Source organism: Symphalangus syndactylus, chromosome 15 (assembly GCF_028878055.3).
Source record: "Symphalangus syndactylus isolate Jambi chromosome 15, NHGRI_mSymSyn1-v2.1_pri, whole genome shotgun sequence".
NCBI lineage: Eukaryota > Metazoa > Chordata > Mammalia > Primates > Hylobatidae > Symphalangus > Symphalangus syndactylus.
The window spans coordinates 72,209,145-72,449,266 of record NC_072437.2 but is presented as its reverse complement, the minus strand read 5'-3'; the positions used below and the strand labels follow the sequence as shown (position 1 = coordinate 72,449,266).

General features: G+C 40.4%; 2 protein-coding genes, 1 long non-coding RNA gene, 2 other non-coding genes and 1 pseudogene across 8 annotated transcripts; 2 read left to right on the top strand and 4 right to left on the bottom strand.

The window, feature by feature from the left end:
- Positions 1 to 18,730: 18,730 nt before the first annotated feature.
- On the bottom strand, positions 18,731 to 19,345 carry LOC129463616 (histone H2B type 1-C/E/F/G/I-like; annotated as a pseudogene).
- An 8,415-nt stretch (positions 19,346 to 27,760) lies between these two features.
- On the bottom strand, positions 27,761 to 141,140 carry MICU2 (mitochondrial calcium uptake 2). Of its 3 annotated transcripts, none has more exons than XM_055244002.2 (12): positions 140,847 to 141,140; positions 102,978 to 103,125; positions 75,959 to 75,990; positions 75,606 to 75,681; positions 58,961 to 59,008; positions 57,590 to 57,672; positions 49,507 to 49,572; positions 45,131 to 45,228; positions 38,009 to 38,180; positions 31,120 to 31,228; positions 30,230 to 30,387; positions 27,761 to 28,423 (listed from the first exon to the last, which is right to left on the bottom strand). In XM_055244002.2, the coding sequence occupies exons 1-12, from the start codon at positions 141,054 to 141,056 to the stop codon at positions 28,319 to 28,321; spliced, it is 1,305 nt and encodes a 434-aa protein (XP_055099977.1). In that variant the 5' UTR covers positions 141,057 to 141,140; the 3' UTR covers positions 27,761 to 28,318. The 3 variants fall into 3 exon arrangements, with proteins under 3 accessions (XP_055099977.1, XP_063475097.1, XP_055099978.1); XM_063619027.1 differs by lacking the exon at positions 140,847 to 141,140 and adding an exon at positions 133,032 to 133,149; XM_055244003.2 differs by lacking the exon at positions 49,507 to 49,572 and having other exon boundaries at positions 140,847 to 141,118.
- LOC129464283 (small nucleolar RNA U13) lies at positions 64,116 to 64,216 on the bottom strand. The gene has a single exon (XR_008651522.2). It is a non-coding gene; the product is annotated as a small nucleolar RNA U13 (small nucleolar RNA).
- On the bottom strand, positions 88,206 to 88,312 carry LOC129464307 (U6 spliceosomal RNA). Its single transcript, XR_008651534.1, has one exon. It is a non-coding gene; the product is annotated as a U6 spliceosomal RNA (small nuclear RNA).
- Positions 141,068 to 149,187, top strand: LOC129463446 (uncharacterized). Of its 2 annotated transcripts, XR_010116001.1 has the most exons (4): positions 141,068 to 141,205; positions 145,005 to 145,169; positions 146,508 to 146,657; positions 146,820 to 149,187. It is a non-coding gene; the product is annotated as an uncharacterized lncRNA (long non-coding RNA). The 2 variants fall into 2 exon arrangements; XR_008651183.2 differs by lacking the exon at positions 146,820 to 149,187 and having other exon boundaries at positions 146,508 to 146,803.
- Positions 149,188 to 208,456: 59,269 nt separating this feature from the next.
- On the top strand, positions 208,457 to 239,710 carry FGF9 (fibroblast growth factor 9). The gene is made up of 3 exons (XM_055244004.2): positions 208,457 to 209,572; positions 218,435 to 218,538; positions 238,533 to 239,710. The coding sequence occupies exons 1-3, from the start codon at positions 209,296 to 209,298 to the stop codon at positions 238,776 to 238,778; spliced, it is 627 nt and encodes a 208-aa protein (XP_055099979.1). The 5' UTR covers positions 208,457 to 209,295; the 3' UTR covers positions 238,779 to 239,710.
- The last annotated feature ends 412 nt before the right edge of the window (positions 239,711 to 240,122 follow it).

Below are 240,122 nucleotides of genomic sequence, written 5' to 3'. Positions count from 1 at the left end.
AAGACACAGAGATGCCAACAACCTGAACCAAACTGGCCTTGCTAATTCCCCCCTATTTCATTGCTATTTGTCCTCCAATCATAATTCTGCATGACTGTCCATAAAAAACACAGTTTGTCCTGTTTTTTTGGGGTCTTCATTTCTGAAAGCTGTGTCACATAAAACTTAAATAAAAGTGTATGCTTTTTTCTTGCTAATCTGTCTTTTATGACAGGTGCCTCAGCTATGAAATGTGCACTGGGTGAGAAATCTTTTCTCCCCTACACTACCAACTATCAAAATTGAGAACTTCAGAAGGGCCATGTCTTGCTTTGGGAACAAAGCCAGTTAGGGAAAATTGCAAGTCCACACTCTTTAGTGATGCTCTGGGAAGGGAGAGAAGGAAGGGGAGCAGGTTTAGGGTGGGATGAGGAAGAAGAGAAGGGATGTGGAACCGGTTCAGGAAGCAGAGGCATTACCTGTGGCTGGAAACCCAGTTTACTCACTCCTTTAACCTTCGTCCGTGTACGTCCTGCCCTCAACTCTCACCTGGATTAGCTCACAGCCTCCCCTCTGCTGCCCCCACACACCACTGCCCTCCTCCAGCCTTCTGTAAACACTCTTTCATTCCTGTGCTCACCCAGAAACAAACCTGTTCTGATAAGCTTCTTTGTGCTAAGCACTCAGGAACAGGGAGAGAAAATGTTTGTTCTTGTGCAGCTTTGGTTCTTTCTTTGTTTTCCATTTGCTTCCAGTCCACAGAGTGAGCCTTTAGAAAATTAAATCTGCTTCATACACTTGAATAGTCTGAACGATGAGGCATTAACGAAGGCCCTGCAGCTCAGCTGCCTTCCTGCCCCACCTCATCTCCATAGCCCTTCCTTCTAGACGGCCTGCCCCAAGGCTGCATTTCTCTGTGAACCTCAGCACACATTTGCACAGGTCATCCTGTTCCATCTGGGAGCTCTGGCTGCAAAATTTGGCCCTTCCTCCTCACCCCAGATTCCCCACCCCTCCCTCAGACCTGGCTTCCTACTAAGGGATAAGAAATAAAAATACCCTCCCTGCAACCTGACTGATCAGATTCCCCCCTTGGGCAAGAGGACCCCACAGAAACCTTAAAAACGGAGTACCTCGCCGTGATGGGATGGTAGGGTCACACGCCTCATTACAGCCCCTCCCTTTTGTGGATTCAACACAACTGACCAGCATTAATGGTAAAATAGAGATCATAAGACTGACAGAATGGAGTCTTTGTGGCAGTAAGATACCAAGTTATAAACAAGACCATGCCAGGCAAGGGTTCAGTGGTGAACCCCTGCACTTAAAGAATAAATTATGCTCTAACTGCCACAAGGGTTTTTGTTTGTTTGTTTATTTTTTTTCTCTAGCAGCTAAACAAGCACTGGCCTGGAGATAAGCCATATTGAAACAATTACAACTCCTCCGACCTCCACACACTGCCTGCCTGCCCCCCACACCCTCTTTCCACCAGCCGTAGCTACAGCTTTGATGGGACAAGAGACTGATTTCAGTAACTTTCTCCTGGTAACAGACCACTGACCATGGACTGGCTCTGGCTGGTTCACAGAGGCTGTGCACTGAGTGCCTTTGCATCCCTGCCTCACTTTTTGACGTATAGGGCTTGACTGTAATGCACTGAAATATTAAGGCTTGTCTACGGCCATACAACCCTGAATGCGCCTGATCTTATCCGAAATATTAAGGTTCCACTTCAAGGTGAACATGGGTCACATGTAACATATATGTTTATCCAGTCTGCATGCATTAGGCCTCCCTCACAAATATTTGTAAGATTATCCTGTAACCTACTGAATATGTATATATAGCTAATCTCATTGGACACAAATCACAGCCTCTCCTTTTTTTCTCTGAAGTGCCTACTTTTTGTCTCTGGGAGAGGATGTGTTTCCCAGCCTGTCAGGATGACCACCTGCAGGCTGCAACTCTTTACAGGAAATGCAGCTCTTCTCTCCAAGTTTATAGATCTCATGATTTTTTTAACTTTTAATTTTTGTGGGTACATAGTATGTGTATCTATTTATGGAATATATATGATATTTTGATGTGGGCATGCAATGTGTAATAATCACATTAGGGTGAATGAGGCATCCATCTCCTCAAGCATTCATCTTTTGTGTTACAAACAATTCAATTATAATCTTTTAGTTATTTTTTCTTTTTCTTTTTTCTTTTTTTTTTCTTTTTGAGACGGAGTCTTGCTCTGTTGCCCAGGCCAGAGTGCAGTGGCAGGATCTCGGCTCACTGTAACCTCTGCCTCCCAGGTTCAAGCAATTCTCCTGCCTCAGCCTCCCGAGTAACTGGGACTACAGGCACCCGCCATCATGCCTGGCTAATTTAATTTTTTTCTTTTTCTTTTTTTTTGAGACAGAGTCTCACTCTGTAACCCAAGCTGGAGTGCAGTTGTACAATCATGGCTCAGTGTAAATGGGATTACTTTTTTGATTTCTAGATTGTTCACTGTTGGCATGTAGAAATACTACTGATTTTTGTATGTTGATTTTGTATCCTGCAACTTTACTGAATTTATCAGTTCTAATAGTTTTTTGGTGGAGTGTTTAGGTTTTTCCAAATATAAGATAATATCATTTGCAAACAGGGATAATTTGACTTCTTCCTTTCCAATTTGATTGCCTTTTCTTCTTTCTTTTGATTGATTGCTATAGCTGGAATTTCAGTATTTTGTTGAATAACAGCGGTGAGAGTGGGCATCCTTGTCATGTTCCAGATCTTAGAGGAAAGGCTTTCAGTTTTCCCCCATTCAGTGTGACACTAGCTGTGGGTCTGTCATATACGGCTTTTATTATGTTGAGGTATGTTCCTTTTTTTTTTTTTTTAGACAGGGTCTCACTCTGTAATCCAGATTGGAGTGCAATGGCATGATCTCAGCTCACTGCAACCTCCACTTCCCAGGTGCAAGCAATTCTCCAGCTTCAGCCTCCTGAGTAGCTAGGACTACAGGCATGAGCCACCAACGCCCAGCTAATTTTTGTATTTTTTGTAGAAACAGGGTTTTGTCATATTGCCCAGACTGATCTCTAACTCCTGAACTCAAAGCAATTCACCCACCTTAGCCTCCTAAAGAGCAGGGATTACAGGTGTGAGTCACAACACCTGGCTAGAGGTATGTTCCTTCTATACCCAGTTGTTTGAGGGTTTTTATAAGGTTGTATTTTGTCAATTGATTTTTTAGCACCAATTGAAATGATTATATGGCTTTCATCCTTTATTCTGTCGATATGATGTATCACACTGATTGATTTGCATATGTTGAACCATCCTTGCATACCTGGGATAAATCCTACTTGGTCATGATGGATGATGTTTTTTTTTTTTGAGATGGAGTTTCGTGCTTGTTGCCCAGGCTGGAGTGCAATGTCACTATCTCAGCTCACTGCAACCTCAGCCTCTCAGGTTCCAGTGATGTTCCTACCTCAGCCTCCTGAGCTGGGATTACAGGCGCCCGCCTCCAAGTCCGGCTAATTTTTGTATTTTTAATAGAGACAGGTTTCACCATGTTGGCCAGGCTGGTCTCGAACTCCTGACCTCAGGTGATTCCCTGACCTCAGCCTCCTAAAGTGCTGGGATTACAGACATGAGCCACTGCACCCAGCTTTAAGCCACCACACCCGGCCTGATGTTTTTAATGTGTTGTTGAATTTGGTTTGCTAGTATTTTGTTGAGCATTTTTGCATCAATGTTCATCAGAGATTAGCCTGTAGTTTTCTTCTTTTGATGTGTCTTTGTCTGGTTTTAGTATCAGGGTAATACTGGCCTCATAGAATGAGTTTGGAAGTATTTCCTCCTTTATTTCTAGGAAGAGTTATTATGGCTTTAATCTAAAGGAAATAATTTTTACTTGTTACTGGTCTGTGCAGGTTTTGGATTTCTTCATGGTTCAATCTTGGTAGTTTGTATATATCTAGGAATGTATCCATTTCTTCTAGGTTTTCCAATTTATTGGCATATAGTTGCTCATAGTAGCCATAAGGATCCTTTGAATTTCTGCAGTATCAGGTGTAATTTTCCTTTTTCATCCCTATTTTATTGATTTGGGTTTTGTCTCTTTTTTTTCTTAGTCTGGCTCGAGGTTTGTCAGTTTGTTGATCTTTTCAAAAAGCCAACTTCTCATTTTATTGATCTTTTGTGTTGTTTTCTTTGTTTCAGTTTCACTTATTTCTGCTCTGATCTTTATTAGTTCTTTTCTTCTACTAACTTTGAGTTTGATTTGCTCTTGCTTTTCTAATTCTTTAAGATGCATCATTAGGTTGGTTATTTAAAGTTTTCCTTCTTTTTTGATGTTGGCACTTATAGCTCTAAACTTCCCTCTTAGTACTGCTTTTGCTGTGTCCCATAGGTTTTGGTATGTTGTGTTTCCATTATTGTTTGTTTCATGAAAATTTTCAATTTTCTTCTTAATCTCTTCATTGATCCACTTGTCATTCAGGAGCATATTGTTTAATTTCTATGTGTTTGTAGTTTCCAAAATTATTCTTGTTATTGATTTCTATTTTTTTTTTTTTAAACAGAGTTTTACTCTTGTTGCCCAGGCTGGAGTGCAATGGCACGATCTCAGCTAACCGCAACCTCTGCCTCCTGGGTTCAAGTGATTCTCCTGCCTCAGCCTCCAGAGTAGCTGGGATTATAGGCATGCACCACCAGGCCTGGCTAATTTTGTATTTTTAGTAGAGATGGGGTTTCTCCATGTTGGTCAGGCTGGTCTTGAATTCCTGACCTCAGGTGATCTGCCCACCTTGGCCTCCCGAAGTGCTGGGATTACAGGCATGAGCCACCGCGCTTGGTGAGTTTCTAGTTTTATTCCATTGCAGTCAAAGAAGATACTTGATATTATTTCCATTTTTTGAATATTTTAAGACCTGTTTTGTGTCCTAACATATGGGCTATCCTTGAGAATGATCCATGTGCTGAGAAAAGAATATGTATTGTGTAGTCATTGGATGAAATGTTCTGTAAACATCTATTAGGTCCATTTGTGCTATAATGCAGATTAAATCTGATGTTTCTTTATTTGCTTTTTTTTTTTTTTTTTTTTTGAGACAGGGTCTGGCTCTGTTGCCCAGGCTGGAGTGCAGTGGTGTGATCTCAGCTCACTGCAACCTCTGCCTTCTGGGCTCAAGCAATCCTTCCACCTCAGCCTCCTGAGTAGTTGGGACTACAGGCACATGCAACCATACCCAGCTAATTTTCGTATTTTTTTGTAGAGATGGGGTTTTGCCATGTTGCCCAGCTGGTCTCAAACTCTTGAGCTCAAGCAATCCACCTATCTTGACCTCCCAAAGTGCTAGGATTACAGGTGTGAGCCACCATGCCTGGCCTTCTTTGTTAATTTTCTGTCTTGACGATCTGTCCAATGCTGAAAGTGGAGCATTAAAGTCTCCAGCTATTATTGTATTGGGATCTATCTATCTGTAATAATACTTGCTTTGTATATCTGGTTGCTCCAGTGTTGGGTGCATACATATGTACAATTGTTATGTCCTCTTGCTGAAGTGACCCCATTACCACTATATAATGACCTTTTAAATCTCTTTTTATAGTTTTTGTCTTGAATCTATTTTGTCTGATATAATTATAGCTACTCCTGCTCCTTTTTGATTTCCATTTGCATGGAATATCTTTTCCATCCCTTTATTTTCAGTCTATGTGCATCTTTGTAGGTGAAGTGTGTTTCTTGTAGGCAGCAGATTGTTGGGTCTTGTTTCTATAATCCATTCAGCCACTCTGTGCCTTTTGATTGGAGAATTTAGTCCATTCATGTTTAATGAATGTTATTTTTGATAAGTAAGGATTTATTCCTGCCATTTGATTAATTTGTTTTCTGGCCAATTCCTTCTTCTTTTCTCCCTTCTTGTCTTCCTTTTAGTGAAGGTGATTTTCACTTCGTCTGGTTTTCACCACGTCTGGCCAAAAAAGGATGTTAATGAGCAATAAGAAATTATTTGAAGGTACCAAATTCAGTTAATAGTAAGTAACAAAGAAAAACATGGAACAGTATAACACTGTAATTCTGGTGTGTAAATTACTCATATCCTAAGTAGAAAGATTAAAAGGTAAACAGAACCACCACAGCTGGCTAATTTTTTGTATTTTTGGTAGAGACGGAGACGGGGTTTCGCTGTGTTAGCCAGGATGGTCTTGATCTCCTGACCTGGTGATCCACCCACCTCGGCCTCCCAAAGTACTGGGATTACAGGTGTGAGCCACCGCGCCCGGCCAAAATCTTTCAGCTTTTATTTGTCTGAGAAAGTCTGTATTTCTCCTTCATGTTTGAAGGATATTTTCACTAGATATGCCATCCTAAGGTAAAAATTTTTCTCCTTCAGCACATTGAATATGTTGTGCCACTCTCTTCTGGCCTGAAAAGTTCCCACTGAAAAGTCTGCTGTCAGTGGTATTGGAGCTCCATTTTATGTTGTTTCTTTTCTCTTGCTGCTTTTAGGATCCTTTCTTTGTCTGTCCTTGACTTTTAGGAGTTTGATTATTAAATGCCTGGAGCCATATCTGCTTGGTGTTCTATAGCCTTCTTGTTCTTGAATATTGATATCCTTCTCTAGGTTTGGGAAGTTCTCTGTTATTATCCTTCTGAATAAACTTTCTACTCCTATCTTTCCCTCTACCTGCTCTTTAAGGCCAAAAACACTTAGACTTTCCCCTTCGAGGCTATTTTCTAGATCTTATAGGTGTGCTTCATTCTTTTTTTTATTGTATTTTTCTTTTGTGTCCTCTGACTATATTTTCAAATAGCATGTCCTCAAGCTCACTAATTCTTCTGCTTGATCAATTCTGCTATCAAGAGATTCTGATGTATCCTTTAACATGTCAATTGCATTTTTCAACTCCAGCATTTCTGCTTAATTCTTTTTAATTATTTCAATTTTTTTGTTAAACGTGTTTGCTAGGAGTCTGATTTCCTTCTCTATGTTATTTTGAATTTCTTTGAGTTTCCTCAAATAAGCCAATTTGAATTCTGTCTGAAAGGTCACATATCTCTGTCTCTCTAAGATTAGCCCCTAGTGCCCTATTTAGTTCATTTGGTGAGGTCATGTTTTCCTGGATGATCCTGATGCTTGTGGATGTTTGTTGGTGTCTGGGCATTGAAGTGTTAGGTATTTATTGTAGTCTGCCCAGTCTGGGCTTGTTTGTACCTGGCCTTTTTGGGAAGGCTTTTCTATTTGAAGGGACTTAAGTGTTGTGATCTAAGTTTTTGGTCACTGCAGCTGTATCTGCATTAGGAGGCACGCCAAGCCCAGTAACACTGTGGTTCTTACAAACTTGTAGAGGTATCACCTTGCTGGTCTTGGATAAGATCCAGAAGAATTCTCTGAATTACCAGGCAGAGACTCTTGTTCTCTTCCCTTATTTTCTCCCAAACAGATGGAGTCTCTCTCTTTGTGCTGAGCTCCCTGGAGCTGGGAGAGTGGTAACGCAAGCACCCCTGTGGCTACCATCACTGGGACTGTGCTGGATCAGACCTGAAGCCAGCACACCACTGGGTCTTGCCCAAGGCCTGCTGTAACCACTACCTGGCTACCCTCTATGTTTGCTCAAGGCCCTAGGGCTCTACAATTAGCAGGTAGTAAAGTCAGCCAGGCAGTCTCATGTCTTTCTCTTCAGGGTAGTGAGGTCCCCCAGACTCTGGCTGGGTCCAGAGGTGCTGTCCAGGAGCCAGGGCCTGGAGTCGAAAACCTTAGAAATTTACCTGGCACTCTATTCTACTGTGGCTGAAACCACGAGACAAAGTTCTTCCCCCTCTTTCCTCCCCTTTCCCCAGGCAGAGGAGTCTCTCCCCACGTCTACCGCCACCACAGGCCCACAGGGAGTACTGTCAGCGAACAACTGCTGTTCAGTTAAGGCCCAAGGGCCGTTTACTCAGCTTATGGTGAATGCTGCCAAGCCTGGGACTCACCCTTCAGGACAGTGGGCTCCCCTCTGACCCAGGGTATGTCCAGAGATGCCGTCTAAGAGCCAAGGCCTGGAACTGGGGACCCATAAATCCCACGTGGTGCTGTCCCCCACTGTGACCAAGCTGGTATCTAAGCTGGAAGCTTCCCTCTCCTTTTCTCAAGCAAAAGGAGTCTCTTCTTGTAGCCACCACAGCTTTGAATATGCAGGTCACACTTGAAGCCAGCATGTCTCAAGTCTCACCCAAGGCCTGTGGTGTGTACTACCTGGTTATCGCTACTGATTATTCAGGGCCCAAGGGCTCTTTGGTCAGCAAGTGATGAATCCTGCCAGGACTGGGTCCTTTCCTTCAAGGCAGTGGGTTTCTTTCCAGCCCATAGTGTGTCTAGATATGTCATCTGGGAGCTGGGGCCTCTGCCCTGTGCCCTATCCTACTGAGGCTAAGCTTACATCCAGGTTACAAAAACAAAGTTCTCTTTATTTTTCCCTCTCTTCTCTTCAAGTGGAAGGAAGGGGTCTCTTTTGGAGCTGCAAGCTGTGTTGCCTGGGGTTGGGGAAGGAGTGATGCAAGCACTCCCTTAGCTGCCCTGGCTGCTGTCTCACTAGGGTAGTTGTCCCCCAGGCCCACTGGCTCTAAGCCCAGCACAGCACTAGGACTTGCATAGGAGTTGTAGTCTTTGTGGACTAGACAGACTCCTGAAAAAAAGAACAAGAAAGTACTGGTCAGGTATTTTGTAGAATGTCCCTTAATTTGGGTTTATCTTATGTTTTCTCATGACTAGCCTGGGATTATGGATTTTTAAAAAATTAAGTCTGAACAGATGGGTTATGGATTTTTGAGAAGAAAACCAGAGAGGTGACATGCCTTTCCCATGTCATCATGTCAAGATGTATTTGATAATCAATGTGACTTTTTACAGTGATATTAGCCTTGATCATTTTGTTAAGATGTTGTCTCCATGTAAAGTTATCATTTTTTCCTTTTCCCTACACTATTCATTAGAAAACAGTCATTAAGTTCAGCCACACTCAAAAAGAGAGGAATTAGATTCAATTTCCTGGCTGGGCACAGTGGCTCACACCTGTAATCCCAGCACTTTGGGAGGCTGAGCCGGGCAGATCACTTGAGGTCAGAAGTTCAAGACCAGCCTGGCCAACATGGCGAAACCCGATCTCTACTAAAAATACAAAAATTAGCAGGCATGGTGGCATGTTCCTGTAATCCCAGCTACTTGGGAGGCTGAGGCACAAGAATTGCTTGAACTCGGGAGGCAGAGGTTGCAGTGAGCCAAGATGGCACCACTGCACTCCAGCCTAGGCGACAGAATGAAACTCCATCTCAAAAACCAAAACAAAAGAGATCCCACTGCCTGAGAGAGGAATATCAAAGAATTTGTGCAATCACTATAGTAATTAATAAGTCCTTAGGGAAGAGGCATTTTGAGGCTATGTGGAAATCCTGCTTCTCTGTGAAGTTTCCCCGCCAATTTTTAGTGCCCATCAGTGGACCTTGACTCACAGGTCTTTTTCTTTTTCTTTGCTGCAGGGTGGTCTAATGATCTGTATCCTGCCTACAAAATGCACCTAAAAGGGAGTTTAGAGATTTAGCTGTCATGGTGGGGTGATAAATAGATTCTCAGCCCTGATTACTATATGAGCTTCTGGTTTGGTTAGATTTTCTGTTTCTGCATTTGTTTCTTTCTTTTTTTTTTTTTTTTTGAGACGGAGTCTCGCTCTGTCGCCCAGGCTGGAGTGCAGTGGCGCGATCTCGGCTCACTGCGAGCTCTGCCCCCTGGGTTCATGCCATTCTCTTGCCTCAGCCTCCGGAGTAGCTGGGACTACAGGTGCCCGCCACCACGCCCGGCTAGTTTTTTGTATATTTAGTAGAGACGGGGTTTCACCGTGTTAGCCAGGATGGTCTCGATCTCCTGACCTCGTGATCCACCCGCCTCGGCCTCCCAAAGTGCTGGAATTACAGGCGTGAGCCACCGCGTCCGGCTGTTTCTGCATTTCTTGAAGTTTGTCCCTCACAAAGCTTGCTGGCCATTATTCTCTGATCAGTCCAGGTATGTGTTGTTGATTGTATTTAGGCTACAGGAAAAATCTGGGCTAAGAGGCTGCCACTGAAAACATTGATTAATGTCACAAGTCACATGGGAGGCAAGTTGTGAAATGACTAGAAAACCAGGTTTTTAGAAAACATTAGGTAGCTGCACTATCTCTGTTTCTCTATTACTGTGATAGCTCTCTTAGATTACTTTGGACTGAGCTGACAAGTTCCTGGTAAACAAAATCAGAGTAGGCATGCCGTCCTAGACATTGAGAGGGGCAGATGCCACGCTCTTGAGTGTGCATGTGTGGGGCGGGGGGCTGCATTTGGAACAGCCTTTGTAGTCAAGTACCCAGTCTATGCTAAGTCTCTGCGTGATATAGTTAGGTATTTCTCCTATGCATGATTATTTAAAGACTGTCACTTTCCTTAGATTGGAAAGTTTTTAAAGGAAGGACTATTTCTATTTTGTTTATCACTGTGAGTCCAGCACATCTTCAGGCACATAATAGGCACTATATTATATTAACTGAATGAATGAATGACAAGTAACTTAGAGTTAGAAGTGTCCATGCTTTTCCTACAGTTTTCTCAACCTCCCCATAACTTCAATCACAGAAGCAGTCTTGTATTATGGTGATTATATTCTCTAGTACATATTAGAATAGTGCTATATTTACTTACACTATTAGGTAAGAAGACAGTTGTGGATTAGCCTAAGAACTAAGTTATATTGCAGAACACAGTTAAGGATAGATTGAATTGAGGTCTAAACAACTTTAAAGCATATGGGAACGATATAGATTGTGGAGTGGGGGATATTTGGATTCAAATCCCAGCATTACCACTTATTAGCTATGCATTGTAGAAATTAACTAATCTCCCTGAGATTCAGTTTCTCCTTCTGTGTAATAGGAATAATAGTATCTTTCTCATAGCACTTATTGTGAGGATTAGGGGAAATTCTTTGTTTTTGTTTTTTTTGTTTGTTTGTTTGTTTTTTGCTACAGAGTCTCGCTCTGTCGCCCAGGCTGGAGTGCAGTGGCACAAACTTGGCTCACTGCAACCTCCACCTCCTGGGTGCAATCAATTCTCTTGTCTCACCTCCCAAGTAGCTGGGACTACAGGTGCCCGCCACCATGCCGCCCAGCTAATTTTTGTGTGTGTTTTTTTTTTAGTAGAGATGGGGTTTCAACATATCAGTCAGGCTGGTCTCGAACTCCTTTTTTTTTTTTTTTTTTGAGACAGAGTCTTGCTCTGTCGCCCAGGCTGGAGTGCAGTGGCACAATCTCGGCTCACTGCAAGCTCCGCCTCCCAGGTTCACGCCATTCTCCTGCCTCAGCCTCTCCGAGTAGCTGGGACTACAGGTGCCCGCCACCACGACCAGCTAATTTTTTTGTATTTTTAGTAGAGACGGGGTTTCACCGTGGTCTCGATCTCCTGACCTCGTGATCCGCCCGCCTCAGCCTCCCAAAGTGCTGGGATTACAAGCGTGAGCTGCCGCGCCCGGCCTGGTCTTGAACTCCTGACCTCAGGTGATCCATCCGCCTTGGCCTCCCAAAGTGCTGGGGTTACAGGCGTAAGCCACCACGCCCGGCAGGAAATTTTATATGTATGTATACATAGGTCTAAATATAGTTCATGTAAGAAATACATATGTACTTACTTGTGTATATATACGCATTTTATATAACACATATGTATACAGAAATATTCTAATATGTATATATGCATGTCTGCTATGCCTCTACCTCCTTATCTACCTATGTTATAAATCTGCAGTTCCTGACACATGGTCATTGTATGAGTCAGGGTCCACATTTAGTATTTCAATAGATTATTATTATTATTATTATTTTAGGACTGGGGAAGGGGAGCTTAACAGAAAAAAAATTAATAGAAGGAGCTGGTTAAACAGGTGTTAGAAGAGTGAAGAAGCAAAGAAGAAAGTAAACGCAGGAAGCAGCTACCACTCCCTGGTCCAGGGCACTAAGAGAAGAGGCTGGGGGATTAAAATCCAGAAACTGGAAGGAAAGGCCTGCCGTGCCCAGGAGGCGCCTGGTGCCAGTGCCTGGGCGGGTGGTGGGAGCGGGGAGAGGACACAATGTGGCTGGTTCCGGGAGTGCAAAACAAAAACAAAACAAAACATAAAAAAAAAAAACCAAAAAAAAAAAAAAAACCGGAGACTGGTACTAACCGCTGCCAGGATGAAGGCTGAGTACAGACACAAATAACACTGACCTGACACAGAGAGGAACGAGCCCCTTTCCCTCCTCCCGGCTTGCAGGCTCCCTCTACTGCCCCGTATAGGCAGAGCCTAGCACGTCGCCAGCAAGCAAAGGGAAACGGGTTTTGCAGGGTCTGGGACCGGCCCCATCATGACAAAGCCAAGTATGTGCGCAAGCGAGGGGATGGAACGGAGAGACAATAGCTTAGCAACTTTACTAACTTAATTTACTCATTCGCCATTTTAACAGCTGCCTAGAATTTCATTGTACAATTAGAGCACAATTTATCCATTTTCATGGTGCTAGATATTTATGTTGTTTCTGAATTTTTATTTGAAATGATGCTACAGTGAACATTCCTTTAATTCTTTTTGGATCATAAAATTTTGGGGAAGAGCTCGCACGACATTCTGCAAAGCATAAAGGAGTTATTAATATATTTTCACCCACTATTGAATGTTTAAATATTATATAAGTCTAGGTGTGGTAAGTACTATAAGCACACTATTTTCTCCCATTTCATCCTCTTGGCGAGAGAACTCTCCTAGAAAGAAGACGAGCACCTAGCAGAATGCTTTGAATAGAGCAGGTTTCAATAAAGATTTGACATTGATGATGCTGAAGAGATAACCTGGCTAGTAACATGATGTTGCATAGAGATTCCAAACTTTAATTTCCTTCTTTGCGGATTGTAAGCAAACACAAACAACACGTGCTAATGGTAAATGTGGTAAAGCGCTCATTTCTCTGAGTTGGTCAATATTTAGCTGAGTCATGTCAGTTCAAAGCCTCCGACAATGTTTCTCCTTCATTAAGCAAGTCATCTCTCAGATATTCTGTAATTTTCTGTATATCTTCCTTATTATATGGTTAGTTTTTCTGTTAAAGATCATGTGTGGGCCGGGCATGGTGGCTCACGCCTGTAATCCCAGCACTTTGGGAGGCCAAGGCAGGCGGATCACAAGGTCAAGAGATCAAGACCATCCTGGCTAACATGGTGAAACCCCATCTCTACTAAAAATACAAAAAATTAGCTGGGCGTGGTGGCGAGTGCCTGTAATCCCAGCTACTTAGGAGGCTGAGGCAGGAGAATCTCTTGAACCCGGGAGGCGGAGGTTGCAGTGAGCTGAGATCACGCCATTGCACTCCAGCCTGGGTGACAGAGCGAGACTCTGTCGCAAAAAAAAAAAAAAAAAAAAAAATCATGTGTGGGCTGGGTGCAGTGTCTCACCCTGTAATCCTAGCACTTTGGGAGGCCAAAGTGGGAGGATAGATTCAAGCCAGGAGTTCGAGACCAGCCTGGGCAAAATAGCAAGAACCTTGTCTCTACAAAAAAATTTTTAAAATTAGCCGGGTATAGTGGCACATGCCTGTAATCCCAGCTATTTGGGAGGATGAGGTGGAAGGATCACTTGGGCCCAGGAGTTCGAGGAACCCTCAACTTCACTCCAGCCGGGGTGGAGCAAGGCCCTGTCAAAAAAAAAAAAAAGGCCGGGTGCGGTGGCTCACGCCTGTAGTCCCAGCACTTTGGGAGGCTGAGGTGGGAGGATCACTTGAGGTCCAGAGTTCAAGACCAGTCTGGCCAACATGGCGAAACCCCATCTCTAATAAAAATACAAAACTTAGCCGGGTGTGGTGGCAGGTGCCTGTAATCCCACCTCGTCAGGAGGCTGAGGCAGGAGAATCGCTTTAACCGGGAGGCGGAGGTTGCAGTGAACCTAGATGGTGCCATTGCACTCCAGCCTGGGTGACAGAGTGAGATTTTGTCTCAAAAAAAAAAAAAAAAAGACAGGAAAGGAAGACAAAGGAACGAAGAGAAAGAGAGTGAGAGAAAGAAAGAAAGAAAGAAAGAGGGAAAGAAAGAAGGAAAGAAAGAAAAAAGAAAGAGAAAGGAAGGAAGGGAGGGAGGGAGGGAAAGGAAAGGAAAGTCGTGCTTGGTGTATGCAAGGCAGATAAAAAATTTTTGGAAAAGCAAGGCTGCCACCTTGTGGAACATTTGTATTAAATGCTTTCACTTTAAATCAACTGTAACGCTACAAGTGATTTGCAGGATTCTTTTAATTTTTCTCAATATGAGTTTTCTCCCTGCATTTCATTATTTTGTCTCATTTATTCTATGGCATCGATGTGGTATTAGTGTCGGTTTGCACTCCAGCTTTTGAAGATATGCAGTTTCCATTAAAGAAAAGTTAGTGACTCACTTTTCCTCTGCCGCCTTCGTCTATGGATCTGTGTGCTTATCTGCATTGAACTCTGACTTTGAAGTTTGCCTTGTACTCCCTCAGAAAAATATCAGGAAAATGTCTTTAAAAGTCCATTAACTGTTACAATTTAGAATTAAACACCTGTCACTTCCAAGGCAGAGGTGAGAAAATGCGAAGTTAAACAAATCACAGGGGATGCCCACTGGGGTCAGGAGTGCCTCCTCTGAGCATGGAAACTTCTCTCCCTAACTGGCTCGAGTTGGGTTCAGCTGTTCCACATGTGCACTTGATGTTGGATCTTCTTTGGCAGGATGTTGGCAGAGACATTGGAATCTAGAGAACTGTTTAAGGCACACGCCCGGCAACGTGGGCACTGCTTTTTCTCCTTTCTTCTTGTTCCCTGGCTTATACATCACTGGGGCAGAGGTGAGGGGTGGCAGAAATATCACTTATGAGATCAGAAAATGAAAACCCAGGACTCAAAAGGCTGGTAGCTGAGGGTCTAGACGAGTCCTCTCTGCTTACTTAAATCCCTACTGTCTTACCTCTTGGCCCACAATAAAAGTAAAACATGCCCCAGGCAGAGAAAAAGCAAAATATTATGAACTGAATTAAAACCATGTACATAGCTCTTAATTTATTGCATGCTGTCAAATGTATTGGCTATAAAGGGATAAGTATGTCAATGTCTTGGAGGCAGGCAGCCAATTTGAAAGTTCTCCTGGTTGGCCATGGTGGCTCATGTCTGTAGTCCCACCCAGCACTTTAGGAGGCTGAGGTGGGTGGGTCACTTGAGGTCAGGAGTTTGAGACCAACTTGGCCAACATGGTGAAACCCCATCTCCTAAAAATACAAAAATTAGCTGGTTGTGGTGGTGCATGCCTGTAGTCCCAGCTACTTGGTAGGCTGAGGCACGAGAATAACTTGAACCTGGGAGGCAGAGGTTGCAGTGAGCCAAGATCATGCCACTGCACACTCCAGCCAGAGCAAGACTCTGACTAAAAAAAAAAAAGAAGATTCTCCTGAAACTTATTTGTGACTTTCACCCTGATCCTCTAGTGTTGAGTGTAATTTGCCCTGCAGTCCCCTGGAGTCTCCTAAGCCGGTCTTAGCCTACAGAATTGCACAGCTTAGAGTAACAGTCCACTGCTTCCGCCCAGCACCCTTGCTGCCGTCTGGGAGTAGTCACCCCCATCTTTTAGAAAATGTTCCTTCCGGCAGGGCGCGGTGGCTCACGCCTGTAATCCCAGCACTTTGGGAGGCCGAGGTGGGTGGATCACTAGGTCAGGAGTTCGAGACCATCCTGGCTAACGCGGTGAAATGCCGTCCCTACTAAAAATACAAAAAACATTTAGCCAGGCGTAGTGGTGGGCGCCTGTAGTCCCAGCTACTCCGGAGGCTGAGGCAGGAGAATGGCGTGAACCCCAGGAGGCAGAGCTTGCAGTGAGCCGAGATTGAGCCACTGCACTCCAGCCTGGGCCACAAAGCGAGATTCCGTCTCAAAAAAAAGAAAGAAAGAAAATGTTCCTTCCCTGCTGCCCTCCAACAGTGCAGGGGCATGGCAGCTGATGTGTTGGTATAGACCCTGCCCTCCTGGCTGCAGTGGATTGGTCTGGAATAGAACCTGGTTCAGACAGGGCAGCCAATCAGCCCCTTTCCCAGGGATTTTTGACTCTTAGGGAGAGCATAGTTAGAATTTCTCTGTTGTACATACAGTAAAAGAGAATGAAATTGCTACCCAGATCGAAGTAGAGAAAAGCCTGGTGAGAGTTCCGAGGGCTTCAGGTCCTCAGTTGGAGTTTTCCTACGTCCCAGCTGCTCCCCTGACCTCCCCAGGTTTGACCCTGTGACACTCCTGTAGACCTTTCCTATCCACTCCTCTTTTGTCTAACCCATTTCGAGATGGCTTTCTGTTGTTTCTGTCCAAGAGTCTTAATGATTACGTATGGAGAAACTTGTATCAAGGTCCCAGTGTGGCCAGGAAGGATTGGAGTACCAAAGAGTATTCCTTCCCTGTAAGCAGATGATATGGAAAGCAGATTATCAGAAGGTTGCTCGGAGACCGTAAAATCAGAACAAGGTGTACTAACATAATAATGTGATTAACAGCAACAGGCTCTGCTAATCTAATGTGCTCATCTTTAAATAGGAATAGATCTGTCACGAAAGGAGAATGCTTCGTTGCTAGGGCTCCCTTTATTTGGAAAGCTCTTGGATGACCACTGCACTGCTTGTTTCTGTGGCCTCTTTTATTTCTTCAGGGATTCAAAAATATTTATTGGACATCTACTCTATGACAGGTGTTGTTTCAAGTTTCAAGAACACAATGGTGAATAAAGAAAAATTCCTGCTGTAGTCCCAGCTACTCGGGAAGCTAAGCCAGGGGGATTGCTTGAGCCCAGGAGGTCTGGACTAGCCTGGACAACATAGTGAGACCCTGTCTCTAAAAAGGAAAAAAAATCCCTGCTTTTATGGAACTTACATTCTAATAGGATAAGCAGATATAAACAGATATATATATATGTATATATACACACTTCAAGTGGAGATCAAGTTCTAGTAAGAGAAACAACGTAGGGAAAGAGGGTGGGGGCACAATGGGGATTGGTTTGTTATGGTCATTTTTTTTTTTCTCCTTCCAGTTTATTTGTTTTTCTCTCTAAGACCAATTTACAGTCTATCAGCACTGTGTGAGCACCTGTTTCACCACATACACAAACCCCTCCAAGACTATAAGGATATCATTAAGCTTTATATCACTGTCAGGTAGTAAACACAGTTTTGTACATACTTTGCATTTTGTTTCTCCTGAGGTTCAACGTTTTCCATGGGTAAACAATAAATATGTTAGAACATATTTATTCAAGATGAGACATTTGTCTCCTGGTGAGACATCTTGGTCTAATGCTGACTCTGGGGACATTTGGTTGTTGACTGTGAGGTGGCTATCTACATGTGGAGTGGTCCTGGCCTCGGATTGAGGAGAACAAGATCAGCTTCTCGCCTCACTCGTTTCTGGCTTTTGCGACCTTGGACAAGTTTAACTTTCTCTCTCCTAGTGTTAGTTTTCTTGTGTGTAAGTGCTGCCTTCTCGCTGTGAGCTCATATGGCCTTTCCTCAGTGTGTGCGCAGAGCTCTCTCTCTTCCACTTTTTTTAAATGAGTTATTTAATTTGGAGGACCAAGTGCAGAATCTTCCTCTATTTATAAGGCCGCCAATCCTAGCCAATTAGGAACTCATTCTAATGACCTCATTTAACCTTAATTACCTCTTACAAGTCCTGTCTAGGAATACAGTCGTATTGGGGTTTAGGGCTTCAATATATGAATTTGGGGGGATGAGGAGACAATTCAGTCCATAGTAAACACTTTCTCGAAGAGTAGTTGCAATGTTTATAAGAGACAATGTAGGTAAAAGTAGTTTCAGTTACATGCAGCTAAATGCAGTTTATTATCCCTTCAGAATCCTCTGCAGAAGAGGCACCTAATAAATATTATTTATTTGGACTTAACCTAAGGTATTATTCTTTATATAGTGCCTTCCCATGGAATGATTGAAAACATGTTTATCATTTTGCAGCGCAGTTTATTTCTTATAGGGTCACGGCTAATAAAAAACATGGGAAAATGACCCTCACTAATAGAGTCATTAATTTAAATAAGGAAATGTAATTTCAAATTTTTCCTTTTTGGGGGCCTATTAGGTTAACAATGCTTTTAAAAATTTATTATAAGTATAAGTGTTATAAAACAGGAATTTCCATATTATGTTGGGATTATAAATTGGCATGATCCCGAAAAGCAATTTTTGGCAATGTATATGTTAAGGACCTTAGAAAATGTTTTTCACTTTTGATTTAGTATTTCCACTTCATGAAGTCTATCCTTAGGAAATAATATTTGAACAAAGATTTATGTACAAAGATGTGTGAGCTGTATGATCTATAATGCATAGAAATGGGAATCAATTGAAATAGTCAATAATGAAGAACTAATTATGTATCAATATATCCATAAATTATGCATCCATTAAAAATTGTTTCTAAGCATATTTAGTTATCTAAATATATATATAGCATGACACCTAAGTTTATTTTATATATATGAGATACATGATGTGAGATATATGTATATATGAATATGAATATATATGATATACATATAAAAAGAATAGGAGATACTAGGAGTTATTTTAATTTTGTCTTTATGTTTCTCATTTCATAAATTTCTATGAAGAACATTTTAATTCTTTTATACCCAGAAAAAAAGGGGCTAATTTTTCTTAGCTAGGTGTATATTGGTCCTTCCTTGATTGTTTAAAATACCTCCGTTTATCTTCTTCTAGGATCACTCATTTTTCACTGGTTTATTTGTAAGATGAAGCACTGTCCAGCAGTGACGACTGTGGGAAAAGATATGTCTAAAGGCTGTTGTCTCCTCTTGGCAAGTTTACTTGGAGCTGGTGTACTTGGTGACGGGCTTGGTGCCCTCGGACACGGCGTGCTTGGCCAGCTCCCCGGGCAGCAGCAGGCGCACAGCCGTCTGGATCTCCCTGGAGGTGATGATCGAGCCCTTGTCGTAATGCGCCAGGCTGGAAGACTCGCCCGCGATGCGCTCGACGATGTCATTAACGAATGGCCTTGGAAGAGATGCGGGTGTCGGGGTGGACCTGCTTCAGCAGAGTAGCTCTCCTTGCCGCTGCGCTTGCGCTTCTTGCCATCCTTCTGCGCCTTGGTCACCGCCTTCTTGGAGCCCTTCTTCGGGGAGGGAGCGGACTTGGCTGGCTCAGGCATCTTAAAACACCAGAAGTGTGTCCCTGATGGTCTTTTTCATAAGGATAACGGAGTAGAGACCTGACTGATGCAGTGGGTTGAGTCCTATGAAAGACCCAGAGTTGGAAGATTATAGGTCAGATGAATAGCAAGGCAATGACTTTGAGGCAGGAGAGAGCTTGAGGGGTTCCAGGGAAAACAAGATGGCCATAGTGGGTGAGCAAGAGGGGGAAGGAGAGAAGGTGAGGCTGGGAGCATCAGGGGCAGGGGCAGGAAGAACCTTGAGACCTCGGTGAAGGTTTGTATTTTATTGTTATGGGAGCCTTTGAACATAACTTAAATAAGTTATTTACTTTTTTGGTGGTTGTCCTCGAGTTTGCAATATCCTCGAGTTTGCAATATCCTCGAGTTTGCGATACGTTTATAACTAACCCATGTCTTCTTTCTTTCCTTCTTTTTTTGGGGGGGGGTGGGGTAGGATGGGGGGGACAGGGTCTCTGCCACCCAGGCTGGAGTGCAGTAGTGCAATCACAGCTCACTGCAGCCTCAAACTCCTGGGCTCCAGCGATCCTCCTGCCTCAGCCTCTTGAGTAACTAGGGCTGTAGGTATGCATCGCTATGCCTGATTAATTTATTTTATTTTTAATTTTTTGTAGAGAAGGGGGTCCATGTCCTCTTTGAAATAACACTATACTACTTCAAGGGTATGCAGGTACTTTATAAAAGAGCATTTTCCCTTTTTTCTTTCTTTCTTTCTTTCTTTCTTTCTTTCTTTCTTTCTTTCTCTTTCTTTCCTTTCTTTCTTTCTTTCTTTCTTTCTTTCTTTCTTTCTTTCTTTCTCTTTCTGTCTCTCTCTCTCTTTCTTTCTTTGTCTTTCTCTTTCTTTTCTTTTCTTTTTTTTCTTTTCTTTCTTTTTTTTTTTGAGAGAGTCTCACTCTGTCACCCAGGCTGGAGTGCAGTAGTGCAATCTCAGCTCACTGCAACCTCCACCTCCTGGGTTCAAGTGATTTTCCTGCCTCAGCCTCCTGAGTAGCTGGGATTACAGGCATAACCCATCATGCCCGGCTAATTTTTGTATTTTTAGTAGAGATGGGGTGTTTCCCCATGTTGGCCAGGCTGGTCTTGAACTCCTGACCTCAATGATCCTCCTGCTTTGGCCTCCCAAAGTGCTGGGATTACAGGCATGAGCCACCATGTCGGGGCCCTCTGGAGGTTTTTTTTTTGAGACAGAGTGTTGCTCTGGTTGCCCAGGCTGGAGTGCAATGGCACGATCTCAACTAACTGCAACCTCCATCTGCCAGGTTCAAGCAATTCTCCTGCCTCAGCCTCCCAAGTAGCTGGGATTATAGGCATGCGCCACCAAGCCCGGCTAATTTTGTACTTTTAGTAGAGACGGGGTTTCTCTATGTTGGTCAGGCTGGTCTCGAACTCCCCACCTCAGGTCATCCACCTGCCTCGACCTCCCAAAGTTCTGGGATTACAGGCGTGAGCCACCGCACCCGGCCTGGAGTTTTTAACTGTCATACTTGTCCATAAGGAGCCTCTGTCAATATATTAAATCACAGTTTAGGTTTTATTTCCTTCCTTCTGTCTTTGGATTTCATTTGTTCTTTTTCTGGTTCCTTAAGGTGTAAAGTTGTTGATTTGAGATTATTGTTCTTTTTAAATGTAAACATTTACAGCTATTAATTTCTCTCTTAAGGCTGGACACGGTGGCTCATGCCTGTAATCCCAGAACTTTGGGAGGCCAAGGTGGGTGGATCACCTGAGGTCAGGAGTTCGAGACCAGCCTGGTCAACATGGTGAAACCCCGTCTCCACTAAAAATACAAAAATTAGCCGGGCATGGTGGCAGGTGCCTATAATCCCAGCTACTTGGGGGGGCTGAGGCAGGAGAATTGCTTGAACCCGGGAGGCAGAGATTGCAGTGAGCTGAGATCGTGCCATTACACTCCACCCTGGGGGACAAGGGCAAGACTTCATCCCCCCCCCAAAAAAAAAATTTCCCTCTTTAGCACTGCTTTCACTGCATCTCATAGTTTTGCTGTTGTGTTTTCATTTTTATTTGTCTCAACGTATGTTCTCATTTCCCTTTTCTTTGAGGCATTGGTTGAGTGGGTTGTTAATTTCCACCTATTTGTGGCCTAGTGGCTTTTATATATACTTATGAAGTTACCTTTAGTAGTATTTTTTTTTCTTCTGTCTTTGAATTACTTTCTGTTGTCTTTTCATTTCAGTCTGAAGCACTCCCTTTAGCATTTCTTGTAGGGCAGTACTGGTAGTAAGACTCAGTCTTTTAAATCGGGATATATCTTAATTTCTCCTTCATTCTTGAAGGATAGTTTTGCTGTATATACAGTTCTTGGTTGACAGTCTTTTTCTTTCAAGACTTTAAATATGTCATCCAGTGCCTTTTGGCCTCCATGGTTTCTAGTGGAAGATAAACTGTCATTCTTATTGAAGGTCTCTTGTACATGCATGAGTCACTTCTTTTTTTTTTTTTTTCACGGAGTCTCGCTCTGTCGCCCAGGCTAGACTGCAGTGGCGTGATCTTGGCTCACTGCAAGCTCTGCCTCCAGGTTCTGGCCATTCTCCTGCCTCAGCCTCCCGAGTAGCTGGGACTACAGTTGCCCGCCACCATGCCCGGCTAATTTTTTGAATTTTTAGTAGAGATGGGGTTTCACCATGTTAGCCAGGATGGTCTCACTCTCCTGGCCTCATGATCTGCCCACCTCAGCCTCCCAAAGTGCTGGGATTACAGGCATGAGCCACCACACCCGGCTGCATGAGTCACTTCTATTTGATGCTTTCGAAATTATCTTTTTGTCTATGGGGGTTGATAATTTGACTATATGTCTCAGTGTGTATCTCTTCAAAGTTTTCCTGCTTGGAGTTCATTGAGCTTCTTAGATGTATATATTCATGTTTTTAATCAGATTTGGGAATTTGACAGCTATTATTTCTTCAAATTTTTTGCTGCTACTTTCTTTATGTCTTCTCTTTCTGGGATTCCTATAATGTGTATTTGGTATGCTTGATAAGGTCCCATAGGTTCCTCAGGCTCTCTTCATTTTTCTTCACTCTTTCTTTCTTTTCCTTAGACTGGGTAATTTTCAATGTTTTATCTTCAATTTTGCCAGTCCTCTCTTTTCCTTGTTCAAACTTGCTGTTGAATCCCTCTATTGCATTTTTCATTTCAGTTATTGCAGATTTCAGCTCCAGAATTTGTTTGGCTCCTTTTTATAATTTCTGTCTCTTTATTTATACTTTCATTTTGTTCAGACATTGTTTTCTTGATTTCTATTAGTGTTTATTCATGGTTTCCTTTAGAAAACATATTGAACATATTTAAAACAATTGATTTAACATCTCTGACTAATAATTCCAAAGTCTGGTCTTCTTTAGGTATGGTTTCTGTGAAATTCTTCATATCCTGTGAATGGATCATATTTTCCTGTTGCTTTACATGTTTTATAATTTTTTGTTGAGAACTGGTTATTCTGAGCATTATGTTGTAGTAACTCTGGAATCTAATTCTACTCCTTAGGGATTGCTTGTTTTTGCTTGTTGTGGGCTAGACCCATTCCTATATGTGCCTTTTCCAAACAATTTTTGCAAAGTGTATCTCCCTTGTTGTGTGTGGCTATTGAGGTTTATTTTCCATTATCTCTACAGTTAGCCAGTAACCTGACAAAAATGTCCTTAAATGTCTGACTCTCAAGAGGGAGGGAAGATATCCTGTCTCTTTAAATCTCTTGTGGCTGGGAAGCTGCTTCAGCTTGTGAAGTGGGCATTAAAAAATGGTTGGCCTCCGGCCTGGCCCCTCATCACTTTATCAAAATCAGCAAGCAGCTAGCAAAACACATGACCCCCACTCCTGGAGGATAAGGTCTTTTGTGCCCACACTGGTTCCAGAAGGCTGCACCAGGAATGTGGGCTGCTTCCCTGACAGTTTGCTGGTGCTGGGTGGCAGGCTTTTTGCTGCTGCTGCTACAATCACAAAAGGCTGAAGTTCACCAAAATTTACTAGAAACTTCATCAAGCTCTCCCTCGAATGTCAGAAATGTTCCAAAATAAGACAATTCCTGCCAGTTCAACAGTTGTTTAGGTGAAGGGACAGATTCCTGGAGCCTCCTGCTCTGCCATCTTCCCTGACATCATTCCCTACATTATGCCTTTTTTTTTGAGACAGAGTTTCACTTTGTTGCTCAGGCTGGAGTGCAATCTTGGCTCACTGCAACCTCTGCCTCCTGATTTCAAGCGATTCTCCTGCCTTGGCCTCCTGAGTCGCTGGGATTACAGGTGCCTGCCACCACACCTGGTTAATCTCATGTTTTTAGCAGAGGTGGGGTTTCACCATGTTAGCCAGGCTGGTCTTGAATTCCTGACTTCAAGTGATCCTCCTGCCTTGGCCTCCCAAAGTGCTGGGATTACAGGCATGAGCCTCCATGCCTGGCCTCTACATTATGCTTTGATTTTTATGATTTAACACCTGGAGGGTAACCTTGTTTCCAAACTTTGGGAGGACATTTCAATTTATTTCCATTCCCACAACCTGTTCTGCTTTCTAACCATATCAGAACCGCTGGCCAGTCTCTCTTGATATTTGCTATCTACGTCCAAAGCAGAGGCCAAACCAGAGCTGTCTTAAAGCTCCCTTAAGCCATCTACTCTCTCCTGTCCAGTCCTGTAACAGAAAAGCTGACATGTGAGGACAGCTAAAGCACATAGGGGAATTTTTTTTTTTTTTTTTTTTGAGATTGAATCTCCCTCTGTCACTCAGGCTGGAATGTAGTGGCACAGTCTTGGCCCACCGTAATCTCTGCCTCCCAGGTTCAAGTGATTCTCCTGTCTCAGCCTTCTGAGTAACTTGGACTACAGGTACGTGCCAGTATGCCTCGCTAATTTTTGTATTTTTAGTAGAGTTGGGGTTTTGCCATGTTGGCCAGGCTGGTCTTGAACTCCTGACCTCAGGTGATCCGCCTGCCTCAGCCTCCCAAATTGCTGGGACTAGCGGTGGGTGTGAGCCACCGCACCCGGCCCAGGGTTACTTCTTGTTCCACTTTCCTTTTTGTTAACTCATTCATAGGTCAAACATTTTTTTGAGCAACTGGTATGTGCTAGCTCTTTGATGGATGCTGGGAGATAGTATTAAAGGAGTCATGTTGTTGCTATCAATAAGCTCATAGCCAAGGGGAAGAGGCAAATACATAAAAGAATTCCAGTATACTTTAATGAGGCTTGAAAGATATGTGGACAGAAATGTGTGAGGGAACTAACAGCATGTATCCCTAAATGAATTTGAGGGAAAAGCAGGGAGAAAAATGGAAAACTTCGCAGATGAGATGGCACCTGAAGTTAGGCAGGTGGGAGCATCTTCAACAGAAGCACTAGTAAGTGCAAACACTTGGAGAGTGAGAACATGGCCAAGTGGGGTGACGGCAAGTAATTCAGTATTGTTGTAGTGTAAGGTGTGTGGTGGCAAGTGTTAGGATATGAGAAAGATAGATGGGGCAAGATCATGTAGAGTTGAATTTTATTTTTTAAGCGATTTTAGTGTCATAAGATTATCAGAAGCGTAGTGACATGATCAGATTTATGTTTCAGAAAATAAGTCTGTTGTGAAGGAGGATCTGAAATAAGAAGTTAACAGCATTAATATTTAAAAGCTGCTAAAGGTTTACTCCAGTGCGTTTTACATATCATCTCAATTCTCACAAAAAGGCTATGATATCACAACTAAAATCATTCCTTTTTAGATTAAAAATGGGCACAGAGAGGCCAAGTACTTTGCCAAACGGTATATGGTGAGTTATATAACTAATGTGGTGAAGCTGAGATTTGAATCCAGGTAGTCTAACAGCAGAGTTTGGATGCTTAATTGCTGTGCCTTACAAGGGGCCGGACAAAGGGCAAGTTAGGATTCTACGGAGATCATCTAAGTAATGAATGATCAGGGCTTGCACTAAGGCAGTGGCAATGGCGTTGTAAGGTGGAGCACGTTTGGCGATTTTGAGGAAGCAGAATTCACAGGACATGATTGACTATGGAGGAGTAAGGGAGTGAGGATCCGGGATGACTGTCTGGTTCCCAGTTGGCTTCTTGTAGGAGACCCGCTCGCTAAGGCAGAAGACATGTGAAGAAATGAGGTTTGGAAAAAGAGGGGGACATAATCAGGTCAGTTTTGGATGTGCTGAGTTGGACAAACCAAACGGAGAAATCTAGAAAGCAACTGGGCCTGAAGGTGAGGAGAGAACAGAAGCCAGAGGTGTGATGAGATTCCTGAGGGGATGGGCAAGGAGAAGATCCGTGAAGGCAAGGCTCAGATACCCCCTGCAACTGTCTCCTGCCTTGAAGGGATAAGCAGAGAAATACAAGCTATCTACCAGAATATTAGACCCAGTGATCATTTATTTAACAAAATGATTGTAAAGAAACAAATGACTGAAGATTCATTCAGTTTAGATTTCTAGGAAATCCAGGTGCTTTCAAGGTAAATGTCTCCGTACTCCTAGGAGACACTGGCAAATCTAGTTTGCTTATTTGATACAGGTATTTATCCCTATTTTTTTCAAATGGCATCAAGTACTTTTGTAGCAATGACATGACAAACATTATTCATTTTCAGAAATCTTTTCAGTTATAGTAATTTCCTTTTAGCCTTGAAAAACGGAAAACTGTATCCTCAACCCTCTAAATACTCTTGTTGTAAGTCTTCTGATCTCTAACATCACTTTTTTTTTTAATGTTTGTAATTGTATATATATACTTAAAATGTTTCCTGGTTAGTTTTCAGTCTTCACATTCTGTAAGTTCCATGACAGCAGGAACCACTTATTTCACCATTGTATGCTTGGTGCCTAGCAGGTTTTTGGCATACTTCTTGATTAACTTATGAACTTTACTAGCTCCTCCCATCCCAAATCTCCTCCCTTCTTCCCTCCCTCCCTCTCTTCTTTCCTTCTGTTCAACAAATATTTGTTGGATGCCTACTATAAGCCAGGGATTCAGCTTAGACTGGTATATAAAGATGACTAAGGAGTGCTCCTGCTCTTAATACTTTAGTAGATATAAACTTGCTATGTGGGTAGTACCTTGATGTCTAAATTTCATCAAGAAGATAGCGAGCGGGCCGGGTGCATTGGCTCACACCTGTAATCCCAGCACTTTGGGAGGCCGAGGCGGGTGGATCACGAAGTTAGGAGATCGAGACCATTCTGGCCAACATGGTGAAACCCTGTCTCTACTAAAAAATACAAAAAAATGAGTCAGGCGTGGTGGCGGGTGCCTGTAGTCCCAGCTACTCAGGAGGCTGAGGCAGGAGAATGGCGTGAACCCAGGAGGCACAGCTTGCAGTGAGCCGAGATCGTGCCACTACACTCCAGCCTGGGCAACACAGCGAGTCTCCGTCTCAAAAAAGAAAAAAAAAAAAAAAAAAAGCGAGGGAAAGGCATTGCTGTCATAAGGAAATGGCATGTATACAAGCTTAGAGGTAGGGATATATGAAACACACATGGTGTACATGAGGAAAGGCCAGGAGCTTTATGTCGCTGGAGCACAAAATAGTATTCATGGAATGCTGTGGAAAGTGGGACAGACAAATCAGTGCCAGGTGAGGCTGAGAAAGTGAAGCCTGTGAAGGCATGAGAAACCATCTTAATTTTTGGATTTTTGTGCCCCTAATCTTGACCCATAAGGGCATCTGTTAAGACAGGTGAGGAGTCAGCATTTTTGTGGCTGACAGAGAAAATGGTGGAGGATTCATTCATTCATACTTATACTTTCTTGCATTGCCTATCTTTTCTTTTGGTTTTATGAGAGAAAAAATTATTTTATAAGCAATTATTTATAAAAGAATTCATTAGAGCAAATTTGTTTAATCAGGAGCAAAATATTTTTTGTAATAAATGGACAAACGCTTTTGCCTCTTGTCGATTTCAATCATTAAACTGTGAGGGAGAGTTTTTCAATTTAGTGGATTAACACATTTCAAGGCATTATCCTTCAACAATAAGGGAGAGGTTTCTCTGGCCTCATTAATTTTTGGTGTAAACTCATGAATTCTTATTTTATTCAATAGGCTATAATCTATTACTGACATTAATTATTCTGACCCTCAAACTGAACCAGATTTCACACGGGCAGCCCCTTCAAGCTGGCTTTGTCCTTCTGACTCTTCACCATTTTCTGAGCCCATCTTTACTTTTAGGCACAATATATTCTAAGCTTATCTTGGACTTTCCCTGTCACAGCCTTGGAATCAGCCAGTTCTCTACAGAATGGAACTGGTTTTATATATTTGCAATTTTCTAAATTGTGTGTCTGAGACACGTTTTTTATAATTTTTATTTACCATGTTTTTAAAAATGCCATTTGATATTTAGTTTAATGCCAATTACTTTCTGGCAACATATGTTTCCCACAACCTAATATATCCCATGAGACCCTGACCATGGGATCAAAATTTCTCCCAACTACACCAGGTTTTAAGAACTAATGAGAGTATTTACAATTTTTTTTTAAGTAGTTTTAAAAACACATGTAAAATAAAAAGCACCTCAGTATTTTTTGTATCTATGTAAATATTTTATTCTGCTTCCAGATAGAACATTGAAGTTTACATGTTATTTTAAAGATAATAAACATCTAAGCTACTGACATAAAATATACAATAAATTTATGAGATATAAGGTACAGATGAGAAAAATCTGAAATAAGTTTTCAACTTCATTTAGCCTATTAGGAACATGAGGATGTCTGGAATTGATGCCGGCCTTGGTCTCAAGTACTTTTTCCCATACGTACTTGTTTTATCCTTCCAGAAAGCATATCATATTAGAGTGTCTAAGAAATCAGTGAATCACTAAGTTTTCCATCTTACCGAAGTACAAAACATTATTTCAAATCTAGGCCTTCTGACAGAATCCAATATCTATTTTTATACTTACTTTTCTTTCTACTAAGTTCTTTAATAAAATTATGAATCAGAAAGCAAGTACAAGACATGCTTATATCACACAGAATATCAATGAAGACTTAGGAAGATAAATAGCTAGTACTTCTAAAAAATCACAAATTTTGACATTTGGAACAATATAATTGCCATACTATTGTATCTTTTATTAAAAAAGACCTTTTCCAGCTTGTTTCCAGACTTCTTTTACTCCTTTAATGCTTTCTTTCTTCACACACTTCCAGTATTCTTGTATACTCTGATGTTGTGGTACCTGTTAACCGAAAGTAAAAATCAAGGGGTCATTGTCTTCAAGGTTAATCGTGATTTCATGTGTACTTTACATTACTGTTTATTTCCTTCCCACACTCCTCCAAAAGTAGTTGAGGGTGAATTATGTTGTAAAAGATGATCACAACAGAACTGAAAATGAGGGTAAAAGACAAAAAGTGAATGTGACTACGCTTAAGGTTACTTGGGAGTGGAACCAGACTCAGTACACATTAATGGAGTTTCTTCTGTAAGAGGGTAATGAAGACTTTGGGCCATCTCTTCTTTCACATACTGGCTTTAAAATCTAATTACTTTATAATGTTTTCCTTTTATAATGTTTTATAATCTTTCCTTTTTTTTCTGGTGAACTTTATTTAGCTATGTAGAATAAAATTATAAGCCTAAAGCTTTGATTTAACATTGGCTAAAATTTAAAAAAAAAAAAAGGTCACAAAATATTTGATGAAAAGCTTCAAGAAATAATCTAATTCATGGAAGTGTTTTGTTAGCTAAAAATACATGTGGATTACTACTACTCTCAACAAAACGAAAAGGTAAAGGTTAGGAAATATTTGGATCCGGGTGACCACAGGAGCACAGCACTGATGAAAAGTAGCCAAGTGGAAGCACAGTTCTACTCCAGATTATGTATGTTCTTTTTCTTATGTCTGATTTACAGCTTTTCTTTTTAATGTCTTCTGAGAAAGGGCAAAGAGACTCCCAGGTACACTCAATTGTGAACTGAAAAGAGTGGCTTAATTTCCTGGAATATATTTATGGTTGTTGGATAACTGCAAAGCTTATAAAATATTAATATGTTTGCTAATGAAAATATTTATTTTTCCCTAAGTTATGTTTGTTGCAGGAAATGGAATTGCTTTTCTAAGTTGTAAATGGCTTTATTTTCATGAATAGTACCACATTCTCTCTCTCTCTCCTTCCTTTCTTCTTGCCTACCTACCAACCATGTAGATTCTCTTTGGACCCTAGTCTTCCCCTGGCGGACTTCTTTTCTGAGAGTGCTTCTAGCACATTCTAATCTGAACAAAAATCTGAATTTGATTTGTCCCACAAGTACAGACTCATATGTGACTTTGAGTGAATAATGCTAATAGTGAAATTTACTTCATAATCTCAGCCACCATACTAAGTATTTTACATTAAATTCTCACAATGCTTTCTGGTAGATTAGTTTCCTCATGGTATGGGTAAAGAATCTGAGACTAAAAAAAATTAAGTGGCTTTGCAAGATTAAGCAGTTAATAAACAGTAGAGCTGGGATTTGAATTTACATATATTAATTACATGTCGTTAGTCAAATCCTAGGCTATGATTTTCTTTCCTTTTTTTGTAGAAACAGAGTCTCATGATGTTATCCGAGCTGGTCTGGAACTCCTGGCCTCAAGTGATCCACCCGGCTCAGCCTCCCACAATGTGCTGGGATTACAGATGTGAGCCACCATGTCCAGCTAGGCTACATTTCTGAATAGTAATTTTTTAAAAAATTGTTAATTTTTTTTTTTGGAGACAAGGGCTTGCTCTGTTGCACAGGCTAGAGTGCAGTGGTGCGATCGTAGCTCACAGTAACTTTAAATAGTGATTTCTTATTAGATTCAGATTATTTTTTAAAAAGCAAAGATGTTTAATCTCATATATAAAATATAGTTCTGTATTTCAATTACAGCTTATAGTCTTTTTATAAGTGATGAAAACTCCATTTAAAGACTGTACAATTGCCCAAATTCTAGGTTTAATATCATTCAGTTAATGACAATGTAAACATGTATTATATAAAAAAATCTGTTACCCATAAACCTCGATGCATTCTGTTTTTTAACACCCCAAGAAACTCTTCATGACTAAGGCATTCATCACCATCCAAATCAAAGATCTTGAAGACAGTGTCCAAAATATTGTTTGAGAGTTCTTGTCCTGTTGCTACTTTCACAGCCCTCTTAAACTCGGCTAACAAACAAACAAACATAAAACAACTTATCAACTATGTGAAATAGTCTAAGTGAAATTAATCTAAATTTTCATTATTTGAGAAGTAAAAGCAAATCCAAATTTTTATTATTTGGAAAGTAAAACAAAAACAAAAATATCCATGAAGAAAATATTGAAACCATAAGCTGACGAATGTCAGGAGAGTCACTGCAAGACAAATGAGCTATTTTAATCAATGCTCTAGACATATATTTGAGACGAGTCTTGCTCGTCGCCCAGGCTGGAGTGCAATGGCATGATCTTGGCTCACTGCAACCTCCGTCTCCTGGGTTCAAGCGATTCTCCTGCCGCAGCCTCCCGAATAGCTGGAATTACAGGCACCTGCCACCACACCCAGCTAATTTTTGTATTTTTAGTAGAGACGGGGTTTCACCATGTTGGCCAGGCTGGTCTTGAGCTCCTGACTTTGTGATCCGCCCACCTTGGCCTCCCAAAGTGCTGGGATTACAGGCGTGAGCCACCATGCCCGGCCTTCTTCCTTCTTTTTAGGAGAATGAGAAAATAAAAGTATAGAAAGTAACCATTAAACTGGAGTACTGGTATTCTAAATCTAGAATAACCACACTGAATTAAAAGGTCAATCAACTATTTTTACTTATAATTTGTTCCTTGATTGGTAGCATTTAGTTGGAGAATATAGTAAAACTGTTTATAAATGATAAAAATTAAATGGTTTTTCATATAACTTACCTAGTCTGACAGGACGGTGAGCTAAACTGAACATCTGCATGGCAATAGCAAAGTCTTCCAAGTGGGTTGTAAAATGGCAAAATGACTTGAATTCATCCAAACTAATGCTCTAATAAAGTAAGAGTTTTTATTACAATTTTGTAAGTACATTAAATAATCTTATAAATGTTAACTATGAACTTTCTTTTCTACCGTAAAGACTAGTGTCATTCTAAGAGGAAGAGACAACAGGGCTTTCTCTGTCCCTTTCTCTCTGTGTACACAAAGAAATGGCCACACAAAGGGCACAGTGAGAAGGTGCTGTGTGCAGGCTGGGCAAGAGGCCTCACCAGAAACTGGCCCTGCTGGTGCCTTATCTTGGACTCTTGGCCTCCAGAACTGTGAGAAATAAATTTATTGTTTAAGCTGCCCAGCCTGTGGTGTTTTGAGGTGGCAGCTTGAAGAGACTAACGTACTCTATTAAGTGGTCCACTTCTGCTAAGTTTTATTAGTGGACATAGCACTGAGTAAGGGCACAGGGTTTTGGAGTTAGATGGACTTAACGCTGAAATTCCGGTTCTGCCCTTTATAACGTGTATGACCTTAGCATCTCTAAGTCTTAGGTAAGTAACGCTTCAGGGGTTATATAGTTTGCCCAAAGTCTACTAACTGGAACAATCAGGATCTGAACCTTGGTCCATCTGACTTCAAAATCTGATCACTTACAAATAAAACAAACGGCGTGGGCGCGGTGACTCATGCCTGTAAGCCCAGCACTTTGAGAGGCAGAGGTGGGTGGATCACGAGGTCAGGAGATGGAGACCATCCTAGCTAACACCGTGAAACCCCTTCTCTACTAAAAATACAAAAACAAAAAAATTAGCCGGGCGTGGTGGCAGGCGCCTGTAGTCCCAGCTACTTGGGATGCTGAGGCAGGAGAATGGTATGAACTCAGGAGGCGGAGCTTGCAGTGAGCCGAGATCACGCCACAGCACTCCAGCTTGGGCGACAGAGCGAGACTCTGTCTCAAAAAATACATAACAAACAAACGGGCTGGGTGCTGTGGCTCATGCCTATAATCCTAGCACTTTGGGAGGCCAAGGCAGGCAGATCACCTGAGGTCAGCAGTTCGAGACCAGTCTGGTCAACATGGTGAAAAAGAAAAAAAAAAAAAAATTGGCTGGGTGTGGTGGTGCACACCTGTAGTCCCAGCTATTTGGAAGGCTGAAGCAGGAGAACTGTTTAAACCCGTGAGGTGGAGGCTACAGTGAGCCAAGATCGCGCCACTGCACTCCAGCCTGGGTGATGGAGTGAGACTCTGTCTAAAAACAAACAAATAAATAATAAAGTTAAAAGAAAACTCAGTTTTTTCCATTAAAACAATAAAAGCCAGGTACAGTGGTTCCTGACTGTAATCACAGCACTTTGGAAGGCTGAGGTGGCCGGACTGCTTGAGCTCAGGAGTTGGAGACCAGACTAGGCAACATGGTGAAACCCCCGTCTCTACAAAAAATACAAAAATTAGCCAGGCATGGTGGCATGTGCCTGTGGTCCCAGCTACTGAGGAGGCTTAGGCAGAAGGATCCCTTGAGCACAGGAGTTTGAGGTTATAGTGAGCTAATTGCACCACTGCACTTCAGCCTGGGCAACAGAGCAAGACCCTGTCTCAAAAACAAACAAAAGTAAACAAAGTATGAAAATTCTCTTAGTTTTTATTTTGTTTTTGAGACAGTGTCTCACTCTCTGTCACCCAGCCTGGAGTCCAGATCACAGCTCACTGCAGCCTTGAAATTTTGGGTTCAAGCTATCCTCCTGCCTCAGTCTCCCAAGTAGCCGGGACTACAGACACACAGCACCACACCCAACTAATATTTTTATTTCTATTTTTAGTAGAGATGAGATCTCGCTATGTTTCTCAGGCTGGTTTCAAACTCCTGGGCTCAAGTGATCCTCCCACCTTAGCCTCAGAAAGTGCAGGGATTACAAGTGTCAGCCATTGTGTCCAGCCAAAAATTATTAATTTGAAAGTAAATTCTTCCCTGCCTGAAAAAAAATGTTTCTCTTTGTAGGATGTTGAGGATCATGCCCTCTGTAATGTGTGGTCTTACTCAAGGTTCACTGGTTTCCAGCTTTTGTGACTTCATGAAATTTTTATTTTTAAATATTTCAATAAAGTTTTTGAAAAAGTAATATCTGCACATAGTTAAAAATTCAAACATGAAGGATAAATGATGAAGAGTTCTTCCACTCTGATTCCCAGTTCCATTCCCCAGACACGAGTTACCAATTTCTTGTGTCTCCATCCAGAAATATTCTATTCTTTTTTTTTTTTTTTTTTTTTTTTTGAGACAGTCTCGCTCTGTCACCCAGGCTAGAGTGCAATGTTGCGATCTTGGCTCACTGCAACCTCTGCCTCCCAGGTTCAAGCAATTCTCCTGTCTCAGCCTCCCGAGTAGCTGGGAATGCAGGCACCTGCCACCACGTCCGGCTAATTTTTGTATTTTCAGTAGAGATGCAGTTTCACCATATTGGTCAGGCTGGTCTCAAACTCCTGACCTCAGGTGATTCACCCGCCTCAGCCTCCCAAAGTGCTGGGATTACAGGCGTGAGCCACCGCGCCTGGCGGATATTCTATTCTTATCAAAAGTGCATACGTGTACACGCACATCTCCTTGTTTTACACAATGGGAACAATCTCTTCACATATTTCTGTACCTTGCTTTATTCTCTTAACAGTATATTTACAAGATGATAGGCAGAGAGGAAAAAAAGAAAAAGAAAAAAACCAGTGTGTTTATCTGCACAAATAAAAGAGTGGCTGCTTCTGTCATGACCGCAAAGTAGAGAGTGGCTGCTTCTGTCATGACCTCAAAGTAGGCACTGGGTGCAACTTTTTTGATGTCTGCTTTTCTGATAGATGAAAAATGGTATTTTATTAATGTTTAAATTTGCATGTCTTACGGAGTCTTGCTCTGTCGCCCAGTCTGGAGTGCAGTGGCGTGATCTTGGCTCACCAGAACCTCCGCCTCCCTCATTCAAGCGATTCTTCTGCCTCACCCTCCCAAATAGCTGCGATTACAGGCAGGCGCCACGACAACCCGCTAATTTTTCTATTTTTAGAAGAGACAGGGTTTCACCATGTTGACCAGGCTGGTCTCAAACTCCCGGCCTCAGGTGATCCACCTGCCTCGGCCTCCCAAAGTGCTGGAATTACAGGTGTGAGCCATAGGCCCAGCCTGAATATGTATGTCTTTAATTGTGAATGAAGTTAAACATTTTTCACATGCTTATTAGGCATTTGTGGATTTCTCTTCTTGTGTCTTGTTTATGTCCTTTGCCCAGATTTCCAATGGGTTGTTAGGTAACTTACTGTGCGAGACTGTTCTCCATGGGTCTCACATTTCTTTTTTGAGATGGAGTCTCGCTCTGTCACCCAGGCTGGATGGAGTGCAGTGGCGCGATCTCGGCTCCCTGCAAGCTTCACCTCCTGGGTTCACGCCATTTTCCTGCCTCTGCCTCCCGAGTAGCTGGGACTACAGGCACCTGCCACCATGCCTGGCTAATTTTTTGTATTTTTAGTAGACACGGGGTTTCACCATGTTAGCCAAGATGGTCTCAATCTCCTGACCTCATGATCTGCCCGCCTCGGCCTCCCAAAGTGCTGGGATTACAAGCTTGAGCCACCGTGCCCAGCTAGGTCTCACGTTTCTGTACATCTATCAGAGGCACCGACTGCATTTTTGTTCCAGATTATATCTTCAAGTTTTCACACCTGTAATCCCAGCGCTTTGGGAGGCTGAGGCGGATCACCTGAGGCCAGGAGTTCGAGACCAGCCTGGCCAACACAGTGAAACCCATCTCTACTAAACATACAAAAATTGTGAGGCATGGTGGCATGCGCCTGTAATCCCAGCTACTCAGGAGGCTGAGGCAGGAGAATTGTTTGTATAGTGGACAGCACTGTTCCTCAGGAGCACAGGACAGCTTTGCTTACTGTCCAGTATCATGAATACACAATGCCTCCCACTGCAGCAAAGCTCAGGAAGGCTTGTTTACTGCCCATTACCAAACATTCAGACCACCTCGGCTGTGATGTGAATCTGCTCTGTGCGCAGCATCTACCTGGGCCTCTCAGCATCATGCCCATGGGGCTTGGGAGGCAAGGGGCAACTGACACAAATATGTTACTCATGTTGTTGCTACATTACGATAATAAAATTCTTTGTGTCTGACTCAATAGTCTTGTGTCTTCTGCAAGCATCCATGAAACTGTGCAGGCTAACTTGCAAAGGGATAAAATTTCAGACACTTTACAGTTATTCACATGTTGATTTTCAAGTTCTCATGATGTATTAAATAGGGAAAAAAATCTCAGACCATTTAAAGTTCTTGATACCTACTGATTTTGTTTTGTTTTGAGACAGAGTCTCACTGTTGCCCAGGTGCGATCTTGGTTCACCGCAGCCTGTCTCCCAGGTTCATCCAATTCTCCCGCCTCAGCCTCCTGAGTAGCTGGGACTACAGGTGTGTGGCACCATGCCCGGCTACATTTTTTTTTTGTATTTTTTGGTAGAGATGGGGTTTCACCATGTTGGCCCGGCTAGTCTCGAACTCCTGACCTCTAGAGAGCCACCCTCCTTGGCCTCCCAAAGTGCTGGGATTACAGGAATGAGCCACCACGCCCAGCCAATCCCTACTGATTTTTAAAGATCCCATTATAAATTAAGAAAATTGGTCTTTACATATCAGTATCTCCCCCTTCCTCATGTTGTTAACTTTTTCTTTTGACTCTGATTATAATTTTTGCAGGGGATGAGGTAAGGCAACAGAATTTTAATTTTTAGGTATTTCATCAAGTTTTCTTTGAAAGGTTTTAGGTTTTGCTTAGAAAGGTATATAACCTAAGATGAAACATTTTCCATGTTTTCTTCTACGACTTATTCAGTTTCATTTTTTTCAACATTTAATTTTTTGATTCATCCAAAATTTATTTTAGAGTAATGAATGGTGTAAAGATTTATGTTCATTTTCTCCCTCAGATGGCCAGTGAATTATCCTAATGCCATTTATTAATAATTCTTTTACCCAACTAATTTAAAATACTATTTCATAATTACTAAATGTCTCATATGCTTATGTCTATTTCTAGAGTCTGTCAAATTCATTGTCAGTAACAAACTGTTTTAGTTACCAAGGTCTGATAATATATTTTAATATGTTGACATTCTTTTCATATAAAGTCTTTTTTTTTTTTTGATACAGAGTCTCGCTGTCACCCAGGCTGGAGGGAAGTGGCACGATCTCAGCTCACTGAAAGCTCTGCCTCCTGGGTTCACACTATTCTCCTGCCTCAGCCTCCCGAGTAGCTGGGACTACAGGCGCCCGCCACCATGCCCGGCTAATTTTTTGTATTTTTAGTAGAGACGTGGTTTCACCGTGTTAACCAGGATGGTCTTGATCTCCTGACCTCATGATCTGCCCACCTTGGCTTCCCAAAGTGCCAGGATTACAGGCGTGATCATATAAAGTTTTATAGCTTGTCTAGTTTCTTCCCAAGAATTCAATGGTATTTTTATTGAAACCCACGAGTGTTCACCAGTATCTGGCTCTTTTCTGATTCCTGCACATATGAAAGACTGAAGTTCCTTGCCTCCCTGCATTCAGGTGGGGTTATGTGATTAGTCTGGCCAATAGCCAAGTGTCATGTGATGTTTCCAGGCCAAAACATTTAGTTGCTGGATTTTGACTCCCCTCTTTCTTTTCCTGCCACAGCCTCTGAGCGTGGTACTTCTTTCAGATGATGTAACTCCAAGATGGCACAGCCTCAGAAAGTCTAGACCCCTGAATGGGTCTAGACCTCTATGCAGACAGAGACTCCTATCAGCCCACGATGGAATTGTGGCATGACTGAGCAAGAAACTCAGTGTCAGCCAGGGGGATTTCAGGGTTAATTTGTAACTGCAGTAAACTTGGGCTGTTCTAATATAACCATTACACTTATAGACTAACTGAAGACAGAATTGCTGTATTTATAATTCTAAGACTTTCTATTCAATAATAGGGGATGTCTTATAATTAGATAAGTTTTCTTTTTATATCCATCAAGGCTATTAAGTTTTCTTCTTTTTTTTTTGTTAAATTTATTTCTAATTGTTATATATTTATCTTGCAGTTATAACTGGGTTTTTCTATTGCAATTTATTATCATTGTTCTTACAACAGAAGTAACTTTTTAAAAAGTTACATAAAATACACGTCCATTGTAAACATTTTTTTGGAACAATACATAAACGTACAAAGAAAGAAAGTAAAAAACACTTGAAACCTCACCACTGTACATGAATAATTATTAATAGCTTGGCAATCATCATTTCATACATCTCGTATATATATACACACACATATGCATGTCATTACATTTTCTACTTGTAATTTGTATATAGGAGAGCTGCTGCTTCTTATATATTAGCATCATGACAGGTACTTTATTGAATTCTTATTGTTTCTATGGTTTTTCTACTGGATTCTCTTGGGTTCTCTAGGCATATAATTGCATCACATAAAAACAAAGACAACTACTACCCCCTTTCACATTTTTATACTCTTTTAAATAATCTTGTTAATTTGGACTGGTTAAGATTTCCAGAATGATATTAAATAATAGTGGTGATACTTGTCTTATTCTTGACTTTACCGGAAATGGAAAACTTGTAATTGCTACACTGATTCTGTCTTAGGCAGTAGTTTTCCTTCACAGGAAAAGAGCATGTAGAGAACATTCCTCAAGTTGATTTTATATACCATCGAGGGTAGCACAGTCGTGGTTAATTCAGAAGTTACTTTATTTATGTAAACATGTCTAACTTATTATATCATCTTTATCACATGCATAATAAAAGGGTATACCAACCTCTCCTGCTGACAACTTCTCTCTCACATTTTTCCAATAAATATCTTTATTTTCAGTGTTAGTGAAAAAAAGTAGCCACTCTGCAAAGTCTTCTTTTCTCATGAAACTCAAACCTTTAGAAAACTGAAGGAATTCCATTTCTTGAATCTCTGTTTGTAAATTTTCCATAAATCTAAATGTAAAAATACAAAATTAGTAAAGTAACTAGTGGCATTCAACCTTAAATATTGTAAATGGGTCTGCAAAGTACCTTCACTATTACCTACTGAGTGGCTGCCTCCTGATGGTGAGCAGGATGAAGCATTAGTGCTGTGCAAGGATTGTGGGGAGAGGGAGGATGCAGAGAAACTGATTAAGTCCAACACTGGCTTCCATCAGTAACTCTCTATACTCAACTTGTTTGTGTAAGTTATACCTGGCAACCTACATTTTGATAAACCTAAAGACTTAAAAAAATATGTAAAATGTTGCTTTGATACATCCAGAGAAAACAACAATTCCATGGAAACTAGTTTTTTTTCCAATACAGAAAAATTATCAATAATCAGATAAATTTAAAATTGAGGTGGGACACTGCTTTTAGAATGTTAATCATAATTACTACTTCCTAATATTTTTCAAATACCAAAGTTAATCAGTGTAATCAATGGCTTGGCATCAAAAGTTTAGCTCTATCTAAAAACATAATCTTTTTGACAATAATACATGTCGATATGACTCAACATTCCTTTCTTATAAAAACAACATGGCACTTCGATCAAACTGTCATCAATGGCTTCCCAGGAAAGGGACACGTTGAAAAGATATCAGATTAAAATACATCTTCTTTGAACCTGAACCCAGAAACGTTGCACTTGATTTATTTATAACCTAAATCATGTGAAAAGTATTATCATCTCCATGAATTTTAATACATTGCAGATCCCTTTAATCACTTTTCCACATGTTAAAAGATCGGTACTATCTGTCATGTCAAATTCAAATGAAAATATACATGGGGTGATAGAAGAGGGACATTCCAGTTCAGTGGGAGAAAAATCATCACTTAAAAAATGACTTGCTTGAAGTTCTACATTTATCCCATAAATCTTAAAAGCATGAAGGAGGAGTTTGATCTTAGACCTCTGTCTACGTGGTAGGCAAGAGTTTGTTACTTAAAACATTTTCTGAGTGTACTGAATACACGGATTCATCAACGTCATGTTTCTTTCTGGGTCAAAGCAGAACTTTATCTAAAATTTGAAGCATTTCAAATTTGGACTGATAGAGCAACAAAATATTTTACTGATATACTTTGCCTTTTATTTTGTTGAGTTTTCCTGCCCTGTATACTGTAATGACATTCAACTGATTCTTATTAGAACTGTTAAATGTATGCTTTACTTGCAAATGAGTGTACACTGAATTAGGCAAGCAGAAGATAGGGTATAAAAACATTACTAACTTGTTTCTTTCCCTTTTTTCTTCAGGCTCTATGCGAGCCTCTATCAGAGGCTGAAATATTATAAACTTAATTGCTGTTAAACTATACATTGTCTGGATTAAGCTACTTTCATCTTACCTAATTACACTACTTTTAATGAATATAAATCCATTTATGATGATAATCTTTTCCCTTTAAGCCTAAAATCATATTATCTTGTTATAACATGAAAGTCTGGAACATGATCTGAACATGCATATATGAATTGGAAAATTTATAGTAGATAAGGCTGCCAGACACATTGTGAACAAATTACATACTTTATAAATTAGTGGGTTAATTGGAAACAACGGGAGAGATCTGTTTTTCCTTACTGGAATTGTTTAGGCAGAGTTGTACTGGAGTGGCGCGTACAGGCTGTGAGTCCATCATGCATGTCTTCCCACCTCTGCTTCATGCAGGGGAGCTTGATATTGGCATGGTAGAGTATTTATTTATTTATACTACTAATTGGCAAACACTACAAATCAAGGCTGTTTTTCCTGAGACAGATGATTGTTAAACATATTTACTAGCACACCACTGCCTCTAGACACCTCTGAATTTATAAAAACGCTTCATGAAACTCAGAAATCCTCAACTAATAATTGGCATTTCAGAATTTTTAACAATCTCAGCCCTAAAAAGTACATCAGTATCAATATCCTCCCCAATTTTTCCTGATGAGAAGACTTGAGGCCAATTTTCTTCCCTCTAACCATTATATATCTTAAGTCACAGGTTTATTTTCAGTTTAAAAAATTCATTGGAATAAAAAATGAGGTCAAATGTGTCAGACTAGAAATAAACTCAGAGATTATTTCTGGTCACTATCTTTAAGGCTAATCATGGAGTTTAAAAGAAGAAAAAAGAAATGCAGAAGAAGAAAAATCACCAAAGGGAGTAGGAGAGAAGACTAAAAAAGACCAGAAAAACACAACAAAATCAAAAGGCATTGATGCAGGGCGGGTAAATGCCATCAGGAGCTGCCTGAGTAGCCCCAGAGTCAATGCTTTCCCCCAGAACAATATGTAGTAGGTTGATAGAAAACTCATTTTTCACAATTTAAATTATCTGCTGCTTTCATAACAATAAAAGCACACCAAAATTCTGAGACAGAATTAAATTACACTGTGGTTTTTACTTAAACGGTTAAGTGATATTTCAGCTGGAAAATCTTTTTGATTAGTTGTATAAGTAAAAAAAAATCAGAAAACAAGTGACAAATTTTTCTTTAACTGATGAGTTTCTTTTGATCCATGGTAGTATCTACTGAATATGACTGTCCTTCTGGTAACCTAGTCTGGTACTTGAAAGCCCATTCAATGCACCCACCACCTACCAGGGAACTGTGGAACTCTTTCAGAAACTACGTGATCACCTAAACCTTTCATGAGAAACCTGAATCTCGCCTCTTCAGTTTCTAAAGTATGTGATCCTGTAACAAGTCCCTCAACCTCATCAGATTCTAGTTATAAAGAGAAGACACTTACCTCACCTTGTAAGGCCAAGTGAGATGACACATATGGAAAGTACTTAGAAAGATGCCATGCACCATGTAAGTACCTGCCAGTCGCTGTGATGGTACTGAGGATGATATGTAACTATCTTTTCATTTTCATTCTTCATGCCCAGACTCTACTTTTTCTTTTTTTTTTTTTTTTAAAGACAGGGTCTCACTCTGTTGCCTAGGCTGGAGTGCAGTGGTGTGATCACGGCTCACTGCAGTCTCAACGTCCCTGGGCTCTGGTGATCCTCCCCACCTCAGCCTCCCAAGTAACTGGGACTACGGGTGCACACCACCCCACGAATCTCTTTTGTAAAGATGAGGTTTCGCCATGTTGCCCAGGCTGCTGTCGAAGTCCTGGGCTCAAGCAATCTGCCTGCCTTGGCCTTCCAAAGTGCTGGGATTACAGCTGTGAGCCGCCGCACCCAGCTCCAGCCTCCGCTGTTAATCGCTTTCCACTTTCTCACCCACAACCTCAGCTCTAATGGACTGCAAGAGGTCTTCTTCAAGTATGGCTTAAAGAAAACCATACTATAACTAACTGCACATAGTGGTATTTGCACAAATTCATGGTGCACATTTTCAACTGGGTCCTTGACCCTTACAGACACTCTTCTGCTAGCCTGGAAATGTATCTTTTTGATTTTACATAGAGGCTATTTCATTTTCACTCTCTTTTCTGTTTATCCTCAGCCTATGACTTTGCCCCTGCTTCCTACAGAAACTAGAAATCATTGTTTAATAAATTCATTCATTTTCTTGTCACTAAAAATTGTAACAGCATCCACATGCATCCTTTTCCCCACCCTCTTCTTCCTGTCACAACGGACGGTGAGTCCCTTTTCTTGTCAGTGGCTGCACTCTGAATCCCACCTATATTCCTGTACTTCCTTCTGTTCAGGGACCTTGCTCTTCTAGTGATACCCTGTCACTCCTGTATTTTCAGCCTTTGCCTCCTTACATCGTCAGTTAAACATGTTATAACATTATACTCCCAGAAACACAAAAGTATAAGCTCCAAATAATACATATGAAACCATTTTTGTGGAATATCAATGATTAATTTGGCTAGTACGTTAGTGCAAGCTTTTGAAAATATTATTGGAAGCCATTTTCTGTTATTTTATGACTTAGCAAAATTTAAAAGATATCTTATGATTGCTGTAAATTCCAGCCTAGTATAATTACAATTTTATCTTTAGGGACACTTTGCAATATCTAAGAAAGCTCTTGAAAAATTTCATTTTTAAAGTTTTTGTTAATTTAATTGGATTAAAAAAATTGCATGATGGTATGACAAATTTCAAAGGGCCCATAATTTATAGAAGAACTAATTAAAAAAAATTTAAAGTAAGAATTCTAAATAAAATCATTCCCATTGAAGAAAAGGTGAGAAGCAACCTTAAAAGTTAACGAGTTAGGGAACTGTAAAGTGAAGTGGAGTGACGTATTAGTATCTCTGTGAATACGGTTTGAAAAATTATCAGTAATATGACAATATCAGTATTATGATAATAGCTTTCCTTGTTTTAAATTATGATATTTTTGGAACTTTAAAAAACATTGAGAGAGTGATATTTTAAATATACAAGAAGAGGTATGGTTTAAAATGTTGTTGAAAAAATTGTTCTAGAGAGCTTAAATGACTCAGTGTAGCCATCAGGTAAACTGGGATTAGTGGGATTAGAAAAAATCTAATTCAGAAACTTAGATTTTTTTTTTTTTTTTTTGAGACAGTCTCACTCCATTGCCCAGGCTGGAGTGCAGTGATGCAATCTCGGCTCATTGCAACCTCTGCTGCCCGGGTTCAAGCACTTCTCCTAACTCAGCCTCCCAAGTAGCTGGGATTACAGGTGCCTGCCACCTCGCCCGGCTAATTTTTGTATTTTTGGTAGAGACGGGGTTTCACTACGTTGGCCAGGCTGGTCTTAAACTCCTGACCTGGTGATCCGCTCGCCTCGGCCTTCCAAAGTGCTGGGATACAGACATGAGCCACCGCGCCCGGCCAGATTTTCTTTTTTCTTTTCTTTTTCTTTCTTTCTCTTTTTTTTTTTTTTTTTTTTTGACAGAGTCTCACTCTGTCACCCAGGCTGAAGGGCAGGAGGCACTTGGATTTTCATGCATTCTTCTTCCTTCCTTAAATCTAATCAATCACTGAGCCCTACAATTTTATCTCCTGTGTCTGGAAATCTTTCCTACTTCAAAATCCTTATTGCCACTACACTAGTTCAAGGCTCTTCTTTCTTTCTTTTCTTTCTTTTCTCTCTCTCTCTCTCTTTCTTTCTTTCTTTCGAGACGGAGTCTCGCTCTGTCGCCCAGGCTGGAGTGCAGTGGCGCGATCTCGGCTCACTACAAGCTCCGCCTCCAGGGTTCACGCCATTCTCCTGCCTCAGCCTCCTGAGTAGCTGGGTCTACAGGTGCCCGCCACCATGCCTGGCTAATTTTTTGTATTTTTAGTAGAGACGGGGTTTCACCATGTTAGCCAGGATGGTCTCGGTCTCCTGACCTCGTGATCTACTGCCTCGGTCTTCCAAAGTGCCGGGATTACAGGCGTGAGCCACCGCGCCCGGCCCAAGGCTCTTATTTCTTTTCTGGAATGTCTGAATGGTTTTCTCTCTCATAAAACCTATCCTTTACTCTGCTGCCAGAGTGATGGGCACATCTGACCAAATACCCTTCACGTGGCCTTCTTCAGGGCCTCTCATCACTGAGTTAATCAACAAGCTACCTCTATCTTATGGTGTATAAAACCTTCACACAGGTAAGTTCGTACTTCCCAGCCTCCATTCTCCTCACCTTATGCTTACTACTTTATCAACTCTACTGCTTCTAATTTCCTTTACAAACCATACACTTTCATGCCTCTACGTCTTTGCTCTTGCTGTGTTATCATTCCCTCAAATGCCTCCTGCCCAAACCACTTTTGCCTGTTAATCCCGGCTAGTTTGTCAAGATTCAACTTAGTATTTCTTCTAGAAAGCCTTCCCTGATCACCTAGTCCCAACCTTCAACACAGGGTACACTAAGTGATCTTCTGTGTTACCCAAATACCCTATTTATCTAAGAAAGCACTGACTACAATGTATTTAAATGTTTTTCTGCATGTTTACTAGATAGTTTCCAGAAGGTACTATCCCTAGTGTTTGAGGAGTAATTTGACACACAATAGCATATATCACATTCAATAAATCTTTATTAAACTAGATTCAGCTGAATAAGATGCAGGTCTCCTGCCTCCCAAGTCTGTTTTTCCCCACTATTCTGCACTGCTTTTTGATATCTGTTTTAAGACTTTGGTTAGTGGAGTAGCACAGGGAGGCGCACTGTCTCACTATGCATGGCATTATTATCATTGGGAAGATGGTAGACAGGACACTGTATTTTAATGTTTATAATAATCATATAAGGTAAGCATTATTATGTCTACTTTTTAGATAAAGAAATGAGCTTAGGGAGGTTAAACACGTACTTAAAATTAATGTTAGTATAAAGCTTTACTGGAGCATGTCCATGTCTATTTGTTAATGTACTGTTTATGGCTGCTTTCACACTACAACCATGGAGTTCTGTAGTTGTGACAGAGACCATATTTACTCTTTAGGCCTTTGCAGAAAATGTTTGCCAAACCTTGTGCTAGAGAATGAGAGACTACATGAAGCAGAGCTGAGGTGTCCCAGTTGAGACCATCTTAGAAAAGCCAGCAGCCAGCAAAGCCATCAGCAGACTGCAAATGGAAGAGTACTGTCAAGATCAGCCAATCCTGTTCCGATCAGGAGAACTGCCCAACTTACTCAAAGACTCACGAAAATAATAAACGGTTGTTGTTTTAAGTTAGGTTGGTTTGTTTTGCCTAAAGAACAACTGACGCTAGGCGCATGGTTCTTTGTTGCAAACATTAAGTTACTAAAAAGAATTATTGTATTCTATGAAACAGATATTACTTTCTATAATAAGGTAGAATATTTTGAGCATACTAATTTTAGTTTCTATTTCATAGGTTTAGTTCTCAGAGATAAATACTATACAGATCCACAAAATCCACAAACAGTATTTTAGTTTTATGATCTGCAGTTCTAGGAAATGAATATATTCTGTTTCTCTTTATTTCTTACCCATAAAATTTCCCTAAATGAATGTAAATATTTGCATTTACCTTCGAAATTCTTTATAATGAAGTTTTCTTTGTCCTCTTTTTCCAAAGAAATGCATCTGAAGAGTTGTGTTAATTTCAGTTTCTTTCACTATTGCTTCCTATTAAAAAATTAAAATAATTTAAAATAATTATAAATAAGAATAAAAATAGAATCTGTAGAGTAGAAATCTTAGAATAATATCCAGAAAGGATTCTTCTTACAGCAATAACAACAACAACAAAAGTTGTAAAAGAGGGACAGAGCCATTCCTTCTGTTATTTTGCATAACACTCCATAACCATCGTTGTTCAAGTAGGCAATAAACAATAAGGGCTAAAATACTCAAGGTGACTTCATCATGAAACAAGATCTTAGATCAGGCCAAAAAGGAAGTTTAGAATAGTGAAATAAATGTTACTTCAAAATATGATCTCCAGGCCTTTACTAATGAAGCAGCACTGAGAGAGTTAAAGCAAGAAAGTCTTTGAGCTTTTGTTGAATGTTGGAAATATTTGCAAAACACTTGCTTTTCCTAATTATAAAATCTACAGGTGAGAATTCCATTAAACGTAATGAGTGAGGCAGATTCATACATTCTTCTTTAATTCTTTAATAAAATAACAAAAATAACAAAACTGCTAAAAAAAAAAAAAAAAATCAGCAACCAAACAACAAAAGGGGGTATAAGTTTAAGCCACAATTTTGAAAAAGAGCAGTCAGAGAAACACTAGACTCAGGTGTGGGATAGTCTAGCATGTCTCCTAATCCTACCACCACCCCGACCCTGCTTCTCAGAATGTCAGATTACTGCCTTAGGAGGAATTCATTAAATGAATTATTTAATTCATTCATTAATTCATTTAATGAATTCCTTAGGAGGAATTCATTAAAACCTTCAATTCTGCGATAAGTAGCTTAACAGGGTGGGAAGACAACCCTGAGACAAGTCATGGCAAACTCTTCAGTAGAAGCTCCTCCCCGGAGCTTGGTGGGACTTGAGCAGAGTGAAGAAGGGCTTCAACAGCTTCTTTCAGGGCACTATGTTAAATTGAGGGAATAATCAGAAGCCCACAGGGTGGGATATACCTTGGAGGGTGGAGTGGGCTGTGATCTGGAACATTTTAATAGAATCACAGAGAGAAAGCAGAGTCTAGGTGCTCCAGTAAGGGTTACATTTAGACCAGGGAACTCCCTTCTCTCCTTTAGTAAACAAAATGGTGGAGCAAAATGCAGCACCTGCAGCTCAGGGGAAAAGATAAATCAGTTCCAGATACGGTGGGAAGAGTATTAAGGAGAATCTCATTCGTGCTCTACCAGAGCAGAGAGGGTCTGGATAGAGCATGGGCATGAGGAAAATATAAGGCATGATAACTATACAAAGACATTGTAGCAAGAAATAGAAAAAGAACAAATCAGGCAAAAGGCACAAAAACCCAGTCTAGAAGAACTGATAACCCAAGGAACAAATAAGTATTTCTCATGAGACCGTTAAAGAAAATAACTTTTTATTTTGGGATAACTATAGATTTCACACGCAATGGTAAGAAACAATACAAAAAGATCCTCTCTGCCCTTTACTCAGTATCCTCCAATGGTAGAATCTTGCAAAACTATGGTGAAATATCACAACTTGACACAGTCAATATATAGAACATTCCTTCACCACAAGGATCCCTCATGTTGCTTTTATAGCCACACCAGCTTTCCTCCTGCTCCGACCCTCTTTTTAGCCTCTGACAACAATTAATGAATTCTCCATTTCCATTATGTTGTCATTCCAAATATGTTATATAAACAGAATCACACGGTTTGTAACTTTTAGGTACTGGCATTTTTTTTTTCCTCAGCATAATTCTCTGGAGATTCATTCAGGTTGTTTTATCTTTTGCCATATCAATTGTTTCTTTTTATTGCAGAGCAGTATTTCATGGTAATGGAGTCCCACAGTTTATTCAACAAAAGATATCTAGATTGTTTCCAGTTTGGGCTGGATGCTGCCCAACTGAGCTGCTAAGAACATTTGTGTACAGGTTTTGTATGAGCATAGGTTTTAATTTCTCTGGGATACAATCCCAGGAGCACAATCACTATTTTCCAGAGTGGTGGTTTTACATTCCCACTAGCAATGAGTGATTCAGTTTCTCTGCATCCTTGCAACCATCTGGTGTGTCAGTGGTTTGTTTTTAGTCATTTGGATGGCTGTATATCTCTCTGTGGTTTTAATTTGCATTGCACTGATGACTAAAGGTGCTGAGTATCCTTTTATGTGCTTGTTTTTGCCTATTTTCTTTGGAGAAATAGTAAAAGTCCTTTGTCCAGTTTTTAATTGGGTTGTTAATCACTTTGTTGAATTGTAAGAAGAGTTCTTTATATATACTGATAGACTCTTATTAGATATGTGATTTGCAAGTATCTTCTTCCATTATGTTGGTTATCTTTTCACACTCTTGATAGTGTCCTTTGATGAACACAAATTTTTAATTTTTTTTTTTTTTTTTTTGAGACGGAGTCTCGCTCTGTTGCCCAGGCTGGAGTGCAGTGGCGCGATCTTGGCTCCCTGTGAGCTCTGCCTCCCAGGTTAACACCATTCTCCTGCCTCAGCCTCCTGAGTAGCTGGGACTATGGGCGCCCACCACCAGGCCCAGCTAATTTTTTTGTATTTTTAGAAGAGACAGGGTTTCACCGTGTTAGCCAGGATGGTCTCGATCTCCTGACCTCGTTATCTGCCCACCTCCACCTCCCAAAGTGACCAATTTTTAATTTTGATGAAATCCAATATATCTACTTTTTCTTCTGTTGCTTGTGATTTTAGTGTCATTATCTAAGAAATTGTTGCCAAATCCAATGCCATGAAGCTTTGCTCTTATGTTTTGTTCTAAGAGCTCTATAAGCTTAGCTCTTACATCCATTTGAATTAATTTTTATATATGGTGTGAGATAGGAGTCCAACTTTATTCTTTTACACATAGATATCCAGTTGTACCAGCAACATTTGCTGAAGAGATTTCCTTACTTTCTGAAAATTGTGAATGGTATTATATTTAAAATTTTTGTGTCCCTGGTGTTCACTGATATATACACGTGACTGATTTTTGTACGTTTTTCTTGTACCTAGTGACCTTCCTAAAATCAATTATTAGTTCTAGAAGCTTTGTTTTGTTTTGTGATTTTTTTTTGCAGATTCCCTGGGGGTTTCTACAGAGACAATGCCATTTACAAAAAGAGACTGTTTCATTCCTTACTTTCCAATCAGTAGGCCTTTTATTTCCTTGTCTTGCCTTATTGGAGTGGCTAGAACTTTCAGCACTGTATTGAACAAGAGTAGCAAGAATGAACATCCTTGCCTTACTCCTGATGTTAGGGGAAAAGAATTCAGTCTTTCATCAATAAGTATGTTAGCTGTAGGTTTTTTGTAGATGCTCTTTGCCAAGTTCAATGCCCACCTCCCTGCCCTATTTGTTTTAATGGGTTCTTTTAAAAAAACTACGGGCTGGGCACGGTAGCTCACACCTGTAATCCCAGCAATTTGGGAGGCCGAAGCAGGTGGATCACCTGAGGTCAGGAGTTTGAGACCAGCCTGACCAACACGGTGAAACCCTGTCTCTACTAAATACAAAAAATTATCTGGGTGTGGGTGGCATGTGCCTGTAATCCCAGCTACTTGGGAGGCAGAGGCAGGAGAATCGCTTGAACTGGGGAGGTGGAGGTTGCAGTGAGCTGAGATCGCACCACTGCACTCTAGCCTGGGAGACTGAGTGAGACTCTGTCTCAAAAAAACAAACAAACAAACAAAAAACCAAAAAAAAAAACCACATCTTTACATATATTAAGTTAAAAAAGAAGAATGTGGAACAATGTAGAGCATGTTACTGCTTATATTAAAACAGAAAAAATAATATAGATGTATCTATTTACTTCTTTACATGTATACTTATATATGCATAAAATCTCTCTGGAAGAATACACAAGAAACTGAAAGTACTAATTGCCCAGGGAGGAGAACTGTGTGAATTGGAGGGAAATTCTGCTCTACCTACATACTCCTGTGCACCACCTGAAGTTAGGAACATGTAAATATAGCACATGTATTTAAAATACAGTCATGTATTGCTGAGAAATGCATTAAGTGATTGTCACTGTGCAAACATCAGAGTGTACTTACATAAACCTAGATGGTATACCCCACCACACACCTCTGCTATAAAGTATAGCCTATTGTTCAGACCACCACATACATGCAGTCTGTTGTTGACTGAAAAAGTTATGTGGTGCATGACTGTATTGAAAAAATTAAATTGCTGATACCAAATCTATTGGTAACTATTGGGAATATCTGAACAAACAAAATAGAGTAGCTATTATAAATATCCACTGTTTGGAAATCATCTGTACATACCTGATATCCAGTTTCATTAGTTTTCACTGTCATCAAGTCATCTTGTTTACTTATGATCTTCTGCAGCTAAAAAGATTGCAAACATGAGTTTACACGTGTGCCTACCAGATTTTTCAAAACAACCTAAAAAATAGATGCCAACTTATTGTTATAAAATATATACTAGTTATTTGCTAAATATTAACTTCTTTTTTTTTTTTTTGAGACGGAGTCTTGCTCTGTCGCCCAGGCTAGAGTGCAGTGGCACAATCTAGGCTCACTGCAAGCTCCACCTCCCAGGTTCACGCCATTCTCCTGCCTCAGCCTCCTGAGTAGCTGGGACTACAGGCACCCGCCACCACTCCCAGCTAATTTTTTTTTTTTTTTGTATTTTTAGTAGAGATGGGGTTTCACCGTGTTAGCCAGGATGGTCTTGATCTCCTGACTTTGTGATCCACCTGCCTCGGCCTCCCAAAGTGTTGGGATTATAGCCATGAGCCACCGCCTTAAATTCTTTCTAATCATAACTCCTATTATCTTTTTTTCTTAGACAATGCAGGAATCAAAGGGCAAAAGAGATAACAAAGTATTAACATTATTATTACTACAATCTTCTACTAAGAAAGCTAGCTTACTTAATAGATACATGTTCTTAGGCGGCACTCTATAAGAACTTCAAGATTATGCTGTCCTTCTTTCAAGATAATTTTTATTCATAATTAGTTGTATCACTAGTTTATGGTGACATTTTCAAGTATATAGTTTTTTTTTTTTTTTTTTTTTTTGAGACGGAGTCTCACTCTGTCACCCAGGCTGGAGTGCAGTGGCACGATCCCTGCTCACTGCAAGCTCCGACTCCCAGGTTCACGCCATTCTCCTGCCTCAGCCTCCCGAGTAGCTGGGACTACAGGCACCCGCCACCATGCCCAGCTAATTTTTTTGTATTTTTAGTAGAGATGGAGTTTCACCGTGTTAGCCAGGATGGTCTTGATCTCCTGACCTCGTATCCACCCGCCTCGGCCTCCCAAAGTGCTGGGATTATAGGCTTGAGCCACCATGCCCGGCCTATAGTTTTTAAAAAGCTATTTATATCATACACATAGTCTTCCTTTACCCTTTATGCATTTATAAAGCATTAAAATAATTTAAAGACTTACATTTCTACTAATTAGGACACTGTAAATAGTACTTTGAAATTGAGTACATTAAAAAACCTACCTGCCTTTCAGAATCAAATTGTATCAATCCTCATATGGAAAGCAAATTTAAAAAAGAAGGCATTTAAAAAAAATCAGATGTAGACAAAATCCCAAACTATGGATTCAAATCAATTAGGAGACAAATCTCTATCTATTTTTTTCTGGGCTATTTAACAGTTTGAAAACTGCTGCAATTAATTCTGTATTAATTATTTCGAATTTAGCTATTTCTATTATGTTTGTTTCAGGCAAGTGGTTTATTTCTAGTTCTCTAAATCTGTCAGCCAGTTTTCAACGCCCCCCTTTCCCCTACTTAATTATTTTCGGGAAAAAAGTTAAAAAGCTTTATATTTATTTTACCTTTTATTTTTAAAGTTGACAATCAAATGGTATAATGCCAAGTTCAATATCCAAACATTTCTCCCTGTGCTTATTCCCCTGGAACCTCTTAAAAATTTTTATTACAGAAAATTTCAAACTTGAGTAAAATGAGCAGAATTCTACAATGTCACCATATAAACATTATTTATCTTCAATAATTATCAGTATTCTGCCATTCCTGGCTCATCTATACCTCTACCTGCTCCCTGTTCCCCTCCCAATTATTATTTACAGCTCTTCAGGAAAAAATACATACATTAAAATGTACAAATATCAGCCATACAATTTTGACAAAGTTTCTTTGTGTCTCTTCCCAGTCAATCCTGGTTTCTCTTTTATTCTTGTTCCCACAGAGACAGTTCTGATTTTTTTCGCCACCTAAATTAGTTTCCCCTAGTTTAGAAATTCAAATAAATGAAATTAAATAGTATGTATTCTTTTGTGTCTGCCTTCTTTCACTCGGCATAATGGTCTTGAGAGTCACCCATGTTGTTTGCCTGTCAGTAGTCTGTTGCCATTTATTGTTGCGTTTTTTTACATTTCATGAATCTACTACTATTTGTTCATTCACCTGTTGATAGGTGTTTTCATGGCTCCAGTTTTTGGCTACTGTGAATCAAAATGCCACAAACATCTTTTACAACTCAATTTTGTGGATGTGGGTTTTAATTTCTTTTGGATAAACACGTAGGAGATAATAAATCTGTTTATAAGAAACTGCCAAACTATTTTCCAAAGTGAATTCTGGTTTCTTCATATTCTCACCAACATTTGATGTGACCAGTCTTTTTAATTTTGGTCATTCTCTTGAGTGTAGTAGTATGTTGTGGTTTTAACTTGCATTTCCCTGACAACTCATGTAAAAGGCATCTATATTTATTTAAAAATAACTCTAGCAGGTGTATTTAGTATGATAAAACTATAATGCTACTATATTAAGTGTGCAGTCCTTCCCACCAATATGAAAGCAACGTGAAATAAAAGGACCACCTAAGGAGCAACCGATACTAGGAAACAGACCTGTCATTAATCTACTGTTTAGAGAGATTGCACTAAAACCCTGGCATGTATCCCACATAAGCACATGTACCATTGATCAAGGTAAAGATTAAATGGATTAACCATTACTGGCTTTGATCACAGTTGCTATTTTTTATTATTAGCTGACAGAGAACAGCTCACACAGACAGTTGCTATTTTACGAGTTCTTGGGATAAAGAAGTAAGCAATACACTTACTAACACAGTTTTCAGATCTGAATGTTAATAAAACATGAATATTCACAAAACACAAAAGTAACAAACTGAGGCAATCTGTATTTTAGGACATCTTCACAAGGCTTTTATTACCATACTTCATTATTACTTTTACATTTGCTACTCAAATCACTTTGTTACATTTATGTTTTAGGTATTAAAGTGATTCTCATTACTTTTCTAGTAGATATATGGTGGGGAGAGCAATAAATAAAATCTACTAGGAAAACATTTAGATGAGCCAAGATAAATCCCTGCCTTTTAAATATGCTTTTCTGATGTGAAAAGAACTATTTGGTTCTTTGAAGAAAATCTCAAATATAAGATGCTACATACAGCCAGACATGGTGGCTCAAGCCTGTAATCCCAGCACTTTGGGAGGCTGACGCGGGCGGATCACCTGAGATCAGGAGTTCGAGACCAGCCTGGCCAACATAGTGAAACCCTGTCTCTACTAAAAATACAAAAAATTAGCTGGGCACAGTGGGACATGCCTGTAATCCCAGCTACTCGAGAGGCTGAGGCAGGAGAATCGCTGGAGCCCGGGAGGCGGAGGTTGCAGTGAGCTGAGATCGTACCACTGTACCACTCCAGCCTGGGTGACAGAGCGAGGCTCCATCTACACACACACACACACGATACAGAGCGAGGCTCCATCTACACACACACACACACACACACACAGCTACATACTTAGGTTTACTAATACAAAGACCATGGAAGTGAAAAAACTATTCAAATAATTAATGTAAATGTAGTTTTTCCTCTTCAATGCTGTTTTTTTTTTAAATGACATGCTGTATCACACTCTATGGGTAATCAACTTTAGTGGTTCATTTCTATGATCAGCACAAAGAACCTTCTTTCATGTTTACAATGGTGACCTTTATATACTTAAAAACAAAATCAATGATGTATCCTTACATATTCTTTTGGATATTTTCTTAATTCATGAGGTAATCACCCAACAATTTTCCAACATTTATGGAGATATCTGTGGTATTCAGAAATTGTTCCACAAATTCAGCATGTTAAGCTATTGTGTGAAAAAATGTATTTGAAAAAATTTTAAAGTAGGTATGCATAACAAATTCAGGAGTAGAGGCTGTAGGTACAATAAGGACTGTATGGTAAAAGGCACATCAGTGTAGCTCTGTGAAAACAACAACAATATGCCTTCTACTGCCTTTTTTCATGTTCAGTTTCATGCTCAGGATCTCCTTTGTCTACGGACTTTGTGATTTGGCCACATATCACTAAACATTACCACAGTGCATCAGAACTTTGGTGCTGATGAGTATGACGCCCACTATTATTATCAGGGGCTCCGCTACGCCCACTTTATAAAATCGCCTCCAGCTTTACTATTCTTGGATGTGTGTATAGTGGGTCCAGTACTTCCAAGATTTGGCTCTGTGTACCTTGTAACTCCCAGGAATAAAAACAGAAATAAAATCCTCCCAGGTCTGAAATTCTCTTTTTCTTTCTTTCTTTCTTTCTTTATTTTATTATTATACTTTAGGTTTCAGGGTACATGTGCACAATGTGCAGGTTTGTTACATATGTATCCATGTGCCATGTTGGTTTGCTGCACCCATTAACTCGTCATTTAGCATTAGGTATATCTCCTAATGCTGTCCCTCCCCACTCCCCCAACCCCACAACAGTCCCCGGAGTGTGATGTTCCCCTTCCTGTGTCCATGAGTTCTCATTGTTCAATTCCCACCTATGAGTGAGAACATGTGGGGTTTGGTTTTTTGTCCTTGCGATAGTTTACTGAGAATGATGTTTTCCAGTTTCATCCATGTCCCTACAAAGGACATGAACTCATCATTTTTTATGGCTGCATAGTATTCCATGGTGTATATGCACCACATTTTCTTAATCCAGTCTATCGTTGTTGGACATTTGGGTTGGTTCCAAGTCTTTGCTATTGTGAATAGTGCCGCAACAAACATACGTGTGCATGTGTCTTTATAGCAGCATGATTTATAGTCCTTTGGGTATATACCCAGTAATGGGATGGCTGGGTCAAATGGTATTTCTAGTTCTAGATCCCTGAGGAATCGCCACACTGACTTCCACAATGGTTGAACTAGTTTACAGTCCCACCAACAGTGTAAAAGTGTTCCTATTTCTCCACATCCTCTCCAGCACCTGTTGTTTCCTGACTTTTTAATGATCGCCATTCTAACTGGTGTGAGATAGTATCTCATTGTGGTTTTGATTTGCATTTCTCTGATGGCCAGTGATGATGAGCATATTTTCATGTGTTTTTTGGCTGCATAAATGTCTTCTTTTGAGAAGTGTCTGTTCATGTCCTTTGCCCACTTTTTGATGGGGTTGTTTGTTTTTTTCTTGTAAATTTGTTTGAGTTCATTGTAGATTCTGGATATTAGCCCCTTGTCAGATGAGTAGGTTGCAAAAATTTTTTCCCATTCTGTAGGTTGCCTGTTCACTCTGATGGTAGTTTCTTTTGCTGTGCAGAAGCTCTTTAGTTTAATTAGATCCCATTTGTCAATTCTGGCTTTTGTTGCCATTGCTTTTGGTGTTTTAGACATGAAGTCCTTGCCCACGCCTATATCCTGAATGGTATTGCCTAGGTTTTCTTCTAGGGTTTTTATGGTTTTAGGTCTAACATGTAAGTCTTTAATCCATCCAGGTCTGAAATTCTCACAGCTTAACTAACCTAATAGAATTTCATTTATTTAGGTATATGGCCTTTTCATACAAATTACCCCCGTATGAATAATAATAGTTTTAAATCTATCCATTTCTTGTCCCCAAGGTAGAGTGAAGTAGCTGGATGGTATCTTGTGACTTATGGCACTGGTTTTCAGGTCCTACTTGTGCAAACACATTTCCTTCAAATATTTATTTGAGATACTTGATTAAGTCCTCAAATATCTCAAATGAATATTTTTATCTACTGCTACCAGTTTTGAAGTTCTATTCACTCCTCTTCAGCCTTTTGCTCTGTGGTGTTGGTCCCGACTCTTTTGAAACTGCTCTGTAATGGTTCCTACTGACCTACACAATTTCAGGGGCTCTCTACTCAGTCCCTACCTAGTTGCCCACTTTTTATTCTTAAGAGTTCGGTGTCTTTTTTACTATTTTTATTGATTTTTTTTTTGAGACAGTTTCGCTTGCGATGGCACGATCTCGGCTCACTACAACCTCTGCTTCCTGGGTTCAAACGATTCTCCTGTCTCAACCTCCTGAGTAGCTGAGATTACAGGCATGCGCCACCACGCCCGGCTAATGTTTTGTATTTTTAGTAGAGATGGGGTTTCTCCATGTTGGTCACGCTGGTCTCAAACTGCCAACCTCAGGTGATCCGCCCGCCTCAGCCTCCCAAAGGGCTGGGATTACAGGCGTGAGCTACCGTGTCCAACCCCGAGAGTTCACTGCTTTTAAACACTCCCCCTCCCATTGCTCGTCTTCCTCAGACTCCATTATCCTGCACTCTCTGGGCTCTTTGGTACTCCGCTCACTGTTCTGCTCCTTCTCAGGTTCATTCCTTGGCTTCTCAACCTCAGCTTGACCTCATAAACGAAACACTGCTCCCCAAGTCTCTGGTCTTATCCCTTTTCACTCTATTTCTTCCCCTTTGAGGTCATATACTTTCAGGACTCAATTATCACCCCTATGAGGATGTTCCCCAATCCTGGCTACATTACTGATCTCCAGCTGCTTGCTATTCTTGTCCATCTGTAGGGATGGCCATTCAGTTGCTCAAGCCCAACATGTCCAAGCTCAGAGTCAGGATCTTTCTCAACTCAGGCCTTCTAAGAATTCTTCAGATGAGGAGGGCTGACACTGAGGAAAGAGCAGGGCCTCTAGAACAAGATGGATTTGGAATCAATTTGTATACAGTAAAATGTACCCCTTTAAAATGCATTTTTTGCTCTCAGGATCACGCACTGGATGAGTTTTGACAAATTTATATACCAATGTAACCACCACTCCAAAGAAGATCTAAAATATTTCCAGTACTCCAGAAAGTTCTCTCATTTTTCTTTGCAGTCAATTCCTGACTTTCTCCCGGCCTCAGGCAACCAGTGATCTGCTTTTAGTAGGTAAGTCCTCTTTTCTAAAATTTCAAATAAATGTAATCATACAGTATGTACTCATCCATGTTGCGGCATTTATCAGCAGTTTGTTCCTTTTTACTGTTAAGTAGTACTCTATTGCATGGATCCTATTTGTTTATCCACTCACTTGATGAACTTTTCGGTTGTTTCTAGTTTTGGCTATCATGAATAAAGCAACTATGCATATTAATATACAGGTCTTGGGTGAATATGTTTTCCTTGACTAAGTAAGAGTGGAATTGCTAGGTCATATGTCAAGGATATATTTTATTTTAAAAGAAGCTGCCAATTTTGTTTTCTAACAAAATTGGTTACCATTTTATTCCCACCAGCAATGTAAGAGGTTCATTTGCTTCATATCACAAAGGCTTTAAAAAAATGTCATAAGTCATTTATGTACACACCTAATTTGTCATTTACATAAGTACTCATTAATTCATCAAGAGGGATAGCTACTATGTGCTAAGCACTATGCCATATATATATCTATGTTTTCTTTTCTCCATAAAGCACTGCAATCGATTAAAAACACTTAACCCTAACTGGCACATACCAAACTGTTGATGTGCATTGAGGTTTTTTTTTTTTTGTTTTTTGTTTTTAATATTAGCACCAAATTTTCGGGAACAGAGTAAAATTTACTTGTTGGGTGTTCTACAGTTACATCTTAGAAAATACCATTTAAACACGTTTTCAGTTCTTCAAATATTAGCCTTAGAGCAAATTCCTGGAAAATTTGCACCAATTTATAACTATTGCAGCATTTTCACTTTTTTCCAATTCTTTATGAAGGCTTAAGTTTTTATCATGTCTATTCTTTTTGTATATCTTTAATAATTTTTAGTATAATTTTAGCATATCAACACATGTTCTTTAAAAAATATATATCCTATGAAACTCTTCTTACCATATTATTTGCTGAAACCGTAAAAATGTAACCCTAAAAAACAGATGCTTATGCTTACTTCTCTTTTTGGAATCTTATGCTCTGTTCACTTATTGGTGTTCTCATGGTTGTATTATAGAAAATTACATATTTTTGAATGTCCAAATAATTTCCTGACAGTTCATATGTAAACAATGAATACAATTTTGATTTTAATGGAAATGTAAAATTATCATACAAACATCCAGGTATTTTATGATAAACCTAAAATAATTAGCATCTACTTACCTTAAAAAATTCCCTTTTTTCAATCATCTCATTACCATCTGTATCCAGCATTTTAAAAGCAACATGAAATCCAGAATGGGGTTCTGCAGTGAAGTGAAAAATGAATATTTAAATGTTGATGAAAAGCAAGTTATTTGTAGATAGATAGATCTTCAAATTTGACATACAGTAGCAGAAACTGTATGAGTAAGTGCCTACACAGAAAAATAATGACTTCTTATAACAATTCCAAAGGCTGATATTTGGTGTTATGGCTTTGTTCTCTGCCTTCTCCAACACCCTTTCCATAGGTGCTGCTGCTCTGCTAGTAAGTGTTCTGCCTTTCAATGCAAAATTAGTTTGTAGGCTTAATTTATTTCTTTAGCTCTACTAGGGGCTTTTCTATATTCTTACAGTACCTTGGTTATTTTCAAATTAATGATTACTTTTTATTTCCCTTTCTCAGAGTACTTAAACAACAACAACAACAACAACAACGTATTTTGCAATCATTTTAGACTTAGGGAAATTTTGTAAAGATAGTACAAAGAGTCCACAGAGTCCTCTAATTTTTCTTTTCTTCTGAGACAGGGTCTCACCTGTCACCCAGGCTGGAGTGCAGTAGCGTGATCACAGCTCACTGCAGCCTCAACCTCCTGGGCTCAAGCAATCCTCCTACCTCAGCCTCAACAAGTAGTTGGGACTACAGGTGTGCACCAACACACCTCGCAAATTTTTAATTTTTTTTGTAGAGATGGGGTTTTACCATGTTGCCCAAGCTGGTCTCAAACTCCTGGGCTCAAGCTAAAGTGCTGGGGTGGGCCCCCACACCTGGTCTTCCTCTAATGTTAACATCTTACGTAACCACAGTACATTTATAAAGACTAAGAAATTAACATGGCACAGCATTATGAACTACACTATTGACTTTATCTGGGTTTTATGTTTTTTCACTAATGCTGTTTTCCTATTCTAGGATTAAATATAAGATACCATGTTGTATTTAGCTGTCATGTCTCCTGAGTCTTCTCTAATCTGTATCAGTGTCTCTCAGTCTTTCCTTGTTTTCCATGACCTTCACACTTTGAAGAGTACTGGTCAGGAATTTTGCATAATGTCAGATAAGCATTTTTAAAGCCTAGACTACAACTATGATTCTCTAGTTCAACAAACTTCCTACTAAAGAGACAAAGCTACGGGCTGCTATAGTGCACAGGAAGTAGAAGAGACCCAAAGAGATAACCTAATCCAACATTATCATTTTGCAGATATAGAAACTAAGGCATCAATAATTTTTTAATGATAAAGACATAAATACCAAACTTTTAAAATCCTGTTTGGTAAGAACAGAGAATTCCACATGATCTCTGAGAAAAACTGTAGGATACTTACTAGTGAGGATTGTAAGCAAGAAAAGATACTCAGTATATGAAATTAGCCCTGAAAGAGATAAAAACATACCAGAAAATAAGCTTTAGATGGTTTAGAATATACAGAGACATTAACATTGAAATTTCACCTAATTAAAAAATAATTTTACTTTAAATTACCTCTCTTTGATACAGTGGAAAATTTTTATAATAGTTGAAGTAGAGGCCTAATACTTAAAAAAAGAAACTATGTTTCATCAGGTACTATTACTAGTAAGGAGGTTGTGATGGTTGGTTTTAAGTGTCAGTTTGACTGTGTCACAGACTGAACATCTTGAGTATCCAGATTAAACATCATTTCTGGGTGTCTGTGAGATTAGCATTTAAATTGGTAGACTCGGTAAAGCAAGCTGTCCTCCCCAGTGTGGGTGGGCATTATCCACTCTGTTGAACAAAAAGCAGAGGAAGGAGAAATTCACCCTTTTTTTCTGCCTCACGTCTTGAGCTGGAACATCTTATCTTCTACCCTCAGATGGGTTTACACCATTGGCTACCCTGGTTCTCAGGCCTCCAAATGTGGACTGAATTACCCCACCAGCTTTTCTGGGTCTACAGCTTGCAGATGGCAGATCATGGGACTTCTGTACCTCCATAATTGCATGAGCCAATTCTTCACAGCCAACCTCTATCTAAATCTCCTATTGGTTCTGTTTCTCTGGAGAACATTGACTAATACAGAAGAAGAATCGAAGCTGGCTCGCAAATAACAGGCATCCACTACAAGTTTTATTTACATGGCACTTTATGTAACTTCTACTTAAATTTTTACTATTCATAACATCTCAAGTGAAGCAAATTTATAAATTCAGTAGAATAACAAACTTGGGTTATACTGAGAGTCAAATTACATTATTTAAAATGTACTAATTAGTTCTTTGTAGCAGTAACTTGATTTTTCCTTTGGTAAATCATTCTTTGTCAGTCTCAAATATGCAGTTTGGGTAGGATGACCCTACCTTTGCCTCTGCAAGTAAATGCTAATTGGCTGAAGCCAATCACTGCATTTCTGTGGAGCTGATGCAGGGATGGGCAAGTAGCTCAGGCCCAATCTAATAAGGAGGTTGCACTAGTCTGGCTCCAGGGACTGGTTCAGGATTGGGCTAACATCTAAGTTGGGCCACTCAGAGTAGTACAGCAGGATTTCTGATGCAAATGCTGGATCACTGACTTTCACACTTTTATTTTGTGCTGGGCTTTGGTGATGTGAGAATGTTATTCTCAGGAATGTGTGGCAATGGAGAGAGTGCCTGGAACTGCCAGAGCCCAGTATTTAGAGCAAGAGAATGTAGCCAATCTTTAATTGCCAGATCCAGAAAATGAATATGGTGATGTTTGAGCCCTGGATGAAGCTGGGTTTGAAGCTAACTCTGTCTAGTCACTAAACTTTCTTGCTTGCACAAGTACATTGTGTCAGGTTTTCGGCTGCTTACACAGAAACGATATCTCAAAAACCATGGCTTCCTGATAAGCTAAAAAAACAATTGTTCCCTCCAGATCAAAAGATTGGTATAATAGCAAAATGCACAATTAACAATTAAAAACACTTTTTTAATCATGGAAAACTTCAATCATATGCAACAACAGAGAAAATAATATGATGAATAATTATATATAATTATATTAAATAACACAACGAAACTCAGCACCAATAATTATCAATTCATGGCAGGTCTTGCTTTATCTATATTCCTTTTCACTCCCTACCTCCCACTGGATTATTTTGAAACAAAACCCACATATACATATCATTTCATAGTAAAAAATTCAGCCTGTATATCTAAAAAAAACCTCCCTGCCAGATAGTTACCACACCTACAAAAGTATCAATAATTCCTTAACATCTTCAAATTCAAATCAGCATTATCAATTTTCCTGTTTTAGACAAGTTTTCAAATGTGTTCAAATGAGCATCCAAAGAAAAGTCCTTACATTGCACTTGGTGAGTAGGTCTCTTAAATCACCTGTTTTTAAATATTGTGGTAAAATAAACATAACATACAATTTACCATTTAAACCATTTTTAAGTTTGGGAGCATTAAGTAAATTCACACTGTTGTACAACCGTCATTAGAAATTTTTCATCATGCTAAACAGAAACACTGTACACATTAAATGTTAACTCCTGAATCCCACTACCCATTCCTGCCTCTAGCCCCTGTAACCTCTATTCCACTTTCTGTCTCTGTGAAGTTGCCTAGTCTATCTAGGTACCTAAGATGAATTATACGATATTTGTCCTTTTGTGATTTGCTTATTTCACTTGGCATAATGTTTTAAAGGTTCATTCATACTGCAGCATATGTCAGCACATCCTTCCTTTTTAAGGCTGAATAATATTCCATTGTACCTATGTACCACATTTTGTTTATCCACTCACCTGCTGATGGACATTTGGGGTGTTTCTACTATGTGGCTACTGTGAATAATGCAGCTACAAATATTGGTGTACAACTATTTATCTGAGCCCCTGCTTTCATTTCTTTTGGGTATATACCCAGAAGCAGAACTGCTGCATCATATGGTAATGCTGTTTAATTTTTTTTTTTGAGATGGAGTCTTGCTCTGTCGCCCAGGGTGGAGTGCAGTGGTGCGATCTCGGCTCACTGCAAGCTCCGCCTCCCAGGTTCATGCCATTCTCCTGCCTCAGCCTCCCGAGTAGATGGGACTACAGGCGCCCGCCACCACGCCCGGCTAATTTTTTGTATTTTTAGTAGAGACGGGATTTCACCATGTTAGCCAGGATGACCTCGATCTCCTGACCTCGTGATCCGCCTGCCTCAACCTCCCAAAGTGCTGGGATTACAGGCGTGAGCCACTGCGCCTGGCCAATGCTGTTTAATTTTTGAGGAATCGCCCTACCTTTTCCACAGCAGCTGTGGAAATACAAATTCCCACCAAATTTCTCCACATCCTCAACACTTGTATTTTCTGCTTTTTTTTTTAACCGCCAACCTAATGAATGTGACGTGATATCTCACTGTGGTTCTGATTTGCACTTCCCTGATGATTAGTGACGTTGAGTACCCTTTCATGCGCTTTTCATGTGTATATCTTATTTTGAGAAATTTCTACTTGAGTCTTTTTCCAAATAAGAAAAGTTTTGTATATTTCTTTACATATTCTGGTTATTATCCCTTATTATATATACGAATATATACGATTTGAAAATATTTTCTCCCATTTGTGTATCTTTTTTTCACTCTCTTGACAGTGTTCTACGATTCACAAATGTTCTTAATTTTGATGTAGTCTAATTTATTTATTTATTTATTTATTTTTTTGAACAAGGTCTCACTCTGTTTCCTGGGCTGGAGTGCAGTGGCACAGTAGTGGCTCACTACAGCCTTGACCTCCCAGGTTCAAGTGATCCTCCCCACCTCTCAGCCTCCTGACTAGCTGGAACCACAGGCATGTGCCACCATGTCCAGCTAATTAAAATACTTTTTTTTTTTTTTGTAGAGACAGGGTCTTCCTATGTTGCCCTGGCTGGTCTTGAATTCCTGGGCTCAAGTGATCCTCCTGCCTCAGCCTCCCAAAAGTGCTGGGACTGCAGGTGTGAGCCACTGTGCCCAGCCTTCCTGTCTCTTATGTCTCTCTTAATATATAGGTTTTCTCCCTTGTCTTTTTTGCCCCTACCTTTCAATTTAATTGTTGAAAAAGGTGGTCATTTGCCCTATAAAATTTCCAATAGTCTATAAAATTCTGATGACTGTATGTCCTTGGTATCATTTCACATGTTCCTCTACCTTCTGTGTTTTCTACAAACAGTACTTAAATCCAGATGTGTGCTAAGATTCAGGTTTGACTTTGACAAGAATTCTTACAGATGGTGTTGTATACTTCCATCAGGAGGCCAAAACGCAGATGTTTACAGAAAATACTAGATACCATAGAGAGATACGAATAGTAAGAGTTACAAGAGTTTAGAAAAATGTGCAGGCATTTCCAGAGTTTAGATGATCAAAGATGTCACAGAGGAAGTAATTCTAACAGTAATCTTTGAATGACTGGTCAAAATTTTAATTAAGTGGATGTGGTATAAATGGGAAAGCTATTTAAGATAGATGAAGCTGAATATGAAAACTGCAAAGTGATTGTCTGAAATAATGCTCATGTGGAAGCAGCAATGGGAAAAAAAAACTACCATGGTAGTTCCGACAGGAAGAATAAAGAGCTGCAGAGGGTGATGACAGTGGGAATGTATTTACCCTTCTGTGCAGGACACCATACCCTAATGGCTCCCAAGCAAATAAAGGAGGGAGTCAGGGCCAAAGGTAGTTCAGAGCAAGGAAAGCAAAAATGGTATTATTAGATGATTCCATGTTTTAACTATAAGTAAATATTTTAAATGTTTTCAATGGTTTCCTTTTTTTGAATTACCAACTTTTTGTTGTTTCTATTTTGGAGCAGGTGTACTTTTCTTTAACAAAAAGACGACAGTATGTTTTCAGATTTTCTTTTGCTTTAAACTATTTTGTCCTTCTATAAAGGGAGAATAAATTAAATGTGTTTTGTCATATCTTGTACCTGGCAGAAGTGCTCTAATGTTAGCTGAAAGATCAAAGTATTTCATTCTTTGGCAGCCTTAGAATTTTTCTCATTTTCAAAGGAATATGGCAATGTGAAAAAAATGGCCAAACCTCTAGACTCCACTGGGCTTGATGCCAAAAGGAGACCTCACTTTTCTTCTCTTTAGACACAGGTACAGGTCCTTTATGCAAGCAGAACTTTTTGAGAAAGAAAATTCCAGGGTCTTTCTTTGAAATATTGACTTAAATAAAAAGCTTGAATAATCACAGAGTTGAGACAGTATAAAAACAGTACCTTTCACTCTCAAGGTGGGTTATAAATAAACAAGGTAGTTCTACAACAGCATTCTAGGCATTTGCCCTCTGAAAATGTTTTTAAAGAAAACTGACACACGAGAATATTGACAGGAGAAACAGCTTAATATATATTTGTTATATCTAATTGTAAAGTAAATGCTGTTAAATGGCAATGATTCAAAACTACATTAGGACAGTATTTTAAATAATTTATGTTTAAAAGTTTGTTAAAGAATCTCTTAAGAGGGGCACTAGGAGAAACGAGTAAGTTCTGATTTTTTCCCCTCTTCACGTCAGACAACCAATATGTTGTCCTTGTAAACAAGGTTTGAGAGAGGCACATCTCACTCATCAATGTGAAAACCCAGTCATCACACTTAAGATGAATAAATTCTGTCAGTTACAATGCTTATCTAGAAATATTGAGATGGAACCATTCTAAAATATGATCTGCTGTTAAGTACAATTTTGTGAATCCTGTTTTCCAAAGAGACTGGATTATCTCACCTATTGCAAGAATATATTTATATCTTACAACATATCTCATAATTTATATTCAATCTATTTTTGAGGATGGTATTAAAATTATGCTCAGTTTAAAAAATATATATATAATAACCTACAACTTCTTCTTCCTTATAATAATACATGTTGGTAAATTATTTTCTTATTTTAGGAATGTACTACCTTTTGCTAGTTATGATAGAGATAAATTTTGATAGTTCTTATAAGTGGTAAAATGGAATATTTCAAAGGGTCCCAAGTATAACTAAGTTTTACATTGTCTTTCTTCAAATCACTATTAACAGCAACAGTGAAGTGTATCTTTAAAAAGTGTATCTTCTGAATCTCTTATAAAATATTTACATTAGTGTTTTTTTCTTTAAGTTGGAAATGTACACGTCAACTCATGTATTTCAGAGAACTAAAAAGTAACTGTTGTCTTTCTTCAAGATGTTTCCCTATTGCACTTATAAGCACTTTTTTCCTATACTATCAGATCACAATCAACATTACAGACAAGATATACAAAAGTCTCAGCCCTTCCACTGTATTAGGCTTCCTCACAATTTAATAAACAATTCTACTGTTCTGTTTGTTCAGTCAAAAACAATTTATTAAGCATATACCACGTGCTAGCCATTGCGCTTAGACCTCACAAGTTTACAAAGAAAAGGGCCTTTTCCCTCAGGGAAGTTATATTCTAAGAAGTTAGCAGATGACACATAAACCAGCAATTATAATAAAACATGGCGAGAAAGAATATATAAAGAATGATGAGAATTCAGGGGAGGGAACCAATTTTTTTCTACTGAAGAAGTTAAAAATGATTCCCAGAAGAAGTGAAGCTTGCGCTAATTCTCCAATGAGTAGAAGGCTGGGAGAAGGTGGTGAGTCAGAGAGTAGAGGGAGAGAGAGAACGGCAAAGGGAAGAGCGTGTGCAAAAGCATGAAAGTGTGAACAGACGTGGCACACTGTGCAGAATGGCAAGAGAGGACAGCAGGGAAGCTTGTGCAGGGCACAGGACACAAAGGGCTTATATACACCAAACTAAGGAAGTTGGATTTTATTTATTAAGTGACAAAGTTACTTGATCTGTTTCCTATTCTCTAGAGGTAGGGAGAAGAGAAGACGAATTTGATAAATACTTAGGTAAAATTGGAAAGACTTTGTGTTCGATTGAATATGAAGGGTGGGAGGGGCAAAGAGAGACAGAAAGGGTTTTAAGATATTTCTTGGGTTTGGGTGAGTTAGATGAAAGCTGTTACTACCAAATGAGATCAAGAATACAGGAAGTGTTGGTTTAGAGGGAAGATGGTGAGTGCAGTTTGGCATATTCTGAATCCAAGGTAACTGAGAGAGATCCAAAACCAGGTTTCTGGCAGCTGGTTTGTATATACACAGATGGCTGAGGCTCAGGAGTGTAGCCTGGGCTGGAAGCACTGAAAGAGATTTGGGAGTCATCTCATGAACGCTAAAACCAAGGAGGCTGAAGAAGAGTAGTAAGTGAAGGACAAAGTTCTCTGAAGTGCCCATGTTTAATAGGCAGGAAGTGGAAGAGGGCCAACGATAGAGAGACTAGGACAGTGTGGTTTCAGAGAAATCAAGAGAACTTGTGACACAAAGATTTGCCTAATAACAGATCTTTTGCTGACACGATCTCAGGCACTGTGTCAGAAGTTTCACGTAAGTCACTGTAACCTTGAAGTAGATATTATCATCTGTATTTTACAGATGAAGTAGGCTTTAAAGCAGCTCATAAACCACAAGCTACACAGCAGCTGGGAGACTCTCTATATATTCAGCCTGTGAAGGCTTCTCACAATTAGGGACACTCTTCTTCCAGCTAGAATGTAGTACAGCAGATGTGTTGGAGGGATGGAGAAGGGGAAGGATCAGGGTTGAGAACCCAATCAGAGTGGGATAAAAGTACAGAGAAGCCTAAGTATAGAAAAGTCTAAGTTAAGGGTGGCCAGCATTTGGATGAATGGTGAGAGAGCAGATCTTACACCTTGCCCTTTCATGATACTTCTAACTCTTCCTAATTCTGTAACTCTCCAGTTCTGCCTCATCTTTTACCTGCCAATTGCTTAATTTTCTTGTCATCCTTAAGCTACATCTTACAGTCCTGATTTCCCTGCCAGTCCTTTATGAATGTAGGAATGTAAGTTGATTTTCCTCCCACAGACACTGCATGTACATTTTAAAAATTTATCTTTGACTTTGTAATGAATGCTATGTATATTCTCTATCCTTATAGCCATTTACTGTTTCTGGTTCCTCTTAAAGCCTCCTTCCCTCACCCCTTCCCCTCTCATCATGCTCATTCTATTTCTCGTATGAATATACTCATAGACTTTGCCTAAGGGGGGAAAAACCTTCCTATTTTTCTAATAGTTCATCGCTAAGGTCTTTCTCCCAATCATCCAAAATACTGGGTCTTAATTCTCCTTCAAAAAAAAAAAATCCTGGAAATACATGATTAATGCTGTTGTTCATTCTGAGAAAATAAATAGTCCTCCAACTATGTAAATAACAAATAAAACTATCTAATGAAGAAAATGTGTGTGCAGGCTGATGAATTTATCTCCTTGATAGTTTGAAAGATTATCTACTATGTCTCTCTCTCTGAAAGTTAAAAAAATAAAAATAAAAATAAGTTACTGGGGTGGCCACTGAGGGGGTTGGGGAGGCTGCGCAAGGTGGCGAGCCCGGGCAGCCAGAGCAGCCCCCGCCCCAGCCGTACCCACCACCGCCCCAGCAGCAGCACGAGGAAGAGATGGCAGCCAAGGCCAGGTAAGCCGTGGTGTCCCCCATGGACGACGGGTTTCTGAGCCTGGACTCACCCTCCTACGTCCTGTACAGCGACAGAGCAGAATGGGCTGACATAGATCTAGTGCTGCAGAATGATGGCCCCAATTCTGTGGTCCAGATCGTTTACAGTGACAAATATACACTCTGGAAATGATTAAACTAGTACCACATAATGAAAGTGCCTGCAACTATTTGAAAGGGATTTTGCAGGATTGTGGTCTTTCCAAATATCCTAATCTGTTAAGTCAATTACTTGATTTACAACCGAGTCATAGTTCCTCCTATCTAATTGCTTTTCTTGTGGATATCTATGAAGACATGCTAGAAAACCAGTGTGACAAAAAGGAAGACATTCTTAATAAAGCATTAGAGTTATGTGAGATCGTAGCTCAAAAAAAGGACACTATAAGAAAGGAATATTGGAGATAGACTGGAAGATCCCTTCAAAGCAAACACAGCACAGAAAATGACTCACCAACAAATGTACAGCAATAACACCATCCAGAAGAACTTGATGGAATACTTTTAGTTTTTATTAAGGGACCCTGCAGGAGTTTAAAACGAGAGTGGTCCTTCCCTTTGCCTGTGGTGTTAAAGTGCATCACACAGGTATTGCTTTTTAACAAGAAGTGATGCTCCTTGGGTGCTGCTGCTACTCAAGACTAGCTCTAAGTAATGTGATTCTTCTAAAGCAAAGTCATTGGATGGGAGAAGGAAGCAAAAGTCCCATAAAGGAACTTTTGTAGTTTTATCAACATGTAATCAAATCCCTTAGCATCATCTCCTCCCTCAGTAGTACACGCGTGAAGATTTGTAGCAGTAATAACTGCAGGTCATTTGTATGTAATGTATATGAGGTAGCTGAAGTTTGGTTCAGTAAGCAGGGAATACAGTGGTTCCATCAGAGCTGGTCTGCACACTCACGTTACCTTGCTATCACTGTAACCAACTAATGCCAAAAGAACGGTTTTGTAATAAAAGCATAGCTGTATCTAAAAACAAAAACAAACAAAAAAAGAAGTTACCGATAATCTTTCTCAGTATCCTCTAAAAACAAGTACCTATTTTTTCCCCCTTATGGCACAGAGGCAGCAAAGCTGGTAAAGAAATACTATAATCCTTCTGGAGACCAGAACCCTGACTTCCGGATGTGACTACAATCTAACAGGATTCTCTAATGCAGACTAGCAGGAGGTATGAACACCCCTCCCAAGTCTTCCTCTGCCAATACGAAAAGCTACTCCACAAATCTTGCCCCTATACGTAGAGGCTGAACAGAGACAACACTGATCTCAATTTCAAGAAGAAACTAAAGAACATCTACAGATTTTTCTTCTATCTGAAGAGTCAAAACTGTAATTAAACTGCAATAACTTTCTATCTTGTCTTCAAATCTCATTGTCACTTTCAAAACTTCCATTAACCCATTTCATATAATCTCCACTACCATTTGCTATCTTCTTCATACCAAGAAAATAAAATGTTTGCTTACTGCTTTGAAATTCCAACTCTTTTCATACTTATGCCTCAAAAATATTACTTGTCAATAAAAAGAAAAAAATTTTACTTGTCATTTGCCAAGTACTCTTCCAATTTTCTCCAAAGTTTGTTAAATCTCATTCAAATCTTCATTATCTCCCACGAGATAGAGAATTTCTCAGTGCTCTTTCAGGACTGACTAGTGAGCCCCTTCCTTCAAACTCACCCCACTAGAATGATCTAATTGTTGGCTTCCCCAACTTAGGTGGTTCTTGTTGAATTTCATCAAAAGAGACAGAGAGGAAACAACTAGGATGGTGAGAAAAGCAATACAACAAAGTATGGGGTCATAGAAGCCACAACAAGGGGCTGTTCTGACGTAGATAATATATCAAATACTGCCGAGGTCACATAAGCTGAGACTACAAAATGTCCTCATTGAACTGGTAACAAGGAGGTCACTGGTGATTATGACAAAACAGTGTCCATGGTGGAGTGGGTATCAGGCTGAAATGAGCTGAATGAATGAATGAGAGGTGAGGAAGTGAACACAACACACTGAGGAGATATGGGGGTAAAGGAAAAATTTTTTACCCTAAAAATGGGACATACTTTTAAGTTTACATAAGGTAGGAATAAAGTAGAGGGAAACAAACTGGTGATGTGGTAAAATAGGGAAAAATATCAAAGTAGAAAAGTCTTGAAAGGGCAAGAAAAGAGGCCTAGAGCAAATACAGAGACATGGGCTTATGTTGTAAGGAATAGATCTATAAAGGTAGCAAAGACAGACAAGATAGATGCAATAGCAGATTTGGAGGTGAGTTCTTTTTTCCTTTATGTAAAGAAAAAATGCCTTAAAAAGTTTCTTAAATTCCACAGTCTACAGGATATACTTCATAATGAATCCAACTAATTTTAATAATTATCTTTATGATTCTGAGTATAGAATGATTTTAGATATATATTTTTGTAATCAATAGTAAGGCAGTGCAATATTTTTTTTTTTTTGAGGCGGAGTCTTGCTCTGTCTCCCAGGCTGGAGTGCAGTGGTGCAATCTCGGCTCACTGCAAGCTCCGCCCTCCGGGTTCACGCCATTCCCCTGCCTCAGCCTCCCGAGTAGCTGGGAATACAGGCGCCTGCCACCACGCCTGGCTGATTTTTTGTATTTTTAGTAGAGACGGGGTTTCACCGTGTTAGCCAGGATGGTCTCGATCCCCTGACCTCGTGATCCGCCCGCCTCGGCCTCCCAAAGTGCTGGGATTACAGGTGTGAGCCACCGCGCCCGGCCAAGGCAGTGCAATTCTTAAAAATTCTATTTGTGTTTAATACTGCCACAATCAGATTTTTCTTCTTCAATTAAGTGACTGCATTCTGTGACTAATACACTTTGAAATAACTGTATACCATATTAAATATGGTAATACACTGAATAGCCCTAATTTAAAAAAATAGCTGGGGAAAAGAAAAAATATCCTACTACAGTTGCAGGTCATTAACTATTAAGCTGATAAAACGTTGCTCATTAGGAGGCAGAACTTTCTTCTAGTATATCTTAGAAATAATTCACATCAAAAAATATTTTGATAAAGAAGAGATAAAAATTAGAGGATAATTTCATGTTTTTATTCAGATATTTGATAAAGAAGAGGCCGAGGCATGAAAATCACTTGAACCCAGGAGGTGGAAGTTGCAGTGAGCCAAGATCATGCCACTGTGCTCTAGTCTGGGCGTGAGACTCTCTCTAAAAAAAAAAGATTTGATGCATTATTTCTAAAATGTATGAAAGCGTTACTACAAAATGGATCTAATTTTGTTGACAAAATAATACCAAGTAATCCTTTTTAAATTTTTAAATATTTCCTTTCCCTTTTCTTTTTTTTTTTAAGACAAGGTCTCATTCTGTTGCCTAGGCTGGAGTATAGCAGTACAATCACGGCTCACTGAAGCCAGCTTCTTAGGATCAAGTGATTCTCTCCCACCTCAGCCTCCCAAATAGAGGGTATTACAGGCATGAGCCACCATGTGCAGCTAATTTTTTAATTTTTTGTGGAGAAGGGGTCTCCCTATGTTGCCTAGGTTGGTCTTGAACTCCTGGGCTCAAGTGATCCTCCTGCCTTGGCCTCCCAAAGTGCTGGGGTTACAGGCATGAGCCACTATGCCTGGCCCCAATTAATACTAATTGGGAAGAAGACCAACATAAATTATTCAAAGTTTTAACTGGAAAATATTTAAAAAAACATGTAGTCTTCATATTTTCAATACACAGAAAGGCTAAAACTGCATAGCAAAAATACTCAAGGGATTCACTGAAATAGATCAGGATAATTTGTAATTAGCATGTAGTTAATTTTAGATGAGCATCTATTATGTGTCAGAGAATGTTTTTAGGCAACACACCAAGCAAGTGGGGATATAAAAATAACCACAAATATTTTTCCACTTTGAGATTATGGCTTAATTAAGAAAGATTAGAAATCAGAGAGTACAGTATAACAAAATACAAAAAATGAGAAAGCATAAGGCTCTGTTTATTGGTTTCACAGATGATTTCATAGACTAGGGTAGCTGAGAAGTGGAAGCTGTTTAGCAGGCAGCAGGAGTATGGTATTCCATATAAAGGTCATAGGCAGCACTTGAGGCACTACCAGGAGTCTGGAACGTGAATGCAGCGATGAAGCTGTCCAGGTACTTCTTTTCAGAAGCACAGTATGCTTCTAAGGTCTTGAAATGGGGTTCTCTTTTCAGTTTTTAAAGATTAATCTCTTATCTCTCAATTTTTTTTCCTTAAGATGATTTAAATTTTCTCTCTTGTTTTTATTTTATACATTTTTCTTGAAAAGTTTTTAATAGATTTTCTAAAATCACATTATATTTATGTAGAGTTTTACACAAAAGCTGAATTAATCTACTCTGGTTCTCATATTCTGCCTTTAGGTCAAAATTATTATAGAACCCTCCCCAGCCTTCCTTACTTCAGGAAAAAAACATCAAATAATCATAAGATAACTCAGTTTATATCCACAGAGATTATCTGAGTTTTCACAACTGGTAAATATCTTTCTTAAGAGTCTCAAAATGCTCCCAGGAACGTATGTATCATGGAAAGGTACCTCAAAGCCATAGCTCTGATCTAAATATTGGTACTTGAAATTTAAACATCTTGCTTAAAATCTACTTTAAAATGCCAAATTAGTAATTTCCTAAAGTAAAACCTTACAAAATATTAACTATGATTTAAAAAATACCATTTATTTACAAACTCATTAATAAGAGGCTAAGGCCCAGTTAATATTAAATCTTACAAAAAACATATAGCAATATTACCAATTAAAAACTTAAAATGTACCAGACACACAGCAAGAAAACTAAAACCAACTTGCCCAAGGTTACACAGCTAACTAATAGAGCTAGGAATCTAAACCAGGCTTAAAACCCATGTTCTTAATATTTTTTAAGGCTACATACCAGATACTATAAATGTTTAAAACATCTCATTTTATTAAATTCTTTCAACAATCCCATAAGGAAGGCATTATTATCTTATTTTAAAAGGTGATGAAAGTGAGGATGAAAGAGATTAAGTAATTTCCCCGGGTCATAAAACTAGGAAAAATTTGAATTTAAGTCTGTCAACTTCAAAACACGCACTTTTGTTCACTAATCATATACTACATTCCAGTAAATTCCCACTACAAAAAATTTAGGAGCTTGTTAACCTCAAAGTATATAGGGATGTTCTGGTGCTATGACTGGAAAGAGTTGGTAAGGGGTGGGGTGAAGTGGGTATAAAGATAAGTAGACAGTTCAGTATAAGGAACTAATACTCATAGAATATAATGAAAGTCCACTAAATATTGATACAGAATGTACAGAAATAGATATTTATCAATAAACAATAAATGATTAATATTGATTTTATGGAGTTATTATACCTTTGTGATATTTTTCTTCTCCATGGAGTGTTATATGATAAACTTATTCTCAATTTAAAACTAAATTTTTTTTTTTTTGAGACACGGTCTTGCTCTGTTGCCCAGGTGACCACACACAGCTCACTGCAATTGCAACCTCAGCCTCTTGAGCTCAAGCGATCCTCTCACCTCACCCTCTCAAGTAGCTGGGACTACAGGTGTGCATCACCACGCCTGGCTAATTTTTCTTTTACATTGTTTGTAGACATAGAGACTTGCTATACTGCCCAGACTGGTCTTGAACTCCTGGGCTCAAGCTATCCTCTTGCTTCGGCCTCCCAAAGTGCTGGGATTACAGGCGTGAGCTAATGCACTCAGCCATAAAATTAATGTTGATTTGAGAATGTTGTAAATCTCTTGAGATAACTGTAAAAGCTCTGCTGCATTCAATGAAAGGTTATAAACCACTGATTTAGAAATTACATTTGTTTCTTAATTCTCCAATTCCTTCTTTAGACAACAGGAAACAATAATTAATTTATCACCAACCTCAGGTGAACACTTTTTCTACACTTATAAAATAGAGTGGTCCATCTCTCAGATCCTTGATAAGGTTCACTAAATTAACTATGCCAACTTCTATTTTACCTGTCTATTTCTACGATCACTCCCTGAACCCTGAAATCACTTGCAAGTGCTTCAGCTTAGAAACTGTAAATTCAGACACCTACTCTATGACCATGGTTGTTTTCTGCTCTTGGACATCCACTACATCTGTTTTCAACCTCACTGGCAGCTTTCTCTCTAGGCTTTTTTCTATTCCTGGAGTTTATTATTAAAGGGGATTTTTTTCTCTTTTGACTTTCCTACTTTCTTTTTAGATTTTTCTTTCTATTTTACTTTCTTCTCTATTGTCTCTGCTTAGACTCCACGGCTCATTAGTTAAAACCTCTCTTGCTCCTAACATTGTTAACTCCCTAGGCCATGACGTCCTCCATTCCCCTGCCTAGCAAATCCTAACTGTCCAACTATTCTATTCTACAACTACACTGATCAATGACTCTATTCTTTCATAATCTACGTTCTCTTCTAGTCCTTGAAGGATTCCCAGAAGTCTGTTTCTCTCATCAGTTCTTTTTCCATATCCCAGAAGCTACTTCAAACCTTCTTTCTCCATAAAGCTCAGACCTACTATATCCAACATTTTCTTTCTTTCTTTCTTTCTTTTTTTTTTTTTTTTTGAGACGGAGTTTCACTCTTTTTGCCCAGGCTGGAGTGTAATGGCATGATCTCGGCTCACTGCAACCTCTGCCTCCCAGGTTCAAGCAATTCTCCTGCCTCAGCCTCCTGAGTAGCTGGGATTACAGGCACCCGCCACCATGCCTGGCTAATTGTGTTTTTAGTAGAGATGGGGTTTCACCATGTTGGCCAGGCTGGTCTCGAACTCTGGACCTCAGGTGATCCAGCTGCCTTGGCCTCACTGGCCTCCCAAAGTGCTGGGATTACAGGCGTGAGCCACCGCACCTGGCCCTAAATCCTATTTTATAAAGAAAATCAAGGCTACTCCAAAACACCTCCCTCATTTGCTTGCCAGTAATTTGCAAATATCTGCATAAAGTGCTCATTTGTTCACCCTTTTCTCCTGATACAATGGGAAAGACATCCTCCCTGTGGAATGCTGATCCTTCCTTCCACTCCTATTCTGAAGATAATCCCTTCTTTCCTATTTTCCAGGATTTTGTCCTATTCGTAATTCCTTTGTATTGTCCACCCCTCCTTCTCATCAACAAGAAACATGCTCACTACCTAAAATAAACCAATATTCTCTTGGCCTTTTTTCTCTACCCTTAGCTACTACCCTCTAACTCCTCTGTTCATGACCATGTCTCTCAAGAGGTCTGCGTTTACTTTTCTCATATCCGCCCTCACTTCTCAGTGTTCTGCAACTTGGCTTTAGATCTCATCCTATCACTGACCTGTATAGTTGGCCCTCAGCATCCATGCATTCAACCAACCATGTATCAAAAATATGAAAAAAAAAAAAAAAAAAAAAAAAAAAGGTCTGGTGTGGTGGCTCATCCCTGTAATCCCACCACTTTCAATGGCCAAGTCAGGAGGACTGCTTGAGCCCAGGAGTTTGAGGCCAGCCTGAGCAACACAGTGAGACCCTCGTCTATACTAAAATTAAAAAAAATTAGCCATGTATGGTGGTGCACACCTGTAGTCCCAGCAGGCTGAAGCAGGAGGACTGCTTGAGCCCCAGAGTTTGACGCTGCCAGGAGCTATGACTGCGCCACTGCACTCCAACCCAGCAACAGAGCAAGACCGTCTCAAAAAAAAACACCCCCAAACAACCCACATCAACACAAATACAAAAAAATAGAGTTACAGAATATAACAACTATATACATAGCATTTACATTGTATTGGGTATTATAAGTAATCTAGAGATGATTTGAACGATATGGGAGGATGTTTGTAGGTTATACGCAAATATGATGCCATTTTATATCAGGATCTTGAGCATTCTTGGATTTTGGTATCCAAGGGGGGTCCTGGAACTAATACCCCATAGATAATAAGGGACCACTGTACTTGTTAAAATGTCAAACACTTCCAGCTGCTAAATACAGTGGATACTTCTCAGTCCTTAGTTCACTCAACTCCCTAAATTTACTCGGTTTTGACGTTTGATAAGTTCCCTTTTTCTTTAACACTTTCTCTGCTTGGCTTCTATGATAACACTCTCCTGGCGTTCCTCTCTCTCTCTGATCACTCTGCCATGACCTCTTTCCGTCCACTCCCCTAAGTAGTGGTGGTTCCTCTGGATGCCCTTGAAGGCTTCTCATCTTTTATTTTAGATACTCTGCCTCATACCCTCTCCAGGCTTTAATTAACATTGATGTTTTAATAATTTATCTGTAATTGCTCAAAGACTTTGAAAAAGTTACCTCCTACTTACTTTATGTTTTAAAAACACCTATTAAATAACATGGTACAAATCTCATACCTTAATTCCTTAATAATACTTCAGTTAAACACATAACTAGAAATTTAACAACAAATCAAAATTACCTTTATCGCCAAGGTCTCTGAAAAAAGTTGATCCACAGCCAGCTGTTTGGATCCCTGAAAGTGTATCCTCGATGTCCTTTGAATACACATATTAAAATTAAACTTCTAAAAGTTCATTTTCTTTGTAGCTGGGACTACAGACACCCACCTCCATGGCCGGCTAATTTCTTTTTGTATTTTTAGTAGAGACAGGGTTTCACCGTGTTAGCCAGGATGGTGATCTCCTGACCTCGTGATCCGCCCACCTTGGCCTCCCAAAGTGCTGGGATTACAGGCGTGAGCCACCGTGCCCGGCCAAAAGTTCATTTTCTATCTTACCAAAAACAAACCCCGCCCCCCGACATGTTGCTTACCTTTTTTGTCAGCTTCTTGACTGAAGTTTTACCTACAACAAAGAAGAAACATTATTTAGTATCCATATTCTTTGGTAAAACTCAACTTGCACTAAGAAAGAAAATTATTTAAAAGACAAAACAAACAACTAAACATTTATTAAAAAAGCAAAGGCTTGTAATTTTAGCTAATATCCTTAAGCCATAATCACGAGTCAGAGAATTCTAAGACTAAACACAAAGACACTACAGTTTTTCACAACATCCATTTTCAATTTCACTCACCCTATTTCATACATTTGAAATTGTATATAACCATCTATGATTTATCCCAGTTGTCTGAATCATATTATTAATTCTTGTCAAATATAATTTCTTCACATGATTATTAAAATCACTCTCTTTTTACTTTCATTGATTTAGAAAAAAACACTCATGATTTAGAAAGCTTCCTTTTTTTCAACTCTGGAAAGTCTTCTTAGGCTTATAACTCTCCAGTCAAATGTAAAAGTCTAGCCAACGTAACTGTCCATTCTAAAGTAGTTACTTTTAAGAATTTCCTACTGGATAACAGATTTAAAATTCTTTCAGGTTTTCAGCCACCCTCTTTACTGCCTACATCATTTTCCTAATATCCACCATAATTCTAAAGCTATTACATTGTTTCTTTTTTTTAGGACTTATTCTGATGATAGCCTCAAATCATTTTAAACATCTAGAACAAAACTGAAAAATGTTTTATTTTGTATCTTACGTAAGCAATATACAGCACTAACTTTACTTATTGCTCTCAAAATTATCTTGTCTATAAAGTTCCTTCAGTACAATTACGCGATCTGTGAAAATTCAGGTGGCACATTAAAAAAGAGTGCTTTTAGATGTGGCTTTTCTGTAGTTTGGGTTGTTTAATTTGGACGATAAATCTACAAGGGCAAATTCTATTATTTGGTATTAGTAAACTGTCAGGATTTTATTTTTACATTATTAGTCAAAACATTACTTGTGAATATGACTACATACTTTTTAGAAATATCTATGACTATGTTTGTAAGCTTAGGTGTTGTTATTTTGGGATAATTTTTATTCACTGGAGAAACTATTATGTGCCAGCCAAAGACAAACAGCCCCAGATTCTACTGTTAGGTGTTGTTATAGTATCAGATAATCAAATAGATAAAAATTACCATTTACTGTACAAATCTAAGTGAGTGAATGTGTATATAATATGCAGTCGTATAATGCTGATAACTCCAAAAAACTGTGTAATACATGTATTTACTTATCTTTACATAGTCAATTAACTTAAAAAAGAAACTGATCATTATTTCTATGCTTGTCCTAAAGTTATGCCACAAATAGTCATTACCATATACCCTTGTATTTTTAGACAATTAAAGTTAGTCTTATCTGTTTTTAAAAAGCGGATTAATCCTTACATCCAACTTAAAGTATTCTAGAAAGCAATGATTGACATTTTGAAGGCAGAAGAGGACAAAGAATTTAAGGTAGCAAAATGGATGGTGTTTAAGAGTTTCTTGGAAATCAGATTATTTCTAAGGGGTGTTATCTGTTTGAAGGCTAGATTCCTTTTTGGTCTTTCAAAAATCTGTTAAAAAAAAAATCCTTCTACTTGAAACTGAGTGAGTAAAGAAGGTAATGTTTGTGAAGGTAATGTTTGCTTCCTTCCAGCTAGAAGTCTGGCTGCCAAACAGCTAAGCCAATAAAATTCAATACTATGTGAATGAAATACCACAATAAAGTCATGAATTGATTGAATAATATAACACCAGAATTACAGGTGAAAAGTAAATTATAAAATCTACGGAGGCAGATCTCATACCTGTCTTACTTTTATGTAGGTCAGTGCTAAACATTTAAATATCTGTTGAATGAATAATTGAATAAACAAATCAGAAAAGATTTCACAATGTCTTCTTATCCAGGTCCCTGTCTTTTGGATAAATTATTATATCCCCACTTCACATGTAAAACAAATTGGCAAGAGGAATTAGGTAACAATATGGGCATTGAAGGATTTATTTTCATATCTCATATAGATTTTTCAAAAACAGGTGTTAGACTCTTTGAATTCCATGATAGCAGTAAAAAGAGCCTGCGGCCTACTTTCAACACTTAACTAAACTGAGTAATTATGCATGGTATGATTATAGAGGCAGTTTTGCTGCTTTTCATTATTTCAGGTAGATTACAAGTTCTATTTGATATGTATATAAAAATTTGATCATCAAAAAGGAGAAAACCAAATGCTTAATGCAGTTAGAGTTGTAAAAACATCTTTTAAAAATTTTTTTAATTCAAATGGAATAAATAATTAGAAAATAATGAAGAAATTAACTTTTTAGTTAAAAGTTTAGAAGCTATTCTCTTACATAAAATTCATTTTTAGGTTAAAAAAAAAGACAAGGCAGAGATACTAGGAGTGAACACCTGTTCTCTCCTGCTTCCTCTTTCTCTTCAGTTAATGCACCTCTCCCTGAGTTTTATGAGAGGTTGTGGTGTTTCAAATCCAGAACACTCTGGCAGGGTTTTCTTGGTAGACAGCTGTCTCACTCAGGTTGCTTACTCTATACTACTTGTTCATGGCTGAGCAGCAAAATAAGAGGGTCCATGGTCTGACCTGCACAGCAGGAGCCATGACCTTTTTTCTCCCTACAGCAGTAACAAGGCAAGGGCATATTAAATACACCTAAGTATTTCTGGACAATATTTTTCTATTTAAGGATAAAACCCATCTGGCAAATAATCTAATTTTTCCTTCTGTTTTTGTTTGAGTTTGTTTTTTTCAATGTGGGGTAGGGGGACACTCCTGTCTCTCTTTGGCTATTTCCACATTCACACAAATAAAAAATTCAGTCTCATTATTTTCACAGCTATTTTGATATGTATTCACACACTTATGTATGAAAATAACAGAATGGGGCAAAAAACAGGAAAAAAGATAGATCTAGAGTTGAGGTTGTAATGTTTCATTGTATGAATATGAAAACAAGAAAAACACATTGGGGTTTTTGTTTTTGCAGGAGGCAGCATAGATCTTGAAGCACTAGGACAGAATTTTGGTTCAGGAAGTATAATGTTTTAAATGGATTCCACCTATATTAAAGATTCCACCGTGTGGTTTTCACTATTTACAGAGGATTTATGAAGTAAAATCCAGATACAGCATATCCTGTTATAGGTAAGCAGGCCTTTTAATACTTAAAATAGTAAAGCTGCATTGATACACATTAAGTGTTCTTATAGATCAAATAAATCTGCCTCTGGCCAAAACAAAGTTATTTGATAATCATAATTACAAAAACAATACCAGCACTACGTAACTTAATTTGATTTTGTAGAGGTTAGTAGTCTAATACATAAAAATTAGACAATAGGCCGGGCACAGTGGCTCATGCTTGTAATCCCAGCACTTTGGGAGGCCGAGGCGGGCGGATCATGAGGTCAGGAGATCGAGACCACAGTGAAACCCCGTCTCCACTAAAAATACAAAAAATTAACGAGGCGTGGTGGCGGGTGCCTGTAGTCCCAGCTACTCGGAGAGGCTGAGGCAGGAGAATGGCGTGAACCTGGGAGGTGGAGCTTGCAGTGAGCCGAGATTGCGCCACTGCACTCCAGCCTGGGCGACAGAGCGAGACTCCGTCTCAAAAAAAAAAAAAAAAAAAAAATTAGACAATAGACACATTTCCTTTATTTCATAACTTTTTCATAAATATATGTGACAACTTGGCATCAATATTAGAATCAGCCTAAGACAGAGCTGATTATACTCTAATACATGCTTTTATTCAGTCACAGCTATTACGGAAACCAAGGCAGAAAATGATGCATTAGCAAAACTAACCTTCCTCATATCACTAATAAAAGTGGTAAGTGCCACAGCTAACATCATACTAAAAGCTCTCAGCTTTTCTTCTAAGAACTGAAATGAGGCAAGGATGCCCACTCTCACCCCTTTTATTCAACATAGAACTAGAAGTCCTAGTCAGAGCAATTAGACAAGAGAAAGAAAAATAAAGGGCATCCAAATTGGAAAGGAAGAAGTCAAACTGTTCCTATTTGCAGACAACATGATCTTATATATAGAAAAACCTAAAGATGCTACCAAAAAACTCTTAGAATAAATGAATTCAGTAAAGTTGCAGATATAAAATCAACATAGAAAAATCAGTAGCATTTTCTATATGCAAGCAATGAACTAAGAAATCAAGAAGGCAACCCATTTGCAATAGGTACAAAAACACATACACACAAAACAAATGGGAATAAATTTAACTGAGGAGGTGAAAACCTTCACAAAAATAACTACAAAACACTGACGAAAGAAACCGAGGAGGATACAGACGAATGGAAAAACATCCCCAGCTTGTGGATCAGAAGAATTAATATTGTTAAAAGGACCACACTATCCAAAGTGATCTATAGATCCAGTGTAATCCTTATGAAAATAACAATGACACTCTTCGTGCAAGTAGAAAAAAAAATCCTAAAACTTCTATGGAACCACAAAAGACCCTAAATAGCCACAACAATCCTCAGCAAAAGGAACAAAGCTGGAGGCATCAGACTACCACACTTCCAAATATATTACAAAGCTGTAGTAACCAAAAAACAGCACGGTATGGCATAAAAACAGAAACACAGACCAACAGAACAGAGAACCTAGAAATACATCCATTATCTACAGCCAACTGATTTTAGTTAAAAGTACCAAGAACCTAAGTTGGGGAAAGAACAGTCTCTTCAATAAATTGTGCTGGGAAAACTAGATGTCCACATGCAGAAGAATGAAACTAGATCTAACCCCCTCACCTTATATAAAAATCAACTCAAAATGGATCAAAGACCTAAATGTAAGACCTCAAACTACAAAACCACTATAAGAAAACAGGTGAAATACTTCAGGACATTGGTTTGGGAAATGATGTTATGAATAAGACCTCAAAAGCACAGACAACAAAAGCAAAAAATAAATTAGTGAGATGATACCAAACTAAAACGCTTCTGTACAGCAAAGGAAACAAACAAGGGTAAAAAGACAAGCTACAGAATGGGAGAAAGTATTTGCAAAACTATTCATCTGACAGGGGATTCACATCTAGAATACACAAGAAGTGCAAACATCTCAACAGCAAAAAATAAAAATTCAATTAAAAAATGGGCAAAGAGCCTGAATAGACACTTCAAAAAAGAACACATACAAAATGACCAATAAACACATGAAAACAAACAAACAAAACTCAACATCACTGATCATCAGGGAAATGCAAATCAAAACTATAATGAGGTATCGTCTCATCCCAGTTAGGATGTCTATTAGCAAAAAGACAAAAAATAAACTCTTGCAAGGATGCAGAGAAAAGGAGTTCTTTTTTGAGACAGAGTCTTGCTCTGTTGCCCAGGCTAGAGTGCAGGGGCATGGTCATAGCTCACTGAGTCCTCAACTTCCTGGGCTCAAGTAATCTTCTTGCTCAATCTCCCAACTAGCTGGGACTATGGATATGTACCACCAGGCCTGGCTAATTTTTTGATTTTTAGTAGAGATGAGGTCTTGCTATGTTGTCCAGGCTGGTTTCAAATTCCCGAACTCAAGCAATCCTCCCACCTCAGCCTCCCAAAGTGCTAGGATTACACTTGTGAGCCACTGCACTGGCCAGGAAAGGAACTCTTACACACTGTTGGTGAGAATGTAAACTAGAACATATACTACTATGGTCAACAGTATGAAGTTCCTCACAAAACTAAAAACAGAATTACCATATGATCCAGCAACCCCACTACAGGGCATTCATCCAAAGGAAAAAACAATCAATATATCAAAGAGGCATCTGCATCTCCCCAGCATGTTTACTGCAGCACTATTCACAACAGCCAAGACATGGAATCAACCTAAGTGTCCAACAACAGATGAAGAACGGATAATGAAAATGTGGTATATGCATACAATGGAATACTATTCAGCCATTAAAAAAATGAAATCCAGTCATTAACAGCAACATGGATGGAACTGGAGGACATTATGCTAAGTGAAATCAAGCCAAGAACCAAAAGTCAAACACCCAATATTCTCACTGATATGTGGAAGCTAAAAAAAGTTTCTCTCAGCTGGGTGCAGTGGCTCATGCCTGTAATCACAGAACTTTGGGAGGCCGAGGCGGACAGATTACCTGAGGTAAGGAGTTCAAGACCAGCCTGACCAACATGGTGAAACTCCATCTCTACTAAAAAATACAAAAATTGATGGGTATAGTGGCGGGCACCTGTAATCCCAGCTACTCTGGAGGCTGAGGCAGGAGAATCACTTGAACCCGGGAGGCAGAGGTTGCCGTGAGCCGAGACCACACCACTGCACTCCAGCAAGGGAGAAAACTCCATCTAAAAAAAGAGTTGATCTCATAGAAGTAGAAATTAGGACAGAGTATACTAGAGGCTGGGAAGGGTGGGAGGAAGAGAGGGATAGGAAGAGATTTGTTAAAGGATACAAAATTACTGCAAGACTGGAGGGCAAAGTTCTAGTGTTCTATATACCACTGTAAGATGACTACAGTTAGCAATAATACATTACATAGTTTCAAAGATCTGAATGTTCTCAACACAAAGAAATGATAAATGTTTGAGATGCACATACTAATTACCCTGATATGATCACTACACACTACATGTACTGCAACATCACTATGTACCCCAAAGTATGTACAATTATTATGGGTCAATTAAAAAAAATAAAAATCAATAAATAAAACATTTTAAGTGGTAATTGAAGAAAAAAAGAGGACAAATTCAGTGGTGCTATTTTCCTTCAACTAAGTATATGGCCTGTTTATGTTTGCTGGAATATTTAAATAGTGGATACAAAGATAGTCTCTGGTTGTATTTTTTCTAAAGGGAGACAAATGGTTATTTCCTAAAATGCCTAAAACTGGCTTCCTTGCCAATTTCCAAAGTATGGTCTTCAAATACATTTGTCTTGGAAGGGATTAAAAAGACATTTTTTTTTGCAACCTCAAGCATTGTGAAATAATAAGAGCATTATACACAACAAATTATTTAATTAGTTTAAACATGATCTAAAGGGGAAATACAGCAGCTAAGAGATTATATAATGTGGGGGAGGGAGAGGTAAGGGAAAGTTTCTCCAAATATGAACTGCTTAAGCTAAGATCTTAAGTGTATGAATTCGCTCAGAAAAGTGAGGTTAACAGCATTACACACATGCTATGTGTAAGTTCTGAGATGGGTATGTGTTGTAACATTCTAGGACCAGATGGCAGGTCCTGCCAGTCTCCTCTATTGTGATGAGAAGGCAGGAGAAGCTAAGTGCCAAGGCTAGTAGTTTTGGCAGAGGAGGCTGAGGTGGCTCCTATCTAATGATTTCTATTTTCTCTGTAGCTAGGTGGTCGGGTAATTTGATAGAGTGTGTAGGGGAAGGTGTTAAGGATAGCTAGAGGCTTGCAGAAACTCAGCATGATACATCTGAGATTGCTAATTTAAAAAAAATACAACTGATTTTTATATAGTGCTGCTCAATCCTGTGACCCTGATAAACTTACTATTAGTTCTAATAGCTTTAATATTGATTCTTTGGCATGTTCTACATAGGTCAACATCCTGTACAGAAACAAAGAAAGCTTTATTTCTCCCTTTTAAATGTGTAGGTCTCATTTCTTTTTCTTCCCTTTTTGCATTGGCTAGACCTTTCAGTACAATGTTGAAGACAAGCAGTGAAAATGGACAGCCTTGCCTAGTTCCTGATCTTGGGGCAAAGAATTAAATCTTTCATCATTAAGAATATTAGCAACTGGCTTTATGTACTTACTGCCTTTTATTGCCTAGTCTCAGAAGTCTCTACTGCACATGCTCTATGAGTTGAGGCAGTCACAAAGGTTCAAGGGGAGGGACAAAGGCTCCACTTTTGATGGGGAGTGATAAGGTTCTGGATGAGCATGTGGGACCAGAAATAGTCTTTTCAATTTTGAAAATACAAATGCTACAGCATTTTAATGATTTATCTCCTCGTATGGCATATTGTCCCTTTTCCTGCTTTACCTAGGGAAATTCTATCCATTCTTCGCATATCCTCTGTGAAATCTCTGATTATTCCAGCTGTCATTGATTTGTCTGCTGAAATGTTATCAGACTTTAGTCTATTACTGAAACTCTTACACTATATCATGAATTCTATTAATTTAATAATGGTATGTTTTATTCACCATTATATCCCCAAGGCCTAACACAGTACCTGTTACATAGGGTAAATCAAATAAAAATGTAAAGAAATGTATGGATTATAACTCATTATTTCATTATGTAAGAGTTTGTACTGATTGATATATTTACTAATCTATCTGACTAACATCTGTGCCAGGCACTGTGCTAGGTTGGGAATATGATGTCAAGTAAGACAGACCCGGCCGGGCGCGGTGGCTCACGCTTGTAATCCCAGCACTTTGGGAGGCCGAGGCGGGCGGATCACGAGGTCAGGAGATCGAGACCACGGTGAAACCCCATCTCTACTAAAAATACAAAAAATTAGCCGGGCGTAGTGGCGGGCGCCTGTAGTCCCAGCTACTCGGAGAGGCTGAGGCAGGACAATGGCGTGAACCCGGGAGGCGGAGCTTGCAGTGAGCCGAGATTGCGCCACTGCACTCCAGCCTGGGCGACAGAGCGAGACTCCGTCTCAAAAAAAAAAAAAAAAAAAAAGACAGACCCTGATGCGGTTAACAGAGGAACTGTGGATGGGGTAGGCACAGGTGTCTATGTGTACTTGGGGGTGGGGGTGGGGGTGGGGGTAGAGCATCTGCAGTGCATATAGAGTTGTTTACCTGAGATGCCTCTGGTACTTCTTAGAGATGTTCAAGAAACAAGGAATATTATGGGTCTCGTGGTCAGGTGAGAGGTCTGATCTGGAGATACAGGTATGAAAATCAGTGTTCAGGGAACAAGTCAATCACTGATGTGGATAAGATCATCAAGGAAGAAGAGTCAAAGATACATGAAAAAGTATATTCACTATAGCATTATTTATAACTGAAAAAATTATAGACAAATGTTCCACCACTAGGGAACCAATTAAATAAATTATGGCATATTAATAAAATAGTATTGTGCAGTCACAAAAACAGTATTTTAGAAAAAGTATTTGTTGACAAAGAAAATAACTCATGATCCATTATACAGAAAAAGTTAGGGTATAAAAACAGCATATAACGCATGGTCTCAACTTTATAAAAAGAAATGTGTTAATGTTGGTTATTTCTGAATGGTGGTGACAATCTGGTTGACTTTATTTTCTGCTCTATACTTTGTAAAGTCTTAGTTTCTAACATGAACATAGGTTTTATTACAAAAAAGTGTTATTTCTTTATCCAAAATATGTAGCTGCTAATGTTTACCTGATGAGTGTGGTTAAGATCTTAACACAGATTTTGTGGACAGAAGGCTTTAATCTTTTAAAATTTTAGACTTTTAATTGAGAATATTAATTTTAACCTATAGCAGCTACAGGTCTTCTCACATTCTCTAATTTAATCATCCCAACAACACTATATGGTAGACGCTATTATTTTATAGATCTGGAAACAGGCCAGGTCAGGTAGTTTACCCAAGGTTACAACAGGGCTAGTGAAGCTGTGGAAAGAGGACTGTCTCCAGGTCCTGTTTGACTCCAATAAGCCACCCTTTACCATTGACACCTGGCATCCCAAGACACCTTTATATAGGTTATAAATATTTCTCAAACTTGTCTGATCAAAACAATCACCCGGAGGGTGCTTGCTAAGCATACAGGAATCTAAGAGAGGGAGGTAGATAGAAAGTGGGAGGGTTATACAAGGATTCTATCGCCGTATCTCAGAACTTCTGAATAAAAACTTCCCAGAGTGGGGGAGGAGAGAAGACAAGTTGGAGAGTTTTTTTTTTTTTGGGGACGGAGTCTCCTTCTGTCACTCAGGCTGGAGTGCAGTGGCACAATCTTGGTTCACCGCAAGCTCTGCCTCCCGGGTTACACCATTCTCCTGCCTCAGCCTCCCAAGTAGCTGGGACTACAGGTGCCTGCCACCACACCCGGCTCATTTTTTTTTTTTGCATTTTTAGTAGAGATGGGGTTTCACCGTGTTAGCCAGGATGGTCTCGATCTCCTGACCTCGTGATCCGCCCGCCTCGGCCTCCCAAAGTGCTGGGATTACAGGCGTGAGCCACTGTGCCCGGCTGACAAGCTTGAGAGTTTTTAAACAAGGGCCCCAAGCAAATTTACTGTCAGGCAAGTTTGTGAAATTCTATTATCACATTAGATAATTGATACTCAGTTTTACAGAGCAGGAAGATGAGCCCCGAATGAGATTAAGCTACAGTATATGGTGGCAAAGACAAGAACTACATAGTTCAACTGCAATTAATTTTCAAATTTAAGATTCATTTGTGGAATTTCAAAGTCCAAGATAAATTCGCAAAGATATGGGGTCACATGAGCAACTCTGGCACGTGCACCATAATAAATTCTGTGGTCACCCTAATTACAACCCTTTCAGAGTAATCAACTGGTTAATCTGAATTTGGCTGTCTGGGTTGGCTTTCATTTGTTTATTATTTACATATTTATTTGCAAAAAAATCTCATGTTGTAAGTTTAAATAAGGGCATACTATATACTGGTATAAGGAACAGTCAAAACTAGCATAGGGCAAAATTCCTTTGGTGTCTTTCTAAAGGCCTTATTTCTCTCTTCCCAGTTCAGCAACTGTGCAAGTGAACATGGTGGAGAAATATAACCACAAGTATGCCAAACAGACTTACTTTAACTTTATAATAATTAATAACCTCAAGTGGGACTTTAATAGTGGCATCTGTTCTGTGACCCATTTTTGCTTACACTTGGCTAATTATTAAGAAGTTAACAGAGGTTTCAGCTGTGACCTCAGGCTCGTGGATGTATGAAAAAAACCTTCAGGGAACTTAAGCTAAAATTACGGTCTAACAGGTGGTAGAATAGATATTTTTAAAGGGTAGGGCTAGCACTGTTTTAGTTTTCCCTTAAAGATTACTACCAACAATGATTGTAAGGTCTAGCTGCACACACAGGAGCCACAAATATCTGCTTGCTTTAACTTAGTAAAGACTTAAGGCAAAATCCACTCTATCATCTCATTCTAGACACTTTTGGTTTTCCAAAGCTACACAAATTTATTAACTTTTGGTTTTCAGTTTCAACTTACACTGAGTTACACTTAAAAACACTTACTGCCAGGTATGGTGGCTCACATCTATAATCCAGTGCTTTGGGAGGCCAAGATGGGAGGATCACTTGAAGCCAGGAGTTCAAGACCAGCCTGGGCAACCAAGCAAAACCTCTGTCTCTACGAAAAATTAAAAAATTAGCTGAGCACAGCAGCACGTGCCTGTAGTCCCAGCTACTTCGGAGACTGAGATGGGGGGATTCCTGGAACCCAGGAGGTAGAGGCTGCAGGGAGCTATGATTGCACCACTGTGCCCCAGCCTGGACCACAGAGCAAGACCCTATCTCTTAAACAAAACAAAGCAAAGTAAACAAAAACTTTTGCAGGGGTCTACCAATTATGGGAATAACGCTCATTATAAAATGTTAAAAAATCTAAAATCACCTACAGTTGAAGAATTCAATTATAATAACTGCCAATATTTTTGCATTTTCCTTAGTAAGAGTGACAGTTTCAGAGCCTCCTATGTGCCAGGTACTCTGCTCTTTACTTGTATTATTGAATCTTTACAACAACGCTTTGATGTAGGTACTATTAGCACTCCCATTTTACTGATGAGGAAACCTAGGCTAATAGCTTATATAACTTTGCCCACAGACACAATACTACTAAGTGGTGGAGCCAGTATTCAAACTCATTTTCTGTCCTATTCCAGGACCTGTACTATCAACTATACAATAATGCCCATTCTTTTGTTCTTCACTTATGTGTGTGGACTCCAAATATCCTTTGATCTCATTGGGCCCGACAATCTTTTGAATCTATGACCTTTTCACTATTTCTCACCTGCTCATGTCCTAACATGGCTCAGCTTCCATGGTCAACCACCAGACCTGTTGCCTTGTGTACACACTGACTCCCTTGCATCTCTTTCACTTTGTCATATGCTCTTGGCTAATCCCAACACTGGCTATATCCAACTCTCTGCCTATTCCATACCAGCACTTTTGCAGCTGAACACAGTGGAGAAAAAGAACCACAATCATGCTAAACAGACTTATACTGTTTTTACACATTTAAAAAAAAATGGAATGCTTCACGAATTTATGTGTCATCCTTGCATAGGGACCATGCTAATCTTCTCTGTATTTTTCCAATTTTAGTATACGTGCTGCCAAAGCAAGCACAGACTTTTTTTTAAAAATTATTTTATTTTTATTTTTTATTTTCTTATTATTATACTTTAAGTTTTAGAGTACATGTGCACAATGTGCAGGTTTGTTACATATGTATACATGTGCCATGTTGGTGTGCTGCACCCATTAACTCCTCATTTAGCATTAGGTATATCTCCTAATGCTGTCCCTTCCCCCTCCCCCCACCCCACAACAGGCCCCAGTGTGTGATGTTCCCCTTCCTGTGTCCATGTGTTCTCATTGTTCAATTCCCACCTATGAGTGAGCACATGCAGTGTTTGTTTTTTGTCCTTGCGATAGTTTGCTGAGAATGATGGTTTCCAGCTTCATCCATGTCCCTACAAAGGACATGAACTCATCCCTTTTTATGTCTGCATAGTATTCCATGGTGTATATGTGCCACATTTTCTTAATCCAGTCTATCATTGTTGGACATTTGGCTTGGTTCCAAGTCTTTTGCTATGGTGAATAGTGCTGTAATAAACATACGTGTGCATGTGTCTTTATAGCAGCATGATTTATAATCCTTTGGGTATATACCCAGTAATGGGATGGCTGGGTCAAATGGTATTTCTAGTTCTAGATCCCTGAAGAATCACCACACTGACTTCCACAATGGTTGAACTAGTTTACAGTCCCACCAACAGTGTAAAAGTGTTCCTATTTCTCCACATCCTCTCTAGCACCTGTTGTTTCCTGACTTTTTAATGATGGCCATTCTAACTGGTGTGAGATGGTATCTCATTGTGGTTTTGATTTGCATTTCTCTGATGGCCAGTGATGATAAGCATTTTTTCATGTGTTTTTTGGCTGCATAAATGTCTTCTTTTGAGAAGTGTCTGTTCATATCCTTCGCCAACTTTTTGATGGGGTTGTTTTTTTCTTGTAAATTTGTTCGAGTTCATTGTAGATTCTGGATATTAGCCTTTTGTCAGATGAGTAGGTTGCAAAAATTTTCTCCCATTCTGTAGGTTGCCTGTTCACTTTGATGGTGGTTTCTTTTGCTGTGCAGAAGCTCTTTAGTTTAATTAGATCCCATTTGTCAATTTTGGCTTTTGTTGCCATTGCTTTTGGTGTTTCAGACATGAAGTCCTTGCCCATGCCTATGTCCTGAATGGTATTGCCTAGGTTTTCTTCTAGGGTTTCTATGGTTTTAGGTCTAACATGTAAGTCTTTAACCCATCTTGAATTAATTTTTGTATAAGGTGTAAGGAAGGGATCTAGTTTCAGCTTTCTACATATGGCTAGCCAGTTTTCCCAGCACGATTTATTAAATAGGGAATCCTTTCCCCATTGCTTGTTTTTGTCAGGTTTGTCAAAGATCAGATAGTTGTAGATATGCGGCATTATTTCTGAGGGCTCTGGTAGGTTCCATTGGTCTATATCTCTGTTTTGGTACCAGTACCATGCTGTTTTGGTTACTGTAGCCTTGTAGTACAGTTTGAAGTCAGGTAGTGTGATGCCTCCAGCTTTGTTCTTTTGGCTTAGGATTGACTTGGCAATGCGGGCTCTTTTTTGTTTCCATATAAACTTTAAAGTAGTTTTTTCCAATTCTGTGAAGTCTTTGGTGGCTTGATGGGGATGGCACTGAATCTATAAACTACCTTGGGCAGTATGGCCATTTTCATGATATTGATTCTTCCTACCCATGAGCATGGAATGTTCTTCCATTTGTTTGTATCCTCTTTTATTTCATTGAGCAGTGGTTCGTAGTTCTCCTTGAAGAGGTCCTTCACATCCATTGTAAGTTGGATTTCTAGGTATTTTATTCTCTTCGAAGCAATTGTGAATGGGAGTTCACTCATGATTTGGCTCTTTGTCTGTTACTGGTGTATAAGAATGCTTGTGATTTTTGCACATTGATTTTGTATCCTGAGACTTTGCTGAAGTTGCTTATCAGCTTGAGGAGATTTTGGGCTGAGAAGATGGGGTTTTCTAGATATACAATCATGTCATCTGCAAACAGGGACAATTTGACTTCCTCTTTTCCTAATTGAATGCCCTTTATTTCCTTCTCCTGCCTGATTGCCTCGGCCAGAACTTCCAACACTATGTTGAATAGGAGTGGTGAGAGAGGGCATCCACACCAGGCCTGCCCTAAAAGAGCTCCTGAAGGAAGCACTAAACATGGAAAGGAACAACTGGTACCAGCCACTGCAAAAACATGCCAAATTGTAAAGACCATCAAGGCTAGGAAGAAACTGCATCAACTAACAAGCCAAATAACCAGCTAACATCATAATGACAGGATCAAATTTACACATAGCAACACTAACCTTAAATGTAAATGGGCTAAATGCTCCAATTAAAAGGCACAGACTGATGAGACCCATCAGTGTGCTGTATTCAGGAAACCCAACTCATGTGCAGAGACACACATAGGCTCAAAATAAAGGGATGGAGGAAGATCTACCAAGCAAATGGAAAACAAAAAAAGGCAGGGGTTGCAATCCTAGTCTCTGATAAAACAGCCTTTAAACCAACAAAGATCAAAAGAGACAAAGAAGGCCATTACATAATGGTAAAGGGATCAATTCAACAAGAAGTACTAACTATCCTAAATATATATGCATCCAATACAGCAGCACCCAGATTCATAAAGCAAGTCCTTAGTGACCTACGAAGAGACTTAGACTCCCACACAATAATAATGGGAGACTTTAACACCCCACTGTCAACATTAGACAGATCAACGAGACAGAAAGTTAACAAGAATACCCAGGAATTGAACTCAGCTCTGCACCAAGCAGACCTAATAGACATCTACAGAACTCTCCACCCCAAATCAACAGAATATACATTCTTTTCAGCACCACACCACATCTATTCCAAAATTGACCACACAGTTGGAAGTAAAGGACTCCTCAGCAAATGTAAAAGAACAGAAATTATAACAAACTGTCTCTCAGATCACAGTGCAATCAAACTAGAACCCAGGATTAAGAAACTCACTCAAAACCACTCAACTACATGGAAACTGAACAACCTGCTCCTGAATGACTACTGGGTACATAACGAAATGAAGGCAGAAATAAAGATGTTCTTTGAAACCAACGAGAACAAAGACACAACATACCAGAATCTCTGGGACACATTCAAAGCAGTACGTAGAGGGAAATTTACAGCACTAAATGCCCACAAGGGAAAGCAGGAAAGATCCAAAATTGACACCCTAACATCACAATTAAAAGAACTAGAGAAGCAAGAGCAAACACATTCAAAAGCTAGCAGAAGGCAAGAAATAACTAAGATCAGAGCAGAACTGAAGGAAATAGAGACACAAAAAACCCTTCAAAAAATTAATGAATCCAGGAGCTGGTTTTTTGAAAAGATCAACAAAATTGATAGACCGCTAGCAAGACTAATATAGAAGAAAAGAGAAGAATCAAATAGATGCAATAAAAAATGACAAAGGGGATATCACCACCGATCCCACAGAAATACAAACTACCATCAGAGAATACTACAAACACCTCTACGCAAATAAACTAGAAAATCTAGAAGAAATGGATAAATTCCTCGACACATACACTCTCCCAAGACTAAACCAGGAAGAAGTTGAATCTCTGAATAGACCAATAACAGGCTCTGAAATTGAGGCAATAATTAATAGCTTACCAACCAAAAAAAGTCCAGGACCAGATGGATTCACAGCCAAATTCTACCAGAGGTACAAGGAGGAGCTGGTACCACTCCTTCTGAAACTATTCCAATCAATAGAAAAAGAGGGAATCCTCCCTAACTCATTTTATGAGGCCAGCATCATCCTGATACCAAAGCCTGGCAGAGACACAACAAAAAAGAGAATTTTAGACCAATATCCTTGATGAACATTGATGCAAAAATCCTCAATAAAATACTGGCAAACCAAATCTAGCAACACATCAAAAAGCTTATCCACCATGACCAAGTGGGCTTCATCCCTGGGATGCAAGGCTGGTTCAACATACGAAAATCAATAAACGTAATCCAGCATATAAATAGAACCAAAGACAAAAACCACATGATTATCTCAATAGATGCAGAAAAGGCCTTCGACAAAATTCAACAACCCTTCATGCTAAAAACTCTCAATAAATTAGGTATTGATGGGATGTATCTCAAAATAATAAGAGCTATCTATGACACACCCACAGCCAATATCATACTGAATGGACAAAAACTGGAAGCATTCCCTTTGAAAATAAAGACTTATTTTAACTTCAAAATTAATAACCTCAAGTGGGGACTTTAATAAGGTTACTGGCGATCATATTGTATTTCTGAATCCATCAACTCTCTCACTGTTTTATAAGGCTATTTCTGTAAACCTCAATACCTTCCCCCCTCTTCACTCTCAGCTGATAACCTGGCTTCCTAGTTCACTGAGAAAAAAAAGAAAGAAAGGTAATAAACAACTTGACCAGCTTCCATTAGATGTCATGTGGTGTGCATGCCTTTTCTCCTGGTATTATGAAGGAACTCTGTGCTCCTACCTAATCCAAGCTTCCACTGTGCTCTCAAACTCTTTTCCCTCTTGCCTTCACGAGGACTGTGTTTTAGAAATTTTCCCTTCTTCCTGCACTGCCAAGTTTTCCTGTCTCATCTACCAACACATATTAAAAGATCCTCTTGATCGCATTTCCACCTCTGTCTACTGCTTCATCTCTCTCTCTTTATGGCAGGCCACCCTGGGGTCTTTTTTTTCCCCCATTTTTTCCTAAACCCACTCTAGTCAGGCTTTCGTGTTTACACCAATGCACCAAAACTGTTCTTATAAAGGTCACCAATAACCCCTCATATTGCCAAATCTAATGGTCAATTCTTAGTCCTCATCTGACTTGATTTCTCAACAGCATTTTTCATAGTTGATTACTCCTTCCTTGAAATGCTTTCTTTACTTAAGTTTCACAAGACTCTGCTTTCCTGGTTTTCTTCCTACCTTTTAGCTGCTCCTTCTCTGGGTTTTCCTTATCTCTTCACCTCCAAATGTTGGAAGAACTCACCACTCAGTCCTTTGACTTATCTTTTCTACCTAAACTCATTTTTGAGATCTCATCAAGTATTTTAGCTTTAAATAGCATGTATATATTGAAGATTCTTAAATTTACATCTCTTATGTCTAGGGAGTTTTCAGGAGAGCAAAGACATGAGACTATTTGGAAGTTTTAAAGAATGAGACAGTGGAGAGAAAAAGTGATGGAACTAGAGAAGGGGGCAGAGGAGTCAGCCTTAGCAAGGCAAGAGCACTACTTCCAGTTTAAAAGGCCAGGAAGCACGTAGGCAAGTTCTCGGGCAGCAAGGGAGGGATCTGAAGAACTCCCTAGCTTATGGCCTTAATTTGCTCAGTTAAAAATAGGTGAAATAATATTATGAATGTGAAAAAAGGATGCGATAAAAAGTCTGAAAAAATCAGTAAGAATTGAGAGGAGCTGACGAAGGAAATAGGAGAAAGCTAATTCATGTGTAAAATGATTTGAAAACTCTAGGTGAAGGTGAAGACTATCAAAATTAATGGCTCCGACCTGCACAATCACATGATTTTCTCCCAAAGTTGACAGCAGGCTAAGTCCGACAAGAACAATAAAGGGGAAAGATATTTGCAAGTAGTTATTAAACAGTAACAAAATGACAAACCTGTAGCTACAGGGGAGGAAAAATATCCAGGAGGAGCAGAGAGCTTGGGAATAATGGGATAGTTGAGACTAGAAGCTTTTATTAAATCTGAGAATAGGTGCATTGGGTATTAGAAAGTAGGCAGGGTGGGGACAACAGTAACTTGTTGCCAGAGAATGGGATTCTGCAATTTGAGATTTTAAAACTGGAGCAATTCCAGGTAATGGACATGGGAAGTGAATAAGAATGAAAGTCACTGGAAATGAAAACTAAAGAACTATAAGGCTAAAGAAATTCAGTAGAAAAGAATGTAAAGAAGGGAAATCGTATTCTGGCTAGATAAGCTAGGTCTCGAAGCAGCACATCTGATGGTTTTTAGAGTGCACAATGGAGGACTGAGGATGACACTGATTTCCCTCAAGCCTACCATGGAACCAGGAAGAATGAGTATCTACTTGAAAGGAGCACGGGGAGATAGTTTACAGAAGCCTCATTAACTACTATTAATAAAGTGTATTATTTGCAAAAAATCCAAAAAGATAAATACCAGGTAAAAATCAGTTTAGGATCTAATAAATCTTAGACTGTTTTGTATCTTTCTGTTTATTCATGGAGATCATGGGTCAGTGAGTTGGCCCTGTTTTTCCTTATTTTGCTGTTCATAATGATCTGTAGGAATGCAACCAAGATTATTATTATTCTTATCCATGATGAAAAATGAAGATGAAGTACATCATATGCATAAAGGATGTATTATTTGGCCTGTAAAATTACTGAATTCTGGATTTAGCTAAATGCCTTCTGATAGTTTAATTGCATTCCAATGAATAATAAAAGTGGAAACATTATAATCTTTAATCATGGTTTATTTTAGTTCTTTGAATATATTTACAATGGCTATTCTGAAGTCTTTTTCTGGTATATTTGATATCTGGTTGCAATCACAAGCAGTTTCTGTTACCTGCTTTTATTCAGTAGGGTCATATATTCCTGTTTCTTTGCATATTTCATAATATTTTGTTATAAAAACTCACATTTCAGATAATATACTGTAGCAACTCTGAGTACTATTAACAATTCCCTGCTCCCCCAGGGTTGTTACTGCTATCTGCTTATTTGCTATTTGTTTAGTGCCAAGCTGGATTATTTTAATGAAGACCACCCCCAGTGTTAAGCCTCTGACACTGCTCCTCAGGGAGGCAGTTTTGGGTATGCCTTCAGTCACCCTGGGATGACAGTAATTTGGGCAGCACTCTGGTTTCCTTTTTCTTGACCATACCAAGATGTTAAGCTCCACTAATGTGGGGTCCTTTGAAGGAATAATTTCCACTGTCAGTGTTTAATATTTGTAATGACCCCAGGAGGGCTCCTTACAGCTGTCTCTTTCCCTAGTTCTCTTCCGCAAAGCAGCCAGCCTACAGTTTAGCCTGTTATCTTAACTGAATTTGTCAATGTCCTCCCAATTACCTTTCACCACAACCTCCACCTGTTTTTGAGTGTGGATCTTAGGCTTGAACTTCTCCATTTTCTGTTGATGATGAAGTCAGTTTCTTTGGGAAGAGATAAGGAGCTATTTGTTTTACCTGTTGCCCACACCCTCCACTTCTCACCCCACAAAATCTGTGGGCTAGGGCTCTGGGGTTGGGAGTGGGACCAATGGTGTAACTTCAGGTCTTCTTGACTTGCCTCTCTCAGTGTGGAACCTGTCTTACAAGTTGAGACAAGAGCAATCAGGGTCCCAGTATTCTTAGTGGCACAAGGCCCAAGGCGGAGCCTCCATTTCACAGGTGAGGGCTGGCAGGGAGAATGGAGCTCCCACTTCTCAGCTGCACTCCCCAGAACTAGCCTCAGCAACAAGTAGCTGGGGGCAAGATGAGAAATGCTGATATCTGGTTTCTCTGGGAAGAAAGCCCTCTGAATGAGTACTGAGGGGAGAGGAAACCCTCTGTTCTTGGCTGCACCAGTTTGGAATAAGTTTCTATTCAACAAACTGGGACAGGGTAGGGAGGGAGTTCTTAGTTCAAGCATCCCAGACTCTCAGTTTTCTTATCCAATTTTAGCAGATTTTCTTAAACGGATGTTTTTTAATGTGCTATATGACTCCAAGACCACTTCCAGAGACTTTAAAGGAAGGTCTTAAATTTTTTTTACCAGTTTCAGTGGGAAGTGGGCCAATGGAGTTACTCATGCTGCCATGATGAAAGTCGACTAAGTTTGTTCACTTTTACTCAGTAAAATTCCATTGTGTGAATACACTGTAGCACAGTTTATTTATCCAGTCTGTTATTAATGGACAGTTGTTTCCAGCTTTTTTTGCTAATATAACACTGCTACTATAAGCATTCTTATACATATATTCCACTGCACAGGGGCAAATATTTCTGTTGCATATAGAGTGTATATATAGGAATGGGATTTGTATGTCAAAAGTTATGCTAATGTTTAATTTTATAAAACAGTTCTAAGTTGTTTTCCAAAGTAGCAGTTTCTTTCTTTTCTTTTCTTTTTTTTTTTTTGAGACAGAGTCTTGCTTTGTTGCCCAGGCTGAAGTGCAGTGGTGCGATCTGGACTCATGGCAACCTCCACCTCTTGGGTTCAAGCGATTCTCCTGCTTCAGCATCCTGAGTAGCTGGGACTACAGATGCATGCCACCATGCCTGGCTAATTTTTGTATTTTTAGTAGAGACACGGTTTCTCCATGTTGGCCAGGCTGGTCTTGAACTCCCGACCTCAGGTGATCCGCCTGCCTTGGCCTCCCAAGACGCTGGGATTACAGGGGTGAGCCACCGTGCCCAGCCCAAAGTAGTAGTTTCAATTGGCATGTCCAACTAACAGTGTATAAAAACCTTTGCTGATCTACATTCTCTTCAACTTTTGTCTTTAACAAACTTAATTGTTGCTAATCTTATATAAAATTATATCTTAATCACTAATAAGGGTAAACATATTTATGTTCATTTTTTCACATACATTTCCTCTTCTGTGAATGCCTATTTACTACTTCTGTCCCTTTTGTTAAAAAATTGTCTTTTTCTTAGTGATTTGTAGTTTTCTACATATACTAAGTATTGTCTTAAATTTTGGAAGTTTTTGGCTTACCTTTTCAATTTCTCTAAGGCAACTTTTGAACAACAGAAGTTCTAATTTTAATATGGTTGAATTTTATCAATCATTTATGTTAGCGCTTTTTGTGGCTTATTTAAGGAAGATTTCTCTAGCCTAAGGAGACGGATTTTAAAATTATCTTTGAAAAATGTTTGCTTGTTTTCCATATGCATATCCAACTGCACTAGTACCATTCGTTGAACAGTTCCTCTTTTTCCACTGATTTATAATGCCACCTCTCTCATATATAAAAGTTCCCTTGTGTTTCTGGGCTCTTTATTCTGTTCCACTGGTCAGTTTGTCTATCCCCATGCCAATGCCATTTGATCTTAATTACTGAGGTTTTATAATAAAGCTCATTATTTGATAGAGTAACTTCTCCATTTTGTTCCTTCTTTCAGAGTGTCTTTGCCAGTTCAGGCCCCTTGTTTTTCCATATAAATTTTCAAATCAGCTTGTCAAAAAACACACACACACACGTGTGCATCCATGTGTGAGCACACATTTACCTACCCCATTGGGATTATTGCAGTTACACTGAATTTATAGATTAGGGATTACAAACTAGGCCAACAGGCCCAATTATGCTTGTAGAAATGTCTAGCAGAATGTTCTGTAAAAATTTTCAATTTGAGTGCCTGTACCAACATCTAGACTCTATTTAGCTATATAGCTTGTCCCACTGACTACATTATATTGACTCAATTCAAAACTATTCTTTTTCTGACTGGTCCTATAAGGTTTTAAATTTTCCACTTGGTCATCTAAACCATTCTTGCCTAGAGTTCTCTTCTAGGGACCAAATACTCTTCTGAAGATGCCAGCTTCACTTTCATTGGCTGAAAATATTTTAAAATTTCTTTTGAGATTCCTTATTTGACCCATGTGTTATTTAAAAGTGTGTCATTTAGTCTCCAAATATTTTGAGATGTTTCAGCTATCTTTTGGTTACTGATTTCTAGTTTAAATCTACTGCCGTCTTAAGACCATACTTTGTATGATTTCTATTCTTGTAAATTTTTTTAAACTGTGTTTTATGATCCCAAATCTGGTCTATCTTGGTGAGTGTTTCCAGGTTAGCTTCAGAATGTATATTCTGCTACCGTTAGGTGAAATATCCTATAAGTGGCAATTAGATCCAGTTACTTGGTGGTGCAGTTTTATTCAGGTATATCCTTATTGGTTTTCTGTCTGCTGAATCTGTCAATCAATGACAGAAGGCTCTTGAAATCTCCAAGTATAATAGTTTCCAAGAACACATCTGTTTCTCCTTGCAGTTCTATCAGTTTTTGCCTCATGTGCTTTGATGCCCTGTTGTTAGGTATACATACATTATAGATAGTTATGTCTTCTGGAGTACTCACCCATTAAAACAAAATCATTACGCAATGCCTCTTTTTATTCCTGATAATTTCCCTCATTTTGAAATTTGGTTTATCTGAAACCAGTATAGCTACTCCAGCCTTCTTTTGATTAGTGTTAGCAATTACTCTATCTGTATCTTTACATTTAAAGTGGGTTTCTTATAAACCACATGCATAAAATACATATCTACAGTGACTGTTGATATATCTGGATTGATATCTACCATATCTAACTATTGCACTTGAGTATTGTTTCATTTTTTTGTCTTCCATTCTTTTTTTGCCTTCTCTGGTTTTAGCTGAGTATTTTATATAACTTGATTTTCTCTCCTCTCTTAGAATGTCAATTCTATTTATTAAAAATATTTTTTTAGTAGTTGTCCTAAAGTTTGCAATATATATTTGCAACTAATCTAAGTCCACTTTCAAATAACACTATACCGCTTCATGGGTGGTACAAGTATCTTATAACAAAAGTATTCCCAATTCCTCCCTCCTGTCCCTTATACCATTGCTGTTATACATTTCACTTATCCACACAATTTGATCATCCAATATTGTGTTGCTATTATTATTTTGATTAAACTGTTATCTGTTATATCAATTTTTAAAAATGTGATTTTATATTCATGTATTCCTTTTCTACCTTAACTGTCTTCCTTTCTTCATGCCAAGTTCCTGATATATCATTTTCCTTCTTTCTGAAGAACGTCTTTGAACATTTCTTGTAAATCAGATCTACTGGTGACAAATTCTCTCAAATTTTGGTTTGTCTGAGAATGTATTTCTTTTTCACTTTTGAAGGATAATTTTCACTGGATATAGAATTCTACATTGGTAAATTTTTCTTTCAAAATTTTATTCACCCTCTTTCTTGCTTAAAAAGAAATATATAATTCTTACCATTGTTTTTCTACAGATAAGGTGTTTTTTTTTCTTTGGCTTCTTTCCAGATTTTTTTCTCTTTCTTTTGTTCTCTAAAATTTTTCTGGCCGGGTGTGGTGGCTCACGCCTGTAATCCCAGCACTTTGGGAGGCCAAGGTGGGTGGATCACAAGGTCAGGAGATCAAGACCATCCTGGCTAACACGGTGAAACCCCTTCTCTACTAAAAATACAAAAAATTAGTCTGGCGTAGTGGCGGGTGCCTGTAGTCCCAGCTACTCGGGAGGCTGAGGCAGGAGAACGGCGTGAACCCGGGAAGTGGAGCTTACAGTGAGCCAAGATCGTGCCACTGCACTCCAGCCTGGGCTATAGAGTGAGACTTTGTCTCAAAAAAAAAAAAAAATTTCTGCAGTTTGAATATGATATACCTAGGCATTTATTGGTATTTATTCTGCTTGGTGTTTTTGTGAACTTCTTGAATCTATGGCTTGACATTTGTTAATAATTTTGGAAAATTCTCAGTCATTATTATTTAAAATATTTCTTTTCCTCTTTCTTTTTTTCCTAGTGTTCCTGTTGCTTATATGTTACACCTTTTGTAACTGACTCACAGTTTTTGAATATTGTGTTTTCTCAGTCTTTTTGTTCCTCTTTGTTTTTCAAGTCGGGAAGTTTCTATTGACATATCTTCAAGCTCACTGATTCTTTTCTCAGCCAGGTCCGTTACACTGATGGGCTCAACAATGCATTTTTTATTTTGAGTCAGGGTCTTGTTCTGTCACCTAGGCTGGAGTGCAGTGGTGCAATCATAGTTCACTGTAGTCTCAAACTCCTGGGCTCAAGTGATCCTCAGCCTCTGAAGTAGCTAGGACTACAGGTGGGTGCCACCACATCTGGCTAATTTCAAAGGCATTCTTCATTTCTGTTATACTATTTTTGATTTTGAGCATTTCCTTTTTGTTTGTTCTAAGAATTTCTCTGCCTCTGCTTACATTACTTTAAATGCTGTGCACTTTTTCCATTGGAGCCCTTAGCATATTAATGTTATTTTAAATTCCTGGCCTGATAATTCCAAATATCTGCTATATGTAAATCTGATACTGATATTTGCTTTCTTTTCAGATTGTGCTTCTTTTTAGCATGCCTTGTGACTTTTTTGTTCTAAGTCAGGCATGATGCATTTTAAAGTTACTGAGGTAGACTGGCCTTTTATGTTTATCTGAGTAGGAATCGGTTGTGTTTACTGTTTGCTGTAGTTGTAGGTGACAGAGGCTAAAATTTCCTCTGGTGCCTTTTTCTCCCCTGTTGTCTTTTCTCTCCTTAAATAAAATCTAAGAGGTAGGTTCTTTCAGTACTGCCTTATTATTGTACAAGGGCCTGCTCTATCGATGTGGTGGTGAGGTGAAAAGGGAGGTAGGTATTGTACAGTCCTATGATCAGCTGTCAGTCTTTTAGTCAGACTGTGTGACTGTGAAGGGATGTGCCCTTCAAAAGCGGTTCTCAGTTTTTTTTGTTTTACCACTCCCTTTGGTGAGACAAGAAGGCCAGAGGAGGCCAGATTTGGGAATTTCCATCCCCCTAGGTTGGCTGGGCTCCAGTAAAAAAGTTTCCTTTCTGTGCAGGCCTTTGTTAAGGAGAATGAAATGCTCTGGGAGTATCTAAAAATGGCTACTTTTTGCTCCCAATGAGGGAGAGGGGAGAGCATTTTTCTTAGATCTTCACTGTGAGAACCTGGCAGAGTTCCACAAGGTAAAACTCACAAAAGCGTATGGGCTTCTCCGTGGCTGGTTCTTCAGGAGTTGTTATCTCTCAAGTTAGTTCACACTCAGATTCCAGCAATTAATTACCCTTTAAATATTCCTACCTGAAGCTGGCTCCAGTGGTGGGTTCTTAGTGGTTTCTGTTGGCAGTAAGCTGACTCTACGGATCTGCCTGCCTTCGGTTTCCAGCTCAAGTGTGACCTCAATTCTCTGATGAATCTAACAGGAATTCACAGCGTCCAAGTGCTTTACATGTCAGAGGCTAAACTACTTTTTAAGAGAAATTTTTTTGCATATCTTTGATTATATTATGAACTTACTGCATGAATGTGGGTAAATATCTTTAAGGTTTCTAATATACACATACTTCCCTGCAAAAAAGCTGTAATAAAATAGCCTAGGCTGGGCGAGGTGGCTCATGCCTGCAATCTCAGCATTTTGGGAGGCCAAGGGGGGTGGATTACCTGAGGTCAGGAGGTTGAGACCAGCCTGGTCAACATGGTGAAACTCCGTCTCTACTAAAAATACAAGGCCGGGTGCAGTGGCTCATGCCTGTAATCCCAGCACTTTGGGAGGCCGGGGAGGGTGGATCACGAGATTAGGAGATTGAGACCATCCTGGCAAACACAGTGAAACACCGTCTCTATTAAAAAGTATAAAAAATTAGCTGGGCGTGGTGTGCCTGTAATCCCAGATACTTGGGAGGCTGAGGCAGGAGAATCACTTGAACCCCAGAGGTAGAGGTTGCAGTGAGCCAAGATCGCGCCACTGCACTCCAGCCTGGGCGACAGAGTGAGACTCCGTCTCAAAAAACAAACAAACAAACAAAAACAAAAATTAGCCAGGCATGCTGGTGGGCACCTGTAATCCCAGCTACTCGGGAGGCTGAGGCAGGAGAATTGCTTGAACCCGGGAGGCGGAAGTTGTAGTGAGCTGAGATCGTGCCATTGCACTCCAGCCTGGGAGACAGAGCACGACTCTGTCTCAAACAAACAAATAAAACCCTAAACGTATTTTTACCACCTTATTTTTCTGCTCAGAAACCTTCAATGCCATTCATCCCTGCCAAATACCATTCATCTGGTGGCTGGAGAGGGCCATTGAAGTCTTCTGGATAATCCAGACCTTTTCTGTTTTTCAATTTCATCCCTCACTACTGCTTAAAGTAATCCTTTCGTTCCAGTGATTACTGAATTTATTGTCCCTAGAATACACCATGATCACTCGTTTTTGTTTTTGTTTGTCATCCCTCAATGTTTATAATGCTGTCCCATGTTCTCTCAGCCTTTCTGAATTCAATCTATACTACTCTGACTGCTCACCTTGCTCTCACCCATTTCAGCTGCTGCATATTTATAGAGTATCCCAGTACACTTAGGAAGGCATCAGAAAGCCAACAAGTTTACACAGACTACTTCTTCAATACAGGCACAGAGGATAGGGTCAAATCCACTCTATGCAAAGTAAGGACTAATTTAGATAATAAAACTAAGAATTTCTGAAATCTGAAACAAATGCAAGTTGGCTGCTTATTAAATAAAATCACGTAATCATAGTTTTTCAACTTCTTGTTTCTCATTTTCAGGATTTTCTACCTGTGACATCATGACTGCATTAAGCAGCTCTCCTAACTTCTCAAATCTAGTTTCTTTTTTTTTTTTTTGGCCCAATTTATAACATGGACAAAGTAATTACTAATGACATATTTAGTAGCAATTAAAACTTAAACTATTTTTCCTGTCTCTTTAGAGAAACATATACAAAACAACTATTTCTAAGATAAATATAAAAGTATAAGTAGTGTCACAAGAAATGAAAAGTCTAAATAAGCAAATGCATGGTACAAAGATGATAATTAAAATGAAGAGAAGCTGTTATCAATCCTGAAAAACAGGTTTTTCAGCCCTAAAGTTTGATTTTTTTAATTAAAAAAAAAAGACCCAACTCACGTTCCATTTGCTCAAACATCACTGAGAAGAGGAAGTCTCGTGGTGTCATATAATATTCTCCTTCATGTTCGAGTGAAGAAAACTGCATGAAGCGCTGCTTACGAAGAGACGGTTTCCCAATACATATTATTCCATGTTCAACATTTTTCTAAAAGAAAAATAAATTGCAATTTAAGATTTTTTCAGTGTTATTCCCAGTCACTTCTAGGACAATCTTTAAAAAGTAATTTTCACGCTTGGATCTGACAATCCCCAAACTTTTAAAATCATTCATTTAACAAATATTAACTGAGTGCCTACTTTGCACTGAAGATACAACAGTGAATAAGACTAACTTGAGGGAAGTGACATTCCAAAAAGGGAGAATGGCAATTAATGAATAAATGTATAAAATAATGTAAAACGGTAAGAAGTACTACAAAGAAATATAAAGTAGGATAAGAAAGGGATAAGGTGGTAATACCTTAAGATAGTCAGAGAAGGTCTTTCTAAAGAGGTAACATTTAGAGAGACTAAACGAGGTGGAGTTAGTGTGTCCTGGGGTGGGGGGGGTCTCTGGAAGAAAAGCATTCTAAGCAAGCACAAAGTCCATGAGGTGGGAACAAGCTTGGTGTGGTCAAGAACAGCAGAAAGGCCATGTTACCAGAGTGACTGAGGAAAGAAGAGAGTGGCAGAAGACAGTCAGGAGGGCAATAGAACATGTAAAGTTGTGCTTTCATAAAGATAAAGTATATCATATTAGATAAATAGCTTTGCTTTCAGAAATGTGAGAGAACCATGGATAGAAAGAGCTAGAAGAAGAAGGATGGGTAAAATATTGCAGAATATATAGGAATATAGTGGAAGAGTCTGCACCTCAGGCAGTAGGACTTAGACCTTGACTATGTGCTAACGAAGAGAGTATTGAAATCTTTACAAAGAACTTTTCGTTGAGCATTTCTATGTATTAGGCACTGTACTAATCAAGTATTCACACAGATTAGTTAATCCTCACAATAACTTTGAGCAGTAGATACAGAAACTGAAAAGTAAATGGCAGAGGCAGGCTAAAAAGCTAGGTCTGACTGAAAGGGTTTTAATCTCTTAACTAGCACACTGTCCTCCTACACATGACTGGGCATTGTGAACTAGGGAGACTGGAGGAAGATGACACAGCAGTTAACAGACACCTATGTCAATGCACGAATCTTGATACAAGAACATATTATCTGTGAAATCCAATAGCAGGCTTTCATCCTGGATTGCTTTCCTGAGACACTGCTCTAACCTGGACCACAGTATCCTTCCTGGACATATCACCTTCTTTTCACACTTAATACTGATTCTATAATACTCTCTGACACACAGGCAATGTTCAGTGACTGCTGACTTGAATTGAAATGGGAAAAACATGAATTCCAGTTGCTTAAATCTCTCTTAGTTCAAAGCTGTCAACCCCTTCTTTTGGCTGATTTCAGTTCTCTGACCAGTATTAATTCTCTCTTAATTAGACAACAGGCTTCCTTGAGGAGCTAGTTTTACACCTCTTTTGTGTTGTCAGTGTCTACCAGAATATTGCACATGTAGAGAATATCAATAATATCGTAATGATCTGTACCCTCACCTCCCCTATGCCTTTCCTTTTCTTTTCCCTTAAATGACTACTACAAAAATAACTCAAGGGGAATGTTTTAATTACGTAAGTCCACACTTACCATACCAGTAATCAGAAAACTAAATTTTATTCATACTTTCTGAACATTTTAAACGTGAGGCAAATACACATGTTTTCAACCAACAACTTAATCCTTGTTGTAAAAATAAACAAACTCTTCTTTCCAAACCTCAACCAACTAAAAAAAGATCAGCTACTCGTTTATCCTTGTCCTCTACTGGTCCCATAACAAGATAGGCCATTAACTCTATGTTTCTTCTGATTGTCCTTTATCTTGTAGCAATCTTATTCTTTCCTGGTCCTAACTAATATCAAATCTCACTCTCTTACAGCAAGACATGAAAACTATGTTCAAAGAAATTGTCTTTTTTTTCTTCTAGGAGGTTTAGACCCCACAAACTCCTCTATCTTATGGTTACCATTTTTATATGCTTATACATGCCTATAACTCATACAGGGTAACATTTTTGAAGAGGCTTGAGTCAGTTATTCAGAGTTGAAAGGTTGAGTGAACTGTCATTCCTTTGAATTTTGGGTAAATATCTGCTGTAGTGAACAAGAAAATGTAGAGGAATTGAAACCAAAGCTCGCTTTCTTTCAGAGGTTGATTTCTGAGCTTGAGGCTGTCATTGAATTGCAGACCATGAATTTAGAAGGTCACTTATATAAAAATGACCTCTGAATTTGTCCGACTGCCATGACTCTACCAGTACATGGTGAGGTATAAAACCTTCCAACAACCCTATCAACATCCCCCCAATTCATTTTGGTATGGTAGCTTTTCCTTCCTGCTACTCCATAGTCTAAATAAACCTATTCTACTACCCCCAAACCTTTCAACTCCCACTGTCAGCACTAATAATGTCTCTCCTTTTCCTAATCCTTTCCACTACCTCTCACGCTCTGCTTATAGAGTACAAAACTATCATCTGGAGGTCATCACTATGGCAGATTGTAATCCTACCATTTTCCTTAAGAAATATGCAGAGGAAGCCCCCAAGTCACCATCTCCTACTATTAGGGTCTTTCTCTTCATCCTATGCCCCACCTTCTCTGAAGAAAACACTGAATTGAGCATTTACTATTTTGAGGAGAATCTAGGAAGAGACAGAATACATAAGAATCAAGGGGACAACTCTGTAGTATTATAATATACTGTAGTATTACATATTAATATACAATACTCTGTATTATAGTATCTAATGTTTATTAAGTATGTAGTATATGCAGAGCAGGGTGCTAATATCTTTACATACATGTTCTTACTCAATCTCCACAATGCCCTTAATAGTAGACACCATTTTTGTCATCTTTGTTTTACAAAAAAAAAAAAACAACAAAAACACTTACAGCTTGTGAAAGTTAACCAGCTTGCCTAGATTCTAAGTGATAGCACAGGCAGTATGACCTCAACCCCAGTGTCTCAACCACGATCCTATACTAGCTCCTGTTAGAATAATATAAATTAGGAAAATAGAAAAAGCAGTGTGGGTAATGGTAGTTGAGAAAGTTTTTATGAAAAGAATAGGATTTAAGCTAAACTTTGGAGAATAAATAACAAAGAACAGAACTAGAATTAGTCATCCTTTAGTCCCTGGGCTAACTGTTGTCCATTTCCTAAATGGTATGTATTACTTCTCTAGTTCAATCAAATTTAAAGTAAGTAGGATGCACTGAACGTGTTTCTTTGCTACAACAAAATTTATGTAAAGGAAAAAAAATGTATTGTTCTGAAATTACCAGAGCCTTTCTAATTCCAAGTTGATGAACCAACATAGTTTTTTTAGGCCATCTTTATTATACAGTAGTAGAATTTTAAAAGTACATTTTAAACGATCACTAATATAATCAATGTGCATTCTATATTTATGCTTATTTCATAGAATTTGGAAGATTAATTTGCCAATGCCATTTTTAACCTTTTATTCATCTGTCAGGCTTAGCTTGCTTTATTTTTATAATAATTCTGATCAAATCTCAGACTTACTTGATAAGATTTAATGGTCAAGAATGTAATAACCACAATATTGTTCTCAAGAAGAAAAAAGGTGCCTTATTATATCATTTCCATGAATGCACTGTAATAAAAGACAAGTTGTCTGTTTTTTGTCTATTTTGTCAACTAAACTCTTGAAGCATAAATTTCATCTTTGTTTCACTGTAGTGTGCAAAGCATTTGGCCTGGCGCCTTACACATATTGGGACTATAACTGACATACGACATAGAATTTTAAGAGTTAAAAGGGACTTAGAGATCATCTAGTCCAACACTTCTGTGTAAAGGACCAGAAGTCATGTCTTCTGAGTTCCACACCATGTTTGGTTAACTAGTTTGCTTATTAACTACTTCAGATAAATGTTGGGAACAAGTGGCTAAGGTCCAAATGCTGCTAATTTATAGCCTAGGGAAATGCATGCCAAATTATCCCTTATTAATAACTTTGAACAACTAAAAACATAGTTTACAATAAGTCTTTGGCAGAAAATGTAAACTATTTCTTAATCTGTTCTTTTCCTTTCTTTCTTCACTTCTTCCTTCCTTCCATCTGTGTGCTTTTCTTGGTAACATGTGTGCATGCTCTCTCTTTTCCCAGTTTTGTTTCTCTTCCCTCTTAGGTTTCAGGTTGCTTTTTTTTTGTTGCTGCTATTTTCATATTCCCTGAACTAACCATGTTGCTTCGGGTACTCATTTACTTTAATCTCTGTTATCTTTTTCACTGTGGTATATTCGTGGTAGGTTAGGCTTGGTAAACTGAGCTAAGGCAAAAAAAAATGGCTTGTAGACTTAAGTAAGCACAGTTAGAATATCAGTTTGGATGGGGAGGATAAAGAGGTATAATAAACGTCAAGATACCAAAGTTATTTGAGACCAGCCTGAGCAATGTAGTGACACCCTGTCTCTATAAAAATAATAGAAATTAAAATTTTTTTAAAAATCAGTATTAGGCTGGGCACGGTGGCTCACGCCTGTAATCCCAGCACTTTGGGAGGCCGAGATGGGCGGATCACAAGGTCAGGAGATTGAGACCATCCTGGCTAACACAGTGAAACCCCGTCTCTACAAAAAATACAAAAAAATTAGCCAGGGGTGGTGGCAGGAGCCTGTAGTCGCAGCTACTCGGGAGGCTGAGGCAGGAGAATGGCGTGAACCCAGGAGGTGGAGCTTGCAGTGAGCCAAGATCATGCCACTGCACTCCAGCTTGGGCGACAGAGCAAGACTCTGGCTCAAAAGGGGAAAAAAAGAAAGGCATTACAGAGTAGGAGATATTTAAACTGGACCTTAAAGGATGAGCAGGAGTTTGCCAAGACAGGGAACAATAGTAGAGCAAGCTATACTAAAGTTGGCTCTGACAGTTGGGGAGCCAGATTCATGATGTAGAGGGTCTTTGAGCTATGTGACAAAAAACGGACAGAGGAAAGTAATAGCAGCCATACAATACTGCAAAGATCATCATGAATTTTGACATTTTCTTTTGTTAATCTATAAAATAGCCACCAAGTATGTAAGACACTGGAGCCTATATGGAAATTTGGAATTGGATATCTGATACCATGATTCAGCACTCTTAATCTACCTATCAATCTCATAAACTCGGTTAGTTTCAAAACCCTGCCATATTAAAAACATTAAATTATAAGTGCTAGATTAAAGTACACTAATGGTAGAAGGGAGATCTAACAGCCTGACAGTAAGGCAGGAGAGAAAAATAATACAAAACAGTGACAAGTGAAATGAGTGACTGTGGCATAAGTTTTAATCATTGAGGTTTATTAAGCCAGCTGTAGGCCATGTCCGGGAAAAACATAAGCTACAAACATATCTGTGGCTGTTTATCTGGAGGTTTTCAGGAGTTTTAGTATTTATACATTTCCTTAAAATGAGGGAGGGCATGTAGGAAGAGAGGCAGGTAGGGGTAAGGCGAATGGTTACATTCCTGTGAGACTTCGGTTAGTGCCAAGTGAATCTACATTTTACAGAAGATAAGGTGAGCTTAGAGAAAGGGAGTAGTCGTTTTCTCTTTGTACTTCCCCTGGGGAGATACATTTGTAATTCACATTATCAGTGTAGAATTTAACAGACTTTAGTTTTAGGAGCTAGACTTAGACTGTACACCTAAAGTTATAATTGGCATGTCCTTATTTATGGGAGGCTAGCAAAGAATTTACTTATGAATAGTCTGTGGGGTAGCCCTTCCCACATGCCTAACGCTTTTTTCCTTTGCAGGAGGACCTCACTAAAGTATACTGTTGCATGATTCAGCCTCCAGGCTTAAGTTTGGGGGTCCTGGGATTTTAAATTGTTCTTTAGAGCAGACATAGCTGCAACTGCCTGACCAACCAATGTTATTACAACCAATCGACAGGCCCAGGTCTATACATGGTGATGATTTTCTGTCCAGAGTAATTTATTATTAGGGAATATCAGAATGTAGAAAAATATGAAACACATTTTAGCTGTTTTTAATGTAAATAATACAAAAAAAATGTTTTCCTGCTAACATGGGTAATTTTAGTTACCTGGAAGATTCACATACATTACACGCCTCATACTCCACTAATGCCATATAAATTCAACATTACTGTCTGATTTTACTATATATTCACGGTACTTCGTAGAATGTATGTTATATAAAAATACCGGGCTATATCTACATAAACTGAAAATAGAGCTGTGAGTGGAAACGTAATGTCTTTCAGAAAAATAAAGGTAGACAATTTGGGGTTGTCAAATACTGTTACATGTCAAATAAAATTATACCACATTATGCAAATGCTTTCACCTTTCTAATAATGTTAACATACACTTTTTTTTTTTTTTTTTGAGACGGAGTCTCGCTCTGTCGTCCAGGCTGGAGTGCAGTGACGTGATCTCGGCTCACTGCAAGCTCCACCTCCTGGGTTCACGCCATTCTCCTGCCTCAGCCTCCCAAGTAGCTGGGACTACAGGTGCCTGCCACCACGCCCGGCTCATTTTTTGGATTTTTAGTAGGCACGGGGTTTCACCGTCTTAGCCAGGATGGTCTTGATCTCCTGAGCTCATGATCCGCCCACCTCGGCCTCCCAAAGTGCTAGGATTACAGGCATGAGCCACTGCGCCCGGCCTGCTGCCATCTTATGTTTAAGCATACTAAGTATGAACAATCCTAGAGGACCTCAGGGGAAACTGATCCGTTTCAGTTTCTCAGAAAATGTAAATAAGGTTAGAACCATAATGCCTTGACTGCTGGATTCAACCTTTTAAAAACTGTTGTCCAAGGAGTTAATAATTAAAAAAAAAAAAAGACACAGTAGAGGATTAGACATAATTAAGATTATTCTGAAAAGGCACACGTTGCCTTCATATATTATGTGGAGAAATAAAAGCAGTACAAGGTGGGTAATAGCACTGCTACTATTCAACCTGCAAAACTGGAGAGAATTTTTTGTCCCTCCTCACCTCAAACTGCTTATTGTAGTTAAACACAATATTCCAGAAGGAGTGGAATAAAAAATATTAATCTTAACCTTCATTTGAAAGAGATTTCCTATGTTGCTTCTATAAACCTACTCGGTTGGCAATGTAAACAGTTACATATAAATAACCAATGGACTGGCAGGAGAAGCAGCTGCCTGAAGAACTAGCTGGTCAGGAAGAGAGGAAGAGTATGGAATGCACTGGTGGAGATCAAAGAGCTGCTGAGGGCCTGTTGGTGGCTGTTATCCTATCCCTACCCGAGATGCAACTTACAGTCTTCTGAGGTGGAAAGTGGTGGGAGTGGAGGGATGGATTCCTTCTATTGCCATGATTTGCTTCTCAAACCTGCATCTACTACTAAATATATGGAAAACGAGGAGCAGAAGAAATGCTGGGATTTGGGGCTATACTGAACACATGAGAACCATCCACATGGTTCTAGTTATATATAAAATGCTCCATGGATTTCAAGGATTACTTGTAATGCAGTAAAAAATGTGACAAAGGAATTAAGAGCAATGAGTGATGTGAACTGGATAAAAGAGATCTTTGAAAGCGGATGACTTCTGTTAAAACATTTCACTAGTTTATTGCCTTTAAAGCAACAGGTGCTTCACCACTCTGTCTCTACTTTTTATCCATGAAGTGACATATTGGAAAAAGTTAGTTCTCTGTTCTTTGTTTAACATTCTTTGGTCTCCACATTTCTCAGGAAGAAAGTGGGAAAAGAAAGGGCCTTCCCTATAGCTTTCAATATATATATACATGGTATTAGACAAAATATAGTGTGACCTATTCATTTGGGGCCCTTATTTTGGAATTTGTAATAATCTGGATAAAATATAAAATTGCTCTGTTGTCTTTGAACTTTCTGTGGTGTAACTGGATGACTATCTTTCCTTCTTAAAGAAACCTTTACAATCAGAAATTTTTATTTCATTAGACACAACTTTTCCATTTTGTTCTGAATTAGGGAGATTTTATTACATATGAAACAAAATACTGCCAGACTAAATTAAAAATATTCATTGCATAAGCTATGCCTCACAATACATTCTACAAAATGACAGCCAATGAGACAACTGTCATTCCTGGGAAACCTGGAAGCTCTGGGAACTATTCTCTCTGGCTTCTGAAATATCGTCTGATCTATGATGGTCTAGTCTAGACTTTGTCCCAGAGACTGGAAGAAAGCTAGCATGGCTTTTTTTAGATGAGGATGGTAAAATGAAATGGCATATGCTTACATACACAGACACACGTAATTTTTTTTTTAACCCCATAGATTTCTATCTGGAGAACAGTGGCCACTGTCAGGGGATGCTGATGAGTAAAGAAACAAGCATCTTCTCTTTCAGTGCTTTCTCTTTCCTGATTAAATAACTGAATGGAATACTCATTTTTGCTTCTTCCATAATTACCTTCCAAGAGGTACGCCATAACTACATGTATTTCTGTTTCTGTTTGAAACAAAAAGTTTAAACTAGGTTTCGAATGATTAAAAAAAAAAAAAAAAAAAAAAGACTAGGCCAAGTAGGGTGGCTCATGCCTGTAATCCCAGCATGTTGGGAGGCCAAAGTGGGAGGATCCCTTGAGCCCAAGAGTTCGGGACCAGCCTGGGCAACAGGGCGAGACATCGTATCTACAAAAAAACACACAAATTAGCTAGGCATGGTGGCTCACACCTGTGGTCCCAGCTACTTGGGAGGCTGAGGTGGGAGGATCACTTGAGCCTTGGAGGTCAAAGCTCCAGTGAGCCGAGATCGCACCACTGCACTCCAGCCTGAGCGACAGAGTGAGACTCTGTCTCAAAAAAAAAAAAAAAAAGGCTAGAGCCTTAATTTAAAATCTCAGTACTCCCACCAAGGTATCATTAATATCATTTATTGCAACTATAACTAAGTAACATTTTTCTTAGGAATTGAATGCACTACTTTAGTTTATTTTCCTCCACAGGAGAAGGTAAAATACTACTTGTGAACTCTTTCTACAACTATTGAACATTATCAATTTATTTAATAAACCTGTCTCCCATGACCAACCATCTTACAGAGATAAAATGGTGGGTGAAGAGGCACTCACTCCCTAGTGGGGAAGGCATAATAGGTGATGTTAGAGCAGAAGTATGAAAGGAACAACAAGCATTTAGCAAATGTGTATGTTCCACAAGGATAAATTTAAGTATTTTTCACACATTATTTCTCAACCATGACATTTTGATTTCTTACTTTTACAATGAGATATGCAACAGACTAACATTTTTCAGTGTTATATAATTAAATTTGAATAGAAAACTAGCAACAGGTCTGGTATCTTGATTTATTTTGATTGTGATCTTTTTTTTTTTTTTTTTGGGCAGCTAAAAAGTAGATGCAGAGCAGTAACAAGGAACTTCTGTGATATAAGCTCTAATTTCAGGAATCTTATGTACCCATGCAAAAAGCCTTCCTGGAAACTGAGAACTTCAAGTAAGTGGTGCTATAGGGGGGCTGAGTCATAAACAGAGGCTACCACTAGGGATAACAACATTTAGGATATTATATCCTATAATATATGACACAGTGTGAAGCAAAGAGGAGATGGATTAAAGGATCCCTCTCTTCTTCTATCCCTTCTTGGGGAACAGCTGCAGTCTGTAGCTGTATTTTACAGTTTGTGACTGCAGTAGGCAAGTGATTCATTCACATAGTATTTTGCCCTGCTCCCCCATTTTCTGTGACCCACTCAGACTTCCATACCCCAGTCCTCAGCAAATGGCTGTCACCTCCATGTGCTTCCCCAGCTTACAGGAAACTGACGGTGGGGATTCTTAAAGCTCATGGCTGAATACTGATTGATAGCAGTTTGCCTCTCTATCATCAAATCTCTCATGCCCCACCCCTAACCCTATACAAAATTTGCTTAAATACTGGAATTATTTTTTAAAAAGCCCTGCAATGTATGTTGATTGCATACAAATAGATTTTTTTGAGACAGAGTTTTGCTCTACAAATAGAAATTTTATCCCAAACAAAAAAAGAACAAAAAATTTTAAAACTTTCAGGTAAATGGAATAACGAAGGTTTGAATTCAGGAGCAGATTTGCAATTTCTTACTTAAAAAATTATACTTCTTTTAAAAAATTCCATTGACATTTTTTCTGAATTGGTCTTTGTACAATTCAGAAAACAAAACAAAACATGTGTAAAACAAATATAGTACTAGCTCTCTTCAATGTCAATCTCAGTTTTGATCACTGTTAACAAGATTTTCCTAAAACAGATTTGACTTGCTGGGGTGTCCTTAGAGCTTCAGCATTCACTTGACTGACTTATATTAACTTGAGTAAACCTTTCCGAAAGACAGATTAACCACTTACTTGCCTCTAATTAAAACACCTTACAAAGCTAAGCACGTAATATAGCCCCCCTTTTTAATTTGGCTAACTTACTTGTTAAGAATTAATTTTGGGCTGAGCTTGGTGGCTCATGTCTGTAATCCCAGGACTTTGGGAGGCTAAGGGAAAAGGATCACTTCAGGCCAGGAGTTGTAGACCAGCCTGGGCAACACAGCAAGACCCTGTTTCTACAAAAATTTAACAAATAAAAAAATTACCCAGATGAGGCCGGGCGTGGTGGCTCACGCCTGTAATCCCAGCACTTTGGGAGGCTGATACGGATGGATCACAAGGTGAGGAGTTCAGGACCAGGATGGTGAAACCCTGTCTCTACAAAAATACAAAAAAAATTAGCTAGGTGTGGTGGCGTGCACCTGTAATCCCAGCTACTTGGGAGGCTGAGGCGGAAGAATTGCTTGAACCCGGGAGACAGAGGTTGCAGTGAGCCAGGATCATGCCATTGCACTCCAGCCTGGGTGACAGAGCGAGACTCCATCTCAAAAAAAAAAAAAAATTACCCAGATGTGGTGGCGCACACCTATAGTTCTTCTAGCTACTGAGGAGGCTGAGGCAGGAGGATCACTTGAGCTCATGAGTTCAAGGTAACCAGGAGCTGTAATTGTGCCAGCCTGGGTGACAGATTTTGTCTCAAAAAAATAAATAAATAAAAATAATAATAAATTAAAAGAAAAAAATTCCAGTAGTTATCTCCTCTAGGAGTCCTTCCAGAAGTACCCATTTTGGGTTAGGTGTCCTCCCTTGTGGGCATATAGAACCCTGAGTAAGTTTTTATCAAAGCCGTAGTAACCCTGCACCGGAATTGCCTGTTTACTACATTGAAGTCCTCAAGAATAGAAAGTATCTTTTTTATTCTGTATCCCCAGTGCCTAGTGCATGGCTAACATGGTAACATTCATGGGTTTTTATGAATGAGAATCAATTCTAAACTCAAAGTGTGTCCTTAAAAAATAACTTTAGAGCTGGGCTTAGTGGCCCATGCCTGTAATCCCAGAACTTTGGGAGGCTGAGGCAGGAAGACTACTCTAGCCCAGGAGTTTGAGACTAGTCTAGGGAACACAGGGAGACCCCATTTGTACAAAATATTTAAAAAATTAATTCAGGCATGGTAGCACATGCCCGTGGTCCCAGCTACTCAGGAGGCTGAAGTGGGAGGGTCACTTGAGCCTGCGAGGTTGAGACTGCAGTAAGCCAGTGAGCCATGATTGTGCCACTGGACTCCAGTCTAGGTGACAGAGTGAGACCACATCTCAAAAAAAAAATATATTTTAGTCTGTGAACCAATATGCAAAAGTGGGTTATGCTGATGTATTTTAAAGCCTTATTAATAATTTACTGAAATATCTTTAGATAACCAGGTATATACTCTGCTATGTGCAACCTCACTAAAGATATACACAAATAGGGGCCCTTTAGTTTCCCTTTAACTGTAAATTACTGCATATTGCTAATTACTTTAGATTTTAAAAATGCCTTTGTAACAAGATGAAAGAGGTAAAGCCATTGACAGGTGGTGGCAGTGTTAATTGTACCAAAGGATACTGCCTTATTTTTTGCTTAGCATAGAAATCATGGAATCTTAGAAACAGAATGCTCTGAAACTGGATTACACCAGCTGCTTCACATTCCCCTTCTGTAAATCTGAATGAATGACTTGATGGATTTCAGGCCTTATACCATGGTTGATTAAGGTTTTAGTGGAGTTTTTCAGCTTCATCTTGGAGTACATTAACAGACTGTAATGAGATATTTCTAAGATAAAATTCTGCTAATAAAATGTACTTATAGGAAATGAGCAGAGAATGAGCCAGGTATTATACCAAAACAGGTAGTTTACTAGCAAAGGTAATAAGATACATGCAATTCATATTTCTGTTCTTGTTTATAAATTAAATCACCAGTAAATAAACACATAAATTGCACAATACAAAAATAAAGTAATACAGATATGATTATATAATATTCCGGCAAATTAATGTATTATTTAAGCAACGCTCTGCTTTTTTTTTTTTTTTTTTTTTTTTGAGATGGAGTTTCATTCTTGTTGCCCAGACTGGAGTGCAATGGTGCAATCTTGGCTCACTGCGACCTCTGCCTCGTGGGTTCAAGAGATTCTCCTGCCTCAGCCTCCTGAGTAGCTGGGATTACAGGCTTCCGCCACCACGTCGAGCTAATTTTTTGTATTTTTAGTAGGGAAGGGGTTTCACTATGTTGGCCAGGCTGGTCTTGAACTCCTGACCTCAGGTGATCCACCCACCTCAGCCTCCCAAAGTGCTGGGATTATAGGTGTGAGCCACCGCGCCCGGCTCAAAGCTCTGCTTTATATCAGTTATGAACACATATAGAGCAAATCATTGAAGATCTAGCACAAATTTGCCAAAGTCTCCCTTTCTGCTTTTACCTTATTCTTTTTGAAATATATCATAAGATACCCATGGCCTCAAAAAAAAAAAGATATATTAAATATATGATCCAATAAAATACATAATTAACTGAAAAAAAAAGATATCCATGCTCTCAGTAATTTCTGAGGATACTTTTAACAGTGAGGATTCTAAAAAATTTCATTGCAGAATTTGCAGTATAACGAGTGAAACCAAACAAGTTTTGTGGTTTTTTTTTTTTGTTATTTTTCTGTTTTGCCTTACAGTAGCACCAAGCATAACTAAAGTAAAACTACTACTAAATATGTAGAAAACAATTTCTCACTTTACTATTTCAATTGCCACCACTACTAGAACCAGGGTCACTTTTCTCCTTCAACCGCCTCTACCCATTTTTCTTTTACAACAGTTGGTGTCAAATGGGGAAATGTGAGTGCTACATCTTAACCTCAAGCACAGGAAGCAGTATAAAATTATGCCAGTGAATCATATACTAAGTAAAATTGTTATCATTTGCCCAGGCAGCAGTGAGGTCTACACCAAATATAAAGTTCTCTGGTGTAGGTTAAAGAAAAATCTTTACCTTGATCCCCAAGAATTTTGGAATCCTATATGAGAAACAAAACCAGTGAAAACTTGTAGTTTATAAGTTGTTACATACATACTTTTAAGGGTAGGCATGGACAGTGCTAGCATTTGGGTAATCTTTCCCTTTTAAAACTTATTGGCGAATCTACTCCTGTGTCTTTATAATCAAGAATAAGCCTAGTTAGATCTTGGGAAGGGAGGGGAGCAGACATTTGTAGACTAGAATAGACAGAGCCTGATATTCTACAATAATCCAGGCAACCTAAATCTCCAAACTTGAATTGCTTGTGAAGTACGAAAAAGTAACTCTTAAATATTTGAAAACTCAAATGAATTTTGTCACTTTGTTTATTCTAAAATTAGTTTCTAAATATTTATGGGCTATTGTTTAGATAGTCTCTTAATTTATAACTTTATAAAACTTCATGTAAGTAGCAAATATTATTACCAGTATTAATAATATTCCTGAAATTATGGGTAGACTCCTTAGGCTATGAGAACTTGAATACCCCAACTCACTTACAGGCTGGAGGATGAATAAACTTGAAGAAGCTCCCTTGAACAATGAAGGTTAGCGGCAACAGACAAAGGTGTCTGTTCCATTTATAAAGGTGTAAACAGAATAAGCTAGTAAAACAGGGCTAACTGGGTTAGAATAGAGAATGTACAGAGTCAGAACAAAAGAGATGAACTGGTGAAGAGCAAGAGGCAAACATCAACAATTACCTGATCTGAAGGTAGCAGCAGGTAAAAGTTAGCAGTAATATAGTGACATAATCAAAGCAGTAAAGTGGAAAATAATTTGAGATCTAGCCTTTGAAACATTTTATAATGTGAAGGATAAATACTAAGAACTAGGAAGAGAAAAGGATGTAACCTGAAAATTTAGAGCGGAGGTTCTGCAACCCCCACTTTCTGGGTTCAAGCAATTCTCGTGCCTCAGCCTCTTGAGTAGCTGGGATTACAGGCATGCGCCACCACGCCAGGCTAATTTTTGTATTTTTAGTAGAGATGGGTTTTCACCATGTTGACCAGGCTGGTCTCAAACTCCTGGCCTCAAGTGATCCACCCACTTCGGCCTCCCAAAGTGCTGGGATAACAGGTGTGAGCCACTACTCTGCCTACAGCAGAGGTTCTTAACCTTACATGACATAATCATACCTCTGAGGTTCATAACTCCCTGAAATCTGTGTAAGACACGTTTGTGCATTTTTTTGGGAAAGAGTATGTAACTTTTACCACACAATCAGATTCACACCCTATTCAAAGATCAGGAAAAATGACAAAGATGAATGATAAAATGGTAAAATACAATAATTAGTAAAATAAAATGTCTCAATTTTAACTACTGCATATATTAGAATAATGTATATAGTTAATGAAGTTTAAACAGCTGAGATGAATATTTGACTCAGTCTCTTTTTGATATCTAGTAGTAAAGGTCTCTTTTAAAATTTAAGTGAAAAGAGCTTCCCCAACATGACTAAGTATGAAATGTAAAATCTATTAAAATTCCAGGTTGTCTAAAAATGTCACCAGCTAAAGCAGATTAATTAAAATAAAGAATACATACAACTGCTATCTAGCACGAATAAAGCAAAGAACTACAGGAAATCATTGCTACACAAAATTTTTGAATAAAAGCTTGGTCTTTAACAAAACCTTACATGCATATCTGCATAACTCTGATTTTTGTTTTCACTATACCTTTTCCTGGATGTGGCAACAAAGCCACTGTGGGGTGCCTTCCCCTGCTCTATATAAGAAAGTGGCCATCACATTAAGTATGATAAATACTTATAGCTTTTAGTAGAGAAACAACTGAAGAGAATATGGGTGACAAGAGACTGGAGAGCAAGGAGACAGGGAGAAGGGCTAGTCTCCAAAAGGGCCTGGACAGCTCACTCTCCCTCTAATGACACAATGTGGAACTACAATAATCATGTCTTAGCTTCAGCACTAATAGCTTTATTTCTATAAAAAACTCTATCTACTGAAGATACAACAGCCAAAACTTTTAACAGTAACTAGTCTTCTTCTCAAGTCATCATAAGAAAAGGATGGTTTTTACAAGTTTCCTTTTGACTTTTCCCCTAATTTTTCTGTAATATAGATGTATTTCAATAAGAAAAAAAGCCAACATAAGTAATTTTTAAAAAAGAATTGAGAAACAAGCAAAAGCTCTAGCCCCCTTCCTGATATATATCAAAGAATTTCAGTAAACATAATAAAATATTATTTTGTTAGACATGAGTTCTAAATTTCTCTTCAAAGAATCAATATGTACGTTCAATTATTTGCTTTCTACTTTTAAACTTAACTTCCTTCTAAAGAAACCTTTTTCAATTACCTGGTCCACCCTGACTCATTCCAATTACCTGCTCATTCTCCACACTGACTCATTCCAATTTCCTGCTCTGCCATAAGCATTTTTCCCACCAAACCACTCACTCCGTCACTCTCTTTAGCCAATCGGAATTAGTTTAGCCTGTGCGGTCTAACCCTAGCCAATAGGGGAACGACACAGCAGCAGGGGCCATGTGCGTCAGGGATAAGAACCCCTTCCCCTCCCTTGTCCAAGTGTGTGCTCACCATTGCTCCATCTGTAAGAGCGCACTCTTCTGTAGAAGTACATTGCCTTGCTGAGAATTAAAAAGAAAAATTTATATTCGAGTGCTATTTCTTTTGCAGCATGGAAACTTCATTTGTAACAATTTCTTCAGTGTTTCAGGAAGCAATCTTTTTACAACTATAATTTAAGATGGATTTAAGCACTGCCTAATGGTCAAGTCTACTAATGAAATACAAAGTACTAGTTTAAAAACAGAACGGCTGGGCTAGCTCGTGCCTGTAGTCCTAGCTACTCGAGAGACTGAGGAGGGAGGCCTGCTTGGGTCTAGGAGTTTGCCTTGAGCTATGATTGCACCACTGTGCTCTGGCCTGGGTGACAGAGTGAGATCTTGTCTCTATAAGTAGAAAACAAAAACAAAAAAGTTGCAGTATTAAAGAAATAAACATGCTTCAATCACTGATAAAAAGTGATCAGTCAGTGTTAAGTTTTTTAAAAAATAAAAGTGTGTCTCTGTAACATACACTACTGATTGCCTTCTTTGTATTGCAACAGTTTCCTGGTTAAACCCCAATGCTTCCTCATAATCATTATTTTCTGGCTTGCCATTAAAGTATCTTACACTTGGTATGTCTGAGAATAGGAACTACTAGGACAGATAAGTCTTTCATATATACTTCAACATACGTAGGCAGCTGGATCAGTTATCATCTGATAATTAAATGAGCCTTTGGGAAGTGCTCAGCTGTCTCCTGTTTTTCCTTTGCAGTAGGGCAGTCACAGCTCCATCCATGGGGCTCCCGCTAAAGCAACAGTCAAAGCAGTACTACTACCATCACCGAAAGAGCAGTTCCCTGACCTGGAATTCAATCCTGGAGCATTCCAAGCATTCCAGAACTTCCCAGGACTGGGTCTGAATGGAGGCACAGCCATATTGAAAATGTGCTGCTTTGAGCTGGTTTCTTAATTGGGCAATTATGACCAAGTTAAACTGAAAAAGTTTTTGTCCTTAAAACACTCAACAGTGTGATTTAATCTCCTGACATTTAAGAAACATAGAAATCAACCCATTTACAGCTTCTCACTGTATATAATCTTCTAATTGTATATACTAGTGAATAAGAAAAATGACATAATTTCAAACAGTACATGTGCTGCATTATTCATATTTTCCTTTGAAATATCTGCAACAGTTTGTGGAAACACATTGTGCTTCATATTTAAGGTTCATTTTGCCTAATTTTAAAAATGGTTTGCATTGGCCAGGCGCAGTGGCTCACGCCTGTAATCCCAGCATTTTGGGAAGCCGAGGCGGGTGGATCACGAGGTCAGGAGATCGAGACCATCCTGGCTAATAGGGTGAAACCCCGTCTCTACTAAAAATATGAAAAATTAGCCCGGCGTGGTGGCGGGCACCTGCAGTCCCAGCTATTCGGGAGGCTGGGGCAGAAGAATGGTGTAAACCTGGAAGGCAGAGCTTGCAGTGAGCCGAAATCGCGCCACTGCACTCCAGCCTGGGTGACAGAGCAAGACTCCGTCTCAAAAAAAAAAAAAGGTTTGCATTTCCAGGTTACATACAGCTAAGTGATGAGGGACTGAGGACAAAGATGCCTGCGATCTTAAGGTATACAAGTTTCTAGTACACAACACACAAAGCAAATAATATCCATGTGGATAAATTTCAGATTTTATAACACCTTATTTCCTTAGAAATATCTATGAACTATCTATGGAACCACATATCTATGGAACTTTCATAGATGTCTATGAAAATTTTAAGTCCAGGCTATACTTAAAAAATATGATTCATTAAGTATTATTTTTATATTGAAATTATAATCTGAAAACAGCTAATAATGTTATTTATGAAGTTATTGAGACAATATATTTACTACTAATTTACTCTACCAAATATTTACTGCTTTTTAAACTATAAATAAAACATCTAAATTCATATATACTGCTACTATTAGTGGCTTATGGTATGTTTATGCACTGTTGTAATTCATAGAACTCCAAAATTCATAGTAACAGAAGCATAATTTGTATATATTAGCTACTAAAACACATGGTTTATAGAACAAGAACAAACAGTAATATTTACTTGGATTCCACTAAACAATATAAATGCAGAAGAAAAGGTTAAATATACTTTGCTATTACAATTTGTTGTTCTTTCCCCCAGAAAAGTCACTGTACAGATTTACAGTAGGATCGTTAACTACTGTCCTATTATACAATGAAGGAAAGTAAGACAACCTCTCTCATTCATGCGGGACAAACAGCTATGCCAAAGGCACAAATTACATCTAATTACAGGGTATAACTTTGTCATCTCTCTTTTCATAATCCAGCCATTTACAACTTTGATTTTTGACTTCCATTTGGGTTTATTAACATCATAGCTTTGTCATCACCTGTTTCTACAGACATTTTTACCTGAGGCAATAAAGTATAAAAACTTCTTTGCATTCTTCCTTTACTGTTGCAAGAAAGCTTTAGTCTTCACTGGGATTACAATGTTTCATGGTTATTAAACTTCTGCATGTTGCTATAAAGTTAACTGCTCTTGGCCTACCAATTTTACATGTACGGTCATTAAACTAATGCACTGCACACAAGTATACTACCAGTACACTCCAATAAGTTCCAGTTTTACCTATTGTTAATGTCCTATTAGCATATATATTTTTTCTTTTTCACAAAACTAATCACTACAAATCTATGGTCAGACACTTGAAATAAAAGAAAACAATGCCAATTTAATTTTATGATTAGGGCTCTTATAACAAATTAAAATAGATCCATCTTATTAACTACATTGAGTGTTTAAAATATTCACTGACATGCAATAGACAAAGAGATTCTACAACTAATGCAACTGCGAATTCACTTCCTATTAATAATATAGTTCTGCTTGTTTAAACATAATGGTTCACATTTATTGCTTTTATTTAAAATTTGTAATCATCTTTTAGTCAGATTGTATTCACAAAATAAAAAATGAGTTCAAAATATGAATTTAAATATCAAAGAAAAGTAAACCATCTAGTATTCTCTATTTTAGAATTTTAACAATTTTTAAATTTAATGCCCAATGTATTACTTGTATTAAACTCAAATACCAAGGTTTATGAAAAAACATTTTTTAGATAATACTTTACAGCAACATTAAAAAACCTCAATTAGCTAACTCACTAGAAGAAAGCCATTAGAAGTTTGTTGCAATTGGTCCTATGCTCATCATAATTGTTGCATCTCAGCTCTCATGGTTTAGTTTCACAGCTTTGTAAATTATCCCCTTCCCCTAACTATCTGGGTTACCCGCTCCAGTAGCAGATTAAGATCCCTCTGACGATTACAGATCCCTGAATCTACTTCTTTTTCAGAGCAGTTCACTATCACTTTTTTTCTTTAAGCCTTTTTTAATAGAAGGAAAATGTAGAATTAGTCTATAATCAGCTTCTAGGATTTACCATACCCTCTGTTTTCATTCCTGTTGCAACAGAAAAAATATCCTTGCTGCTATGAAAATCCAACTTTTCTACTTGTGTTTTTTGTTTGTTTGTTTTTTTAAAGATAGGGTCTTGCTCTGCCATCCAGGCTGGAATGTAATGGCGTGATCATGGTTCATTGCAGCCTCAGCCTCTCAGGCTCAGGAGATCCTTCCACCTCAGCCTGTCAAAGAGCTGGGACTACAGACGTGCACCACCAATCCTGACCATTTTTTTTTTCTATATTTTTGTAGAGACAAGATCTTGCTGTATTGCCCAGGCTGGCCTCAAACTCCTGGCCTCAAGTAATCCTCCTGCCTCGGCCTCCAAAGCACTGGGATTATAGGCGGAAGCCAACACACTTGGTGTGTTACAGCATATATTTTAGTCTTCCTTATAGCTTAAGCTTATGTTTATTACTCTCATTTTTCTCTCCATTTAAAAATTCTAACTTGCAGCAGCATTTTTCTAAGTCACTTTAAATCTTTCTAGTATCAAGGTCAGCATAAATATACAAACATTTAAATATAGTATGTAAAAATGATGCATTAAAGTTGGTGAGAGAAGATGTTTAATTTTGTTTTCCTAGAAGCTGCTCTCCCAGGCATCTTCTTCCCTCTTTCCCATTATTAACATTATTTGTCTGACATTTCAGAGAGTATAATCTATATCCTAGGAAAATTATCTGTCATTTTGTACATCAAAGCTAAAAGCTCTCCTCTCTCAGATGGGTTAATCAAGACTTGGCTGCACCCTCTCTTCCTTCCTCCCCTTTGCCAGGGACGAGGGGAGGAGAGAACCAAGTATTCAAGGCACCGGCTTTCAGGAGACTGGTTACATATGGGGCGATTGAGTATCAAAATAAATGGAAACTCTTTGAGTAAAATGGGAATCCATGAGTCCGTAGATATAAATGAATAAATGAGTAAACAGTGGAGAGGACAAAGAACTATGAAGCCACAAAATTATCTCCCCACAAAATACTTATTAATGAATATAAAGTACTGATTAAATTTTTAATGAAGAAACCTGACAGATGTCTTCTTACCAAATGATAAAAGTAATTGTAATTATCACCAGTAGAAATCTAACTTGTGTACCTCCTAATATGATGCGTTGAAAAGGACACAGCATGGCTTTAGTGGTATTTGTGAAAAAAGGGCATGAATCATGAGGAAATATCAACCAAACCTAAATTAAGGAAGATTCTGGAGATAGCCACTACTCAGTGATAGGTGAAAATGCTTTAAAACTGCAAATGCAAGCAGGCATAGGAACAATATGAATGGATTGTAGATTGGAGGAAAAGCATTCTGATTTTGAAGTGAATTTAGCCACTTTAAGCACAGCTTTAGCTGGACACTCTTACCATTCATTCAACCACTCACTTAACAGTCATTAATTAGTACCTATCATGAATTAGGGACTATACTAAGTATTAGTAAAATTGATGAATAAAAGCTGAATAGTTAGGTATAAGTACTTTAGAATGGTAGTTATAAGATACTAAAAACTAAATGTGCACTTTAAGTAGATGACATTTCAGTGAATACTGAATCTTGATTTTTCTTTTTTGGTAGATTCAAAGAAGTCAGACTTTGAACTGCATAGGTGGAGGCATTCTGCTTTCTCTGAACATAAAGACATCCAACTTAAATTTTATTAAGTAAATAATATCAAATTCAGCATTTCAATACAGACCCCAGTGTCAACCAGGAGTCTTGCCCCCCGATGTAGAGCTTTTATGCCATAGTTGGTCCAACGTTTTGTGGACCACTAAAGAGCAAGGATGGACTGCCCCAACCAGTTTTTGTAATTTCCTTAAATCCTAGATTCATTTTACTAGAGGATCATAGAAGTTAAAGACTTAAAACAAACTTTGACAATTAAGACAGCACACCTGGCCGGGCGCGGTGGCTCAAGCCTGTAATCCCAACACTTTGGGAGGCCGAGGTGGGCGGATCACGAGGTCAGGAGATCGAGACCATCCTGGCTAACACAGTGAAACCCCATCTCCACTAAAAATACAAAAAATTAGCCGGACGTGTTGGCGGGCGCCTGTAGTCCCAGCTACTTGGGAGGCTGAGGCAGGAGAATGGAATGAACCCGGGAGGCGGAGCTTGCAGTGAGCCGAGATCGCGCCATTGCACTCCCACCTGGGAGACAGAGCAAGACTCCGTCTCAAAAAAAAAAAAAAAAAAAAAAAAAAAAAAAAAAAAAAAAAGGCAGCACACCAAGATGCAAATGCCTGGTTGGAATGGATCAAATATTCCATCCACATGTTAAACAAAAACAATTGTTATGCTTGTGTGCATGGCAGGCCAGAGGCCCAAATTGTCCCGCTTCCACTAAGGTGGTCCTCCAGTCGACCAGGCGTGGGCTGCATGGTAGTTCTTTTCCAGGATTCTACAGCCTGGAGTAATAAGTCATGCCAAGCTCTCTCTGCTATATCCCGAAGTCTAGCACTCTGCGGGTCAGCCCCCAAGGGCCATCCAGCTTCCATCTCCCAACACTAAGTTCACTTCGTGTCTCTCATGACAGGGAGGAAATTTAGCATTCCTTGGAGACCTGAAGGATGCAGTGAGCTTAAGAATTTTCAAGAGCTTATCAATGAGTCAGCCCTTGTTCATCCCTGAGCAGATGTGTGGTGGTATTGTGGCGGACCTTTACTGGACACTCTGCCGAATAACTAGAGTGGCACTTGTGCTTTAGTCCAACTGGCTATCCCTTTCACCCTGGCATTTCATCAACCAGAGGAAGGAAAAATAAAGACATCGTAAAGCAAGGGAAGCCCCTTGGATCTTTCGACTCTCAGGTCTATTTAGACACAATTAGAATCTCATGGGGAATAGCAGATCGATTTAAAGCCCAAAATCAAATAGCTGCAGGATTTAAGTCAATATTTTGATAGGTAACAATAAAAATGTAGATTAGATAAACCACATCTACTACAACCAACAGTGATCTATTAACTACACTAAAAATGCTATTAAAGGAATAGCTGAACAATTAAGGGCTACTAGCCAGATGGCTTGGGAAAATAAGATAGCCTTAGACATGATATTAGCAGAAAGAGGAGGAGTTTGCATCATAATTAAAACTCAATGTTGCACCTTCATCCTAAACAACACTGCCCCTATGGAAGTATAACAAAGGCACTGCAAGGTTTGACTTCTCTGTCCAATGAGTTAGCCTGCAACTCAGGGGTAAATGACCCCTTTACAGGATGGCTAGAAAAGTGGTTTGGTAAATGGAAAGGAATAATAGCCTCAATTCTTACTTCCCTCACAGCTGTAATGGGTGTACTTATTCTTGTCAGGTGCTGTGTCATACCATACATCCGCAGGTTGATGCAGAGGCTCATAAATACGGCACTTACTAAAACCTCCCTTAACTATCCTCCACCTTATCCAGAGAAGCTTCTTCTTTTGGAAAATCAAGCAAAACAACTAAGCCAAGACATGTTAAAAAAGTTTGAAAAGAAAGCTGTTAAGGAAACACAAGAGGAAGGGTTGTTAGATATGAGTTCTAAATTTCTTTTCAAGGAATCAATATGTCAGTATGTTCAATTCTTTGCCTTCTACTTTTAAACTTAACTTCCTCATAAAGCAACCTTTTTCGATTACCTGCTCCACCCTGACTCATTCAGATTACCTGCTCCACCCTGACTCCTTCTGATTACCCACTCCACCCTGACTTCATGATTCTGATCACCTGCTCTGTCATTACCATTTTTCCCACCAAACCACTCACCCCGTCACTCTCTTTAAATTAGCCAATTGAAATTAGTTTAGCCTGTGCAGTCTAACCCTAGCCAATAGGGGAACAATACAGCAGCAAGGGTCACGTGCGTCAGGGATAAGAACCTCTTCCCCTCCCTTGTCCAAGTGTGCGCTCACCATTGTTCCGTCTGTAAGGGCGCACCCTTCTATAGAAGTACCTTGCCTTGCTGAGAATTAAAAGAAAATTTTATATTCGAGTGCTATTTCTTTTGCAGCACCAAAACTTTATATATAACACTAGCAAGACAGGCCAGCATGCAGATTCAGGAAATACAGAGAACACCATTAAGATACTCCATGAGAAGATCAACCAACCCCAAGACACATAATCAGATTCTACAAGGTCAAAATGAAGGAAAAACTGCTAAGAGTAGCCAGAAAGAAAGGCCAAGTCACCTACAAAGGGAAGCCCATCAGACTAACAGTGGAACTCTCAGCAGAAACTCTACAAGCCAGAAGAGACTAAGGGCCAATATTCAACATTCTTAAAGAAAATAATTTTCAACCCAGAATTCCATATTCAGCCAAAGTAAGCTCCATAAGCAAAGGAGAAATAAAATCCTTTCCAGACAAGCAAATGCTGAGTGATTTCATTACCACCAGGCGTGCCCTGCAAGAGCTCCTAAAAGAAGCACGGTATCAAATACCTTGCTTAAAAATAAATCTTCTTTTTGTGGCCACTTTCAAAATTTAAACAAAATAAAACATCCATTAAAACATGTTTCATTCGCGTCCGTGTGAAGAGACCACCAAACAGGCTTTGTGTGAGCAACATGGCTGTTTATTTCACCTGGGTGCAGGCGGGCTGAGTCCGAAAAGAGAGTCAGCAACGGGTGGTGGATTATCATTAGTTCTTATAAGTTTTGGGATAGGCGGTGGAGTTAGGAGCAATGTTTTGGGGGCAGGGGATGGATCTCGAAAAGTACATTCTCAGGGGTGGGGAGAATTACAAAGAACTTTCTTAAGGGTGGGGGAGATTACAAAGTACATTGATCAGTTAGGGTGGGGCAGAAACAAATCACAATGGTGGAATGTCATCAGTTAAGGCTATTTTTACTTCTTTTGTGGATCTTCAGTTACTTCAGGCCATCTAGATGTATACGTGCAAGTCACAGGGGATGCAATGGCTTGGCTTGGGCTCAGAGGCCTGACAACATGTTCCTATTCTTATTCTTCACACCCAGGAACTGAAAACGTTAAAAGGTTAGAAAATAAGAATTGGTTGGGCGTGGTGGCTCACGCCTGTAATCCCAGCACTTTGGGAGGTCAAGAGATCGAGACCATCGTGGCCAACATGGTGAAACCCCATCTGTACTAAAAATATAAAAAATTAGCTAGGTGTGGTGGCACACACCCGTAGTCCCAGCTACTCAGGAGGCTGAGGCAGGAGGATCGCTTGAACCCAGGAGGTGAAGGTTGCAGTGAGCCAAGATCGCGCCACTGCACTCTAGCCTGGCGACAAAGCGAGACTCTGTCTCAAAAAACACAAAACAAACAAAAAGAAGCACTAAATATGGAAAAGAAGAACCGATACCAGCCAGTGCAAAAACACACGAAAATATAAAGACCAATGACACTACGAAGAAACTGCATCAACTAGTGTGCAAAATAACTAAATAGCATCATGATGATGGGATCAAATTCACACATAACAATAGTAACCTTAAATGTAAATGGGCTAAATGCCCCAATAAAAAGACACAGACTGGCAAATTGAATAGTCAAGACTCATCGGTGTGCTGTATTTAGGAGACGTGCAAAAACACATACAGGCTCAAAATAAAGGGATGGAGGAAAATTTACCAAGCAAAGGGAAAGCAAAAAAAAAAAAGCAGGGGTTGCAATCCTAGTCTCTGACAAAACAGACCTTAAATCAACAAAGACAAAAAAAGACAAAGAAGGGCATTACATAATGGTCAAGGGAACAATTCAACAAGAGCTATTCTAAATATATAGGCACCAATACAGGAGCACCCAGATTCATAAAACAAGTTCTTAGAGACCTACAAAGAGAAGAGACTTGGACAACCACACAGTATTAGTGGGGGATTTTTAACACCCCACTGTTAGTATTGGACAGATCAATGAGACAAAAAATTAACATGGATATTCAAGACTTGAACTCTGCTCTGGATCAAGTGGACCTAGTAGACATCTACAGAACTCTCTACCCCAAATCAACAGAATATACGTTCTTCTCAGAGCCACATGGCACTTATTCTAAAATTGATCACATAATTGGAAGTAAAACACTCCTCAGGAAATGCAAAAGAACTGAAATCACAGCAGTCTCTCAGACCACAGTGCAATCAAATTAGAACTCAGGATTAAGAAACTCACTCAAAACCACACAATTTCATGGAAATTGAACAACCTGCTCCTGAATGACTCGTGGGTAAATAAAGAAATTATGGGAGAAATCAACAAGTTCTTTGAAAGCAATGAGAACAAAGAGATATCTCTGGGACACAGCTAAGGCAATGTTAAAGAGGAAATTTATAGCACTAAATGCCCCACATCAGAAAGCTAGAAAAATCTCAGATCAACACCCTAACATCAGAATTAAAAGAGCTAGAGAGGCAAGGGCAAATTAATTCAAAAGTTAGCAGATGACAAGAAATAACTAAGATCAGAGAAGAGTTGAAGGAGATAGAAAAAAGAAAATCCTCCAAAAAAAAAAAAAAAAAAATAACAAATCCTGGAGCTGGTTTTTTGAAAAAAATTAACAAAATAGATAGACCGCTAGCTAGAATAAAGAAGGGAGAGAAGGATCAAATAGACACAATGAAAAATGATAAAGGGGATATCACCACTGACCCCACAGAAATACAAACTACCATCAGAAAATACTATAAACACCTCTAGGCAAATAAACTAGAAAATCTAGAAGAAATGGATAAATTCCTGGACGCATACACCTTACCAAGACTAAATCAAGAAAAAGTCAAATCCTTGAATAGACCAATAACGAGCTGGGAAACTGAGGCAGTAATTAATAGCCTACCAACCAAAAAAGCCCAGGACCAGATGGATTCACAGCTGAATTCTACCAGAAATACAAAGAGGAGTTGGTACCATTCCTTCTGAAACTATTCCAAGTAACTGAAAACGAGGGACTCCTCTCAAACTCATTTTATGAAGACAGCATCATCCTGATACCAAGACCAGGAAACGACACAACAAAAAAAGAAAACATAAGGCCAATATCCCTGATGAACATCGATGCGAAAATCCTCAATAAAACACTGGCAAACCCAACCAATCCATCAGCACATCAAAAAGTTTACCCACCATGATCAAGTCGGCTTCATCCCTGGGATGCAAGAGTGGTTCAACATACATAAATCAATAAACATAATCCATCACATAAACAGAGCCAAAGACAAAAACCACATGATTATCTCAATAGATACAGAAAAGGCCTTTGATAAAATTCAACATCCCTTCATGTTTAAAAACTCTCAATAAACTAGGTATTGCTGGAACATATCTCAAAATAATAAGAGCTATTTATGACAAACCAACAGCCAATATCATATTCAATAGGCAAATGTTGGAAGCATTCCCTTTGAAAACCAGTACAAGATGAGGATGCCCTCTCTCACCACTCGTATTCAACAGAGTACTGGAAGTTCTGGCCAGGGCAATCAGGCAAGAGAAAGAAATAAAGGGTATTCGAATAGGAAGACAGGAAGTCAAGTTGTCTCTGTTTGCAGACGACATGATTTTATATTTAGAAAATCGCATCATCTCAGTCCAAAAACTTCTTGAGCTGATAAGCAACTTCAGCAAAGTCTCAGGATACAAAATCAATGTGCAAAAATCACAAGCACTCCTTTACAACAATAGGCAAGCAGAGAGCCAAATCATGAATGAACACCCATTCACAACTGCTACAAAGAGAATAAAAATACCTAGGAATACAGCTAACAAGGGATGTGAAGGACCTCTTCGAGGAGAACTACAAACCACTGCTCAATGAAATAAAAGAGCACACCAACAAATGGAAAAACATTCCATGCTCATCGACAGGAAGAATCAATATTGTGAAAATGGCCAGATTGTCAAAAGTAATTTATAGATTCAATGCTATTCCCATCAAACTATCATTGACACTCTTCCCAGAATTAAAAAAAAAAAAACAAAACTATTTCATGTGCAATCAGAGAAGATCCCATATAGCAAAGACAATCCTAAGCAAAAAAAAAAAAAAAAAAAAAACAAAGCTGGAGGCATCACGCTACCTGACTTCCAACTATGCTACAAGGCTATATAACCAAAACAGCATGGTACCAGTACCAAAACAGACATATAGACCAATGGAGCAGAACAGAGACCTCAGAAATAACGCCACACATCTACATCCATCTGATCTTCGACAAACCTGACAAAAACAAGCAACGGGGAAAGGATTGCCTATTTAATAAGTGGTGCTGGGAAAACTGGCTAGCCATATGCAGAAAACAGAAACTGGACGCCTTCCTTACACCTTATACAAAAATTAACTCAAGATGGATTAAGACTTCAATGTAAAATCCAAAACCATAAAAACCCTACTAGAAAACCTAGGCAATACCATTCAGGACACAGGCATGGGCAAAGACTTCATGATAAAAACGCCAAAAGTAATTGCAACAAAAGCCAAAATTGACGAATGGGATCTAATTAAAGTAAAGAGCTTCCGCACAGCAAAGGAAACTATCATCAGGGTGAACAGGCAACTTACAGAATGGGAGAAAATTTTTGCAATCTACCCATCTGACAAAGGTCTAATATCCAGAATTTACAAGAAACTTAAACATATTTATAAGAAAAAAAGAAACAACCCCACCAAAAAGTGGGCAAAGGATATGAATAGACATTTCTCAAAAGAAGACATTTACACGGCCAACAAACATGAAAAAAAGCTCATCATCACTGGTCATTAGAGAAATGCAAATCAAAACCACAATGAGATACCATCTCATGCCAGTCAGAATGGTGATTATTAAAAAGTTAGGAAACAAAAGATACTGGCGAGGCTGTGGAGAAACAGGAACACTTTTACACTGTTGGTGGGAGTGTAAATTAGTTCAACTATTGTGGAAAGCAATGTGGCGACCTCAAGGATCTAGAACCAGAAATACCATTTGACCCAGCAATCCCATTACTGGGTATATACCCAAAGGAATATAAATCATTCTACTATGAAGACACATGCACACGTATGTTTACTGCAGCAGTATTTACAATAGCAAAGACATGGAACGAACCCAAATGCCCATCAATGACAGACTGAGTAAAGAAAATGTGGTACATATATACCATAGAATACTATGCAGCCATAAAAGGGAATGAGATCATGTCCTTTGCAGGGACATGGATGAAGCTGGAAGCCATCATCCTCAGCAAACTAACACAGGAACAGAAAACCAAACACCACATGTTCTCACTCATAAATGGGAGCTGAACATTGAGAATCCATGGATGCAGAGAAGGGAACAACACACACCCGGGCCTGTTAGGGGGTGGGGATTGAGGGGAGGGAACTTAGAGGATGGGTCAACAGGTGCAGCAAGCCACCATGGCACACATATACCAATGTAACAAACTTGCATGTTCTGCACATGTATCCTGTTTTTGTTTTGTTTTGGTTTTTAGAATAAAGAAAAAACAACTAAAGACAAAATTAGAAACTTTATTTTAAGAATAAAAACCAGAAACTTAAAAAGAAAAAAGAAAAGAAAATCTTTACCCTGTACCATTACAAGTAGTCAACTGAGGGTTTCCTTGCTTCTTGAAACCTGGGTGAAACTCTCTAGAACTGTATACCAGTTATCAATTTATTGTCTCTCAGCTAAAATCCACACTTCTTTGCTTGGTGATACTAGAGCCAGACTCTGTAAACTCTTCTCCTTTGCCAGCTGGGATAACTCTGTCCATAGAGGGCATGGGAGTGACACTGCAAGACAGCAGAGCCAAAAAGGCACTTTCCTCTCAGGTCTCAGTCCACCTTTTGTTATTCAGAACTGGAGCCCAAAGGCCCTCACAGACCAGCCAGAACCACTTCCAATTAGTTCTGTTGGGCAGGTATAGTGACTTCAGCTGCACCTTCAGGACACACTGGTGGGTGGCTTCCAAACAGCTTTAATGAACAGCTTCCATGGCAGCTCCAGGGCCCCTTAGGCCACACACAACCCACCAGGCTATAGCTATGAGCTGCTCCAGGGCACCACCTCTGTGGTAGCTCTAAGCCAGGCCCTCAGGCCACATTCTCCCACCCAGCAGGTCAATACTGTACACTAGTTCCAGCCCACTCACCCCTTCCACCAATGGCAGGCTCCTTCTACAGACTAGTTGTGGCCTGTGCCATCTGACAAGTTTCTTCAGCTGCAGCAGGCTTTATATTCTTGTGATACGCACAGCCTCTTGAAAAAGGCTCAATCCCTGCTTTGGGGTGGAGCAGGATACCTCTCCTAAGTCTTTAGTTCCTTCACGGTCCACTGTCCTTCAGCCTATAGGCAGTAGCTACCTTCTGACTCCTGCTACTTCTGGACCGCTGTATTACTCCCTTAGTAGTCAATCACCTTCTACTACTTTTTTACATTAAATTTCCTTCTTCAAATTACTGGTTTGATTTCTGTCTCCTTATTGGACTCTGATAAAGATAAATCCTACCTTTAATTTCACAATCTAGGAATGTTCAAAATCCTTCCAGGAGTGTTGCTAAGAACTGGGGCAATGGAGGTACTTACATTCTCCATGTCTCCTCTTTTGATTGTCACTTCCATTCAGTGCTACTTCTGCTTAAAACCACGGGAGCCTTGTGAAACTCTATCGAAGCACTTGTGCATTTGCTAGACTTTACTTAAGATGGGCTGAAAGAAGGGGAGATCTTAAGATTACAGAGTTGCCTTCCCAATCCTGTCCTTCCTTCTCCCTCCATCTCCACTCCCAGCACTCACTTCCCCCCACATTTCCTTATATGCTCCAAATTCTTCTGCTTGCATTATGCAAAGCAGCTTTCTCTCACCCCTGAAGCCTAAGCCAGCCACATTCAGATTCTTTTTTTTTTTTTTTGAGACGGAGTCTGGCTCTGTCACCCAGGCTGGAGTGCAGTGGCACGATCCTGGCTCACTGCAACCTCCGCCTCCGGGGTTCAAGTGATTCTCCTGCCTCAGCCTTCCAAGTAACTGGGACTACAGGCATGCACCACCGTGCCTGGCTAATTTTTGTATTTTTGGTAAAGATGGGGTTTCGCCATGTTGGCCAGGCTGGTCTCAAGCCCCTGACCACAAGCGATACAACCGCCTCGGCCTCCCAAAGTGCTGGGATGACCGGCGTGAGCCACTATGCCTGGCCTCACATTCAGGTTCTTATAGGGCTTACTCTCTACCTCAAACACATAGTATGTAAACCAAAGCCATTCTCTTGCTAAGAGGATTTTCAGCCAATTGTTAAGATACGGAGCTTGTTATATTTATATCTTCAGTTAGTGTAAAATGTGTAACATGCATTTGACTAAAATGCAAAAATAGTTTATTAATATAGTTGGTTTTTGCCATGTCAGCATTATTTTCCAAATTTAAAAATAATTTAATTGGCTTGAGGTTTACCAGTTGAAGCATCTCAATAATTGAAATGAAAATATAATTAATCTTATTTAAATTCTAAAATGAATATTTGATATTTTAATGTGATAGCAAAGGACAAAATCTTGCTATATAAAGACAAATATAAATGTTAGTAATATATATTAAAAATGCAATCTTATATGTAGTCACAGGATAAATGGACCCATCTTTAAACTTCAGAGACAAAGGTATATCTATTATTAAAACATTATAGATGTCATCAATTAATTCACCCATTCAATAAATATTTACTGCACCTACTATGTGCCAGACTTTTTTCTAGGCCCTTGGGACATAGCAGATAAGAGCGAAGTCTCTTATTTACTTATGTTTTCTAATGGGAATATGGGATGACATGTCTCTATGGCTCTAAGTATGTAATTTAATATCTCTGGGACAGTTAGTAACTTAGCTGATTCTAACCATTTTTAGATATTGGTTGTCTAATATTTCTATAAATGCCAATCAAACCGAAGTTAGAGAAGGTCACTTTGTTATCTAATGCATTTCAGTTCATTCATTCACCCTAGATAAATATTTATGATGTGCCATTATGTGACTGCGATTATCCTGGTACTAAGAATACAGAGATGAAAAAGACAAGAGGCCATTCTAGTAAGGGAAGACAAAATAAACAAGTATATAAAATAATTTCAGGGCCGGGCGTGGTGGCTCACACCTGTAATCCCAGCAGGGATTTTGGGAGGCCGAGGGGGGTGGATCATGAGGTCAGGAGATTGAGACCATCCTGGCTAACACGGTGAAACCCCATCTCTACCAAAAATACAAAAAATTAGCCGGGCGTCATGGCGGGCGCCTGTAGTCCCAGCTACTTGGGAGGCTGAGGCAGGAGAATGGCGTGAACCCAGGAGGTGGAGTTTGAAGTGAGTGGAGATCACGCCACTGCACTCCAGCCTGGGCAACAGAGTGAGACTCCGTCTCAAAAAAAAAAAAAAAAAAAAGAATTTCAAAGAGCGATAAGCACTATGAAAGAAAAAAAAAAAACCGATAACAGACAAGACTTTTACGTATTTATAAATGCGAATGTAAATAAACATATCAAAGAAAATACCAATGAATTTGTATTATAAGGAATTTGTATTTATTTAGAATAAAAAATACAGCATTATAGACAATGTCATGCAAAATAATTTTATTTTTCAAACAGTAGTGGAAAAATTTTCTACTGAAAAGCGAACAACAACAAAAACCTGTTATGAATTTTAAAAAACCTGAATTATCCAATATTACGTATAATTTGGAAAGAAAATTTAGGGAGTAAATGCAATATTCGTGCAATTAATGAGTGAACAATAACAAATAAAATATCACTGATATCACTGTTGTCAACTGTGAACTATATTGTATTTTACTTTGGCTTTGCTGTTTTTACTTTTCTTCCCGTTTTGGGCATTATTACAATGACTTAAAATAGTAATGGTGCCAGGTGTGGTGGCTCACACCTGTAATCTCAGCACTTTAGGAGGCTGAGGCGGACGGATCACCTGAGGTCAGGAGTTCGAGACCAGCCTGACCAATATGGCGAAACCCGGTCTCTACTAAAAATACAAAAATTAGCTGGGCGTGGTGGCATGCACCTGTAGTCCCAGCTACTCGGGAGGCTGAGGCCAGAGATTGCTTGAACCAGGGAGGCAGAGGTTGCAGTGAGCCGAGATTGCACCACTGCACTCCAGCCTGAGTGACTGAGCAAGACTCCATCTCCAAAAAAAGAAAAAAAAAAGTAATGGTTCAGAAAGCTTTACTTTTAGTCTGATCATCTACTGTTGAGTATCTACTTAGTGAAATGGAGGTTTGTTTTAATCAGTTTGGATTTGCCAATATATGATTCTAGCTTATAATAATGAAATACAATAGTAACCACAACACAGAGGTCCCTAACCCATGGGCCATGGACCAGTAAGTGTCCGTGGTCTGTTAGGAACCGGACCACACAACAGGAGGTGAGTGGTGGGTGAAAAGAACATTAACACCTGAGCTCCACCTCCTGTCAGATCAGTAGCATTAGATTCTGACAGGAGTGCAAAACGTATTGTGAACTGCACTCCTATGAGAATCTAACTAATGCCTGATGATCTGAGGTGCAACAGTTGCATCCCAAAACCACCCCCACCTCCATCGGTGGAGAAATTGTCTTCCATGAAACTAGTCCCTGGTGCCAGAAAGGTTGGGGACCACTGCCTTAACACTTTTATTATTTAAAATCCTGCAGGAAAGAAGTACACTTACACCTTTGCAACTCTAAAACTCTCTAGTTCCTAAACCTCCCTTCTCCATGGAAATAACTTTTTATAATTTCAAAAAATTTATCAAGGCTTAAGAATGAAGCTATCCTTTTATAGCAGAATGGACTGGAACAACAGAATAAGTTTGTCTCCTCCCTTCTATGATTTCTGATTTTACATATCTGAATCAAATATAACATTTCAATGGGAGTAATACTAAAAGCTTAGAAAAGTTTTCAAATATTCTTTTAAAAGCAGCAATTTACATAGAAATAACTGATGTGCTGACATGATCTAAAACAAGTTCCACTAAGAATTTCTTTGTAGGAGGCACTACTTTGTTGGCCAGGTGTAACAATACCATACATAGACTTGCAATTCAGAGTCTTTACTAATTTATCTTTTAAATGTCTTTTGAATTCATCCACTAATTTAGCTATCATCAACTCTCTCCTGAATTACTGCAACAGCTCCCTAAATCTAGTTTTCAATTCACTCCCTTTACTCAAGTCCCAATACTCTTTCCAAGGTCAGAAACAAATTTGTGATATAGTATTACATGGACTTATTTATGCATTAAATAACATGATATGGTGGCAGGTTTAAAAAGTGCTTCCATTTTGAAGAAGTGATACTCGGAGATACTAATAACAACTCTAATATGGTAGGAAAATATCTGAGATTTCTGTTGATGACAAAGGCAGTTACTTTAATACCACTATAGCTTGTTGCCTACATTCATTAAACGAAGAAAACATTAAACAATTTATGAAAACAATGAAACAAAATTTTTGTCAATGAAATTTTGTCAATGAAAACAAAAATGTAATCTTTTTCCTAAGTTCATGGATCCCCTAAATTCTATGCATGGACATATGGGGGTCCATGAGGGTTAAGAAATTCTGCAATGGCTTCCTGCTGTCCTCAAGATAAAAATTCCTGTCACATGGCTTATGGGACACTTAATGATCTGATTCCCAGCCATTGCTCACACCCAGTTTTGAACCCCATCTTCTGTAGCTCTTTCTCTGCTGAGTCAAACTCTTACTTCCAGATCTCAGTAAAGCTATTTCCTTTGCCTACAAAACTCTTCCCCTTCTCTTTGCCTAGCAAACTTGCAATCACCCTCCAGGTGTCAACCTACACATAATTCCTTCAGGAAACCAAGACTGTGTGAAATACTCTTCCCTATGCTTCCACAGCACCCAGTATGTAACCCTACCACAGCATTTATCACATTGTATTAAAACTGCCCTTCCCCATTAAACTGTAAGCACATAAACTGTGTCTCTAATCCCTGCTCCTGGCATATTGTTTAGCACAGAGTAAGATTTCAATACTTGTGAAAGGAAGAAAGTAAAGAAAAAAGGAAGGTTCCAATTCCTCTATTGTTTCATGACATGAAACTCTACCCTTAATTCCTGATTGACCCTCACAAATGCAAGCTGTTGGTCACAATGGGAACTAGAAAAGTGTAGGACTCCATTAATATAAATTTATATTTTTATTGGAAAAAAGCACTTAAGTGTAATGACTGAAAATGAAGGACATATTCACTATTATTGTTATTTTTTTTTTTGAGACAGAGTCTTGCTCTGTCGCCCAGGCTGGACTGCAGTCGCGGGATCTCGGCTCCCTGCAAGCTCCGCCTCCCAGGTTCACACCATTCTCCTGTCTCAGGCCCCAGAGTATCTGGGACTACAGGTTCCCGCCACCACGCTCAGCTAATTTGTTGTATTTTTAGTAGAGACGGGGTTTCACTGTGTTAGCCAGGATGGTCTCGATCTCCTGACCTCGTGATCTGCCCATCTCGGCCTCCCAAAGTGCTGGGATTACAGGCGTGAGCCACCAGGCCCGGCCGGACATATTCACTATTATTATAGGGTCACGTCAGGAAGAGTTTACCAACTTGGAATACCAATGCAACTATATTAATGCATAAAATTCTATTGCAATGAAAGATTCATCGCAAGCCAAAATTCTGGTATATATCTAGCTCAACTATGCACACCTGTCCCTAAAGTAGTGGTGGTAGAGGAGAATTAACAGGCCCACCTCTTAGGGAAATGTATCACAATCACTGAGGTGAAGGCAAAGTTTTCAAGCTATAGGTCCTCTCAGTCCTTCCTGTATTCATCCACTGATGATGAAAGGAATGTCCACCGTGGTGGCACAAGGATGAGAACCAGTCTCAGTCCAACAGCAGATCAGGCAAATGCTATGCCAACAGACCTTATAAAACAATTGATAATAAAATGGTTTCTGTATTACTTTAGCTAAGATTAAACTTACAAAGCTGCAGGGAAAGAGAGCTGAGAGTTGGGAAGAGAATCCAAAATAACTACACTAGTGTGAAGCTTTTAGAGTCAAGTCAGGGATTTAAAAGGAGCAAGATTAGAAGTGGGCCACAAAAAAAAACAATTAGATGGATAAGTGAAATCAAGAGTCTACAAATTGCAGCTGGCGGGTGAGTGGTGTTTAAGTCTTGTTCTAGGAATAGTGAGTCAATCACTTTAGTGGGAAGGTGCCTGAGTAGTGTCAGGTCAGAGTGTGAGTATAAAAGGCTCTGAATGACAAAGTTTTAAAATGTGCACTTTGGCCGGGGGCTGTGGCTCACGCCTGTAATCCCAGCACTTTGGGAGGCCAAGGCAGGCAGATCACGAGGTCAGAAGATCGAGACCATCCTGGCCAACATGGTGAAACCCCGGCTCTACTAAAAATACAAAAAAAATTAACTGGATGTGGTGGCGCATGCCTGTAATCCTAGCTACTCAGGAGGCTGAGGGAGGAGAATCGCTTGAACCGGGGAGTTAAGAGGTTGTAGTGAGCCAGGATCGCGCCACTGCACTACAGCCTGGGCGACAGTGAGAGACTCCGTCTCAAAAAAAAAAAAAAATGTGCATTTTACTCTCGGCAAAATGAGACACTATTGGTTTCTGAAGAAGGGTACACTGTGTGGTTAAAGTGATATTCCGGAGAAGATTAACCTAAGGGTCTTAAAAACAGGATGAATCGGCCGGGCGCAGTGGCTCACGCCTGTAATCCCAGCACTCAGGGAGGCCGAGGTGGGCGGATCACGAGGTCAGGAGATCGAGACCATCCTGGCTAACACGGTGAAGACCCGTCTCTACTAAAAATACAAAAAATTAGCTGGGCGCGATGGCGGGCGCCTGTAGTCTCAGCTACTCCGGAGGCTGAGGCAGGAGAATGGCGTGAACCCGGGAGGCGGAGCTTGCAGTGAGCCGAGGTAGCTAGCGCCACTGCAGTCCAGCCTGGGCGACAGAGCGAGAATCCTCCCAAAAAACAAACAAACAAACAAAAAAACCAGGATGAATCAAGAGGAGAGAAACTAATGATGAATACACTGAACTTCTTGCCACAAGATTCACAAAAATGCTATAAAAACACTAGATGATACATCTTTCCGTTATATGTTTACAATATAATTATAATTTATGTGTTAATACAAATAAGGAATATCACTTGTCAATACTTAATTTTAATTCACAAGGCCTTCTTTCCTCTCTTTTTTGTTGTATCTGAATGTTCCTCGAGTTTTTCGCTAGAAAGGCATAATGTAAATCTAAAAAAGAAAATAAAATACTACTTTCAATTTTCAAAAAAGCTCATATGTAAAAACTTACTAAGTCTACAAAAATTTTAAAGTACTACGCATTCAAATTTTCAAATGCGTTACAACATTATTTATCTTGAAATAGGGAACCTGAATCTTTCCTTTTTTTTTTTTTTGAGACGGAGTTTCGCTCTTGTAGCTCAGGCTGGAGTGCAATGGCTCGATCTTGGCTCACTGCAACCTCCGCCTCCCAGGTTCAAGCGGTTCTCCTACTTCAGCCTCCCGCCACCACGCCCAGCTAATTGTTTATATTTTTAGTAGAGACGGGGGTGCTGGGGTGGGGAGCGGTTTCACCAAGTTGGCCAGGCTGGTCTCGAACTCCTGACCTCAGGTGATCCACCCGCCTCGGCCTCCCAAAGCCCTGGGATTAAAGGCGTGTTCAACCGCGCCCGGCAGACTCTTATCTTTAATAGATGGAGGTTTTAGGAGCAATTTTTGCTTAGAACTTATGGTCCACTAAGATATTAAGGTTTATAATCATGCAATAATGTTCCTTAAAGTTAATAACAAAATCTGGAAATCAACTGGTTAATTTTTATGGCTGACACATTTGTGACTTAAAAAAGCAATCGACAGAACTTCATCATGCTATACAAAGAAAAGATCGTAAAACTTAGTTGCAAAGGTTAACAAAGGTATATCCCACAGGGGTAACGACGCAAACCACCTGCGGATGTGAATGCCACTTCACTGACCAGAGAGGGAGCAAGGGGCGAGGCGCAGTGAGATTCTGAATTAGGAGCCTCGAATTAAGACACGCCCACACTCATCACCACTAAATTAGTGCGGCCAGTTTGTGGGCCGTGGTGTTCAGCGTCCGCGGGGTTCTCCCAAGGGAAGCAGAATCTCCAGTCACCAGCCTCGAAGGCCCTCGGGGGCTCAGGCCGGGGGCCGGTCCAGGAAGGAGCGAGTCCCACCAGTCGCAGGGCGCCCCGATCCGCAGTGGCACCTCCACCCACGGCTCCGGGAGAGCCGCCCAGCGCCAAACCACTCCCCGCCAAAGGGCGTCAGGGGAGGGAGGAGCTTGACTGGGTCTAGCAGAAGGAGTTCGTCCCGTACCTGTGCCGAGACTGTGAGACTGCCATCCCGCGCCGCGACATTCACGCGGCTGTGGTGCCAGGCCGCTCCTGCTCCTGCCAGGGCCGCGCCGGCCACTGCCGCTGCCAAGGGGCCGGGACTCCGCACAGCCTGCCGACTGACAGCGAGCCCCCGCCGCAGTCTTCCGCCCCAGGCCGCAAACCGAGCGCAGCTCCCCGCAGCCGCCGCCATCTTTGCGGAAGCGCAGCTACACGGCGCTTCTTTCCCGGCGCCGCCGCCTACCGCACGGGAACTCTCGCGACATCCTACAGGCTTCCGCCCCGCCTACCGGGCGGGCGCCTTGGGTGCGGTTGCTGAGGCGACGCTCGCAGCCGCAAGAGGTGGCCTTCGGTTCCGGGGCTTCCTTCTAAGGCTGTGGGGATGGGATGACAGGAAGAGTATCAAGACAGTATAATATGACTTCCTAGTCCAAAACAAGATCGTGCCCTCGGTTGTGTGGGCAGGTTTCTCGTTTTCATTTTTTCATCTTGTAAAACTGTGAAACGTTTTTTGAAATAGTCTCTTCTGCATCTGTGTTGTTCATGTCTTATGCTCATAGTCTTGACTATTCTTTCATTTCTGCTAAAAGAACTCTCAGACAAGGCATTGTGTTTATTTCAGTCACTCACTATTTGCTTATAATGTATTTAAATTCAGTTTCAACAAAAGGTTTGATAGTAGCTCTTATCCTACCTAGAACTAAAAGTCAGAGACAGCAGCACACCAGCCCCATGTCTCTATCATCAGGGACCCAGAGGTTTTCCCTAGTGCAGGCTTAGAACGATACCTCAGTCCTGGCTGTTCCATTGGTGATAAGTGATGTAGCTGAGGCAGACTACTTGGTTTTATTTAACAGCCTCCAATCTTCCATTCTTTGATCTTCACTTTTCCTGAGTAACTCTCCTTAATAAATTCTTTGTTCAGGCTCTGAAATGTCCCCAGCTATTAGAAGCTTTAGTTGGGCATGCAGTAACGGAGCCAACATCAAAGGGACCAAGACTCCTAATCACATAATCACTGCTGTCTTGAAGTTTTGCACAAAACAAAACTTCAAGAAACAAAAACAAAAACCTGTCACACGAAATCTAATTTGATCATTCAGTGGTAGTTCCGTGGATCACTTTGTTATTATCTGCCCTTAATCCTTGCTCCCTTTCTCTTAGCCGGCTTGTCTAAATTAATCTGCAGTCAGAGGTTCCTCACTTTTCCCTCAGCTTCTAGACTTACTTTTCAGTGTGCCTTCCCAGGTAGGAAGTAGAGAGATGAGCTTCACTTCACAGACTTGTGAGCCAGACCTCAAGGTTTGAATCTTAGGTCTACCAGGATGATCGCTGTGGTTTGGGGCAAATTATTTAATCTCTCTGAGTCTCCATTTTCTCATTTGTAAATAACTCACGATTTGGTAGATGATCACTGCTATTTGGGGTAAGGTATTTAATCTCTTTGAGTCTCAATTTTCTCATCTGTGAACAACCCTCTTACAGTTTGGGGTGGGGGAGCTAAATGAGATATTTTATATAAAGTTACTAGCCAAATGCCTGGCACATGGTAGGCTCATGACAGATGTGCGTTTACTGTGGTCAAGGTTTGGTTTACTTCTGCCCGGTGCACACAAATGAGCTTAACAGAATGTCCATGATTCCAGATCCAGAGATTTTCCTGCTTTTTTGTATCTAGCCTGACTTTGTCAACCTCTGGACTGTTTTTTCACCTCTGCTAACTCTGGTAGGCTTTGGCACATGTCCTGCTTTTCTGGACTATTGATGTCTAGCTTGTTTCCTGGTGATTATAGGACTTCTAGGAAATGTTTGGACACCCTGGATGTCTTACCTTGTAGCTTATTCTTGATTTCCAGAAACCACAGTCTTTACCTGTATACTTCTAACTGCCTAATTCACACAGTTCCTCTAGGTATTTAATGAAACCTGACATCTATTACTCAGTTATTGCCTTAAGCCCAAGATAAGTTTAGATTCCTATTAAAACATGTGGCATATTTAAGAACATTGTCTTTCTCCCACAATTTGACATCCTTGTGGGTGAGATGTCTTCCTTTTCCCTGTTTCTCTAGCACCTAGCACAATGCCCAGCACATAATAGACATTCAATGAGTGAGTATATAAGTGAATAAATAAATGGCACAAATGAAACTCTGGGGTTCATATTTCTATGCTTTTTCCATCCGAAATAGAGAAGTATATTATTCCTTTGGGGTACTTTATTTTCAAAACAAAAGCTTCTTTTTATTTTGCCAAAAACCTTTGAACCCACTTGGAAAACAGTGTAATTAGTTACTTTTTAAATTTTCATTATGTGCCCAGGCATCTAGAACTCTCACTTATAATTTAATGTATTCAAACTTTTCTTATGCAGAGGAAACAAATTCTTATAATAGAACCAATCTCTAGTCGAATAACCATTCTAAGTATGAAATCTTCCTTGGCAGCTGCTGACATTTGTCTAAGCACATTGACTATATTGGTCTTTTTGGGCTCCAGCTTTGCTCATTTCTTCATCATCAGCTGTAAAGTCCTGGGCTGGGATGTATTTTCAACCATGCAGTTTATAAACCAACCCCCAAATAAGAAGCTGTTTCTAAAGCTATACATTGTATGCTGTTTTAAATAACTGGACAAAAACAGGATGGAAATACTGATTGTTTCAAAGTATTCTTAATTCACTTACTCCTGCTCTTTTTTCTGAAGAAGAATGAAAGTGGTATGTCAGAAAAACTGCTCTTAAGGAGCTTTATTTTCTCTGGAGAGGCTAGGCTTGAATTTCAAAACAATCGTCTCTGACTTTTATACTGTGCAGAGAGGCAAGGGTGTGGTGGGCTGGCACAGGCAGAAAAGCATTTAGGGAAGACAGAAGACTTGATCTGGAACTTGCTGGGGTCTGAGGCAGGGTGAGAGCCTGGAGGAGGCCGCATACAGTGTGTGCTGACAGGCTTGGAGCAGAAGGGCTAGCTGGGGACTGGCTTGGAGTGTCCTGAGGGCCAGGCAGGGGCCACACAATGATCTCCAGTCTATGGAACAGTTGTCAGCCCCCTTGTGCCTCTGCACATTGTCACTGGCGTTATTCATGCTTCCCTTTCAGCATCCCCACCCACCTTGAGGCTGAGCTCCTCTTCTGAATCTCAGACGCTCCACCAGTGTATTTCTTCTGCTTGCCCAGACTTTATCCTGGCCTTTCTTAGCCACTATCCACACGCTTCTTCAAATTATTTTCCTTTTTACTGACAATCAAAACTTCGATTCCCTCTGGGTTACTAGTCTTGAACAAAAGAGGTCAACTAGTTATTCTTACTGAAGATATCTACTCCTTTGTATTTCCATTTTAAAAGAAATTATTAACTCGAACACATCTTTGATCTTAGCATGTGTAGGGAGAAAAACAAAAATTGCTATTGGATTCTGAAAGATTGTTTACTGCTGTATTCCAGAATAATGTGCACTAAGACAGATTATCTTAGGTGGAGGAGAAAAAATATGGGAGATCTCAAAAGATTAGTTAAAGAGGTTGGACTCCTATAGGAATGAAGTAAAAAGCGTATGCATGGACATTATAAAGAACCATTGCTTGGAATAGTCAGAGGTTGAACTATATTTATGGTGGATAATTGTGTAGCGGAGGGTATGAATCACTCTCAGAGGCCCTAAATGAGTCAAAAGAACTGCTAATTATGTCTTTTTGTGCAGTTTGGGGCCATGAGTAAAAATATCTGGGTATCATGATTGATACCAGCATGTGTAGAAATAGGTTAAAATGAAATCTTACTGACAGTGAGAAAGCAGTGCCCAGAGGAGCGTTTTGTGTGTCTTTCAGATCCTCATCTGCATCTCATTACCTTCCCTTCCTCCCAGTGCAGCTCCCATTACCTTGCGCTGTGATGATTGTGACCATCTCTTAACATGTGCCTTTGCTTCGTCTTTTTCTTCTGTGAAGCATCCCATAGATCTATGTTAGATCAATCTTCCTAAAACATTTCTTTCACCATGCATCCATTAGCTCTGTGCTTTACCCTTCCTAAGCCTCTGTCTCCCTGTTGGAAAATGAGGAGATGGGTTTCAGTTTATTTTTACACTTCTAAAATTCTTTTTGTATGCCACTCACTCCAAAGTGTCTTTTTTTTCTCCTCAGTTGACAAACTGTATCGAATGTGAAATATGTGCCAGGCATGGGACCACACGTTGGAGACAACAAGGACAAATAGGATAGAGCTTCCTGGGCACGGGCTGTGCTCTCACACATTGGCCTGTGCCCTCTATGCTGAAGACTTTTAAAAATATGTAACCCCCCATTTATGTATGTTTATTTCTTAAATCTACACATTTACAACTAAATGTTAAAAGCCACATATTAAGAATGTAAATGGTGATGTAAAGATGAACTAGTATTTACAAAATAAAATTGTATTTTTATTATTAAAGATGCAATGAATGTTTTATTCTAAAACTGTTAGTATTTTAGTGAGATCTATGTGATTAAATTGGCTTCATTAACTTGGAAAATGCTGATTTAGGTTTTATGAGATACAAGGTCTGGTGTTATGTTGAGTTAATTTATACATTAGTTTTTGATAACTGTCATAGCTCAAAAAGGTACCTCACAAAAATATATTAATTTGAATGGAAGGAGTGACTATACTATTAGTTGAGGTAATGAAACCATTATACTTGTCTTTTTTTAGCTTTTTCTTATGAAAAATTCAAATACATGTAAAATTAGAGAGACTAGAATGATGAGTAGAGCTGGACTTCCACAATTACAAACTCATGGCCAGTCTTATTTCATCTCCACCTTCTCCTTTTCCCTCAATTAGATTATGTTGGCATAGCCCCCAGGCTCATATAATTTTATTCTACATATTTTATTATGTATTTTTATTTTTATTTTTATTTGTGTGTGTGTGTGTTTGAGACAGAGTCTCACTATGTCGTCCAGGCTGGAGTGTAGTGGCGCAATCTCAGCTCACTGCAGCCTCTGCTTCCGAGGTTCAAGCAATTCTCATGCATCAGCCTCCGGAGTAGCTGGGATTACAGGCATGTGCCACCATGCCTGGTTAATTTTTGTATTTTTTGTAGAGATGAAGTTTCACCATGTTGATCAGGCTGGTCTCAAACTCCTGGCCTCAAGTGATCCTCCCTCTTCGGCCTCCCAAAGTGCTGGGGTTACAGACATGAGTCACTGTGCCCAGCTCATTATATATTTTTAAAAGATGAGTGTTCATTAAAAGAAAACCCACACACCAATATTTTGTTTTTGTATTTCTTAATAATGCTTATAATCCAATGGACACAAACATTTACTGAAGAAAAAAAGTTGTGTAAATTGCTGAAAATGCTAGGAGGCTGGGGGGACCCTAACAGAAGATTAAAAAGTCTGTTGTATGAGTGTTGTGTAACACTTCCACATTTCAGGGAGAGGGATCTGTGTTGTCATAAAGTACACTTACGAAAATTAGTGACAGCACAACAGTTGAGGTTGCAAAAAAATATTTTTTCTGGAAACACATTTGTGGAACAGATTGTGTATGTCAGAAGAATTTGATTGGTATTTTAAAATCCGTTATAATATCTCCAAAGTTCAGTGTAGCCCACCAAAGGAGACAATTCACACTTTCTTTCCTTTGCTCCTTTTCAGCTGTAAAATGTACATCTCAAGCACATCAAAGATGGTGACAGAGAAGAGTTAAGAAAGACAGCACATCCAGAGGAGCAAGGGACAAGATCTAAATAATTTCATGAAATGTTACTTGATCCCAAGATTTCTGCAGAAATTTTCAAGTCTGTGGTATGTATTCTTGTGCATTGAGACATCCAGAATTTAATAGCCTGTCCTTAACTGTGCAGAAGACCAAGCCACTAAATAAATGCAAATGCTTTGACATTTTTATTGTTTCTTAAAAACCCAAATAAAAATTTCAATTTCATCATTCATTCCTTTTCCCCAAAGCCAGTCTGCTGGTTAGCTGTCTTTAGTCTACAGCATGGTGTGAACACGTGGTGTCGGCACCACCACCCAGAGGCCATCAGCAGGGCAGGAGGCTGGACATCTGGCAGCAGGATCTGGCTTTTCTCCAGAGCTTCTTTCTCCAATTGACTGGGTTGCCCTGAGTTTCTTTTGCACTTCCGAGACTCAGATACAGAGATGGTCACCATTCAGTGGCTCTCACAGACAATGACCTTATGGTCTTGTCTCCAGCTAGAGACAGTGGAGACCTGGCAAGGAGGGTGGAGCCAGGTATGGCAGGTAACTCCCAGGTGGGCAGGACTGCGCCTTGCGCACAAGCAGACTGCTGCCACCTGCTTGGCCTACAGGCAGGTGATACCACAGCTTTGATTCATTCGCCTCATCACTTCCTCTGGCCACAGCCACAGTGACCTCTTCCAGTTGTGAGGACTTCATGGCAACCTTTGGGTGTTGAGAGTTTCCCGGGAGTGCTTCAGATGGGGGCAAAGACCTAGGGGCCAGGACATGTTTGGCAAAGACAAAGAGCTGTCTCACAGGAGCTCCTGCCATTGGTGGGCGCTTCATACGTGGAGCCCAGACACCTGGACTGTGGGGTCCACTGCAGAGCTGTACCTAGTTTGGGTGCACCTCAGCCTGGGGGCTTCCCTAGGCAGAAGCAGCAGCTGGGTAGAGTGAAAGGGTCTTCTGGGCTGCTTGGGGAAGGGGTGACCACGGAGGTCTGTCTTCCAGGAGGCGGCCACAGGATGCACGGGAGGTGTGATCTGTTTCCACCCAGAGCCTCTGAGTGTGGGCGCCAGGCCCAAGAGGTCCCCTGGCTTCCTGGGGTGTCTGAGGCCTGCAGGCTGGTGGCTGGCGGGCTGGGCCACTTCTCAACCGGTGGACCTGTGCCAGAACCCAGGCGGGGTTCACAATGAGGAAGCACCCGGACCGGAAGAGTGTGCACTGGGCCCTGGAGCAGGCCGGCCAGTGGGTCGAGCAGGTGCAGCCCCAGGTGCTGTGGTCGTGAGAGGTGAAGCCTTCCAGGCTTCTGGGTCGGGTGAGGACTTGGAGAACTTTTACGTCTAGCTAAAGGATTGTAAATGCACCAATCAGCGCTCTGTGTCTCTCTAAAGGTTTGTAAATGCACCAATCAGCGCTCTGTAAAATGAACCAATCAGCACTCTGTAAAATGGACCAATCAGCAGGACGTGGGCGGGGACAAATTAGGGAATAAAAGCAGGCCCCTGGGAGCCCATCACTGCAACCAGCTCGGCTCGCCTTCTACGCTGTGGAAGTCTTGTTCTTTCCTTGTTCGGAATAAGTCTGATTGCTGCTCACTCTGGGTGTGCACCACCTTTATGAGCTGTAACACTCACTGGGAAGGTCTGCAGCTTCACTCCTGAAATCAGCCAGCCCACCAACCCACCGGGAGGAACAACTCCAGATGCGCCACCTTAAGAGCTGTAGCACTCACCACCAAGGTCTGAAGCATCACTCCTGATCTTTAAGAACTAACACTCACTGCGAGGGTCCGTGGCTTCATTCTTGAAGTCAGAGAGCAAAGAACCCACCAATTCCGGACACAGTCGCACGCTGGGTGAGGAGGCAGTCGCTGCGAGGCTGCTGGTCACTGCGTGTTCTTGGGCGCATGGGTGGTGTGACCTGCTCTCACGCAGGGGTCTGGCAGGTGCCGGGCATAGTGGGGAGGGTGCTGCTGGGGTGCCGCGCACTTCTGACTGCAGGCCCGAAATATCCTGTTGGTATTCCTATGACATTTCCGTCCTCCACTTGGGGGACGTTTGTCTTCTGAAGTCTTCAGACTTTTTGACGCCATCGAATGAAATGAAAAAGCATTTCATGGCCACATTCCGACTTATTCCGGAGTACTGTAAAGACTAGATACGTTAGCCATTTTGTTCTTACAAAATTAAACATTGGTAGTTTCCCAATCTCAGCAGTATTGGACATGTGGGGACAGAGAATTCTTTTTTTGTTGGGGGGTAGGGGGCTGTGCTGTGAACTGCAGGGTGTTTAGTAGAATTCCTGGCTTCTACCCACCACATAACACCTGCCAGTAGCACCCCCACTCCAACCTGTCTCAACTGTGAAAAGCAAATATCATGTCTCCAGATGTTGGCAAATATCCCCCAGGGAACAAAATCACCCTCAGCTGAGAACCACTGCCCTAAAATGTCAGCTCCAGGAGCGCAGTCAGTTTTGGATATTCTGTGCATCCCTAAATCTGTGATGCCTACAACAATGCCTAGCCCTCAGTAGGCACTTAGTAATTACTTCTTGAATGAATGAATGTTATCTTAGTGATTTTTATTAAAATGGGAAAAACCTGTTGTAATAAAACTCCTGTTTTCTCAATGGGGTTTGTGAATTTCTCACTTGGGACTTATGAATATGCAAGCTGAGTAAAATTTTGTCAAGTACTGGATTGAATATTCCTGGAAAAAAATGTATTTGTAGAGGCTGGTCTTCATGCTTTGGATAGTAGTATTGAGTTCTTATTCTGGCTTCATACCATTAATAGTTAATATCTTAGGGCTTAATGTACATTTAGGATTAGGTTCATTATTAATGATAGTGGATATAAATCATTTTTTTCAAATTACGTTTTTTGGGGACTGATTTTGTCTGATTAGACAGTTGTTTCTATCTTACAATAAAGCTGGAGAGCAGAAGCATGAGCCCTGCTAGTTTGTTCTTGTTCACTGGCATTTTAATGTTTTAGCATCATCCGTCTGTAGAGTTTTCACAGGACCCTTTTAAAGCCAGATATTGGCCAGGGACGGTGACTCACGTCTGTAATCCCGGCGCTTTGGGAGGCCGAGGCGGGTGGATCACCTGAGGTCAAGAGTTCAAGACCAGCCTGGCCAACATGATGGAACCCTGTCTCTACTACAAACACAAAAAATTAGCCGGGCATGGTGGCAGGTGCCTGTAATCCCAGCTACTCAGAAGGCTGAGGCAGGAGAATCGCTTGAACCTGGGTGGCGGAGGTTGCAGTGGGCCAAGATCATGCCATTGCACTCCAGCCTGGGCAACAAGAGTGAAACTCTGTCTCAAAAGAAAAAAAAAAAATTCAGGTATCCATTCTCATCAGGCTTATTTTCGTTAACATTAGATAATATAACTGGTAAAAACCACCTAACTGGGTGCACAGAAACTGCAACCCTTAACAATTTATTGAAAGCTCACCGTCAAGTAAGGACACCTCTCATGAATCCTTCAAGTCACAGAACTTATACTCTTTTGTCTTGCATATCATGACATGAGGCCATCTTACTTAGGGCCTATATAATATATATAGATATGGTTTTTTTTGTTGTTGTTGTTGTTGTTGTTTTTTTTTGAGGTGGAGTTTCCTTCTTGTCACCCAGGCTGGTGTGCAGTGCCTCGACCTTGGCTAACTGCAACCTCTGCCTCCAAGGTTCAAGCGATTCTCCTGCCTCAGCCTCACCAGTAGCTGGGATTACAGGCACGTACCACCACGCCCAGGTAATTTTTGTATTTTTAGTAGAGACAGGGTTTCATCATGTTGGCCAGGCTGGTCTCAGACTCCTGACCTCAGGCCATCCACCGACCTTAGCCTCCCAAAGTGCTGGGATTACAGGTATAAGCCACCATGCCCAGCCTATAGTTCTTAAAAAAATATATATATATATAATATAATATATAATATAATATATAATATATGTAATTTATTATATATAATATATATAATGTACATATTTGTTGTTGGATTAAAATTAACAATGCGTAGAAGTTTTAATATTTTGTTCTCATACCATTAGTTTACCCCATGTGGTATTACACTCCCCTTTAAGAACCCCAGGCTAGTGCATTTTACATCACATCCAATCTCCTCAGCCTGGCATTCTCAGTTGTGGCAGAGACAGTGTTATACATTCACCAAATCTCATTTTATTTTCTTTTTCTGGGGCACACGGAAGATATATTTCCCAGCTTCCCTTGTAGTGAGGTGTGGCCATGTTCTCACACTCTGACCAATGGCATGTGAGGAGAGCTGACTGTGTCCATTCTCAGCCGAAGTAGCTAAGAGCCAATGTACCTTCCTCCATGCCCCATCTCTTCGTCTTCTGCAGGGCTCTTAGAGGCCATGCATGCCAGCAGGAATAGCTAGGGTAGGTCACTTGTTGACGAAAAGCTGCTGAGGAGAAACACACAATCTACATTTCACTGACTTTCTTGTGTTAAGAGACTGAGATTTTCGTGGTTGGTTTTTACAGCAGCTGGCATGGATTACCTTGACTAATGCACTGGCTATGTATTAATATTCCCTATGTAAATTCTCCAATGCAGCTCTCAATTATTTACTGTCTATCATTGCCATTACTTTGAAGAACGTTGTACACAGCAAAATGAAACCCAATATTATATTATTAAATGACTGTTGTTGAGGCTTTTGCTCAGTAAGCCATATTGTATGCCCTGATAAGAATCAATAGGGGAAGTTTCTCTTAGTTGTGGTGATAATAAAAGACCCCTCACCTTGTACCCAGCCTGCTCTTTTAGACACTCTGCGTCTTCGTTGCGATCATGTTTTCCTCAGTTCTGACTCTGTGGCTCATGTCTAGTAATTGTATGGGCTTTCTGATCTGCATTATTCTAATTTCCTACCTTTGTTTTCCTGCGACACCACAATTTCTTGCTAAAAAATAAAAACAATTCCTTTTTAGGCTTTTATTCAGATGTCTCAAATATTTTTTGGTAAGAAGCTGATATAAAGATATTTTAAAATATGTAGACGTTTACCATTTTATTTTATTTATTTTTTTGAGATGGAGTCCTGTGCTTGTTGCCCAGGCTGGAGTGCAATGGGGGGATCTCGGGTCACTGCAACCGTTGTCTTCTCAGTTCAAGCAATTCTCCTGCCTCAGCCTCCTGAGTAGCTGGGATTACAGGTGCCTGCCACCACGCTGGGATACTTTTTTGTATTTGTAGTAGAGACAGGGTTTCACCATGTTGGCCAGGCTGGTCTTGAACTCCTGACCTCAGGTGATCCACCCGCCTCGGCCTCCCAAAGTTCTGGGATTACAGGCGTGAGCCACCGCGCCCAGCCAATAATTTTTGTATTGTCATATTTTTCAGTTAGGATATTATCTTCTCGAGAGTTTGCAACATGTTTTCTAGATTTTTGGTAGCTCTCCTCATAATTTTTAAGAAGTATTTATTGGTTGATTGATGAATAAAGATATTAGTATATGTGTTGATTTAAAGTGTTAAATTTAAAATGGAATCAGATGAGACTAATGGAACAGGAGAACTTAGGAAAGGGGACATTATGATACTAAACAATTAGAGAGCAGAAACAAATTTGTAGGTGTATTTAGATGGTGCACGCATCTTTTGTTACATACTTTCTATATTTCAGTTCAAAGGATCTCAGAATGTATTGCAATCATTTTGTAAGAAACATGTAATTTCTCATTCAAATGTATAGCTTGAGAAGCATAATAACCTAAGATAATATTTAGGCAGAACATAGTGCTCATGAATTTCATTAAAAATCTTTTAATAAAGTAAAAGGAGAAAAGCAGTGAGATAGCACATGTGCACATGTGACATTTTTTATTATAAGAATTGTCTAAGTATATTTCCCCCTAGTGCAAATACTGAAATTATCATAGCTGCGGAGAAACACATACTGACACACTCTATTGTGACTTTTTTCCAAAGATGATGGCAATGATGAAGGACACAGCACTGTAAGTGCGGATAAGGACATGGCATTAGCCCTATCTTAAGGCTGCCAGTATTGCATGGGAAGGCAGCTCTGCATCCTAAAGGCCACCAGTCCATACAGAAGGTGCTGTAAACCATTTCCATCCTTCCCTAGAGATTTGTAATGTTCCCCTGGGACAGGCTTTGACAAATCACCATGGCTGTGTGTCCTTATTAACCAGCCACTCCTCAAAGGGCTGTCTGCAGTTTCAGAAAGATACATAGTGTTTGAAAGCATAATCATTCTGAATGAATATTCAGAAAACATAAATATATATGCTGGTGTGTATGTAAGTGTCTAACATTTGCTTATTTGAAGAACAGATAAATGCTTATTTGAATTTGTTTGTATAAAATACCTTTTTGTCTATGGTAATACGATGTGCCCAGAAGGATGAAAAATTCAAGGATAAAGTACTACTCATCCATATATAATACAGTATTGAATCGTATAGTATAGATCTGAAGCATTCTTGGGAAAAAAAAAGAAGGTAGCTCTTTGTCAAAATTTCACAGTGCTGCTTACTTTCTGAAGCCTTATCAAAGTTCTAAATCCTTTTTTTGGCATGTGCGAGACTCTTCAAAAATACTTTCTTCAGAGATCAAAATTCTAACTTTCAGATTGGGTTAAATACATTTTATAATTCGTCCTGCAGCTGTTGGAGCTGTAAGGAAGTAAAATGAGAATTGCTTTTTAGGGTATATTTCTCAGCAAAGCAGTTTTGAAAATGAAACCAAATCCTCATGCTCCACTTGACATTGGAATTTAAAGTTATTTTTACAAGCTCCAATGCAGTAGCTGTGTGAAACATTAAAGACGTATTAGAATATAGTAAGTTAATAGTTAAAACAAGTTTTCTTCTAACAGTTTGTTCAATAAATAAATACCATGAATACAAATTACATCTTGTTATCAGCTTTCATGCCTTTTTTCATATTTACGCTTAAACCAAACCACACATTTTCTTGTGTAAAATGCTTCCTCCCTTTTAATTATAGCCTGATTTGCTGCCTCAGCAGGTAGAGCTTTTATTAACTTGAAAGTGTATTTGGTGTAAGTGGGAGATGTGGAAGCAAACTCTTAAGGGAAAATCACATTTTCCCTGAAATGCAGTGTGGCATCTAAATATAACCTTTACTATGTCCCTAGAATATTGAGGGACTGGAAAATTTTCAGGAATCCCTATTGGGGATAGATCTGCTTTCAATTTTACAAAAGAGTGGCTGTATGGAGTCAATGAAACCAAAAAGGAAAAAAAAAAAAAAGAGGAAAAAAAGGCTTCACATTGAAAGTAAAGACCAAGAAAGAAATAAGCCAAACAAAAGTGTGAGCAAAGGAAAAAAGTGTCCATCTTTTTTGTTTGTCTTTGACTGGAAAGGCCTTTGACCCTAGGCAATACTGTGCAGTGAATACTTTTGTCCTTTGTCATATTTTACTTCCTCCTTTCATGACATCCCCCGACAAGTAGCCTGTGTGCCATTCCTGGAGGGTCTGGCCTGGAGCTGACAACCAATCCCTGGTAAGGTCTATATAAAAGGCTCTTTTCAGAAAAGGGTGACTTGCGGTCCCTAACCTCCACTGACTGCAAGGACACAGGCTGAAAAGACAGCTTAAAGATCGAGGGGTTTAGGTTCATTTACAGTCAAGACTGTTAAATATCAGTTCCATGTGAATTCTGGAAGTCTTTAAAAATGAGAGAACTTCTCACATGTCTGAGACAGCTTAAATCTTGACTTTAATCTGGGGCAGCAAGGAAGATGTGGTAGCTAAAGTGCAAATTCTGGGTAACCTTATCATGCTTAAAGGCAGAATTCCAATGTCAGGCTTTTTTTATATTCAAAAAGTTGTTTGAGGTCTTATCATTCCTGTTTTGTAAAATTCTAAAGAGCCGTGAAGCCCAGTTTGGGAGCAACTAGTAGAAAAACCTCATTTTATATATTTAAATGAATAATAATTAAAAACAAAACCAAAATAACTGAAACTGAACAAAAATAATGGCTTGCCCAACAGACAATGACAGAGGCAAAAACAGAAAATTCAGGTTTCTTCATCTCAGTTTAGCCCCTTCCCATAGCAACATACTACTTTTCAAATTCAAGTTACGACTAATTAGCTAGTTGATGAGCTTTTTACAAATAACTAAAACATTCCATTAAATACAGTACAGCTGAAGACCAGCCTGTTACTATCTTTCTAATAAGCACAGATATTTACTGGAATCAGCGTGGAGAATTCTGACTAGTTTAGATCAGTGCTTTTCAATACTGTAATGTGCAAACAAAATAACTTGGGCACCATGTTCAAATGTAATTTCAGATTCTGTAGGAATAAAGTAGAGCTGGCATTTCTAAGAAGCTCTCAAGAGTTTTGGATGCTGCTAGTCTGAGGACCACTTCAGGTAGGAAGAGTTTAGACTGAGAATGGAGGAGGTGTGAGTGGTTTTCGCCTTAGGCAGGTGACATATACCGTAGGAGATGAAACAAGCAAAAGTAAGATGACACATAAATATATCCTAAACATCTGATTTTTACATGTAAATTATTTCTTTGTGAATGATGGATTTTTTCCCAATTAGATGGAAGCCCCTCTAGGTCAATACATTTTTCACTTTTTACAGGGTGTCTAGAAAACCACAGTTAAGAAATGCCACCTGACTGATGTGATCATAGATCACTGGAAATATCAGATGAAAATTCCAGGTGGAGCCTGGTTAATTCATTCTTGTGATAAAATTCCTTTCAGCAATGGATTATCCAAACGACTGGGTTGTGGGTTTCTTTGCAACTTCATTAATTCCCCAAGTATTTGCCACTTCAGAGGCAGCATAGAGGCAGGCAATCTCTTTGATGCCTGGGAGATTCTGCAGATTTCAAGGCCAATGGACAGAGTGTCTGTAGACAAATGGCTGTGAACTGTCTCTGGTTAGACCAGAGTCTGAGGGTAAGGAAGTGATGAAAAAGACTGGGGTTTCCTCAAAAATAGTTAAAAGCTGCGCTGTCCAGTATAGTAGGCACTAGCCACTTGTGGCTTTTTAAATTCCAATTCATTAAAATTAAATAGAAAGCTTAAATCAAGTTCGATAGTCTCACTAGCTACATTTTAAGTGATCAATGACCACACGTGGCCAGTGCCTACTGCATTGGATGGCACAGATACAGAACATTTCCATCACCACAGAAAGTTCTACTGGACAGTGCCGCTACTCAGGGAGATAGAAACGATGAAAGCTTGATTCAAGTGGTGGCTGGAAGTTCTGAAGAATGTTTAACTAGGCAGTAGTTGCTCTCATGACAGCATGTAAACTGGAGTAGGAAGCTAATGGAATGGGCAGGTTTAGACTGGGCAGTAAGGGTCTTTGTGTACAGGAGAGGGAGAGATTCTCATGGTTGGCCAGGGATAATGAATGGCTCAGTACCTCAGAGCCTCTGACAATTAATACATCTTCTGTCTATTGAAAGGCAACTTAACGGCTGGGCGCGGTGGCTCACACCTGTAATCCCAGCACTTTGGAAGGCCAAAGTGGGCGGGTTACTTTGAGCTCTGGAGTTCAAGACCAGCCTGGGCAACATGGTGAAACCCTGTATCTACTAAAAATACAAAAAAATTAGCTGGGCTTGGTGCTGCACACCTGTAATCCCAGCTGCTTGGGAGGCTGAGGCTGGAGATCACGCCACTCTACTCCAATCTGGGCAACAGAGAGACACTCTGTCTCGAAAGAAAGGCAACACACAAATGGTGAAAAGGTAAAGTATGGGAAAAAACAAAGAAAGATGAAACATTACTTGTTCACATTATAACCCATATTTTTGACTCACATTTTCTATGAGCGGTGGGTACACACCACCTTACCCCACCAGTCCTTCCTAGAACCCAGCCGCTCAGGAAAATGTTCTATCCACCTGAGCATATAATGCTTTCTGTGGTGCTGTAGTCTAGTCTACTTCTTTATATACCTTTTATGGTGGTGCTCTACTCTTAGATTTTGTGGCTCTGCCTGTGGTAGACATCTGCTCTTCAGTTACTCAGCTCAGCCTGTGAAATCTTACTTTGGTGCTCAGGGATCAGGATCAGACGTTCTGCTTTTATGTCTTATGACATTTTCTGATCATTGTTTCCATTCATTCATTCAACAAGTATTTTTATTAAACACCTACTAGATACCAGACATTTGCTGACTCTTCTATTTTCTTCTCTTCTTCAGTGACAGCTTCATTGTTCTGGTTGAGATTTAAACATTAATCAAATGAAATTGCAAAGCCAGAACTTAATATTACAAAATATGTTCTAAGTAGAGCAAACCACATTGTTTAGAAATCTGGGCCAAATGGATTAACATCTATCTCAGGAGCTGAGAAACTTTTATAGCTTTATGCTCTGGTCTAAGATCTCCTTTGATTACTCAACATCTTTAAGTCCCTGTATCAGTTTCTTGGAGTTACCATACAAATCACCACACACTGGGTGGCTTAAAGCAACAGGTATATATTGTCTCACAGTGCTGGAGGCCAGAAGTTTGAAGTCAAAGTGTCAGCAGGGCTCTCTGAGGGCTCGAGGGACACGTACCTCCCTGCCTCTTCCCAGCTCTGCAGGTTACTGGCCCTCGTTGGCTCTCGCCTGGCCTGAGCTGCATCGCTCCAATCCCTGCCTCCCTCACCACAGGGCTGCCTTCTCTGTGTGTCTGTGCCCAATCTCCTTCTCCTTTCTCTTAAAAAGATACCCATCACTGGAAGAAGCTGGAGGCTATAATTGTAAGCGAATTAACACAGGAACAGAAAACCAAATACCACATGTTCTCACTTACAAGTGGGAGCTAAACATTTAGGGCACATGGACATAAACATGGGAACGACAGACACTGTAGACCACCAGACAGGGGAGGGAGGGAGGTGTGGGTTGAAAAACTACCTATCGGCTACTATCATCACTACCTGAGTGCAAAATACACATGTAACAAACCTGCACATGGACCCCCTGTATCTAAGATATAAGTTGAAATTAAAAAAAGAAAAAGATTCTAAAAAAGATTAAAAAAAATGCCAATCGCTGGATTAAGGTCCATTTTAATCCAGTAGGACCTTATCTTGGCTTGATTGCATCAGCAAACTGGATTACATCTGACTCATTTCCAAATAAGGTCACATTCGCTGGTACCAGGGGTTATAACTTGAGCATATGTTTTTGGAGGACACAGTTCAATCCACAACAGTTCCCTCAAATGTATATACACAGACTATACATGCAGGTCATTGATTCCAGCCCTGATACAAGTAGTAAGGAAGCAGGACAGCAGAGAGAGGAGAGCGTGAGGTTTAACAAGAGAAGAAATAACATTACTCTGACCCTTGGTCCTTCCAGCTCCTCCAGGCAGCAGATGGGATGAGCCGTGAGGAAGATCAAAGACAGTCTGGGACCAGAGGGCAGAGTGATGAGCACACTAGACACCAAACGGGTCATAAATCACTTCTGGCCCTTTTAAGTTGCTTTTTGTGCCTTTTATTTTCTCCCTCCGCTCTTTCCTACCACTTGCTTCTTCTCTCTCTGCCCTCACCATTCCATTTTCCATTCAGTCTCTCTGTCATCCTCATTCTTTGAGCCACAAAGCAGGGAAGAAATACATTATGTGATCAAAGAACTTCCAAAGGACATTTACATTTCCCCATTTGATTATCAGTACTTTATGAAATTTCATCATTTATGAACAAAACAACTTGAACGCAGCATTTTGAGGACAAACTGTAGAGCAGGTTTGTAAAGTTCTTTGTGCCTGATGTCAACCAAGGTTTGCTTGAGCCAGTTGTCTTAAATCTTCCATCCTGTCTTACTCATTTCCAGAGTACATGGTAGCAATGTACAGTATCTTATTAACCAATATATAGACGTAGAAACAAATTAAGAAAACAGGAAGGACATCTCAACATTTCTTAAAGAGTTGGCTCATGTTATTGGTTAATCTACCCTGATTTCAATGAGACTTTTGGTCATTACTATTACAAATATTTATAATGTGCCCACTATGAAAAAAGGATTTTGCTACCATGAGTGGATGATACAGAAATAAATAAGACAGTCCCTGCTTTCAAGAAGTTTGAAGTTTTGGGAGAAAGATATACATAAACAACTCTTACATAAGGTAAAATGGGATAAATGCTGCAAAAAAGGTTCAAAGTGTTTGGGGTGTATTTGAGAAAGAAGGGATTAATTACGACTGGGAGTGTTCTTAGAAGAGGTAATAGAGTTTGTGTTGGGAGTTCAAAAGTGGCAAGTACACCAATAGTAGACATTCCTCAAAAGACGTTACCACTAGAGCTACTTGAGCAAAGCTGCTGAAGCAAGACAGAATAGACTATATTCTGGGAGAACACCAACAACTGTTGAGTGTGGTTCAAGAGACGTGTCATGCAAAATAAGGCTGAAAAGAAGTTTAAAGATCCAAGAATGAAGCATTGTGCTTTGAATTCTATGTCTAGAGGCGAACCACTAAAGTTTCTAATTGGAGGATTAGGAGATCAGTTAGAAGGCTGTTGAAATGGTCTAAGAGTCCAACAATGAAGAGCTGACTGAGGACAGGAGCAGAGGATGTGGTGAATGGGGAGCCTGGAGGCATAAGGTAGAGGTAGAATCAAAAGGTCCTGGCAGGTGATGGGACGTTGAAGATGAGGGAAACCATGGAGCAATTAGAATCTTGGCATTGCATTTTCGTGAACGGGGAAGGGCCCAGGGAGGAGCAGCTTTATGAAGGGAGAAGAGATGGGGTGAAGAAGGGAGAGGGACAACTTCATTTGGTCTAGTGGTATCTGAAGCTTTTTTTTTGTTTTTTGAATCCGAGTCTTGCTCTGTGGCCCAGGCTGGAGTGCAGTGGTGTGATCTTGGCTCACTGCCACCTCTGTCTCCCGGGTTTAAGTGATTCTCCTGTCTCAGCCACCTGAGTAGCTAGTACTACAGGTGCCCTCCACCACACCCGGCTAATTTTTGTATTTTTAGTAGAGATGGGGTTTCACCATGTTGGCCAGGCTGGTCTCAAACTCCTGACCTCAGATGATCTGCCTGCCTCAGCCTCCCAGAGTGTTGAGATAACAGGCATGAGCCATTGCACCTGGCCTCTGAAGTATTTTTGTAATAATGATGTAGGGAAGTCCAGCAGGTAGTGAAAATGCATTTTTGGAATTTTGAAGAGCAGTCAGGGCTAGGTTCTGAGGCTCAGAGATGAAGAGTATTAACTAAAGAATGAATTTTACAAAGAAAGGGGATGACAAGCTCTTTCTGTACTATAGAAATACTATATTATCGGCCGGGTGCGGTGGCTCACATCTGTAATCCCTGCACTTTGGGAGGCTGAGGTGGGTGGATCACCAGGTCAGGAGATCGAGACCATCCTGGCTAACATGGTGAAACCCCGTCTGTACTAAAAAATACAAAAAATTAGCCAGGTGTGGTGGCGGGCACCTGTAGTCCCAGCTACTCGGGAGGCTGAGGCAGGAGAATGGCTTGAACTCGGGAGGTAGAGCTTGCAGTGAGCCGAGATCGTGCCACTGCACTCCAGCCTGGGTGACAGAGCAAGACTCTGTCTCAAAAAATAAAAAATAAATAAATAAATACTATATTATCCACATTTGAAGTAAATTTATTGTATTGGAGAGACACAGAAACAAAAGCATTAGCATTTACTAAGCATAACTGCCTAAAGAGGAAAAGGTATACAAAAAGGAAAAACATTAATAGGGTAAGAAAAGACTTAAGGATTCTAGGGAAGGAAGTGTGTATCACCCTCAGGGCCTAATTGAAAGAAGTATTTGATTGAAGGATGTCTCATTATTGGGGGATTTAAAATTTTCTAATGGGTCATTGAAATGTTGTATAATATATTTACACAAAAATTTGGATAGGACAGATTACAGGGCTTCCCAGGCAGCCATTGAACTGGAAAAATACTTCTACCTGCTATACTTAAGTCCTTCTAATCAAGTAAAAGACATTTCTAGTTTTATGTAATTTGACTATGATTTCCCCAATGGTTGCCCAAAATGGAATGGGCTTCATTAGGAGGCCTTACATTTTCCACTCAGGAAATGTTCAAGAAAAATCTGATCGGCCGTTTGTTGAGGATATTTCAAAAGGCATCTCTACTTTGAGTGGGAAGCTGGCCTCAATGACACCCTGAATGTGAGAGCTTTCCATGTTGTTTCCAGGATTAGGAGCTCAGACTGTGTCAGGCACTGTCTGTAAGAAGCTGGTTACTGTCCTCTGACAATCCTGTTGTTAATTCTCATAGAACCCAAAGTTGAAAGGACCACAGAAAATTGTAAATAATTAGTGCCTTTCATCTTTCCTCATGATTCTTATTTTCTAACCTTTTTTTTTTAATTTGAGACGGGAGTCTTGCTCCATCGCCCAGGCTGGAGTGTAGTGGCGTGATCTCGGCTCACTGCAACCTCTGCCTCCTGGATTCAAGCCATTCTCTTGCCTCAGCCTCCCAAGTAGCTGGGACTACAGGGACACGCCAGCACGCTCAGCTAATTTTTGTATTTTTTGTAGAGATGGGGATTTCACTATGTTGGCCAGGATGGTCCTGATCTCTTGACCTCGTGATCTGCCCGCCTTGGCCTCCCAAAGTGCTGGGATTACAGGTGTAAGCCACCGTGCCCTGCCAATTCTTATTTTCTAACCTTTTAACGTTTTCAGTTCCTGGGTGTGAAGAATAAGAATGAAAACACGTTTTAGTGGATGTTTTATTTTGTTTAAATTTTGAAAGGGGCCATAAAGAGATTTATTTTTAAACAATATCTTTGAAAGTGCATATCCCCCTTTGCATGTGTCTGCTTTGCCTTCAACTTTCCACCCTGCTGTGAGTAGCCCTAGAGCTGAGCTGATGCCCCTTGAACTTTGCAGCCTGAAAAACCATGAGCTAAATAAACCTCTTTTCTTTATAAATTAAAAAAAAAATGTTGAGCCAACTTTATGGGTTTAAATGAAAAAATTATCGAAGTATGTTATCATAGTTGACAACTTGATACCAATACAAAATGCCTTATATGTTTTTGAATTGACTACAACATTGAAAATTTTGTCTATACATACATGATACACTTAATTACTTAGCTTTTTTTTTTTTTTTTTTGCGACGGAGTCTCACTCTGCAGCCTAGGCTGGAGTGCAGTGGCGCGATCTCGGCTCACTGCAAGCTCTGCCTCCCCGGTTCAAGCCATTCTCCTGCCTCAGCCTTCCGAGTAGCTGGGACTACAGGCGCCCGCCACCACGCCCGGCTAATTTTTTTTGTACTTTTAGTAGAGACGGGGCTTCACCGTGTTAGCCAGGATGGTCTCGATCTCCTGACCTTGTGATCCACCTGCCTCGGCCTCCCAAAGTGCTGGGATTACAGGGATGAGCAGCCGTGCCCGGCCAATTTGAATTTTAATTGCTTTTCTGTGCTTGGAATATGTGTTCGTGCTCACTATTGTCATATAATTAGTCCAACTGAAAATGGAAAAACTGAAAATAGTCTTCATAAATCTTTTTAAAAACATTTTTTAAATAATTTTTTTTATTTTAATAGAGACGAGGTCTTGCTGTGTTGCCCAGGCTGGTCTCAAACTCCTGGGCTCAAGTGATCCTGCTGCCTTGGCCTCCCAAAGTGCTGGAATTACAGGTGTGAGCCACCATGTAAACACAGCCAGTCTTTGTAAATATTAAATAAAAATAAAGATAAAATATAACTACTTAGTATCTTCCTCTACTCCAGTAATGCTTTTATAATAGATTAAAAATAAGATTTTTGTTCTATTGTTTTGCCGTTTTGTAGTCTTAGAGTCAGTATTAGTTCAATGTGTAGTCTCGTTAGCAAGCATCATAGTCACATCTACTTTGCTAACAATAGGTGGCACCAGCACACAAGCATCTCATCTGTATTCAACCCAACAGAAATACCAAGAGATAGGAGGGAAGTAGAAAATATTCAAAATGCTCGAAGGCAACGAATTCAATTCTGATGAACAGATATGTTGGGGAGCCACATGAAATAAGAGTTGTGCTCCCGCGGGTAGGCACTTCAAACTATGGACATAAATGCCCAAATATGTGAGGTAGTTTGGTCTTTTGTTGAGAAAAATGAAAGAAAAACAAGCTGTCTTGGGAAATGTCTAACCAGAAAATCTATCTGATTTCTCAAAATAAATTCTGAAGAATAGAAGACACCAACGATTGTACCTGTGTGTCCCACTACAACACTGACAGAAGTAGAAGCTGCACGAGAGAGTGGGGAAGAAAAAGCAAGAAGGGTAGAAATAGGATGATAATCAAATGCCCCAAGACTTTGAAACTTAAAAAAAAAGTGTTATGTACGTTCTGCTTATTTTTTCCTAAAATGTATAAAAAGCATGCTGATCGCGTAGACGACTAAGAAATTGTCCTCAGGGGAGAGAAAAACCCATTAAGATGGAGAATTGATTACAATTATCATGCAACGTTTCTCGTCACTTACAGTTTTGCATTTGCAAAACTAGCATACATGAAAATTTACTTTTATTAATTTTTTCTTATTCTTTTTCTTTCTCTTTCTTTCTTTTTTTTTTTTTTTTTGAGATGGAGTCTTCCTCTGTCGCCTAGGCTGGAGTGCAGTGGTGCAATCTTGGCTCACTGCAATCTCTGCCTCCTGGGTTCAAGCAATTCTCCTGCCTCAGCCTCCCGAGTAGCTGGGGTTACAGGCATCCGCCACCATACCCAGCTAATTTTATTGTATTTTTAGTGGAGACAGGGTTTCATCATGCTGGCCAGGCTGGTCTCAAACTCCTGACCTCAAGTGATCTGCCTACCTTGGCCTCCCAAAGTGCTGGGATTACAGGCGTGAGCCACCATGCCCCACCCTTTTATTAATGTTTTCTTAAGAAGCAGTGCAATTTGGGTGTTTATCACCAGAGTGGTGCCAACCTTCACTACACAAAGGTTTCTTTTAAAATAAGCTAAATTTAGTTGTATATCACCTTGTAAAAATCTAATTGCTGTTAAATTTTCTCTTTAAACTAAAATCTTTATTGAAATAAGAGCACAACAATCAATGGATCAATTTAATACCTCTGAGTCTCCTTTATTTATTTGTGAAATGTAAGGGAGGAATATTTTAAATGTTCTTCCACTGTTGATTAAGAATGATATATGATTTAGAGCAAGAATTAAGGAAATATCAACACCCAAGTACAACTGAATATCTTATTACGAATACTTTAAAGTTAATTCTTTAAATTTTTTCCTTCTAGTTATAGGATGACAAATTTATTTTGAATCTTTTTTTTTTTTTTTTGAGATGGAGTCTTGCTCTGTCGCCCAGGCTGGAGTGCAGTGGCACAATCTCGGCTCACTGCAAGCTCCGCCCCCCGGGTTCACACCATTCTCCTGCCTCAGCCTCCTGAGTAGCTGGGACTACAGGCACCCACCACCACTCCCGGCTAATGTTTTGTATTTTTAGTAGAGACGGGGTTTCACCATGTTAGCCAGGATGGTCTCCATCTCCTGACCTGGTGATCCGCCGCCTTGGCCTCCCAAAGTGCTGGGATTATAGGCGTGAGCCACCGTGCCCGGCCTATTTTGAATCTTTCCTAATGCCAAACATCTACAGGGGTATAGTATGGCTTAGGTGGTTTTTGGACTTTATGGTCTTTGGAGTAAAAATACATTGCTTTGAATATATACACATTACTTGAATATCTTTTGCTAATTAAATATTTCTTCTATTATCTACTTTTCTTGCTTGTCTATGGAAGCTATGATTACATTTCAAATCCTATTTTTTTTTTTTTTTTTTGAGACAGAGTCTCGCTCTGTTGCCCAGGCTGGAGTGCGGTGGCGCGATCTCGGCTCACTGCAAGCTGCACCTCTCGGGTTCACGCCATTCTCCTGCCTCAGCCTCCCAAGTAGCTGGGACTACGGGCCCCTGCCACCACACCCGGCTAATTTTCCTGTATTTTTAGTAGAGATGGGGTTTCACCCTGTTAGCCAGGATGGTCTCGATCTCCTGACCTCGTGATCCACCTGCCTTGGCCTCCCAGAGTGGTGGGATTACAGGCATGAGCCACCGTGCCCGGCCTCAAATCCTAATTTTTAAATCAAATACTTAAAATTAGTAATTCTCCTTAGCAATTCAATAAGTTTTGTAACCTAACCTTAATACTCATCAATGATACAAAATACTTTGGAAGGTGAGGCATTGAAAAATAACTTTAAGAAACATACACTACCCATATAACATATGGTGTTTTTAAATATTAGGTCAAATTATATTTTTTTCATAAAATGACTCCCAACATTCCTAATTACCCAGCTTGCCTGAGTTTGATAATTGTCTTTACTTGTATATATCTCTCTCCAAGTAGATGCTAAGGTACTTGAAGCCAAATTACTTTCTTGAGTATTTCACTGATAATTTTTTGCACTACTTTTTCTGCCTTCCCCAATCCTTGAATCCTTCTTAGTCTGATATCACACATCTTAGATGGATTCTGATCCTGTCTGGGGTTCTGTCAGAAGTAATTCAGTATCCTTATTATCTATAAGAAACCTGTGTTTTTCTTCACTGTGCACTTCTGCTACCACTATTCCAACTGCTTTCTTCCAGAATTTTGTAATTTCTCACCTGCTGATGTGTCTCTCCTGATCTCATTATTACTTAAGTTTGCATTTTAACAGAGTATCAGAACAGAGAGAAGATAAAGGCGTGTGTGCAATTCGTCTTCTTTAACTAGAACTGAAAGTAGTTTTATGGTTATTTGGGTGAGAATTTAAAACATTAACTTAGATTGATGGTTCTTAAAGTGTGGCCCTTGGACAGCAGCATCAGCATCACCTGGGTGTTTGTTAGCAATGCAGAATCTTGGACCTGTCCTTGATCTGCTGAATCAGAATTTCAGGGATAGGGCCAAGCAGTCCTTGCTTTAAGAGGTACTCCAGGTAATTCTATTGCAAGGTAAAGTTTGAGAGCCACTAATCTAATTGGACATTCTTAGCGCGTCGATTCTTTGTTAACCTCTTTGTTTTTTGTTTTGTTTTGTTTTGTTTTGTTTTGTTTTTGAGACGGAGTCTCGCTCTGTCGCCCAGGCTGGAGTGCAGTGGCGCAATCTCGGCTCACTGCAAGCTCCGCCTCCCGGGTTCACGCCATTCTCCTGCCTCAGCCTCTCCGAGTAGCTGGGACTACAGGCGCCCGCCACCACGCCCGGCTAATTTTTTGTATTTTTAGTAGAGACGGGGTTTCACAGTGGTCTCGATCTCCTGACCTCGTGATCCGCCCGCCTCGGCCTCCCAAAGTGCTGGGATTACAAGCGTGAGCCACCGCGCCCGGCCTAACCTCTTTGTTTTTATATTGAGTGAATGTTTGTACTTCTCTTTATTGTTTCCTTCTTTTGACTTTCTGTTTATTTATTTATTATTAACTTCTTAAGGGCACATCTAAATTCTAGTCTTTATTCTTTTCTAATATAAGCATATGTCTTAAAATTTTTGTGAAGTACCGATTTTGCTGTATCCTCACAAGTTTTCAGATACAGTATTTCTAGCATTCATTTACACATACTCAAAATTTTCCATTAAAATATCTTCTTTTACCCCTTTTTCAAGGTTTAAAAATTCCACATACAGACTTTGGTTTATCTTTTTGTTACTGTGTTTCTCAAATTTAGAGAATGTGGCCAGTGTGATATTTCTTTAAAATATAGAGACTTGCTTTATTTTACTTTCTGTAAATATCTCATTTGTGCTTGAGAAGAACGTATATTTTCTAATTATTGACTGTGTTCTGAATATATTCAGTAAGTCAAGCTTGCCGTTGTGTTGTTTGAGTTCTCTAGAGCTACAGCTGCTGGTTTTTATTGTTTGTTTCCTTGACTTGGCTTTTCTCTTTGTTTGAGAAGGATGTGTTGAACTCCCCTGCTCCCCACCTTATGATGGTAATTTCTCAATTTCTTCCTGCAGTTCTAGCAACATTTGCTTGACACACTTTGAGATACATCAATTTTAGAATTACAGTGATTTGGAATTTCTTTTTCTGTATCTTTACTTTTAAATTTTCCATAGTCCAGATGTTTTAGGTCTGATTTTTGTGAGCTGCATATGGCTGGTTTTTGCCTGTTTTGTATTGGAAAATTTGACCCACTTTTATTGGGATTATACATATATTTCATTTTGTTTCAATCATCTCACTTGGTACTTTCTATTTGTCTAGCTTTTCCTATGCTTTTACCCCTTCCCTCTTGCCTTTTAAATACTGATTTAAAAAATTTTATTCATTTAATTTATTATTTCCCTGTCTACTGGTTGAAAATTATTACATTCAAAAAAAAAAAAAAGAAAAGAAAATCATTACATCTATTTTCATGCTTGAAATCTTACTATGCATGCAATTATCCCCTGTTATCCATGGGTGATTTGTTCTAGGACCCCTAAGGATGCCAAAATTCATGGATGCTCAAGTCCCTTATATATAAAATAGTACAGTATTTGCATATAAGTTATGCATACCCTCTCATATGCTTTAAATAATCCTTATTACAATGTTAATGCTATGTAAATAGTTGTTACACTATATTGCTTAGGGGATAAAGACAAGAAAAAAAAGTCTGTACATGTTCCATATAGATGGAACCATTGTAGGCTGAAGTCTATTTTCTATCTGTCGTTGATTGAATCTATTATGTGAAACCTGTGGATACAGAAGGCTGACTGTACTGACTTTATCAACACTTCCAATTAATATTTTAGTCTCCTTTTGAACAATTCAGGTCCTTAGAATGCTTTAGCCCTGATCACTTTCTCCCAGCTTACATGTGATTTTCATCCATTATTTCATTCTATCCTTTTGCTTATCATTACAAATCAGACACTGCTGTTTATTCAAAAGACAAATACTTCCTTGGATTTTCTCACAATTTAAACAAGTTATTTGCCCACCGTTTCTTCCTGTATTTCAGTTCCTCCTTCTGAGATAATTTTTTCTTTTTTCTGAATACATCTTTTAGAAGTTCCTCTAGTATAGTCTATTGGTGGTAAACACTCCCAGTTTTTAATTTATCAGAATATTTCTTTATTTTGAACTCTTGAAAGATAATGTTTCTGGACATGTAATTCTAGATTGCTAATTACTTATCCTCAGGATTTTGAAGATATTTGACTGCATTCTTGCTTCCATTATTGCTTCTGAGATATCTACTCACTATCCAAGTGTTGATTCTTAGTGATTTGTCTTTCTGCTATTAAAAAGTCTTTCTGTAGTGATCAGTAGTTTACTAAGATGTATCTAGATGTAAATTTTTTCTTGTCTTCTTACATAGTGTAGTGCTTCCAATGTCTATGAATTCATGTCTTTCTTTAGTACTTGAAAATTTTGTGATTATCTTTTCAACTACTGTCTCTTCTCCATTTTATTTCCTCCTCCTATTAGACTTTCATTTTTCATTCTCCTGTATCTATTAATGCCTTCTTCAAATTTTCTTGCCCTCTATACTGTATTCTGAATAATTTCTTCAGATCAGCCTTCCAGTTCACTGATTTTTTCTTCCACCGTGTTTTCTGCTGTTTAATATGTTGATTGTTTTTTATTTTGACAATTGCTATTTTTTATTTATAAACTATAAATGTTTCTTTTTGATTATTTCCTATAGTTTGATTTTTTTATTCCATCTAAACATAATATGCATAATATTTTATAGTCTATGGGTGGTAATGTAAATATCTGAAATTCTTGAGTATCCAATTCTGTTGTTATTTCTGCTGACTCCCATCTTGGTGATTTATCTTTTCTTTTTTGGCTTCATGATTTTTTGATTGGGGGCTCATATTTGGTTGATCTTAATGTATGGAAAACCTGGGGACCTAAGTTGTGGTTGTTTGTTTCTGCTGGAGGCCAGGGTTTTCATTAGGCCCTTGTAGACTCTCTGGCCAAACCACTGTATCTTAAGTGGACTCCCCTCCCTTTGTGCGGGCTAGGTTAACGTTAACATTTATCCCTGGGGCAACGCTGCCCTTTACCTATTCTTGTAGCTCACCGTTTATTTTTTATTCTTGTGGGTTTTTATTATGAATCAATTAGAGTAGGATAGTCTGCATGATTTTAATAAATAATTCAAAAAAATCTCAGTGATTTACAACAATACAAGTTGAATTCTTAGCCATTCAAGGTCTGCTCCAGGTCAGAGTACCTGCATCTACAGCACACCTGTCCTCCATACCATGATCTACCTGCCCAAATTACTTTGTTCTTTTGGCTCCACTATCTCAAGGTGAGGCCTCAACTTCATGGCATTTAGGGAAGAGAGAGTGTAGAGGATTATACATGCAACCTTTACTCTGTTAACTTAAAAGTGATGTTTGCCATCTGTTCATTTTTAACCATACAGAACTAGTTATGTGGCTTCCCTCTGCAGGGGACCTGAGAAGTATAGTTTTCCATGTGCCCAAGAAAGAATAAAGAACCAGGTGTCAGGGAACCCTAGTAATGCCTGCCATATCTTAATTACTGTAAGCCTAGTGATGCAGCAAAAATTGTATATTATGCAGAATTTATTTGTTTCACAGTGAGAGGGCCTACCAGACTATCTAGCCTACCATTCTGCTGGATTGCAAATTTCTAGGTTATTCTGATGTGGCACTAAGATTGAGAAGCAATAGGTGTCACAAATCCTATTTTGATTTTTAAAAAATTTAATTGACTAGTTCTTCTGAGGTGTGTGGAATTAGGAGATACTATCTAATTTGATTTATCTAAGAGCAAAAACTTGTACTCTTTAAATTTAATAAATGGAATTTAGTAGATATGAGTTTGGACAGAGACAGAATAGAGTAGGTCATATAAATATAAAGGAAGACTTTTTTAAAAATGTGGATTAAACAGGCTGGGTGCCGTGGCTCATGCCTGGAATCCCAGCACTTCGGGAGACCGAGGCGGGTGAATCACGAGGTTAGGAGATTGAGACCATCCTGGCTAACATGGTGAAACTCCATCTCTATTAAAAATAGAAAAAAAAATTAGCCAGGCATGGTGGTAGGCGCCTGTAGTCCCAGCTACTGGGGAGGCTGAGGCAGGAGAATGGTGTGAACCCGGGAGGCAGAGCTTGCAGTGAGCCAAGATCGCCCCACTGCACTCCAGCCTGGGCAACAGAGCGAGACTCCATCTCAAAAAAAAAAAAAAAAAAAAAAGCAAACAAACGTGGATTAAACAGGACTGGAAAAGGTAAATAATTTTTGGAAAAATGTATAAGGCACACATGCTATAATTCACCACTATCCTTTGAGCATTTTCAGATTCCTCTCAGGTAAGTATCAATAGTGGTACTCAGGTGAAATAATTAATTCCAGAGCATTAAGGATGTGTAACATTAGTGGAATTAGTTCTTTTTAATTTTTATTAAGATGATTAATCTTTTTACTTCTTTTATTGATTAAAAAAACATGTTGTGATAGAAGTTTATATCTGTTTTTCCCTAGGCTCTGAAATAAGCTAAATTAAGAAGCACAATAAAACACGTCATGATTAACAAAGTTAATTGATATATTTTACTCCAAACTCTAGTAAGGCTTATTAGGATCTCTGTCTCTGAGTCTAATGTGAGTTACAGAGTTTTGAATAATTGCCCTGTATGCAGCTGGAAGAAACAACTTAAACAGGAAAGAAATGTATTATGTCACAACACTATTAAAGGAAGCAAATATAGAGTTACTAGTGTTTAAATCTATTTTCAGTATTTTGAAATTATATGTTGCATAAAAATGCTAAACTCAAAGCAGCTTACTGAGTCTCTAGTTTCTTTGTCTGAGCAGCTGCCAAGGGCTAATGATTATAATTAGTATTATTATTGTTAATAATAATAATAATTAATAGTAAAGTCTATCTTAAAATGTGATGCTTTAAAAAATAATATTGAAGATGACAAAGTATATATTTCTCCCTCAATAAAGTTTAAGATTGTAAAACTGCATCGTAATTATTGTTTCCAACAAAGCATATCGTATTTTTTTTTTTTTTGAGACGGAGTTTCACTCTTGTTTCCCAGGCTAGAGTGCAGTGGCGCGATCTCAGCTCACTGCAACTTCTGCCTCCCAGGTTCAAGAGATTCTCCTGCCTCAGCCTCCCAAGTAGCTGGGATTACAGGTGCCTGCCACCATGCCCGGCTAATTTTTGTATTGTGAGTAGAAATAGGGTTTCGCCACGTTGGCCAGGCTGGTCTCGAACTCCTGACCTCAGGTGATCCACCAGGCTCAGCCTTCCAAAGTGCTGGGATTACAGGTGTGAGCCACCATGCCCAGCCAGCACATCATATTTTAACTGTGATTAAATCCTCTAGTCAAGATATTTAAAGAAAATACTTATGAAAAATACATCAAATTCTTTGGGAAAAGAGATGCTATCTGAATAGAGGAAAAGTTATGATTATTCTAACATTTGTACTAACTGCAAGAGAGAAAGACTTGTTTTTTTTCATTATATGCATTTATATGAAGGTTTGAGTTTTCTAGAAGTTAATTTTATTTTTTAGTAAAATTGCCCTCAAATTTTAAAGATATTCTTTCCCAAAGTAAATTGTGGTATAGGATTCTGCAGATTTCTTAAATAATGACCAACTAAAAGGAAAAGGTTTTTGTTGGCACTTAACTGTGGTATAATAAAAGGTAACATGAGCGATACCTCATGCCTTGCTCTGATACAGCGTCCAACATGTTTGGGCTCACTTACTGATCCAAAAGCCCTAGGAGGAAGTCACCGTGTTTGACTGCTGAGGACAGAGGCTCGGAGAAGTTAGGTGAGTTCTGTCGCCCAGGCTGGAGTGCAGTGGTGAGATCTTGGCTCACTGCAACCTCTACCTCCTGTGTTCGGGCAATTCTCCTGCCTCAGCCTCCTGAGTAGCTGGGATTACAGGTGTGTGCCACCTTGCCTGGCTAATTTTTGTGTTTTTAGTAGAGACGGGGTTTCACTGTGTTGGCCAGGCTGGCTGGTCTCGAACTCCCGACCTCAGGTGATTCGCCTGCCTCAGCCTCCCAAAGTGCTGGGATTACAGGCGTGAGCCACCATGCTATGCTCAGTCTTCCTTTTCAATTCAGTGTTGTGCTACTTCTCAGGGAGAAAGTCATTGAACTACACTATTGATATGCTCTTTTTAAAACTAACCTCCCACCCCAACTAATGAATTTTCAGTGGGATAATAGGTAACATTTGAAATTGGAAATTTCTTCTCCAATTTTAAAAGAACTGTATACTTTTAGATCTGGGAGAAATCTTTGAGAGTATTTATTAACTTTACTTTTAAAAAGGAAATAAAACAAACCCAGAGACTTGAAGTTTTTGCATTGGATCCAGCAATAGAACCCAGATCTACTGACTCCTAGCTACGCACTTTCTTCTAAGTGAAGATTTTACTTTTTTTTTTTTTTTAAATGCCAATTGTTGTTAGGCTTTAATAGTTTAGCATACTCTAGGATAGACTAATAAAAACAAAGCCTACCATGTTAGATTGTTAATGATGAAAGTCTTGTTTACTTCTTACCAAATAACCATGAAGCTACATTTCCTACCTCCAACACTTTTTTTCTTACCTGTCTTTACTAATTGATTCTTGTAAAATGTGCATCCAGTTTCTTTAAATGGGAAAGTGACAAGAAGGTGAATCTACTGCTTTTATTGATGATAAACAGTGATATAAAAATAAATGCCCTATATGTGCCTGAAAATGTCTTTAGGAAACGTTTTACCTCCTGGGTATTCTGTTGGAAGACTTTGGGAGATTGGCTCCATAGCTTGTGGTCACCAACCTGATGGCCTGGTAACAATATTTTGGGGGCCAGTCTGTACCTCACACTTCTGTGTCAATTTATTCACCAGAGGCATCGCTTCTCTGGGCTGTGTTGTAAGAAGGTTTTTCAATTGACCATTGCCCCATCATAAGCACCCTAGCAGATGCTGTCTTATTATAGCTTCTGGTAGCTACCTTTCTGTAGTCCTGTTCTAGCTTTCCTGTGACAGCAACAGCAGCTCTGGGCTTTGATGACATCCATGGTTAGGCACCAATATCAGCCCTGCCCCACGGGAAAGGCTCAACTCTCATTGTGGAAGTAGCATAGAAATCGCTGAAGTGTGGACTCGTCATTTCCAGTGGTTTCTTAATTGTGGGATAGAGAGAAGACCAACAGCTTTGATAGCAGAGGAGCAGGGAGAACAGAGGGAAACTAATGTTTATGAGGCACCTGCTCAGGGCCAGTGACGTGCTAAGGTCAAGTATTGAATCTAGATGTAATCTCCATTTTATGGAGTGAAGAATTCCGTTTCTGAGAGGTTAGGTAACTTGTCCGAGGTTACCCAATTTACCTAGGCAGACCTGAGATTCAAGTCCATGTGGCCAGCTTTGGGCCTGATTGTGCTAGGACCCTCACAGTTCTGCTGAGCCTGCCGGGCTGCATTTCCCAAGCTCCAGGTCAGGTGGCTTCTGCATTGGCTGGGTTAATAGGAGACACTGGCTGGAGCTTGGCAGGAAGGGAGAAGCCAGTGAATCTCTCCCTTTCATTCTCTCTCTTCCATGGCTTTGATAGGCCCAGCAGGGGTCCTGCTGCACCAGGTGACCGTGGAGGCCACTCACCCCTCCCGTGCTTTCTTCAGGTTGGTGGCAGTTTCCTGGTGTTGCTAATCCCTGAATTGCTTTGCTCAGCTCTTCCATCCCCTCTGTAGCCAAGCTGTTTATTAAATTCTCCGAGAGGCTTCTGGTTCCCTAGCTGGACCTTGACCTCTATTCCAAGTTTACTTGACTCTAAAGGTGGTATTTTAAAAGAAATCATCTGACTTAAGTCCAAGGGCTGCCATTTATTACTTCAATTCTTTTTCTCTAAAATAGAGCTAAATTTTTTGCTTTCCTTTCCCCCCAGGATTGTTTGAGGTGCAAATGAGATAATCTAGGAGAAATCTTCGCAGTAAAGTGACATGTTATTGTGTGTTTCTTTCCATGAAACTAATAACATATACACGAAGCCCCGGACTTTGGCCAAGACTTTCTGTCTATAGTCTTCTGCCAGGTGGGGTGGGGGTGGAGTTGAAGATGACAGCCGCCTGAGTCTCCCCATAGGGATTTCAGTTGTCTTGGACGTGGTGTGGCCGACCCACATTGTCAGAAGTCTCCAGGTGTTCCTTATTTGCAGTCGGAGTGTGAATCAAGCACTGCTTTACATCAGTGGTTTTCAAAGTGTGCTCTGCAGACCAACAGCATCACCTGGAAACTTGGTACAGACGCACATTCTGGGCTTCACGCCAGAGCCACTGACTCACAGCCTCTGGGGTGGAGCCCAGCACCCTGCATTTAACAAGCCCTCCAAGGGAGCCTGATCCCACTGAAGTGTGGGTGCGGCAGAGTGAGGTGGATGTGTCATACTTCAGCCTCAGAAGTTCGGCCGCCATGGCCTTTCCGTCCTCTCTCCCCTGCAGTCCCCGGTTTGCAAAGCGGAGCTTCTGGGCACCTCAGCCACAGTTCCTCTTTGCATTGCCGCTCCCTCGTACGCATTACTACCTATGTGGCTGTCTTGGCTGCTGCTTTCAGCAAACCAAATTTGGATGTGGAGATGAGATTTGTTTGTGCAACACCTAGTTATTAAGCACTGTATACCAGAAACCATGAAAGGCCCTGACGGTGTGAAGTCAAAGGAGGGAAGGGTCTCTGCCTTTCCAGTGCTTGTCATCTGAGGAGAGACAGAAATAGCTCAGCAATTTCGGAAAGCCATAATAAATGCTATGAAACACTGCTCGCTCTAGCTTGTTCTGGAAACATAAGAACAGCACAATTATTGCTCTTAGGACAGTGACTGCAAGATTTATTGATAGCAGGTTTTCTTTTTCAAATAATGAAGATAAAATTAACATACAATATAGAGAAAGACCAGTTCATCAGACATGCAGTAACAAGGCGTCAGTATGTCCCCAGAGGGGCAAAACCTGAAGTGAGACCCTCAAGAGTCACTGCCCTGGCCAGTCTGGCCCCAGGAGTTGAGGAAGTTCCAGTGAAGGAGGTAGTATGTATATAGGCCCTTGGCAAGGTCATGAGGTTATGGTAACTCACAGGTGGGTCAGCTGAGTTAATCTAAGAACTAGAATTTGGGAGGCAAGGCCTCTGATTGCAGAGCAAATGAAACTATGAATCCCTTGCTTAGTAGCACAACTATTCACTTGATCAATAATTAGGAAGGCGAGTGCCTTTAAAAATGAACATATGGCTGGGCGCGGTGGCTCACGCCTGTAATCCCAGCACTTTGGGAGGCCGAGGCGGGCGGATCACGAGGTCAGGAGATCGAGACCATCCTGGCTAACAAGGTGAAACCCCGTCTCTACTAAAAATGAAGAAAATTAGCCGGTCGTGGTAGCGGGCGCCTTTAGTCCCAGCTACTCGGGAGGCTGAGGCAGGAGAATGGCATGAACCTGGGAGGCGGAGCTTGCAGTGAGCCAAGATCGGGCCACTGCACTCTAGCCTGGGCGACAGACCGAGACTCCATCTCAAAAAAAAAAATAAAAAAATGAAAAAATAAAAATGAACATATGATTTGGGACATGGTCTGAATTGCTAGCAATTTTGAAGTGGTAGTGTTGGTTCTTTCCACAAGAGGGCGCCTCTATTCTTTGTTTTTATTTTCTATCTGGAAGCAACAATTTATGTTTAATACTGGCACAGAATAAACAGAAGAGTGACTTATGTTTTGCTGTTTGCAGAGCTGACTTCGTGTCAAATTTTGACAGTTTTATTACATTCCAAACAGTTATAGTTTTTTTCCATCAGGACTTTGGGATGTGTGGTTAGCACTGTTTCTTTTAACAGTATCCTTATAATACATGAGCTCTATGCTATTTAGATTATCTGTAAAAATGTCTCGTTCATTAGTGCCCATGAAAAAGATGTCAGTAAAATAGCCCCCTCCAAAATATGCTTCTGCATATTTGAAAGAATATTTACATAACACAGAAAGCAACTGGTTGCCTCACTTAAAATAGTGAGACAATTGAATGATACATTTGCTTATTGCAGCACTACGGAGACATTACCAGTAACAAGTTCAGACAAGTATCATGACAGTTTCTCAGATCCCATCCAGAAATAAGAAAAGGGCTGTCTGTCCCAGAGATAGGCCTGGGGATGAGGTGGACACCAGTAAGGATGAAGACATCTGAAAATCAAAAAGTGGTGGCTTTTGAACTTAGTGTGAATTGCAACATAAATAATCAACTAAGCAGATAAGAGAGCATAAAAGCAGAAGTGAAATTTTAATGGCATTGAACGAAAGTGTGGGAAAGTCAGGCCCTGCGGCCCAGGATTCCGTTATGCCTGGTGGTATGATACACTGGCAAAGGGATGCAATTTTTTGAGATTCTTGCAATTTTATGCTTTTCTGGGAAATAGTTCTCTTTCTCTCACCCAGCCTTTCCCCCTGTACTCCCACCCCCACAGTCTTTTTGCTGCTGAACTAATATGACTTTGGGAGGGGATATCCGGGTTAGCGTTTAAGTTCTCTACAGTTTTCTGCAAAGGTTAGAAATATAACATTAAAACTTTTGAGACTAATGATTTTGCTTCACCTTGCTGTGAGAGTTTCTTTCTTTGTGAGAGGAAGAAGATGTGGGAAAAACAAAACATAACAACTTTCTGTGCTATGCTATTATGTTAAGCATTTCCCCTAAAAGTCTCATATGTAGATTAAACTGCTCAGCCTTTAAATCAATGTGACCCGGCGTTCACATGGCTGATTATGTCGACAAGCTTGGCTGTGCGAAGATTTGGGGGTCTGGAGTTTATTTCTGTGGCTGTAATCAACAGATCATGAATGAGAGGAATGGCTGTGGAGCTCTCAGAGTTTCTACTGTGCTCCATGTTTTGTCATTATCCCAGGGTAATTGGAGTTGAGAGGGGAGGACCTCTAATGAGCTGCTTCTCTCCCCTAATGGATGGGAGAGTGGAAATTAGCACAGCTCCTGCTGTTCCACATGAGTGAACTGCGGCTGCTGGAGCCTCCAGTGAGTCCCTCCAGGAAGTTTTAGGCAACTGCCTAATGGTAGCCTCGCTAATGGCAACAATTACAGAACAGCCTTTTCAATAAGACCCGTGTGCATCAGTTAGAGACTAATCTCATTGAGCAACAACAGGCCTGCAACAATGTCCATTCAGTGACTAGCACTTCTGCGTTGTTGGCTAGAAGTGGTTTTCACGTCTCCTGGAGGTTGAGGAGCTCCTGAGAAAGCCAAACACGTTTCCTGCGACATGAACCTGTTCCCATTTGCAAAAACAAAGTTGGAATAGCGAGTGAAAAAAGAACCATGCTTTCTCTCAAAACCCATCTTCTGCAGAGCTAGCCCCTTGCTGATTTCAAGTATTCCATTCAACAGGTATGGAGCAGTAAGTCACAGACAGAACCATTTGCCAGCCCCCAACCTCTGATTTCACGTTTACAAACTGCAGCACTTCGGAAAGGAAAATGGAGGGGCAAAAGACAGAAGGGCGTTCACCTGACCCGAGTCCATAAGGAAGGCTGGGTTCACTCTAGCGGCAAGAGCTGTTAAATGCTATTTAGGATAACTGAACCAGGCTACTATCACAGGTTTTAATAACACAAGTGTGACAAAAACGGGTGCTGCCTGTCCTTGCCCAGGAGAGCCCTGCATCTTCAGGCCACAGGATGGCTCCTGGTGGCTCATGAGGATACGGTTGGCTTTGCCTCATCTGTTAGAATAACCAGCCTTGCCCGATCATGGCAGCATTGACTGGACCCCAGAAGGAAATGAACTTGTGTGACCAGAGTGAGGCACCCCACATGCAAAATGTAAGCACCTCACGTGCTGCCTCTCGGCGTCATGCCGGTGCAGGTCCAGCTCCCGAGAGGGAGGGAGGGAGGGAGGGCCTCTCAAATTTTGCAGCAGAATCACCTTGCTCGCCTCACCCCGGTCTTAGCCCTGAGAAGAACCACTGAATTTTTAGTCGTGGGAATCCTTTCTCTAAATGATGTGATTAATTTATTTTTACTAAATTTAATACATTGCTAAATTTGACATAATATGGACACATATAGAGACTATATCTTCTGTGTAGAAAGATATAGGTATTGAATGAGTTGCAAAATGTGTGTGTGTGTGTGTGTGTGTATTTTTTTTTTTTTTTTTGAGGCAAGGTTTCTCTCTGTCACCCAGGCTGGAGTACAGTGGCGCAATCTCGGCTCACTGGAACTTCCACCTCCCCGGGTTCAAGGTATTCTCTTGCCTCAGCCTCCTGAGTAGCTGGAACTACAGGGTACACCACTATGTTTGGCTAATTTTTGTATTTTTTTGGTGGAGACGGGGTTTTACCATGTTGGCCAGGCTGTTCTCGAACTCCTGACCTTAAGTAATCTGCCTGCATTGGCTTCCCAAAGTGCTGGGATTATAGGCGTGAGCCACTGCTCCTGGCCAAGTTGCAAAATATTTTTAATATAAGAAAACAAAACTTAAGACAACAACTAAGTGGGCTCAAAGATAAGCTAGGTCTTTCCCACCGTAATAATTTTCTTTCCTTGAGCATAATTGACTGACACATCTGGTTACTTTTGTTCAGAAAAAGAAGAATGAGAAAGTTGGGATGTGGTTTAGATTTGTTTGGATTTGTGTATGTATGATAGCTGTTACTTTATCATCTTAGAAAAGAGAGCATGAAGGATGAGATAAAATCACAAATATGTCTAGTGTACTAAGTTTTAAAAGAGTTGTGATTGGCATTTTTAGGGTTAAGCATTTGTCTCAACTGTAGCATGCAGACACAGAAATTGCTCATGGAATATGATTTCTCCAGATCATCCCTTATTCAGTCAGAATGAGGAGCCAGTGCTGAATTCAGTTCCCAAATGACCAACTCCACTTCTATTATTTGTGCATGAAAATAATTGTAGGTGCAAAAAGGGAGGGGAGCTTCCAAGCGACTGGCCTTAGGTGTGCTGTGGTAATAATGTCCAGGCAAGCTGGGTCCTGCAACAGTCATTCTCAACTTTGGTTTGAGTCATTTCAGTGACTTGTAGCTTTAAAGAGGAGGAGGTGTGAAGAGAAACAGCAGACCTAATGGTGTTTAAAAGAAGAGCTTTCTATGGACTGAATTTTACTCTTTTCATTGCAGAATTGAGAGATGGCAAGCAATTCACGAAGCAGCTATTTCTGGTTTGAAATACAAGTATGGTTTCCCATTGGTTAAACAGTTGATGTATTTTTTCAACACTTTGCCTAAGAGTTCATAATGTGCTTATAAAGTAATGGTTATTGAGGGAGTTTTTAAATTCCCCAAGGAGCCAATTTTTTGTTGTTATTCTCCAAACAGAATGGGAATTTGCTTAAGACAGCAGTGGTTACCTGCACTGATTCCTAAATCAGAAGTAGGGGTAGCACAGGAAGTCACGTTTGCACGTGATCTTTGGGTTCAGAAGCAAATTCCTCAACTTCAAAAGCTCAACTGAACCCTTTCCTTTGGAGAAATAGAAAAAAAATCCAATAGGCTTCATAAACCTTCTTGTCCCACACCGACTCAATCCATAGAATGGAACTGATCCATAATTTAGGGGTACCAAGGTGATGGCGTTAGGTGCAGTTTTTGGTGCAGTTTTTGGTCCACAGAAAACCTCAAGCACGTGAGCAGAATGGTGACCCCTGGCAGCCACAGGACTGTGAGGACGACGTGCCAATTACTGAGGAAAACAAACAGCCACAGTCTCTACATACCCATCAGGAGATATGAAAAACACAGTGCATATATTTTTTAATTTAGTGCATTTTTGCTGCTCAATAAATGTATAATAATAATAATCATTGCATTTTTATTAGACACTGTGCATTTATGAGCAAGCTTGGTGGTCTCTTTGGACCTCTGCCAAGGTCTAATGGAGCCTTCATAGTTTCTCAGATTCCTCTTTTTAAGTTTTTCTCTCCTTTTTGCATAGTCTAAGGAAAAACAGCAAAACTCCTTAGCGTGAAGAAGGTAGTTTTTAGTTTATCTGAGAGTCAATCTACCCCAGCTTTTCCAAGCCAAGGAGCTTCTTAGAGAAATCACAGTGCTCTATAGCAAAAGTTGAACAGAAAATAATCACCCACAAAGGAAAAGAAAAATGTTAGCATTAGCCTTTTGTTCCAAAATTGGTTTCTACTCCCAGTCTCAATATTCATTGACCTATAATGCCAAACAGTATGCATTCTTATCAATAATTGCACAGCTGGAACTTGGCACAGAAACACCTCATTGCTTTTTAGAAACCAGAAATGAAACATGGGTGAAGGCAAGTTAATGCTGTAACATCAAGGCTGAAGAATATAAAATGCCTTGAGTGGGTGATAGAAGTTTGGAAAGTAGTCACTTTCCAATAGTATATCTATCTTCCAGATAGACATACTATTTGGCATTATAGGTCACAAAAATAATTTTATAGAACTTAAAAACTTCTCCCCTTATATTCAAGCAGATGGCTTTAAGGTCTAATCAAACATCCTGATAACCAGTACAATCATGATCAGGAGGGGAGAACTTAATTTTTTGGCTCATAACCTTAATTGGTACACTTGTCAGATACCATCAGACCTGGGACGTAGAAGGGAGAGACAGGGAGATTCATTTAGCCAGACAACAAATCGTCATTGAGTGCTTAATATGGACCAGCCCTCTTTCTTAAGACTTGGATACATCAGCAAACAGGACAAAGAGTTACACTTGGGTGGGCATGGGGAAACATATTCTACTGAATAGAGAGTTCGAGGAACTCTAATATATAGTGTAAGGTTGGAAGGTGAGGAAAATGAAAATGAAATGAGATCAGTGTTACTCAGTTTGGGAAGACACAGTTAGAATGAGATTTATTGATGGTATTCACATATAAGAAGAATTGTTATCTTGGTGACCATCTCCATTGGAGGATAGTACAGAATGAACCAGGCCAAATGCTAGGAAAGAAATCTAAACTCGAAGATGTGGAAGAGCAACAATGAGAACTAGCATGCAATGTTGATGCAAGGAAAAACAAGAGCTAAATTATATGTAGTCTTCCTGAAACTGGAAGAGGTCTGGGTTCTCCAGAGAAACAGAAATATATATAAAGACATTTGCTGTAGTGAATTGGCTCATTTGATCATGGAGGCCCATAAGCCCCAAGATCTGCAGTTGGCAAGCTGGAGACCCAGGAGAGACTGAGATATAGTTGCAGTCTGAGTTTGAAGGCCTGAGGACCAAGAAAAGTGATGGTGTCCATGTCTGAGTCCTAAGGAGAAGACCAATGTCCCAACTTGTAGGCAGTCAGGCAGACAGAGAATTCTTTCTTCCTCGACCTTGGTATTCTATTCAGGCCTTCAATGAATTGGATGAGGCTGCATTAGGGAGGGCCACCTGCTTTACTCAGTTCACTCATTCAAATGCTAAGCTCATCCAGAAACATCCCCACAGACATACTCATTCATAATATTTGGTCGAATATCTGGGCACCTTGTGGCCCAGTCAAGTTGACACATTAGATTAATCATCACAGTCATGAAGAATCTTTTTTTTTTTTTTGAAACAAACTCTCGCTCTGTAGCCCAGGCTGGAGTGCAGTGGTGCGATCTCTGCTCACCACAACCTCTGCCTCCTGGGTTCAAGTGATCCTCCTGCCTCAGCCTCCCGAGTAGCTGGGATTACAGGTGTGTGCCACTGCACTCGGCTAATTTTTTGTATTTTTAGTAGAGATGGGGTTTCACCATGTTGGCCAGGCTGGTCTTGAACTCTCAACCTCAGGTAATCTGCCTGCCTCAGCCTTCCAAAGTGCCAGGATTACAAGCGTGAGCCACTGCACCCAGCCCATGAAGAATATTTAAGCTTTATTTATTCTATCTTAAAAACTTGAAACAGCTGTAAGCTTATTGAACATAAATTAATACTGAATCATTGTTTCAAAGAGATACATACAAAATAGTAAACCATACATAGTTCTCTGCATCTAGAGAACAAATACATTTTGTGTCTAACTTGTAGGTAGATGAATGGGATTATACAGAGGGAAAAGTTTTTTCCGTCTGAGGTAATGAGTACTGTAACATCCATGCATGAGACTGGTTTATCACTTCTAGTGTGTTGTATGCACACACATAATGTATATATGTGTGAGTGTGATATAATTTATTGGTTTTTGCAAGATGTACAGTCAACATATCTCCCACAGGAGAAATGTTTGAGATGTTCTTAGAGTGATTCCATCTCTTGAAAGTTAGACAGGTATTGAGATAGCAGCTGGGTTATTCTGGGAGCATAATTAGTAAACATTTGAGCAGAGGTTCAGATCAGGGGCTGGTGAGGCCATTCTGTCCACCTTGCCTCTCCCTTTGCAGCTGTTTCTATTACTAGATTGGAACTTGACACCTGGCATTATGGCAGAGCTTCTTGAGGGCAGAGACCACGTCCCACATAGTGTTGGATCCCTAGCATCTAGCACGGGGCTGAGCACTTAGTGGGCGCTCAGTCCAGGTTTATTGGTCTGAGCCGAATTCTACAAAGTGGCAAGGAAAGCCTCCTCAAGGAGAACTGTAAGACCAAGAACTATGCTAAAGGAGCCGTCATTTGGGGCAGGCCTTTCAGCTCAACTCCACGGCATATCTTTTGTCTTCTCCAAGCCCCACTCCCTGCAGTTGTGCAAAGAGGGGTGTTCACTTCAGGAGGGAACTGTGCTCAGTTTTTAAGGATGTTCATCATGGCATTGTCTGGAAGATTGAAAAACTGTTGACAATCCAGAAATCCACCAGTAGGAGAAGTTCTTAAATCATGGTACATGGATACTATGGAGAATGAAGTGGCCATTAACAAAGAATGAGACAAGCCTGAAGGTTCTGACGGAGGAGGATATCCAGGGAATAGTATTAATTTTTAAAGATCATGCTGAATATCAATATGTACACTTTGTTCCTAGTTAAAGGAGCAACCCTATGCATATATGTCAGTACTTCAAAAAAGTTCTGGGAGGATCTGCACCAAGTACTAGTGAGTGCCTTTGAGACAATGGGAGGGGTTGTTTAATTTTCCTTCCCACACTTCTGAGTTGAGTGTTTTAAAACAAGCTTGCATTACTTTTGCAATACCCTATATATTTTGTGTGTGTATTATATATATATATATACACACACAAATATGTATATATTCCTAGATAAGGAGGGTCCCTCAGCCTTATGAAAACTTCTATTTTAGTAGCCAAGAATAAATATATACATAAATATCTTAAGCATTTATTAAATATTTAATAAATATTTAGTAATATATATAACTTAATAAATAAATACTTAAGTATTTATTATTTCTTTCTTTGCTTTTGGCTAAAGCAGAAGAGTTCTCATGAGGGAGCAGCACCCTCGTTCACTAGTGGAAAAATCCTATTTTCTCTGACTGAAAGCCCTCTTATTTGACTAGGCTTGGATTTCTTTTGATGGAGAGTAAAGAGCAGTGTCCCCAAAGGGCCTCTCTGGGATTGTGTCCAGGATGGGGAGGCTTCAGTTCAGAAGGGCCACTCTCTGTTTAGCATGAAGGTCTGTAATGTCTGTGATTTTGTTGTCCCCTGAAGTTAGGGTCTTGGCCCTGGGCACCCTAACATGCAGTTGGCTCAGGTACTTACAACTTGGTGATGAGGCTGGCAGAGTGTGCCAGGGGGCCAGTTACAGCTGGTTTGCAGACTACTGATGACGTTCTCAAACTGGACTGACACCTGGAGAGCTTTACAAAAATTCATGGAGGTGGGGTCCCCCTGGACCAATTTACTCAGGATCTTTGAGGGTGAGGTCTGGCTCCCACATGATCCCAACACTCAGCCAAGTTTTTGAACCACTAGGTTAAGAAGGAAGCCAAGTAAGAGAATGCAAGTCAATCAGCAAAAATCACAACAGGTGAAACAAGTCAAAGGCTACACTGTATAGCGCAGTCTCTCCAAGTATGCGTTTCCTAATCACCATTCCAAATCACTTAGGGTATGCATTAAAAATGCAGCTGTTTCGCTCCCCCTACCCCCGACCCCGCCCAGAGATGTTGAATTGGAATCTCTGCGAGGTTGATCTTAGGAACATGCATTTAAACAAGGATCCCATGTGATTTCCAGGTAAAGCTCTAGAGTGCTCTGTCCCCAGAGAGTGGTTCAGTAGCAGCATCCTCATTTGGCAGCCAATTAGTTATAGAAGGCTGTTGACTGTGAGAAAGAGGGTGTTTGATAAATTATTGAATTAAGCTTAAGAATAATTAGTTCATCAACTTTTTCAATAGAGGAAACTTATTTCAGTAACTGATTTTGCAAAACGAAAGAAAAATTTTCTGATTATGTTGGTTGCTGCAGTTGTAATAATGCTGTGGCTTCAGTTTGTCTTTATGTGGCACCTTTTATCTAATGATCTTAATGTGTTTTATAGTCATTCTTCTTATAATGGTTCTGTTGGAGTTTGTACTGTCCTCACTTCTCAGTACAAAAGTAACAGATTCATAATTTTTTTATTCTGTATTTATTTATTTATTTAGTATACTTTAAGTTCTAGGGTACATGTGCACAATGTGCAGGTTTTTTACATTTGTATACAAGTGCCATGCTGGTGTGCTGCTACGCCCATTAACTCGTCATTTACATTTACACCAGTAGGAGAAGTTCTTATCCCTTCCCCCTCCCCCAACCCCTCGACAGGCCCCGGTGTGAACACCTGTGTCCAAGTGTTCTCATTGTTCAATTCCCACCTATGAGTGAGAATATGCAATGTTTGGTTTTCTGTCCTTGGGATAGTTTGCTCAGAATGATGGTTTACAGCTTCATCCATGTCCCTACAGAGGACATGAAGTCATCCTTTTTTATGGCTGCATAGTATTCCACGGTGTATATGTGCCACATTTTCTTCAGATTCATAATTAAAAGTCATATCTTGGCAATAAGAACCAGTGTTTCCTTGCAGTTTGTTGCAGTTCATGCATACCACATGGTACAGAAAGAGTATTTTTGTCAATATCAGAGCTTTAGACTCCAATGGGGTGGCATTTAGACATATAAATATTGTGAACAGATAGATGTATTCTAGGTTTATAACTGAATTCTGAAAGGTTGGTCCCAGACATGGATAAACTTAAAATCAATACTCTGTATTTTTACTTTTTGGTGATTATCTTCAGAAGTGACTTTATAAGACTTTCTCTGATCAAAACTTTATTTTACAGGTGGAGAAAAGTAGTTCTGAAAACACGGCTTTTGAACTTGTAGGCCTTTAAAAAAATCGTAATTTGCAGGTCCAGTGTTATTTTTTTCTGCTTTTTGCTTTGGCAGATCTAAATAAAGCAAGCCAAAAGTTTGAGTGAATTCTCAATTAGCATTCTCTACTGAAGGGGAGGGAAATCCCAGCAGTAAGTCTGACATGAGTCCCACGCAACTGTAATGTTATGTCACTCCACACATAGTCCTGAGGTACAGCCAGGCATAAGACCTACTCCTGGAATTTCCTTTGGATGCTAGCAACAGTCTCTACAGAGTGTCAACTGGTCTCCCTATGCCATCTTGACTTCCAGAAAAAATAGCAATAGTGGAACATTATTTACCAACACAGGTCTGTACTTCCCCTATCCATTTTGTGGTCAGCATCAGATCCTGATTTCATATTTAAATGCTTGTTAGTTTAAAAGTGTCTGGAATCAAGTTTCCATCAATAATTTAAGATTAATTGAAAGCACTGCCTTACTGTTCCTCAAGTCATTCTTAGGGGGGATTTGGATGAGATGATCACAAAGTTTCCTTCCAGTCATATGGTTCTATTTTATGGTTTAGTAAGTGAGGACCTGAGCACTCTAACTGGGTTCAAATTTATAGGCTGGGATGAGTTATATCTCAAGGTACTATAAACATTCATGTCTATGATTGCAGAGACCTGGTCAATAGTATTTAAGAAACCTTTCCATGGCACTAAACAATCTTCTACCACACTAAAATGCAATCATTTATAATATATCTGTGTGGCCGAATTGTGGGCCTGATGGCCTTTGGATTGAGACATGGCCACTTCCTGGTTCTACAGCAGCTTCTGGCCTTTGGCCTTGAAGTGGGAAATCTGTTCCGCAGATCTTGGACTTGCCAGTCTGCATAATCATGTGAACCAATTCTTTATAAGAAAATCTCTCTAGCTTTATATATATCTTTATATATCTCCTATTGATTCTGTTTCTGTGGAGAATTCTGACTAATATCATGGGCAATGAAAAACACATGTGCTTTTCAGTGTATTTTCAGCCTTTTTTTCTCTCAAGCAACAAACGTATTGTTAGCAGAAAATATGTGCTGTGTTCATTGTACATTGGATACATGGGGCATGAGGATGCTACTGTTACAATCTAAAAAAACTTCCTCTTATTCTTCTTTTGAGACAAAATAGATTTTGAAATGAGCAAATGGTGTTTAATGTGTAAGTTCAATTCAAAAATGTTAAGTGAAAATTGAATAAATCTCCGGATATATGTAACTTTAAAAATTAATAACATAGGCCGGGCACGGTGGCTGACGCCTGTAATCCCAGCTCTTTGGGAGGCCGAGGCTGGTGCATCACGAGGTCAGAAGATCAAGGCCATACTGGCTAACACGGTGAAACCCCGTCTCTACTAAAAATACAAAAACAATTAGCTCGGTGTGGTGGTGGGTGCCTGTAGTCCCAGCTACTCAGGAGGCTGAGGCAGGAGAATGGCATGAACCCGGGAGGCGGAGTTTGCAGTGAGCCGAGATCACGCCACTGCACTCCAGCCTGGGCGACAGATGGAGACTCCATCTCAAAAAAAAAAAAAATTAATAACATAAGTTATGTTTCCTGATAAACTAATTAGCGGCAGGTTGGTAGACATGTTATACATGTGATTTTATTTAAAGTTTTAATAGTTTTACTATAGGCAGTAACAATAACTTTCACTAATTCAGGAAATTAGTATTTTCACCTGTTTTAAAAAAGGACACATTTTCTTCCTCTTATCCTTCCAAAATCACTCAAAACTTTGACACAAAAGGCACTTTCAGCAAAGTCAGCAAACTAAAGGTTAAGAAAATTTAACAAGTTTATTTTCTTTTTCTTTTTTCTTTTTTTTTTTTTGAGACGGAGTCTCGCTCTGTCACCCAGGCGGGAGTCCAGTGGCGCGATCTTGGCTCACTGCGAGCTCCGCCTCCCAGGTTCACGCCATTTTGCTGTTAACCAGGATGGTCTCGATTTCCCGACCTCGTGATCTGCCCGCCTCGGCCTCCCAAAGTGCTGGGATTACAGGCGTGAGCCACTGCGCCTGGCCAACAAGTTTATTTTATTTTATTTATTTATTTTTTTTGAGACGGAGTCTTGCTCTGTCGCCCAGGCTGGAGTGCAGTGGCGCAATCTTGGCTCACTGCAAGCTCCGCCTCCCGGGTTCACGCCATTCTCCTGCCTCAGCCTCTCCGAGTAGCTGGGACTACAGGCACCCGCCACCACGCCTGGCTAATTTTTTTTGTATTTTTAGTAGAGACGGGGTTTCACCGTGGTCTCGATCTCCTGACCTCGTGATCCACCTGCCTCGGCCTCCCAAAGTGCTGGGATTACAAGCGTGAGCCACCGCGCCCGACTAGTTTATTTTCTTTACAGACCTGTTTTTTGAGGAACGAGACTGAAATTTGTGGCAGAACTCCTACTAGGGTGGTGTAGACTAAGGTGTCTCAACCTCAGAGCTAATGATGCAAAGTCAACTGATTGTAAATGTTGATCGCATCTGCCGAGATAGAGATGAGTGTTTGTTTGACTTTAGTAAGGGAGACGATCCTAGATAAACTGGGTGAGCTTCATCAAATCAGTTGAAAGACCTTAAAAACAGAATCAAGGTTTCCCTGAGGAACGAAAAATTCCGCCTGTGGACTGCAGGGTTAGCTTCTGTCCCAGAACTGCCAGCCTGCAGCCTGCCCTACAGATTTCGGTAAGCCAATTAATTTCTTGTAATAAACCTCCCTCTCCCTCTCCTTTCTTCTCCTTTTCCCCTCTCTCTCTCCCTCCTCCTCCCCAGACCCCTCCTTCTTCCTCTTTCTCTGTTTCCCTGGTGGCATCCTGACTGATACAGTGACCCTTAATGCTCACACTGATTTACAATGGGAGAACCACCACCATTGTTATTATCAAGGGACATAATGAGGACAGGACTTTATCTCATTTATTTTGTTTCCCCCTGGAGGCTGGCGTATGGCTCTCAGTAAGTGATGGATTGAATGAAATCATTGTTAGCAATAATTGCAAACAGCTCTGGAGCATATAAAACACTATCTGCTAGAAAGTAGGTAATTTGTTTTAAAAAGGCATTATTTAGCTTCATATATGTGTATAGACATATATATATATATATAAAGTCCTGTGATTCTGTTCTATTTTGCCCTGTTTTACAGAGTTTCAGTAGTGTGATTCTATTACTTAAATGATTCTATTACTTAAATAATGAAATACACACATATATACACATATATTTGTATTTCATATGTATGTATTGAATATATGTATATATGTGTTGAATATGTGTGTAAATATATATGTGTATTTCATTATTTGAGTAATAGAATCACACAGGTGAAACTCTGGAAAACAAAGCAAAAACACTAGTAAATTCATGATCCTGACATCACTAGTGCCAGTATTTTGGGGTATTTCCTTCAGGTTTCCCTCCTGAACCCCTACCGTATTATGCATTTATTTTTGTATAGTGGTAATCATACTATACTTATATTTTTTCCCTGCTTTTCCCCCTCGTTATTAGTCTTCATATACATCATTTTTTCTCTTTTTTTTCCTGTTGAAAATATATTTACTGTTTAGATAAAATTAGTTTATGCTTATTAATAAGATGTAGCTAGGCCGGGGGGGGGGGGGGCAGATCATCTGAGGTCAGGAGTTCGAGACCAGCCTGGCTAATATGGTGAAACCCCGTCTCTACCAAAAATACAAAAATTAGCCAGGCATGGTGGTGGGCGCCTGTAGTCCTAGCCACTCAGGAGGCTGAGGCAGGATAATTGCTTGAACCCGAGAGGCGGAGGTTGCAGTGAGCCGAGATCACGGCATTGCACTGCAGCCTGGGCGACAAGATCGAAACTCTGCCTGAAACAAAACAAAACAAAACAAAACAAAAAAAACAAACCAAAAAAAAGATGTAGGCGTATTGAGCTGTGTTTGGATGCCATATGCTGAACTATGCATTTCACATGGTCTATCTCTTTTTATCCTCAAAACAAGTATGTGGTGAGTGGTACTGCCATCCCCAGTGTGCAGATGAGGAAATTGGTCTCGGAACGATTAAAGAGCTCCTTCAATCTGCCGGATGGGAGAACCTCTGAAGAATACGCTCCGCTCCTTCCACCTTGCTGTACTGTCTCTTTTTGCTAATTTTACGTTATATTTTCTTTTTTTTTTTTTTTTTTTTTTTTAGAAGGAGTCTCGCTCTTCATCCAGGCTAGAGTGCAGTGGCACGATCTCTGCTCACTGCAGGCTCCGCCCCCCGGGGTTCACGCCATTCCCCTGCCTCAGCCTCCCGTGTAGCTGGGACTACAGGCGCCCGCCACCTCGCCTGGCTAATTTTTTGTATTTTTAATAGAGACACGGTTTCACCGTGTTAGCCAGGATGGTCTTGATTTCCTGACTTCGTGATCCGCCCGCTTCTGCCTCCCAAAGTGCTGGGATTACAGGTGTGAGCCACCGCGCCTGGCCTTACGTTGTTTTCTTTTGTGGATGAAGGGGTATATGAACTATGGGAGAGCATTCCTTTTCATCTTGTTCTGTGAGAAAGAATATGTGCCAAGACTCAACATCTGGCTTCATCTTTTACCATCTAGTTTATGTGTGTTTCTTAAACTAGATGGTAAAGTGAACCATACCTTTTTTCTTTTAGGTGCATGGCTACTGATGTTTCACTTCTATTCATGTTTTCAAATTTAGTTCAAATTTTTTACTGAGGATAAAGCCATGGAGTCTGTAGGCTTGGAGTCAGTCACTGGTAATTATACCATTTGAAATCCACATAATCAGGTACATATTTGAAGCCAACAGAAAAAGTACTACAGGGTCATGTAATCCAAGTGGAAGGATGCAAAATCAATGAATACATACATTTTGGTTATTGTTAAGGAAATGTTCAAAGATTAATATTGGGCACCATCAGGGGAGTTCTTATGTTTAGGTGAGAAGTGATTCAAAATACAGATTTCCCTCCCTGTTTGGTTCTGCTTAGAAATACTAAGAAATTTTCATTGTCTTTTCACTGTGTGTTCAACACATTGAAACAAACAAACACTAAAGTCAACAATCCCAAATATGGGCGATAATTAAAATATGTACATGATCAGATTATAGCACTGCAGGGAAGGAAGGATTACCATTACTGGCATTTTTAAACACAGTTTCACTTCCTTTGTCCTCAAGTAGCTCCTGTGTATTTCAAGAGTGGCCATATTTTCCTATTTTGCTTGGTACTCATGCTATTCAATGATTCTTTAAAGTCTTATATACAACTTGAAATTAACTGTGTGTCTTCTGGGTCTGGCTAGTTCGTGAACAAGATTTGCTCTCCTCTCCCCTCTGATTTTTAAAAAAATTGTGCTAGTGCTGATGGAGAAGTTTTGAGCATTGAGACGTTCTGGTACTCCTTCAGAGGACAATACATAAGGGCTGCTGATCGCTATGCCAAAGACTAGCTCAGCTGAGTAGCAACTACCCTGCACAACGAAAGGAGCTTTGCTGGATTACAAAAGCTATCTAGAAGATACGTAAGGATGTTTTCCATTCCACTTCTTTGAAACATCAGCTTGGAAAGGCTCTCTGGAGAGGTAGTAAGCACAAACAGATCCTCTGAGTTCTATGTAATATTGAGAAGCCAGGATAGATGTTAAGAGGTGAGCCTACACACCAGCATAAGTCACAGAGTTAACGTGCCAGAAGGTTCATATAGGGTACAATTGTAGCCTTAGAAAAATCTGGAATGCTATTTTTGATTTCCTGTTCTCTCCAGTCAGCAACCAAGTGGAAAATGCTGCCTGAGGTGATGGTTTCATAAATGTTATGAACTTGCCTTTACCAAGATCTAGGAGAATGATTCAGGAGTAAGTTTAAATCTCAGCTTGAATCTGCATTCATGCAGTCTTATAAACAAAGACTAATAAGTGCAACTCTGGGCTGGGCACGGTGGCTCACGCCTGTAATCCCAGCACTTTGGGAGGCTGAGGCGGACGGATCACGAGGTCAGGAGACCGAGACTATCCTGGATAACACGGTGAAACCCCGTCTGTACTAAAAATACAAAAAAAATTAGCCGGGCGTGGTGGCGGGTGCCTGTAGTCCCAGCTGCTCGGGAGGCTGAGGCAAGAGAATGGTGTGAACCCGGGAGGCGGAGCTGGCAGTGAGTCGAGATTGCGCCACTGCACTCCAGCCTGGGCAACAGAGCGAGACTCTGTCTCAAAAAAAAAAAAAAAAAGCAACTCTGTTGAAGATTTTGGCCTAGTGCATTTCTTCCATTTATGTGTATGTCCTTAAATTAGAGAGAGTGTAGACAAGCTAGGCCTCAGAAGAACCTGGAAAAACCCTCCTTGCCTTTCACATGGACAGTTGTGCTCAGGTGGTGTGACTTCAGAGACTCCCTGCTGACTCAGATACCCTGGTTTACCTACATCACAGACTTAGTAAAAGGTTTTATTGAGATAGTGAAGGTGCAAGACCTTTGAAAACTATAAAACACTATGAAATATAGGGTAGAATACTTGATATAATAATTTTCTCATTTTCAAAAATAAAATATGAGACTACTACTTTTGGACAGAATATAGCTGGTCCTACTGCAGCAACTAGAAAAAACTGGAGAAATTACAAAAATCATATTTTTTAAAACCTGAGAGTTGTGAAAGAAACGAGTACTAGATGAGCTAAAATTACAGAGGGGGTAAACTGTTCCAAGGTAAGCTGATGATTGACAGTTTTCTTTGGCCCTAGGGGCATTTGTTGATTCTGGACACAGGATGAGGATTGGACTTGGTTCAGGCAGAGGGTCCTTGTGAAGGAAAGACAAACCAGCAAAGCTTTAACCAACATGAGGCTAGTGTGATGAATTGGAAACTTGGAGTTGTTCAAACTCAGAACTGATTTTCTTCACAAGGTATTTGCTGTGTTCTTAGACTTTACAAGATACTGAGCAGTGAGTCTGAAAATGTCTAAAGTAAAATGAAACCTCCCACAGGCTTATGCTCTTAAGAAACAAGAAGCATCTAGAGGGTAGAGCCTGCTATAAGCAATGACTGTTTTCCCCATTAAGACCTTTGCCAGATGTTGAAATTTTCTAGGGCCAGGAGACTGGTGAGCTTGTTTGAAAACCTCTGAAGGGTAGAGATAGATTTCTCACAATCTTTCGTGATTGAGGAACTTGATACCCACCAGACTCTCCATCAAAGGTCTGAAAGGGGTATACCCAAGAGACAGGGATGAACCAAAGATCTATGAAGTCTTACTAAAACTGTAACCAAGCCCCACCTCAATTCAATTCCTGATTGGATTAAGGTGCACAGCCTCTCACTCTGTCTAAAAGAAGGAAAAAAAAGACATATTCTCTGGTGGAATATAACGTGGTTTGGTGGCTCCACTTTTATGCACAATGTCTGGCATAACAATTAACAATATATAGACATACAAAAGGACAAGAAAATGTGAATGATAATAAAGAGACAAAAAGACAGCAGAACTAGACCACGTGATGAAACTATTAGAATTAGTAGATAGGAACTTTTAAAATAATGTTCAAGAAAAGAAAGAGAGAGATGGAAACAACAGATGAAAATATGGAAAATTTCACCAGAGAATGAGAATCTATTAAAAATTCAAATAGTCTAGAATTGAAAAAAGCCAATATCTGAAATTAAGAGCGAAGTGAATTGGTTTAACAGCAGAAGGGACAAAGTAGAGACTAAGGTTAGTGAATTGGAAGACAGGTCAATAGAAAATACACAAACTGAAGTCCAAACTGAAGCACAGTGAGAAAAACTAATAGAAAAAAAGGTCAAACATATACATAATTACAGTCCCAGAAAAAGAGAAGAGAGAGAATAAGGAAGAAGCAATATTTAAAAACATGATTAAAATTTTCCAAATTGAGAGGACGTTAATTATAGATTTAAGAAGCTCAGAAAACTCCTAGGAAAGTAAACACAAATTTTATCTAGGGACAACACATTAAACCTGCTGAAAAGTTAAATACTAAAAAAGAAAAATCTTAAAAGCATCCAGAGATAAAAGACACATCACCTGCAAAGTACAACAATAAGACTTGCAGCTGACATCTCATCCAAAGATACAGAAGTTAAAGACAATAAGATGACAACTTTAAAATGGTAAAGTAAAATAACTGTCAACCAAGAATTCTATTCCTGGTGAAAATGTCCTTAAAAGGTGAAATGAACACATTTCAGACTAGCAAAAATAGAGGGAATTTGTGGCTGGTAGGCCTCACTAAAAGAAAAACCACAAAGAGTTTTTTAAATAGAAGAAAAAAAAATGATTCCAGATGAAAATAGGGAAATTCAGGATAGAATAAAAGAAAGCACAAATGTAAGTAAATATAGGCCATAACAAATAAAAGTTGAGGTTCAGAACCATGTTTTATATGTAGTATGCATGTCCCAAACAAACTCTAGCACAATGTCTTACACAAAGTATGTGCTCAGAAAATTTTTTCTGGATATTTTCTCCTAAAGAAATTCTGATCTAATTATAAAGGCAATTATTTAATGATATGAAATTTTTGTTGGCAGAGAGATAATAGGAGTTAGATGCTCTTCTTTAATAATTTTCTTTTTACCATTTTTCTTTCTTTTTCACTCATCCTTCATCATATTTGATATATGACTTCTATTTAAGTCACATCTGATATTATTTTATTCTTAATATCCATTGTATTAGTCCATTTTCATACTGCTATGAAGAAATACCTGAGATTGGATAATTAATAAAGAAAAGGAGGCTTAATGGAGTCACAGTTCCACATGGCTGGAGAGGCCTCACAATCATGGTGGAAGGTGAAGGAGAAGCAAAGGCACATCTTACATGGCGGCAGGCAAGAGAGCATGTGCCAGGGAACTGCACATTTATAAAACCTTTATAAAACCATCAGATCTCATGAGACTTATTCACTATTATGAGAATAGCATGGGAAAAAACTTCCCCCATGATTCAATTACCTCCTGCTGGGTCCCTGTCATAATATATGGGGATTATGGGAGCTACAATTCAAGATGAGACTTGGGTGGGGCACAGCCAAACCATATCAATATAATTTATACTTTTATAGTTTTCCTGTTCTTCCTATGTCTTATGTTTTAAGGTCATACTTACTACAAAAATGATAACTTGGTAATTATTCATTGAATCACAAAAAAACATAGAACTATAAGAAGTAAAGCAGACCAATGCTCCATTATTCTTAGTATCCTCACTAATGAGGATAACAAAGGCAGGAGTTGGAAACAAATGGAGAAGAGAATATAGGCAGATAACCCAGTGAGAGTCGGAGTATAAATTAGGTTTAAGTTGGAGAGAAGTAGAAGCAGAGGAACAAGGTGTGTGTGTGGGGTGTTGGGAGGGAGATAGGGTTTTGGAAAAGGATAATTAGTGATAGAAAGTATTGGGAAAGGTAAAGACTGTGATTCTAATGAGAGTTACTCAAGTTCCAGGCAGAGGATTTCATAACTGTTATTCAACACTGCTTAGCATTTGTTCTGTTTGAAAAGTGAAGAAACTGCATTGTGCAGCCTGTGGATTCTTTTAAGGGAATCGTTATCCATCACAAGGGTTGCTCACCATGCTTAGAGTAACACTCAACTCCTGAGCAAGGCTTATATGGCACTATAAGATATGGTCCATGTCTATCTCCGACTCATTTCACACATCTGGGCTCCTCACTTATTCTGCCACTGCTATTTCTTTCTACGATCATTTCAAGCTCATTCCTGCCTCATGGTCTTTGTGCTCAGTAATCCCTCCACTAGAATTCCCTTTACAAAGTTTCCCCCGTTATCCATGGGCTATACGTTTCAAGACCCCCAGTGGATGCCTGACCCCGTGGATAGTACCAAACCCTACGTATACTCATGTTTTCTGATAACCAAGATGGCTACGAGTGACTAATGGGTGGGGAGTGTATACAGCATGCATCTGCTGGGCAAGGGGATGACTCATGTCTCGGGCAGAATGGAGCAGGACAGCACAAGAGTTCATCATGCTACTCAGAATGGTGTATGCAATTTAAAACTCATGAATTGTTTATTTCTGGATTTTTCCATTTAATATTTTCAGACTTCAGATGTCAGTGGGTGGTGGAAACTGCAGAAAGTGAAACCTGGGATAAGGGTGGATGACTATACCGAAATCTTAGCAAGGCCAGCTCCTTTTTGTCATTCAAGTCTCAATTTAAGTGTCATCTTCTTAGAAAGCCCTAGAAAGCAGAGCTTCAGCCCCTTCCATAGCACTGTTTTATTTTCCTAATAGCACTCAGTACTATCTAGAATTATCCTGTTGACTTGCTTATTGTTTCTCTCCACAGAATGTAAGCTCCACAACAGCGAGGTCCTTGCCTGTCTTATCATTGTAAATATGTCAGCCAGTAAAAATCATTATAACTAATTAAATATATAATCATTATATTACAATTAATTAAATATATAATAATTATAATATTATGAAGGAAAATAGTGATAGTAGGTGATAGGTGAAGGATTATTTTAGAGTGATCAAAGCAAACTTCTCTGAGCAGTCACAATTCCATAGAGAGCTTACTGAAGCCAGGGAACAAGGCATGGACAGTTGAGGGAAAAGCAATCCCCCAGTAGGTCTGCTAGCAGATGGGAACGTGCCAGATCTTGAGAAAAAACAGGGAGAACCATTTTGCAGGAGTAGTGTGAACACGTGAGATGGTGGTAGGCGATGGAAAGATAGCGGGAGGTGGAGTCAGCTAGTGAATGCTCTTGTAGGTAATCTGGTATGAGGGTAACAGAGCGACGCGACTGGGCTTATGTTGTGTGGCACATGGGTTTAACGCCTATCCAGGGAGACTGTGAGGAAGTCACTGCTGTAATCCACAAGGGGAGATGCTGGTGGCTAGAGCCACCATGGGATCAGAGAAGATGGCAGAACATGGTTGGACTTTGGATCTTCTTTGAAAGCAGAACTGTTAGGGTTTGCATAGGTGGCTGAGTGGATGCAGTGCTGTTTGCTGAGACAGGGAACACCTGCAGCCCAGGTTTCTGGGGAGAGAGGCTGTGGAGACGCAAGAGCTCCAGGTATGTATTGTTGGGTTTTGCAGGTCTCCTAGAATATGGAGCGGAGGTGCCAGGGAAGCAGCTGGGTAAACACTGGAGTAGGGAAGGGCTAGAGATGTAGTTTGGGAAGCCTCAGTGAGTGGATGGCATGTAAAGCTTTGGGAGTAGATGAAATCTGGGAAGTGAGTATAGGGAAAAGAAGAACTCTGAGAACAGAGCTGTTGGATACTCCAAATGCTGGATATTGAGAAGAAGATGCAGCCAAGGAAACGGAAAAAACGATCTGTGATGTAGGAGTAAAACCTAGAATGTGTTCATCTGTCATAAATGACAGACGAAAAAATAAGCATATGAAAGCCAAGAGAGTGATTAAGTCTGCCAAATTCTGCTGAGAGGTCTATTGAGTAGGTTGAGAACTGACCCTGGATGTACGTAGTTGGACATTAACTTCAGGAGATGATGGCAGTACCAGTGAAAAGCAGTTTGTTCCTACTCATTCTTGGAGAATACTGGGAGCATCCCACTAACTTCAAGAAAGAAGCAAATGTTAAAGATGTCTTTGCAAAAAAGTAAGAAAGTCATCTCCGCTCACACGTTCAATGGAAGCTAGCTATGTAATAGATTAAAAAAAAAAAAACTGTTTTAACTCATTCTTACATTCCAGTGGACTAAGTAGCAGAGAACACAGGCTATGGTGTTCAAAGGTCTGTGTTAGAATGCTGCCCATTGCTTCCTAGCTGTGTGACTTTGGTCAAGCATCTTAACCTCTCAAAGCTCCAGTTTCCTCAACTTTAACTAATGGAGATAACAATGTTGAACTTGTAGTGTAATGAAGTTAAATGAAATATGTGAAGTTCTTTTACATAGTGTGTATTTGATAAATATAATTGTTGTTAATATTATTATTTATGCCCCGTCTATATTATGAAAGTAGGAAAAGTTCAAATGGGTTATGCTGGAGTGAGACCAAAAGAAGAGTGAATTTCAATGGAAATGAAGAGGGAAATGAAGAGGAGGAGGTCACATCAGGAAGCTAGGCAGATTTACTGGCCATAAGGCTGGACTCAGAGAGGGAGATGGGACAGTTTGAACCAGCAATGTGATGTAATATGGGGACAGTGATAAGTGAAGAAAATCCCAGGGCTTTGTCAGCCATCTTTTTTGACAGGAGAAATAGAGAGAGGCTGAAAAGTAAAATGACCGGAAAAAAAGCCAGACATGGCTAAGGAAAGACAAGAGTTATAGTGGAAAGCTGGAAAGCAGCAGACCTTGCCAAGCTCCCCAAAGGCCTGATGAGTCTGTCTTTTCACATTTTTGGAGATGTATCCATGCACACATCTGGGGTATGTGGGGGAAAGTGGTCCCTAATTATGTCGTTTTCTGCAGTTGCTCACAAGATCTTTGCATCAGACACGGTACTTCCATGCCTTTCAGACAGGAATATGTAATTATAGTGAAAAGTTAAACTTTATTATTTTTGTAAATAAATAACACATTCAATAAAGTGTATTAGTGAAAATTCTCCCTCCCACCCCTTGTCCCCCAGCTATGCAATTTTCTTTTCCAAAGGTAGCCAATGCTGTTGTAATTGTTTCTTGTATATATTTCTGGAGATATTACTGGTACGTGTAAATATAAAAAGTTTCTCCTTAGGACACAAATAAGGCATGCCATATACACTCTTCTGGAATGTATTTTTTCCTTAATATTCTTTGACAATTAGTCCCTACCAGTGTCCAAAAAGCTTCCCTATTTTTTCTTTTAACAAGCTACATAAGATTCTATTTTATAGGTTTACTGTAATTCACTTAATCAGTCATTCTGGATGGACACACAGCAGTTTGCAATCTTTTGCTACTGCATAGAGTGCCACAGTGTGAAATCTTTGGCACACAAAAGTCTGCATATGCATGCATAGACATATATAAGGTAAATTATAGAAGAGAAATTGCTGAGTCCAAGGGTCCATGTACTTGGAATTTTAATAGATTTTACCAAAGTGCCCTTCATAAAGACTGCATCAATTTAATCTCCATTAGTAATATATGACAGTGCCTGATTTCCCAAACTCTAATACACATTGTTTTATATAACTTTTTAATATTTGTCAAATTTATAGGCTAAAAATGGTATACTGACATAATTTTATTTTGCATTTCTTTTATTATGAACAGAGTTAAGCATAGATATTAATGTTTAAGAAACATTGCATTTCCATTTCTGTAAACTGATTATTCTATTCTATTGTTGATATATTTTTCTTTCAACACTTTAAATATTTCATTCCACTCTTTTCTTGCTTGCATGGTTTCTGAAGATAAGTCCGATGTAATTCTTACCCTTGTTGTTCTATAGGTGTCCACTTTCTGTTGCTATAACAGAATACCTGAGACTGAGTGATTTATAAAGAAAAGAGGTTTATTTAGCTCATGATTCTGGAGGCTGGGAGGTCCAAGATTGGGCATCTAGATCTGGTCAGTTTCTGATGAGGGCTTCGTGCTTCAGAGTGTTATTACATACACTCTATGTAATAACATGGTGGACTATGGGTGCATGCAAAGAGAAAGATGAAGCCAGCTGACCTTCTTTGTAACAACCTGCTCTTGAAAGAACTAATCCAGTCTCTTGAGAACTGCATTAATCCCTTCATGAGGGCAGAGCCGCCATGACTCAAACACCTCTTAATGGCTCCATTACCTCTCAGTACTGTTATGCTGGGAATTTAATTTCAGCATTAATTTTAGAGGGGACAAACCACATCCATAGTATTCTGCCCCTAGACCCCCAAAACTCACATACTTCTCACATGCAAAATACAATCATTCCACCTCAATAGTACCATAAATCTTAATGTGTTCCAGCATTAACTCAAAAGTCCAAAGTCTCATCTGAGACTAAAGCAAACTGCTTCCAGCTGTGAGCCTGTTTTTACAAAACAAATTATCTTTTTTTGTTTTTTTTTTACAAAAAATTTTACAAATTTTACAAAACAAATTTTTACAAAACAAATTATCTACTTCCAAACTACAATGGTGAGAGATAGGCATGGGGTAGACATTCCCATTCTAAAAGGAAGAGGTAGGTAGGAAGAAGGGAGTAACAGGCCCCAAGCAAGCCCCAAATCCAGCAGGGAAGACATTAAATTTTTAAAGCTCCACAATAGTCTTTCACACCATATGTCACCTCTCGGACACACTGGGGTTGGGGTAAACTCCTGAGTCTTCAGGCAGCCCCACCGCTATGGCTTTGCTGGGTACAGACTATGTGGCCACTCTCCCAGTGCCTGTAACTATCTCAGGCAGGTGTTGCATGCTGCTGATGGCTCAACAGTTCTGGGGTCCCAGTGGCAGCCCCACTCCCATGGTTCCACTAGGCATTGACATGGTGGGGACTCTGTGGCAGCTCTACCTCTGTGGCAAGTTTCTGCTGGTCCTGTAGGCTTTCGGTGACATCCTTTGAGATCTAGGTGGAGAAAATCATGCCTCCAAAGCTTGTATTCTGCACACCTGCAGAGTTAGCACCACATGGACACCACCAAGGCTTACGGTGTGTGCCCTCTTGAGCAGTGGCTTGAATTACACCTGGGGTCACGTGAGCCTTGCCAGGGTAAGGACTGCTTCCCTGGGATGTGGGGAACAGTCTGGAGGTGGCCCTAGGCAGCAAGCCTTTTCTGCCCTCAAGGCCCGAAGGTTCTGAGTCCTCGATGAGAGGAGCAGCCTCAACGATCTTTATAATGCCTTCAGGACCATTCTCCCATTGTCCTGATGACAAAACCTAGCTTCTTTCTGTCTGTGCTAATCTCTTTAGCAAACAATTGTCTGGCTGCATCTTTGTACTGACTTTTTGCTCCCTACATGGCCACACTGAATTTTCCAAATCTTTACGCTCTGCTTCCCGCTGCTCCTGTAAGTCACTGTAAGTGGCCAGAAGTAACCGTGCAGTATCTTGAGCACTTCCGTGCTTAGGTATTTCTTCCACCAGATATTCTAGTTGTCTCTCTTAAATTCCACCTTCCATAAAGCCCTCGGGCATAAACACAATGCAGCCAAGTTCTTTGCAACTGAATAACAAGGATGCCTTTATTCCAGGTTCCAATACCTTGTTCCTCATTTCCATCTGAGACCTCATCAGAATGGTTCTTCCTGTCCATATTTCTATCAGAATTCTGGTCACAGCCACTTAAGTAATCTCTAAGAAGTTCCAGACTTTCCTTAGTCTTTGTCTTCTTCTGATCCCTCACTAGAATCTCCCTCAATGCTCTGCTCACAGTATAGGGTTTTTCTAGCCGACTCCTTCAAATTCTAGACACTACCCATTACCTGGTTCCAAAGCTGCTTTTACATTTCCAGGCATTTGTAATAGCATCAACCCCAATGTTGCTAAACTTTTTCTGTTGCTGTAACAGAATACCACAGACTGAGTACTTTACAAAGGAAAAAGGGTTCTTTAGTTTATAATTTTGGAGGTTGGGCAGCTAAATGTGGTCAGCTTCTGGTGTGGGCCACACGCTGCATCATACGTGGTGGAGAAGTGAAGGGGGAGGCAGGTGTGTGCAAAGAGAAAGACGAAGTGGGCCAACCCATCTTATAACAACCTACTCTTGAGAGAACTAACCCAGTCCCATGAGAACTGCATTAATCCCTTTGTGAGGGCGAAGTCCCTATGACTCACCTCTTAAAGGTCCTATTACCTCTCAATACTGTTGACATTGGCAATTAAATTTCAACATGAGTTTTGGTGGAGACAAACCACATCCAAACCGTAGCAATAGTAAAGGTGTCCCCTGCTCCCCTCCTCCACCTTAGCTTCTTTCAAGATATTCTCTTTATTTTTGACTGTCTGCAGTTTGAATATATGCCTGGGTGTAGATTTTTTTGGTATTTATCCTGCTTAGAGGTCTCTGGGCTTCCTAGTTGATGGTTTGGAGTCTATAATTTCTTTTGAAAAATTCTCAACTATTATTACTTCCAATTTTCTTCCACTTATTTTTCTTTTCTTTCTGGCATACCCATTAGAATATTTATACTTTTTATAATTGTCTCACAGTTCTTTCATATTCTGATCTATTTTTTCAATCTTTAAAAAAACTTTGGATTTTAGCTTGAGAAGTTTCTGTTGACATATCTTCAGGGTCCCTAATCACCTAACCACTTCTTCAGCTGTGTCCAGTTTACTGACAATCTCATCAAAGGCATTCTTCATTTCTGTTATAGTCATTTTGATTTCTACCACTTCTTTTAGATTCTTCCCTTTAGTTTCCATCTCTCTGTTGACCTTACCTATCTCTTCTTGCATATTGTCCACTTTTTCCATTAGAGACTTTAGCAAATTAATCATTGTTATTTAAGTTTTCAGTGTGATAATTCCAAAATCTCTGCCGTTTTTGAGTCTAGTTCTTGTTTTGTCTCTTCAGACTGTACTTCTTTGCCGTTTAGCATGTCTTGTAATTTTTTGTTGAAAGCTAAACATGATATATTGAATAAAAGTGACTGAGGTAGATAGGTCTTTAGTGTGAGGTTTTATATTTATCTGGCTAGGGGTTAGGCTGTGTTTACTCTTTGCTGTAGCTGTAGGTGTCAGAGGCTAAAATGTCCTCTGATGTCCTTGTTTCAGTCTGCCCTGTTGTCTTTGGGATTCCCTAGAGATTCCTGGTGTCTGAGTCTTGCAGTTCTTTTAGTTCTAGTGTAGTGTAGTTCTAGTGATGTAGTGGTAAGGTGTGGGGAGATGCATTATAGATTACTATGATTAGGGCGCAGTCTGTTAGTGAGCCTGGGCTGGGTGTTTCCCTATCTCCATGCTGAAGTCTAGAAGGGGCTGGGGTGGTGTATTTCCCCTTCTCCAGGTTGGTTAGGCTCTGCTCAAATAGTTTTCCTTGAGGGCAGGCCTTGCTGAGAAGAGAGAACCCTGGGCATATTTCGAAATGGTCACTTTTCCTCTCTTCTTGAGGGAAGCAGAAGAGGATTTTTCTCAGATCTTCACAGGGAGAACCTGGTAGGGTTCCTGAAGGTAAAACTCAGGAAAGTGTGGGGACTTCTGTAAGAAAATTCATAGTAGAGCTTTTCGATGAATTCTTAACTCTCAAGCTTGTCACAATGAGCCTCCAGCAATTACAGTTTAAAGTGTTCCTACTGATACCAGCTCCAGCTGTGGGCTCCTACTCTTCTGCTTCTGCTCTGGTAAGCTGTGATTCCCTGTATCTGCCTGTCTGCCTTTCCAATTTTCAGGGCAGCAGTTTTTCCTATGACCTTAATTCTTGATGGATCTAAGAAGAGTTCTTGATTTTCAGTTCATTCATCTTTTTCCTTGTGTGCATGGGAATGATGACTTCCAAGCACTTAACTTATTGGATCAGACACCAACTTTTCTTATTGATTTGTAGGAGCTTTATATAAACAGGGTCAGATGAGTGCACATATAAAAATGTATATACGCTCACATACACACAGACACAGATACACACACACATATATCCCCATCACTCAAACTGGAGTGCAGTGGCATGATCACAGCTCATTGCAGCCTTGACCTCCTGGGCTCAAGAAATCCTCCCACTTCAGCTTCCCAAGTAGCTGGGTCTACAGGTGTGTGCCACCACACCCAGCTAATTTTTTAATTTTTTTGTAGAGACAGGGTCTTGCTATGTTGCCCAGGCTGGTCTCAAACTCCTGGCCTCAAGTAATCCTCCTGCCTCTGCCTCCCAAAGTGTTGGGATTACAGACATGAGCCATCATGCCAGCCAGCTTTTTTTTTTTTCTTTTTTGAGACAGAGTCTTGCTGTGTTGCCCAAGCTGGAGTCCAGTGGCACAATCTCAGCTTACTGCAAGCTCCGCCTCCCAGGTTCATGCCATTCTCCTGCCTCAGCCTCCCAAGTAGCTGAGACTACAGGTGCCTGCCACCATGCCTGGCTAATTTTTTGTATTTTTAGTAGAGATGGGGTTTCACCGTGTTAGCCAGGATGATTTTGATCTCCTGACCACATGATCCGCCCGCCTCGGCCTCCCAAGTGCTGGGATTACAGGCATGAGCCATCGCACCTGGCTGCCAGCCAGCTTTTTATATGTTAGAAAAATGAGTCCTTTATATGAGATGCATTTTTTCCATTTCATCATTTATCTTTTGAATTCATGTTTTTCTCTCATGCAGTTAAAAAATTTTTTTGTGTGTGTGGTTGCATTTATCAATATTCTCTTTTAGGCTTTTGGATTCTATGATACATTTAAAAAGGCCTTCACAATTCAGATCATAAGGAAATTCTTCCATTGTTTCCTTTAGGACTTGTTATAGTTTTATTTTTTACATTTAAAATATTTGCATTTGGGTTTTATCCTCATGTAAGTATGAAGAATAAACACTTTGTGCTTTTTAGTTGTTTATTCTATTGTTTCAAAACCATTTACTCAGAGTTCACTTTTTCCCCATTAGTTGATCACCATATATAAAATTCTAATATGTATTTGGATCTATATAATTTCTATTCTGTTATTGCTTTATCTGTTTATTCATAGGCTAATATAAATAATTCATGACACTTCTAATTATTATAGCTTTAAAAATATTTTAAAATATTGTATGGCTAGTTACCCCTTAATTTTTCTTGTTAAAAAATTTCTTGTCAATTTTAATTTATTTTTCCATATTACCTGTAGCATCAATGTATCTAATTTTAAACATCTTGGCATTTTTATTGTTATTGTTTTTAGATTAATTTAGGAAGGATTATATATTTATGAAATTGAATTTTTCTAAGAACATGATATGCCTTTCAATTTGTTCAGGGCATCTTTTGTATTCCAAGAAATATCTTAAAATATTTCTTGATCAGGCCGAGCGTAGTGGCTCATGACTGTAATCCCAGAACTTTAGGAGGCCGAGGCGGGCAGATCACCTGAGGTTAGGAGTTCAAGACCAGCCTGGCCAAAATGGCAAACCCCATCTCTACTAAAAATACAAAAATTAGCCAGGCTTGGTGGCACATGCCTATAATCCTAGCTACTGGAGAGGCCGAGACAGGAGAATCACTTGAACCCGGGAGGCAGAGGTTGCAGTGAGCCAAAATCAGGCTACTGCACTCCAGCCTGGGTGACAAAGTGAGACTCTGTCTCAAACAAAAAAACAAACAAAAAAACCAAAAAAACCACATATATATATGTATTTCTTGGTCGGGAGCAGTGGCTTATGCCTGTAATCCAAGCACTTTGGGAGGCCAAGGTGGGAGGATCTCTTGAGCCCAGGAGTTCGAGACCAGCCTAAGCAACATGGTGAGACCTTGTCTCAAAAAAAAAAAAAAAATTTTTTTTCTTCATATAGATGTTGTACATTTTTTTGTTGTTGTTAATTCTACTCCTGGGGATCTTATGTCTCCTTTCCTTCCTTCCTTCACTTTCCTTTCCTTTTTTAAAAATCTATTGTAACTGGGGTCTTTTCCTTCCTTCATTTTGTCTTCTAACTAGTTGTTGTTCATATACACTCAGTGTAACTGGTTGTTGATATATACAAGTATATACGCCCATCATTTATTTGTGTATTTTGAGAAGACATGCTATTAAAAAATTTAAAAGTATATACCTGTTATAATTGAGGGCAGTGTTATACAATGAGGGTCTGATCTCTATGAACTTGGCTCCACCATTTATTGGCACTGTGGCAATAGGCATGCTACTTAATTTCTATAAGCCACAGTTTCCTCATCTATAATATGGGATAAAATAATACCTCATAGGACAGTTTTCAATATTAAGAAGATAAAGCACAAACGCACTTAGCAGGGTATTGGAAACACAGTAAGCAATCAATAAATGGTGGCTACAAAGGTTCTATCCTCTCACCATGAAACTCAAACCTAGTTCCTGGGGGTCACATTGGGAATAGACTTCAACCTTCCCAAGCCATTCCCCTCCATCCCATGCTCCTTACAGCTCCTAAACAAAAGCCCATAAGTAGATTGAAGGGCTGTGGAGTGGGGAGGAGGAAAATGAAGGAAACAGATGGAAGGGCAGAGGCCCGGTGACACCTTTATTGTAGAGAAGGAATGAAATGACTCTGTACTGATTTGCATCTGGGGGTCCAGGGAAACTGAAGGAAGACAAGCTAATGAACAAAGCGGGGAAGGTGGACCTTTTCCAAAGGGCCACTTCAAATTTGCAGAGGACTTTATAGCTGACAGGCCACTTTAACCTACACGAACCAGTCTTCACAGCAAAGAGCTGGGACCTGTGAGGAGAGGGCCCATAGCCACACATGGAGTAGGCAGAGGGTCAGATGATGTGTTTCAGATCTGTGGACTCCCATTCCAGCGCTCATTCCTCTTCATAGCCCTCTTTTACTTCTCTTGTCATTTATTCCCATTTGGGCCTAAGTACTAAATTGACAACAGAAAAGACAGATGACAAACATGATAGAAAACACAGGAAAGGGGAAGAAAGGAAAGTAAGAGGAGTTAAAACGTTTTGAGAAGAGCGAGCCTCAGGGAGCTTTGGGATTAAAATCAATAACAGTATTTGCTGAATACCCCCATGGGAGAGATCCATGGGGGAACTATATAAGGAATAGTGTAATGATAGCGACTATGTCTTGAGGGTCTATTGGTGTGCTGCTTGTTTTGTGTGCATTTTTTTTTCCTTTTACTCCTAACAACAGTCTTTGGAGGCAGGAGTTACTAACCGAATTACACCAAGTGTCTCTAGAAGGCAAGGCCTCAGTCTTCTTTGAGTACTAACATCTATATACTCACTGAAGAAGACTTGTAAAACATACTCATAGTCCAGGACATGGGAGTTCATGGTTTTGCCAGAGCTGTGAAGGAACCCTGAGGATGTCAGCCCTAACGAGTGGGGTGAGTACAGGAAAAACGTGATGTGGCCAGTGCAAGGAAGGACATTGTTTCTCTTACTACAATGAGAAAAACAACCAGACCAAATCAACCAACAAAACCAAGCAAGAGAAATCTGATGGGGAAGGCAAACGGGCGAGGAAGCAGCAAAAGCTTCTTTTTTTTTTTTTTTTTTTTTTTTTTTTTTTTTTTTTTGAGACGGAGTCTTGCTCTGTCACCCAGGCTGGAGTGCAGTGGCGCAATCTCGGCTCACTGCAAGCTCTGCCTCCCGGGTTCACGCCATTCTCCTGCCTCAGCCTCTCCGAGTAGCTGGGACTACAGGCGCCCGCCACCACGCCCGGCTAATTTTTTGTATTTTTAGTAGAGACGGGGTTTCACCGTGGTCTCGATCTCCTGACCTCGTGATCCGCCCGCCTCGGCCTCCCAAAGTGCTGGGATTACAAGCGTGAGCCACCGCGCCCGGCCAGCAAAAGCTTCTTGCAGCTGGAGTTAGGGATGCGGCTGAAATGTGGATCAAGCCAACTGCAGTGGGGGAGGCTGCTCAACCTGGGAAAGTGCTCCATCAGCTACTTCGCCCTCTCTCCCACTGCTGCAACGCTTTTTAAAGCGACAGTCACACGCTGCAGGATTCGGAAGCGGAAATGGTCTTTGCTCATTGGATGACAATCTAAATTCAGACCGAAAGAATGTGGTTGGAGACAGCTGGTGGAAATGGTCCCAGTCTTGTCTTCACTGGAAATGTCCAATGTCCACGTGCTGCCCGTTTCTCTTCTTATGAAGCGTCTCCCTGTCTCTGGGCCTGTCTCTGTTTCTTCCATCGCTTTTTTCCCCACTAAGTAACCATCCCGGCGCATTGTACCCAACTGGTCGAGGAACGCCCCTGCTGTACCCATCGCTGCTGGCTGCCTCGGAGATTAATGCGAGCGACTCGGGTGGTTTATGAGAAGTGACACTTCCTACCCAGCTGCTTGTATCTGCCGCCGAGCAGTTAACGTTAAAGCCCGCTCTGTACCACCGCGGATGTGACTGCTGTAAATACCACGGGGCAGGGCTCTCATGCTTCAGAAACACGTAAGCAAGACGCACCGAGCCAGCCCCAGACTCCCAATGACCCTGGACTGCGGCAAAGGGGGGTGGGAAAGGAAGAGGGGAGGACCACCTCGCTCTTCTCTCCTTCCTCCTGGCTCGGGCCGGAGCACGCCTTCCTCCCCGGAGGGCAGGGGAAGGTCGCTCCAGGTCGCTGGCACCTCCAGCGCTCCCGAAATCTGCAAATTCATCGCTCCCTTTCGTCTTCAGGCGAAGCCCTCCCGTCCGGAGTAGGGCCAGCCCCAGTTATGCATCTCCAGCCTTTAGCTGACTACTAAGGCGGATCCGACTTCTCCCCCATAGACAGGTTTTGATTCGCTTCCCCACCGCAGGGGTTCAGTCTCTGCTTTCGACTTTGCTTCTCAGTTGCACGCCCCGCAGTCTGGAGCTGCGCTCAAGTCTCGGCAACTTTCACCATCTTGACCCGAGAGTCGGGCCGTTTCTAAGACAATGTGAACAAAGAGGAGCAAGGGGAGGGAAGGGGGGGCCCGCGGGAGGGCTGTGGGCGAGTGTGTGTGTGTGCTGGGGGGCGCCGCGCTCCGCGCCCGCCGCCACTGGGGATCCGGGCACAGGCAGGCTGTCCCGGGCGCAAAGCGCGCCGCCTCCAGTCTCTCGGGCGGGCCCGGCCCGGCAGGGCCCCTGGCGGCCCCCGGAGGCGGGTTTCTTTGTCCCTGACTCCCGCTGGGCGCGAAGGCCGCCGGCGGCTAGCAGAAACCCGAGCCCGCGCAACGGAGCTCAGGCTTCCACGTGCGGCCCCGCAGGGCAGAGCAGGAAGGAGCGGCTGCGGCCCCGGGGCGCCCCGCAAGCATCCAGTGCCCGGCCCTCCCAGCTCCGCGGCGGGCTTCGGACGGTGGAGTGAGACACTAGAACTCGCCTTTCGCTTTCCCGAGCCGATGCAGGGCTTGGGATGGCGCCGCTCGTCCTAAGCAGCGTGGTTTGGGGGCGAGAGGAAGCCTACAGGAGCGCTCCCCTCCACCCAGACTCCCGAAGACGCGCGCCCGAGTCGAAGTCGGGGACAGAGAAGGTTCTCTGGCGCCCCCCTGCCGACTGCTTTGCGGCCGCCGGGACCCGAGCAGCGGGGCGGGACCTAAACATAGCCCCAACCCAAAGATGCCCAGCAGAACGCTCCAAACAAAACCGAAACGGTGCCCGCATCTGCGTGTGTGTGTGTGTGTGTGTGTGTGTGTGTGTGTGTGTGAGACGGGGGAGAGGAGTTGATCTTACCTGCAACATAGTTTGCGCTTCTGTGTGTGGGTGGCCGAAGAATGGAAGAGAAACTGCCATGGCCATCCAAGCCCATTAAATCAACTCCCCTTCCCTCCGACTCTCTCAACTCAGTCATATTCTATAATACAATGCAAGGTTACAGAGCCCCAGTGAAAACTAGTTTCCCAGTTTCACTCTGACCCTCCATCAATGTAGCCAGCTAGATTGTAGGTTACCGGCTTCTATCCTGCAGGAGAACTTTGAGTCTCGGGAGACTCAGGGTTTCTTCCTGCCGCTTCTCTCAGTGCATCTTTCATTTGCTTTTCTTTGTAAAGCCAGGGCTCCTCGGCTGCCTCCCAGAAAGTCCTGCGCTCTGGCGCGCCGCACCTCGCCTGCCGCAGAGCGGCGCGGGCTGTAGGCCGGGCGCTAGGACCGCGGGGAGCCCGGGCGGCCGCGGCGCTACCTTAAACCCAGCCCAATGCCGCTGCCTGCGCCACTCTGCGCGCCGGCGGGGGCTGCGCAGGAGGAGCGCTCCGCCCGGCTACAACGCTCCGCGAGCCGGCGCGGCAACACCTGTTCGCGGCAGCCTGGGCGGCACGCGAGCTCCCGGACGCGGCTCTCCTCGCTCGCCGCTCGCCACCCGTTCTAAGCCAATGGACATCTGCCGAGCCTCTGGAGAATCCTGGATACTAGCTTTGGACGCCTAAAGTTTCTTTTTCTTTTTGTTTTATTATTATTATTTTTTGGAGGGGGGACCGGGAGGGGAGATTTGTCGCCGCCACCAACGTGAGATTTTTTTTTTCCCCTTGAAGGATTCATGCTGATGTCTGCAGAGTCGGTTAGAGAGTAAAAACAGCGCATGCCTTCCTGGAGTCAGGATCCGTAAATTCTGACGTAGCCCGTGCATCTTAAAAATCCCTATAATAACGCCTAGGCATTTAAGTTGCTATGGTCATTCTGATCTCAAACCAAATGGAGAAACTACGGATGTTTTTTCCTTATTACGGTCGGATGGGATGAAGACCTTCCTGCCTGCTAAGAGCTGGGGATCTACCTATAGAGATACATAGATATGTTTATCAGTATGTCAGTGTGTGAGTATAAAGTGGTGGTTTCTTAGACTATCAGTGGTTTGACCTTGAACCTGTGCCAGTGAAACAGCAGATTACTTTTATTTATGCATTTAATGGATTGAAGAAAAGAACCTTTTTTTCTCTCTCTCTCTCTGCAACTGCAGTAAGGGAGGGGAGTTGGATATACCTCGCCTAATATCTCCTGGGTTGACACCATCATTATTGTTTATTCTTGTGCTCCAAAAGCCGAGTCCTCTGATGGCTCCCTTAGGTGAAGTTGGGAACTATTTCGGTGTGCAGGATGCGGTACCGTTTGGGAATGTGCCCGTGTTGCCGGTGGACAGCCCCGTTTTGTTAAGTGACCACCTGGGTCAGTCCGAAGCAGGGGGGCTCCCCAGGGGACCCGCAGTCACAGACTTGGATCATTTAAAGGGGATTCTCAGGCGGAGGCAGCTATACTGCAGGACTGGATTTCACTTAGAAATCTTCCCTAATGGTACTATCCAGGGAACCAGGAAAGACCACAGCCGATTTGGTAGGTATACCATTAACCCTTTAGTGTCCATGAGATGACATGTTGAAATTATAACTACCAAGAAGGTGGTGGCCGGGTGGGGGACGTGGAAAGGGTTCTCCCCTCCTCCCCTCTTTCTCTGTGTCTCTGTCTCTCTCTCTCTCTGTCTTGCCAGCTCCGAAAACAAAATGCCTCCGGAATTGCAGATCTGCTGTTGGCACTGATGCAAGTATACACTGAAAGGCCCCCTACTTTTAATTTAAAGGGGGGCATAATTTATAAATATAATACAAGCTTCCAGTTCTTTTGCATCAGATACACAGGTTTACGAAGTTTCTTTTGAATGGACTGATTGCACGAGTTTAAAGCTTTAATCATTAACTACTAAGAACTTAATGCAATTTCTTGAAGGCAGTGGGTACCTTGTGCCCAAATTAAGGTTTTTTTCCTTTCCCCCTTTCCTCTAGTAAGTATACTGCTTGAATTGTATATTAAGCGCATTGTTTATTCCCCCTTGTGAGGGTCTGAAAGCCCCATAGGCGAAGGTTGCTGACGGATTGTCCTGTTGGGAGGATTAAAGTCATATTTTAGGCTCCGTGAAAAGCAGGGGCAGAGGCTTGGGGAAAATGACTTGGGAAGAGGCAGGACGCTCAGGGGTTTTTGTCTTTCCAGCTATCAAGTGATAACCTCTGCTTTTAAATTTCCATAGTGTGCAGCCCTGTGTAGGTCTCCTGCGTGGCTCTGTGGCGTGAGTGTGTGCGCGCGTGCAAACGCTGCGAGCTAATTTTAAAGGGCATTCCGAGGATTTCATTTTTCAGCGGAGGGTATTTGTGACTCAGCACTGAGGGCTGCAGACTCGAGGGCTGGTGGCTCTGCCCACTTTATGCCTGCACACACGTGCTTGCCGGGGCACTCTGAGCCCAACGGCACGAAGTCAACTACACAGTCCCAATTGGGTAGACTCTTGAGTTTTTTCCTTACTTAAAAAAAAAAAAATTAAGCGCCAGTTTGGGCAACTAGACTGTTGGAAGGAGTTAACTTCTGAGTGAACCCACCTGACAACACTTAAACTAGGTCGTAAAAAACAAAGTCCTGTGGTGATTTTTCTTCCTCATGCTTTAGTGCCAGATGTTGAACACAATCTAAACTGTATGTTTAGCTTCGTGCGGCTGCGGATGATGCCAGAAGGTGAGGAGGACTTAGGCCTGGGCTGGGGATGGTCCCAGATCCACGAGGCCCAGGATTTGCTCCTCGTGCTCACCCCTGAGCCCAAGCCCAGAGCTGAGCCTAGTAGTGTGAAATTGCTCTGGCCGTCTCCACTCGCTGCTTAAAAAAAAGTTACAGCTCTTTGCTTTGCAATTATTCAGTTGAAATATAACTATCCCCTCCCCACCGCAGAAGTAAAGGTAGATTCTGGTTGTTGCAAAGAGAAGACTAAACTTTACTAAAAGTGCCGTTTCCATCTGGCCTCTTTAAGGGCTGCCACCCTGCCTAGCGTTCGATACCAGAACAACAGGCAGTGGGCGGCCCTGGGTGGGCGAGCGAGTGTGTCCGGGGCCGCGGCGGCCACCCGCAGGATGTCGGGGCCGCGCCGACCAAGGCGAGCGGCGTGGGCGGCCGGCCTAGGTGTGCCAGGCGGCCGGAGCTCCAGCCCTCCCGCGCTCGCGGCCGGCAGGTGCCCGCTCGGCTGCCCGGGCCCCGCGGCGCACTTAGCGGCTGCCCGGCCGGCTCCGCGCGGTCCTAAACGCGCTCGCGTTCCGGCTCCCTTTCCGCCTGGCTCGGGTGCGCCCTTCAGTGCTGCGGGGACCACGGGGGCCGGGGGGCGGCAGGCAGGGGCTGACACACTTCTGGCCGCGTTTAGGGAATCTGGTTTTTCATTTTGGCCCAAGTTGAGCCCCTTCGCTTTCTCTTTGTGTGTGAGGGTGGGTCTGGCGGGGCTGACAGCCGCCGCCACGGGCTGCGCGGTGGTTTGCGGTGTGGGAACGGCTGGAGGCGCGCGCAGCGGCAGGAGAGTTGGTGGCTGGGACAGAGGACGGGCTGGAGGTCGGACCCCTGAGCTCCCCTGTCCCATTCCGTGTCGTTCTTCTGAAGCACGCAGCCGGGTTTTGGAGACTCGAAGGGCTCCGTGGTGCCCGGGAGGTGGGTCGGGGGCCCCTGGCCGGAGCCGCAGGGGAAGGAGTGGGGGTGGGGGGGACAAAGGGCCGCGGAGGCGGGCGGAGGGGGCGGCGTGCTATTGTTAACCGCTTTCCGAGAGCAGAGCTCGCGAGCTCGCCGATCGCGATCTGGCTTTCCCGCGCCCCCGCCTCCGCTCCGGCTTCACAGCCGGGGGAGCCTGGGGTGTGCGCGGGAGCGCGGCGGGGGCGCACGGCTGCAGGGGCGCCGCGGCGGGCCCGAGCCGGTTTTATTGTCTGGATCAGCCGAGCCTGTCTTTGAGAGACCCTGTTAGAACTCCGGTGCAGCACGACTGGGCCCTGGCGTGCAGAGATTATGGGATATTCTAGTTGGGGCTCCTCCACGTACCCCTTCCCTCCATGAGCATTTTTTTTTTTTTTTTTATGCAGTCACCTTTAGGATAGGACGTTTGCCACATGCAATCGAGTCATTAGAAATCCCGTAACTCTGCCACTGGGGAGAGCGCGGATGCAAGGGCGGGGGCCACGCGGGAGGGGAGGGCAGGAGAGGCGCATTCTAGGGTGAGCGGATGAGGACCGAGGCGGGCTACAGTGGCTCAATAGAGACCGTTAAACAAAAAGCTAGACCCCTCACCCCTAGAGGTCAGAGAAAGGTGTTGTCAAGGAAGTGGCATCTCCACTCCTTAGACGCTCTCGGTACAGTGTTGGGGGGGATGTGGGGGCTGGGGGGAGGGGCGAGGGGTAGTGTTGGATGGGAGGGGAGCGGAAGCCCCGGCCCAGGTTGGGGACAGGGGGCGCCGAGCCGCTAGCTAGCCCGTCCGCCTGGCGTCGGCCGAGGGGGAAGGGCGCCCTGGCCCTCCGCTGTGCCACTCACTCTGGCTGGGATGGAGTTGAGTGGGTGGCTGTGCGCAGTGGGGGTGGGGAAGCAGGGTGAGGCAGGAGGGTTATTTAAGTCTTTCATCCGGTTGCAGTGAGAAGCGGGCCCCGGGGGTGACAGCAGTGCCGCGGTCTCCTGCTGCTGCCGCTGCGGCAGGTCCCAATATTAGCAACCTCCGCAGAGCGGTGGTGCGTGTGCCGGCAGCCTCCTACCCTCGCCTTCCCAGCCCCGCCCGGAACGAGGCCGCGGCGGCGCTAGGACCCCGCGGCGCGCGCGGGGAGGGCGGAGGGAGGGCACAGGCGCCAGGAGGGGGCGAGGGGGCTGCGGCGCCCCGGCTGTGGCACACCTGGCGCTCCCGCGCGCCGCGGCGGCCTCACCTTGGGCCCTTCTCCTCCTCCGGCAGCAGCCTCTCCTCCGCAGCCCGGCTCCCCTCTGGGGACTTCATCCTCACACTCAGTTTCTCTAGAAAAGAGTAACTGTAGGTCGGGGGTGGGGTGGGTTTACACCTTGATTAAAATAGAAGGTGCATTTTCTACCTGAAATCAAACAGCAGAAGGAAACGTGCTGGAAGAAGGACTTTTGCCGCCCCCATGCAGCCGCAGGTGACTGCAGCTGCTGGCAAGCTTGGCAGTGACACAGCAGCGGCAGTGCAGAGGACGTGGGGGTGGGGGAGTCTTACTGTTCCAGCAGGAGCTGCAGAGGTGACAACTTAGGTGGGACCTTGAAGGAGCCTTTTTTTTTTTTTTTTCCCTCGGGTTGGTGGTGTGGAGATAAGATTGAACAAGGAGAAAAGGAACTTGGCAATTGTATCTCTGTGCAGTAGGCTGGGGGAGCGAGATGTCTTGTTTCATCTGTATATCTATATACCTATATATATAGCTCACTTTTAAAGCACTCCAGCCTTGCTAGATGGACAAAAATGTGAGCAGAAAATCATTTGGGGAAATAGTAATGTAAAATAATAAAAACACGAACGCTGGGCCTGATCTGCTATTTAACTTGCTTGGGAAACCTAAGTCTGTTCCCTTTTTGGCTGGAGTTAGGTAGCTCTGAAAGGCCGGTCTTCATCAGGACCTCAGATGAGCACCCAAACTGGGGCTTCCATTCAAAGGGGGGTCAGGTGAAGGTTTAACTAGAGGGGACAAATATGATAGTATGATATTTTTAAACAGGTGTTTAAAACTTATTTCCAGGGTTTTGAACTTTAATTCTGTTCTATGTATTTGACTCTTCAGTGTCTCAGGAAAACACTGGGTGTTTAAGAGATGGTTTCAGGATTGCTTCAGGTTCTGGAAAAATTGGTGGAGTTATAACTCCCATTCAGTTAGTCATTTCCTATATAAACTCTATGAGATGTGCTCAAGTTGCTACGGATCCGAACTTACCCCGGTGCAGGATCTGAGATGGTTGATCTGGCAGCCCTGGTTCGAGCTTCTCTGGGTGAGCAGGAAGCTCTGCAGTTCCGGAAGAGGCTTAATCATGAATTTTCTGCAGCCTCATGCCCTGCCCCTCTCGACAGTCTGCATACATTTGCGTGGTCTGAAGAGTGCAGTTCTGTAATGCGTTGGGGGCTCTTAGGTCAGAGAACCATGTCATGAGGGCCAGAGTGGAGCAGCTCTGACTGCCTTGCCCTCCCGCTGCTGGCCTTGCATGGCCTTGGAGGTGAGGCCCAGCACAGATGGGCTCTAGGGGGCGGTGCCAGCTTTGGGATAATGGTCCATGTGAACAGAACTGGGGCAGCCCATCAGCTCTGGGGATAGTCACTAATAGTGAGTCTGGGGCAACGAGGAAGGTCCGGTGTGGTGATTTTCCTGAAATAGTCCAGGCATTGACCTGGTCTCTCATGGACCATGGATGATCTCACACCTCATCAAATCCAATGGGGTCACAATGAGCATGTCCTCATTTGGAACTGTTGACTGCTGTGGAAGAGAACAAAGAAATGACGGCAGTCACCGACCCTGTGCTTCCCATGTCACCCTATCACTACCCATTACTGTGGGCCTTCTGAGCTAAGGATGTCAAGGCTGTGTCTGCCCAAAATGAGCGACAGGCTGTCATGGTACACATGTGTGTGCCACAGTTCTAATTTTAGACACAATCTCATCATTCCCTCCCTTCCTCCTCCCCTCTTCCTTCCTTCTTTTCTTTGCTCTTTCCTTCTTTCCTTTCTCTCTCCTTGATCATTAAACATTCAGATGTCTCTGCACAGAAGGCTTCTCCTGGCTGTTATTGATCCAGCCCCCTCTGCTGCCCAGTCATGTGAGCAGATAACATGTGGAGTGGGTTGTACTCAGGGAGTGTAGTTGGAAGCACTTGCCTGGCACCAGCTCCACCCCAGAGAGAGGTGAATGGACCTGGTTGAGGTTATAGAATTTATTGCGGACAAGAGGGTACCAGGAATGATGAGGTTTCTGGTCTGGTTGGGGTGGGATCCTGTTGCGGGGTTGCCAAATCTTCCTGACCTAACAACAGTGGAATTCTTTGCATGGGGGAGAATGACTGTGACTCCTACGTTCAGGTGGTCTGCTTGTCCTTGCATCACTGAGGTGACCATAAAAAGCTGGGCTGTTCTTTTGAGGTCTCTATTTTTAAGGAACTGCAGAGAAATGGGTGGTGGTTTGAGGTGATGAAATCTTTTCCACCTGGGGTCACTAGGTAGTTCTTCCTCGCTTGGATAGCTTTTTGGAGACTTATCTCAGTTATTTATTTTCTTGGGAAACCTCTGACTTGCCTTCAGAAACCCAGATGAGCTGCCTGTCTTTGGACTGCCCATACCCTGAACAGCTCCCTCTCAACTGCATTCGCCACACTGTTGTTATGTTTATCTGTTTACGTGTCCTTCTTCCCAACAGATGGTGAGCAAAAATTTGAGGGTAATAGGACCTAGGCTATATCTGGTTCATCTTTATATACTCAATAAATGGCATGGTGCTTGGCTTATAATAATCCCTCAATAATAGCTTCTTAAATGAAAAAGTGAACGAATATGAATTACAGCTGTCTTGTCAATGCCAGAAAAAGAAACTAGATAGATATCTTAATATCTTCATTTCTAAATTATATAATAATAATACTTTCAGAACTCAGCTATATGAAAATGGTACAGAAATCACAGAAACATTAAAAAAGGTAAAACCAAATGTAAGATGTGCATAATAGTTAAGGAAATAGGTTTTGGAGTCCAATTGCTTGGGGGCTAATTATTAACCTCCTTAAACCTCAATTTCCCCATTTGTACACTGGGGATTAGAATATTGTAATGCCTAGAGTTGTTCTGAGGATTAAATGAGAGAAGGCCTCTCATTTGGCATAGACTAAATGCTCAAGAATTTTCACTATTACAATTATCATTGCTGCTGCTGTTATTTTTTTTTTCTTGATGTTCTGCAGACCAGCCAGTGAAAAGGTTTTGTGAAATCACATACACCTTTTTCTTTGTTGGACCTCATGGGCAACATTGGCTAATATTCATTATTAGTCCTCAGCTACTCCGTGTGCAGGGAAAACAGAAAGATCATCACATGCTCCCTTAGAAGCTGCAAATATTTTTTAGTTTTATGATTAAACCTTTCCTTATTGACCTGGTAAATTAAATCATTCAGACCTCAAAAGGGGCCAAATGTTTTCTGCATTTCATCTTACGACGAAAATTGAACATTAATTAACTCCTTACATTAATTTCAGGGTATGTATGACCCACATTTTGGTGTGCTTTCAGGTAACTAAGAAGAGATTCACATACATGTGACTGCTAATAATAAAAAAAGCCACAATTTTAATTATTTTGACTCAGAAGAATAGTACAATGAAATAAAATGCATCAAAAAGTGAGTGCATCTCATGAAAAATGAATCTCATGGAAATATTGCCTTATTCCCATTTGCTTTGGAAGTAGGGAAGGCTAGTAATAAATTGGCTTCTTTTAGATGTATTTTCCCTCATAGTCATAGATTATCAGATTCAAAACACACTTTGTAATTTCACTTTTTTAAATATACTGTTTAACATCCTATTAAAATAATTAAATTAAGCACAAAATAAATTTGTTACATTTTGTCCTTATAAAAGAATTAGGAATACCCCTTTAGAAGAAATAGCTCTTCTTTTTTACATCACCTTGGAATGGTTTCCTCTTGGGTTGATCCTTTATTAGATTTATGCTGTTCATGTCTTCTTTTGATTGCAGTACCAGTGTATTTTGTGAGAGTTGCAAAATTAATTGTTGAAAAATTCATGTAAGTGCTTTTTTATTAGTCACATGAGACTGACTATAGCACATTGTTACCCTAAGTTTTTTTCTGAACTCTTAAATGTAAGTAAAATTTTTAATATTTGAAAGTATTTTTAAAACAAGAACTGAATATTTGATATGCATTAATGTAAGGTTTACATAAAATGTAGCACTTTAATTTACAATAAAAAGGAAAAAATGGCTGAGTACAAATAATATTAGCAGTGTCTGGCTGGGCATGGTGGCTCACACCTGTAATCCTAGCACTTTGGGAGGCCGAGGCGGGTGGATCACGAGGTCAGGAGATCGAGACCATCCTGGCTAACATGGTGAAACCCCGTCTCTACTAAAAATACAAAAAAAAAAAAAAAAAAAAATTAGCCCAGCATGGTGGCTCTCCCAGCCTGAAGTCCCAGCTACTCCGGAGGCTGAGGCAGGAGAATGACGTGAACCCGGGAGGCGGAGCTTGCAGTAAGCCAAGATCGCGCCACTGCCCTCCAGCCTGGGCAACAGAGCGAGACTCCATCTCAAAAAGAAAAAAAAAATTAGCAGTGTCCTAAATATACTGTGGGCTAATCATCTTATAACCACACTATAGTTACAGAAATTGAAACTGCTGTTGTGTGGCCATAAAATTGTGGATTTATGCCCAGCTTCGGTGTTATTCTTAGTGAGGTAAGCAAGGGGAAAGAAGGAAGTAAAATAAGATCATTGTGTTGATTTGATTTTGGAATACAGCATTCCATGCCTACTTTAAATCAAGAGCAGTATTTATTTCTTCAGAATATTATTATTTTAATTGCTTAAGTATCTCTTTGAGGTTTAGATAAGTATAGCAAAAACCAATACTTTGTTTAAGCAAAAATATTTGGGATGAATTTGGGCAGTTTTAGTTTTCTAGATAGAGTTAAAAAAAAGTTAATAGAGAGCTGGATAATTTTCTGTATAAACCAATCAAGGCTTTAGTTAGCACTTCATTCTCTTATTTTGAGAGACCATTCTCTAAACAGAATATATATATATATATATATATATATATATATATTTTTTTTTTTTTTTTTTTTTTTTTGCTACTTAAACAGGTATTTATTTCTCCCAGTTCTAAAGGCTGGGAAGTCCAAAAGCAAGATACTCACACACATATACTTCATGTTTCTAAAGTCGAAATAGGTTGTCTTTTTTAAAAAAAGTATTCTGTTTAGTGAATGGTCTTATGTCTCTCAAAATAAGAGAATCACAGACAGATGCTTAACTTCATGTTTACAAAGTGGGTGTAGATTGTCTTTGTCTTAAATTCTACTCTTTTAAGTTAATTAGATTATGTACACACTGGTTTTTCTGTCCTATTACTTCTTAGCATATCTATGTAGATACTAACTTTTTAATTTTTAAAATGTTTTGTTTATTGTGTAAGTCATGTTGGTAAGTATTTTTGTATCATTGTGATAAGATAGAATTTAGTTGAAAATCAATTCTTTTACACAGTGATTTTCAAAGAGAAGACACTTCTTTAACTAGCATGGGGTTATCCAAGTGGGGAGCTGGGCTCAGTGTCCTCTCCAAAACCCCAGGGATGCTGGGACTCTGAGGACATGCTCCGTGATCTGACCTGTCCTCTGCCTTCTACCCTTTGTCTACAGGCATTCTGGAATTTATCAGTATAGCAGTGGGCCTGGTCAGCATTCGAGGCGTGGACAGCGGACTCTACCTCGGGATGAATGAGAAGGGGGAGCTGTATGGATCAGTAAGTACTGGAGGGGCTTCATCCAGCTTTATGCTCCATGTTTGGTTTGAACAGCTGTCTTTTCTCTGGATTAAAAAGGGCCAGAAATGCAACTGAGTCTGTTTGGAAGGCGAGTGTAAGTTTTTACTTTTTGAGGAAAGCCATTTTATTTTTATTAATAGATAAACAGCTCTGCATCCTCACTAGACCAAAGTTGCTAAGAAAATGCTTTATTTATATGCCAAACCATTTTAATTATCAAGTAAATAAAAAAATTTACAAGTGTGAAAAATCCCATCTCCTTGTATTGAATGAGTGTTATTTTTGAAATGAATTGAAATGATCTCCTCCTAAACTTTGCCAAGCATTGTAATTAAAACTAGAAATAGACCATGCAGTGAATCTAAACTCTCTCTGAGCTACATCCAAGGTTTTCATTATGCAGAGAAGAAGGGAGATGGAAATTGTTGTCAGATATTTTTGTATGTGAATAAGAAGATTACGCTATTGTAATTATTTGCAAATGTTATGAATTTCTTTTTTTCCCACTCACCATCCCCACTAGGTTGTAAGGTCCTCATGGGAGACAGTGAAGAAGTATTTATTGTGCTCTGCCAGGTGCCAGACAGGCACTGTTCTAGGTGCTGAGGTGTGAATGAGACAAAGTCTACTCTTCCACTCTGTGGCGGGGACTAACTTCCCATCATGGTATCACTTTACTCCTATTAATGCAGTACCTAAAACACAGTGCGTGGTACACAGCAGGGACTTAATAAATTTTTGCTGAATGTATAAGTATGAATAATATATACTAACTTGGGTTTTCAACATTCAAACTTGTAATGAAATTAATCTTAAGTGTTTCTCTCTTTTTCTTTTCTTTCTTTTCTTTTCTTTTTTTTTTGAGATAGGGTATTGCTGTTGCCCAGGCTGGAGTGCAGTGGTGTAATCATTGCTCACTGCAGCCTGGAACTCATGGGCTCAGAAGATCCTCCTGCCTCAGCCTCCTGTGTAGCTGGGACTATGGGTGTGCATCACCACATGTGGTTAATGAAAATTTTTTTGTAGAGACAAGGTCGCACTATGTTGCTCAGGCTGGTCTTGAACTCCTGGCCTCAAGTGATCCTCTTGCCTTGGTCTCCCAAAGTCATTTATCATTGCAGTTACTGGTGGTCAAATGAGAATTTAATCCATGTTTTCTGAAATATGGAACTTTAGTTTACAAAAAGTTGAAAATGAAAAGAAGCTTAGAATGAGAAAAGTTTTGGAGTTCTCAATACACAGAAATGAAGGGCAAAAATTTTTCTAGATATAATTTTCTACCATTAGGCTTGTAAAAATATGTATATATAGATACACACATACATATATATAAAATGCTAAAATGTATTTGTAAGTATAGGATTGACTTTAGCTTTGTAAACATAGTGGATGGTTTAGGCAAAATTATTAACTCCCTACACAACTTTTGTGAATACCTTTAAGTGTGAAGAAAGGTAAGATACAAGATAAAGGAAACTTCCATTAAAAAAATAGAAAATGATGTTCCTTTTTGTCACAACTTCAGTGTTTTGTTTTTTTTTTTCTTTTAGGTATGTAATGTGGGTTTGATTGGGTCACAGTTGAACTCAATAAAATGCTTTTTTTGTGTGTGTAGAAGAGAAGTTCTGATTTTTAGTATGTAGATGGAACTTTATCACAGTGGCCTCCAAATTTTTTGATCACGTATCCCCACCAAAAAGATTTTTTTGAATATGCACCTCAACATATGCATTTCAAATAAATATACTTAATTTGAGTATGCATCTCAAATATTAAATTATTTTAAAATTGTAAATCTCAAAGTATAGTTTGTATATGTTATTTTATAAGAGATACAGCAAAGTAAACAATTTTAAAGAATAGAATGAATGAGGAAACCTAAATAGGGGCCCCACTCCAAGGATCACCTTGCACACCCCTCTGAATTTTTCCCGGTTGAGAGCTGACCAGTCTTTCAGATGAAATCACCAGCATGATTCAGACTCCTGTGGTTTATTGGTTGACAAGGAGGGCATGTCTAATTTTGTGTTCAGTAAAGCTGCTGGTAGGATTGTTGCCCGGGCTGAGTCTCATCTCTCCTTCTGGATGATTTAAATGGTTTCTTACTCATGCCTTCCTGCCTGGCACACCCCAGTTCCTAGCACAGTGCCTGGGGCAGCATGAGAGGGACACTGAGTGTAGACCCACGGAGTGCCAGTGACAATACGGTGGGAAATGGCAGCCAGGTAGACAGCTGGAGAACACCATCTTTCCCCTTTTCTGGGAAGCCCAGCTGTCGTCTTAGGTTTTCTGTGGCTCCTGGCTGCCTCACGTTGGGCTTTTTGAGCACGCACAGAGTGCGTGGGCAGGAGTAGACTTGTCACCACTGCCATACAGCTGCACATCTTGCCGACAGTCCAGTCATGAAGTCCCAGCCAGGCAAAGGGCAATGAAAGAAAGGGTAAAATGGCTCTTCTTCCGCATGTGCTTGAGAAGGGCACACCTTCTCTCGTGAAGAGTGCCCAGGCATGGAAACTGCTCTGAGGAAAGGTGGCTGCGATAGACACTTTTCCGTATTATGCTTTCCTTGTGGAAACGTCTTCAGCTGCTTCCCTGCATCCCTAGTCTTCTATCTCCAATCCATTCTCCACACTGATGGCAGAAGTACCTTCAAAACCCAGACAGGAGTGTCCCTTGTGCGCAGAGATCCCTTCAAATACTTGCTTTTGAAGGATACTGCCCACATTCTTTAATGTGGCATCCAATGCGTAGGATGAACTGCTGCTTGGATCTGCTTTGCCAGGAGCACCCCGTGTGCCTCTTTGCCTATGCAACCCGAGTCTGTCTATTTGCTGTTTTCCAAACACATCATGCAGTCTGATTTATACTTGTGGTCAAGTGGATTTCTCTCTCAGATGCCTTTCTTTTGCCTTCTCCACCTGAAGAAGCGGGACTCTTTATTTAAAATTCAATGGAAATATTACTTCTTCTGCAAAACCTTCATTACACCCCCAGTTCTAATCCTATTTATTCTAGTTAGCATTTCTTGTGTTTTCCTCTGGGCCCTAGGAATACCTTGTTCCCATTATTACGTAAGTCACAGTACAGTTTACAGTGTGGTCAATTGTATTTCTCTATTCCCTAATGTATCTAAAGGGCATGGACCACATTTTTTTTTTTTTTTTTTTGAAGGTTTCCTAACACACAGCAATGGCTCTTGTATATAGTAGGTGCTCGACGAACGCTCATTGGGTTGAACTGAATTAAAAACTATGATTATTTCTGTCCCTCATTGGATGCATAGATGTGGCCTTGCAGTATCTCCCTTGTATGGCTACTGTGTATTTAGGTCTCCAATTGAAGGAGGAATCACCATCTTCCATTTCTATGCATAATTGGCCCGTGTGTGCCTGTGTTGTCTCTGGTGTGTGTGGCCCAAGGGGGATGAGGCTGAAGCTGGAGGAAAGATAATGTAGTGTCAAGAGCATGGTTAACTCTCATTCTGTATCTGCTACGAAGTAGGCACCAGGCCCTCTTTCTCCTCTTCTGTAAAATGAAGAGCTCGAGTTAGACATCTGGAATGTCTCTTCGCAGTCTGGATGGATCCCAAGAATTCTGTAGTTTGAATTTCTCAGCCTTCTTTCTCAAGTCTTCTCTGTCTGACCCATGATGTTCTCTGTGCACACAAAATGTTTGTGCAGTGAGACCTTTTTGTCTCTTTTGTAAGGAGCTTGGGGGGAGGCTCCTGGGCAGCAGGTTATTTCCCTTTGGTCTGTTCCTCTGCAGGTGAGGGGGAAGGCGAGAGTGAAAGTCTTGTTCCTCAGGGGCTGGAATCTCATATTTCCCATTGGGTTTGCAGTTATCATGCCTCGTGTGGCAGTGAGAATGAGGTGATGAGACTGAGAGAAGGAAAGAAACGGGCAATGGTTGTGTTACTAAATACACTACATTTGGAGCCTCCAGGAATCTTTATCTGTGTGAAGTTGCATGAAGCTCAGTAAACTAAATTGGAGATTTTTTTTTTTTTCTAAATGGTTAGAAACTGATCTCATTATGAAAGAAGGTGAATAGGAGATTTGGGGAAATCATTTTTATAAAGTAAATGCGTAAATGTGAAACTCATTTAAAGTGTATTTTCCTATTTTGGGATTTTCTCTTTTCATCTATGTAGTTTTTGTTTGTTTTTGTCTTCAGGTTTACCTTGAGAGTAGATCTAAAAGGTCAGAGGTAAATGGGTTAATATGTCTTCAGAAAAATATACAGGATTCTGATACTCTATTAGAATGTGGAAATAAGAAAAACTATATTGCTAATGGGTATAATGATTTGATTAGAAGGAGAACATGAATAATTTTAACTTGGGGATGGTGTTTGATTATTGTATTCATATGATAATTTGTCCATGTATCCATTCATTCATTTGCTTATTTATTTCATATTTATAGCTTTGACTCATCCAACACTGTGATGAGTGCAAAACAATGAAACAGATAGCTATGCTTGTAAATAATTCAGGGCAGTGTGAAATTTCCCATAGTAGAGGAATGGACAGATGTTTCGGCATCCCAGAGGAATGTTTAAATAACTGCTTGGGGAGGTCGAGCGGTAGCATTTAAAATGGGTCTTGAGGGATAAATAGGAGCCTCAGAAAAGGAAGGGCAGGCAAGTTAGGTCACATGACCCTTCAAATGTCACGATTAAAGTATGCTGCCAGTTTGAAATTTCGAGAGGATGTTAGATTACACACGTACACAACACACTTGGCCAGGGGATTAGAGTATTCATTAACATTGGTCACTTTTGTTGTTATCAAAAAGATTAGAGGCATGGCTCTGATAATTACTTTTAGAGTCTTAATCTAAACTGTTTGAGTATTATAAAAATACTTAAAAAAGTTTTTTGATGGAGTCTCACTCTGTGGCCCAGGCTGGAGTGTAGTGGCATGATCTCAGCTCACTGCAACCTCCTGCCTCAGCCTCTCGAGTGGCGGGGATTATAGTGCGCACCACCAAGCCTGGCTAATTTTTGTATTTTTAGTAGAGACGGTTTCACCATGTTGACTAGGCTGATCTTGAATTCCCGACATCAAGTGATCTGCCCGCCTCACCCTTCCAAAGTGTCGGGATTACCGGCGTGAGCCACCATGCCCGGCTTTCAAGATACTTTAAAACATCAAGAATAATTGACCATAATAAATGCCTCCTTAAAAAAGAATGCCATGAAAAAATTAATCTCCTTCAAGAAGCTTGCATTTAACAAAAGGAATTGACCTTTTCATTAAAAAAGGTAGCTGGCACAGGTACTAACATTGTAAGGATGTTGGAACATACAGCATGGAGTCTGCAAAAGTGACACTGGAGGATGGTGCAGAGATGGGGGAGGTGCTAACATTTCTGGTTTGTATCCCTTTGTACTTACATTATTTTGCCCAGAATTGTGTAATTCCTGCTGGTCTCTTTGTTAGATGAAATCTTTTGGAGTCAGAGTCTTTGGCTTTATAATTTTTCTATTTCTTGAAGGCCAGGCAGGGCAATTTATGTGCAATTGGCACGTGGTAAATGTTTGTTGACCCAGTTATTCACTCCATCATGAACACGCACATGCGGTGTCTACTGTACATGAGCATCAAATAGTGATAGCACTGATACAGGGTTGTGAACTTGTAGAGTCAGGGTGTTTCCACAGGAATTAGTCAGCTACTGAAACTGAAAATGAGAGAGGTTAAGTGACTTGCTCAAAGGCCCAAAACTTATAGATGCAGAGTGAGGACCAGCCTTGTGCTGACTGCCTCAGACCAGTGCTTTGCAGCCATTCCTAGCCTCATCCTGACAGGTGCTTCTTAAAACAGGTGTTTACTAGTAGGTTTGGTTATGTTTCCAAGGACACAGCAGGGCCCTGGTTTATATGACTCCATGTAATCAGTAACCAAGGTGTGATGGGTTTCAACTCTGTTTCCAAAGCACAGAAAGTTTCCTTTAGTAAATACCTCATTTGGGGCAGTTTTTTCTGCTGGGCAGACACATATGAGTCACAGAAGTTTCTTGCATGGTGTTCCATATTGTGGGGCAGGTGGCAGAAGCCCTGTAGGTCCCTCTGTCCCAGAATTGAGGGACGTATCCACCTCTTTAAAAGGAGACAATGAAGTATCTCAGATCATTATAATCCTATATTGACTTAGATTATTTTTATTATGTTATTTGAATATGTGCACACATTAAACTAGATAACTAGACATAAATTCCTTATACCTCTTTGACAACTGTAATTCAAAACATTTATATGCCCAAATTCAAGTTAAACGGCAAGATCAGTAAAATGCACACTGACACAGTGGATTTCATATGAAGGAAGATGCTCCCTGACTGAGACGAAGATGCTGCCTCACTGTAAACCCAGCCTTGGCGCTTGGTGCAGCTTCCTGTGAGCTCTGGGCGCCTGTTCTGCAGAGCACCTCAGGATGACTTGTTCCCCTGCCCCACTTCTTCCTATGTGAGTTCCCGGGACAACAAATGATCTCATCTGATCTTTTGTTGTAAATATATTTCAACAGACACACCACCGATGTACTCAGTGTGCCTTTTCTTTTTTCTGTGGGTCTTGATGGTGAAAGTATTGTAGCGCTGTGTACCACTGACAGTAATTTTAAACCCCAGTCCATTCTTGGGGGACAGTTATATGGTTGTGGTATGGTCATCTGTGGGCTCCTGGATACCCTTAAAACAATTCTAGTACTTTTTCATTGACATAGAAAGGCAAAGTAAAAACATCCTTGGAGAGAACTCGTGGCCCCGCAGATTATGCCGTTTGCCTTCTAGGTATCTGCAGTGCCAGTGTTGGAGGACACTGCATAGGCATGAAGCTCCGGGCAGGGTCAGAGTTGGGGACGGAGGCCAACCCATGTAATTCATCAGAGACCCCCTCGTCTCTATCGGGTACGCTGCAGGAGCAATTTGGAGCCACTTTTGAACAAGGAGAATAATTGTGTGTGTTTGTGGAACAGGATACCACACCACATAGCAAGGACCACTCAGCTTCTGATTTGTCACTGTACTGGTTCAGTTCCGATTGCTTTGATGGGAGACGTTCAGACACGTCCTGTACGAAGAATGCAGTTCACGCAAAGGAGATGAATAGGTTCATTTCCTTAGTAACCTACCTGATAACAGGCATGCTCTGGAGATGAGTGGTTTTCAACAGATATTTTGAGTAATTGGACATTGCCTTATGCTGTGTTTCATATGTGTGTGACCAATTTTCAAAGAATTGAATAATAATTCTTAGATGATATGGAGGGCAGCTTCTGCTGTATGACTGAGTCCATACATCAACTTGGTTTTAAAGATGAGGAGGTGAGATTTTAGTGGCTTAGTGACTTGTTGAAGGTCACATAGATGATGACAAGTCAGTGTTTGAATGTAGGTAAATTAGTAAATCTTGTCTGATACATATGCATGTTAAGAGTGGCCATCCATTTTTGTAAATAAAAATATGTTTACTAGAATTAATCACTTGAATATTTTTAACTGGAATTAACCATATAGTGGAGCAAGGTTTTAATATTTCTTACACAGATGTGATCTTGGAGGATTGTTTGTTTTTTTTTTTTTCCAGTAGCCTAGTTTTAACTTAGTGGTTCATTTGTTTCCTTAGCATCTATATTGCTGGCCATTAGTTAGTGGACAATCATCTTTTAAAATCATGTATCTATTTGATTTTAGTTATGGTGTTGAGCATGGTAGCTACATTTACTAATTGTTTAAGGCATACTTAGAACATCCCAAGCTAGTGTAGAACACAGGTCTGGAGATTTTCCAGGTGTGGGGAAGGATTATTTTAAATTATTAGTTGCTCAGCAGAGACATTCCCTGTCTGGGAAGAGAGTTTGGAGGAACATTGTCGTGGGTCCCCAGGAACATGCTCAGGAATCCCAGAGCAGAGTTTTCCTGAGGACAGGTACAACTTTCACACATGAGCCCAACGCCCCTCTTTCCCACGCTGGATTTTACTCTCTTCCCTGCTTCACACTGCTGCATTTTCTGAAGTCCCCCTGCCTCGGTCCCTGCCAGAGAAGCCTGCTAAGAGAGCCTGAGAGAGTAGTTTTGGGAAGCCCTGAGTCAGACGCCTATTAAACTTGCCCCATTTTGTAAAGCAGAGCTCTGTGAAGGCAGGGACTTGGTGACTGTGGTTCCCATGGTCCTGCCAGTACTTAAAACTGAGTCTTGCATGCACTTGGCACCTAATTAATGTTGAACGAATGAATGTATTGTCAGTGGGATCCCAAATCATCTTTTTTTTTTTTTTTTCCCACAAAAAATGGACTAGGCAGACCCTAGTTGATAAGTACTTGAGTCATGAATAGGTATTTGAGAGCTGGAGGAGTTGACATATAGACCTGTGGTTCCTGATTTTGAGTATAAGGTTCCTTTTTTGATAAAAAGTGTTAGGGAGCCCCACATGCTAGTAATTGCAATTCTAAGTGTCTCATGATTGAAAGAATGCCTTATGACAGCAACTCCTCTGAATTCATTAACACTTTCAAATGAATTCCTCACTGAGCAGTCTGTGTGAGGGTCTTTCTTGTCTGTGGCTTGCTGACAGTGCTGACTCCTGCTTCCCCTCATCCTGAGCCTTGAGGCACACTGGAGAAGTCTGATCAGCTTGTAAGTTAGGGTCTGCAAGGATAACCAGGTGACAGTGGCTTCAGGGGCAACCGAGGCACAAGCTCAGCGTCTCCAAGCTCTTCCTGCTTCTTCCACCTCCTGGCCTCCTAAATCCTGGCATTCCTTGCTCTCACCTGTCTCACATCGCCCCTGTTTTCAGGATGGATTGTTCATGGCATGGAACCCTGGAGAACCCCTCAACCAGAGCCTCAGTGGCATGGACAGTTCCTGAATTGCAGACCTTCCTGCTTCTCTCCAGGGTAGCGTAGTCTCCCTGGGTTCCCTGAGTTAATACCGTTGCACAGCCTGATTCAGAATAGGGCTCAAATTGGAAGCGCTCTCTAATCATTCGCACACTCGCTCACACACTCACGCACTCTTTCCATCCACACATACACGCTTACATGCTCATGTACGCATTAACTCTTCTGTTCACACACTCCCATTCACACAAGTACTCCCATGCTTACACACTCACTTGCTTACACACATTCTTCTTTTCATAGTTCACTCACACTCACACTGACTTGCTCACTCTTCCATTCACAGACATACCCACGTGCTTACACACTCACTTGCTCACACCCACTCACACACCAGCATTCACCTACAACACACACACCCTCACACTCATGCACTACCTCACAACCCCTTCTTTCTTGTTTTCTTTCCCAAAGTCAACAAGTCTTATTGATTACCTACTAATAATGCATGCTGGGTACTTTTTAGGTGCTGGAAATACGTTGATCCTCATTGTTCACAGATTCTGGTTTTTGTGAATTTGCCTACTTACTAAAACTTGCTTGTAACCCCCAAATCAATATTTGTCTGACTTTCATGGTTATTTGTGGTCATGGGCAAAAAACCTGAGTGGCATCCATGCACACGCTCCCAGCTGAGGTTGAAGAAGATGCTGTTCTCCTTGTCTCAGCTCTGCTGGAAGCAAGGGTCCTTTTTGGGATCTGTTTCGTGCCATGTGTCACATTTTGTGCTTTTTATTGGTGATTTTGCTGTAGAAAACATCCTCAGTGGAATACTGAAGTGGGGTCGAGTGTCGCTAAGCGCAAGAAGGCTGTAATGCGGCTTAAGGAGCAAATACGTGTGTTAGAGAAGCCGCTGGTTGTGAGTTTGATGTTAATTAATCAGCAACAGATATTAAATGAGGTGTCGTTCAACAGAAACACACATAAAACAAGGTTACGTATCTGTTGGCTGACAAAAATGTTATGACCAGAGGCTCACAGGAACCCAACCCTGTATTTCCCCCAGGATCAATGGTTCAGTATTCTAGGAGACTTTATAGAACTTAAGTACCTCAAATAAGGAGAATCAGCTGTACCTACAAATGCAAATGTACTTCCTCGTGTGGGTGATCTTAGAGCTGATTCAGGAAGAACTTGCAACTTCATTGAGGGAGTCAGACATGTAAACCAAGAATTATAATTTGGTGTGATGAATGTTATAATAGAATTATAAACAAAAGGGGCTTGGAGAGCTTGCAGGAGGGAGCTTAATTCTAGGAGTAGGAGAGAATGTCAGGATTATTCACAGAGGAGATGGAGAAAAACAGGCAGGTGTTCTCAGTAGAGAGAGCTTTTCAGCCAAGAAGGCAACTTTGCTGCAGGGTTTAGAAACATGGAGCTTCTGGATGTCCCCGGATTCTGTGGTCTTTCCTCTGTCCCTGCCTCATCTGCCTCATCTTGTCTCTGCTTCTGTTTATCCTAGTTGCTGCCAGAGGCATCTTTGCTGACATGTGGAGAGTCCTCCCCTGTCAGCATCAGCAGCCCCTCTGGGGCTGTTGTTCAGCGTCCTGGCCTGAGAGATGCCCTCCATCCTTACAAAGTGGAGTGGGAACCACCATCCTGGGCCAGCTTTGGCAGTAGCCTGGTCGCCTCACCCCTCCTGACTCCCCCTCACCAGGGACTGACTTGAACTTGCTCAGAAACATCATTTGTCAGCCTGCTGGCCTGGTGTGCCTCAGTGGCACTGTGACAACCGGCTGAGAAAAATGTCTGCATCCCTGACACCCCTATTGCAGAGGGCTTCCCCTGAGGACTAAAAAGTTATGGTGCTTAGTGTAAGAGCCACACTCAGAGCTGTCTTTCTTCATGCTGTCTGTAAATGCTTACAGTCCTGACATTAGTTGATTCCCTTTTAGTCTTTTTTTTTTTTTTTGGTAATTCTTCACTGAAATCTCTGTTGAAGTTTGCTGCTTCTTTGTAATGAAGTGCCCAAAGCTTAATGCAGTATTCTAAGAACAGACTTGCCAAGGTCGTACCAAAGACATCCCTGTCCCCATGGTACATAGCGTGATTGTTTTGCTGTAGCCCTGAATTATTTTTGTCTATTTAGCTGCCATGTTGCATTGTGTGTTCACACATAATCAGCTGTCCGCTCTCAGCTTTAGGTTCTCCCGCTGTCTTCCTTCCTTTCTCCCTCTCCACTTTGCTTCCTCCCTTCCTTTTTCCCCCTTCTTTCGTTTTCTGTGTGAATTTCTGTGTTTCAGATATTTTTCTTCTGGTTGTGTTGACCTGGCTTGTATTCTTTTTCCTTTTCTCTCTCTCTCTTTCAAGCTGATTTTCATTTTGCTGTGTTTTGATGGAAGACCCTAGTCTATACTTGCATGCTGACCAGTTGTAACTTGGAGATGAAGCATGGTTAGTGGAAGCACAGGCCCCAGAATCGCCACTTTGTCACTCACTGGCCCTGCAGCCATGGGCAGTCTTCTCACTCTTTCTGAGCTGAGGCTATAGAACGGGCTAACGATAGACACTTCATAGCTGGGCGGTGAGGATTAGAGAAGATGACGCCTACAAAGTGGCCCATGTAGTGCTTGACTTTTGTGTCTGCTCAGCACGTGCTCGTGCTCCCAAGCGCGTGGGGGTGACGGAAATGCTGTACTCACACGAGAGACACACTGACACTGTGTTTCCTGCGAGTTTGAATTCTGAAATTAAGACCCATGACACAGCCTCCGAAGATAAATAAAAAATTTCCTCCAGATCCAAACATGACATTCCTCAAATTATATATTAAAATGCCAACAATAAAGCCTTATTTACCAAGATTAATTTTACATATTTATTCTCATGTGCTGCTCACGATTATTTTATCTGCTCAATTAAAGAAATTTCTTTTATGAGGGGTTTAATTTACTTTGTGATTATACTTATTATTTTTTAAATGGTGAACTTACAGGCTGCCATAGCACCCAAAATGCTGTCATCAGAGACGGTCTCTCAGGGTTAAGGCACAACTTTTAAAAAGGTCCATGCCAGCTTATTCATTTGGTGTCTTAGAGGAATGGAATGACCAGATGGTCAGGTCACCTTATCCTTGAGAGAATTAGACATAGCCCACCGCAGTACTGAGGAGGGGAAGGGCCGTTTCTATTAATCTATCAAAAGGTGGGTCAGCATAAGGGTTGAGTTCCCGAGAAATCGGGGCTGATGTGAGTATAGTGGGGGCTAGGAGTTGGGGCCCAAGGAGCGGGGATGGTGCCGGGGACAGCTTCATCTCCCTTGCATTCTTGCTTAGGACTTCTCTGTGGGTATCGGGTGGACATGGGGGTGCTGAGGGGACATGGGCATCCGCTGTGGGTGTCTGAGAAATTCAAGAGCCACGTGGAAATATCATATAGTGCCCAGGGATCCCTGGCATCGTTGATCTTCAGGGTGCGTTTTCTCTGCCTTGTGCTCATGTCCAGCTGCTCCTATGACATTGCTAACTTTTTGTTTTCTTACGGGATTTGGCTTTTCTTCCCAGTAAGTTCTCTTTGGGCAGTTCATGGTGTAGGGTTTATTGGTCAAGCAGACAGTTCAGGAATGAGCCCTGTCTATTGAAGCCAACATTGGGAAGAGGATGCGGCAGGCCCCAAAATGCAAGGAAGCAGCGATGCCTTCGAGGACCGTGTCCTCCCAGTGGTCTCCCGGGGAAGAGAAGGAGAGCCCCTGGGGCCAAAGTGGCTGTCTTCTTCCCTGTCCTTTCCTCCTTGAAACAGCAATCTCACTCTCTGCCGCCTTCTGGAAGCGTGAACGCAGTCTGTGTTTTCCATCCTCTGCCCCTCCCTGCTGCCATGGGCAAGTGATGCAGCCCATTTCATTTGGTTTCTTTCCCTGTTTTCCAACTGCACTGAGTCCCTTTTTTCATTTCCTGTTCAATACGTCCTTCCAGAGTTACTGTGGATAACTTTGCTTTCTACATTTTGATGTTTCCAAGACTGAATCACTAGAATCTTAGGCTTACAGGGACCTTGGACATCTTAGTGCCATTTCTTCATTTTTACAGAGGAGAAAATGCAGCCCTGGGAATGTTAATTGACTCGCCCACAGTTACCAGTTTATGTGTGTGTGTTGCTGGAAGGTCAGCATGCCTCTACTAGGGACACTCTGTGCATCTTTTAGTTTTTCAAAATCTGTCTTTGAGCTTGTACTGTCATTATATTTGTTAATCTTTCATTTTCTGTCCTTTTATTTCTACAGATCATGTGCTGAATTGAGTCTGCTTTCTCTATCATAGAAAGTGTGGTACATTAAAAAAAAATTCTGCCCTTTCCAATATCTCCGATGATTATCATGGGAACAAAGTAGATGTAGTCAGTTGTCTTTGTAGAATGTCTTTCTTGAATCCTTATTTCCTTAATTTTACTTCTCAGCCTTTTAGCTTTCCATTTCTCCTCTGTTGTCTGCCAATCTGATCCTTCAAGAGCATTCTACTCTCAGCTTTTACTGAGCAATATTTAATTTGAAGTATTTTCAGCTTTTGCATATCTTTGATGTGCATTTTAAGTGATCACTGAATTATATTACTACTCTTACCAGACACTAGTCTATGGGGGAAAAATGTTATATGTGATTTTTTTTTCAACTTGGTGTTGTAAAATATTAAATTTGATGAATTTTTCCTGTAGGTTTGTTTATGGAATGATTAAATGTACATTGACTAAACATTAACACAAGCAAAAATACTTCTCAAAGTAAATATTAAACTTTGAAAACTTGAATTCTATTATTCCCTGAGCAAGACTTTCTTTCCTCTGTGGGAGTACCCCTCTGAACATGTGTTAAAAGTTTATGAGCTAATATGATTTACTAAACAAACATTCATTTTTATAGGCAGCTTCCAAGGAAGACCTCTCAATTGTCTAGTTTGTCCTGTGGTATATTTGGCAGGTTCTGTCCTTGGCAGCAAACTGGGTACCACATGGTTGGTGAGCATGCAACACTGAAGATGTGTGCATACGTGTGTGTGTGTGTGTGTGTGTATGTGACAAGATTCAGCCTGGGATCCCTATCATTGAGTTCCCAAATACTGACGTAAGCAGCTTCTGGGAAAGGGTCTTTTCTGTTTTCCTTTTCATTTTTTATTTTAGGTGGAGGAGGATTGGAGAGAATTTAGGAATTCTTAGTTTCCTATACACTTTGACAAGACAAAATGAAAAATGGCCTGCCTACCTGGTTCATTTTGTTTGTGTGGACCAGACACAACTGATTCAATTGTTCCCACAATTCTGGTGGCAATTTTGATGGCCAGGAATGTGGATATAAAAGCAGGCCCATCTGGAATACTGGGGAATTTAGAGGTTTTGGAAAACAGGGCTTAAGGTGAGCCATATTGGGTTGGGTCTGGGTCGGAGCTTTTCATGAAATAAATAGTGCCCTCTTGCCTCGTCTCTGTGTTTGTTGCTTTCTGTCTAGTTGGGGACTTCTCCCATGAGAGGAGAGTGAAAAGACCTGGCTTCTTATTAATGGTCCTTTAGTCATTATATTTAATCACCCTGATCCTTGCAACAACTCCCATTAAGGCTTTACTGCTAGATTATTAACGAGGAAGAGTACATCTGTACGAGTAATTGTGGTTAAGGGAGGTTTAAAATATCATGACTGTATTAAACAGTAGATATGAGAATGAATGATTACATTGAAGTCATTAACTTATGAAATGTTTGGGACCTCTACAGTGAACTCAATGTCTGTGCAGTCACTGATCATAAGTTGATGTGTTGTACTAGTTTATAACATAGCAGCAAGTAGGCTAAGCGGTCCATTGAGTAGAATAAATGCAACCATGTGGACAAAATGACACCACATGTTTATTAATATGAAAGTTATGTTTTAAAATAACAGCATGGCATAAGTCTATACGTTTTCAATAACTATTACTAAGTCTTGACTTTTGAAACAACTCTGGCTTCATTTTTTAAGTGGGCATAGATATGAATTGAGCATAATGTTGCCCATGTGGATTACACATTTTCAAATTGTCTAATATTTTTAAATAGTGTCAGTATAAGTTTATGTCTTATAACATTCCTAAGCATTCCCTGGGCTGTACTATAATTTTCACATTATTATCTCATACTTTGGTTTTAATAGGATTTGGTAAAAGTTTTGAAGTTTTAATTTCAATTTTTCCCACCGCTTGGAATTTGATGATATAAAATGAAAAGAGGTTTCCATCGTTGCTAACATTCACCAGATTTTGTTCCAAAGCATGGACTTTAGTAGACTTTTGAATTAAATCCACATTCTCCACCCATGCCCAGTGATATAATCCAACAGTTCAAAGATAGGTATGCCATAAACAGCTATAGTTAAATAATCTAAAAAAAAATTAAAACATGGAAATACAATAAAACAAGAATTGATCACTTTATAGTGGAATACTCTATAAACTGTCTGCATTAGAAACATGTGGTGAGTTTTAAAACATCTGAGTTCTATAACTCTGGAGTGTATAGTTTATTTGAAGGCAGACACTCCCTCCCCCACCCCTTCCCTTCATCCGCACATCTATATAAGAATACAGGTTAATATTTTTTGCTATCCAGATTTGCATTCATTTACTTATTTTTTATTTAGAGAAATGATTTTGGAGTAGAAATACATAACATAAATATTTTCACCTCAACTAAATATTGTATCACTAAGTACTGAAGTGTGGTCATAAAGAGATTATTTCTGTAGATCTTGCTACTCCGTCTAAAACAAAAATCACACATTGGCATAATCCCCAATAAGAGGAAGAAATTATTTAAAAGCATATGTATGATTTAGATGAGTAACACAGTCTTTATAACTTTTCATGATAATTTTAATTTTTAAGGGATCTAAGCTGATCTGTGTGGCATAATTGGTGTAATTGCAGGAGCTTAAATGTACCAGTGATTTTGCAATGTCATGTTTGCACAATCTCATTTAACTTGTTGACTGAAGTTATATAACCCTCCTGTGTATGAGACAATTGGAATTGGACTCAGCCATCACAAAAAATGCTAGCTGTAGATTATACTGTTTTTCTTTTGTTTGATTTTGATTTTTAGAGACAGGGTCTCAGTCTGTTGCCCAAGCTATAGTGCAGTGTCACAATCATGGCTCACTGCAGCCTCGACTCAAGTGACCCTCCTGCCTCAGCCTCCTGCGTAGCTTGGACTACAGGTGTGCACCACCATGCCCAGCTAATTTTTTGTTTTGTAGAGATGGGGGTCTCACTATGTTTTCCAGGCTGGTCTTGAACCCCTGGCCTCAAGTGATATTTCTGCCTGGGCCTTCCAAAGTGCTGGGGTTACAGGCATAAGCTGCTGTGCCTGGCCAATTATACTGTTTTAAATTGAATAATTGGCTTTATTTTCTAAGTTATGTGTGTGCGTGAAAGATGCTCTAATAGCCTGCTAGGGAAATAGGGAAGTGTTAACTGGCAGTGAAAAGGTCAGTTCAATTTCTTAGCATATTTATTTTTTTAAAAGAGGGGTTTTCTATTCTTTAAAAAAGTATAAAATGAGAATCTTTTCTTAAGCAGTGAAAACAATTTCATGTTTCATTCTTAGATAGTGATACCTCTACCACTGTGGCATTTTGTTCATGATTGCTATTTTCCTACCCTCTCCACTCATTCCTCCTGCAGATAAATAGAATTATTCAAAAATTACATTTTGAAATAGAGAGAGACACATAGGACTCTTTTTTTTTTTTTTTTTTGAGACGGAATCTCGCTCTGTCACCCAGGCTATTGTGCAGTGGCGCCGTCTTGGCTCACTTCAAGCTCCGCCCCCCGGGTTCACGCCATTCTCCCGCCTCAGCCTCCCGAGTAGCTGGGACTACAGGCGGCCGCCAACTCGCGCAGCTAATATTTTTGTATTTTTAGTAGAGACGGAGTTTCACCGTGTTAGTCAGGATGGTCTGGATCTCCTGACCTCGTGATCCGCCCGCCTCGGCCTCCCAAAGTGCTGGGATTACAGGCGTGAGCCACCGCGCCCGGCCCCCACGTAGGACTCTTTTTACTATGCTTAGTGAAAAGTGAAAAGTGGAAGGGCCTTGTCCCAAGAGTGTGGTGGCTGTGCTAGGGCTCCTGGAAACTTCTTGCTGTGGTGGCTTCATTACATAATAACAAGATCCTGTGGCACAGACCAGGCGCAAATTGCTTCACATCTGGGCCTTGCTGTCCCATGTATTTTAACTGGAAAAGTTGCATTTGCTGTTTTCTAAGGTTTATTCAGGTTCTAAGATGTTAAGATGTTAATGTGATATTAACAACACTGTTGTTGACTGGGAGCTTCCTCGGTGTTCAGCACTGCCCTCTGATTGGATCTCTGCCACAACCCTGCCTCAAGACACTTATTACTAACCTGTTTTAAAGAGGAGGTTACTGAGACTTGGAGAGGTAAGAGAATCAGATGTAAAGCCCTGCAGCTAGTGACGGGTAAAGCTGGGATAGGAGCAGGCTTCTCACTCCAAAGTCAGGCTTTCCCGTCACATAAACTCATTATCTTCTGCTGGGATTTTTGTGTATCTGTTTCTGATCCAAGAAAAAGCATTGTGCTATGGGTGTGCTATGTCTGCAGAGGAAATATAAGCTAGCGCCTCACTCATGGCTCAAAAAGGAGGAGGAAGTGTTGTACATTTAAAATAAAGTTTAATTTCATAGTGTTTGTAGGTGATGTGATTTCCTGCTGCAAAAAAGAAAGCTGACTTTTAATTAGTTTTTCTTGTCCCTTCTACAACTAAAGGCTCATCCAATCCTATCTTTTGGTCTATTTTATTAATGATAAAATAAATGCACATATTTGTTTAGAAATTTCACTTAATTGCAGCAAACCGAAACCAGCTATTTTTAGCCAGGAATAATCTTGCCTGTGAGGAGACTATTATGCAAATGGAAGTAAGGACTAAAATAGCCATTAATGTCTTTAACACACTTAAACTTTTATCAGTTTCAATAGAGATGAGAGGGAAGTCACATTCAGCCCAATCCCCCCAGCATAGGAGGAGGTTGGGTTTCCCCAGAAAAGCACCCCTCTAGGCCCACATGCAGAGGAGGGTGCAGGAGTGCCTCTCTCCTGTGCACCCCTCCTGCGGGGTAGAGCTGCTTCTCCTGGCCACCCTCAGATGAGAGTATTCCAGTTTGGGGTGGGGCTTGGTTTCTGCGATTCATTCTGTCCCCATGAACCCAGCACCAGAGGTCTAAAGTTTTCCCATCCTTTTTGTCCTTGCCTGACGCATTGTTTTTCCTTCCTGCTTCCCCGCATTTCAGCTCACTTAGCAAAACTTGTCCAGTGAGATAGTATTTTGCTAAAAACCTACTCAGTGCTTCCAAACATGTAGAAGAGCACCTGTCAGGAAGTGCTGGCCCTCATGACCTCTTGAGTGTGGTTTAAGCCTTTGGATTAGGGAAGGGACCTAGAGAAGGTGGCCTCATGATGGGCTATTGATTGATTTTGTCAAATTCTCTCCCCTTCTCCTCTCCTTTGCTCTCCTGACTTACTCTGCAAGGAGTTGGGGATGATGGATTCTACCCAACTGATATCTATGAATTCATTTTATTAAATTGTGTCCTTAACTACATACATGGAAAGAGAACTGTCTGTATTTTGGTGATGTATAAAGTTTACTGTCTGTCCCCTGGGTCTGAATGACAGAAACGAATGTCCTTATCTGTATTTGCTTATTTGTTTTCTTATTTATATAAGGTGCCAGGTAGGTAAGAGAAAAGAAACTATTTCTAACAAGTTATTTTCGTGTTTACTGTTTTAAACACTAAAGGTATTGATTTTAAAAGTTTCAGTTGAACAGTGAGAAGAGCAAAAAGGCCAGTAAGTCCTGTCACCTTATTTCTCTAGGGGCCAGCTTCAATGCACACATTTTTACCTGGGGCGTGTTCATGGCTTTGGGATGTGGTGTGTGTGTGTGTGTGTGTGTGTGTTATTTTTGTTGTTACTGCCCATGAGTATTGCAACCTCAGGAGCCCTAGGTTGTGGGGTTCAATTGAACCCCAGCTTTCATAAAGCTCGAGTGGAGAGGAAGTGCAGTTCATCTAGGAAGATGCAGAACCTTTCTGATCTGGATCAGTGCACGTTTCTTCTTGGTATCTGTGAACCTGAGAATGTAGCTTTTTCAGTTAGGGGTCTCTTGTTCTATCTAAATTCAAGGAAAAGGAAGGCCAGAATATATGCTTTTACTTTGGATTCAGGAAAACTCACTCAGTCATGATAGAAGCATTATGTTTTAAAATGTAGACTGAGAGGATTCTGCATTAGAATTCTCCCAGGGGCCTGTTAAAAATGCATATTTTGAGAATTGCTGAATCAGAGTTTTAAAGGTTTGGGGCTCAGAAGTCTGCATCTTGAAAAGGCATCTCAGGTGATTCTGCTACACATGGAATGAAGTTTAAAAACCACTCATAGAGAGCAGTAAGTAAATGCTGCCGCTAAAAAGGGCAGAACATATCTGACATCACTGGTCGTGCTGCTAATGTTGATCTCTGCAGCAGGTACTTTATAAAATATATACTGGTGTTAAAGCTGTTATCTGAGCCTTGCCAAGGCACAGGCTCTCCCTCCCAGTGTGGTCACCACATAGCTGCTCTAGGAAAAATGGCAACAACGTATGACATGAGGTGTTCCTTGCATTTGACTCATTCAAATGATTGGTATGTGCAAGAGTTTAGAAAACGTTTAGACTCTTTTGTGCTTTAGTCATTATGAGTTAGAGATTAGAATGTAGTTAAATTTGTAGGGTTAGGCAGTCTTTGCAAAATGCATTAAAATGGTTAAAATGGACTAAAACATCAGTATTTTCTCATGGAGGTTATATTGTGTAGCAACGGAATGTTACTTTTAATATTGAATGTAGCTAATTTTGCAACATATTTATTTACCTTTTTTAAAAATTTTAATTTTAATTTTTAGTTTTGGGGTCCATGTGCAGGATGTGCAGGTTTGTTAAATAGGTAAACGTGTGCCAAGGTGGTTTGCTGCACCTATCAATCCATCACCTAGGTATTAAGCCCAGCATGCATTAGCTGTTTTTCCTAATGTTCTCCCTCTTTTTCTTTTTACAGGAAAAACTAACCCAAGAGTGTGTATTCAGAGAACAGTTCGAAGAAAACTGGTATAATACGTACTCATCAAACCTATATAAGCACGTGGACACTGGAAGGCGATACTATGTTGCATTAAATAAAGATGGGACTCCGAGAGAAGGGACTAGGACTAAACGGCACCAGAAATTCACACATTTTTTACCTAGACCAGTGGACCCCGACAAAGTACCTGAACTGTATAAGGATATTCTAAGCCAAAGTTGACAAAGACAATTTCTTCACTTGAGCCCTTAAAAAAGTAACCACTATAAAGGTTTCACGCGGTGGGTTCTTATTGATTAGCTGTGTCATCACATCAGCTCCACTGTTGCCAAACTTTGTCGCATGCATAATGTATGATGGAGGCTTGGATGGGAATATGCTGATTTTGTTCTGCACTTAAAGGCTCCTCCTCCTGGAGGGCTGCCTAGGGCCACTTGCTTGATTTATCATGAGAGAAGAGGAGAGAGAGAGAGAGACTGAGCGCTAGGAGTGTGTGTGTGTGTGTTTGTGTGTGTGTAGCGGGAGATGCGGGCGGAGCGAGAGCAAAAGGACTGCGGCCTGATGCATGCTGGAAATAGACACGCTTTTACATTTCTGATCAGTTGTACTTCATCCTATATCAGCACAGCTGCCATACTTCGACTTATCAGGATTCTGGCTGGTGGCCTGCGCGAGGGTGCAGTCTTACTTAAAAGACTTTCAGTTAATTCTCACTGGTATCATCCCAGTGAACTTAAAGCAAAGACCTCTTAGTAAAAAATAAAAAAAAATAAAAAATAAAAATAAAAAAAAGTTAAATTTATTTATAGAAATTCCAAAGGCAACATTTTATTTATTTTATATATTTATTTATTATATAGAGTTTATTTTTAATGAAACATGTACAGGCCAGATAGGCATTTTGGAAGCTTTAGGCTCTGTAAGCATTAAATGGCAAAGTCCGCTATGAACCTGTGGTAAATTCATGCAAGTAGATATAACGGTGCATGGATATGAGAAATTCTAATGACCCTAATGTACTAAAGGCGACAATCTCTTTTGTGCCCATATTATTGTAAACTTATGCACATCGCTCATGACACTGAGTATTCACTCTTCAGACTGCTTGTTTCATAGCTTATCCCAGAGGATTAAAGATAAACTGGGTCTCAAACTTTGATTCTGTGTCTGCAATATTTCCTCTCTCATAAGTGACTCCACTATTGTAACTTCATGGTTGGAAAATATGAGGGTTGGTATATGTCTTACTTGTTTAAATCTATCGCAGAATATACCAAAGCTAAATAATAACTATGCTTTTATTTTAGCCGATCCCCAGAATGACAGTATTAACATCAAACATTGTATTGATTTAGAATTCTCAAAAAAGGAAAAAAAAGTACGTAGCACAGACTATTTTTTTTAAAGACGTAAGAATCAGATTAACAGGATCATAGTTGTAAACTTTTTTTGGTTCACTTGGCTATCAAATATGAAATTATAGAAGTATCATAGGGGTCATTGAAACATCTTTTAGAGAAAATGGCTATCAGTGTGAACTGTCATAATTACGTGGTAATAGCACCC

Coding starts and splice junctions, on each gene's coding strand:
- MICU2 (XM_055244002.2), bottom strand. CDS start 141,056: ATGGCGGCGGCTGCGGGGAGCTGCGCTCGGTTTGCGGCCTGGGGCGGA. Junction 57,673..58,960: donor CTTGCTTACAATCCTCACTA/GTAAGTATCCTA, acceptor ACTTCACTGCAG/AACCCCATTCTGGATTTCAT. Junction 45,229..49,506: donor CTAATGAAACTGGATATCAG/GTATGTACAGAT, acceptor ATTTTTTAATAG/GAAGCAATAGTGAAAGAAAC.
- FGF9 (XM_055244004.2), top strand. CDS start 209,296: ATGGCTCCCTTAGGTGAAGTTGGGAACTATTTCGGTGTGCAGGATGCG. Junction 209,573..218,434: donor GAAAGACCACAGCCGATTTG/GTAGGTATACCA, acceptor CTTTGTCTACAG/GCATTCTGGAATTTATCAGT. Junction 218,539..238,532: donor AGGGGGAGCTGTATGGATCA/GTAAGTACTGGA, acceptor TTCTTTTTACAG/GAAAAACTAACCCAAGAGTG.